The 281,720-nt window shown below is 52.0% G+C and overlaps 4 protein-coding genes, 2 long non-coding RNA genes and 1 other non-coding gene across 31 annotated transcripts; 5 read left to right on the top strand and 2 right to left on the bottom strand.

Moving 5' to 3' along the window:
• The first annotated feature begins 15,282 nt into the window (after positions 1-15,282).
• On the top strand, positions 15,283-15,349 carry LOC118145398 (small nucleolar RNA SNORD77). Its single transcript, XR_004730515.1, has one exon. It is a non-coding gene; the product is annotated as a small nucleolar RNA SNORD77 (small nucleolar RNA).
• Positions 15,350-42,664: 27,315 nt separating this feature from the next.
• Positions 42,665-56,932, top strand: UBL7 (ubiquitin like 7). Of its 10 annotated transcripts, none has more exons than XM_078333655.1 (12): positions 42,680-42,750; positions 44,655-44,867; positions 45,521-45,656; positions 46,560-46,679; positions 50,707-50,789; positions 51,554-51,638; positions 52,211-52,268; positions 53,000-53,133; positions 53,394-53,443; positions 53,704-53,871; positions 54,447-54,569; positions 56,682-56,932. In XM_078333655.1, the coding sequence occupies exons 3-12, from the start codon at positions 45,641-45,643 to the stop codon at positions 56,817-56,819; spliced, it is 975 nt and encodes a 324-aa protein (XP_078189781.1). In that variant the 5' UTR covers positions 42,680-42,750; positions 44,655-44,867; positions 45,521-45,640; the 3' UTR covers positions 56,820-56,932. The 10 variants fall into 10 exon arrangements, with proteins under 10 accessions (XP_009003488.4, XP_078189781.1, XP_078189779.1 ...); XM_078333653.1 differs by having other exon boundaries at positions 42,680-42,821; XM_009005240.4 differs by lacking the exon at positions 45,521-45,656 and having other exon boundaries at positions 42,665-42,700.
• An 11,658-nt stretch (positions 56,933-68,590) lies between these two features.
• On the top strand, positions 68,591-94,510 carry SEMA7A (semaphorin 7A (JohnMiltonHagen blood group)). Of its 3 annotated transcripts, none has more exons than XM_078333157.1 (14): positions 68,591-68,846; positions 84,609-84,760; positions 85,253-85,294; positions 85,570-85,662; positions 85,855-85,939; positions 86,084-86,194; positions 86,812-86,951; positions 87,553-87,737; positions 88,584-88,692; positions 88,789-88,987; positions 91,857-91,984; positions 92,158-92,312; positions 92,498-92,559; positions 92,863-94,510. In XM_078333157.1, the coding sequence occupies exons 2-14, from the start codon at positions 84,752-84,754 to the stop codon at positions 93,222-93,224; spliced, it is 1,680 nt and encodes a 559-aa protein (XP_078189283.1). In that variant the 5' UTR covers positions 68,591-68,846; positions 84,609-84,751; the 3' UTR covers positions 93,225-94,510.
• Positions 94,511-113,008: 18,498 nt separating this feature from the next.
• On the bottom strand, positions 113,009-130,137 carry LOC118144823 (uncharacterized). Its single transcript, XR_004729611.3, has 3 exons — positions 129,675-130,137; positions 120,137-120,335; positions 113,009-119,141 (listed from the first exon to the last, which is right to left on the bottom strand). It is a non-coding gene; the product is annotated as an uncharacterized LOC118144823 (long non-coding RNA).
• An 8,965-nt stretch (positions 130,138-139,102) lies between these two features.
• Positions 139,103-157,256, top strand: CYP11A1 (cytochrome P450 family 11 subfamily A member 1). 6 transcript variants are annotated; one of them, XM_035259218.3, is made up of 9 exons: positions 139,103-139,137; positions 146,500-146,655; positions 149,924-150,123; positions 151,138-151,341; positions 151,990-152,150; positions 155,325-155,491; positions 155,736-155,814; positions 156,272-156,469; positions 156,933-157,256. In XM_035259218.3, the coding sequence occupies exons 3-9, from the start codon at positions 149,973-149,975 to the stop codon at positions 157,062-157,064; spliced, it is 1,092 nt and encodes a 363-aa protein (XP_035115109.1). In that variant the 5' UTR covers positions 139,103-139,137; positions 146,500-146,655; positions 149,924-149,972; the 3' UTR covers positions 157,065-157,256. The 6 variants fall into 6 exon arrangements, with proteins under 6 accessions (XP_035115109.1, XP_002807222.3, XP_035115105.2 ...); XM_002807176.7 differs by having other exon boundaries at positions 139,103-139,431; XM_035259216.3 differs by lacking the exon at positions 139,103-139,137 and adding an exon at positions 140,647-140,772.
• Positions 157,257-158,823: 1,567 nt separating this feature from the next.
• On the bottom strand, positions 158,824-281,160 carry CCDC33 (coiled-coil domain containing 33). 9 transcript variants are annotated; one of them, XM_054239422.2, is made up of 22 exons: positions 260,919-261,255; positions 259,076-259,287; positions 253,016-253,179; positions 235,023-235,156; positions 230,864-230,973; positions 226,657-226,773; positions 222,624-222,715; positions 221,148-221,268; positions 213,206-213,335; positions 212,520-212,653; positions 211,733-211,804; positions 200,726-200,830; positions 197,242-197,436; positions 164,534-164,699; positions 164,134-164,222; positions 163,793-163,924; positions 163,609-163,702; positions 162,082-162,248; positions 161,604-161,705; positions 160,983-161,069; positions 159,852-159,965; positions 158,824-159,038 (listed from the first exon to the last, which is right to left on the bottom strand). In XM_054239422.2, exons 2-22 carry the CDS (start codon positions 259,139-259,141, stop codon positions 158,856-158,858), a joined length of 2,574 nt encoding a protein of 857 aa, XP_054095397.2. In that variant the 5' UTR covers positions 259,142-259,287; positions 260,919-261,255; the 3' UTR covers positions 158,824-158,855. The 9 variants fall into 9 exon arrangements, with proteins under 9 accessions (XP_054095397.2, XP_054095398.2, XP_054095399.2 ...); XM_054239423.2 differs by having other exon boundaries at positions 158,824-159,965; XM_054239424.2 differs by lacking the exon at positions 161,604-161,705.
• Positions 230,969-232,826, top strand: LOC128928749 (uncharacterized). Its single transcript, XR_008474216.2, has 2 exons — positions 230,969-232,300; positions 232,539-232,826. It is a non-coding gene; the product is annotated as an uncharacterized LOC128928749 (long non-coding RNA).
• Positions 281,161-281,720: the final 560 nt, after the last annotated feature.

Genomic DNA, 281,720 nt, shown 5'->3' with positions numbered 1-281,720 from the left:
GATGGAGTTTCGCTCTTGTTTCTATGGCTGGAGTGCAATGGCGCTGTCTCGGCTCACTGCAACCTTTGTCTCCTGGGTTTAAGCAATTCTCCTGCCTCAGCCTCCCAAGTAGCTGGGATTACAGGCATGTGCCACTACACCCGGCTAATTTTGTATTTTTAGTAGAGATGGGTTTTCACCATGTTGGTCGGGCTGGTCTCTAACTCCTCACCTCTAGTGATCCACCCACCTCAAGCTCCCGAAGTACTGGGATTACAGGCGTGAGCCACGGTGCCAGGCAAGGTGCAGTGGAACATTATTCAGCCTTAAAAAGGAAGGAAATCCTGTCACATCCTACCACATGGCTGAAATTAAAGGATATTACACTATCTAAAATAAGCCAGTCACAGAAAGATACATACTGTATGATTCCACTTATATGAAGTACCTTGAGCAGTCAGATTCATAGATACAGAAAGTAGAATGTTAGTTGGCAAAGGCTGGGGAGAAAGATAATGGGGATTTGTTTAATGATAACAAAGTTTTAGTTTTGCAAGATGAAGAGTTTTAGAGTCAGTTGCACAACGGTGTGAATGTACTTAATGCTGCTGCCCTGCACACTTGGAAACTGTGCACATGGTGAGTTTTATATTACGTGTATTTGACCACAGTTAAAAATTTTAAAAGCAGGTAAATGAGTCCATGGTGATAGAAGAGGGATAGTGGTTCCCTTGGGGAGAGTGGCTGAGAAGAGGAATAAATCAGGCTTCTGGGATGCAGATAATTACTATTTTTTGAGTTAGGTGAGTTCACCTAGCTGTCTACTTAGGATTTATGTCCCTTCATGTCTGTATGTTATTGTGAGACACATAGTGATGTGCTGCCCAGTTCACCTTCAAGGAAGGGCCTGCTGCCTAGCTGCAGAGTGAGGGCAGCAGACAGTGCCAGCTTTCTGTTCCTTCCGAGCCTGCCTCAGCTGTGGAGCTGCCTCCCCTGAGGTCATGCTCTTCCTGGGGTAGCCGACATCTGGTGAATGAGCAAGTCAGGGGTATGAAGGTCCAGCCATTTAGACTTGATGAGCACTTCTCATTCTAGAGTGACCTGCTGATTGGCTGAGCTTGGTCGAGCCTGCAGCACAGGTTGACTTTCCCTCTGCCCAGCCCTGCTTTCTCTTCTTTCCTTTCATAGGTATGGGTCCTTAATAAACATTTTGCATCCCAAACTGTATCTCAGCATCTCCTTCTTGAGAATCGGGTCTTCCACATCTGCTACCAGAAGTAGATGAGAAAGGAGATGGTAAAATGGGGTTTGGAACTGGATCACCACCCATCTGACGATGAGGATCCCATTAGTGGAGGTGGGCAGAGACAAATGGCAGCAAATTGGGAGGATGTACCAGTGGAACTGGACGCTCTAAGGGCACACTGTGCCAGGTGCCTGAGATGTATGGAGGGAGTAGTAGCTGTGAGGATGATGGAATTGGTGGCTATTGCCAAGCTCCCTGAATGTGCTACAGGATAATGAACAATTTAGGGCCAGTAACGGGCAATTAAAATCCAGGTTATGGGGCTGGGTGCAGTGGCTCATGCCTGTAATCCCAGTACTTTGGGAGGCCAACGTGGGTGGATCATCTGAGGTCGGGAGTTTGAGACCAGCCTGGCCAACATGGCGAAACCCCATCTCTACTAAAAATGCAAAAATTAGTTGGGCATGGTGGCACTTGCCTGTAGTCTCAGTTACTCGGGAGGCTGAGGCAGGAGAATTGCTTGAATCCGGGAGACAGAGGTTGCAGTGAGCTGAGATTGTGCCACTGCACTCCAGCTTGGGTGACAGAGCAAGACCCTGTCTAAAAAAAAAAGCAAAATCCAGGTTAGGCAAAGGAGAAGGCCTCTTTAGTTTATACAAATAAGCCCACATCTCTTGCAGTGAAAGGGCAGAGAAAAGCAAGGACTAAGCCTAGGGTTTAATAATCTGAGCAACTGGCCAGGCTCGGTGGCTCACATCTGTAATTCCAGCACTTTGTAGGGTGGAGATGGGAAGATCACAAGGTAGGAGATCAAGACCAGGCTGGCCAACATAGTGAAACCCCTGTCTCTACTAAAAATACAATTTAGCTGGGTGTGGTGGCATATCTGTAATCCCAGCTACTCAGGAGGCTGAGGCAGGAGAATTGCTTGAACCCAGGAGGCAGAGGTTACAGTGAGCAGAGATTGTGCCACTGCACTCCAGCCTAGGGGACAGTGCGAGACTCCATCTAATAATAATAATAATCATCATCATCATCATCTGAGCAGCTGACTTCAAAGAGTTAAATGTCTAAATAATGCACATCTCTTATGCTAAAGCTAAAGTCCTGGTTGGAAAAGCTTGGGCCCCTGACAGATGAAATGGAAATATCGGAGTGGATGCTCCTGAAGATTTTGTTTTTTTGATTTCGAGTTTCACCTCGGCCTCCCAGAGTGCTGGGATTACAGGCGTCAGCCACTGCGCCCAGCCTGAAGATTTTTTTTTGAGACAGAGTCTTGCTTTGTTGCCCAGGCTGTAGGGCAGTGGTGTGATGTTGGCTCACTGCAGCCTCTGTCTTCAGGATTCAAGGGATTCTCCTGCCTCAGCCTCTTTGAGATGAAGTCTCGTCCTGTCACCCAGGGTGGAGTGCAATGGCATGATCTCAGCTAACTGCAACCTCTTCCTCCTGGGTTCAAATGATTCTCCTGCCTCAGCCTCCCAAGTAGTTGGGATTAGGCAGCCACCACCACACCCCCTAATTTTTTGTATTTTTAGAAGAGATGGTTAAATAGAACCATTCTCCAGAGTGATCAAAAAAAAAAAAAAAGAAGAGACGGGGTTTCACCATGTTGGTCAGGCTGTTCTCAAACTCCTGATCTTGTGATCCGCCAGCCTTGGCCTCCCTAAGTGCTGGGGTTACAGACGTGAGCCACCACAGCCAGCAGGAATCCCTCTCTCAAAATACAAGATTTAACATCCTCAAGGGCAGTAGGAGATGGTACAAACTCCACCACTAGGATGGATCCTAGAAGCACGGTGACGATCCACGCCAAAGAAGACTTAAATGCTGGAACTGCTGTGGCGGATCATGAGGGTAGGATTAAAAGACTCGGGGACGTGGGTGTGCCAGAATGGATAGACTATAGGTAACCAGAAGATCTGTCACCTAACTATGCCCCATGAGAAGGCCCAGAAAATACGTTTCTATCTGTTTTTCGTTGCTATCACTGCATACTGCAGACTGGGTAGTTTATAAGAAGTTTATTTAGCCCGTGGTTCTGGAGGCTGGGAAGCCCAGGAGCCTGATGTCGGCATCTGGTGGGATCCTTCTTGCTGTATCATAACATGGTAGAGAACATCACATGGTGAGAGGGCAAGTGACCAGAAAGATTCTGGTTACTCTTGCTTGCTTTCTTTAACAGAGCCATTCCCAAGAGAGAGCTTGCTTTTATAACAAAACAACAATAACACAACAACACACACACAAAACAAATAAACAAAAAAGAGCTTGTTTTTATAACAAAGCCATTCCCTGATAATGAACCTACTCCCATGATAATGACATTACTCCATTCTAGACCGGCAGAACCCGCATTGCTCCATTAATTCATTCATGAGGGCAGAGCAGACATTAATTCATTTATGAGGGCAGAGCAATTAAGCTTCTAACACAAAAATTTTTAGGGGCCACATTCAAACCATAACAACACACTGTTTATCAAGGCCATAAAGAATTTGCTGCTGGGCGTGATGGCTCACATCTGTAATTCCACCACTTTGGGAGGCTGAGGTGGGTGGATCATTTGAGGTCAGAAGTTCGAGACAAGCCTGACCAACATGGTGAAACTCCGTCTCTACAAAAAGTATAAAAATTAGGCTGGGTGCAGTGGCTCAGGCCTGCAATCCCAGCACTTTGGGAGGTCGAGGTGGGTGGATTGCTTAAGGTCAGGAGTTCAAGACCAGCCTGGTCAACATGGAGAAATCCCTTCTCTACTAAAAAACACAAAAATTAGCTGGGTGTGGTGGTGCACTCCTGTAATCCCAGCTACTTAGAAGGCTGAGGCAGGAGAATTGCTTGAACCCCGAGGGCAGAGGTTGCAGTGAACCAAGATTGTGCCACTGCACTCCAGCCTGGGCGACAGAGTGAGACTCCATCTCAAAAAAAAAGGCGGGGGGGCAGGGTGTGGTGGCTCATGCCTGTAATTCCAGCACTTTGGGAGGCTGAGGCAGGTGAATCATCTGAGGTCAGGAGTTCGAGATCAGCCTGGCCAACATGGAGAAACACCGTCTCTACTAAAAATACAAAAATCAGTGGTGGCTCACGTCTGCAATTCCAGCACTTTGGGAGGCCGAGGCGGACAGATCTTGAGGTCAGGAGTTTGAGACCAGCCTGACTAACATGGTATTCGGTGGCACATGCTTGTAATCTCAGCTACTTGAGAGGCTCAGGCAGGAGAATAGCTTGAACCCGGGGTGGGGGGGGTGGAGGTTGCAGTGAGCCGAAATTGTGACATTGCACTCCAGCCTGGGTGACAAAGCAAGACTCCATCTCAAAAAAAAAAAAAAGAAAGAAAATACAAAATTTAGCTGGGTGTGGTGGCAGGTGTTTGTAATCCCAGCTACTTGGGAGGCTGAGGTTTGAGAATTGCTTGAACCTGTGAGGCAGAGGTTGCAGTGAGCCAGGATCGTGCCACTGCACTCCAGTCTGGGTGACAACAAGACTCTGACTCAAAGAAAAAAAAAAAGCAAGAATTTGCTGGTGAGAGGCTCTCCAGAATCTCCAAAAAGATAAGTGCTCTCTCTCCTCTGGGATAATAGAAGAGACTAGTACAGAACTTGACTTACTGATAGCAATGAGGATAACCGGACCCTGAAACAAACAAAAAAGGCCAGAGGGCAGTGCTTAACTTCCGGAAGCCAGGCAATGGCAATTATGATAATGACTGGTGAGGTCTGAGTGGCAGCCAGGAGTAACTGGCCAACAGGGAGTTACGGAGATGACTAATACAGTGAAATGTCCCTAGGGGCAAAATAGATGAGCAATTGTTAAGGGTACTACCCAGCTTGCACTAGCAGAAGAACGAAAGGAAAAACAACTAGAAGGCTGAAGGCCGTCACCCAAGAAAAATTCATAATCCCTTTCCTAGTGTTTTTTGGGACTTGGAATCCCATGACTAAAGAGGTGGCTGGGTTCCCAGGAGGAAGGACCCTTAAAGCCTATGTGAAAATGATTCTCTCCGTTCCTTCTCAAAGAGAACAATGGCCATTTACTTGGGTACCCGTGCACCAGGGCAACTAAAATACTTAGACATACCAAGGTCTGTTGGATGTAAGGTCCGCGTTGGCAGTGATGCTGGAGACCTGAAGCATCATCATAACCTCTCCTTGTTAGAGTGCGGGAGGCACATGGGGCCAGGTAGTAAGTGAAATCCTGTCTTTAGGCTGGCTTGCAGTGCATCCACTGGGTCCTTGGAGCCACTCAGTGGTTACTTCCAGGTCTCTGAGTGTATAATCAGGATTGGTTTACTCCTGGGGGTCAACAAAGGAAAGAGTTGAGAGTACGTTTACAGCAGAAATTAGTTCCATCCTTAGGATATAAAGGACACAGGAATGGTGGTTCCTATCATATATCTGTTCAATTCACCATTGTTTTTTTTTTTTTTTTTTTTTGAGATGGAGTTTCACTGTCCATGCTGGAGTGCAATGGTGTGATCTCGGCTCACCGCAACCTCTGCCTCCCAGGTTCAAGCAATTCTCCTGCCTCAGCCTCCAGAGTAGCTGGGATTACAGGCATGCGCCACCACGCCCGGCTAATTTTTAAATATTTTTAGTAGAGATGGGATTTCTCATGTTGGTCAGGCTGGTCTTGAACTCCCAACCTCAGGTGATTCACCCATCTCAGCCTCCCAAAGTGCTGGGATTACAGGCGTAAGCCACTGTGCCTGGCCGTAATTCACCATTCTTGACTCTACCGAAAGCAGATGAAGCCTGGAAGGTGACTGTAGACTACCATGAGTTCAACTAAGTGCTATAGCCCCAATTCCGGTTATCTTTGCTAGAGCGGATTACTATGGCCTCAGGAACATATTATACAATCGCTGATTTGACAAATGTATTCTGTTCTATCCCAATGGGAAAAGGAAAAAGAGTCAGAAAAAACTCTGCATTTACATGGAATGAGCAACAATATACGTGTAAGGTTTTTCTCCTGGGGCTGTGTCTACTATTCTTTGTAAAACATAGTCTGAAGAGATTTCACTGTTTCAGGCTTGTCCAACCCACAGCTTGCAGGCTGCATGTGGCCCAGGACAGCTTTGAATGTGACCCAACACAGATTCATCAACTTTCTTAAAACACTATGAGATTTTTTTTTTTTTTTTTTTTGAGACAGAGTCTTGCTGCTACCCAGGCTGGAGTGCAGTGATACAATGTCAGCTCACTGCAAATTCTGCCTCCGGGGTTCAAGCGATTCTCCTGCCTCAACCTCCCGAGTAGCTGGGATTATAGTCACCTGTCACCATGCCCAGCTACTTTTTCTATTTTTAGTACAGACATGATTTTGCTATGTTGACCAGGCTAGTCTCAAACTCCTGAGTCGGATGAACGAGAGATGGATAATACAGTGGAGGCCTTGGTAAGACACAGGCACTTCAGAGGGCACTCTGTAAAGATTCAGGGACTGGCTAGGTGCGGTGGCTGCTGCCTGTAATCCCACCCAGCACCTGGGGAGGTCAAGGCGGGCACATCATGAGGTCAGGAAATCGAGACCATCCTGGACAACATGGTGAAAACCTGTCTTTACTAAAAACACTAACATTAGCTGGGTATGGTGGCATCTAATCCCAGCTACTTGGGAGGCTGAGGCACGAGAATCACTTGAACCCAGGAGGTGGAGGTTGCGGTGAGCCGAGATCACGCCACTGCACTCCAGCTTGGCGACAGAGTCCGTCTAAAAAGAAAGGCCAGGTGCAGTGGCTCACGCCTGTAATCCCAGCACTTTGGGAGGCTAAGGAGGGTGGATCACTTGAGGTTGGGAGTTTGAGACCAGCCTGACCAACATGGAGAAACCCCATCTCTACTACAAAAAATTGGCTAATACAAAAAATTAGCCAGGCATGGTGGCCCATGCCAGTAATCCCAGCTACTCGGGAAGCTGCAGTAGGAGAATTGCTTGAATCCAGGAGGCAGAAGGTTGCGGTGAGCCAAGATCACTCCACTGCACTCCAGCCTGGGCAACAAAAACAAAACTCTGTCTCAGAAAAAAAGAAAAAACTTCAGGGACCTTCTACATGCATAACATTTTTATTTTTTATTTTTTTGAGACAGAGTCTTGCTCTGTTGCTCAGGCTGGAGTCCAGTGGCATGATCTCGCTCACTGCAGTCTCTGCCTCCTGGCTCCTGCCTCAGCCTCCCGAGGAGCTGGATTACAGGCACCCATCACCATGGCCAGCTCATTTATATATATATATATATATTTTTTTTTTTTTTTATAGGCAACTGCCACCGTGCCTGGCTAATTTTTTTATTTTTATTTTTTATTTTATTTTATTTTTTTTTAGGGAAAAAGAGAAAAAGAAGGGGAAAAAAGAAAAAGAGGGAAAAAGGAATATTACTTCATTCCTAAAATGGGTTTCAATAATGGCTGATCAATATTTTGAGTGTTTAAAGTGGTTAATGCATATTTTATGTGTTTAAAATGGAGAGCTCTATTGTGTTTATTTGTTCTGGCTCTGAGTTCAAGTCCTGGATATCGTTATCAATTTGTTGTCTCGTTGAATCTAAATCTCATTATGTGTCTTATGTATCTGGGTGTTAAGATCTCTTATTGTTACATTAATCCTTTTACCCTTGCATCCTTGTAGCTTTGAATCATTTTTATATTTTTAGCAGAGACAGGGTTTTCCTGTGTTGGCCAGGCTTGTCTCAAACCCCTGAGCTCAGGTGATCTGCTCACCTTGGCCTCCCAAAGTGCTGGGATTATAAGCATGAGCCACCGCACCAGGTCCCAACATCATAAAATTTTTAGGAGTCCAGTTGTCAGGGGCATGTTGGGATATCTCCTTCAAAGTAAAAGATAAATTATTGCATCTTATGCCTTTCACCACAAAAAAGAAAGCACAACACTTGATGGATCTCTTCAGATTCCAGAGTCAGCATATCCTACACCTAAGGACACTACTCCTCTGTATGCCAGGCATCGCGGAAGGTTGGCAACTTTGAGAAAGGTCTAAAGCAGGCCGAGAGCATGACAGAACTTTGCAGTAGATACAGGATACAGTGCAAACAGTCCCACTCCTGGGATAATACAATTCAGCATACCCTATGGTGCTGGAGATGATCAGAGGTGAGAGAAGATGCTGTGTGTAATTTGTGTCAAGCTTTGGAAGGGGCCTTGGGGCTCTGGAGCAAGACCATGCTGTCTGCAGTGAAGAATTAAACACCTGTTTGTCTTTTTTGTTTTGTTTTTCTGAGATGGAGTCTAGCTCTGTCACCAGGCTAGAGTGCAGTGGCATGATCTCGGCTCACTGCAAACTCCACTTCCCGGGTTCAAGCAATTCTCCTGCCTCAGCCTCCCGAGTAGCTGGGACTAAAGGTGTGCGCGACCATGCCCAGCTAATTTTTGTATTTTTAGTACAGATCAGGTTCCACCGTGTTGGCCAGGATGGTCTTGATCTCCTGACCTCATGATCCGCCTACCTCTACCTCCCAAAGTGCTGGGATTACAGGCGTGAACCACCGTGCCCATCTAAACACCTGTTGAAAAACAACTCTGGGCTGGGCGTGGTAGCTCATGCCTGTAATCCCAAGCTCTTTGGGAGGCTGAGGCAGGTGCATCACTTGAGATCAGGAGTTTGAGCAAAACCAGCCTGGCCAACATGGTGAAACCCTGTCTGTACTAAAAATACAAAAGATAATTGGGCGTGATAGCGTGCACTTGTAATCCCAGCTACTTGGGTGGCTGAAGCAGGAAAATCACTTGAACTCCGGGAGGTGGAAGTTGCAGTGAACTGAGATCACGCCACTGCACTGCAGGCTGGGTGACAGAATGAGACTCTGTCTCAGAAACAAAACGAGGCCGGGCGCGGTGGCTCAAGCCTTTAATCCCAGCACTTTGGGAGGCCGAGGCGGGTGGATCACGAGGTCAAGAGATCGAGACCATCCTGGTCAACATGGTGAAACCCTGTCTCTACTAAAAATACAAAAAATTAGCTGGGCATGGTGGCGCATGCCTGTAATCCCAGCTACTCAGGAGGCTGAGGCTGAATTCAGGAGAATTGCCTGAACCCAGGAGGCGGAGGTTGCGGTGAGCTGAGATTGCGCCATTGCACTCCATCCAGCCTGGGTAACAAGAGCGAAACTCCGTCTCAAAAACAAAACAAAACAAAACAACAAAACAAAACAACAAAACAAAACAAACGACTCTGGTATGGTACTGGGCCTTAGAAACAGAACGGTGGATCGTGACACAGTGACTACGTGGCTGGAATTTCCCATCATGGTTTGAGTCCTCTCAGAACCACTACTTCTTAGGATGAGGAGTGCACAGCAACACTCCATCCTAATATTGATGTGATGTGGGCTGGGTGGGATGGCTCACACCTGTAATCCTGGCACTTTGGCAGGCTGAGGCGGGCCAATCACTTGAAGTCAGGAGTTTGAGACCAGCTTGGCCAACATGGTGAAACCTGGTCTCTACTAAAAATACAAAAATTAGCTGGGTGTGGTGGTGCACGCTTGTAATCCCAGCTACTTGGGAGGCTGAGGCGGGAGAATCGTTTGAACCTGGTAGGCAGAGGTTGCAGTGGGCCAGTAGAGTGCCACTGAACTCCAGACTGGGAGACAGGGCGAGACTCTGTATCAAAAAAAAAATATTGATGTGATATGTCTAGTATCAGTCAAGTAGGGCCAGAGGACCTGAGAAAGCTGCATTAGCAGGTAGCCCAGACTCCCATGATCCCCAACACTGTAGAACCAATTACTCTTCCTCAATTCATGCCTTTGCCTTTATGGGGAGTCCTCTAGGGAGCTGAAGGAGGAGAAAAAAGCCAGTGCTTTTTTGTAGTAGGTCAGCTTAGTATACAGGTGCAGGAAACAAGTGGGCAATGGACAGCATTGCTCTGAGATAGTCTTGAAAGACAATGATGAAGGGAGAACTTTGGGTGGTGCACGTGGTGATCCACTTTGTGTAGAAAGAACAGTGACCTTAAACTGGCATATACATATATAGACTAACGGCAGTGGCAAATGTCCTGAGGTCAGGGGCCTGGAAGGAAAAGTAGGCTGGGCCCGGTGGCTCTCACCTGTAATCTGAGCACTTTGGGAGGCCAAGGTGGGAGGCCAGGAGTTCGAGACCAGCCTGGCCAGCCTGGTGAAACCCCGTCTTTACTATAAATACAAAAGGCTACCTGGGCATGGTAACGTATGCCTATAATCCCAGCTACTTGAGAAGCTGAGGCAGGAGAATTATTTGAACCTGGGAGGAGGTTGCAGTGAGCCGATATTGTGCCACTGTACTCCAGCCTGGGCAACAGAGCAAGACTCCATCTCAAAAAAAAAAAAAAAAAAAAGAAGAAGAAGAAAGAAAGAAAAATATTAGAAGATTGGAGAAAAAGAGGTCGAGGTAGAGCCATGTGACGGGACATATGGAAGTGGGCCTGAAGTTTGAAGATATTTGTGTCACATGTTAATGCCCACCAGAGGACATCTGCTAAGAAGGCTTTACATAGCAAAAAAGACAAAAATGACTCAGCCAATTGACCTTAGCCAGCCTCTGTTACCCACCACTCCAGCACTAAGGGCATATGAATGAAGCTGCCGCAGCGGCACAGACAAGGCTACCCATTGGTCAGCAATGTGGACTCCCACTTGCCAAGGCTGATCTAGTTACTGCCTCAGCCAAATGTCCAGCTTTCCACTAATAAAGACCAGCTCAGAGCTCTGAATATGGTACTATTCCTTGGGGAAACCAATGGGCCAGTTGGTGGAAATTTGACCACATTGAACCCCTCCCGTCCTGGAAAGTCCAGAGGTTCGTTCTCATGGGAATAGGCACATATTCCAGGAATAGGTTTTGCCTTTCCTGCCCACTGCACTCCAGCCTGGGCGACAGAACGACACTCTGTCTTAAAAAAAAAAAAAAAGAAATACACAAAAGAATTCTTTCTGAGAGTTGACAATTATTATTGTTATTATTTTTGAGATGGAGTTTCGCTCTTGTTGCTTAGGCTGGAGTGCAATGGTGTAATCTCAGTTCACCGCAACCTGCACCTCCCAGGTTCAAGTGATTCTCCTGCCTCAGCCTCCCGAGGAGCTGGGATTACAAGCATGTGCCACCACTCCTGGTTAATTACATACTTTTAGTAGTGATGGGCTTTCTCCATCTCGGTCAGGCTTGTCTCAAATTCCTGACCTCAGGTGATCCTCCTGACTCAGCCTCCCAAAGTGCTGGGATTACAGGCGTGAGCCACCACACCTGGCCAGAGAGTTGACAATTATTTAGTATTGAAGTATGTATACAGGTGCATGTAACAAGTAGTTGTCGCCCATGCTGGGGCGCAGTGGTGCAATCGTGGCTCACTGCAACCTCCACTTCCTGGGCTCAAGTGATCCACCCAAGCCTCCTGAGTAGCTGGGACTACAGGCATGTGTCACCACACCCAGCTAATTTTTATATTTTTTGTAGAGACGGGGTTTCACCATGCAGGCTGGTCTTGAACTCCTAGACTCAGAGGTCTCCCAAAATGCCGGGATTACAAGTGTGAGCTACCCCGCCCAGCCTAGACGTTCTAATTGTACATGTGCAGTTTTGTTGTATGTTTATTTCCCCATTGGGTTAATAGTTAAAATAATTTTTTCCTTTTCTTTTGAAATAATGTTAAACTTGCAGAAAAATGGCAAGACAAGTGCAAAACAATTTTTTTTTTTGCCTTGAGCCATTTAAGAGTATGTTGCTCACAACATGCCCTGTGGCCCATGAGCCTACTTTACTGTGTGGATTTCCTACACGCAGCGACATTCCCTTACGTAAGTGTAATACAACCGTCCAAACTGGGACACTGATAATGATGCTTTACTACAATCAAATCCATGTACTCCATTCAAGTTTCACCAACCGTCCCAATAATGTCCTTGCAAAAGAATCCAACCCAGGATCACATGCTGCTTCTGGTTTTCATCCCTTTTTAGTCTTCTTTAGTCTGGAACAGTTCCTCAGTGCTTGCTCTGCTTTCACGAGCACTTTTGAAGATAACAGGCCAGTTATTTTAGAGAATGTCCCTTGATCTGGGTTTGTCTGATGTATCTTCCTGTCTAGATTCAACATAGTGAAGATATTTATAGCAAATGAAAACCATAGGCCAGGAGCGGTGGCTCACACCTGTAATCCCAGCACTTTGGGAGGCCAAGGCGGGTGGATCACTCAAGGTCAGGAGTTCGAAACTAGCCTGGCCGACATGGTGAAACCCCGTCTCTACTAAAAATACAAAAAATTAGCCAGGTGTGGTGGTGTGTGCTTGTATTCCCAGCTATTCAGGAGGCTGAGGCAGGAGAATTGCTTGATCCCAGGAGGCAGAGGTTGCAGTGAGCAGAGATTGTGCCACTGTACTCCAGCCTGGGTGACAGAGCCAGACTCTGTCTCAAAAAAAAAAAAAAGAAAAAGAAAAAGAGAAAACCATGAATCCACCCCCAATACCTTCAATTCCAGTCTGATGCCCGAGGGTTTATTCCATATTGATTCTTTCATTTTATTTTAATTTATTTATTTAATTTTTTTGAGGCGGATTTCGCTCTTCTTACCCAGGCTGGAGTGCAATGGCGCGATCTCGGCTCACTGCAACCTCCTCCTCCTGGGTTGAGGCAATTCTCCTGCCTCAGCCTCCTGAGTATCTGGGACTACAGGCATATACCACCATGTCCAGCTAATTTTTTGTATTTTTAGTAGAGACGGGGTTTCACCACGTTGACCACGATGGTCTCGATCTCTTGACCTTGTGATCCACCCGCTTCAGTCTCCCAAAGTGCTGGGATTACAGACGTGAGCCACCGCGCCCAGCTGATTCTTTCATTTTAAATAAAAACTTAGCTCCATCGTTCTCAAATGTTTACTTTTTTATTTTTAATTGCATTTTAGGTTTTGGGGTACATGTGCAGAACATGCAAGATAGTTGCATAGGTACATACGTAGCAGTGTGATTTGCTGCCTTCCTCCCCTTCACCCACATCTGGCATTTCTCCCCATGCTATCCCTCCCCAGCTTCCCCCCCCGCTGTCCCTCCCCTATTCCCCCCAATAGACCCCAGTGTGTAGTGCTCCCCTCCCTGTGTCCATGTGTTCTCATTGTTCATTACCCGCCTATGAGTGAGAACATGAAGTATTCCATTTTCTGTTCTTGTGTCAGTTTGCTGAGAATGATGTTCTCCAGATTCATCCATGTCCCTACCAAGGACACGAACTCATCATTTTTGATTGCTGCATAATATTCCATGGTGTATATGTGCCATATTTTCCCAGTCCAGTCTATCATCGATGGGCATTTGGGTTGGTTCCAGGTCTTTGCTATTGTAAACAGTGCTGCAATGAACATTCGTGTGCATGTGTCCTTATAGTAGAACGATTTATAGTCCTTTGGATATATACCCAGTAATGGGATTGCTGGATCAAATGGAATTTCTATTTCTAAGGCCTTGAGGAATCGCCACACTGTCTTCCACATCAAATGTTTACTTATTTGATCAATCTGTTGTCCTGCCCTCCATGAACCATTTCCTCACCTGGCTTGGACTCTGACATTCCCAGCTGGGCAGCTACAGCCCCCACCCCTGCTCTCCTAGGGAAACGCTCCTCATGCTTGGGCTCTAGCACCCCACTCTTACCACTGCCTCTCCACACCAGGGACTCCCTCTTCATTCTGCTTGGGATTTCACACTCTGAGCCCAGCCGTGAAATGGAACTTTTTACCACCAAAAGATTAAGAATGTGCACTATAAATTGTGACGCTGGTGAAATCAGTCACATGTCCTCACATAGGCATGAGGACCAAATTAAATATATTCTGAACTTAGTTGGGGTTCTAAATGGACCTGCTGGCTGTGCATGGTGGCTCACACCTATCGTCCCAGAACTTTGGAAGACTGAGGTGGGCAGATCACTTGAGCACAGGAGTTCAAGGCCAGCCTGGGGCAACATGGCAAAACCTTGTCTCTACAAAAAATACAAAAAAATTAGCTGGGCGTGGTGGCACATTCCTATAGTCCCAGCTACTAGGGAGGCTGAGGTAGGAGGATTGCTTGAGCCAGGGAGGGTGAAGCTTCGGTGAAGAGCGATTGGGCTTCACTCCAGGCTGGGTCACAGAGTAAGACCCTGCCTCAAAAACATGAATATGAATAAATGAATAGATAGAAGTACTTTCTGTGTTTCAGTATTTAATCTACTTGGAACTTATTTTTGTATGATATAAAATGGAGGTCCAATTATTTTCCTGATAGAAAATAGCATCATTATTTATTATATAATCCATCCATTTCCCACTGATTTAAAATTGCACTGTTCACATTTTTTTTCTTTTCGTTATGAATGGGATTAGTGCCTTTAGAACTTTATTTTTTTCTTTTCGTATAAATGGGATTAGTGCCTTTATAACTGTTCACATTTTATGTTCTTATAAACAGATATCTATTCCTGGATTCTCTCTCTCTCTCTTTTTTTTTTTGTGACGGAATCTTGCTCTGTCACCCAGGCTGGAGTGCAGTGATGCAATCTCGGCTCACTGCAAACTCCGCCTCCTGGGTTCAAGCAATTCTCCTGCCTCAGCCTCCTGAGTAGCTGGGACTACAGGCACATGCCACCACGCCCTGCTAATTTTTTGTATTTTTAGTAGAGACTGGGCTTCACCATGCTAGCCAGGATGGTCTTGATCTCCTGACCTCGTGATCCACCCACCTCAGCCTCCCAAAGTGCTGGGATTACAGGCGTGAGCCACCTGCCTGGCCTGGATTCTCTTTTCTCTTCCACTGGTTAATTTGTCAATGCCCAGGCCAATATTGTCTTGATTCTATTGCGGTATCTTTATAGTGGCTTCTGAGATAGATCTAGTACACCCGTAGCATACCTCTTCCTACATTTATTTGTTTATGCCCAGGCCAATATTGTCTTGATTCTATTGCGGTATCTTTATAGTGGCTTCTGAGACCTAGTACACCCTTAGCATACCTCTTCCTACATTTATTTGCTATTTACAAGTACTTTATTCTTTCCAAACAAATTGTGATAATTTAATCCAATTAAAAAGAAACCTGTTGGATACTCTGACAGTTGCATAGTTCAACAGACTGAATCAAGAGATGTATACCATCTGTCTGATATATCTGGGATGGTTGGGGAAGAAACACGTGTTGGGATTATATTGGCATTTTTTTCTTTTCTGTTTTTTCCTTTGCCCCCGCTGCTGGGATATAATAGGAATTTTATCAACTGTATGTAAATTTGTACAGTTGTAGTTTTTGTGATAGTGCCTTGATATTCACGAAAGAAACAATGAAGGCCATACAATGCTTGCTCATTATTCAGATCTTGATTCATTTATTTCCCCAACATATATATTTGAGCACCTGCTATAGGCTAGGCACTATTCTAAATGCTGGGGAAATAACTAAGTTCCTGCTTTTTTGAAAAAGCCCAAACTTTAGTAGGGACAGACAGGTAATAAATATAAACACACACACAGATATATGTGTAAATAAATATGCAATATGTCAGAGGGTATTAAATACTGCGGCAAAAACTAAATCCAGTTAAAGGTGATATAGTGTGCTGGGAGGAGGGCTGTTTTTTTATTTAGCGCAAAAGCTGACGTGGTGATATTTGAGCACAGATATGAAGGACATGAAGGAGTCATCCGTGCGTTCCAGGTGGAGGACACAGAAAACACAGAGGTGGGAGTGTGCTTGGTGTGTTATGCCGGCAGAGGAAGAGCAGGCAGCCCAGCGTGGCTACAGCAGGGTGAGAATCGGGGAGAGGGGCAGGAGGTGGAGACAAAAAGGTAGCTGGGAGGCGCTGTACCGGGTAGAGCCACGGAGACCACTGTGAGTGCTGTGGCTAAATATGGAGAAGGGAAATTCTCCTGAATCTGGAGCAGAGGAGTAACATGGTCTGATGAAGTTCTTAATGAATCATTCTGATGGACAGGAGTGGAAGCAGGGAGGCCAGTTAGGACTCTGGCTTTGTCTTGCCTGAGATGAGGGTGGCTGGGAGGAGGGTGGGGGCGTGGGGGTGAGAGATGAGGGATTCTGATCTGCCTGGCTCCCGTGCCACCACAGGCCACCAGAGGGCACTACACATACATCCTTGGTGAGGCTGAGCTGTGACAGCCAGTCCTTTCCTCCCCCTCCCCCTCCCCAATGACAGGTTGTGAGACCTCCTTCTACAATAACCACCCCACCCGTTTTGCTACTAGAATTTAGATTCTGTTCTAGACTATGCTGTGCCCAGCCTCAAAAGACGAACCACGGTAGTACAAGCACCATCTGAGTCTCCAAGATTGCAGTCATCTATCTAATGTCAGTCTTCCTTTGTTTCCAGGACCCTCCTATCTCTCCATCAACCTCTCCTGTACACTGACCTGCTTCAACTAGTGCATTAATGTAGTCTGGGAAAACAGGTTTGCTGAATGTGACTGGGAGTTCCTTTCTTTGCCATTATTTCTAATGGGAACACTGCCTTTTAAAACCTATAGTGCTGAATGAAAAGAATGTTTTTAGACTGGGTGAGGTGGCTTATGCCTGCAATCCCAGCAATTTGGGAGGCTGAGGCGGGTGGATTGCTTGAGCCTGGGAGTTCGAGACCAGACTAGGAAACATAGCAAGACCTCATCTCTATAAAAAATACAAAAATTAGCCAGCGTGGTGGTATGCACCTGTAGTCCCAGCTATTCAGGAAGCTGAAGTGGGAGGATCACTTGAGCCCAGGAGGTTCAGGTTGCCTTGAGCCAAGATTGCACCACTGCACTTCAGCCTAAGTAACAGAGCAAGACCCTGTCTCTACAAAAATACAAAAATTAGCCGGGCATGATGGCGGATGCCTGTAATCCCATCTACTTGCCAGGCTGAGGTGGGAGAACCGCTTGAACCCGGGAGGTGGAGGTTGTAGTGAGCCAAGATCATGCCACTGCACGGCAGCCTGGGCGACAGAGCAAGACTCTGTCTCAAAAAAGATACCCACATGTGGTTAGTGTCTGCTGTATTGGAAAGGGCAGGTTTATAGTGTGTGGAAGAATGTCTTATCATCTCCCCAGTATTCATGCTTCTCTTTCTTTCATTATAGAACTTCTCCTCCAAGTTTAACAATGCAAATGAATATCCAGTTTGAGGCACCATTTCCCAACCTCGCTCAGTTAGGTGTGGCCATATGTGTTTGTTTTCTAGTGCAGTGTGACAAGTGACCACAAACATAGCAAATTAAAACAACACCCACTTATTATCTCAGAGCTCTGTAGGTCAGAAGTCTGGGTTTGGCTGGGTTCTATACTCAGGGTCCCACAAGGCTGAAAGCAAGGTGTCCATGGGCTGGGCTCTTGTCTGGAGGTTCTGGGGAAGAACCTACTTCTAGACTCATTTGGGTTGGCAGAATCCAGTTCCCTGTGGCTGTAGGTCTGAGGTCCTAATTCCTACCTGGCTGTGAGCAATGGGAGCTACTCTGTTCCCAGAGGCTGCTGGGATACTTCATGGGTACCTACATCTTTTTTTTTTTTTGAGATGGAATCTCACTCTGTTGCCCAGGCTAGAATGCAGTGATGCTATCTTGGTTCACTGCAACCTCTGCCTCCTGGGTTCAAGTGATTCTCCTGTCTCAGCCTCCCAAGTAGCTGGGATTACAGGTGTGCACCACCGCGGCCAGCTAATTTTTATATTTCTAGTAGAGATAAGGTTTCATCATCTTGAACTCCTGACTTCAGGTGATCTGCCCTCCTTGGGATCCACTGCACCTGGGTGGTCCCCTATGTCTTCTTAGCAGCCGTGGTGCAGTGTCTTTCTCATGCTTGGAATCTCTGATGGTTAGTTTTAGGTGTCAACTTGACTGGATTAAGGAAAACCTAGAAACGTACTAAAGCATTATTTTCAGTGTCTCTGGGAAGATGTTTCCAGAGGACATTAGTGTGTGAGTCTCAGTGGACTGGGTAGGGGAGATCTGCCTGCAATGCGGGTGGGCACCATTCAATCTGTTGGGGGCCTGGAGAGAACGAAAACCGGGGGAAAATGTATGTGCCGATCTACCTGCTGGAGCTGGGATACACTCTTCCTCTCCTGTACTTGGACAGCAACTCCAGACTTCTCAGCCTTTGGATTCCAGGACTTACATCAGTGGCCTCTCTCCCTGAGATCTCAGGCCTTTGGGCTTGACCTGAGAGTTACACCCTTGGTCTCCCTGGTTCTGAGGCCTTTCAGACTTGGATTGAGCCACGCCACCAGCATCCCAGGGGCTCCAGCTTGCATATGGCTCATGTGGGACTTCTCAGCTGCCATAATCACATAAGCCAATTCCTCTAATAAATCTCCTCTCAGCCGGGTACACTGGCTCACATTTGTTTTCTTCCCAGTGCATGTAAAAGTATGGTTACACTATACTGCAGTAGTCTATTACGTGTATTCATCATGTCTAAAAAAACAAGGTACGCACCTCCATTAAAAATACTTTTAATGAAGTATTTTTAAATACTGGGTGTGGTGGCTCATGCCTGTAATTTTGGCACTTTGGGAGGCAGACGCAAACGAATCAGTTGAGCCCAGGAGTTCAAGACCAGTATGGGCAACCTAGTGAGACCCTGTCTCTTAAAAAAAATTATCTATCTATCTATCAATCAATCATCTGTGTATGTATGTATGTATGTATGTAACTATATATCTATCATTCGTGTATGTATGTATGTATCTATCTACTTATCTATCCATTCATCCATTCATCCTTCCTGTGAGTTCTGCCTCTCTGGAGAATCCTAATACACTCCCTTTCTTCCCCTTCTGCCCAGCAGCCAGAAAAACTATGATTTTCCAGGGCTTGTGATTAGATTACACCCACATGGATAATCCTTTTGCTTTATAACAGAACATAATCACAGGAGTGAGATCTTGTTGATTTCTACCTACCCTCAAAGAAGAAGAAAGGGATTATACCAGGGCAAGGATCATAGGGAGAATTCTTAGAATTCTGCTTACTATGCCATGTGATTAACTTCTAGTCAAAAAGTTAATGGCAACTCTGTTCTTCCAGTTGCTCAGGTCAAAATACTGGGTGTCCTCCTTGGCCTCTCACTTCTCACACTTCGCTGGTCAGTCAGCAAGTTCTGTCAGCTCTGCCTGAAAAACACACTCAGCATTCAGGCACTTCCCATGCTCTTCTACTTTGTGATGCTGGGCAGGTCACCATAATCCCTCATGTGGATTAGTGTAACTTCCTAGCTGGCTTTTCTCCTCAGCATTCTGTTCTTTTTTTTTGGATGGAGTTTTGCTCTGTCGCCCAGGTTGGAGAGCAGTGGTGTGATCTCAGCTCACGGCAACCTCCACCTCCCGGGTTCAAGTGATTCTCTTGCCTTGGCCTCCGGAGTGGCTGGGATTACAGGCATGCGCCACCATGCCGAGCTAATTTTGTATTTTTAGTAGGGATGGGGTTTCTCCATGTTGGTCAGGCTAGTCTTGAACTCCTGACCTCAGGCGATCTGCCTGCTTCTGCCTCCCAAAGTGCTGGGATTACAGTCGTGAGCCACCACATCTGGCACATTCTATTCTTAATATAACAACTAGAGTGATCCTGATACAGCATATGCCAAACTATGTCCCTTAGCACTATTCAGTGGGTCTCTATCTCATATTAAAGACCAGAATCCTTAATATGGACCACACGATTCTACTTTGGTCTCCGTATTAGGTTTGTGACCTCAAAATCCTATCCCTCTTCTGACCGGGTGTGGTGGTTCATACCTATAATCTCAGCACTTTGGGTGGCCAAGGTGGGCGGATCGCTTGAGGTCAGGAGTTCAAGACCAGCCTGTCCAACATAGCAAAACCCCGCCTCTACTAAAAATACAAAAAATAGCTGGCATGGTGGCACACATCTGTAATCCCAGCAATTTGGGAGGCCGAGATGGGCAGATCACTTGAGGTTGGGAGTTCAAGACCAGCCTGGCCAACATAGTGAAACCCCCATCTTCACCAAAAATACAAAAACTAACTGGGCGTGGTGGTGTGTGCTCCTCAGGAGGCCGAGGCACGAGAATTGCTTGAACCTGGGAGGCGGAGGTTGCAGTAAGCTGAGATTGAGCCACTGCACTCTAGCCTGGGTGACAGAGTGAGACTCAATCTCAAAAAAAAAAAAAAAAAAAAAAATTCTATTACTCTTCGCCTCCTTCTCTTCACTGTATAGCCTGTAGCCTCACAGGACTCCTTGCTGTTCCTTAAACATGTCAAAAGTGCTTTAGGGCTTTGGTACTTGTTATTCTCTTTGCCTAGAATGTTCTTCCCCAAGATATCTTTATGGCTAGCTCTCATTTTCTTCGTGTCTTAATTCAAAAGTCACCTTTCAGGCAGGCAAGGTGGAGCATGTCTGTAATCCCAGTGCTTTGGGAGGCTGAGGTGGGAAGAGTGCTTGAGGCCAAGAGTTTGAGACCAGCCTAGGGAACATAGTGAGACCTTTTTTGCCTCTACAAAAATAATAATAATAAAAAAATAGCTAGCTTGGTGGCACATTCCTGTAGTCTCAGATACTTGGGAGGCTGAGACAGAGGATAGCTTAAGCTCAGGAGTTTGAGGTTGCAGTGAGCTGTGATCATGCCACTGCACTCCAGCTTAGGTGACAGAGTGAGATCCTATCTCTAAAAAAAATAAAAATAGGCTGGGTGTGGTGGCTCATGCCTGTAATCCCAGCACTTTGGGAGGCCGATGTGGGCAGATCACAAGGTCAGGAGTTCGAGACCAGCCTGGCCAATATGGTGAAACCCTGAGTCTACTAAATATACAAAAAAAAAAAAAAAAAAATTAGCAGGATGTTGTGGCGCATGCTGTGATCCTAGCTTCTTGCAGGAGAGTCAACTGAACCTGGGGGGCAGAGGTTGCAGTGAGCTGAGATCATGACACTGCACTCTAGCCTGGACAACAGAGCAAAACTCAGTCTCGGGAAAAAAAACCAAAACGAAGGCCAGGAATAGTGGTTCATGCCAGTAATCCCAGTGAGGCCAAGGTGGGCAAACCACTTGAGCCTAAGGAGTTTGAGACCAGCCTGGGCAACTGGGCAACACGGGGAAACCCTCATCTCTGAAAAAATTACAAAAATTAGCCCAGTGTTGTGGCATGTGCCTGTAATTACAGCTACTTGGGAGGCTGAGGTGGGGAAGTTGAGGATGCGTGAGCTGCGATGGCACCAGTATATTCCAGCCTGGGCGACAGAGTGAGACCTGGTCTCCAAAACAACACAAATTTACTTTTCTAGTGAGGCTTCTTGTGGCTAAACCGCTTCATATTCCCCTTTAGTTCTGTGTACCTTAGTACTTTTCACTGTGGGACATACTAAAGGTTTTTTTTTTCTTTTGGAGTTGGAGCCTCACTCTGTCACCCAGGCTGGAGTGCAATGGTGCGATCTTGGCTCACTGCAACCTATGCCTCCCTGGTTCAAGTGATTCTCCTGCCTCAGCCTCCTGGGTAGCTGGGATTACAGGCACGCAGTGACATACCCAGCTAATTTTTGTGTTTTTAGTAGAGACAGTGTACTGAGTCCAGCTCGGCTGTAGAGACCCCCACCCAGGCGGCACTGAAGGCATTAAGAAGCAGACACCCAGATACAACAGTAAAGTGGGACTAGCCGGTGGCCAACAGCCTTCCGAGCCGAGAGCCTCAGGGGGCTGACAGCATCCCTGGCTGAAGGCCTCGAGCAGATGCTGACCCACGTAGTTATTCTCTCTGAACAGGCGATTCTTATTAAAAAACAGGTGTTCCATGTTTTCTCATAGAACCAAGAGACACTAGGTAGGCAGCTGGTGCCTGCTTACCGTGGATCAAGGACAAACCAGAAAGTATTCTCCACGAGGGAGCCACGGGGGCAGGTCACATATCCCGTGCTGAAAGAATTTTTTTAACGGGTGTATGATATACATATATTGGTTTAGAATGCCCCAAGCAGTTTTCCACTGGTGGGTGGGGTGGGGGACTGGCTGGGTTTTCCTTGCCATTGTTCTTAGCAAACAATATAGTCCATCATACACTCAGGATTTCTCAACAACAGGGTTTCACCATGTTGGCCAGGCTGGTCCTGAATTCCTGACCTCAAATGATCCACCTGCTTCAAACTCCCAAAGTGCTAGGATTACAAGCATGAGCCACTGTGCCTGGCCCACACTACAGATTTTAATTTTTCATCTTGTTTCTCTCTCCCATCAAAATGTAATCCATTAGCACAGAGATTCTCTCCCATTCCCTCCTCCTTTTCTTTTGTATCAAGTTGGCATATGGTAAGCACTCACTAATGTTTGTTGCATTAATAATACCGTGAGAGGGAGATGATGAGAGTGAAGCATTCTTTTTGGCCGGATGCAGCGGCTCATGCCTGTAATCCCTGCACTTTTGGAGGCTGTGGTGGGATGGATCACCTGAAGTCAGGAGTTGGAGACCAGCCTGGCTAATGTGGTGAAGCCCTGTCTCTACCAAAAAAAAAAAAAAATTAGCTGGGTGTGGTGGCATGCGCTTGTAGTCCCAGGTACTCCGGAGGCTAAAGCGGGTGAATTGCTTGAACCCAGGAAGCAGAGGTTGCAGTGAGCCAGATCATGCCACTGCCCTCCAGCCTGGGCAACGGAGCAAGACTCCATCTCAACAAAACAAAACAAAACAAAACAAAACAAAACGAAACTTTTTTTAAAAAAAATAAGAGACAGGATTCCAGGCTGGGTCGTAGTGCTGCTCTCACAGCCGACTGCAGCCTTGGAATTCTTGGGCTCAAGCCATCCTCTCACCTCAGCCTCCTGAGTGCTGAGACTACAGGTGCGTACCACCATACCCAGCTAATATTTTTATTTTTGGTAGAAACAAGGTCTTGCTATGTTGCCAAGGCTGGTCTCAAGAGGTCCTCCTGTCTCAGCCTCCCAACGAGCAGGGATTATAGGCATGGGCCACCATGCCTGGCTGGGAGTTGGAGCATTCTAAGATCTTTCTACTGTTTGGGAGGGAGGTGGTGATTCACTTTAGAGCTGCCAAGCTAAATGGGCATGCCACGCTTTTAAGGGATACCACTGAGAGAACTGACTTCAATGGAACTAGGACTTCAATGTGGATGGGAAGAGAAGGGGAAAAAAGAAAATGTAATTAAGCCAATGGGAGGTGGGAATGAAGAAAAACCAGCAAGGAAACAATAAAAAGAAAGCACAAAGCTTCCTGACTCTTGTAGAATGGCAGATGCCTAAAATTCCTTCACAGTCCTTCACAAACCATGCAGATTGACAATGAAAGCAAATTAAGCCACCCCATCCCTCACAGCCTCACTAGGAGACAGGGCATAACTCAAACTTCAATTTACATGTAAATGGGGAGATCAAGATCTGAAACCAGCAGAGCTAGGTCTAGAGCTCACTTCTGAACGGGGAGTCAGGAGAGTTGTGTGGAAGTTGGCAGAGTGCAGCCGGGTCCTGGAGGTGGGGGCACACAGAGAGGGTAACTATCCTGAGAGTTACCGAAAAGGAACATTCACGAAATAGCAATTGCAGAAACAACATTCTCTGATCACAATGCAATACAATTACACATTAACAAAATTAAACGCAAAAAGGCTTTTTGAACTAGAATTTTTTTTTTTTTTTTTTTTTTTTTTTGAGATGGAGACTTGCTCTATCACCCAGGCTGGAGTGTAGTGGTGCTATCTTGGCTTACTGTAACCTCCGCCTCCTGGGTTCAAGCAATTCTAGTGCTTCAGCCTCCCTGAAGCACTAGAGTAGCTGGTATTACAGGTGCCTGCCACCACATTCAGCTAATTTTAGTAGAGATGAGGTTTTACCATGTTGGCCAGGCTGGTCTTGAACTCCTGACCTCAAGTGATTCACCTGCCTTCGCCTTCCAATGTGCTGGAGTTACAGGTGTGAGCTACAGCACCCAGCCTAGAAATTTTAAAGAATTCGATTAAGCAACTCGCATCAACTGGGTAATACAAACCAAAATTGCAGAATTTCATAAAATAGCAATAATGAAAACACAGCTTATCTGAATCTGTGAGGTACTGCAAAAGCAGTTGCCAGGAGAAAATGTATTACATCAAATACTCATGTCAGTAAAAGTAAACATCAACTAAAAAGTTAGGAAAAACCCAAAGTAAACCAAGAGAAAGTAGAAGGTTGGAATGAATATAGACATAAATAGAAATGAATGAGTTAAGCCCGGGGGCAGTGGCTCATGCCTATGATTCCAGCACTTTGGGAGGCTGAGGGGGGTGGATCACTTCGAGCTCAGGAGTTCAAGACCAGCCTGGGCAACATGGTGAAATGCTGTCTCTACTAAAAATACAAAAATTAGCCAGGTGCATGGTGGCACATGCCTATAATGAAAGCTACTCGGGAGGCTGAGGCAGGAGAATCATTTGAATCTGGGAGGCAGAGGTTGCAGTGAGCTGAGATTGCATCACTGTTGGAGCCTAAGCAACAGAGTGAGAGTCTGTCTCAAAAAAAAAAAAAAAAAAAAAAAAAGAAAAACAAAGAAAAAAATAAGCCAGGAAACAGAGAAAAATGGTGTTTAGAGTTGGAGATGGCTTGGGCACTGGTAGAGCTATTCTGGCTGTGGTAAGGTGACCCCTGCCTGGTCCGGGCACTCCCAGCTCCCCCTGCACCCTTCTTGGCTCCAGCCTTTGAAGCATATCTGCCGGCCCCAACGCTAGTTTCCTGCGTTTTCCTTGTCCTCTGCCCCCCTCTGCACCATTGAAGGCAGAAGCATGGGGTGCTCCCCTGTGCCAGCCGTCCATGGACAGCACCAATGGGCAGAAAGCAGTGAGGATTCCCCTCTGTTGTTTCTCCATTCCACGTCCCTGTCTTCCTCCGTAAGAAGACTGGATGCCTGTGCTAATGCAGAGATTGAGAGACCCCAACATAAACCCTTGCTTAAAGGAATCTGATGCTTCTACCAGAGGAATGGATGAAAATGAACAGGGAAACATGTTCCATTTATGAGTTTGTTTATTGGTGGTCTTGCTATGGTGCCCAGGCTGGCCTCGAACTGCTAGACTCAAGGGATCCTACTGCCTCAGCCTCCCGAGTAACTAATTATGGGCCACCACTCTGGGCTCTACTTCCTGGAGTGTGAAAACTACCCGAAAGTCTGGAATTCTGTCGTGATCCAGAGAAGACAGGATGGAGTGAAGCCATCTGTATCCACAGCAGACAGAAATGAAATTGTGGGACAATGGGAGAGAAGCCCTATTGAATGTCTGCATTAAAATTGTTTATATACACTGATGCCAACATCAACATGGAGAAATATCATAATCATCAGGCTGAGTGAGAGAAACCAGACTCAAAGGGCTACATACTGTATGATTCCATTTATGTGACATCTGGAAAAGGCAAACCTAAGGTTACCAGCTGCTGAAACTGGGGATGAAGAGTGCTGAAAAAGATGCATGAGTTATAATTGAATCTTGATGTGCTAGTACTTATACTATTGTATATACATGTCAAAGGTCATCATATTGTACAGTCAAAATGGGTAGATTTTATTATATGGAAATTAGGCCTCAATAAAGTTGGTATTATTTTTGTTTTTGAGAAAGGGTCTCGCTCTGTCACCCAGGCTGGAGTGCAGTGGTGTGATCTCAGCTCACTGCAACCTCTGCCACCTGGGCTTAAGCAATTTTTGTGCCTCAGCTTCCCCAGGAACTGGGACTGCAGGTACCCGCCCCCACGTCCAGCTAATTTTTGTATTCTTAATAGAGATGGGGTTTCACCACATTGCTAGGTTGGTCTCAAACTCCTGACCTCAGGTGATCCACCTGCCTCGGCCTCCCAAAGTGCTGAGATTACAGGCATGAGTCACTGTGTTTGACTGTAAAGTTGGTTTTAAAACTAAAAAAAAAAAAAAAAAAAAAAAAAAAATTGTATAACTTTGATGCAAATAATCTCTCTCTCTCCTTCTCTCTCTCTCTCTCACTCTTTCTCTCTCTCTCTCTTTCTTTCTTTCTTTTTTCCCGAGATGGAGTTTTGCTCTTGTTGCCCAGGCTGTAGTGCAATGGCGCAATTTCGGCTCACTGCAACCTCCACCTCCCAGGTTCAAGCAATTCTCTTGCCTCAGCCTCCCAAGTAGCTGGAATTACAGATGCCTGCCAGCATGCCCAGCTAATTTTTGTAATTTTAGTAGAAACAGGGTTTCGCCATGATGACCGGGCTGGTCTTGAACTGCCCACCTCAGCTTCCCAAAGTGTTGGAATTACAGGCATGAGCCACTAACAATAAAGGCCAAGAATAATGTTTTAATGTCAACTGGCAATGAATCCTAAACTCAACTCAGAAGTTTTTAAGTCATATGACCTTGATTATTAAATATGATTCTATTTGAAGAAAAAATGGATTGTTTCAAAAAAAAAAGAAAATTCTAAAAAACATAAATTAACTGAACTGCTGTTTCTTAGGGAAAACAAAAGTGTCAAGTAATCGAACTGCTAGCTAACCTAATCAAGAATAAAAGGGTAGGTTCCCAACACAAAGAGATGGTAAGCATTTGAGGTGACTGATGGATATCGCAGTTACCCAGATTCGAACATTACATATTGTATGCTTGGATGAAAATATCACATGTACTCCATAAATATGTATAACTATTATGTATTCATAAAATTCTTTTAAAAAAGAACAAAAGGAAAAAGACATCAGTATGCAAGATAAGAAATGACAAGGAGGACAACCACTGACAAAGAATTGACAAATCCTAAGACATTACTTTTCTCGTCAGACTAACTTGTTTGAAAACCTACATTAAATAAATAATTTTCTACAAAAATATTATTTACCCAAATTGACCCTGGCAAATACAGAAAGTTTAAACAAATTAACGAACTGCTCTTTAACCAGTCACGAGGCCCAGATGGATTCACAGGAGCATTTACCAAATCTTCAAAGCTATTTAAAATGTTCCAGAGCCTAAAAAAAGAAAACTTCCACTTATTTTTAAACAACCACATACATTTTAAAGAAACTAAGGGGAAAAAGTAGTCTTTAGTGTGTATTCACATATTTATAAATTTGTCCTTACTTCACTCACTTTGTTTAAATAAGGTTAGGCACATATTAACCATTTCTGATGCACGTCAGTCTTTTCTGAAGATTCGTTTCCATCTGGCTCTGGCAAAGGGGTGCAAAGGAGAGATGGAATAGAACTTATAACTGCTTTTCCAGATAACCTTGGCAGCGTTTTGCTGGCCAGAGAGGTTGAGGTCATCCCCAGTTGCAAGGGAGGTAGGGAATTGTATGTAACGTTTTAGCTGGACACATTGTGATATGGTGTGACTGTGTCCCCACGCAAATCTCATCTTGAATTTTACTCCCATAATTCCCACATGTTGTGGGAGGAACTCAATGGGGGATAATTGAATAAAGGGGGCGGTTTCCCCCATACTGTTCTTGTGGTAGTGAATGAGTCTCACAAGATCTGATGGGTTGATAAGGGAAAACCTGATTTGCTTGGCTCTCATTCTCTTATCTTGTCTGCTGCCATGTGAGATGTGCCTTTCACCTTCTACCATGATTGTGAGGCTTCCCAGCCATGTAGAACTGTATGAATGAGTCTTACAAGATCTGATGGTTTGATAAGGGGAAACCCATTTCGCTTGGCTCTCATTCTCATCTCTTGTCTGCCGCCATGTGAGATGTGCCTTTCATCTTCTACCATGATTGTGAGGCTTCTCCAGACACATAGAACTGTAAGTCCAACAAACCTCTTTCTTTGTAAATTGCCCAGTCTCGGGTATGTCTTTATCAGAAGCATTAAAAACAGACTAATAAACATTGTGTCCTCCATCAAATTCAGGGTTCTACTAGTCAAGAAGAAAAGGAGACCGGTGATTGGGTAGAAAGAGAGCAGTGACTGCCATAGCCCACCCTTGGCTATCCATCCTCACATGCATGGAATATACTCCCTTTCTTTTCTTTTTTTTTTTTTTTTTTTGGAGATGGAGCCTCACTCTGTCGCCCAGGCTGGAGTGCAATGGCATGATCTCAGCTCACTGCAACCTCCGCCTCCTGGGTTCAAGTGATTCTCCTCTCTCAGCCTCCTGTGTAGTCGGGATTACAGGCATGTGCCACCATGCCTGGCTAATTTTTTTGGTATTTTTAATAGAAATGGGGTTTCAACATGTTGGTCAGGCTGGTCTCAAACTCCCGATCTCGTGAGCCTCCCTGCCTCGGCCTCCCAAAGTGCTGGGATTACAGGTGTGAGCCATCACGTCTGGCCGAATATATTCTCTTTCTAAGGGAGACAGTGCCAAAGTCTCACCCAGAGCCTATGTCCATCTCAAAACTCAGAATCTCCACCTAATATACAGCTTTCTCCATTTAGTCCTGAAGTGAATCTTCAGAGTCCAGTAAAACTGTGAACTAAAAGGCAAGTTGCTTCCCCCAGCATGTCTCATATACAATAATGCAGAAGGAACATAATACTAACTTCCATGTAGGACATAGGAAAGAACGTGAATAAAGGAGAGAATCTCTCTGTTCTAAGCATGCCAAAGGTGTTGCAAATATGAGATCTATAGCAAATGTCAGATCCTGCTAGGCAGGAGTGGCCAGGACTCCCTTCCAGGCAGGGAGTCATTTCCTTGTTCAGCCAATCTACCCTCTAAGAGGAATTCCCTTCTCTTTTGTGCTCTGTGGTCCAAGTTCCATATTCTTTTGAAACAGCTTCTTGTTCATTATTCCCTTTAACCAGATCTGAAGTGAACTTTAGGGAGAATATGCTTTCTGTTGTGTGAGTTCAGGAGCCTGGCACTGAAAAATTATACGCTTTTGCTGACCCGGTTTTTAAACTTCCATTTTTGGTGGTATGATTCCTTAAGAATTATTGTAGGCTCTCAGTGTATTTGCCTCTGGTTAAACTTATGTTTGAGCCAAAGCTCCTATATAGCCATAGTCTTTTAGGCCTGAAAACCTTGCTTTGTTAGCTACTGGCCTTTGTGCTCTGCCTGTCCCTCTAGCCTTTACCTTAATGATTATTGACTTGAGACAATTTGAAGCAAAAGATTCTAGTGGGAAGAAACCACTTTGTTGACTCCACTTCCTCTGCTGAGTGATGAGTTCTTAGAGGGAGGTGCTTAGGAAACGCCCAAGACACCAACCAGTTTTCCCTTCTTCCGCCACTCCTATATGGAGAACAGAACAATTATTATTAATATTTTTGAGACAGGGTCTTGTTTGGCTCTTTTGCCCCAGCTAGAGTGAGTGCAGTGGTGCGATCACAACTCACTGCAGCCTCAATCTTCCTGGGCTTAGGTGATCTTTCTGTTTCAGCCTCCCAAGTAGCTACGACTACAGGCACACATGCCACCACACCAGGCTAAGTTTTTGTATTTTTTGTAGAGACAAGGTCTTGCTATGTTGCCCAGGCTGGTCTCAAACTCCTAGGCTCAAGCGATCTACCCACCTCAACCTCCAAAAGTTGCTAGGATTACAGGTGTGAGCCACTGCACCTGGCCCAGAGCAACTGGCTTTTTCAGCCCTGCAATTCTCTAAATTACAAAATGCTCCTTCAAAGTAGATCTGCTGGCCATCGGTAGAAGTACTACTCAGTGAAGTAGCACTGCCTTCCCTTTTTCCTTCAGCCTGGATAACTCTAGTTCACTGGACTTCTTCAAGAATTTGCTGAAAGTGGAATGAAGTCACCAGCACGTGCCCACATTCTAAATTATTCTAGCCATTTACCCTATCACTACAGACATGGTTGGTATATGGGTGTCTCCCATGAAATGGCAGATTGACTAAACATTTCCCCACTGCATAGCAAGGTTGTCAGCATTCCCGTCTGCAGTATCGGTGCCCCCACTGCCCAAAGCACCATCTCTACCACTCAACGAAGTCCACGTTTCAGGTGATATTATGTGCAGCACCCTACTTCAGTGTACTAAATTGTCTATTTGATAGGAATGCATTTGGCTGCACTTAACAAACCCAGCAAAGCAAAGGCGAAACAAGTAGGGGGTTTACATTTCTTACGTTATGAGGGGCCTGGGATAGGCAGCCCAGGGCTCTTGCAGCAGCTCAAGGAATCTGGCTCTTTTTATCTTCTTCAGCCATCCTTAGTGTGTATCTTTTGGCTTTATGATCACACGGTGGCTGTAACTCTTCTGGTTTGCAGGTGGAAAGAAGTGGGTGGGGGAAGGCAGAATGCATGTGCCAGTTGAGTCTGGCTTGGCTTCTTCTTTTTTAATCAGGTGATCAATTAGCCTGAAGTAGCACCCAGTGACTTTTACTTGCACATTATTGGCCACATTGACACCCTTAGCTCTGGAGGAATGTGGGGAGATAAGTATCTCAAAACTCTGAATAGAATGGGGGTCCTGTAAGTACGAAGGGGAGAATAGGCCAGGTAGTGTGGTGACTCACATCTGTCATCACAGCACTTTTTTTTTTTTTTGGAGATGGAGTCTTTCTCTGTCACCCAGGCCAGAGTGCAGTGGTGTGATCTCGGCTCACTGCAACCTCTGCCTCCCAGGTTCAAGTGATTCTTCTGCCTCAGCCTCCTGAGTAGCTGCGATTACAGGCATGCACCACCATGGCCGGCTAATTTTTGTATTTTTTGTAAAGACAGGGTTTCGCCATATTGGCCAGGCTAATCTCGAATTCCTGACCTCAAGCAATCCACCCACCTTGGCCTCCCAAAGTGTTGGGATTACAGGCATGAGCCACCGTGCCTGACCCCATATATAGCTGGAGTGGCATGTGCCTGTAATCCCAGCTACTCGGGAGGCTGAGGCAGGAGAATTGCCTGAACCTGGGAGGCAGAGGTTGCAGTGAGCCGAGATCGCACCACTGCATTCAAGCCTGGGCAACAAGAGCAAAACTCTGTCTCAAAAGAAAAAAAAAAGTAGTCAGGATAATGGTTACCTCTGGGGAAGGGAGGAGTGGGTAATGACTGGGAAGGTGCATGAGGGGTGCCCTTGAGGTGTTATTAAGGTTCTAATTCTTGATCTGGGTGTTGATTATATAGATACGTTTACTTTGTGGAAATTCAGCAAGTTGTGTAATTATAATTAGTACCCTTATCTGGGCTGGGCTCACTCACACATCTACATGCAGTCTGGCAGGCAGCTGGACAAGGCTGGCATCAGCTGGAGCAACTCAGGAATCTCAGCTCCACAACATGTGTCTGTCATGTTGTCATCATGATGCTAGAGGTGCAAAAGGGCACAGCTCCCAATGTTCAGATGAATTTCAAGCCTTTGCTGCCATGAAGTCTGCCAGCTTTCCATTGGCCAAACCAAGGCACATAGTGGAAGTTAGAATTAAGGGGGAGGTCAGGTTACTCCACTCATGGTGGTGGAGGGCACTGGTGTAGTCACATGGTAAAGGGCATGATACAGGGAAGGTGATGAAATGGGCCATCAACACAATCTACCACAGTGTGGGAGATAGGAAGTGAATCGTTAATGACAATACAGTGAAACACATACAATAATTAAGAAAGCAAAGCTGGGCATGGCATGGTGGCTTATGCCCGTAATTGCAGAACTTCGGGAGGATGAACTGGGCAGATCACTTGAGGTCAAGAGTTCAAGACCACCAGTCTGGGCAACATGACGAAGCTCTATCTCTACAAAAAAGTACAAAACAATTAGCCTGGTGTGGTGGCTCGTGCCTGTAGTCCTAGCTACTCAGGAGGCCAAAGTGGGAGGATCACTTGAGCCCAGGAGGTTGAGGCTGCAGTGAGTTGTGATCACAGAGCAACTTGGGGGCACAGAACAGGGTATACTTCTTATTTTCTCTTGTATTAAAATTATTCATGATAAAACTTATGCATATAAATATCCCCTTTAGGACTCCGAGCTTCTTGTATATGCTTCATTTTTACATTTTCCATAGTTCCTGACAATGCCTTGCATATAATAGGCACTTGAATATTTGTGAAAGAAAACTTCACCCGTAACAGAAGTCACTTCTTCCTTGCCCATTTTTATTCCAGGCTCCAGGAGAAGAAAGACTTACAGATGCAGTAAGACGTATGCTTATATTTCACAATCATTTCAGTGGACTCACAGTCTTCATTATTAGAATAGTCTCCAGTCAAGTGAAGGGGTTGGTGGAATCCCAGCACACTGATTGGTGGGTGGAATCATTCAAATTTTGATGGGGTCCTTTTTTGGGGTCTTCAATGTCAGGGTTCCTCAACCCCAGGGGTGGCCTTTTAGGAACTGGGCTGCACAGAAGGTGAGCGGCATGAGCGATTCATCTGTATTTACAGCCACTCCCCATTGTTCGTACCACTGCCTGAGCTCTGCCTCCTGTCAAATTAGTGGCAGCATTAGGTTCTCATAGGAGCGCAAACCCTACTGTGAACCGCATATGCGCAGGATCCAGGTTGCATACTCTACTCCTTATGAGAATCCAATGCCTGATGACCTGTCACTGTCTCTCATCACCCCCAGATGGGACCGTCTAGTTGCAGGAAAACAAGCTCGGGGCTCCCACTGATTCTACATTATGGTGAGTTATATAATTATATATTACGATGTAATAATAGAAATAAAGTGCACAATAGATGTAATGTGCTTGAATCATCCCAAAATCATCCCCTGTGGATTTTGTGGAAAAACTATCTTCCACAAAACTGGTCTCTGGTGCCAAAAAGGTTGGGGACTGCTGTTTGATGTGCTTCCACTTTTCCTTTTTTGTTATAGAAAAATATGCATAACTAAAAATGACCATTTAACCGTTTGTAGTGTACAGTTGAGTGGTATTTAGCACATTCACATGTGTGCATCCATCACCGTCATCTATCTCCAGAACTTTCCCCATCTTCTCAAACTGAAACTCTGCTCCATTGAACAATAAGTAACTCCCCATTCCCCCCTACCCCGAGTCTTGGACAACAATCATTTTACTTTCTGTCTCTATGATTTTAACTATTCTAGGTACCTCACATTAGTGGAATCATACAGTATTTGTTCTTTGTGACTGACTTGTTTCACTTAGCATATTGAGTGACCTAGTTTTTTTTTTTTTTTTTCTTGTGAGATAGGGTCTTGCTCTGTTGCCCAGGCTACAGTGCAGTGACACAATCATGGCCCACTGCAGCCTTGATCTCCTGGGTTTAACTATTCCTCTCACTTCAGCTTCCTGAGTAGCTGGGACTACAGGCACTCAGGAAGCTGGCTAATTTTTAATTTTTTTGTAGAGATGGAATCTTACATTGCCTGGGCTGGTCTCAAACTTCTGGGTTAAAGTGATCCTCCTGCCTCAGACTTCCAAAGTACAGGGATTAGAGGCACGAGCCACTCCACCCAGCTAAGCTTTTTAATCTTTCTGGACCACCACTTAAAAGCATAGCAACTTGGTGACAAAACTAAAAATCCACAGACAATGTTTACAACAAAACCAGGTGCTATGACCTGTAATCCCAGCACTGTGGGAGCCCAAAGTGGGTGGATCACTTGAGATGTGGAGTTTGAGACCAGCCTGGCCAATATGGTGAAACCCTGTCTCTACAAAAAATATAAAAATTAGTCAGGTGTGGTGGCAAATGTCTGTAGTCTGAGCTACTTTGGAGGTTGAGGTGGGAGAATCATTTGAACCTGGGAAGTGGAGGTTTCAGTGAGCCGAGGTTGTACCACTACACTCCAGCCTGGGCAACAGAGCAAGACTGTCTCAAAAAAAAAAAAAAAAAAAAAAAAGGCTGGGCACAGAGGCTCATGCCTGTAATCCCAGCACTTTGGGAGGTCAAGGTGGCCACATCACAAAGTTAAGAGTTCAAGACCAGCCTGACCAACACGGTGAAACCACATCTCTACTAAAAATACAAAAATTAGCTGGGCATGGTGGCACATGCCTATAGTCCCAGCTACTTGGGAGGCTGAGGCAGGAGAATCATTTGAACCTGGGGGGTGGAGGTTGCAGTGAGCCAAGATTGCACCACTGCACTCTAGCATGGATGACAAGAGCAAGACTCCACCTCAAAAAGAAAAACCAAAAAAAAAAAGAGAGAGAGAAAAAAGAAAAACTCAAAGAACAACAACAACAAAAAAACCCTAGGTGCTATGGACTGAATTGCCCCCACCCACCATAAATTCATATATTGAAGGCTTAAGCCACAGTGTAACTTCAAATGTGATTTGGAGATTGGGCTTTTAGGAGGTTATTAAGATTAAATTAGGTCATGATGGTGGGGCCATAATCTGATAGGATTTGGCCTTATAAGAGGAGGAAGATCTCTCTCTCTTCAATTGCAGCCATCAAGGAAAGATTGCATGAGGACAGAACAAGAAGGTGGCCATGTGCAAGGCAGGAAACGAGCCCTCACCAGAAACTGACTCGATTGAACTTTGATCTTGGACTCTACAGCCTCCAGAACTGGGAGAAAATAAATTTCTGTTGTTTAAGCCACACATTCTGTATTTCGTGGTATTAGCCTAAACAGACTAATATCAGGTGATGATATATCCCCAGTAACTCCAAAATCCAAGTTGGTGAGGACAAACTATGGGCAGCTGCAAGGCTTGCGTGGCATCATCACCACCTGTGCAGAAAGAAGCAGAGGGAAGTAATGCTACATCTAGCAGATCTGAGAATAGGAATTCCTCTAACGAGCCGGCAGGCATTCATTAGAAAGCTTGACTAATTTGAGAACAACAGTTGAAACTGGGAGGTTTTTTTGCCCATTCCAATAGTGACTAAGTGCAACTGGTCTGCTTTAAGATTTTAAGGGACTGAAGCAGCTCAGCTTATATCAATCCTAAACCTGGCCTGCCAGAGTTTCCCTCCAGAACATGGTCTCATACTGAGGAAAAACCGCTAGAAATGAAACAAAAATTGATCAGGATAGACATCAACAGAGATGAAGGAAAGTGAAGATCCAGATAAAAATTAGGAAGGCTTGGCTGGGCGCAGTGGCTCACGACTGTAATCCCAGCACTTTGGGAGGCCGAGGTGGGTGGATCACCTGAGGTCTGGAGTTTGAGACCAGCCTGGCCAAGATGGTGAAACCCCATTTCAATTAAAAAAAAAAAATTAGGAAGGCTAATAGAGCTGAAGAATCTCAGAAAGCAAGCTGCCATATTTTTTAATACTACATGAAAACAATAGAGGAGGCAGCTCTCTCAAGTTTGAAATGCTACCCTGAACTACATCTCTTTTTAAAAGCTTAGGAAAAGTAATTTCACACAAAAATGAACAACAGAAAATAAAGCCAAATGTCATACAAAATTATGGTAAGAAAATAAGAGAATAAGCAGCAGAATTATATTTCTATAAACAATAAAAGCATACCAATAAGATGTGAACAGAGAACAGATAAAAACTATAGTCATCTATTTTAAAATAAACTGAAACATATTAAGAAAATGATATATGGCTGGGCATGATGGCTCATGCCTATAATCCCAGCACTTTGGGAGGCTGAGATGTGCAGATCACATCAGGCCGGAAGTTTGATACTAGTCTGGTCAACATGGTGAAACCCCATCTCTACTAAAAATTAAAAAATTAGCCGGGTGTGGTGGTGCCCGCCTGTAATCCCGGCTACTCAGGAGGCTGAGGCAGGAGAAGTGCTTGAACCCAGGAGGTAGAGGTTGCAGTGAGCTGAGATCGCGCCATTGCACTCCAGCCTGGGTGACAGAGTGAGATTACATCTCAAAAACAAAAAAGCAAAATGAAGACTAAATTAAAATAACACAGAAGGAATAAATACAACAGCTGCCTTAAGTAGAATGTAGAAAGAAGAAACATTTAGAAAGTATTTTTAAAAATGAAGACAGAGAAAAGATTTGAGAAAAGTAGCAGATATGGAAGAGAGACAGCAACATATGGCTAACATGAGTCCTCTTAAGAGGCAAACCAAAGCAAAAGAATGGAGCTATTCTAAACCTGTAATTCAAAAATAAATCTTTACTGAAATAAAAAAAAATATAAATTACATTTTGGAAGAGAATATCACATAACTGAGATTATTGACCTAGAACAAACAGCACCAAGACATAGTCAGGTAAAATGACTGGAACTTCAAGAAAAATATTTTGAAATTACTTGGGTAACCTGGTAAAAAAGAGCAAGTAACTCGTAAGGGAAAGAAAACTAGATTTTTGTCATCAGATGAAGATAAAATATCTCAAGGAAAGAAAATGTGAGCCAACAATTTTATATTTAGCAAACTGATTTTCAAGCATGAAGGCCACAAATAAACTGCTATTAATAAGTAAAAGCTTAGGGAATATCACTCACAGAGAATACTGTAGCCCTTCCAGGAAATCCACTAGAGAATGAGTTCAATAATAAAAAACCAGTGGACTGCGCACAGTGGTTGTAATCCCAGCACTTTGGGAGGCTGAGGCGGGTGAGTCACTTGAGGCCAAGAGTTTGAGACCAACTTGGCCAACATGGTGAAATCCTGTCTCTACTAAAAATACAAAAATTAGCCAGGCATTGTGGTATGTACCTGTAATCCCAGCTGCATGGGAGGCTGAGGCAGGAGAATTGCTTGAACCTGGCGGGGGTGGAGGTTGCAGTGAGCCAAAATTGCACCACTGCACTCCAACTTGGGTGACAGAGTGAGACTCTGTCTCAGAAAATAAAAACAAAACAAAACAAAACCCAGTGGTGAGCACTAAACATGGAATTCTTTGTAGCATAAAGAGGGCTAAAAAGAGGAAGGTAGAGTAATGAATATAGGCTCAGATAATGTATAGCACAGCTGTTAAAATGGAGAGAAGGAATGGAGGGGTTAGAATGAGACGGGCATAGGCAAACCTTTTTTTAAACATCTCAATAATTGTATTGGTGGTGACAGTATCATTAGTATTGTTATTTTGAGACTGCTGGGTATGTGATGTAGGATAAATAATTGAGTAGTTATGGAATATTTAAATACTATTGTCCCTTACATTCTTGAGAACTAGCATTCTCAGTGTGGAAGAATGTAATATATAAAAGATTAAATTAAAACTCTGTAGTCTTGCTTTGGGAGGCTGAGGTGGGCAGATTGCTTGAGTCCAGGGGTTCAAGACTGGCCTGGGCAACATGGTGAAACCCTGTCTCCATAGAAAATACACAAATTAGCTGAGCATGGTGGTGCACAACTGTAGTCCCAACTACTTGGGAGGCTGAGGTGGGAGAATCACTTGAGCCCGGGCGTTCAAGGCTGCAGTGAGCCATGACTGCAACACTGCACTCCAGTCTGGGGAACAGAGTGAGACCCTGTGTCAAAACAAAACAACAACAACCCAAAAAAACCAAACCCAAACCCAAACTCAAACTCAAACCTCTGTAGTCCTGAATTTGAAGTAGCAGTATAAATGTCTCTATTTCTATCTCTGTGGATATAGATCTTCTCCTAGCTCCGTCCACTAACGTGGCTTACAAGTAACAACGAATTCAGTAGCAATAAGCATCTCTAGTGCCCAGATTGTGGTCTTGATATACAATTTCCCACTGAAAACCATATGAACTTCTTGAAGAAATGGCTAATTTTTATGCCTAGGGCAGGAAGTACAAGATTAGCTAGGAACTCCTGTCATGACAGATAGCAGGGAAGCTATCAAAAATCTCCAGGGTTATGTCAAAAGGACTCAAGAATCAAGTTGAAGAGGAGGCTCCAATGTTACGGTCCTGTATTAGTCTGTTCTTGCACTGCTATAAAGCACTACCTGAGACCAGGTAATATAAAAAGAAAAGGTGTTTGACTCACAGTTCTGCAGGCTATACAGGAAGCATGGCTGGGGAAGCCTCAGGAAACATATAATCATGGCAGAAGGCAAAGGGAAAGCAAGCACATCTTCACATGGCAGGGCAGGAAAGAGAGAGCAAAGGGGGAAGTGCTACACACTTTTAAACAACTAGATCTTGTGAGAATTCACTACCATGAGAACAGCAAGGAAAGTCTGTCCTCAGGATCCAATCACCTCCCACCAGGCCCATTCTCTAACATTGAGGATTACAATTCAAAGTGAGATTTGGGTGGGGACACTGCCAAACCATATCAGGTACCATGAATGTCAACATGAGAAAATACTAGTATATAGTGGAAAATGAGAATCAAGTTTCTTACTGTTGCAGAAGGGAGGTAAAATTATAGAGAAGAGGAAGACTAGAGGAGAATATGTGGTATTGGATTGGAATCTGAGGCATTGGTGTGCACTCATATTTTATATATACATATATATTGTAATATGTGTGCACATATATATGCTCACATATGCATAGATCTATATATGTAGATATAACATACACATCTATATACATACATTTAAATATATTTAATAGAAATATCGATGAATGGTGTGTGTATATCAATATTCATTTATTTGCTAGGTCTAGTCACTGAGATAAACTGGAAATAATGACATCTCAGTAGTAATAAACACACCTAGCATCCAGACTTGGCTTCTAAATACCATTCTTCACTAAAAGGAACTAAGACTCTTTGCAGAAATTGAGGAAGGAGACCCAGGCATCTAAGGTCACCTCCCCCTTGACTTCCACACTGCATTTCAATAGAAGAAAAGGCTGGCCAACTGGTGCCTCCTGAATCACCTTCCTGTAAAAAGCAGGCATGGTATGGAGAAGTCTCTCCAGAAGACCCTATTTTTACTTAAACAAGATCAAATCCCACCCCACTCCTCCATCTGGAGACCAGAAACCTTTCACATGTAATTCCTAAAACTGTAAACCCAAGACCCTTTCATATGTGATTTCTAAGGCTGTAAACCTAAGATCCTTTCATGTGTAATAGTTAGAGTGTGAGCCTATATAAAGGCAGAGCTTCTCTTTGTTAGCTGAGCGGGGTCATTTAAACAAATTGTCACCCGGCTCCCGGCAGTAATAATAATAATAAAAATAAACTTCCTTCCCAGTTTGGTGTTCAAGAGGTCGGTTTCTCTCAGCCACTCCTGCTACAAAATGACTGATATGACAGATTTTGTGAAAATCTCTGACATAACTTATGAAAACAGCAGAGAGAGATGATCAGCCTCCACCTAACTGGAATGGTTGATGAAAACTGAATGAGATTGTAGGTTACATGGTAGTACTGTATTTATTAATTTCTTGATTTTGCTGGGTTGTACTGTGGCTATGGCATAGAATATATCCTTGTTTTCACAAAATACTGAAATATTTAGGGGTAATGAGCAATCATGTCTGTAATTGGCTCTTAAATGGCTCAGGTGGAACAACAAAAGAACAATATGCATAGTGAGACTGAGAAAGAATGTAAACTATTAACAACTGGGTTAAGGGTATGAGGGCATTATTTTGTAACATTTTTGCAACTGTACTGTAAATTTGAAATTATTTCAAAGTAAAAAGTCTCAAGACAATTTGAGCATGGGAAATATTCGAGCTAAGTAAAATATGTAGATTACTAAGTAAATGTGCAGTGTAATCTTTTGAATACATATATTTAAAATTCAGTAAAATGATACTTTTAGAAGCATAAAACAAAAGTTAACAATTGTCATCCATTGATGATAGAATAGCCATGCCCCTCTTAAAGCAAAAAGGGTAGAGGACTTAACGCTACCAGATATCAACACCTACTCTAAAGTTATAGAAGTCAAGACATGCGATATTGGCACGATGACAGAAAAATACACCCATGGCACAGAATAGAGTCAAAAATTGACCCAGACATAGTCACCAGATTTATGACAAAGCTGTCACTGAAATTCAGTGGGAACAATTTTTTTTTTTGAGATGGAGTCTTGCTTTGTTGCCCAGGAGTGCAGTGGCATGATCTTGGCTCACTGCAACCTTCGCCTGCCAGGTTCACGAGATTCTTCTGCCTCAGCCTCCTGAGTAGCTGGGATTACAGACATGTGCCACCATGTCCAGCTAACTGTTTTTTTTTTTTTTTTTGTATTTTTAGTAGAGAAGGGGTTTCACCATGTTGGCCAGGCTGGTCTCGAACTCCTGGCCTCATGATCCACCTACCTCAGCCTCCCAAAGTGCTGGGATTACAGGTATGCATGAGCCACTGTGCCTGGCCCAAAATTATGTTTTGTAAACAGTGCTGGATCAATTGTACACCCATATAGAAGAGAAGAATCTTGATGTCTAATTCCTATCATATACAAAGATTAATGTGAAATTAATCATAGACCTAAATGTGAAAGATAAAATAACAAAGAAGAAAACAGGATAATATCTTCACAATGAGGGCAAAGTTTTTTTTTTTTTTTTTTTTTTTTTTTTTTGAGACAGTCTTGCTCTATCATCCAGCCTGGAATGCAGTGGTGCAATCTTGGTTCACCGCAACCTCCACCTCCCAGGTTCAAGTGGTTCTCCTCCTTCAGCCTCCTGAGTAGCTGGAATTACAGGTGCCTGCCACCGCATCTGGCTAATTTTTGTATTTTTAGTAGAGATGGGGTTTCACCATCTTGGCCAAGCTGGTCTCGAATTCCTGACCTCGTGATCCACCCACTGTGGCCTCCTTAAGTACTGGGATTACAGGTGTGAGCCACCTCGCCCGGCCCAAAGATTTCTTAGACAGGACACAAAAACAACTAACCATCAAAACAAAATTTCAGGCTGGGCGTGGTGGCTTGACCAACCTGGCCAATGTGGTGAAATCCTGTCTCTACTAAAAATACAAAAATTAGCTGGGTGTGGTGGTGGGTGCTTGTAATCTCAGCTACTTGGGAGGCAGAGGAAGAAATATTACTTGAACCCAGCGGGGCAGAGGTTAAAGTGAGCTGAGATTGGCCACTGCACTCTAGCCTGGGCGAAAGAGCAAGACTCTGTCTCAAAAAAAAAAAAAAAAAAAAAAAAAAAAAATCTGTTGTGTTGTTTGTTTTGGGGGATCAAACCAACCATTTTATTGAGGGGAATGGGGTGGCAAAGCAGCAGAGACTATGAGATCCAGCGTCCTCAGCTGGGAGCTCTGGGGATCTGCAGGTGCTGAAACCATAGTTTTTAAATGAAATTATTTAATACCATTAAGGGTAAAAAAAAAAAAAAAAGTCTGGGTGTGGTGGCTCACGCCTGTAATCCCAGCACTTTGGGAGGCCGAGGCAGACGGATCACGAGGTCAGGAGTTCAAGACCAGCCTGGCCAATATGGTGAAACTCCGTCTCCACTAAAAATACAAAAATTAGCCAAGGGTAGTGGTGCACGCCTGTAGTCCCAGCTACTCCGGAGGCAGAGGCAGAAGAATAGCTTGAACCTGGGAGGCAGAGGCTTCAGTGAGCCAAGATTGCACCACTGCACTCCAGCCTGGGGGACAGTGTGAGACTCCATCTCAAAAAAAAAAAAAATCATTAACTTGGGAAAATATTCACAATATATAATTTTGATAAATTACGGAGCTCAGGTGCAAGTAACTTAGTAGACAGGAGAGGAAGGAGTCTAAAGAATTCTAGTTAGAAAGATTACTGAAAGAGGCGGTATATCTAAAGATGGGTAGGATGGGAAAGGGGGACTTTGGGAACAACCATGGGTTCCTAACACGCTCACAACATACAATGGTGGGGTTGATCTTGCAGATAAACTCCCTGAAGATAGTGAAATCCATTAAAAAACCCACATAACTTATGAGAACAGAGGGGTGATCCGCCTTTAACGTTAGGCCGTCTGAGACCCCGCGATCTGTTTCCTGTCCTCAGTGACATTACCCTGCTCAATTGCTGCCTTAATCCCAGGCCATACATTGGGATGTTGGAATTCAGTGTTTACATTAGTCCACACAGGATCGGCCTTCAGTTGCTATGATCAACTTCAGTATTTTCATACAATCACGTTTTTTCTTTCCTTGGTTCTTGAATTATTAATTCCTTGAGAAGAGTCCAATCAATAGTCTTTCTTCCGTATTTTTGGTAATCCTAATTTCTGTGCAAAAAAACGTCTGTTCAATTTTACCCATGCAGAACTTTCTCAGTTATCTAAAAATGTCTCCCTGAGAGTTCAGCGGAAATTCCCCTCCCCAAACTGGTTCTATGAATGACTGTGAGTTAAGCTTCACTACAGCATGTTGAAGGTGTACCAGGAACCCAAGTTAGTAGCTCTCTTCGAGGACCCAACTTTTGTAGGGGGTCATCTTCTGGTTCCTGGTGTGCCTCCACAGTCAGCGGCAAGGAGCACAGAAGAGGCTGCCTTCACCCGGGGGCAGCCGTTTTCATCGTGAGGACGGTGGGAAACCGCTGGGATGTGTCTAAAGGGGCCGCTGGGAACTGGCCCTTCTGGAGGGAATGGTCGGAGTGGGAGGGGATCCGGGGTCCACCATACAGCCGAGTGTCCAGCAGCGCGTTCCAACATGGCAGAACCGATGTACTTCATTTGCTCCTCAGGAGAGCGCAGTAATCACCAGGCCGGACTGACAGGAAACGGGACCCTAGCCAACGAAAATACCAGGGGCCCTGACACCGGACATTTCAAAGAGCGCTGAAATCACGCCCTCCCCCAAACAGGAAGTTTTGCAACTAGCGCCCCCCGTAGACTGGCTGTTTATAAGGAGGCGGGGGGCCACATCGGGAACTGCAACTCCCAGAATGCAGAGCGGAACTTCCTGTTTCCGGCGAGAGGGCCAGAGTGAGTGTTTACACCGGCGGCTGTGCGGCCGGGTTCCTTCCGCGGGACGGGTGAGGGCGCTGGGCACCCGGGCTGCGCGGGCTCGATGTATGTCAGCTAATCATCTGGCCCCACTGGAGCGGTGAGGTCGCCACCGGATAGTGTCCCTGCCCCATTACTAGCTATCTCTGACCTTGGGCTAGTGACAGTCTTGGTTCCCTTATCTGTAAAATGTGGATGATAATGCCTGCCCCAGGGAACCATCATGAGGATTAAGTGAGACATGGTATATAAAACGACTTCCTTCTGGCATAAACCTGAGGTGGAAGGTACTTTGAGGTTGCTTTAAGGTCTGCTAGGCAGCTTCACAGCCTTTTCTTTGCTCTTCCTTACCAGAGGTCTCTTTGGAAGCAATAATGATGACTGTAACAAGGACTTACCTTACTTTGCAAAGATTCTTCCGCCGTCAGTTTCTGATTTATTTTCTGGGGTCCATATATGCCAGGCATATATGGGGACAAGGATGGCGAAAAACTTTAGTCATTTGTTTTCAAGGGCCTCCAAGAATTGGGGTGGAGGAGGGGGCAAGCAGGTATTTGTAGCCATTTTGTTTTGAGGGGATGGGGGAACAACAGAGGTAAGAGAAGGGACTGAGGTTGTTGAATTTGTGTTGGTTTCGGTAGGATTTTGCTAAGAGGCCAAAACGGGAAGAGAAATTACATGCACAGTTAGATGAGCAGAGGTGTAAAATAGGGGAGAGCTTTGTTATGAGTGTGTACTTTCATGTTGTGGAGGCTCCGGAAAGGTAGAGCTTTGTTGGGGAAGAAGGCTGGCAGGTAAGCCAGGCGATGAAGTTTAAATAATTTGTGTAGATGGTTTGGAGGCATTGGAAGAGTTATTTGGGGTGAGGGTGGGGGGTGGAGTCTCTGTTGCCCAAGCTGGAGTGCAGTGGTGTTACTTCGGTTCATTGCAACCTCCGCCTCCGGTTCAAGCAATTCTCCTGCCTCAGCCTCCCAAGTAGCTGAGATTACAGGCGCCCACCACACGCCTAGGTAATTTTTTTTGTGTTTTAATAGAGACAAGGTTTCACCTTGTTGACCAGGCTGGATTCGAACTCCTGACTTCAAGTAATCCGCCCGCCTTGGCCTTCCGAAGTGCTGGGATTACCGGCATGAGCCACCGCACCTGGATTTATTTATTTATGTATTTGTCTATCTATCTATCTATCTATCTATCTATCTATCTATCTATCTATCTATCTATCTATTTGCTGTAGAGTCTCACTCTGTTGCCCAGGATGGAGTGCAGTGATGTGATCTCGTCTCACTGCAACCTCAGCCTCCCAAGTAGCTGGAAATACAGGCGCGCACCACCTAGCCTGGCTACTTTTTGTATTTTTAGTAGAGACAGGGTTTCACCATGTTGGGCAGGCTGGTCTGGAACTCCTGAGCTCAGGAAGTCTGCCTGTCTAGGCCTACCAAAGTGCTGGGATTACAGGCATGAGCCACTGTGCCCAGCCCAACATTGGAAGAGTTCTAAGCAGAGAAGTGACTTGATCAGGTCTGTGTTTTAGAATGACTGGTTGTTAGGTGGCAGCATAGATATTTGATAGGGAGAGGCTAGAGACAGGGAACTGGTTATAAAGCTGTTCTATTGGTTCAAGCAAGAGTTGAAGAAAATTAGAGAAAAGCATACAGAAGGGAGAGGGTTAGATGATCTTTCTCACAACATTTGTATTAGGTTAGATGGTATTTTTATGTCCAAGTTAGGGATGAAGAAACTGAGGCCTAGAGAGCTGTCATCACAATATGAGTAGAGAGAGAACCCCAGATTCTAGTTCTGGCCTCCTGATGCTGTGCCCTATGCTCCTCCAGCAGTGTCACACTGAATTGCCTCTCATTCAACCCATTGGTTGTTGCGGGTGGAGTAGGGTGGTGGTCTGTCTTTTAAACACTGAGGCTTTGTTCTTTTACAGGGAGAAAGAGAGAGCGTGAAAGAGAGAGGATGTCTCTCTCAGACTGGCACCTGGCGGTGAAGCTGGCTGACCAGCCACTTGCTCCAAAGTCTATTCTTCGATTGCCAGAGACAGAACTGGGAGAATACTCGATAGGGGGCTATAGTATTTCATTTCTGAAGCAGCTTATTGCTGGCAAACTCCAGGAGTCTGTTCCAGACCCTGAACTGATTGGTGAGTCCCTTGGGACTGGGGTTGGACTGCTGCTCTGATCTCTTTTGGGGTAGGATACTTCTGGAGTTACAAGAGTAAAGTAAGGGCTTGGGATTTGTTGCCTCATAATGTTAACACTCTAGGGAAGTGAGTGTTGGGTAAATAGAAACACAAATCACATAATGAAACTATTGGTTGCCATTTTAGTTGTGTATTATACTGAACTACTTTATCACAAAGTTCTTTATGACACTGTCGAATTATTTTTCTGAAACAACAGAAGTTTGGGGTGAGTTAAGGATGGAGGAGTAGGTCAGGGGAGGCTCCTCAGTATATTTGAGGGAAGTCTTAAGGGATGATTAGAAGGATTTTTGCTTGGTTGATTGATTAAAGGAAAGGCAGTCAAAAAGAAGATGAAAATGGCATGGGCAGTCCAGGTGGAGGAGGGAGGAATTTAAATATAATTAAATTACACTGGAAAGTTAATTTGTAATAGCTAAAGGATCCAACTGGCAGGTATGCTTTCAGTCATACCTGGATTGACTTCTTCCTATTTTATTGTTGCATTTTTCCATTGATTTAAATTGGGCAGTCTCCAGAACGTTAAGCTCTAGAGGTTTTCTATGGATAGATACTGTGTAAATCCTTTTTTTTTCTTCTGTTTTTGGATGGAGTTTCACTCTGTTGCCCAGACTGGAGTGCAGTGGTGCGATCTCAGCTGATTGCAACCTCCGTCTCTGGGGTTCAATTGATTCTTCTGCCTCAGCCTCCTGAGTAGCTGGGATTACGGGCCCATGCCACCACACCTGGGTAATTTTTGTATTTTTCATTTATTTATTTTTTGAGATGGAGTCTTGCTCTGTTGCCAGGCTGGAATGTAGTGGTGTGATCTTGGCTCACTGCAACCCATGATTCCCTGGTTCAAGCGATTCTCCTGCCTCAGCATATAGAGTAGCTGGAATTACAGGTGCCTGCCACTACACCCAGCTAATTTTTGTATTTTTGGTAGAGATGGGGTTTCACCATCTTGGCCAGGCTGGTCTTAAACTCCTGACCTCGCGATCCACTTGCCTTGACCTCCAAAGTGCTGGGATTACAGGCATGAGCCACGGTGCCCGGCCTTAATTTTTGTGTTTTTAGTAGAGACGGGGTTTCACCATGTTGGCCAGGCTCCCAAAGTGCTAGGATTATAGGCGTGAGCCACCAGGCCTGGCCAGATTCTATATAGATCCATTTTATGAGTTTATGTTTGCAAATGGTTGTTAAAATGTATTTAATTGGCTGGGCGTGGTGCCTCACACCTGTCATCCCAGCACTTTGTGAGGCTGCGCCAGGAGGATCCCTTTAGTCCAGGACTTAAGAAACTAGCCTGGGAAACATGACAAAACTCCATCTCTACAAAAAAACTACAAAAATTAGCTGGGTGTGGTAGCATGTGCCTGTAGTCCCAGCTACTCAGGAGGCTGAGGCGGGATAATTGGTTGAGCCCAGGAGATCAAAGCTACAGTGAGCCATGATTGCACCATTGCACTCAACCCTGGGCGACAGAGTGAGACCCTGTTCCCCCCACCAAAAAAAAAGTTATTAAGTAAGAGTATCTTTTAAAATATGTATCATTCTCTAGCTATCCAATCAAAATAAAGTTCTCAAGGGACAAAAACCATCTAAATTATTTTTGAGGAGCAAAATGTAAATGGACAGTTCTATTTTTAGATCTGATCTACTGTGGTCGGAAGCTAAAAGATGACCAGACACTTGACTTCTATGGCATTCAACCCGGGTCCACTGTCCACGTTCTGCGAAAGTCCTGGCCCGAACCTGATCAAAAACCGGGTGAGTGAGGGTTGGCCCGTAGACAGGCAAAGTTTCTGTAATATTTGCAAGGGAAGGGTCTGTGTGTTCTTGAGGCACAAGCCTGGAACAAAGGGATGACTTACTGAGCTGATGATAAAGGATATCTTTATTACTTATTGGATTAGACCATGTTGATAAACAGAGTCCAATTTTGCCCTTTTTACTCCCAGCATCACTAATGGAAGGAGATTTGTTTCTCTACCACTTTTTTTTTTTTTTTTTGAGACAGTGTCTCACTGTATTGCCCAGGCTGAAGTGTAGTGGCACGATCTCGATCTTGGCTCACTGCAACCTCCACCTCCCAGGTTCAGGTGATTCTCATGCCTCAGCCTCCTGAGTAGCTGGGATTATAGGCACACACCACCATGCCCGGCTAATTTTTGTACTTTTAGTAGAAATGGGATTTCACCATGTGGGCTAGGCTGGTCTTTCACTACTGACCTCAAGCCATCGGCCCCACCACAGCCTCCCAGAGTGTCTCCACTTTCTAAGTTCATTATCCATTGTTTTCTAATGGGATAGGGAGTTTTTGTCTACTTAAACTCCTTCAAGTTAACAGTTTATTTTTCAGTGATGCAAAGTAAACTTCATATCCTTTTGTTGTTATTGCTGTTCTAGTTAGAGAAAAGCTGGAAACTTTTGGGATTTTTCTTTTTTTTTTTTGAGACTGAGTCTGGCTCTGTCCCCAAGCTGGAGTGCAGTGGCACAATCTCGGCTCACTGCAGCCTCCCCGCCGTGGGGTTTAAGCAATTATGCCTCAGCCTCCTGAGTAACTGGGACTACAGGTGTGTGCCACCATGCCTGGCTAATTTTTTATATTTTTATTAGAGACAGGGTTTCACCGTGTTAGCCGGGATGGTCTCCATCTCCTGACCTCGTGACCCACCTACCTCAGCCTCCCAAAGTGCTGGGGTTACAGGCATGAGCCCCTGTGCCCAGCCAACTTTTGGGGTTTTTTCTAATGTAGTTTGTTCCCTTCTTAACAAATCTGCCTACAAACCGCCTCAAGTGTTGATTTGTTCAAACTGCTCTTGCTATACTGGTAATTTATTTTCCTGAAAATATTCAAAGAATATTTAAATAGCTCTTGGAGAAAATATACAAAGCCTCGGATGCCTTTTTGGTTTATAAATAGAAGGTGCTGCTTGGAATTCATGATTTAAATTTTGCATTTGTGTCTTAAAAGCCTCCCCAAGAATGAAGCTAAGCTGTGTAAAAGAGACTTGCTTTGTTAAACTGGCAGGCTGACATCTTTTTATAATGTTCATGATTGCTGTGAGTAGTTATCAGTTTGAAATTTACCCCCTTTTCAGTTCTAACCATAAAAGACAAAAATGTCTTTCATACCCTGATGGGAAGTGAAAAAGAGAAAGGGAACCCCTGACATCCAGGCACTCACAGCCAGGCCTTAGAGTCCTTTTGGGGACATGAACAATTGGATAGCTCACTAATATCAGTCAAGCCCACTCTGAGACCACTGTGGATTAAGACAAAAACAAGATCCCTCTCATTGCTGAACAGACACAAAGCCATGAGCATTATCCAAACCACAAAAGTGAACTAAGTATCTTTCTAGCTCAGCTGATGAGAGGAACAGCTGCTGCTTTGCCAATACAGCTTCCACCTTGCTCTAGTTTTCCTTCCTTCTAGGTGAGAGTTATTAAGATACTCAATTATAAAATCACTCCTACTGCCTGAAAGCATCCTATCCAGAGTGAAACCTCACTTCTTTAAATTTCTCCCCAGATCACCCAGACAATGCCAAAATCCTGTAAGAAGTCCCTTTTAATATCCTCTTACTGAGACAGCCCACGGTTTCCTATGGTATGCATTCTTCTTTCTGTACCGAGCAGTAAACCCAGCTTGTTTAAATACAGGTATGCCCCTCAGCTCTTTGGCTGGAGGGCATTGACAGAAGGAAAATAACATTTGTGGCTACTGTGAGCCAAGTTTTTTCCCTTTTATACCTCATTTAATCATTACAGTGGCCCTGCAGGGTAGGTAACAGCATTAGCATCTTACAGAGGAAGAAAAGGGTTAGAAAGGCATTTATTCAAGGGCAGCTACTTAGAAAGCTAATTCGAGAGCTCAGATATGGACCAGGGGTTTTCCTGGCTCAAGAGGAAAACCATTTCCATTGGGCTGGCTGCCTTCCACTTCCAAAGGATGAACTTAGCTCAGAGATCTTATAGAGACAGCCCTGACTCTTAGCCGAATACTGGCTTAAGATATTAAGAGTTGTTTTCCTCCCATCTTCTACCTGGAGGATTATTTTTGAAACAAATGGCCTTTTTATTGGAAGGTTAAAATAAACTTTTAGACGTGTGAAGAAACTGTTTTGTGACAGTGTTTTAGATATTTTCTCCTTGAGTGCTTTTCTTCACAAAGGAATCACATTTTTTTGTTCTCCCTCTAGAGTAGAGCCTGTGGGAGGAGAACCGGTTGTTGTCTCTCTTCCCACCTGGATCGCTTTGGTGGTTCTCCACGGCAGGTTACAAAGCCCTTCGGGACCTCACCTTAGCCTGCTGTTTGAGCAGGGGTGTGTACCCCGAGCTCCAGCCACAAAGAATGACTTGCTGTTCATTGAAAGGACCACATTCTTTTATTCTTCCATGCCTTTGCACATGTTCTCATTTAGGCTTGGAATACCTTCGCCCCGGGGTAAATATCGGCTCTCTCTTTGATGCCCCTTTCCAATGGGAGGCGGCTGTCTGTGTTCACCCGGCCGCTCAGTGGTGGCTGTCTGCCTTTGTGTTCCTGGTGCCCTAGCTGGGATCCACATCTCTGTTGAGGTCCTCAGCATGGCATTTTGTAATTGTGTGTTTGATCTAGTCTCATTTCTTTTACTGCCCTGAGAGTTCCCTGATGGCAGGGATTCTTATTTTTCACATTCTAGTTCCATGCCCAAAGCCAGGCATGGAGTAAACGCTTAGAATATGTTTGTTGAATGAATAAATTAGGTCATTTACTTAAGATGACTATTTTTCAAAAGACAGCCTCATGATCAGGACTCTTGGTATGGATGTGGCTGCCACACTGAACCCCAGGGGTGCTCTTCACCTTGCTTTGAGAGTGGTGCCCCTGGAGTTGTACACAGTCTGCATAGTCACAAGTAGTAGTCCTTGGTGAAAATACTTTAAAAAGTGTGACCCAGGGCCGGGCGTGGTGGCTCATGCCTATAATCTTAGCACTTTGGGAGGCTGAGAGACCAGCCTGACTAAAAATACAAAAATTGGCTGGGTGTGGTAGCTCACACCTGTAATCCCAGCACTCTCGAAGGCTGAGGTGGGTGGATCACGAGGTCAGGAGTTTGAGACCAGCCTGGCCAATGAGGTGAAACCCTGTCTCTACTAAAAATACAAAATTTAGCCAGGTGTGGTGGCTGGCACTGGCACCTGTAATCCCAGCTCCTCAGGAGGCTGAGGTGGGAGAATCGCTTGAACCCAGGAGGCAGAGGTTGCGGTGAGCTGAGATTGCGCCGCTGCATTCCAGACTGGGCAACGGAGTGAGACTCTGTCTAAAAAAAAAAAAAAAAAAAATGTTAAAATTATCTAGGAGTGGTGTTGCACACCTGTAATCCCAGCTACTTGGGAGGCTGAGGCAAAAGAATCGCTTCAACCCGGGAGGTGGAGTTTGCAGTGAGCCGAGAACACACCACTGCACTCCAGCCTGGGCAAGAGGTGAGACTGTCTGAAAAACAAATGTCATTATCTAGAATTCCTGCAGCGGGATGTTGATCAGAGCACCATCTTTCACGTGGTAAGATTCTCCTCTGTAGGAACTTGAATGCGTTTGTTTTATCCGTGGATAAAGATGCTTACCAGCAGTTTTCACATCTGTGGCACAAATGGGTTTTTCTGAGGACACTCCCATTCTTAAGGGGTGATGAGGGAAGGGGATACACAGACCAGGCTGCTCCTTGGCACATGCTGGAATGATGTTGCCATGTCTGTGGCAGAGACAGGACCTGTACTGTAGGGTAGCTCTGAGTGTCTTGTTCCCGCAGAACCTGTGGACAAAGTGGCTGCCATGAGAGAGTTCCGGGTACTGCACACTGCCCTGCACAGCAGCTCCTCTTACAGGGAGGCGGTGAGTGTGTGCGACGGCCCCCAGCCAGGACTGTAGGAGAGGGTGTGAACGCTGGCTGGCGAGTGGTATGGAGTGGGAGCTGGAAGCCCGTTGCCGTGGCAACCAAGAGTTCCTTGGGGAGTTTTTGCCATGTCTGTGGGCCTCAGTAGAGCCCTGTCTTTCCCCAAAGAGCATGTCGCAGTCAGGCATTGTTGATTCTCTCTAATGATAATGATACAACCTGCCCGTATGGTGACAGCTGAATGATCCACACACTGTTTCTGCTGGGCCTCATTCTTTGACTTTGGCTGAACTGCCTGCTTACCGCCCCTTGACCTAGATGTCCTCACTGGGGAAGTGGGCTGATGTCTTTCTGTAGGGGAGTTGAGAGGCAAAATTAGTACAGCTGTGAACTTAGCAATATACACAAATATGAAAAAACAATTGTACAGAGATTGAAAAGAACTTTGGAACCTAGAGAAACCCTTGTTATCAGGCTTGTAATGAGAGCTTTTATTTTGGAAGCATTAAACTGTAGGTGGGGAAAAGGAGCACGGAGATTGAAGGTTTACTGTGGTCTTGCCTTTTTTTTTAATTGTTTATTTCCCCTCCAGTAAGCTATGATCTTAGAGCAAAAAGAGGTTCATCTGTTTCCGGGGCTGTTGTTCCATTGTGGTGATGTACATGCAAGTACTTAGAGAGACGAAGTCCTTCAGCAGAGTGTGGGCATTTGATGAGTGCATTGAGCTGGTTAGAGTGCTCAGCCCTCCCCATTTCTCCGGCAGGTCTTTAAGATGCTCAGCAATAAGGAATCTCTGGATCAGATCATTGTGGCCACCCCAGGCCTCAGCAGTGACCCCATTGCTCTTGGTAAGTGCAGGATTGAATTTGAGGAAATAGGAGTTGCTGGAAAAGGAGAGAATGGGAGAAGACAATTCCTCTAAAGAGACTTGGACCATTTTTTGAAGAGTCACTGGTCTTGTGGGAAGAGAAAGAGTAATCAAGATGTGTTTGATATACCCAGCCCTTTAAGAGCTCTTAGTCCCACAGAGAGATAATGGCCTAACATCATAAATGAGGGTATGAGGATGCCAAATGAGGACAGCAGTTAGCCCAAATCTTAGCAATCAGAGAAGACATCCTGCACACCTTGAGTAAGAGACGAACCCAGAGATGCCAGGGAAAGAGACAGATGTGTTGGTATCCAGTCTGTGATGTGACTTAAGTGCAGGGGGAGGTGGACAGAAGGGGACCATCCTCACTAGAGCCAGATGGGGAGTACCTGAATTGTGTGGCTTGGTCTTTGTTTCCTTTACTTCTCATGAAGATTGGCTTGTGGTCTTGTGTCCCTGTTGAGCTGGTTGCTCTGAGACCCAAAGCCTCTTCTCCCTCCTGGATCTGGCCAGTTTCCTTTCTCTGAGGTGAGCTCTGCTCTCTTTCAGGGGTTCTCCAAGACAAGGACCTCTTCTCTGTCTTTGCTGATCCCAATATGCTTGATACGTAAGTGTACCTGTCATATTAGAGGGTACCTTCTCTCTCCTCATGTGCTCAGGCCAGAAGCCTAATTGTTACCCTGCAGTCTGCTCTGGGAGCCCATCCACAGCCTCTCACTCAGTCTACCCCCTAAATATGTCAGGGGGTGAGAAAGAGCAAAGTCCGAGATCAGGGCTTTTGTCAAGGGTGTTGGGAGGAAGCAGGATTCTGAGGGAAAGGGTTTTGCCTGCCAGGCTTAGTTTAGGTTTCGTTTGGTAGAAATTAGGGAGCTTTTCTAGGATTTTAAGCTGGGGAAAGGAGAAGCACGTGTGCAGATTTGTAAAATGTCAAAGCTGTAAGGGACGTGTCCTCTTATTTTGCATGTGAAGAAAACAGCCCCACCCTGGGAAGAGAAGGCACCTGTCCAAGGTTGCCTGATGTAGTAGTGATACCTAGACCAGAGGTTCCTCATTTGCTCAGGCCAGAACCCTGAGCCTCCCAGGTTGCACCTTTCCCATCATGCCTTGCCTGCATAGAGGGTGAAGAATTTGTGATGGATCTCAGGAACTGAAGGCCTTGCTTCTGTTGCTTGGGGCAGATCAACAGGAAGATAAAGCTTCTGGCGGAAGATGCTGAAGACTGAGGAATTTGAGGGCAGGCACAGAACTGCATTGTTGTGAGGGGGCACCCAGAACTCCTGTCATGGCTGAGGGTGCTCTTTCTGAGCCACCCTTGGGTTTCTTCCTGCTTCTCTCTAGGTTGGTGCCTGCTCACCCAGCCCTCGTCAATGCCATTGTCCTGGTTCTGCACTCGGTAGCAGGCAGTGCTCCAATGCCGGGAACTGACTCCTCTTCCCGGAGCATGCCCTCCAGCTCATATAGGGATATGCCAGGTGAGCCCCTGAAAAGCGTAATGTGGGCCCCTCAGGAGCCGGCAGTGGCCCAGGAATTGGCTTTACTCAGCAGCTATGTATAGTGTTGGCAGAGGGCGTTCCTTGGGAACTCTCAGTTTGAGTCAGGAAGTGCATCTGTCCTGTAATTTTCCAAGGGGAGAGATGAAAATATGAATTTGGAGAGTAAGTTGAGCTGAGATTCTGGAGCTGTGCCTGTGCCTTTCTGTTCTTCCTCCTGAAATCTGTTCGTCCTCCTCCAGGTGGCTTCCTGTTTGAAGGGCTCTCAGATGATGAGGACGACTTTCACCCAGTAAGTGGCCTGCCTGCCTGACATTTGGGGGAGATGGTGCTGGGAATGAGCTGCTTCCTGGGACCTGGAACTCCCAAGGCTGGGAGGCGGACACAGGCCACTGTGGGGCCAAGACCATGTCATACTATTTCTCCTTTTGGATTATTTTCTGAACCTGGGAGCTTAAGAGTTTCCCCAAGAACTGTTTCTGGAGGGGGCTGGAGTTCATCTGGGAGTTTCACAGTACTGCTTCCCTGATTCTGAGCGTCTTCTTTCTCCAGAGCACCAGGTCCACACCTTCCAGCAGCACCCCCAGCTCCCGCCCAGCCTCCCTGGGGTACAGCGGAGCTGCTGGGCCCCGGCCCATCACCCAAAGTGAGCTGGCAACCGCCCTGGCCCTGGCCAGCACTCCGGAGAGCAGTTCTCACACACCGACTCCTGGCACCCAGGTGTGAAGACGGGGCTGGGAAGATCAAGGCTGGGCCCCCCAGGGACAAGCTTCCCAGCAGTAGAGTAGATTTGCCTTTGCCGACCCTAGTGCTAGATCTGGTTTAAGCTGAACCCTGGAGTTCTGGTGGGGATTTCTTACTGTAGCTTGAGTAACCTCCGCTTCACTTGACTTGAGGGCTCACAAATCTAGATTTTAACACGGTCCTGAATAGTCCCTCCTGTTAGTTCAGAAGACTGTCGTCTCACACAATGGGCCCTTCCTAATCCCTGACAGGGAGCAGATATCACCAGCTTAAGCATTTCTGGGTGACAAGGCACTTCAGCTTTCAAGGCCATCTCTCCCAGTGCTGGGGTCCGAGGCTGGGACAAGGGGCTCGGTGCAGAAGAGAATGGAACCTTCCTACCCACATAGAGAGCTTCTGGGTACCTTTGTTGCTTGCCTCATGGCAGGCCCTTGTTAGGAGGCAGAAGTTGGGTCCCTCAGGAGCACCGTGGGGTGATATGACAACAGCAGGTGTCTGCTGTAAGATTGAGATGGCTCTGAGGGTGGCACTGACCACTGATTTGTCTCTAGGGCCATTCCTCAGGGACCTCTCCAATGTCCTCTGGTGTCCAGTCAGGGACGCCCATCACCAATGATCTCTTCAGCCAAGCCCTACAGCATGCCCTGCAGGCTTCTGGGCAGCCCAGCCTCCAGGTCAGTCTTCCCCACCTCCTGGTTTCCATGTGGCATCCTTGTTACTTTGGATGCCGAGCCTTTTTTTGCTTTCTGGTGGTCCTTCACACATGGCATGCTTCACTCTAGGAACAGCTGGAGCATGGCAGTGGGACAGGTGCAGAGTGTTCCCAGCAAGGGCACACTCTCAGACCATACACAGTGGTTGCTATAGCTTCTCCTGCCCCTGGTGACCATGGCCTGACTCCCTAGACCACCTGGCTTTGACGATCATGGCCATTTCAGTCATTCATTCATTCCGTGCGCATTGACTGAGCATGTGTATACTAGGCCTGAGTCCAGATGATGGGCTAGGGGAAAGCTGGTTCTCATCCCTGCACCAGGCATGTACTGAGCTGGGGAGCAAAAAGACAAGAAGTCCAGCTGCTTGAAGTGAGGGCCGAGGTCAAGGCAAAACTTTTCTGAGGGGGGGTATTTAAGCTGATTGTCAAAAGAATTAGTTAGAAGTTAGCTAGCCGGGAAAGGAGTGTTTGAGGTAGGAAGGGGATGATTTCCAGGTGAAGACAGCTACCCGTTTGTGCACATGTGTGGAGGTAAATGTGACATACTCAAAACTACAAGGCTAGGATGCAGTCTCCAGTATAGAAGATCCGCAGATGGGGCCGGAGAAAGAGAGCAGGAGCCTACATGCCAGGGGCTCGAATGCCAGCCTGAGGAGATTAGACTTGATGACTTGATGTAGCAGTCACCAGGGAGCCACAGGAGGCTTTTATTATTAATTTTTTGAGACAAGGTCTCACTCTGTTGCCCAGGCTGGAGTACAGTGGTGTGATCACAACTCACTGCAGCCTCAACTTCCTGGGCTCCTCCCACCTCAGCCTCCTGGATAGCTGGGACCACAGGTATGCACCAGAGTGCTGGGATTCCAGGTGTGAGCCACCACGCCCAGCCCATGCAAGGCTTTAAGGAGGGGAAAGGTTATCCTAGCAGCTAAGTGGAAGACCTAAGGGGCCAGCATTGTCATTCACAGCTCCACAGTTGAGTGGTTTGCTTCACGTATGTTTTCCTCTATTCCACCCAGGAAACCTGTGGGTAGAGCATCATTCTTGGAACTTGTCTGGGGTCATAAGGCCATGAAGACCTAACGGCAGGGTTCAGGCCTGTGTGGTTTTCACTGCTCCATGTGGTCCTTGTGGACGGTGAGGGAGCAGGAGCAGGATGTGTGAACAAATTATCTTCTCCATTCTTGCATTTCCCTGTTGCCAGATGCCTGTTTACTTTATTCCCCAGCTCAGATGCTTACACGGGCTCCCCCTGGCCTGTAAAATGAATTCAGATTGATGTTCGTGGATTTTTTTTTAAGCCTTCTGCATTCTTACCCCTGCCTGCTCCTTTGCCTTTGTGTTCCTTCCCCTTTGCATTGCCTTTTTTTCACATGTGAACACATTGTTTTCCCTAAATTGTACACGTCCCCCCGTCATGAAATAGAGATGTTAATGAAGCTATGAAAGTACTAGAAGAAAATAGGGGTGAATTTCTTCCAATCCTTATAGTAGGGAAGGGCTGAACCTCAGCATTCAGGAGCCATTAAATAAAAGTTAGGCATTTTTGAGTTTGTAAAAGTGAAAATTAAAAAAAAAATCTTACACTCCACAAATAGATATAGCTACTATATACCACAAACATTTAAGACGTTTAAAGAAGGTGAAAATTTCTGCATAGCAAACCAAAGCAAACAAACCGAAGCAGAGTCCGAAGGCTAACAATAGACTGGGAAAAAATCTGTAACATTCATCACATAAAGAGCAAAATCTTGCTGATGTGTGTGTACACATAGCAAGAGAAAGAAAGTAATTTAGCCTTTTGGAATTCAGACAGTGAGTAATTGTACGTTCTCTTTTGATCCTTATGCCAAGATTTCCTTTTTGTATTGTAAAACTTTGGATTTGTTCTCTTCACCCTCAAGCCTATCTTTTAAGTCTTCCTAGAAGCACCGTGTTCTGTGGAACTCAGCATCAGCAGCTTTGCTGGGCACTCCCCCGTCTTCCTTTCCTTCCCATGAAAGCATAGACCTAAGTGAGTCTTCACTGGGATCCTAGCTAACAGCTTCTGCCTGCTCCTGTCTTTCCACAGAGCCAGTGGCAGCCCCAGCTGCAGCAGCTACGTGACATGGGCATCCAGGACGATGAGCTGAGCCTGCGGGCCCTGCAGGCCACCGGGGGGGACATCCAAGCGGCCCTGGAGCTCATCTTTGCTGGAGGAGCCCCATGAACTCCCTGCTTCCCCCAAACCCCCAGCAAGTTGTAGAGGCTGCTGCCCACGGGAGGCACTCATGAGGGTGCCTCCATCTCTCCCTTCCCCAATATACCTGATGGTCAACTATCCTGCTTTGTCCAGTGATTGACCTTTCTGGCTTATCTGAATCGGTGGAGGCAGTGGGGCAAGCAAGGTGTGCTGGTTTTGATGTTGTGGCATCAGGGAGCAGGGCTGGCCCCTGGTTCTGGGCCCTGGGTGGAGGATTTTAGGCCCTATATTATGGATGCTGTGAGATACCCATGTTCACTTCTGGGAGAAGTTTCCAGCAGTAGCCCCCAGACTCTTTGGGGCTTTGGAGTTTGGCAGCCTCAGGATGTACCTAAGGCTAGGCAGGGCTGCCACCCAGTCTTCAGGGTAACTGCTGGATTACAGCTATGCCCAGAAGAGGCTCATGCTTCTGAGACATCCACAGTCTAGGGAGTGGCTGGATGGACTTTCAGGGGAAGCAAAGGGAGGGGGCTTGCCTTCCACATATCTCTCTCTCTCTCAATGGCTTGAAAAGATTTCCTTGTCCTCCCCCCAGCCTACTCTCACCAAGCATTTTTGATGCTTGTTCGGTAATGATGCCAGAATCGGGGCCTCAGAGCTTTGCCAGGAGGCAGGGCCCTCTTTGATCTGAAGGCATAAATACAAGAGCAGTTAACTAGCAATACTAAACAACAACACCAGCATGAACAGGGCTCAGCTTTAATATTGAAGAGAGGGCACCAACCCCCAAGCTGCTGCTCCATCTGCCTATGCTCACTCACGTTCCCCTTGGCACAGCGTTCTCTGTGGTGGTCCCTGCGGCGTTGCAGACGTGTCTTTAATACTTTGCTGGGAAAAAACTTCTTCCCCTCAGATGGTGTTTTGGCTCACTGGGGAACTAACATGGGTGGGAAGGGGCTCAGAGGTCTGTTCCTGCCCTGTGCCTTGGCAGACGTTTCATCTCCACATTCCCAGTCGTGGTCATTTGGTTTCTGCTTGTCTCCTCCAGAGGCAAAAAGTTTACCACTTACAATAACAGCTATTCTGTCCTTTTAACTATTTGCCAGGGCATTGCCCCTTGGTCTAAGGAACCCTCTGCCCTAAGGAACCACTCAGAACAAGCCTGCCTTCCCTTCTACCTGAGTTTTAATTACTTATGGAATTCTGCATTAGGGCTTTAGTTACTTACGGAATGCCGTGGTGGGTCACTGACTTGCCCCTTTGACCTGTCCTGGTTTTGGTCCCCAGTACATCCTGTTTCCTCTGGATTATCTCTGACATATCAGTGATGCTCTTAAAGTCTGCCTATGGCCTGAACAGCATGTTATTCTTTGCCTCTACCAGAAAACTTGAGAAATTTCTATGTATCTGCATTGACAGGAAAGACTCAGAACTCTCTGGGCCTCTGTATGCCTCAGTGGTCTGCCTGGAGCCCAGCTGCCTACTTGTGGTTGGGAGCAAAGACCAGGAAGCTCTGTCTTTGAACACAGTGTCTCTTGCTTGTTTCTGGTGGAAGCAAAGGCCAGTCCCATCCTCGTGGGTGTCTTGGTCAAATGGGCTGACACAGCCCTTTCTATGCCCATGATACAACCTGCCCAGAGCTGGTTTCCTTTCTGTGGCAGCTCTCACCCTGACCCTGAGGACTGCCTTCAAAGGTGCTGGGGTTCCTTAACTCCCCCACCCCATTATGCTGCGGAACATTGAGTCACCCTGCCCTATCCCTTGGACTGACTGACCCCCAGTACCAGTTACACTTCTTCCCAGAACGGAGGCGTCCCCACGGTTTCCCTTTCCCTTCTTTGTTGACTCTTTCCTCCAAGGGCTTGGCAAGTTGGTTTTGCTTCCTGCAACAGCCATGTTTTGAGTAGTCTCTGTTGAGTCTGATAAGTGCCCCCATTGAGCCTGGGGCTTTCCATGAGCCAAGGACTCTTTTTGTCACCATTGTCCTTTTCATCCTTTTCTTTCTTTTCTTTTTGAGACAGTCTCACTTTGTTGCCGAGGCTGGAGTCCAGTGGTGCAGTTTTAGCTCATTGCAACCTCTGCCTCCTGGGTTCAAGCAATTCTCCTGCCTCAGCTTCCTGAGTAACTGGGACTATAGGTGGACACCACCACGGCCGGCTAATGTATGTGTTTTTAGTAGAGATGAGGTTGGCCAGGCTGGTTTCAGACTCCTGACCTCAGATGATCCACCCACCTTGGCCTCTTAAAGTATTAAGATTACAGGTATGAGCCACTCTGCCCAGCCCCCTTTCATCCTTCCTACAAACACTGACTCAAGCTCTACTCTGTGATGGGTAAACATGAAGGTATCCTTGCTCTGACAGAGCTGTGTCATTGGTAAGACAGACAAACATGTTTATGTTAAAGTCTAATGAGAACTGGGCCAGGCAAGGCCAGGGGCTGTGGCGCTCACAGGAAGCGGGGCTAACATGGGCTGGGGGTGGGGTGTGAGGGTGAGGGAAAGCATGGAGAAAATGGCACTATGCTGAGACCTGAAGGGTAAGAGAATTGGGCAGGAAGGTGTATGTACTGAGGGGCTGGGAGTGGGGAGCAAACCTGGCTTCTATATCTCTGACTGTCAGGCTGGCTAGCAAGGCAAGCGGGTGGGCAGAGGCTAGATCGTTTGAAGCCATGTAAGGAGTTCAGACTTACCCTGGGCAATGGGCATCACAGAATTGCAGTCGGGGGGAGAGTCCAATGTGTATTTTGAACGAAAGGTCGTTCTGGCTGCTGTGTTGTGACTATATTGGGAGTAAAAGGCTGGGGGTGGGCAAGCTTGAGGGAGCCGGGGAGGAGGCTGTGGCAGTGATCCACTTAGAACTGGTAGGCTGACCTGGCAGTGTGGCAGTGGGGAAGGAGAGGCGGAGGTGGAGAGCTTCAGGAGTTAGAGCTGATATCAGATCCTTGGGAAAGGTGAGTATACTGTTGTCTCCGCTGAACAGATGGGGACACCAAGGTTGCAAGGGGTGAAATCATCTCTCCACAGTCTCGTGAGTAGGAAGTAGACAGGTAGGCCAGAAGCTCAGGTCTGTCTTACTCCAGAGCTGGCACCCTTCCTCCCACTGCCCTTGGCCTCTGAAGTATGGAGGAATAGGAGGTGATGAGGGCTTAGATCCGACTGAGGAGCTAGGGCTTTAGCCTGTGGGCAAAGAGCACCCCGGGGCAGCTTCAGGCGGGCAACGGGGGACCAGATCTGTGTGAGATAATCTGACAGCTGTGTGGAGGCTGGATTTGTGGGAAGTGAGACTGGGGGTAGGCGACCAGCTAGGAGGCTGGCTGGATCCTCCAGATGGGACACGGTGGGGGCCTCAACTGGAGCTGCTGCAGGGGAGCTGGGTGGAGGGAAGCTGTTAGGTGTGAAGGACAGGCTAGTTCTGGGCGCTGAGAGTGGGGAGGCAGGCAGGATGTGAGCGGGCGGATGGTGGCGCAGCAGCAAGAATAAGGGACTGGGGTGACGATTTGGAATGAGGTGCCATGGGACAGCCAGGTGGGGATGTGCATAATTAGAGACAGTTGGATATCTTTGGGCTGAGGTAGTCACCAGGAAGTTCTAAGCTGAAGACTGGGCCTGTGTCATGTGAGAAGGCAGTTAAGCTTTTCAGAGAAAGGTAGAGGAAAAGGGATACCCACTGAGGAGTTCAGCTTTACAGGAAATGGTGACTGATAGATGTGAGACATGGAGCGGGGGCAGGAGCCACTGCTTCTGGGAAGGTGAGAGCAGGAGCCAGCAAAGCTGAGTGAGTGGAAGGAACTGGACAAAGAGGGCATGCTCGGTGGGGTCAGATGCCACAGACAAACCTAGTAACAGAAGGGCTGACCTTGGATTTGCTGACTTGTGCCATGGTGACCTTGGGGAGAAATTCCAATGGAACTGGAGCCAGATAGCAGGGGTTGAGGACTGAATAGGTGAGGGGCAGTGGACGCAGAGAGGGCAGGAGGCCTTGCTGGTGAGCGAGAGTATAGTAGTTACAGGAGAGATGGGATTGCGTGTGAGTTTTTGCAGTTCAGCAGAGGTGAAGTTGGAAGTGATCACAAGAACTTTTCTAGGAAGCTGAGGGAAAAAAAGGAAAAGACCCTGAAATAGAATATGCAAATATGTAGAGATGGGTGAGTTTTCTAACAGATCCGTTCTCCTGATATAACTCAAATTTGGCTGGGCTGGTATGGGCTGGGCTGGCACAGCTTGCTGGGCACATGGGCCCCAGATCTGCTCCTCGCCTCAGCCCCATCTGGCCTGGGCCCCAGACCAAGCTCTCAGAGCCCTACCCCGAGGTGGCTTCTTGTTGCTGTTGCCACAGACTTTGGCGGTGAGTGTTTGGTGAGGATGTTGGGGAGTTTATTCAGGCCTCCCTCTTTCTGCTAACCCAGCCTCTCCAGCAGGTGGGGTCCCATCTGGCCCCGGGCTAGGCTCAGGTCAGTTCAGCTGTGCCCCTGGTTCCCCTGGACCTGGGCCTCTCTCACTCTTGTAGGCTCTGAGATCTCTGGGAACATAACTCAACTTCTTCCATGTTTGAAATGCTTTCGTGGCAACCCAGGCACTGGCCTACTCTATCTTGGCAAAACTAGCTAATATTAATAGCAACACAGCACAGCAGTGTTTATGTATCAAGCACCCTCTCTGTGCCAGGCATTGAGTTAGGCACTCACATGTGCCATCTTAGTTAATCTCATAATGACTCTGAAAAGTAGATATTATTAGCCCCATGTACAGAGGAGTGCTTCCTGTATGCCGGAGAAGTGGCCTTTCTAGGGCTTGGGAGGGACTGTGTCAGCATGACTCCATCAGTGCACCCACCTGGGGCCTTGTGCCTGGCTGGCTGGAGAGTCTGCTAGCCACTTACCTTGGGAGTGGCAGCTTCGGTCTTGGAGGGGACTTAGGCTTCTAAGTCAGACTGAGGTTCAGATTGCTTTTCCACATATGGTCTAACTTCTTGGAGCGTCAGTTGTGCCTTGTTTGACATTTTCCCTCAATTTCTATAAGTGGATATTGACTGTGTGTGTAGCAGAGATGCCAGGCACTCAAAGCTGGGCTGGTGAATGTTCTAGATGGCATCAGGGCCCAGACAACGAAGTAACCCTAACAAGGACAGGACCAAGGGAAGTCTAAGATCCTGCAGTGGGGACCAGAAAATTAATTGCTCTTATGCAGGATGGGGTCTCATTTCTTCTCCTGGGCCCAGATTCAATAATCTTTCTCAAGTAAGCATCCCAGAGGGCCACTGCTGATGGCTGGGAATTGGTCCAGGGATAGCCCTGAGCTAAGATGAGCAGGATTTAACAACGGGGTGTCTCAACCCAGTAACAGTGCCTTTAGAGGTGCTAGAATAAGGAGGAAGGAAGCCAGTCTTTCAGCCGATTACTGCTCAGCCTCCACGCTAGATGTTGTGTTCTGATCTGAGGCCTGATCTTTGCAGGAGAGAGACGCAATCTGGACTGTTTAGCACCTAGGAGGGGTCAGTAAAAGTTTGCTAAATGATGGACAACTGTGTCTTAGAAATCAACCAAGATTCAAGAGCCTCTCAAGGAAAGCCCCATGAGGGACTTATTTGAAACTGGGGTTATTTACCCTGAATAAAGAGCAGATTTAGAAGGACATGATCTCTGTGAAATAACGGAAGGGCTCTATTCCAGGAAGAGGGATTAGTCATGGTCCTTGTGGCCTCAGAGGACAGATTTAGGACCACTGGGAGTCTTCCGCTGGGGAGGAAGGCTCTGTGTCAGAGCTAAACAGGACGGGCAAGGCTGGCTTGTAAGGGAGCTCATCGTCACGGGAGGTCTGTAAGCAGAACCTGTATTGCCACCATAAGGAGTCTTGTGAGTGGCTCTCAGGTAGGACTGATGCCCTTCGAGAACCACTCCTAATCCCAGGAATTGAGGTTCTTGGATCACTATATTCATGAAGGAATGTGAACTGTTTGTGGGTGACCACACTTGTGCATGTGTATCTCCTCACTGAAGTGGCCCCAGCAGCCTCAGGGATCACATCAGAGCTGGGAGGGTCCTGGGACATCTTCTCTCCTATGGACATCACTTTATTTTTTATTTTTTTATTTTTGAGATGGAGTTTTGCTCTTTTTGCCCAGACTGGAGTACAACAGCATGCTCTCAGCTCACTGCAACCTCCACCTCCTGTGTTCAAGTGATTCTCCTGCCTCAGCATCCCAAGTAGCTGGGATTACAGGTGTGCACCACCATTCTTAGCTAATTTTTGTATTTTTAGTAGAGAGAGGGTTTCACCATTTTGGCCAGGCTGGTCTTGAACCTCTGACCTCAGGTGATCCACCCACAATGGTTTTGTGACTTAGCAAAACCATTTGGTGGCTTAAAGGATGTCTTGATTTTCTCATCTCATAAAAAGGCATATATAGAAATAAATAGAAAAGCTGCCAGGTCCATGGTAAAATTTTATACCTGCTTCCCAGTATTGATGGATGGAAATCAACTCTCAATAAGTATGGCTCCTGAAAACATGAATATAAAAGACGAGGAAGCTATATTTACAACCTTGGTAAAAGAAAATGACCCAGAGGCAAACATAGATACAATTTATGATCGATTTGGACATCTTGATAATTTACCAGAAGATGGACTTCAGTGTGTACTTTGTGTTGGACTTCAGTTTGGGAAAGTGGATCACCATGTATTCACAAGTAATGAAAACAAGGTGCAAACCAAGTCAAGACCCAGAATTAGAAAAAGAAAGCCCTGGCTTGAAAAACAATCCAGTTGATGAAAGTGAGGTCCAAACAGCAACTGATAGTCCCTCTGTTAAACCTAATGAGCTCGAAGAAGAAAGTATACCCAACATGCAAACAGAAATTTTGGTACAACAGGAGGAGCCTCCCAAAGTGCTGGGATTACCAGCATGAGCCAACACACTCGGTCAACATCACTTTAAAAGCATGTTTAATTCATCCTACAGAAGGAGATGAAGAAGATGGAATGAGAAAGCTTTCTCTCTCTCTCATATAGAGAGAAGGCAGACCAGGAGAAGAGATAGAGGTTTAGCTCCTCTTTCTCATTTTGTACACAAAGAAACAGAGGCTTGGACTGGTCAGGGCCTTCCTTAAGTCAGTATCTAGGCTGACAGGTAATCTTTGGCCTTCCAGCCATGTCTAGTCAGATTTTGTTAGTCTAGATGGATTCCATATGATGTTTATGAGATCCTGCCCTGCCTCGGGCCTTGGACAGTGAGAATAGAGGCTCAGAGATGGATTTTGGGCATAGGAATGGGAGGGAGAAGCTTGTCTCCAGGAAGTTTTAGGAGTTTCTGTCATACAAAAGTGCATGCAGAATGTATGAGTAGGACAGAGTAGAGAAGCACTTAGTCTCTGCTAAGTCTCAGCTCTGTTCCAGAGTGGCCACCAGGTGGCACTCCCACCATAAGCCCAGTGCCATGTTGGCTAAGTTTGGGGCTAAGGATGTTGCTGGACTGTCTCTGGAAAGCACAGGAGGACCTGTCGTGTTTTCAGGTGAGCAGAGTGCCCTGATAGAAGGAGAAAAATCTGTCCCTTCTCCACCGACTGAATATTCCTCTTCAGATTTTTACTTTTTTTTTTTTGAGATGGAGTTTTGCTCTGTTGCTCAGGCTGGAGTGCAGTGGTGTAATCTTGGTGGACTGAACAGATGTCCAGAAGGTGATTATCTCTGAACTGGCCTAGGAGGAAGAGGCAGGCACCAGAGGGGAATGTCCTGGCTGAGGCTTACAGGCAGGCAGAGCACTGAGGGGAGGGTCAGGAATGGCCTGCGCAGCCTAAGAAGAATCTTCTGAGGACTCCTCCCCTGACATGGTCTGCCAAGAGCTGGGCCAGTACAGTGGCTGTCGTGCCTGTGCCTGTGCCTGTGAGATAGTCACAGTAGGCACACAGTATGTTGGAATTCCCAGATATGGGCCTCAGACCTGTTTTTATTTGCCCATATCCATCCTCTTTAACTTTGGAATTATTTTCCAATATTTTAAAAGTGAGAGTTTCAAAAAAGACTCAATTTTCTTTTCTTTTTTTTGAGACAGAATTTTGCTCTTGTTGCCCAGACTGGAGTGCAGTGGTGTGATCTCAGCTCACTGTAACCTCTGCCTCCTGGGTTCAAGTGATTCTCCTGCTTCAGGCTCCCAAGTAGCTGGAATTACAGGTGCTCACCACCATACCTGGCTAATTTTTATATTTTTTAGTAGAGATGGTGTTTCACCATGTTGGCCAGGCTGGTCTTGAACTCCTGACCTCAGGTGATCCACCCACCTAGGCCTCCCAAAGTGCTGGGATTACAGGTGTGAGCCACTGTGCCCACCCCTCAATTTTCAGCTTCTGTTGAAGATCTCACTACCTTTCACTACTGGGTGTACTTCTTCATGGTTCCATGGACTGGAGCTGAGTCAAAATTGCTTTATAGACAGGGCAGGGTTCTGCAGACCCCAGCCCACCCACTCCCCTCATTGTCATCACTGCCTAGTCTCGCCCCCTGCAATAGGTAGTAATGGTGGCAGCCAATAGGAATCGTTGCTGCTGTTAATAGCCAGGAGGTCTGTGTGGCCACCAAGCCACACAGCAGGGGTGCGGTCTAGCATGGAGGGGGCTGTTGGGGATTGAATGCCTTCTGAGAGCTACTTCTAATCCTAAGAATTGGGATTCTTGGATCATCATGTCTATGAAAGGAAGTGAACTGTGTGTGGGTAACCTCACGTCTGCAAATGTTAACCGCCTCACGGAATCCTTCTACCTCCCACAGGCCTCTTGTTTGGGGTGGATCCCTCCTGCGAAGGCCATGTATAGCCATGGAATCAGGGCTGAGGAGGAGGTCAGAGAACCCTGGTTGGGCCCTGTAAGGTGAGAGGCTTTAGTTGGAGTGTTGGGGAGATTGCCTAGGGCTTCTGCTCCTGCTTCAGGACCGTGAATCTCCGGTCTGTGTGTGTCCATTTCTTTCATTCCACAAGGGGCCTTCTTGCATTGGGCTGTGCCTCACCTGTCCATGGGGCTCAGGAAATGGTCTCTTTAAGGTATTTTTCTTAGAGATAGAAGCTCTGCACCATTTCTTTCTCTAAGCCTTCTTCCCTCCCGTGAATGTGAACTCACGGGGAAGGGAGGGACAAGAATGTGCAGACATGTCAGCATCCACATCTGTTGCTTCCTCTGCTGGCCTACTTGCCATCACTGGCTGTGAGTGGGAATTGTGCCCCTGTTCTCCATCCAGGCTCAAGAGCCAGCCGTGGCCTCCAGTGAGGCTGGCAGGCCCGTGATACCACCTATGCCATTCTGACTTGATTTTCCTATGCTGCCTGAGGCAGGGAAGTCCATGCCTAAACTGGTCATAATGCCTGCTCCCCGCTTTTGCCCCACAGTCTCGCTGCCTTTCCCTTTATAAAGCTATTGCCTCAAGTCATGAGCCTAGTTCTCTCCTCCCCTGGCTGTCTGCAGCCAACCAAGAGAGTGGGCTGCCATCTGGCCTGGCCCTTTGCCCTCAGGTTGGCTGGCTTGTGGGGAGGATGGTCTTCAGTACTGTTTCCTTCCCCGCTACCCCCAAGTCTGGAAAAAATTACCTGGCATCTACCCCAGTTTCCATCTGCTGCTCTGTTGATTGGGAGACTGAGCCCATTCCCTGTTCTGCCCTCCTGCCCAGCACCTGATGACCTGGGTCCTGTCTAGGTCCTTCTGGGGATGGTTTGGACCCAGACTTCAGCCACAGTCAAGGGTACGGGCCCCTGAGAAATCACCTGAGTTTCAATCCGTCCTGCCTCTAACCAGTTGTGTGATCCTGGCACTTCACATCCCTGGACTGTGCCTTGATTTCTTCATTTGTAAAGGGAGGTGACTAATAGCTCCTATCTCATAGTAGCTTAAAGGCTGAGTTCAGTTGAGGCTATGAGATGGCACAGCACAGTGTTAGCAATTGTTACTGCAGTCAGAAAACCCATCCTCTTTCTACCATTTACCAGTTGACCTTGGGCAGGTCTGTCCCTGCCCCTCCCCGTATCTCAGTTTCCTTCTCTGAAATGGAGTTATGCTCCCTCCCTCAGTGAGAGGAAGAGTGGAGGACTGGCAGCGATGATGCAGGTGAATGTGGGTTACATGCTGTGAGTTGCCATGCACATGGGCAATGTTACCATTGACTTTGAATCCATTTAAATTCTTAGTTCCAAAAGGCAGAGACAGGTGATTTCTTAGTTTGCCCAAGCTTTGCATAGAAAGGACAGACACTGAGGGCCATATCTATGTAGCAGATGAAACCGAGTGTCCATCTTAGAGGCTGGCCTGGGCCAGGCTGCACTGCTGGCTTCAGGGGCACAGTTTTAGGTGCAGCTCTGGGGAGGAGCTCTCAGACTGTCACAGCCTCCCTCTCTGGGGCAGTGTGCCTCTGGGCATTATGAGGCTGTTGGCTTCTCCCAGTGGACGAGGAACCTCACTCTGCACTGTCTCTGTACCTTGATTTTATCTTCCTGGCCTGCTGGCGTGCCTTGGAGTTCTCAGGGAAGGAGGGGACAACTGGAAGCAAAATGTAGAATGGGAAAGCCAAACTTCTTGGTAGCAAAACTTTCCTGGTTCCAGGAGGTAAAAACAACAACAGAACGGTTCCAGGCCCATGGAGCAGGGCAGAGGGCGGCCAGGGCAGCCCACCCACTGCCTTCACTGGTGTCTGCAGCAGGTGAATCGTAGTCAGGTCTGTGAGTTCTGGAGTTTGGATATTCACCTCTGCTCCTTCGTCAGCCTGTCTCCTCTCAGTGTAGCCCTCCTTGGGCTAGACATCCAGTAAACACTAGATAAGTACTTACTGAGCTGGGTGGATTTTCCATTCATGGTTCCTTGAGGCACAAGCGGAGGTGGTAGGTCTGGGCCCTCTCTGGTCTGAGAGAGGAGACCCTTTTACAAAGGGCAGGTACGTGGTTCTGAGAGGAGGAGCTGTGGGCAGAGCTGGCTGGGCTGCTCAGGTAACTGCAGGGGGTCTAGGCCTGGAGCTCCCCAGGGAGTCCCCACTGAATGGTCAGGTTGCCTGAGATAGCCAAGCACTTTGTGGGCAGAGATCCCTTAAGCTGCTCTGACCCTCCCTCCCCCACAGACTTGGGCATGGGGGATGCTCCCCTCTCTACTTGGGGAAGGGGCCTTCCTAATTATATTCCCCTCCACTCACATGGAAATGAGTTTGGATTTTCTGAGAGTACACCAGCTGGCTGGGGGGGGGGAGGCAGCCCAGAAGGCTGCTGGGGAAGGGAGGAGAAAGGAGAGGGAGGGGAAGGAGCCAGGCCAAGATGAAAAATTTCCAGTGTTCTCCCTGGCAGAGCAATAGCGGGTCCCTGAGTGCTCCCCACACATCATCATTGTGCCTGCTGGTAGGCTCAGCAGGGAGCCGTGCCCACTCAGGCGAACCGGTTCTCCGAGGACCGTAGTCCTCAGCGTGCGAACCACTTAGCTGGCCATAGCAAGGTTGTTGGGTGCTGGACTCCTCTGCGCCCTTGGAGAGCTCCTCCACGACTTCTAGGCCAATCTTTTTATGGGGTGCGTGGAGTGGAACTGAGGCCCAGAGAGGGGATAGGGCCTGCCATTCCTGGCAGAAGACCACAAGTCTGGCTTGTCCGCAGCCGGGTTCTCCCTGTGGAGTTGCCCGGGAGCGGGTGGCTAAGGTTCCCCCAGAAGCTCCGCTCTAGCTCTGGAAAGCCAGGAAGGCGAAAAAAGGCTGTGAGGAGCCGAGGAGGGGCGGGGGAGGGGCGGGGTGGGGTCAGCGCTGGCTCCGCCTCCTGGCGCTTGGGTCTGCCTGCGGCCGGGCGCTGGCTCAGTCTCGGCTGATTGCTGCTGTCGCTCCCGGGGCCGCGGGATGACGCCTCCTCCGCCCGCCGCCCCCAGCGCACCGCGCTCCCGCGTCCCTGGCCCACCGGCTCGGTCCGGGCTCCTGCTGCGGCTACTGCTTCTGCTCTGGGCAGCTGCCGCCTCCGCCCAAGGCCACCCGAGGAGCGGACCCCGCATCTTCGCGGTCTGGAAAGGTAGGCGGCGCCGCGCGGTGGGTCGGGCACGGGATCGGACGCTGCGCAGGGTGGGTATGGAGTGTACTGCACCGGGAGGGAGTGCATGCGTGCGGCTCTGCGGGTCCCGGGCTGTCCCCGTGCTGTCCCCGCGTGGAGCGTGGGGGTTTGGGTGAGTGTGTGTGTGTGTGTGTGTGTGTGTGTGCGCGCTGGCACGCTAGAGCCGGCTGTAAAGCTGCGGCGAGCTAGCTGCGGGGGCCGGAGCCCAGGCTAAGTCGCTCCAAGTCTCTGGCAGCTGGGAGCCGCAACGCCCGGGCGCCAGGGGAGGGGGCGGGCCCCTCTCTCGGCCCCAAGCCACTCTGGGTCCTCTGGCGTGGGGGCTTTGGCCCAGGACCCTTTCCCCACCCGGGACCCCAACCTCGGTCCCCTCCTCTTGACCTGTGGGCTCTGCTGGCGCACGGGGCGCAGGCTGGGCCGGTGAAGGGGGTGCAGACCCTTTGCCGCCGCTGTCGCCGCCGCTGCGCTTCGGCAGCGGGAACAAAGACCCCGCCGCCTGCCCCCGCCCCTGCCCCGGCCCGGAGCGAGGGCCAGACAAGGGGGTGGGCACCCTGCGGCGAGGCAGTGGGATGTGGTGCGGTGCAGGAGGGGGGGCTTGGGGTACCGGGGCGCTGCCTCTGCAATGCCGGGACCGGCCGCTCCCCCCTTGCCCGAACGTGGCAGTTGTCACCAGAAATTGGCTCCAGTGTTGGGGGTCAGTGCCCATTGGGTGGGGCACGGCCGTTAGGACCCCCAGGTGGTGGATCTCGAGCGGGGGTGCAGCCTTTAGGCCAGAGTACATATGAGAAGCTGGGGGACTGGAGTCTCCCCCAGGGCACCTCAGTTTAGACACTGTACTATGGGATAGAAAGCCAGCTAGGCGGGGGTTTGAGGCTTTCTGCCACGAGGAACTGATCTCCCCTCCCCTGCATTGCACACAAATGCCTCCCCGCCCCCAGGCCGACTCGGCTCTGTCCCCAAATTTGACATCTCTGCGGCCCCCCTGTGGTGGTGGTAGGGGACTCGCTGTGGGGGCTGGGGGACTGGTCGGGTCTGGCCCCACCGGGAGCCTTTTGATGCCTTTGGCAGTTTGCAGGGATTGCGGGAGTCTGAGCATTATCTGGGGCAGGTATTATTAGCAGAGGGGAAAAAAACCACACACAAAACGAGTGGCCAGAACTGCCGCAGTCGCTGAGGAAATGTGACTTGCCCAAGGTCACTGAGCAGTGTGGGAGCTCAGGTGCAGGCAGGGGCTCTGATCTGCCACCGGACCAGTCTGGGTTCTGGGTTAGGGAGAGGAGAAGGAAGTAAATGGTTCTGGGACAATGAATGAGATGCTCTGGGGACCAGCTCCGGCTGTGCAGCCTGAGGTGCTCCTGTAGGGAGCCGAGCAGCACTGCTGGAGCTTTGCCCGGGGTGCATGGAGGAGGCCCACACACCACTCTGCCTTCCCAGCTCCAGCCCAGGCTTCCTTTACCCTCCCAGCAGCTTTGCCTTACCTCACTACCCTTGGCTGTCTTGGACATCATAGCGTATGGGCACTCTGGGGGGGACAAATGGCCATGTCTGAGTGTTCTGGAATCTTTCCCTGCATCAAATCCCTTGCATTTTGGCTCTGTGTGCCTGTCCCACAGTCTTCCCGTGACCCCCCACCCCACCTCACTTAATGCATACCCACTTTTTAGCGCTTAATGCACACATCCCATCCTGGGCACTTAGTTCAGCAGCCTGAGGCTGCTCGAAGTCCTCTTACCCACTTTTCAAAGCTCCCAGCCCAGCTCCATGCCCTGCCTCCCCTGCCTGCAGTTCACTGCTGTAGCCACACTGGCTGTGCCCTCTGCTTAGTAATGCACTATTGAGCCCCACTGGCCGGGGGTCTGCCAGACGCTTACCAGTCTTGTCTAACGACAGCCTGTGGTCTCCTTCACCAGTGCCAGGTGCCCCACTGGCCAGACAGGCCCTGCCATTCACCTGCCCCCCACCCCCAGGGCCACCAGCTGGTGATGGTGTGCCCGACTGACAGCTGCCTCCTGCCTCCTGTGGGGTGACACATGGCAATCGGACAGGAATGGGCTTGGGTAGGACAAACCCAGGAATAGGGTAAGGGGGGGGTCTTGCTGGAAGCCTAGAGCTCTGTCTACCAGTGGGTGGGGGGGGGTATGGTGGTGTCCAGGAATGACAAAATCAGGGATGGTGGTGGTTCTGGAGCCATTTCTCTATGAGGCATAGATTGGGATTTTAGTTTTGAGTCAGGACAGCTGTGGGGACTGGAATAGGTATGGAAAGTTCTTTATTTTCTGCTGCTTGAATCCCCAAGTTCTAGGGAAAGATTAAAGCAGGGAACTCTGAAAGGGGCCAGCCTGCACTGATCAGAGAGGTTGCTGCCTCTGCAGCCTGACAAAAGTCCGGCACAGTGTAGCTCAGGCCAGGGAGATGGATGGGCCATCATGTACCTGCTGGGTGTCCTTGAGCTCCGCACCTGTCTTTGACCCTTAGAGTTTACCAGAGCAAGAAAGACCCTGGGGGTTGTCCCCCAAGGGCTGTCACTGCCACATGGGCCGGTCAAGGTTGTGCATGTGTGGTCCTCATCTTCCTGCAAGCAGGGACTGGAAGGGAATAGATTGTAGGTGAGGGCTGGGACTTAGCAGAAGGTTGGCATGCCTGTGTAAGCTGTGTACCCCTCCGCCATTTCATCAGCTGTTGGAGGAGTTAGAGAAGGCTTGGAAGGTCCTGAACCCCAAGGTCAGCTGTGAGCCAGCCTGTCCATGGGGAAACAGTCACATCCTCAGTCTTGACGTGCCTGGCTGGTTCTGCCCTCCCTCTCTTTTGTCCAAATAAACAACGGGATGTTATTGTTGACTTGGTGGCTGCTGGGGAGCCATTCTGGGGCTGCTCCCCAGGGCAGGAGATTGTTGTTACCTCCTCCACAGGATGAGGTCACATCTGGGGCTCCCCAAGCATCAGCATTTCCAGTGGAAATCCTTGCCCCCTTGGGGGCTTAGATATGTTTATCACTTTCAAGGTGAACTCCCTATGCAGAGCGTCATGGAGCGGGGACAATTCCTCAGAGGAGAGGGGGAGTTTCCTAAGCCAAGAGAGATGCTTGGTGAGGTCACCAGGAGCTTCCTACCAAGCTCTGTGACCCCTCTGTCCTGGATAGTGCAGATTCAGAGAGCAGGTCTGGTGGAATGGATGCTGGCACAGGCCCAAGGATGGCTGTGGTAGAGGGAAGGAGTTGGGAGGTCGGAGCCTGGTTCAGGCTGTGACCTAATTGGCTCTGTGACTCTGGGCAAGTCTTTGTCTTTTACTGAATGTCAGTTTCCCCCAGTGCCCAAAGAGGGTAGCAGAAGGGGGCTCATCCTCTTCTGAGATCTAATGTCGTAGGATTTCTGATCTAATGTCTCCCATCTCTGGAATGGGAGGGGCTGGGCAGAGTCTGTGGTGGCTGGTTTAAGTCTTAGATTTCGAGAAATCTGGAGGGGAAATTGAAACCTGGGAAGTCAGGGGAAACCCTTAAGTTTAGTGTTCTTTCCTATCTTTTTCTTTCATGGGCCAAAGGCTGAGGATCAGTTGAAGGAAATGGCTCATTAACTTGTGGCCTCAAGGGTGGACATACTCATTCAGCAAACATTTGCTGGGGCCAACCTTGTACTGGTCTTGGGGCTGAGCTGGGATCCAATGATGAGGAACAAGATGATTCTGTGCCCGTGTAGACTTCTCAGTGTAGATGGAGAGGGACAGATAAACCTTCAGGTACAGCAGAATGCATAACAGAGGGCAGCTGTGGGCACTGAGGAGATGCCTAACCCAATTTTCCCAATCAGGGAGGGCTTCCTGGAATAGGTAGCAAGCCAAAATGGCAGGAGGAGTGAGTCAGCTGGGGGAGGGAAGGAACCGGAGGAAGCACCCCACTTAACAGGATTTTTAAACAGAATAACTTAAAGCTAGGACCACAGAGAGGAGAGAAGCCATGCGAGGGGCCCCCAATAGGGAGGCGTTGAGTCTGACTGGACCTGGGGGCTCCTGCAAGAAACTTGTCCAGCTGGGCATAGGTGAGGGGACACCTGTCATCCTGTGGCTGTCCCAGCAGTGGGGAGGAAGTCCACATCCACTGGAGAAGGGCCTCCAGTGCTGGTAAGGCCATAGCCCCATCACAGCTCCCTGGTGGGAGGCTGGGGCTAGGTCCAGGGAAACCAAGGCTTTCCCCATTGACTTCTGACCGCAGAGCAGTCTCCAGGTGAGAAGTTCTGTCCTTCAACTCTGTCTCCTCCTGCTCTTCCTCTGCAGAGACAGAAGAAGTGCGGAGATAGAGGGGGACAGTGGGGGTATCGGTGGATATCACTATCTGGGCTGAGGGTGGGGCCCTGGGGGTAGCAGGGAAAGCTGGGCTCTGTTTTTTGAGGAGGGCCAGGCAAGGTGAAATGTGAAGCTCAGCCCAGGGGTTCGGTCTGGCAGCTCACGGCGGGCAGTAGTGGGAGTGGATAGGCCACTAGCTGACGACCTGTCCACCCCCAGCCCCACACGGCTCTGTCACAAGAGACTGCCTGCACTTCCCCTGCTTTGATTGGCAGCTCTGGGTTTGAAAGTTTCTGTTTTCTTGATTTCCTCTTTTGGCCCAGCCTGGCTGCTCCAGGAGCCTTCCTTCGTCCATGGTTGGTGGGGGAATGGGCCCTTAACCTGCCCTGCCTTCAGAAGAGCCAGGGTTCCTAGCCTTGCAGGGAGGGCCAGCCACCAGGTGTATGGCCAGCTGTCCTGTCCTTAGGGAGCCAGGCAGGCCAGAAAGAAAGCAGGGGGATGGAGGGCTGCCTTGTTGGACCACTTCCCTAGCCAGCTCAGCCGCAAGGGACTGTCCCCTCCCTGGCCCTGGCCCTGGCCTTGTTATCTCTCCAGGACTGTGCCCAGCCCCCCCCCCCCCGAGGACCTTTGTCCCTATGCTGTACCCTATCTGGAACACACGGCACATAACTGCTGCCTTCCCCAGGCCCTGCATAGTGGTCTGGCCCCACTGCCTCCGGGACTCCCGCTGTTCTTCCCTCACCGATCCCTGGCTCCCCCGCTCTCTCTGCACCCCACTAACCCTCCTCCTCCTTTCTGCCCTGAAAGGAGGCTGCTGATTCTTTCTCAGTTCCTCTGAGGAACCTTCTTGGTTGACCCCAACCCACACAGCCTGACAGTACAGAGCTTAGGATGTCAGAAAACAAATGTCAGAGATGGCCGGGCCAGTGGCTCACGCCTGTAATCCCGATGCACTTTGGGAGGCTGAGGCAGGCGGATCACCTGAGGTCAGGAGTTCGAGACCAGCCTGGCCAACACGGCGAAACCCATCTCTACAAAAAAGTACAAAAATTAGCCAGGCATAGTGGCGGGTGCCTGTAATCCCAGCTACTCAGGAGGCTGAGGCAGGAGAATTGCTTGAACCTGGGAGGCGGAGGTTGCAGTGAGCCAAGATCTCACCACTGCACTCCAGCCTGGGCGACAGAGCAAGACAGACTTAGGTGCAGGTCTGGGAGGAACTCTTAGACTGTCCACAGCCTCCCTCTCTGGGGCAGTGTGTGAAGACTCTGTCTCAAAAAAAAAAAAAAAAAGAAGTGTCAGAGATCAGCTGGGCCAGCCAAACATTCCACAGATGGGGAAACTGAGGCTCAGAGATGACAGGGACTGACCCAAGGTTACCCGATGAGACAGGCAGAGCTGGGACCCGGGCTGAGTCTTCTGAGCTCCTGCTTCTACCCGGCTCTCAGCCTGTTTCCAGCTGTCTGTCTGCCTTTATACTTTGTTCCGTGCTGGGGGCTCCTTGAGTGCCTTTCCTCCTCGGCCAGCTTAGCTGGGCCCAGACTCTTCCTGCCCCAGCGCTGTCTGCTCCTAGGAGCCACACCAGCCATGAGTGTTCTCTCTTGAGGACCTTGGATTCGGACCAGTTCCATATACCTCTTCTGGTCTTGCCTCAGGTGGGCTGGGCCTCGGGTCCCGAGGACAGGTTGATCTGTGTCTCGGCTAATCTGGTTTTAACTGTCATGACAGCCCGGGATTAGGCTGATCCTGCCAAGCCTTCTGCACCCCATGCTTCCAAACAGGGGCTCGGGCTCTGTGCCAGCACCCCCGGGTGACCCCTCATCATGGAGGGCAGCCAACCTAGGTCTGTGTTCAGCTCCTCTGGTGAAGAGGCAGGAAGAGAAGCCCTGGGTTTGCCCTTTGGGACCCCCCACATTCCTGGAGAGGTGGGTCTTCTGCCTGTGAAGTAGGGTGGACCCCTACTGGGGAGGTCAGGAATGACCTGCAGATGTAGCCTGGGACTGTGACAGGAGTTGAGAGCAGGAAAGGTCAGTGTGGGATGGTGCAATCAAAAGAGGCTTGCTGGGGGAGGAGGAGGAGCCAGGCTAGAGCTAGGGGTAGGGGTATGGGGTAGGGGCAGAGTGTAGCACAGAAAGCTATTCATATTGTTTGTACAAAGACTCACACCTGTAATCTCAGCACTTTGGGAGGCCAAGGCAGGTGGATCATTTGAGGTCAAGAGTTCAAGATCAATCTGGCCAACATGGTGAAACCTCATCTCTACTAAAAATACAAAAAAATTAGCTGGGTATGGTGGCACATGCCTGTAGGCACAGCTACTTGGAATGCTGAGGCAGAGCTCTGGCCCAGCCTGTTGAGGAAGGAAGGTCACTGTGATGACCTCTGCACCCCATTGGTGGCCCAGGAACCTGTTCTGAGATGTCTGTCCCTCTGGCGTGGGAGTTTGGCCTGCCCCAGTCCTGCCTCTCCACGCTGTCCGAGCTGCTCCCTGGCAATGGAAGATGACAGAGCAAGAGGAGGCCTGGTCCTCACCTTCAGGACCCTAAAGGCCAGGTGAGACTCCATCAGACAGCGTGATCTGAGTGAAGACGGTGGGGCCAGATGGTTTGTGGTACAAGGTTGAGGCGGCAGGCAGTGAGGTCTGGAGCAGTCTGGAACACTTCCTGGATCCAAGGGATTTAGCTAGACCTTCAAGGACAGGTAAGATCCATGTGCACAGAGAGAAGGGAAAAGTCAACCCAGGGAAGGGAGAACAGGAGCAAGTGCGGAGATGGGAATCAACCACTGCAGAGCTGTGCAGAGACGAGGTGTGCCATGACCGCCCTGCCCTGGGCTGTTGCGCCCTGCTTGGATGGGCAGTTGGGAGCCATAGTGGGTCCTTGAGCTGAGGAGTGGAGGTGAGTGTTTTGGCCAGGGCTGGCTGGCTCACTGCAGCCTCCGCCTCTCAGGTTCAAGCAGTTCTCTTGCGCCAGCCTCCCAAGTAGCTGGGACTACAGGCATCTGCCACCATGCCTGGCGGGTGAGCACACTGCCCTTCATTGTGGTCAGCTTCAGACCACACAGTACTTTTTTTTTTTTTTTTTTTTTAGAGACAGGATCTCACTCTGTCTCTCAGGCTGGAGTGCAGTGGTGCGATCATAGCTCTCTGCAGCCTCGAACTCCTGGACATAAGTGATCCTTCTGCCTCGGCCTCCTGAAGGAGGATAACAGGCATGAGCCACGGTGCCTGACCCCACAGAGTACCTTACGTTCTGAGCAGAGATCTTGAGAGACTCATCTTAATTAGTCACTCAGGGCCAGGGCCCCACGCCATACCCCAAGAAGACTCCTGCCCCACTGTTGTAACTTAGGGTCTTTAAGATGGAGAGCACCCCTTCAATGATTAAGAGACAGGTGGAAATGAAGATTCTGTTACTAACAGGTCCTGAGAGGTACTTGGCATACCTGAGGCCAGACACAGATGGAAGTCAGGGAGCATGTGCACGGTGCGGGGATCCACGGGCCACCATCTTTATGGGGTCCAAGGTGTTATTCAAACAAGTTTTCTACAGGGAGTTTGTTTGGGCTTTTTGTTGTTGTTTTTTGGAGTCCAAGTCTTGCTCTGTCACTCAGGCTGGAGTGCAGTAGTGCAGTCTTGGCTCACTGCAGCCTCCGCCTCTCAGGTTCAAGCAGTTCTCTTGCGCCAGCCTCCCAAGTAGCTGGGACTACAGACATCTGCCACCATGCCTGGCTAATTTTTTTGCAATTTTAACAGACATGGGGTTTTACTGTATTGGATAGGCTGGTCTCGAATGCCTGACCTCAAATGATCTGCCCGCCTTGGCCTCCCAAAGTGCTGGGATTACAGGCGTGAGCCACCGTGCTTGGCCTCCATCGGGAGTTTGAATTAGTGGGTTTGCCCAGGAGATCATGTTAAGACAGTCACTGGCCTTTCTGCACAGCCCATGCGGGCTCTGGGGTCAGCGGGACCAGTCAAGTGGGCTGTATGTAGCTGTCCCATAGGGAGGCAGTCACCAGGACACCACTGTCTGAGGTAGATATTTGGATTGGGCACATGGAGGAACTGGGAGGAGGCGGGAGCTGGAAACGGTGTCAAGGTTGACCACTTCTGGTATAAAAAAGCCCACCTTCTATTCAAAACGGATGCCAGGGCAACATCAAAGTATAGGAATTCATTCACCTGGGCCTGCACAGCCAGGCTCACTTGCACACACTGTCTTCAGGGTGTTATGGGTGGAGGTCAGGCCTTCATTGGTCAAGTAGCCTCTGACTGGGCTTCACCCTCTATGGGCCTTGGTCTCCTCATCTGTCAGGGAAGGGCTGGCCTGGAAGCCTCCAAGGGCCCATCTCCGGAATACAATGTTATAAGCACAGATTCTAGAGTCAGCTTGCCTGAGTATGAACCTCTGCTCCACCCCTTACTTAGCTGTGTGGTGCTGGGTAAGTTACTCAGCTTCTGTGTCTCACAGTCCTCATCTGTAAAATGGGGATACTAAAATAACTTACTTCATGAGAGTTCAGTGACGGTTAAGTGAGTTAGTATAGCTCAAAATCACTTTGAACAGTGCTTGGCACATAGTAAATGCGACGGAAGGGTTGAGTGGTAGGGGCATCATCATCGTCGTCATAATCTTCCTCCTCTTGCTCTGGCATCTCTGGTTTCTGATGGAATGCAGCTCTGGCAGCCCAGCCCCTGCCAGCTCTCCCTAATGGGCCTTGCTGGCTGGCTGCCCTTGCTAGGTCTCTCCTGCTGGTTCAGGCTAAGGCTAAGACTGGGGAACCTTCTGTTTCTCCAGTCTTGCACCTACCTCCCTCCCTCCACTTGGGGTGGTGTAGCCATGCTCTGCCCTCTCCCCCACCCCTGCCCTGGCTCTGGGCCCAAGGGCTGGCCCTGAACGGCAACCCATTGTCTTCTTTGCAGGAGCCACCAGCTGACTTTGGCCCCACTCTGGGGCTTTTGAAACCTGCTGGGCTGGAGAACAGGTGGAAGGTGGACAGGACATGGTGTTTGTCCCGGGCTTCTGGCCTTCCCTGGGCTTGGACTCAGGGCCTCCTACCCACTCCAGCTGGGCTTCAGGGCCAGCCTTCCTTCCCTGAGTCCTGGAACCCTGCTCAGCACAGCCCGTCACCAAGGGGCTTGCTTTCCACACTGTCCTTTCTCCCCAGGACTTTGCCCCAACCGGTCTCCCCAGGAGCCAAAGCTTCTGGTCTTTTGAGCACAGTGGTGCTGTGGGAAGAGCATCCAGACCTTGGTGGCTTGGAAGGGCATTAGTTTTCCTGTTTGTAAAATGGCAGCACACATCCTTGCCCTGCCTTCTTTGCAGGGTGGCTGGGGGTTTGGTGGGCTGGTCAGTGGAGGCAGATGAGAATGTTAGTTTCTTCTGCTGCCTCCACTTCCAGAAAGCTGTCTGACTTCTCCGGCACTCAGAGAGTCACACTTTCCCAAAAAGACCCATGGACTTAACCCTGATCGTTTTTTCTTTTCTTCTTTTTTTTTTGAGATAGAGTCTGCTCTGTCGCCCAGGCTGGAGTGCAATGGCGTGATCTTGGCTCACTGCAGCCTCCACTTCTTGGGTTCAAGTGATTCTCCTGCCTCAGCCTCCCAAGTAGCTGGGATTACAGGCACATGCCACCATGCCTGACTAATATTTGTATTTTTAGTAGAGATGGGGTTTCACCAGGCTGGTCTCGAACTCCTGACCTTGTGATCTGCCCACCTTGACCTCCCAAAATGCTGGGATTACAGGCGTGAGCCACCTCTCCCAGCCCAACCCAACCCTGATTGTTTTGTGAGTTGTTCCAAGAATCCTGGTGGGTTTTAAAACGAAGGCCCAAGCAAGTACCAGCACCCCACCCCGACTCCCACCCAGCCAATCCAGAGGAGGAAAATGAACGCAGGAAGGCCCCGCCCCAATCATCATCACAGCCAGCACTCTACTCATCCTCCTCCTCCCTTCTGCCCATCAAAGAGATAATGAGGCTTCTTGGAGCCAGGGCTGAGCCACACGTGAGATAAACACCCCTCCCACCCACAGCTGACCTTGGTGGGTGGGAGGATAATTCCCTTTGGCCCAGCACACAACTCACTGTTCTCATGGCTGATAAAGAAGTTACTTCTCCCTCCTTCGTGAGCTGAGTACTGTCTGGAGGCCCCACCACCTGCCCCAGCACACAGGCCCTGCCCCTGCCAGGCAGCTAGCTAATCTATAACCTAACCCTGCCTTAGTGTTGCCAGGACCCACCTGTGACCATGACCTATCCTTAGCACCAAGCCAGTGCCACCCTGGAAACCAGGCTTCTGAAACTCTCTTCCTGGCCATATCAGGAGAGATAGAAACATTTGTTCCTGTGTTCCCACCCCTAGTGGAAGGGTTTCCTCTACCACTCTGACAGTGCAGCACCTACACTTCCACCATTAGTCACTCCTTTGCATTTAAGGCTTTGATCACTAAAGGCCCCTGGAGATCAGGGCCTCACCTGGAAGGTGGGTGGGCGGGTGATTCCCTTGAGTTATCAGGTTAGTGACTCGGCACCTAGTGAGCAGGAGAGGGAAGGGTAGGGAGCTGGGATGATTCAGGGAAATAGGGAGAGGCTGAATACACAGCTTTTTGCAAATCAGAGGCTCTCCAGGAAGCCCAGGATGTGATCCTGGAGAGAAGCAGCTGGGTACCAGAAACCTGGAGCTTCCCTGGCTCCAAGGACACAGATGTCCTTGGCCAATGGTCCAGCCTCTCTGGCCTCCATGCCCTTCAGTTCAATGACTGTTCAGATCCCCTCCCTTCCACTCTGACATGTGGATGTGGGATTCCAAAAGGTGGAGAGGCTGCAGGCTAATTCCTGGGCACCATGTGGGCCTTCCCTCTACTCTCTTTGCCAAGTACATAGTTGGATGAGGGGGTGAGGTAGGCCTGGCAGTGCCTACCGTGGGAGGAGGCTCCTGCCAGATGTGCTGGCTCTCCAACCTGAGGTCAGCTGCTTTCTGCTCATTGGCTCAGGGCCTCCCTGACTGCCTGACTTAGGCATGCTCTGTGGGGGGTATCCACATTCCTGCCATTTTCAAAGCCTGTTCTCTGCCCATTCATTCTCAAAGGGCTCCTTGAGGTTAGTATTCAAGGCCTACTGGGTCAGTGGGTCAGGTTGCAAGGCTGGCTTTGCCAGACCAGAGCACGGGACCCAGCCCCTTCACAGACAACAGCACCCCCCCCGCCCTCCCTGGAGCTGCCCTCCTCTCTCACAAACATGAGTATGGGGACAGTGGGCCGACGGTGACACAGTGAATGACAAGAGGAAGCATACTCCACCAGGCAGGCCTGCTTTAGGAAACGCGCCCCAGAGGCCCAGGCTTGCCCAGTCAGTCAGCTGCTGGGAGTGTGATGGGGGTAGGGGCCCCAAGGAGTCAGGCTCCTTTCTTTCCAGTGGGATCAGAGCCCCGTGAGCACCCAGGCCTGTGTCTGGCAGAGGTTATCTCCTACAACCCAGCCATCCTTGCAGCCCTCTTGTCTGGCTTGAGCTGGGCCTTGCTGGCCCTGCCACCATGAGGAATGGGACTCGGGGGAACCATGGAGTCCAGCTGAGTATGGGGCATCCTGAATGTGCCTTCCTGGTCCAGTGGGAGTGAGGATTGGCTGGGAATCACATGGGGTTGGGGGTGGGTTGTCTCACGCTTGGCCTGCCTCTGGGCTCTGCCCTCCCCGTGTGTCCCTAGCCCCCTCCCCTGCCTGAACCCCTGGTTATTCTGGGAGCTTTTAGCTACCACTTAGTCAGCCACTAATGCGTCAGGCTGGGAGTGAGGGGGGAGACACGGTGCCAGACGGTGCTCCTTTTAGACAAGCAGGATGGAAAGCAGGGGGAGCCAGGAGGTGGGGGACGCCGGAGGACCGGGAGGCATTTTCCACTCCTGGCCCTGCTCATGGAGAACAGGCAGCAGGGGAGAGTGATGGGCAGTGGGTCAGTGTGTCCTTGGACCCACTGCATCTTCCCTCCCCCATCACACGTGGGCCTCAGCTCACCTTCCCCATTCTTCTCTCATTCGGACTCTGCCAGGCTGTAGCGCATGGCCTCTGTCCCCTGTACACCCAGCTTCCCCACCTCTGCTCAGGCTGTTTCCCCTGCCTGGCGTTCTCTCCCCACCTGTTCTGGGCCCATTCAGCTTTTATCTACCTCCCCTCTCCCTTTGGGTTCATAAAGCAGCAAAAAGAAAATGTTCAGGGATATGACATATGCTCCCTTGGCCTGACCTTTTTAGGGATAGCCCCTGGCCCCGCTCAGCCCCTGCCTTGACAGAGGCTACCAGCCTGTCCCCGCCCCGGCCCAGCTCTCTCCCTGCTGATCTGGTGGGGCCGCAGATCCTGGCCCCTGATGGCTTGGTGCTGCCTTCACTTCCAGGCAGCCCTCCTGCCCCTGAACCCCCAGCCCCCGCTCCTGCCAACCTGAACAAAGCCTCCTTTCATGTATTCATCGAGCTGCTGCCGCTCGACACTTCCTGGGCACAATCAGGCCTTTTGAGGGCCTCGGGCGGTGCGGGAGCCCAGGCTGGGGCTGGGGCACAGAATGGGCCAAGGCCTTGTCCTGGGGCTGAGCTGGTGTAATTCCCCCTAGCCCATAGGCATCACCAAGCACAGAACTGGGAGGGGCAGTAATCTTGGGGTCATGGGAGGCTGGGCTCCTGTTCGTTTTTCTGCAAAATGGGATGAATAGTCCCTGCCTCCCTCCACCCTGGCCATTGCCGCTAGGATTTGAAGGGAACTGGGCTCAGGCTTGCAGATCTGGATGAGATTGTCCTGGCCCTAGTGCCGCAGCTCCTACCCAGCAGCCAGCAGCCAGCAGCCCTCACCTTCCCTTCATGTCTTCAGCAGATACTTTGTGGGCAGCCCTGGAGCCCATGCTAAGACAGTCTTGCCAGAGAGCTGTGGAAGCGTTCTGCAGTGTGGCTGTCTGACCCCTCAGATGTCTTCCCAGAGTAGGTCCAGGCCACCCCTGCAGACCTTGCTCTTCAGGACCCAGCCATGCCTCTGCCGTCAGCTCCCCAGGGCAGGACTGCTTTCCTCTTCTCTTCAGCAGCCCCACAATCCCTAGACAAGGGCCCTCCAGGGTCCCGTCTAGTGCCTCTCTCCTTTTGAATAGTTGTACCTTGGCCTTGCTGGCCCCCTCGGAGACATGGGCCTGTGGCCCTGGTGCAGGTGTCGCGCTAAGGTGACTGATGGAGGTGGCTAGCACAGTCTGATGGATGGGGCTTTTCTGCCTGATCCCCCAGGGGCTATGGATCTCAGGTCCTAGCCCAGCATCTCCAGAGACAGACATGCACACCTTTTCCTGGCCGCCAGGCTGGCTACTGGGGGATGGGAGGGGAGCAGGCAGGGAACTGGGGCTGCAGACTGTCTGGATCCTGGGCTGGGCCGTGGGGGATGATAGCTGCGGCTTGGGCTGTGGGTAAAAGGGGAGCCACAGCCCCCTGGAAGCTGAGTCAGGAAGATCGTGTGTCTGTGGGCAGCTGACCCCAGCACTCTAATTTTATCCCAGGAAGCGAGGGGAAGCAGGGCAGCACTAAAGACCTGATGGTTTTCCCTCCCACAGAACTACCAGTACCTCCCAGCCCCTGCTCTGCACATCTGGGGCCTCCAGGCAGGGCGTCTTGGGGGCCAGGAAGGGCTGACATCTCCAGAGCTGTTCAGTTGGGCTATTTTTGATGTGCACGTGAAGAGCACGCCACCCAAGGACAGTGAGCTCAGCACTTCTCTCTGGCCAGTCTTGCTCCTGGGATTCTCCAACCTGGGACAAGCCAATCTGTCCTGCCTGCTGGGGTGCTGCTGTGACCTTGGCATGTCTCCCAGGGAACCTCAGCATTCTCCTCTGAGCCAGTGAGCCAGGCCACAGTAGAGGGAAAGAAGGATCACTTTTGGGGATGACCTGGCCATGAAGGGATGTATCTTTTTTTTTTTCTTGAGGAGTCTTGCTCTGTTGCTGAGGCTGCATTGCAGTGGCGTAATCTCGGCTCCCTGCAACCTTCACCTGGGTTCAAGTGATTCTCCTGTCTCAGCCTCCTGAGTAGCTGGGATTACAGGTGCGCACCAACCTGCACATCTAACTTTTTGTCTTTTTAGTAGAAATGGGGTTTCACCATGTTGACCAGGCTGATCTCAGACTCCTGACCTCGTGATCCTCCCACCTCGGCTTCCCAAAGTGCTGGGACTGCAGGTGTGAGCCACCCGCCCAGCCGAAGGAATGTATCTTAAGGAATGAAGGTGTGGGCTCACAGTGTGTGGTCCAGCTGTTCCTTGCCCCCATTAAATGCAGAATTGGTAGGGATGGCTCCAGTGGGAGTGAGAGGGCTTGGGAGCAGAGTTGAGGCAATGGTAGTTCTTTTAGCTCAGAGCTGGAGCTCGGGTGTCATTGCCAAGCTGGCTGCCCCAGAGTTTTCTGCAGCTGAAAAAATAGTGGTCAGACCCAGTTCCTGGGTGAGGCCCCAGGCTGGTCAGAGGTGGGAAGATACTGGCTGTGGCTGATTGCTGGGGGCCCAGCCGCAGGCCGTCCCATTCCTATAATTTACTCCTGCAACCAGGACAGCCTCCGCAGTGTCACCGGAGATGAGACACCTCCCCAGAGGCAGTGGCTGCAGTTAGTTCCTTTTTTGGGCAAAATTTTCCCAGTCAGCCTTTCTGCTGAAAGGCCCAGGCTGGGCTCCATGGAGGTCCTTCTGTCCCAGAGTTGCTGGGGAGTGAGAGCTGATCTTCAGCCCCAGGAGAATTAGCATCTCCATGGGTGAAACTGGGACCAAGTGGGCTATGCTGCAGAGTCCAGATTGGTAGGCAGAAGCATAGGCTCAAGGTATGCTACTGACCTGCTTCTGTGTGCCCTCCCTTGACCTCTGTGTTCCCATCTGTGAAATGGGAGGGAGTAGATATTGATATTCCTTTTTTTCTCAGGTCTAGTGCTCACTAAGGGGCCGGGGATGGGCCAGGAGGGGTTGGAGAGGGATTGCCAAAGGAGGAGAAGGGATTCTGAGCATTGTGATTGCTGGGAACCTGAACTCCAAGGGGGAATGCTTGGAGGCCCTGCTGCCTGCTGAAAGGCCTAGAGGGAGGGAGTCGCTTGCTCAGTCATAGGGCAGCAGAGAGCCTCCCAGAGCATAGCCGAGGAGCCCAGCGCCTCAAGAGTGTTGTGTGCCAGAGGAGGGGGTCCGTTGCCCCCAGAGGCCCCTAAACCCTGCCCGACTCTGAGGTCATACCTACTGTGAAGGAAGGAGAGGCTGCCACACCAGGGGAGGGGCCGTGCTGTGGGTGAGGATAGCCGGTTGCTGGAGCCTACCAGAGGATCTCTTACTTCTCCTGTCCTTGGCTCTCTGAGTCTGGGTGCCACCCAGCCCAGAGCTTGTCTGAGGCCTTGCCAGGACCCTGAGCACCAGGCACTGGTTGTCAAGTAGGTTCCAGCATGCCATGTGGAGGGGATCCAGAATCTTCTCTCTGGGGGCCTGGCTTCAATGTTTCCACTCATTGCCTCCTCCTCAGGCCATGCAGGGCAGGACCAGGTGGACTTCGGCCAGACCGAGCTGCACACGGTGCTTTTCCATGAGCCAGGCAGCTCCTCCGTGTGGGTGGGAGGACGCGGCAAGGTCTACCTCTTTGATTTCCCCGAGGACCAGAACGCATCTATGCGGACGGTGAGCCTCTCTTCCCCCAACTCCCCATCTCTCTTATCTCCCCTCTGGCCCTGGTGAGGGGCCTCAGGGAATTTGAGGGAGCTGGTATCTCTTCCTAAACTGCCCCCACCTCCATGTCCTATAAATGGCTCCTGGGGGAGGCTCCCTAAAGGTAGTCCAGATTGGAGTGGGGAGCCGGGGCGGTGTGGAGAGAAACAGGAGCTAATGGGCCTGGCTAGCTGGGCAGCACTGCCGCAGAAAGCCCAGGCTGGATGCTGGGCCCCAGAACCCATGGCTGGTTTTCTGAACTCTCTGGGCTTCCACTCTGGATATGAGACCCAGCAGCCTGTGTGACCTCGGGTAGGTTGCTCACCCTCTCAGAGCCCCAGTTGCTCATCTGTCAAATGAGAGTAATGGTCACTTCCTCCGGAGCTGATCCTGAGGCTGCATGGAAAGCATTTCGGGGACATCTCACCCCGGCAGAGTGAACTAATTCTTCTCCCCTTCCCCCAGATGAACATCAGCGCCACAAAGGGGTCCTGTCTGGATAAGCGGGTGAGTGGGGGAGGGTGAATGGGGGGTGGGGTCTGAGCCCCTTGGTAAAGGAAGGAAGCATGGCCCTGCCCCTTCTGATGGGGAGATGTGGTCCTCTGTGCTTAGGGATGGCGCCAGCTGCACCCACGCTGGGCTGTCCTGGGAGGCTGTCACCTATGCTCAGCCCTTCTGAAACCTTCTTCCCCAGTCCTGGGGGTCCTGGGGGTCCTTGTGCTAGGTCTGCCAGGGCCTCCCAGCAACCAACTTTTCTCCTCTCTTCTCTCTTCCCTGGGCAGGACTGCGAGAACTATATCACTCTCCTGGAGAGGCGGGGTGAGGGGCTGCTGGCCTGTGGCACCAACGCCCGGCACCCCAGCTGCTGGAACCTGGTAAGAAGGCTACTCCCCATGTGCCTAATCAGCTTGCCTTTTACTGGGTGGGCTTCTGCCCCTCATGGTGGGAAGGAGATGGTGAGACTCCAAGCCTGGCCTCACCCTGGGAGGATGGGGCTCCTGGCCCAGAAACTGGCCATCATGGGGGCAATGGCTATGGGATTACATGACTCTCTGGATCTCCCCCAGGTGAATGGCACTGTGGTGCCACTTGGCGAGATGAGAGGCTATGCCCCCTTCAGCCCGGAAGAGAACTCCCTGGTTCTGTTTGAAGGTAGGGCAGTGCTGGAGCAGGCACCCCAGCGGTGAGCTTCTGAACTGGGCTGGGAGAGGCATGGTAGGCTCCTTGTCCAGTGCTGGGAGGAGGGACTTCCAGGAGCTGCCTGTTCTTACTCATGCCCCCTGCCACCATCCCCAGGGGACGAGGTGTATTCCACCATCCGGAAGCAGGAATACAATGGGAAGATCCCTCGGTTCCGCCGCATCAAGGGGGAGACTGAGCTGTACACCAGCGATACAGTCATGCAGAGTGAGTCAGGCTCTGGCTGGGCTGAGGGTGGATGAGGGGGTGTGAGCACCTAGGGTGGCAGATGGGATTTTGATGTCTCTGGGAGGACTCGCTGAGGGCTGCTGGGGCCATATGGGAATGCAGGACCTTGGTACAGGCCTGAGGAGTTAGGGTTGACTGGGAGCAGAGGAACAGACAAGGTGTGGCAGTGGGATGGGCCCCAGCCCTCTTTGAGGAACACAAACAGAGGGAGCTCCAGACCCAGAGCAGGGTCCCCAGGAGCCAAAGTTTATCCTCTGCTGAGTTCCCATGGAGGTAGCCCCCCACTCCCTCCTCATTAGGGCTCTGCCAATTGGACAGAAGTGACATAGGGGCCCCCGGGGACCTTCCCCCAGTCCCCACGCATGAAGTCATTGCTCCTGGGTCGATGACATCATTGTAGGAGGGGGGCCAAACAGGTGTGGGGTGGAGGTGCAGGGTTTAGGGCCCTTGGGGTGCCGGACCTGATGTTCTATGTCCTATTCCAGGTCTGCTTTGCCATGGTTTGTGCAGACCTGAAGGTGGGAGGAGAGTGTGCATGTGTGGGGTTGGGGTGGACTCCCGGGCTAGCTTCCAGCCTTTGCCTCTGTCCCTGGCAGACCCACAGTTCATCAAAGCCACCATCGTGCACCAAGACCAGGCCTACGATGACAAGATCTACTACTTCTTCCGAGAGGACAATCCTGACAAGAATCCTGAGGCTCCTCTGAACGTGTCCCGTGTGGCTCAGCTATGCAGGGTGAGCAGGGGCGTGCGGGCTGCTGGCTTCATGTCTGCATGTGTGAATAGGCCTGAGTGAGGACGAGTTCTGCGTGCCTGTGTGCATGCAGGAGTTGTGTGGATGTATGAGTGGGTCTGTGTCTGGGATTGTGGGAGTAGCTGTGTGTGCATGGAACATCATGTGTCTATGTGTGGGTAAAGATGGTGAGTTCCTGTGCACGTATAATGGTGTGCGAGCATGTGTGAATGTGATGGTGTGTGTCTTTTGCCTGTGTAAATGTGCTGTGCCACGTGCTCTCCTTCTCTCCTTTCTCCTCTCCATCTGTGTGAGTTGGTAAATGTGTGTCTGAGTCTGTCTGCTCTGCAGGGACCTGGCACTCTCACCTGTCCTGACCATGGGCACTGTTGGCCCTGGGCTCTGGGTCAGCCAGGCCTGCTGGCTGGAGTCTCATCTGGAGACCTGGCCTGAGTCCTGGGGCACCCCTGACAGGACCCAGCCCCTCACAGCCTGCCTTCTTCCTCTGGGCACATGTGCTGGCATTGCTGGCAGTGGTTTCCTGGGGTGCACGGAGAAGCCCGGGCAGGTGCTGAGGGGCTTCTTCTCCCCTCTGCCCTTCCAGGGGGACCAGGGCGGGGAGAGTTCACTGTCGGTCTCCAAGTGGAACACTTTTCTGAAAGCCATGCTGGTATGCAGTGACGCTGCCACCAACAAGAACTTCAACAGGCTGCAGGACGTCTTCCTGCTCCCCGACCCCAGCGGCCAGTGGAGGGACACCAGGGTCTACGGCGTTTTCTCCAACCCCTGGTGGGTGGCCCTCGTCCTGGGGCTGGGGCTGGCACCGGTTCCGTGTCCAGTAGGGACAGGAGGCCCTGGGCCCTGCTGAGGGCCTGCCTGGTGTGGCACGAGCAGGGTCTGCAGGCTCAAGAGGTGGGGCTGTTGCTGGGTGTGGGGTGGGGGACAGCCAGAGTGATGTGTGTACTGTTGTGTGAGTGAGGCTGCACTCATGGGTGTGTGTGCATGGCCTATATGCACACTCATGACTGCACTTGTGCCTGTGTGTCCCAATACCTGTGTGGGCCTTGAGTGGACACTGCGCCCGGAAGGAAGCTACTGAAGCGTCTCTTGGGGAGCTGGGTGCTATCACACCTGCTCAGGCACTGCCTGCGCCTGATAATTCACACTTCTTAATCACTCTCATTGATTGAAAACAAGGCAGGCAAAAGTGTTGGGTGTGCGTGGGGAGAGTTGGGGGACAGAGCAGAAGAAGCCAAGACCCTGCTCTGTGGCTCCTGGGTGGGTGGAGCCCCCCAGACTGGAAGGGTTTGGGGGTCTGGCCTTCTGGGGTGTCAGCATCCCATAGCCTGTGCCCAGGGAGGGTTAGAGAGCTGCTCAGCTCATGTTGGGATTCAGCCCAGCCTGGGGTTGGGTAGAGCAGATGGCCTCTAGACTCAGTGATTCTGTGACAGGACTCGAGGCTGTGGCTTTAGATTGCAGCAGAAAGGAATTAGGGTGAACTCCCTCTCTCCTTCCTCCTCTCCATGCTTCCCTCCTTTCAGTGGTGTTTGGGAGCTCAGTGCCAGGCACAGGGCTGGCAGGGGTGGGAGGGTGGGTTCTGGGCCCCCCATTGAACTGGTTTCCGTGTCACTGCAGGAACTACTCAGCCGTGTGCGTGTATTCCCTCGGTGATATTGACAAGGTCTTCCGCACCTCCTCACTCAAGGGCTACTACTCAAGCCTTCCCAACCCTCGGCCTGGCAAGGTGAGCGTGACACCAGCCGGGGCCCAGGCCCAGCCAGCCCTCCTCTTCCCTCCCCTCCCACCACCCCACTGACCTGTGCCTGCTCTCCTTGCCCAGTGCCTCTCATACCAGAAGCCGATACCCACAGAGACCTTCCAGGTGGCTGACCGTCACCCAGAGGTGTCGCAGAGGGTGGAGCCCATGGGGCCTCTGAAGACGCCATTGTTCCACTCTAAACACCACTACCAGAAAGTAGTCGTCCACCGCATGCAGGCCAGCCACGGGGACACCTTTCACGTGCTTTACCTAACTACAGGTGAGAGGCTGCCCCGGGACCCTCAGTTTGCTTTGTAAAAATGGGCACGGGAGGGGTAAGGAATAATGTTAACATCTGATTGGATCTTTACACATGGAAGGAAGAATTGAGTGACTGGAGTTGACATGGGTTAATGTGTGTTAGTGTGGAAGAGTCAGGCAGGGAGAGCTTCCTGGAGGAGGTGGGGGCAAGAGAGAAAGGGGGATGGGAGAAAAGTAAGCATTGGGATTTGGAGGCAGAAATCCAGAGTCTGAGCAAAGCCAGGTCCACCTTTGGTCCAGATGTCTGACTCAGGGAAGAAGATGGTAGGAAGAGATGTGGTAAATGAGGAGGGAGTCAGGCCCTGTGCCTGAACCACAGGGATCTTGGCCTCCACCAGGCAGAAGGAGGGAGTCAGGCCCTCCTCCTCTCTTTGAGATTGTGCAGGTGAGAGGAAACATTTGAGGAGTTGGTGGGACACAAATTAGGCACAAGGAAGGAGTTCCAGATGGCAGAGGCTTTGGCGTCTCACAGAGGATGATGGCAGCTTCTCCTCTTCCCTGGAGCAGGCTGCCCTGGGGGGAGCTGGGTGGAATTCCTGGGAGATGCTCCTGTATTCTGGAAAGCCACCGGACACGGAGGAGCCAGCCCTGAGTTGGGTTTGTGGCAGCTTCCCATCCCAGCTGCCTTCCTTGAAACTGGAAAGGGCCTCTAGCACCTCTGGGGCCATACAGTTCAGGTGCAGGCACCCACCCTCAGTTGTCACATTCCCCATGTGATTTCCTGTTGTTACTTCACCTTGGGACTATTTCAGCTTTGGTGACCTTGTAGGAAACTGGAACCCCAGCACCATTGCTTGGCTCCTGGAAGCCTTGGGGAGAGGAATTTCCCACAGAGCAGGGCCTGGGTCCTGAGTCCTGAGTCCCTACCTCTTTACCCCTCTTTCATCACAGCTGCACCCTTGGGCCCTTGTCCTTGCTTGGCTCCAGCAGTGGCTGGCATAGCTGTTGTGGTCAGCCAGGGGATGGCAGGGCCAGGGAGCAGGGGAGGTCACACAGTGTGGGACTGGGAGCAGGAGCTAGGACCAGGAAGGCTGGACTTGGGCCATGGATTCTCCTGGAGACTTGGGAGGTGAGCACACTTGAGTGATTAGGGAAGGTGTCTTGGTTCTCTCTGAGGGCCGTGTAGCCCACACCATTTTGGAGCCTGCAGCATTTGTATTGGGGCTAGATTTAAAAATAGAGCTTTCTGAGTCCTCTGTAGAGAATGGGAGGCTCTCACAACAGGGAGAAGTATTATACCCCTACTGCGTCTGTTCCTGATAATTTTGCTAGGGGGATGCTGTTGCTGGGGCTGGTTTGGAAGGAGGTGCAGGGCAGTATGTCTGTGAAGGCAATGGCTGGGGTGGGGGCTTAGCAGGCCCAAGGAGCATCTGGCCACATCTCAGAGTCCACAGATGAGGATCACAGATGTGCAGAGGAAACGTCCTAGGCAGGTGATTATCTGATTGCTTTTTTGGGGCAGTGATGCCCTGGGAAATTGGGAGGGAGGGAGAAAGGGAGGTAGGCTAGTCTAGAAACTGGGACAGCAGGTGAGGTAGGATTGGGAGGACCAGGGGTCAGGATGCCCATTAGTCCCTACGTGTGAATGGAGAGAGCATTGGTCTAGGAGGCAGGCAGCTCGGTTATAAGAGCTTGAGAACCCTTGATGTAGAATCCAAGGCCAGGCCCTATGGCTCACGCCTATAATCCCAGCACTTTGGGAGGCTGAGGCGGGCGGATCACCTGAGGTTGGGAGTTTGAGACCAGCCTAACCAACATGGAGAAACCCCATCTCAACTAAAAATGCAAAATTAGCTAGGTGTGGTGGCACACACCTGTAATCCCAGGTACTTGGGAAGCTGAGGAAGGAGAATCCCTTGAACCCAGGAGGCAGAGGTTTCAGTGAGCTGAGATGATACCACTGTACTCCAGCCTGGGCAACAAGAGTGAAACTCTGTCTCAAAAAAAAAAAAAAAAACAACATCCAAGATCCTTTTTAGATCTTATAAAATTAAGATATCCCCTAAGACCAAATGCAGTACGGAGTCCTGAATTGGATCCTAGAACAGAAGAAGGACGTTTGTGGAAAAACTAGTGAAATCCAAATAAAGTCTGTAGTTTCGTTAATAGTAATGCACCAATGTCAGTTGCCTAGTTGTGACAAATATACCGTAGTTATGTAAGATGGTAACATTAGGGGGAACTGGAGAAGGGTAGATTGGAGCTCTCTGTACTATCTTTGCAACTTTTCTGGAAATCTAAAATTACTCCAAAATAAAAAAATGTATTTAAAGTATATATATTCCCTAAAGAGTCCAGGAGGCAGGGGAGTTGTAGAAGCTGCTGAGTGGTTGGGCTCTGACCAATTTCGGTTCTGACTTGGTCTCTGCCGCTTGCCAGCTGTGTGACCTTGAGCAAGTGGCTTAGCCTTTCTGAGCCTGATTTCCTGATTTCCTTATCTGTGGGGTGAGGAAGATGACAGGTGCCTCACAGGGCTGTGGAGGGTTAGATGAGGTGATGCGTGGACAGAAGCTGCACTGTCCTTGCGGGTGTGGGGCTCCTGTCTCTGTTCTTCCCGCCACAGCTTCCCGCATAGCCTTGGGCATGTTGGGAGCCATATCCAGGGACCCCTAGATCTCCCAGGATGGCCTTTCTGGACTAGCCTTGGAAGCTTCTGGGCTGCCCTCGGGCTCCCACATTCCTCCCCAGTCACGTTCTCCTCACCCTGCCTATCCAGTCCTGTGACCCTCGCCTGAGCCGGGACTTCCCACCTCTCCCCAGGCTAGAGGGAGGCTGCCCTGCTCCACAGTGGGGCTCCCGCCCACTGACCCTCTGCACACCACCCACAGACAAGGGTACCATCCACAAGGTGGTCGAGCCAAGGGAGCGGGAGCGTGGCCTCGTCTTCAACGTCGTGGAGATCCAGCCCTTCCACCGCGCGGCTGCCATCCAGACCATGTCGCTGGATGCTGACCGGGTAAGCCTCCCCCCACCACATCCCATGGGCTATGCAGTGACCACAGCTGAGGACAGGGCTCCTTTGCATGTGATTTGTGGTTCTTTAAAGAGCCTCTAGGCCTTAGGGCCTGGGCGCTTAGGATTGAATGTGGAGTGGGGCCCGGGCCTGACCCAGTCCTGCTGTCCTTCCAGAGGAAGCTGTATGTGAGCTCCCAGTGGGAGGTGAGCCAAGTGCCCCTGGACCTGTGTGAGGTCTATGGTGGGGGCTGCCATGGCTGCCTCATGTCCCGAGACCCCTACTGCGGCTGGGACCAGGACCGCTGCGTCTCCATCTACAGAGCCCCGTGGTACGTTGGCTGGGATCCGTTGTCCCTGGGAGGAGGTAGGCGTGGGAGTGGGGGAGGTGTTGACGGGCTGGAGGAGGTGTCGGTACTGGGCCTTTCTGGTGGGCCCCTCCTCTCGGCTGGAGCTGCACTGGGGTGAAAACAGGCGGGCCAAGTCTGCTGAGCCTCTTTCATCCTTGTCACTCCAGGCCAGTGCTGCAGTCCATTAATCCAGCCGAGCCACACAAGGAGTGCCCCAACCCAAAACCAGGTACCTGATCTGGCCCTGTGGTGACTGTGGTCCATGAGGGGGGTGTGGCCTTGCCCTGATTGTCCCGGTCTTCAGGAGACATGGCCTTGTCCTGTGGGCCCCAGGCACATGAAGCAGGTTACAGTCCTGCGAGGGAGCCCTCTTGGTGGGGTGAGGGAGACAAGAGAACAAAGGAGGAAGCTGAGGGGGTTCCCCACGTTCATTCAGAAGCCCTGTCCTGGGATCCCAGTCCATGGGGAGGGCACATCCGACCCTGTGCGCGCTTGGCCCCTCCTCACGGCTGCTTTCCCGCTGCCTCCCCAGACAAGGCCCCACTGCAAAAGGTTTCCCTGGCCCCGAACTCTCGCTACTACCTGAGCTGCCCCATGGAATCCCGCCACGCCACCTACTCCTGGCGCCACAAGGAGAACGTGGAGCAGAGCTGCGAACCTGGTCACCAGAGCCCCAACTGCATCCTGTTCATTGAGAACCTCACGGCCCAGCAGTACGGCCACTACTTCTGTGAGGCCCAGGAGGGCTCCTACTTCCGCGAGGCTCAGCACTGGCAGCTGCTACCCGAGGACGACATCATGGCTGAGCACCTGCTGGGCTGCGCCCATGCCCTGGCCACCTCCCTCTGGCTGGGGGTCCTGCCCACACTCACTCTCGGCTATCTGGTCCACTAGGGCCTCCCGGGGCTGGGCATCCCTCAGACGTCTGCAGCCCAGGGCACTAGAACGTCTCACACTCAGAGCTGGCTGGCCTGGGAGCTCCTTGACTACTGATTCTTCCAGGGGACAGAATAACCCAGTGGAGGATGCCAGGCCTGGAGAGGTCCAGCCACAGGTGACTGCTGGGCCCCAGGTGGCACACTGGCAGTGAGGGGCTGAGCATGAGGGCACCGACTGTGAAGCTGGGGCATCAATGACCCAAGACTTTATCTTCTGGAAAGTATTTTTCAGAGACTCCTCAAACTTGACTAAATGCATGGGTCGGGGAGTGGGTTTGGAAAGGGGAGCTGGGACCCCATCTCTGGACTCTTGGTGCCCACGTTGCCTCCTTCCTCTCCCTCTCCCGTAGCTGGATGGCTGGTGTTCCTGAAGACCCGGGGCTACCCTCTGCCCAGCCCTGTCCTCTGCAGCTCCCTCTCTGGCCCCGAGTCCCACAGGACAGCCACCTTGCATGTTTATTGAAGGATGTTTGCTTTCCGGACGGAAGGACGGAAAAAGCTCTATTTTTATGTTAGGCTTATTTCATGTATAGCTACTTCTGACTGCATCTGTTTGAAAATACCAAAACTACATGCTGGGGGGGGGGTGGGGGTGGGAAAGGGAGGGGCTGGGAAGGGATGGGTTGGGGAGGGGGGTGATCCCAGTCTGAGGCTCCTGAGGACAGGATAAGAGTCTGGAGACGGACGGGTGTGGGTTCTTGGAGAGTGGCATGAGCTGGCTCTGCCCTGGGAGCCCGGTCTGAGGGGGGACGTGGTTGGAGCCCCCAGTGTTGGGGGTGGTTATGGCGGGGGGAGGGAGACAGGGGAGAATGAAGGAGAAAACTGAGCCCTAGATTTGCCGTGTTCATTTAGAAGGAGGAGCCGGGTCCTCAGGGGGAGGTTCCAGGACTCTGCCCTTGGCGTTGAGGGTTGGGGGGCGGGGGTCTCCTCCCTTCCCCTCAGCCCCCTTCCCCAGGGGCTGTGCTTCCATGCTTCTAGCCTCCCACCTTTGCTCAGGACATGTTATAACTTAGGCTAAACTGTGAAAATTCCCGTGAGGATGGCCTGGGCCGAGCTCTCCAGGCAGCGGCCCTGCCCCCAGCCCTGTCCATCCATTTCAGGGGGAGCTGGGCCCTTCTCCGGCTGTGTCTAGCCACCCAGGGCAGGGCCTGGGGCTGGCGGCCTCCCAGCTTTGGCCCCTGTACGTCTTCTCAATGCACTTTAATAATGTAACATATTACTAATAAACAAGCTATTTATTTACCTGTGCCTGTTCCTTGCTTACAAAGCTGTCCCAGTCTGTCCCGGGTTGAGGGTGGGGCTCCTGTGTATTACTCGCCACCCCCTGGCCATGTGAGCATCACATGCACTCTCAAGTGTCCTGGTTAGAGCCCAGGAATGAGCTCAGCAGGGCTCTAGCTAGTGAGAGGCACGAATGGGGACCTGAACCCATGATTCCTGAGCAGCGTGCTGCCTGCCCGAGCCTTGATCCCAGATCCCCGATAGCTCCTGCACCCCTTTTCCCCATTCCCAGCCTCCATCTCCCACTGCTTCTCCTGGGAAGCCTGGCCTGGGCCATGCCAGGAACAGCCTCAGGCCTCCCTAGCTTCAAGGGGCAGTTCTGGAGGGAAAGCCGATCAAATGCAGCACTGTGGGATGCTGTGGCCTTGACTGTGTGTGCAGGAGGCTGGTGCCTTCTCAGGGGATGAGGGAATAGGATTTGCTCCAGGCAGGGTAGGGGTCCGGGTGAGGGTTAGAGAGTAGGGAGGGACCTGAGGGCAGGGTTTATGAATGATGAAGTGAGATTTGAGTTGTAGAAACTCAGAGCTCTCTCCAAGATCAAGTAAATAGGTTTTAGAACACATAAGCTTGTGCCAGAAGGAGCCTCTGAGGCTGGGTGGGAGGATGGAGGGGAGTTAGGAGGCTGTCCGGTGGCTGGTAGAGGTCAGGATGAGGGCAGTGGCTCTGGGATGTAGGGCAGGGACAATAGGGGGAACTGCAGATGTCCAGATGTCCCCCAGAGGCCTCACCTCCCCCTTGTTCCCTTCTCTTTGTCCCCTGTTCCTGGAGGCAAGGACCTAGGCCTTTGGAATCTGCTAGGCATTTTTCCTGAGCAGTGACTGCTGGAGGGGCCCATGGCAGACTTGGGGCAGTCCCCTCTATCTGAGCCTAGCTTCTGGATGGCTCTGGCGGACCCCACAGGACTGGAATTGCCTCCACCCGCGGTGCTCCCTCCTGCTCCAGTTTGCTCTACGCTCTCATAGCCAGCCCATTCCTGAGGATTCTCCCCATTCTTTTCTCCCCCAACACTCAGCATTTCCCAGGGGCACCAAGGCCTCAGCAGGTGCATGGGACAAGGGTCTTTGGGAGTTCGGGGGACACAGAAGAACCCTGGGCACCTGGAGGCAGAGACCTGGGGCTGCTGTCACCATTCGCAGTCCTGGGCAGATCCTTGCCTTCCCTGAGCCTCATTTCTCTCCTGTGTAGAAGGCAGGGCTGGGCCTGGGTCTCTGCGGATCCCTTTCCTGCACATCTTGTCTGCCCTGGTCTGTCTGTATTCCAGCGCACAGCCAAGCATGGGCAGCAGGACAGGGGCCTCACGGGCTTCCGCTCAGCAAGCTCATCCTGGCAAAGCAAAGGATGGGAGTGAATTCTAGCCCCAAGAGGGCTGAGTGGTGAGTGGAGAAAGTATGAGGCAGCCTTGGTCCCTCCTTGGGTGCTGGTGGTCTCCAGTGAGTTCCCTGCCCTCTCTGGGCCTCAGCAGCACCCCTTTTTCCTTCAGAGATGCTTTTGGTGCTCTGATGGCTCCATGGCAGAGGATTTGAGTGATGGAACCCACTCCTTTGTCTCTGTGGAGGCACCAGGAGAGGCTGGGCTGGGAGTAAAGCCATGTGCATTAAGGCATGAAATGAGCCCGTGTAAATTCCATGTAAATGAGCCAGCAGAGAGGAGGCCAGCCAGGCACAAGCCTCCTGCCCTGTTTTCCCCAGTGGACAAGCAGCACAGCAGGCCTCTGGCTGGCGGTGTGTGGGCAGGACAGTTAGGCTGGGCCAGGTGGTGGGAGGATCTGCTCTTACCATAGCCATGGTGCCAGCACTCACTTCTTGAGGGCCAGGCCAGGGGCAGGAGTCAGGCCCACCCTTCTGCCCTCTCTTGCACATTCTCACTGGGGAGGAGGACGAGGGATGAGACTGAAAGCTCAGCTCTCCTGGGGAAGCCAGCAGGGAGCTGGAGACTTCATTCTGCCTCCGTCCCACTTTAGGAATCTGAAGAGTCACCATGGTTTATTCCCGTCCACGCGTCCTGTCATCCTCTCCCCACAGGGGAAGGCTCTGTCCTCTTGCCTCTCTGCTGCATCAAACCCCTTAACAGCTCCCCGCAGCTGCAGGCCAGTGCATCTGGATCCAGCATTCATGGCCCTACTATTTCTTTCCAACTCTCTCCGTCTTCCACCTTCCTTTCCTTTGCTGGAACCACTCTACGTATTTGCTCCTGTGATTCCTTCCCCTGGAGTGCCAGGAGGATGCTCCCTGGCAGAGCTTTCAGAATGACCTGGAATTCTTCAGAGGAGTCCTGGATCCCCCCTACACTAATGCCTCAACCTACTCACTCCTGATCTTTGGGAGGGTGCACCTAGAAGCAAGCTCTGGGGTTGCTGGGGGAGAAGGCGCAGCCCCTTCCCTGGAGACACTCAAAGCCTGGTAGGGAAGGGAGGTGGGCTGGATAGTGACCACACGTGTGATGGTCCTAGGTGGGAGGTGGGAGCTTAGAGGGAGCACCTAACCCATCTAGGGGAGTGCTCAGGGAAGGCTTTCAGTAGGGCCTTACAGGGTGCATAGAAGTCTCCCAAGAGGAGAGTGACAGAATGAAGAGGGAAGAGCATTTGCAAAAGCCTGGGAGTCGGAGAGCACCTGGGGTGTGACGGCCTGGCTGGAGTAAAGTGAGTTCCATGAAGGCGGAAATCCTTGTCAGTTTTGTTCACAGCTGTGTCTCTAGTACCTAGAACAGTGCCTGGCACATAGTAGGAACTCAAGACATTCTTATCGAATGAATAAGATGAGAGAAGGGCAGGTATCTAGAGGTGAGACTAGATGACTCCATCAGTGCCCGATCCTGGGAACTAAAGCAAGATCCTGCAGACACTAGGGAGCCACTGAAGGATTTTGAGCAGGGGTGAGGATAGATGATAATGATAATAACGGTGAGGATGATGGGAGCCTGAGATCCATTTTTTCTCACCCCCGTTCTTTACACCGAAGACCCGCTCCTCACCATTTCCAGGTGTTTCTAGCTCCTTCTATGGTTCAATTTTAGCCTCTCAATTCCTGGAAAATAAAGTGCAGCCATCCTGGTTAGGGTGCCAGGCAGGAGTTCTGCAGGCATGGGCCAGTAGAATGGGACTGAAAGAGCTAAATCTGGCTCAGGAAACACGTTTATGTCAGTATTTGTTAGCTCTGGGAGGAAGAGACCTTGGGAAAAAACAAAACCCACATTCTCAAGGTCACCAATGACCGTGAGTCAGCCCCCATTGAGGGAAGGAGCACAGGACCACACCCCAGAGGTGCCTGCTGTGGCCTTTCTACAGGATGATGTTCACACCAGAACTGCTGCCCCCAAACCAAGTCAAGGTCCCAGAGCTCTGGCGGTTCTTTCAAGTTGGGCTGAATGAATGACTCAGAAGGGCTTAGGTGGAGGCGAATTCGTCCTTGGGGCTGGTGTCATGGTGGGGAAACACATGGCTTGCAGCTCCTTTCAGCTCTAGCCCATTCCTGGAGCAGACATTGCTCATCAATTGTGGCATTGCTTTCCTGAGCTCAGATGAGCCATTTCTTTTAGAACTTGCATTCTCTAAGGGCTACTGGGTACTTGAAACAGGGCTGATCTGAATTGAGATGTGCTGTATGTATAAAGACACGCTGGATTTTGCAAACATAATATAAAAAAATGACCTTGAATTTTTACATCGACTACACATTGAAATGATAATATTTCGGATATATTTGGCTAGATAAAAAGAATTAATTCTACCTATTTCTTTAACTGTTTTTTTGAGATGGAGTCTTGCTCCGTAGCCCAGACTGGAGTGCAGTGGCAGGATCTTGGCTCACCACAACCTTCACCTCCCAGGTTCAAGCTATTCTCTTGCCTCAGCCTCCTGAGTAGCTGGGGTTATAGGTGCCCACCACCACGCCCAGCTGATTTTTGTATTTTCGGTAGAGACAGGGTTTCACCATGTTGGCCAGGCTGGTCTCAAACTCCTGACCTCAAATAATTGGCCCGCCTTGGCCTCCCGAAGTGCTGGGATTGCAGGCTTGAGCCTTTGTGCTCCGCCTTCTTCAACTTTTATCTAGTGTGGCTCATCTTGTATTTCCATTGGACAACACTGCTATGGAATATCTGCCCTGTGGGGGCAGGGAATTTGTCTTTTTGGTTCACAGGTAAATTTCCAGTACCTAGAGTAGCACCTGACATATAGCTGATGCTCAATAAATTATTTGTGGACTGAATGAATGGATGGACCCTCACCAGCATTGCTCCTCTGGAGCCACCAGCAATTGATCAGACGGAACAGATTTGCTACCTGAAACCTAGTGGCTGCTCCATCACAGTGCTCACAACGCCATTTTGCTTTCTGCCTTTACGCTTGTGTCACCCTCCTGGGACACTCCTGGTACCCAGTGGCGCAGGCGAAGGTGGACTCGGGTGAATGCACTGCTCTGCTGAGGGTCTTCCGAAAGGGAACTTTTCAGTTCCTTCTGATCAGGAAGCAGGGCAGCGTGCAAAAGGTATGGAAATCATCTCTTGTGGGTGTTTGCATATCTGGGGTGCTGGTGACGCTTCCAGTCCACCTCCTGACCCCAGCCCTTGGTCCCTGGAGACAAAAGAGGAAGCTCTGGAGACTTTGAGCTCTGGAGACAAATGGGGGGAACTGGGGCCCCCTTAGCCTTTCTCCAGCGAAGGAGGGCTTGTAGCCCGCAGCATCCTCATCTCTCAATTCAGCAGGAGCCTAAAAATAGTCTGCAGTTCCAGCCTCCCCCACAGCCGCCCGCACCAAGCAGGGCCCTGCGCCTGGCAGCTCCTCCACAATCCAGACTGTCTGCACAATCTGTCCCAGCCACCGACCCCCATCTCCCCGTCCCATCTTGGCCCCTGAGAACCCTGAGCTCAGCAGTCCCTGCTGTCAGGCCGGCTGAGGGTCTGCCTCCCACTCTGCCTTTCCAAACAGCCTGGGCTGCTGGGGAAAAGGCTGACGCATGACCTGCTTATCAGGCACAGGATGGGAGCTAATGGGAGACCACGCGCCGTGCTCAAAGCAAGGAAGACCTCTTTGAAGCAACAGAATGTGGCCAGACTTGCTGGCTCTAGCTGCAGCCTTTCCTCTGACTGTTTACTCGATGTATCTAGAGTAGAACATGCTCTATACCTCCAAAGGAGATGCTGAGACGCCACAGCTATAGATCATCTGCGTGATGCTTTGCTTCCTTGTCACCCCCACATCCCTTACCACAGCCTTCTCTGTTTACACACTCGATAAATAGTGTGGGTCTCCAGTGCTCAGAGCCTTGGCATCCTCCTACTTGCATTGGCCCCCTGGGAGCCCACCTTTATGCACTCTTATCCTTGTCTCTCAATGTCTTTGTCTCCACCGACCCTCATTACTTCCTAGGTTGTGTCTGGACTGGTTCCCCGACTCTGGGCCCTGACCCCCTGGATCTCCAGACCCCATGCTCTGTCCACTTTCCATTCTGGAGAAGATGCTAGCCAGACACAAGTGGGGTGCAGGTGTTCCAGGTAGTGGAGACAGCACGTGCAAAGCAAGGGATGTGAGAGAGCACAGCACGGCGTGGAAAGGGTGAGCCGGAAGGGCTGGGTGCACAGGCAGAGTGCAGGGGCCAGGCCCAAGCTAGAAGGCAGCACCTCAGGTCTGTTGGCTCCCACCCCACACATGGATGCCCTGGAGTAGGTGGCATCTCTGTCCTGCCCACGGGGAGCAGGGTTGCCCCTCGGATCTGGCAGCCTGCAGTAGCGCTGGTGCCACCCACAGCTGTGTAGAGCGCAGAAGGAGAGCTCAGGTGCCAGGGTCCATCTCCCCGTTTTGGGTCTTCCACATCTTTCTTTGTTGAGACGGAGTCTCGTTCTGTCACCCAGGCTGTAATGCAGCAGCGTGATCTCGGCTCACTGCAGACTCTGCCTCCCAGGTTCCAGCGATTCTCCTGCCTCAGCCTCCTGGGTAGCTGGGATTACAGGCGTGCACTACCATGCCCGGCTAATTTTTGTATTTTCAGTAGAGATGGGGTTTCACCATGTTGGTCAGGTTGGTCTCGAATTCCCAACCTTGTGGTCCTCCCATCTTGGCCTCCCAAAGTGCTGGGATTACAGGCGTGAGCCACCGCACCCGGCCACATCTTTCATTGTGGGAAGCCCTGGTGGCTTCCGGCTCTGAGCTTCTGGGATTCCTGCCTGCTCAGCACTACAGGGAGGGCTCCTCACTGAGCTCCAGCAAGGAGAAGTCCTCGAGGCAACCAGTACCTCGGTGGCAGAGCTGGGACCAAGCCCTCCATATCCTGATGCCCAGCTGGGACCCACCCCTCAGCTGGATGTCGGGCAACCACTGCCAAGGGGACATCTTGGTTGGAGCCTGAGATATGGGGGTTGGGGACCTGCCCTGCGGAGGGTTTCTAGGTGGCAGGAGTGAGTGTGTAGGTGACACTGCTGTCCCATGACAGTTCTACACGCTTGGGAGAGCAGGGTCCCAGCTGCAGGAAGTGGTGGCAGTGAAAGTCACAGTCACCTTCCTCTCTGGGGGGCGGCTTTCGGGGAAGCCGGGGGGAAATGCTGAGCTCATGGGGCTGTTCTTTCCGAAGCTGGCTCTCAAGGCCTCTTCTTATCCCAGACACCTCTCCTCAGCCTCACCACAGCCTCCGAGGCGGAGTGCCAGTGTGGGCACTACTGTCCCATTAGGCAGAGCAGGTGCAAGGCCAGCCTGTTGCTCAGAGCTACCTGGCTTAGAGCCCTGGACTCCTGCCTCTTCCTGCCTCCACACAACACCCTCCCCCAAGGAAACAGGGGTGGGTGGAGTCTAGAAGCTTCTCAGCTGAGGCAAAGGTCTTGGGGAGGCATTAGACCCTGAGGTTTTTTCGCCTCCACCAGCCCCTCATTTCCCAGCAGATGTGGGACCTCCTTGATGTGCATGTCAGCCCGTGACAGGTCAATCTTAGGAGGTTTCCCCTTGGCATGGGGCCTGTCAGAGGTGCTCCCCCTCCCCAGCCACCGGGAGCACTCCTGCACCCTTCCTGCAACTTGGAAGGCATCTGAGGGATCCAAGCCCATTCCTCAGCTTGAGGAAATGGCGGCCCCTGGAGAGGCCCCCAACTGCCCTGTGAATGCGGAGGTGGGGGCATCCTAGCCTTGATACATCCTTTCCTGAACTCCACCCCAATCATGTGCATAAACACAGGCAGAACACCAATGAGAGGAGAGTTGTCTGCCTTGGCAGCCAGCCCTGGGGAAGATGGAATTGTGTATTCTCTACCTCTTTTGCCTTCTGTTGTTTTCCGTCTCAGTCTCATTCTGTTTCCCTGTTGGTCTCCATTTCTATTCTCTCTCTCTCTGTCTCTCCTTCTTCCTCCTGTTTCTCTCCTTGGCTTGTCTTCTTCTGCTCGCTTACATGAAACAAGCATGTATATATACAACATGCAGGCACGTGGGACCACACGTATGACCTGCTCACCTGTACACATGAACAGACACTCATATCTGTGCACACACGCATCCACACAGAATCCTCCCTTCTCAGATCCTATACATGTATTCAGAGAAACGGGGAGTGGTGAAGCTCTCTTTCTGTGTGTCCACAGGCTCAGGGACAACTCACACCTAATTTCCAGGCTGTTCCTGCCTCCCTGTCTCTGACAACTGGGAGCTTGGAGGAATAGGCTGGGATACTCACTGATATATCAGGCTCTGGTGGGGATCTCTGGGATAGAAAAACCTGCCAGTGAAGAGGGTGAGAGCGGAAGGGGAGTCCCTGGAGGTGAGCAGAGGGGACGAGACAGGAAGATGAGATGTGAAGTTAGCACACTGGCCTGGAGGGCTCTCTGGTTCCTGCCCCTCCTGATGCTCTTCCTGGTGGTCCGATGACCTATGACCCACCTAAGAGCTGGGGACCTGGATAACTGAACCACAGGTGGCCCCAGAGGGAGGTGCCTGCAGAGAGGAAAGCCTGGCCAATCATATGCCCCACCCACAGAGAGTTGGAGGCTGGTGTCCCTAGGGGAGGTGGCCATGGTGAGAGAGTCTTTGTTCCTGTCCTTTCAGGACAATGGGCCGGATGAGGCCCCACCAGGTACCTGGGTTTCCTGGGCGGGTCGGGGCTTTCCTGGCATGCTCAGCCTTCCTGGTCTCCCAGGATTGAAGCAATTGCCTGGGAAGAGGGTAGGCAGGAAGCCCTTGGGGTCAGGAAGGACCTGCTCTGACCTGGAATCTGGGTTCGTGTGGTCCTCAGAGCCTGCACCCTCCACCACTCAGCACAGGGCCTGCTCCCTGTTCAGAGTGACCCCCTTACTGAGCACCTGTGGTGCAGGCTGTGCTGGGAGGAGGCTTGTGAAGGGCAGGTGAGCTAGGTCTGGGCACCAGGGACAAAGGCGCCTCTCGCTGCTGGGGCAGGAGCTACAGCCCCCACGGACATGTTCCAGGGTGGAGGCAGACCCAGCAGGAGCCGGGGGATCTTTCTGAAATGTGACACTCACCTCCACCCTCCTTGCCAGAAAGGGACATTGCTCAGCCGACTGGCTCTGCTTCAAAAGCCAAAAGTGTGTGTCATGCACCTGCCCGAGACTGTTCTGAAACTCTATGTGAATTATCTTAGTTTTCTCACCAGCCCTTTGAGGTTGATACTGGTTTTTTCTTTTTTTTTTGAGACAGAATTTCGCACTTTCACCCAGGCTGCAGTGCAGGGGTATGATCTCGGCTCACTGCAACCTCTGCCTTCCAGTTTCAAGCGCTTCTCCTGCTTCAGCCTCCCAAATAGCTGGAATTACAGGTGCCTGCCATCACGCCCAGCTTATTTTTGTATTTTTAGTAGAGACGAGGTTTCCTCATGTTGGCCAGGCTGGTCTCAAACTCCTGACCTTGTGATCTGCCTGCCTCGGCCTCCCAAAGTGCTGGGATTACAGGCGTGAGCCACTGTGCCCGGCTGGTTGATACTATTATTATTGTCTCAGTTTCATAGCTCAAGGAACTGAGACTGAGAAACGGCAAGTAGTTTACCAAAATTTCACAGCAAAAAGATGTATCTACTCTTTGTCCTCAAGAATCTTTGTCCTCAACAAACAGGGATTCTACTTCTTCTTCTTCTTCTTTTTTTTTTTTTTTTTGAGACAGGGTCTTGCTCTGTTGCTCAGGCTGGAGTGCAGTGGCGTGATCTTGGCTCACTGCAACCTCCACCTCCCTTCAAGTGATTCTCCTGTCTCACTCAGCCTCCCGAATAGCTGGGATTACAGGTGTATGCCACCATGCCCGGCTCATTTTTTTTTTTTTTTTTTGTACTTTTAGTGGATATGGGGTTTCATCATGTTGGCCAGGCTTGTCTCGAACTCCTGATCTCAAGTCATCCACCTGCCTCGGCCTCTCAAAATGCTGGGATTACAGGTGTGAGCCACCGCACCTGGCCCAACCTCCTCTGCTTTGCTGGGCTCACGATTAATACAGGTGATACACACAGCAGAGGGAAGCAGTCAGGTGGTCAGCTCTGGCAAAATGGCGAAGATCAGGTCGGGGACAGAGCCAGCTCCAGTGACCAGGGTTCCCTACACAGAGTCCATTAGCACCCAAGGCTTGGACCTCAGAGGAAGATGATGGGATCACCTGTTCCAAGACACTCTGAAGCTCTGAGACGGGGAGGTCACCTGTCAATCTGCCTTACTTGGGACTGATGTGGGCTTTGGAGCCCCTGCAGGGGTTGGGGGTTAGCCTTCTCCTCTCATTGGTTTTTGCCAGAACCATTTTAGGGAGCAGCTGCTGTGGGGGCTGCTCCCCCACATCGGGGAACCCACATCCTGTCCCACTACAGCGAAGTGAGCATCCGGTGGGGGAAGGACCTCCACGGGGGCCTGAAGCTGATGAAAGTTGAGTCAGCGTGACTCAGTGGAAGCCTGTGCCCACTGCTGTCTCCAAGTGGAATATTGTGGTCAGAACATAGGAAGAACTTCCCAACCCCTGGTCCCACATCTGGAATGCATGCCAAAAAGGGGTCTTTGGGAGGGTACACCAGTTCTCAGGCTCCGTCATGCTACATTCTGGCCTCAGAACAACCCCGGGAGGCAGACTGCAGATGGGGAAACTGAGGAAAGGGACAGGACCTGTGCCAGAGCCGGGACTGTAGCTGGACCTTGAGTCCACTCATGATGGGGGCACCTGCCCAAGGAGAGGGCACCACCCCACTGCAATGCCCACTAGGTCTCCCCAAGGCCCCTCTCCTCCTACCTACTCCTCAGAAGCTGCATCTGGAGGCAGGGGTGGGGTGCGGGGGTGGGGGTTTCCCTGTAGGTTGTCATTTCAGAGACACAAAAACACAAGCCACCCAGCCAGTCAGACAAGTTTGGCCTCCAAATCATGTCCCTGGGGAGGCTGTTGCCTTTTAATTTATTTATTTATTGAGAAGGAGCTCATATAACACAAAAGTTGCCATTTGAAAATGCAGTGGTTTTGAGTATACTCCTAATGCTGAATGACACCTGGCACGACCAAACTCCGGAACATTCCATCACCCCCAAGAAACCTCGTGCCCGTTAGCAGTCACTTCCCCTTGTCTCCAACTAGTGTACTTTCCATCTCTATGGATTTGTCTCTTCTGGACATCTTTTTAAATTAAATTAAGGAATTTATTTAGAGATGAGTTCTCACTGTGTTTCCCCAAGCTGGATTCAAACTCCTAGGCTCAAGCCATCCTCCCACCTGGGCCTCCCAAATAGCTGGGACTACAGGGGTGAGCCACTGCATCCAGCTCAGAGGCATTTCATTTATTTATTCAATTTTAGAGATGGGGTTTCACCATGTTGGCCAAGCTGGTCTCAAACTCCTGACCTCAGGTGATCCACCCACCTCTGCCTCCCAGAGTGCTGGGATTACAGGCGTGAGCCACCGTGCCCCGCCGGCATTTCATGTAAATGGAATTGCACATGTCACCTTTTGTGTCTCTGATGTCTTTCACTTGGCATACTGTTGTCAGGGGCTGTCGTGTATCGTGAACCAGGAAGCCCATTTCTCTCTGCTGAATGACAATCTCATTGTGTGGCTCGGCCTTATTTTGTTTATCTGTTTCTCAGTTGATGGACATGAACTTTGCTCCCACTTTTTGACTACTGTAATTATATCCAGAATAATGCTGTATGAATATTTCTTTTTTTTTCAGACAGAGTCTTGCTCTGTTGCCAGGACTGGAGTGCAGTGGTGCGATCTCAGCTCAACGCAACCTCTGCCTCCTGGGCTCAAGCAATTCTCCTGCCTCAGCCTCCCGAGTAGCTGGGATTACAGGCACCCGCCACTACACTATTTTTTTGTATTTTTAGTAGAGACGAGCTTTTACCATGTCGGCCAGGCTGGTCTCGAACTCCTGACTTTGGGATTCACCCACCTTGGCCTCCCAAAGTGCTGGGATTACAGGCGTGAGCCACTGTGCCAGGCCCGTATGAATATTTCTGTACACGTGTTTGCAGGATCAGATGTTTCCATTATTTGGAACATCTATCTACCTGGGAGTGGGACTGCATCATCCTATGGTAACTCTGCATTTAACGTTTTGGGGAATTGCCAAACTACTTTCCACAGAGGTGATACCATTTTACATCCCTGTCATCAGAGCGTGAGAGCTCTAATCTTGCCACAGCCTCACCAATACTTGTTATTCTCCCCGCCTTTAATCTTTCAACACACACACACACACACACACACACACACACACACACACACACTGAGACAAGGTCTTGCTTTGTCACCCAGGCTGGAATACAGTGTTGCAATTTTGGCTCACTGCAATCTCCATCTCCCGGGCTCAAGCAATCCTCCCACATCAGCCTCCGGAGTAGCTGGAAGCACAGGCACATGCCACCACACCAGATAATTTTGTGTACTTTGTGTAGAGATGGGGTTTTACCAAATTACCCAGGCCGGTCTCGAACCCCTGAACTCAAGAAATCTGCCCACCTTGGCCTCCCAAAGTGCTGGGATTACAGACATGATGCACTGAACCCGGCCTTCAACACATATTTTGTTGAGCCGCTACTTGGTGTTGGCCTGTGCTAAGGTAGGGGATGCAGGGGCCCAGGCTGCTCTTGCAGAGCCAAAGGGACGTAGATGTGACCCAGTGGTGGCTGGTGCTGACTGGAGGGAACAAGGAGCTGAAGTGATGGGAGTGACCTGTGTGGACAGTCAGGGGAGGCTTCAGGGAGGCAGTGTTTGCGCCCCGGGAGGTCTTGGCTGTTACTGCCCAGTACCAGCCACTGCCCCTTCCCAATCCCCAGGATGAGTGGCGGTCAAGGTGCCAGGTGCCTCAGTGTTATGATGTGAAAAGTCAGCCTGGCCTGAAACTCACCATTAGAGCCCTCACCTGCAGATGCTATGCCTGCGGCCCAAGCCAGATGAAGAAACTAAGGTTCAGAGGAGGACAGGACTTCCCAAAGGTCATCCCAAAAGGTAGCGGCAGAGAGAGACCAGATCCCTGATCTCCAGACGCCCAGCTTGGGGTCCTTTTAGCTGACAGGCTGAGACCTGGGGCAGCATGAGGCTGGGAGCAGGGACGGGGACGGGGGAGGAGGCTGGGAGACCCAGGTGAGAGACGGCCAAGCTTGAAAGGTTTTCCCAGGCTGGGGGAGAGGCTCGGGTCAGGGTGTGTACGGGTAAGAGGTGAGAGGCAGAGGTCCGTGGGGCGGGCCCAGACCTGTTTCTCCTCTGCCCACTTTCAGTTCTGCCTTGCTTGTCCCTGGAGACCCCAGTGTTCAGAGTGGGTTAGGATAGTGGTGGGGTGACTCTTAGCCCCCATCTTGATCCCTGGGGTTGGGGGGATGAGGGGATGGGCTCAACTCCAGACATCACCTCAGTTCCCCTTCCTGCCCCCACTCTGGGTCCTCCAGTCTAAGGACAGAGGTGGAAGGCCTTGCTGGGTCCATCCTCACAGGGAAGGGTGAGCTGGGCAGAGCTGGGCTGGCCTCCCCTGCTGTCATACCTTGGAGCCCGCAGCCTCCAGTGGGTAGTGACTGGCCCCAAATCAAGGCATGGGGAATGTTTGCTTGGTGAACTCATGGTTTTGGGACTAAGTAGAAATGCTCTGCCCGTTACTCATTGTCTCACCGGGCCCCAGGGTGAGTCATGGCCACATCAGGTATTGCGGGTATACAAGGTGGGGTGCAGTCTCCAGTCCTTCTACCAGCATGCTCAGGGCACTGGGAAGGGCAGCGGGTGCCGATGGGCCCAGATTTACCAAAGATGGTTTCAGTTCAAGGCCTTGGGCTGTTGTAGGCTTGTCAGGGGCCTTTGTGGCCCTGGGAGGAGATGTCTGGGGCTGCCCCAGTGTCCTTGGGGTCTATCAGGTTGGGGTGGATCTTTCAGGAGTGCTGAGCACCAGCAGAGACTCAGGTGGCAGGGAGGGGACTCATTTTCCCTCTGGCTCCCTGAGGAGACCTTGTCTGCAGCGCTGGGAGCTGGCTGCCTCCAAGCCATGTCCTCCAGCCCCCTGTCGACTTCTCATTTCCTCATCTCGGGTTTCAGCCCACTCAGGCTGACGTTGCCTTCTGATCTGTTTCCCAGCAGCCCCCAAGCCCGTCTCTGTGGCTGCTGTGCAGACACGCAGCTGGTGGGGGAAGTCCAGATGACGCTGACCTTGAAGAGCCTCCTGCTAGCCAGGCTCAGGAGGGCTCACTTCCCCATTGCGGAGCTCCTGTGGGGACCCCGGGCAATTTCTGGGTCTTTAGCACAGGGCCTCTGAGGGCCTGGCTTTTCCTGGGGGCTGCCCTGGTGCTGTGGCACCGTGGGGTGGGGGATTTTGGCAACGCCAGGGGCTTGACATGGCTGAAACTTCCCTAGACAGCTCAGCTACTCCAGGTAGAAGCTTCCATCCCTCCGGCAGCCAGGCCTGTGTGAGACAGACTTTGGGACATGCTGCATGCCTTTGGGACAAGTAGCCCAGTGGGCTGAGAGCTCTGACAGTCAACCCGGATGGGGGTGCTGTGCGGGACGGACGGGTGCTGTGTGAGTGCATAGGGGCAAGCAGGCTGGTCCAAGGGACTTGAGTTGTCTTTGCAAAAAAGTGGGAGTTAGCTGGAAAAGGAGCTGTGTGGTCAGAGGCATGGAGGTAGGCGGCGGAATTACCCATTTGGAGGAGTGCAAGCATTTCCACAGGACCGACTGGAGTGCGGGGTGTGGGAGGCCGGCGGGCAGTGGGGAAGGGGCTGGAGAAGGGCCCTGAGGGCTCAGCCGAGGAGCGGGACTTTTCTTCAAATGGTAGAGAGGCAGAGAGCCGGGCCCCTCCTGGGCCCTCTCACTTCCATGCAGGGATGCCTCCCGGTGAAGCAGGCCTGGGCCTCGGAGGCTTCCCAACCCCAGCTGCTGACTCTGTGTGGGCCAGCAGGAGGATGCCCACATGAGCCATGAAACCATGGCATGGGCTGGGGCTGGCTCTCCTGGGATGCTCTCCACGCATGGTCTTGAAGTTCTGTCATCCCCTCTTCCAGGAGTCTGATCGCCAAACCCTAGTGGGGGATGGACCCCGAAGCTTGCTCACTGGTGCCTGGGGTGCCACCACCATCCCCGCTCTGGCTCTGGTAGGGAGGCAGAGGCTGCCAGTGGAGAGAAGAGCCCAGGTGGGGAGAGTGTGGGTAAGAGGCCATGCTCCCTCCCACAGCCTTCATGAAGGCTCAGAGTGTTCTGGAGGTGTTTGGGGGCTTGCCTCCCCTCCCCAGCTAACTCCAGTGTCTCCCAGCTCATCCCCCACGTATCACACTCAAGCGGACTGACCCTGACTGAGGCAGAAAGTAGAGCTGGCCTCTCACCATGGGCTCCAGCCCTACTGCTGAAGGAGGCAGGATGACACAGAGGGGAGGGCATGAGTTCTGCATCGTTCATCCTTGGGGCCAGATCCTGGGTCTGGTGGGGAGCACACTGGGCTGGCAAGGCCGTGGGAAGCAGCACGTCGTGCCTTGCTAGCTACCTTTGACCCAGCAATCCCACTTCTGAGAGTCTGTCTTACAGAGACACCTGCACAAATATGACAGAGGCACACACACGAAGCCGCACACTTGTGATGGAAGAAGATCGGAAACATTCTCAATAGACATCAACTCGGGACTGATATGTCCCAATGGTATGTCCCATGATGGAATTCAAGACAGCTCTAAAAAAAACCATGAGACAGACACCTGTAATTCCAGCATTTTGGGAGGCCAAGTGGGCAGATCACTTGAGGTCAGGAGTTCAAGAGCAGCCTGGCCAACATGGTGAAACTCTGTCTCTACTAAAAATACAAAAATTACCCAGGCATGGTGGTGGGCACTTGTAATCCCAGCTACTTGGGAGGCTGAGGTATAAGAATTGCTTGGACCTGTGGGGGCAGAGGTTGCAGAGAGCTGAGACTGTGCCACTACACTCCAACTGGGGTGACAGAGCGAGACTCAGTCTTAAAAAAGAACAAACAAAAAGAATCTGAAAGTTTTCTGTGTATGAATGTGCAAAAAAGCTCCGGGATTTCTTGTTAGGTAAGAAAGCAACTGTAAGTCAGTGAAGAGTAGAGAAAATGCCTGATGCCCAGGCCGGGGCAGGAGGCAGCATGACAGGCTTGGGAGGCCCTGGGGAGTTTGGTGGGACTGGAAGGAAGAAGGGACAGACCAGGCAAGTGAGATGGAGACCAGCTTGGGAGGGCCCCTGGGCACAGAGAAGAAACTGAGAACCACCAGGAGCCATGGGACAGTTTTCAGCAGATTCAGATCTGCTTTGTCTGGTAAGAAGATCTGGCAATGGTAAAGCAATATTCCACATTTACAATGTGCTTTGCATGCACAGTCTCATTTAAGCCTCTCCGAACTCCAACCCCTGTGAGAGAAGTGCTATTATCATCACCCATTTTTTTAACACACATGGGGCTGGGGCATAGGAAGGTTAAAGAACGAGTCCAAAGTCACACAGCTGGTGAACAGCAGAGCCAGAGAACGGACCCTGTGCCCATGCCAGAATCACCTTGCTATCCTGCTTTTCGCAGTGGTGTTGGAATGGAAGGGGATGGCTGGAGGCCAGGGACAGTCAGGAGCTGTTATGAGATGGGGACCCAGATGAGAAGCAGTGAGGGCCTGGGGAAGGCAGCGAGTTTGGGATGGGGACTCAAGTGTAGATTGAAAAGCTTTGAAGGATGTGGGAACAAGACCTGGTGGTGAATGGGGACCCAAATCCATCCATCCATTCATTCATTCATGCAGCAAAAGTATGGAGTGCTACTAGTGCTAAGCACTGTCCTGGGAGCTGGGCTTACGTCAGTCACCAAAACCAACAAATGCCCCTGCCCTCAAGGGGCTTTCCTTCTAGCTGATGGATACACATAAGAAATATGTAATTAGGTAACCTGTTAGCACCGTGGAAAACTAACGTAAAGGTAAGGGGGATTGGCAGCCCTGGTCCAGGAGGCGTCTGAAGTTTAAAGTGAGGTAGTCAGGGGAAGTCTCATCATTCGAACTAAGACTGAAAGAATGTGAGGGGCGAGCTGTGCAGTTGTTTGGGGAAGGGCACGCCAGGCAGAGAGAACAGCCAGGGCAAAGGCCCGGAGTGGGGTTATGTCTAGTGCATTGGAGGAGCAGCAGTGGGGAGGCCGCCACCCTGTCCGTCAGTGGGCACAGGGAAGGGCTACATTTCTTCTTCTTTTTTTTTTTTTTTGAGACAGAGTCTTATTCTGTTGCCAGGCTGGAGTGGAGTGCAGTGGCGTGATCTTGGGTACAAGTGATTCTCCTGCCTCAGCCTCCTGAGTAGCTGGGACTATATGTGCACACCACCACGTCCAGCTAATTTTTTGTACAATTTTTTGTACTTTTAGTTCAGATGGGGTTTCACCATGTTGGCCAGGCTGGTCTTGATCTCCTGACCTCGTGATCTACCAACCTCAGCCTCCTAAAGTGCTGGAATCACAGGCGTGGGCTACCGCACCTGGCTGGGCTATACTTCTACCATTTGGGGTCAGGCCCAGCCCTGTCATCTGCTCTGGACAGTGATGAGATACGAGTGGAAGAGATGCGTATATCTTCTGAGCTGAAGCATGGAGAGCCAGTGAGTGATTCCATGTCCCAGTCACCCTGCCCGGAAGCTAGTGATTCTCCAGATGTCCCCAGCATGGTCATGAGTGAGGCCGATGCAGCATACATCTTGCTGCTGACCCTCATGGACATGAAGCTGGAATAAGAAATGCCCCTCTCTGCTTTTAAGGCCCAGTGACTGGGGGTGGTCACTGCAGCACAACCCAGCCTTTGTCAACTGATACCCCAAGGGAGGCTTCTGCAGTGTAGCCAGAGAGAAGAGGGTGCAGGGAGGAGAGCAGGGGATGCAGGCGAGGAGGCCAGGGCGCCCAATCATTCCCTGCTTTTACTGAGAGTGACATGGGCTGGCGGGGTGGGGGGTCGGGGGGGAGGCGAGCATCCGAAAAGCGTCAACCGGAGAGGCAATCCAGTGACAAACCTGAACAGGACGGCTTTGGCGACTGTGCTGGGAACACCTGGGGGCAGCAGTGAAAATGTGGGAGCAGGGAGACCAATTAGGAGGCTTCTGCAATGAGCCAGATGAGAAATGATGGGGACCTGGTACAGGATGGGGACGGCAGTCAGACTCTGGGTCTCCTTTGAGATCAGAGCCGCAAGATTTGCCCATGAACGGGAGAGGGAGAGGGGTCTGGGACGCCTCCAAGGCTTTTGGTCTGAGCAACAGGAAGGAGAAAGCTGCCAGCTGGGGTTGGGGAGAGTGTGGTGGTGGGGGAAGTCGGTTAGGGTGCTGTGGGGAGCGGGAGCTGGAATGGCTGAGATGCTTGTTAGACATTCAAGTGGAGTGTTGTGTGGGCAGCCGGGGGGAGGCCTGGACAGGGAAGGGAGGCCGGCCAGGCATCTGTTTGGGTGTGGACAATACAGACAGCAACTAATGCCTTAAGACCCAATGAGATCAGGAGGGGTGAAAGTTGGTGCCTCTTTCAGCATCTGGGCTGAGAACAAAGGAAAGAGAAGGGAGGGCATCTCGAGGAACATCCTGGAGGTGGTGTCCAGCAGGCATGTGGATTATCTGGTTTGGACCTCAAGAGAGGAGCCAGAGGGTGGGGGGCTTGAGAATGCAGGAGGAGGGGCAGACTAGGGGTAGAAGAGGTCTGTCTCCCTGGGTGGAGGTGAGGTGGGGGATAAAGGCCAAGGACAGAGCCCTGGGTGGGGCTTCTTTGAGGGTGGCCTCAGGAGGAGGAAGTGGAACCTCAAAGGGGCCAGTGATGGAGTGGACAGGGAGATGGGAGGAAATCTGGGTGGGCATCTCAGGGGCCAGGAGCATGGGCACATGTTTCAAGAAGAGATGGAGAGTTGGTTGGGCGCAGTGGCTCATGCCTGTAATCCCAGCACTTTGGGAGGCTGAGGCAGGCGGATCATGAGGTCAGGAGTTTGAGGTCATCCTGGCCAACATGGTAAAACCCCATCTCTACCAAAAATACAAAAAATTAGCCGGGCATGGAGGCACGTGCCTGTGATCCCAGCTACTTGGGAGGCTGAGGCAGAGGAATTGCTTGAATTTAGGAGGCGGAGGTTGCAGTGAGCCGAGATCTCGCTACTGCATTCTAGGTTGGCGACAGAGCAAGACTCCGTCTCAAAGAGAGAGAGAGACAGAAAGAGAGAGAGAGAGAGAGAAGGATCTACGCTTGGGAATGGCTTTGAGGAATCAAGGCAGGATGGCATTGAAGTGCCCCAGGCATAACCACAGATAGGTGGTCAGTGGCCGTGGTGGGGTGTTGGGGCAGGAGTTAGATCCCAGGGGTTCAGGGGACAGGGAGGAGGGGCTTAATGGAGGCCATGAGTGGAGCCCATGCTTTCAGAGCCGAGGGCAGAGGCTGGAGTGTGGGTGCAGGGCTGTGGAGAGAGGGGTCCTGTGGGATGGGAAATACTCAAGCAGCTGGTTTGATGCCCAGAGGCAGCAGCAGGCAGTGGTGGGGGAGGCTGAAAGCCAGGGAGACCAGGCAGAATGTCAGCAGGTGCCCAATAGCCTCAATGGCTCCTGAGTCCTGAGGAAGGAGGAGAGCCAGGCTAAGGTGGTGATGGGAGGGGGGACACAGGCAGAGTCAAGGAGGGGCAGAGGCAGGGCGGGGGGAGCTCCAGCCACTCTTACAGATAACTGAGGCAGCCATGTGGTGAGAAGCCCAGAGAACACAGGGGAGGCCTCCAGGTGGGGCAGCCCGGCAGGCACAGAGGCAGAAGCCGGAGTGAATGGGGCAGGTGGGAGGCCTTAGCAAAGCCATAGAGGCAGGGAAGCCTGTGGGGCTTTGGGAAACAGGATAAAAGGGACCCAGGGGAGAGACGCTGGGGCCTGAGAGTCACTCAATAGGCCTTGGGTGCTGCTGGCATCTTGGCCGAGCCCCGCCTGATGGAAAGGCCCGCTGTCCCCAAGTCTACCTCCTGCTTGGGCTTGGGAGGGCCTCCTCCAGGCTCATGTCCTCTCCAGGCCTGGCCTGGAGGTCCCAGGAAGGGGTAGGTGTCCAGAGGTAGACTTGGGCTGGATGAAAATTCAGGTGAGAGGACCTGGCTTTGGTAGCTTACGCCTCCTGGGCACACCTGGAAGTTACCTACTGAATCATCAGAGCCGCTCTGCCTGGGGGTGGAACTGTTTCCGAAGGATCCACCCACTTCTCTTTTCTGAAAGTCGGAACTACCTTTCATCACCTCAGGGAAAAGGAACTCTCTGTTGTCTTTGTTGGCAACCCCCCTCCCCACACACAGGAGCAGGTCCTGATTTACCTGGTGTGGTGTTCATGTTGGCCTCAGGGGGAGGGCGCTGATCCTCTCCATCTGACAGTTGGGAAGCTGAGGCCAGACAGGTGCTGTGACCTATCCTGTGTCACACTGTGGAGTGAGTCTGTGGTGGCTACAGACATGGCATGGAGCGTGGGAGGCCCGGCCACGGTGTTGTCTGTCTCCTGCACTCCTGCATGTGGCTGCCAAGCAGCCACTGTGGCCTGGTAAATTCCTGATCTCTTCATTTATTGTGGGTGCCTGTTTGGTTTCTTGAATGCCTGGGGTTCCTGTCACTCTCCTGGACATACGAGAGAGCTCCTGTCACAGGCACTTCACGTAGGGCCCCACTCTGCCACCACTGGCTTCCTCATTCTAGCTTTGAAGGTCATGGGCTTCTCCCTCCTGGAGGCCCAGGAAGAGACATGAGCCCTAATCCCCCTGGCTGGACCATCGGCTCCCTGAAGGCAGGTGCCAAGTCCCAAAGCTTCATTCTCGGTTTCTTTTCAGAGCTGACTCACTCCTGGTGCCTAGGGGCAGATGGTGGGGGTCATCCTAGGAGCCACAGGTCCTGGGAGAAAGGAAGTAGCACTTACTGAGAACTGTTTTGTGTGTGTGTGTGTGTGTGTGTGTATGTGTGTTTTTCTGAGTCTTGCTCTGTTGCCCAGCCTGGAGGGCAGTGGTGCCATCTCAGCTCACTGCAAACTCTGCTCCTGGGTTCAAGTGATTCTCCTTCCTCAGCCTCCTGAGTAGCTGGGATTACAGGCACATGCCACCATATCCACCTAATTTTTTCTATTTTTAGTAGAGATAGGGTTCCACCATGTTGGTCAGGCTGGTCTTGAGCTCCCGACCTCAGGCAGTCTGCCCACCTTGGCCTCCTAAAGTGCTGGGATTACAGCGTAAGCCACCTTGCCCGGCCTTTACCGAGCACTCTGGCTGAGCCAGGCTCTAGCCCCATCTCCCCTATTCCTTCCAGGAACCCTCTGAGGACAATGTTACTGTCCACACCCCCATTGTACAGGTGAGGGAACGAAGGTGACATAGCTGGCTTCCAGCCCTCATCTCTGTACGCCGAGCATTCAGGCAGGCATTCCTGGCTGGGCATTTGTGGGGGGCCGGGACAAGCAGAGAGCAGGCCTCTGTGGGTCATGACAGGGGAGCGAGGTCAACCCTGTCACGCAGGGGCCCTTTCCTTTTCCCTGACATGATGAAGGGTAGTTCCCCAGCACTGGCTGGCTCCCTCAAGGGCCCATCTTGGGTCCCCACCACTCAGCAGCAGGTGCTCTGTGGTGCCCTGGTGACTGAGGGGGGCCTGTGAGGCAGCCCGTGACCCAAGTGTCCCCTGCACCCCGTATCTCAGGCCACTCACGGAAAAGGAAAGAAAATACCTCGAGATACCTTCTGGCCTTATCAGCCCCACACAGAGGCCCCACTGTGGTGTGGTAACAGGGTCAGATAACCATTTCTTAGAACCTGAAAGACGCCTTCCTCCACAAGCTGCACAACCCATTCCTTTAGGGCCTCAGGGCGCATTCTCAGAGGGGCTGTCCCTGAGCAGCCTTCTCGACACTGGCCTCCCCGCCGGCCGCCTCCAGCTCTGTCCCCGTCCAGGGCCTCCCTCTATTCCCGGAGCCTCTGGCCACTGATTCCTGGCTGGTGTCCGGTTTCCCAGAATGAGGTCTCGGGTTCCTGGTGCTGCTCAGGAATGTCCATGGCTTGAGTGAGGCGGGGAGGGAGGTCTCAGGCCTCAGATGCTCCTGGCATGGGGCCTGCCTGTGCATGTATTTTATCGAATCCCTCTAACGACTTCATCGGGCAAAATTTGTTATCTTCATTTCATCAATGAAGAAGCTCAGAATATAGAGCAGATTGTGGGAGATCGCAGAGTGCGTGGTAGTGGAACTTTGAACCAGGGGGGTCTGGGAGGCTCTGAAGAGACAGGCGATGCCCTCTGAGCTGCAGGGGTGTGGCAGGAGACCTGTCCTAGCCTGAGCTCAGCCGCAGCCTGGGTCTGGGACTGTCGGCTTCTGGCTTCTCTCTATGGACCAGGGGCTGGGGTCGAGCTAAGATCCTGGCTCCAGCTGAAGAACGGCGATTTGCCATGAGCAGGGCGAGGGGGCTTGGAGCCTTGGGGGAAGGAGCTGAGGCTGGGTAGGAAAGAAGGGGCAGGACCCTCCTGGGGTGCCGGCATGGGGAACCATGGGGGAAGGGCTTGGCCACAGGAATGAACTCAAAAAAGGGATGGAAGCACCCCAAGCTGGATGCTCAGGATGGTGGGCCGTGGAGGCAGGAGGGAGCTCCACTGTGGGACGTCCAGGGGCGGGCACTGCAGCCCCATCCAGGCTGTGAGTCCCTGTGCCACATGCTCAGCCTCTCTGTGGCTTTCCCAGCTTCAGGCAGAAGCTCAACCCTAGGAGCAGCTGATCTCTGGGGTTCCCCTGCTCCCAGCCCCAAGGACCGGCCTGCTGGGTCCCACCAGCTTTGGGGTTAGGCCCACAGCTGCATCGCACTCTACCCCCTGTTCATGTGTTCCTCATGCGGCAGGGGCGGGGGTGCCTCCTGTCCCCACCTCTCTGGGACCCTGGTCTCCGCCAGTCCGTGTGCTGACCCTGCCTGGCCTGGCTCGGTGGACCGCTCCGTGCTGAGCCCTCCCGCCCCGCCCTGGGGCCCTGCGGGCAGTGGGCAGCTCCCCCTCGCTTGCGTCTGGAAAGTGGGGCACCACCTCCACTTTAGCTAATGTTTCTCCTTACTCAGCTGAAAAGCCACTGCTTCCCCGAGGCTCCCAGCCCTCACCCCACCGGTGCTGGCAGCTCCTTCCCTGATGCTGTGTGACGGGCCCAGCATCAGGGCTCCTGCACCTGGCCAGCCTCCCTGCTTCTGGGTGCCTCCCCCACAACCACAAGCCAATCAGGGCACTGAAGCCCCTCTGGACCGGTGCTGTCCGCCTCTGGGCCTAGCATGGCCCCTCCCACCCTGATGGGGAACATGGCGGAAAGGGTGAGGGTGGCGGGCGGACCCTGCTGTTGGGGTTGAAAGGTGGTCCAAAGGCCTTTTGTGTCGGGAGAGTAGGGGGTGGGGCCCTGGGGAGAGGTGATAGAGATTTTTGTACAGAGCTGTGCCCGGAGGACCTTGACCAGCTTTGCCCCGAGTATCTTATCAGGAACATGCTGGCTGGAACACTTGGGCAGTCTTGTGCCTCCGCCCTGAGCCTGGAGCGCACGGTGCTGGCCGCCACCGCAGGAACGACTCTTGCAGATGCGGCCCCTTCCCACGTTTCTTTGTTCACGGCTGGCCTGGTTCTTGCTGTGTCAGCATCAGCACCGTCCCCTGCCAGGCATGGCCGCAGTCCCGCAGCCAGCATGGCTCCCCAGGGAGGACAATGCTGGGTGGGAGGCTCCGGTTGTGGGGACCAGGTCTGGGCCTGGGCAAGGAGAGTGCCCATCTCATCCTGCCAGTTAACGGATGGAGGGAGAGGCACCCACTGCCCCTCCACCCAGGGGCAGCTGTGGGTTCCCCTGGACAGCCTTGTGCCTGCCACCCTGGGGAGGCCCCTCCTCCTCTTTCCTCATCATGATGGCCTTGCCTGTCTCCCTCCTGCTACGCTGCCCCTCCCTGCTGGCCTGCCAGGTCCAGGAGTCTGAGCTATTGGGACATACCCAACTTAAACCCGGATATTCTCCTGCGAGCCAGCTGACGCCGGAGGGGAGACAGGCCAGCAAGGTCACCTGAGGAGGATCACCGAGCGCCTCCTCTGCTAGTCCCTTTGCACCTGCTGAGCAGATCCCAGTGCCTTCCTCCCACTTGCTGCCCTTGAGTCCCCCACAGCACCCCTCTCTGAAAAGCTCCCCTCACTGCAGAATTCCCCAGCCTGAGTCTGAATGAAGGACCCATTACCACGGGTCCCTCTCCTGGGAGTCAGGGCTCCTGGGAGCTGGCCCAGGTATCCTTCTGGCCTTAGCCCAACCCCCTCCTCGGCTCATCCTAGGCCCTTGGACTTAGAACAGCCTTTTACAAGAGGTGAGGGCTCATGGTGGTCACAGCATGCTGGGTTATGGCTTGTGACTCAGTTGCCCATCTGGGAAATGGGGGCATTGTCACATTGTCTGCCAGCAATGATCTCCATCCCTCCCCGACTCTCTGGTTTCCTTTATGGAGCACCTCAGCTGCTTCCTGGTTGGAAAGAACCCCGATCCTCTGGGAAGGGCTCAGGAAGCAATTGAGATCTGACCTCATGTTTGCGTCCATCCGGCCCTGTCTGGTGCTGCCAAATGTCTGAGGAGCTTCTGTGGGGGAGTAGGAAGGGGTAGGGGTTGTAGGACTAGGGGCTGGATCTGACCCCAGTCCCTCTTGGAATGAGGCTGTTGTCCTCACGGGGAACTGAGGTCCCAAGTGAGGGAAGCCCAGGCTGCAGAGCTGGCTGCCTGTGCCTTCCTGCTCAGAGCTACCCCTGGCATGTGCTAAGGAATTTGCAGGGGAAAAAACACAACTGGATGCCAGGCCTTGAGGCCACCTGTGGCCCACAGGCTGTGAGAAGGCAGGGCTGGAGCTGGCACAGGAGCAGGGTCTGCCAGGGGCCAGGGGAGGCAGGAGGCTGACCTCAGCTTGGGGATGGGGTGGGAGGGCTGAAAGGACAGCAGGCTGGGGAGGCAGGGGTTGGTCTGAGTGCCCCGAGGAGGCTGCCCATATGCGAGACTGGCAGCCAGGTCATGGGGAGGGACCTCTGGGGCACTGCATCCTTCTGGGAGGAGCGCTGAGCAGGGCAGGCAGGAAGAGTGGGCTTACTGCGTTTCAGGGCCAGTCACTTCCTCTCTCTGACCACACCTTTCAGATGAGCTCACCACCTACTTCAGTGCCCAGCCCACCTTGATGCTGCAGGAGCAAATAAGGTGATGAAGACTCTGAAAAGCAGAAAGGTGGTATTATTAGCAGAAGTCACATTTGACTTGCTAATTCACTTCCTAAAAATAGCCACGTTTATTATACAATGGGGAGAACCCTGTGCTGGAGCTGGCGCCCTGGATTCTTGGCGCGGCTCTGTGACAGCTGTGCTGTGTGACCTTGGGCTGAGCCCCAACCATCTCTGGGCCTCTGATTTCTCGGTGGAGGCCGGATAGACCTTAAGATTGGAATGGCAGCCAGATGCAAAATCATCAAAGAGGATGTGAACTGGATGTGGGCTCTGGAGGACTGGCTTCCTCTGAGTCACTGGGTCCGAGCAATTGGTGTCACTGAGGCTACCCTTGTAACCTGTTGCAGGGCTATTGAGTCTTGCCTTGATCTTGAGGCCCCAGGGGCAGGTTGCCTGGTCCCCAGCACAGAGCCCAAACTTTAGAAGGCTCCGAGGACTGCAGATGAAAAGAGTCACAGAGAGGAGCTGGGGCCAGATAGATGGGATGGGGTGGCAGGGACCCATGGGACATCCAGTCAGCTGGGCCAGGGAACCTACTCATTCACAGCACGTTTACTGAGGGCCTACTATGTGCCTAGCACTGGCTGTGCCACACACTGCCGGGACAATGGAGGACAAACTAGACCAAGCCCCAGTCCCTGCCCTCATGGAGCTTCAGTTCTAGTACAGGAGGCAGGCACTCATCACTCACCATACAACTGAACTCTGCAAAGGGTTCAAAGAGGGAGGCATAGTGCCAGGAGCACATGTAATGGGGGATCTGACTTAGTGGAGAGGTCAGGGAAGGCTCCCTGGAGGAGGTGACATGGGTTGAAACCTGAAGGATGAGCCAGTACCCACTAGGCAAAGCAGGAGTGGGAGGGGAATGCTAGGCAGGAGGAAGAGCAGGAGCACAGGCTAGGTGGAGAGAAGGGGGAGCAGAGGGGCTAAGGCAAAGCCGGAGTGGCTGCAGTGGACTCGGAGGCCCAGGAGTCCTGCCTTTACCATCAGCGTGGTGAAAACCCCTGAAGAGGAGCTTTTCCATCTGAAGCAGCTGTTATATGGTTCTGATGGCGGTTGAACCAGGGTGTGGAGGTTTAGATGGGCATGGGCTAGACTCAGATGTCAGCCTGAGGCACTGGGAGAGCCCAGGTGGTGATGTCTAGAGACGCTGACTCACAGAAACGCTGGACTGGAAGTGCACCTGTCAGAGGACAAAGGTTACAGTGGGTGCCCCTCCTTCCTATGCTTTCCTGTCTGGTTTCAGCTCTTCTGTCAGCCCTGAGTCACCAGCTCCTCCAGGTGATGCAGGCCCCGAGACCTGCCAGGTTGCTGTCCCCACCTCCTGCATGTGCCACATCTCCATTTTCCTTGCCCTTCTGTCCCAGGTGCCTGCTGTGACTCGCCAACCTCCTCCCCACCCTGTTTGCTCTCTGTGCGCTGGAGCCGTCAGCTTGGGAGAACTGAAGGGTTAATTGTAGGACAACTGGGCCTGACAGGGGCTTTCCAGTACACAGCGCCCGAACTTCGGTGTACGATGCATCGATGGGAAACCAAGGGGCGTGGGGCTGAAAGGGACCCCTTCAAGACCATCTGTCCATGCTGCAAAGGGCCCAGCGGGCTTGGGGCTGAGGACCACAGTGAAGTCTAGTAGCATGGGATGGGAACCCCTACCCCCCTGGGCATTTTAAATCTTGGGAGAGGCAGGTGTGTGGAGGTTTTCTGACCTGAGACCTCAAGATCCCCTCTTCCTAGATCTTGCCCTGACAGCTGCTGTGGGACTTTTGGCCTGAGAAGCTGGACTCCTGGGATTTGGAAGGGAGGCCTTGGGAGCGTTTACAGCAGGGGTTCCCGCTGGGACTGGATCCAGAGGTTTGGTTAGGAATACAAGCCCTCGCCATTGGGAAGGGTCCCAGGGCTGATGGGTGTGACGCAGAGACCCCTGCACCCTGGGCATCTCTCCTGGGGGCCAGAGTGGCTCATCTTCTTGACCCCTGAGGCCGCCCTCACTACCCCATGCCCCTGCTCTTCTTCGGCTGTGCTGGGGAAAATTCTCCCTCATCCCACCTGAGGGGCCCTGAAACAGCAACAGGACATGTAGACCTTGTCTCCCCAGCACCACATTTGGCCATCCTTTCTCCACCTTCTCCTAGAGCACGATTCTAAGAAAGGGACAATCCCGGAATCCATGGTGGATACTCCGTGTGGTGGCCTCTAAAACTTCCTCTTTAGGTCTAGCCTCCTTTGCAGGCCAACTTTCCGTGCAAGGCTGTCTTCTGGGACACAGTTTCTTCTCCAGCCCCTTCCCTTCTCAAGAGAGGAGACTTTGGAGTTGGTTGTGTTTCTAGAATGTTCTCTCAACTGGTGGATGTACAAGGAGAAAGGAAGGGCTTATTCCTGCCCTCACTCAGATTAGAAGGACCTGGCGTCAGAATGGGCCTGGGAGTCTCATGTTCAGCTCTGCGTGCAGCTCTTCCAACCCCTAGGAACCCTGCCCCCTACCTGTGCCTTCTGTGTTCCCAGTCCTGGTTCTGCCCTGGGACCTTGGGATGGGCCTGAGGGCGGTGGCTGGGAGCCTGGGAGCTGCCACTCCTGGAGCAGTACCACCCCCTGCTGGCCACCAGAGAGCCCCGGGGACTGGAAGTTGCATTCAGTGCCTGCTGAATGGGCCCCATGGGGCTGGTTCCTGGGTTCTCCAGGAACAGTCTGGGGGTGCTCTGGCACAGATCCTGGCTTGGTCTCTGGCAGGCTGAGCGGCCTTAGATGAATTTCTGTTCCTGCCTGGGCCTCAATTTCCTGATCTGTACAATGAGTAGGGTGACCCAAGGAGGTTCCTCCCAGGTCTCAGATGCGGAGCCTGCTCCTACAGCCTGCCTCTGCATTCCCACCCCTGCTCTCCCTGCCCTCAAGGCCTCCCAGCCCCTCCTGGCCTCTCTCTCTATTTGGCAGGTCCCCCTGCTGGCAGCCTCCACCTGCCCTCCACTTCCCTGGGCCCCCCTCCCTCCATCACAGGCCGCCTCCCCTCCCACTTGGCCCCTCACTCAGTGCTGGGCCTGGCTGGCTGAGGTGGGGGAAGGAGCACCCCCAGTCCTCCTCCCACTCAGGCATGAGCCTCTGTGAGTGGGCTCCTGGCAGGGTAGGTAATGGGACCATACATGATCCAGTTCGTCTACCGTAAACTGGGACAACACCCAACTCCCAGAGCTGTTATGAGGGTTAAACAAAATAATGACACGTTTGCGAAAGAACTTTGTAGGTGTTGAGGCTGTCAGAGGAGGGGCCGAGAGCAACTCAGGCAGGCTGCCTGGACGGTCCCTGAGGCCTCGGTAAAAGCCTGGACAACCTAGACAAGCCCTCCTGGCCCCCACCCACCCTCCTGGGGTTGGAAGTCAAGTCAGACCCCTGGATCCAGTCCTGATCTCCAGTGGTGAGAGAGACCTGGCATCTGCCAGGCATGGTTCCATGACTTACCGGTCCCAGCAGAGACACGGGGGCGGCAGGGGAGCCAGAGACAGACCTCTCAGCACCCCTGGGGGAAGATGGGTTCTCAGTCTGTGCAGGAGAGAAAGCAAGACATTCTCTAGGCACCATCTAAGGCACAACACTGATCAGACTGAAGACTTTATCCTGAAGGCTCTCCACTCATCTCAGGAGAAAGCTCCCAGGCCTTAGTTGAGCACTGAAGGTCTAAGGACTTATGGATCTGGCTCCTGTGCCCCTTTCTGTTTGGTTTTATCCCCTCCCTCCCATCCCCTATCAGCCATTCTGAATTCCTTGGCAACCAGACTATTCACAGGCAAGTCTAGGAGAGAGGTACTACTAAAACAACGAAGCACAGAGAGGTTGAGCAGCTTGCTTAAGGCCACACAGCTAGTGAGCGGAGAAGCAGGGGCTGGAAGGCACTGGAGCTGTGTCCCTAATCTCCATGCTATGCTGCCTCTAGGACACACGGGAGGGGGCAGGTTCAGGTGGGGAGAGCAGGGAGGGGCCTTTGCAGAATTCTAGGGGACAGAGGATGGTGGCCTGATGTGGGGCAGGGCCCGGAGTGTGGGAAGAGAGGGATGGGGTTTGGAGACACTTGGAAGAAGGAGCAGGAGAGCAGGGGTTTGAAGCTTTGAAGACTGGATGAAAGGGGCCTGGGGTGAGGGGCAGGGGCAGAGGAAGCTGGTGGAGTTGGATTTGGGCATGGTGTAGGTGTGGGCCTGGGGCCGCCCAGATGGCTGGGTTGTGGGAGGTAGGAAGCTGGGGCTCAGGAGTGCAGCCACTTGGGAGTGCCAGCTCTGTGCCTAGGACTGAGTGTGGGTATCTGGGGGTGGGGGTATGTACAGTGAGAAGCCCCAGGGAGCCTCTACCATCAGAAACGGTGGGGCTAAAGAACCAGGCAAGGTTTGTGGGAGCCAAATGCCTGACTAGGAGAGGACCAGAAGGGGGGATATATCCATTGGTACACCCAGGGCAGAGGGAGCAGTAGCCCCAGAGACTTGAGATGGGACTTGTGGGTAGAAATTGCACAGAGGAAGCTGGGTGTGGTGGCTCACACCTGTAATCCCAGCACTTTGGGAGGCTGAGGTGGGCGGCGGTGGGGGGGTGGGGTTGGATCAGCTGAGGTCAGGAGTTCGAGACCAGCCTGGCCAACGTATTGAAACCCTGTCTCTACTGAAAACACAAAAATTAGCCAGCTGAGTGCCTGCAGCTACTCAGGAGACTGAGGTGGGAGAGTCTCTTGAACCTGGGAGGCAGAGGCTGAAGTGAGTCGAGATTGTGCCACTGCACTCCAGCCTGGGCGACAGAGCCAGACTCTGTTTCAAAAAACCAAACCAAACCAAAACAACAACAAAACCCTTGAAAAACAACAAAAAAAGAAATTGCACAGAGTGAAGCTTATCTTGATGGGGGAAGAGCTTTCTCATCCATGGAGCACCCAAAGGTCACAGAGGCTTACTCTTGGGATACTGACTCCCAATCACAGGAGGCATCAGAGGCAAGGCTAGTTGGCTGCTCTGCAGGTGGGGGCTGTTGCTAAGGGATCTTCAGTGGTGGTGATGGACATGAGGCTGGAGAACCTGTCTATAGTCGATGGGTCATTGCTTTCTAAACTTAAATAGCCCCTTCCCTGGGGAACAAGCTCTAACTTATGCTGTGAAACCACCATCCTGGTACTCTAAGGCTCTCCTGCTGTGTAGACGGAGGCCTTCTGCATGACCAGAAGGAACCCCTCATCCCTTCCCCATGTCTCAAGTTCATCATCTTGGGGGGCTTTTCTGCCTCTTTTCCTCCCACACCCACCCCAGGGCAGGCCTTTGAAGCAAGGTTTCCTTCCTGGTCTGGCACTACAGGAAGCCAGGAAGGAGATGTCAGCAGCAGCCGAAGGCGCTCCCACTCCATTCTGGCCAGCCTAGGGGCTGTGGTTGCCAGGGTGGCCCCAGGGAGGGGTTCCTGAGATGTTTCCTTAGACATGTAATTGGAATTGCACAGCTTGGTAATTAGGAGGGGAAGCAAAGTGTTCTATAAATGACTGTAATTATGGCCAACATGGCGAAACCCCATCTCTACTAAAAAATACAAAAAAATCAGCCAGGCGAGGTGGTGGCGCGGGGTCGGGGGTAGGGGGCACCTGTAATCCCAGCCACTTGGGAGGCTGAGGTAGGAGAATCGCTTGAACCTGGGAGGTGGAGGTTGCAGTGAGCCGAGATCTCACCACTGCACTTCAGCCTGGGCAAAAAGAGTGAAACTCCATCTCAGAAAAAAAAAAAAAAGAAAGACTGTAATTATAGTTACTTTCTGCAGCCAAACCAGGAGTTTCGGGGATTACCTGGGGGAACGGGGTGAAGTGGGGAGGAGGAGGGAGGGAAAGATCTGGTTTTGTGTGTTAGTTGTGGGCCAGACCCCCTCCATGAGCCATGTGCTTATTCACAAGGCCCCTCGGAGGACTCTGGGGATTCTAGACCACTAGCAAGCCTGGAACCCATCTGGTTCAGGGCCCCAATTTGACAGAGGTGAGAAACCTGGAGAAGGGAGTACACTTGGTCCAAGTGACAGAGGGGTCAATGCAGAACCTGCGCTGGAACCCAGCCATCCCCTCAGCCAGACTGAGCCACGTATTTACTAAAAGCGCTTTCTTTTCTCCTGGTTTTTCCCCAGTGCCCCCTCTAGCCTGGCATTCTCCCCTTACCCCTTTCTGGGATACATTTACCCCCTCTTCAGGCCTCCATAATAGCACCTCCTTTGTTAAAGAAGGAAACACTCACTAGAAACTCATTTCCTAATTTTTTACTTTATGTTACCATTATTCATGCTCGTACGGTAATTTGCGTCTGTGGCACCTGGTGGTGCACACACTGTGTGATGGTATGAACTAGCTCCATGCTCAGTGACAAAATACTGGTGGCTTTATATCTGCCAGGGTAGGAGTATTTGCACCACAGAAATGGGCAAAGACTACAAATCAGTGCCCCTCACCCCAGTCCAGAGAGCTGGTTGTTAAACACTGTTCAGCTCGGCCCTGAATATGCCTCTGACTTTCTGGCCCTCACATGGCACCCGGCAGACCCGTCAGGTGCTCAGGGAGGGAAGGGCCGCTGTGCAGGAGGAGAGAGGATGCAGGCTTTGCCATGGGAGGAGTGACTGCCTGCTTCTGCCCCCAGTGCTAGCTCTGGCCTCTGCCTCATTTTCTGACCTGCACCCAGGGCTCTCACAGGGGTGTAGGGAATGCCTGTGGCAGGGGCCTGCATCTTGGATTTAGGTGAAGCCAATTTCCCAGGCCACGGGTGAGGGGCCCCGGAAACTCAGGCAGGTGTAGGCGGCCTTGGGCAGGGCTCACAGAGAGCTGGGCCTGGAGGGCTTCCTGCTTCTTCTTCTCCTAAACTGTCCATGGCAGCGTGCCACCTTCCTGCAACCTTCCCAGCCTGGCCACAGCAGGTGGGGTGGGTGGAAAGGCGGTGGGGGAGGGAGGCTGCAGAGAGGAATTAGTGGGTTACCGCATTCCACAATGCACAGGTTTTGAGCTAAGGATGTTTGCAGAAATGTGTTGGGGTTAAAGATCAGCACACCTGTAAAAACGGAAAATGGTCAATTACCATCAATGTCAAGAAGAAAAATTGTCCCTCTGTTGCTCTTTCACTTTAGCAGAGTGTGCTTCAAACAAACCTGACCCTACCTGCCTGATGAACCAATATGCAAATGCCAGCCCGCAGGTGTGTTCTATCTAAGGGAGGTTTCTATCTGAGAATTGTCTGGCCCTAAGTATCAATAGTGCTGAGGCGGAGAAACCCTGCCCTGGAAAGATGTACTAACGGGGTGTGTGGAGACACGCACACCCAATTTCAGGGCACCCTTCAGTCCCAAGTAAAGAACCCCTGGTCTCTGCAAACTTTTAGTTTACAGAAGAGGAACTAATGAAGGGCTGAAGTGGGGGTGTTAGATAGTGCACTCAAGATCACCCAGCAAGTCCCCCTTGTGCAATCAGCACGGTGCCTGCACACAGTAGCAGCTCAGTAAATGTTAAATTGGGAAGAGGATTAGGAAAGAGGCTGGGCATGGTGGCTCACACCTGTAATCCCAGCACTTTGGGAGGCCGAGGAGGCGGATCATGTGGTCAAGAGATCGTGACCATTCTGGCCAACATGGTGAAACCCCATCTCTACTAAAAAAAAAAAAAAAAAAAAAAATAGCTGGGCATGGTGGCACACATCTGTAGTCTCAGCTACTAGAGAGGCTGAAGCAGGAGAACTGCTTGAACCCGGGAGGCAGAGGATGCAGTGAGCCAAGATCGTGCCATTGCACTCCAGCCTGGCAACAGAGCGAGACTTTGTCTCAAAAAAAAAAAAAAGAAAAGAAAAGAAAGAAAATCAGGAAAGGATTAGGCTCTGGCCTGAAAGTTCTCAAGATTGCCCTGAAAAGGGCCCCACCAACATCCCCTCGATCCTTTCTGGACTCCAGCTTCTTGGCAGCAGTCGCTGCTGCTGATTGGCCTCTTCTTTTTTATTTTATTTTATTTTTTTGAGACGGAGTTTCGCACTTGTTACCCAGGCTGGAGTGCAATGGCGCGATCTCGGCTCACCACAACCTCCGCCTCCTGGGCTCAGGCAATTCTCCTGCCTCAGCCTCCTGAGTAGCTGGGATTACAGGCACGCACCACCGTGCCCAGCTAATTTTTTGTATTTTTAGTAGAGACGGGGTTTCACCATGTTGACCAGGATGGTCTCGATCTCTTGACCTCGTGATCCACCCGCCTCGGCCTCCCAAAGTGCTGGGATTACAGGCGTGAGCCACCGCGCCCGGCGATTGGCCTCTTCTTGACTGCCGTGAGGAGGCTGGAGCCTGGCTGATGGGGGAGGCAGGCGACGCTGCCTAAAGGATAAGGAAGAGTGGGTCAAGGTCAATTTCACACATCTAAGCCAGAGAGGACACAGTGGTTACAAGGGTTCACCATGGTGGCAGGCACCCAGGGTACTGGAGAGCTGGGTCACCCATGGTGATGGGTGGGCTGGGCCAGGTTCCTGCAAGGTGTGTGGGGGCATATGTGAAGGTGAGCTCAGATTCTGACCCTACCTGCCTGATGACCGAAGGTCCTTAATTAGCCAGATGACCTGTCTGGTGCCTGCTTCTGGAACTGGCCTTAAAGGGCCCACAAGGGTACTATCTGTGGGAGCCTCAGCTGTCACCTCTGCTCTCCATCCTTCCCTCTCTCTTCAATGGAAGCAAAAGTGCATAGCTTTACCAGTGTCGGATTTATAGCTCTACTGTTAGGTTCATATCCCAGATTTGCTGCTTGTTGGCTGTGTGACCTTAGGCAAAGGATTCAATCTGTGTCTGTTCTCAGCTGTAGAATGGGGTTAACACAATTGTATCCACCCTGATAGGGTTAATGGCAGGATCAAATTAGTTCATTTTTTTTTTTTGAGCCAGAGTTTCGCTCTTGTTGCCCAGGCTGGAGTGTAGTGGTGGGATCTTGGCTCACTGCAACCTCCGCAAGGTTCAAGCGATTCTCCTTCCTCAGCCTCTCAAGTTGCAGGGGTTACAGGCATGCACCACCAAGCCTGGCTAATTCTGTATTTTTAGTAGAGATGGGGTTTCACCATGTTGGCCAGGCTGGTCTCAAACTCCTGACCTCAGGTGATCCACCAGCCTTGGCCTCCCAAAGTGCTGGGAGCCACCACGCTCGGCCCAAATTACTTAATTTTTTAGCAGATCAGTTGGAGGGATGGCTAGCCTAGAGTAACCAGTCAATAAATGTGAACAAATAGCAGTATGATTTTTACTAGGCTCCTCACACCCTCCAGGGATGGTGAGAACTAACTTAAGGCTCCTTTTTTTCTTGAGCATCTCCATCTTTCTGCTGCCTTCTAGTGGAGCCGGGCTGTATGTTCTGAGAGGCTGCAAGGTGAACTTGGTGTGTCCGGAAAGGTAATTCCCTGCTTCAGATTTCAAAGAAAGTGTGCCATTTAAGGAAACCTTGTGATTGGTTCTTGTACAGAGTCAAACAACTAGTTTCTCCGGAGTCCTCACAAGCAGAATGCACCTGTGGTTGGCATTTGTATACTGGTTTGTTTGAAGCAGCACTCTACTGTAGTGAAAGGGCAACAAGGGCAATTTTTCTTGACGTTGATGATAATTGGCCATTTTCACTTTTTACAGGTGCAGTGACCTTTGACCCCACACTTTTCTGTAAACTTCCTTACCCGAGCTCTCACAGCAACCAGGTGGGGCCACATGTTGTCCCAGCCTGGTCCCCCACTCCCATGGACCCTGCGAGAGGCGAAAGGATACCACAGAGAGTGGGGGCTCTGTGCTGGGCACTGGGTGTGCAAAGCTGTGTGTGATGTAACCGTGGTCCCTGGAGAGAGATTTCGTTAAGGGAAAGATGAGGATGGAGCAGGGTAGGGGGCGGGACAGGAAGGGATCTGGATACCTACCGGGTTTGGCTGGCGCGAGGTCAGTGAGAGCAAGGGAAGGGGCAGGCTAGAGTCCTGGATTGGGATGGTCCCCGGGGCCCCGGCTGGGGAAAATGAGTTCTGGGAGGGACAAAGCTGTGCCGAAGGATGCACATCTGGCTACCTGAGGGACCCTGGAGCTTGGTCTCTCCCAGTACGCCTGTGTCTGGGGGCGACGAGGCCGATGGCCACCCCATATGCTCGATCAATTCTGCAGCTCAGGCCCCCACCTCAGAAGGCTCTGCAATACCTGTGCCAGGTCTCAGCGCCTTCCTGAAGCGTTCACGCTCCAGGACCTCGCGCCTCTCAGCCCCGCCCTTTGTCCCGCCCCCTCATGGCCAGCCAATCCGAGAACCCCAGCAACCCCCTCGTCCAATGCGGCTCCTCCGGGTCCGCACCCGCCCCGCCCCCTCCACCGTAGCTCCTGCCGGTGGATGCTTCTCGCCGCTTGGGTCGCCGGCGTTTGTTCCCCGAAGCCCGCATCCCAGCTGCGGCCAGCAAGGGCAGGTGCTGGAGGGGACCGTGGCTCGGGCCCCGGAGCCAGTCGTAGGCTCCGGGGCCAAGCGTATCCCCGGGCCTCGCTCTCAGAATCTCCCTTTTGGAAGCTGTACCTTCCTCCCCCGGGGAGGGGATGGATCCCGGAAGCGGTGCAGGGAAAGGAGCTGTGAACGGGGGGACGGACTCTGGCTTCAGCCCTGTTCTGGCTCTTCTGGGTCCTTCTCCTCAGGCTCTCAGCCTCCTCCTGTGACAAAGGGGTGTTTGCGGCTGCTGGGGTTGGCTCTGGGACCAATTAGTCTTTAGTGCGAGTTCAGACGGAATAGACCATGTCAATCATGAAAACCATTGTGAGCTGTTGCCGGCTCTCCCACTCCTTTTCTGGCCCCCCGTTAGAGCCCAGACTCAGTCCGGGGTCCCCTGCCTCGCGAGCCCACCTCCCTCCTGCACGCGGCTGGGTGTCCGATCCCGGCGCTGTTGCCGCGGGCTTTGGCTCCACCTAGTGGCATGAGGTTTGATCTGAGAGGCGCCGGCTGAGGCTCTGGAGTGACGGAAGCGGCTATCTGCAGCAAGGACAAAGTGTCAATCTCGGCCTCAGCCTCTGCTACAGACCTGGCTGAGGGTGGCCTCAGGCCACCCGGCCCTCTGGTTCCGAGGGGAGGCTGGTGTACTGGCTGCAGTAAGAAACTTCTTGTTTACATGGCATGGCATGGCATGGCTTCTGTGCCCTGGTCTGACTGGCCCCATCCCCTTCCTCATCTGGAACTGGACTCTGTCTCCACAGTCCGGCCAACATGGATGTTTTTCCTTATGTGCCTGTCTAAAGGGGTGTGAGGTGCGTCAGGGAGAGGACAGGGAAGAGCGGCTGACCTGGTTACTTATGTACTGCCCACTAGAGAAGCCCACAGCGGGGGCCTCCCTGGAGCCCATGTGAATATTTGACAGCTGAAGAAAAAATGATTGGCTCTGAAATAAGAACACTGCAAAATTGAAATCAATAAATTCTTAATCAGGTGTCCAACTGTAATGTTATATCAACCTCATTAATTGTTAAATTTAGTATTCATAAAAATTTCATTACATTTGAAAGAATGTGTGGGCTAGGTTTTTCTCATTTCACGAGAATTCCCAATTGTAATTTAAATCAGTTACTCGTAGCCAAATGGTTTCAAGAGTAAAATTATAAATATCCTTTCAAAAAAACTTTACAGCAGAATTTTAATATTTTAACATGTTTCCACTGAGAAAGTGAAGTGAAGCTGTCAAAAATAAAAATGAAGCTGGACGTGGTGGCACACGCCTGTATTCCCAGCTATCCAGGAGGCTGAGCCAGGAGAATTGCTTGAGCCCAAAGGTTCAAGGACAGCCTGAGCAATGTGTAGAGGGGGACAGGGAGCTGCAGTGTGTCCTGCATACGGGCAGGGAGTGCTCTGGGGGTACTCATTCACCCTTTAAGTTGGTGTGTGAGGGCTCCTCTGGACTTACAGGGGTGATGGGGGCTTAGTGGAGCAGGGAGAGGCAGCACTGGGGAGCTAAGTGAGGATTAGGGCTCAGGTTTGAGCTCACCATGTGGAGTAAGTTCCCATAGGAGGGCTGTGATGGGTGGGCCCCCAGGACTAACCCTCAGAGATGCCCTTTGCAGGGGCCCCCAACCTGGCAACACTCCTCTGCTGAGGGCTCTGGGCCTTTGACTTCTGGGTCCAGTCTTCTCTCCTCCTTCACTCCAATTACTCCTGTCCCTAAAGTTATGTCAACTCTGTCCCTTTTTTTTTTTTGAGACAGAGTTTCGCTCTTGTTGCTCAGGCTGAGATGCAATGGCGTGATCGTGGCTCACTCCAATCTCCGCCTCCCAGGTTCAGGTGATTCTCTTGCCTCAGCCTCCCCAGTAGCTGGGATTACAGGCATGTGCCACCACTCCCGGCTAATTTTTTGTATTTTTAGTAGAGACGGGGTTTTTCCATGTTGATCAGGCTACTCTCGAACTCCTGACCTCAGGTGATCCACCCACCTCGGCCTCCCAAAGTGCTGGGATTACAGGCATGAACCACCCAGCAACTCTGTCCTGTATTTCCCTTCATTTCAGGATCCATAAAAGAAATAGTCCCCAAAGCAGAGTCCCCTTTCCTCCAGGACACAGCACATTCAGTCTTCATAATCTCTGGTTACATAAGCCCTAGCCTGAGCAGGAACAATGTGTTTCATTCCTTCCTCAGAAATATCTCTCTACCATATGGCCACATGACACCTCCCAAGGCCAAACAAACAAAAAACCCCAAACAGCAAATGGAATCCAGTTAATAATAAAATAGGTTTAACAGCCACATCTGACACTTAAGATGAGAAATGCCGTAACCTTGAGACACTTGGCTGGTTTCTCTCCAAACATCTTAGGTCCTTGCCCCTCCCTCCTCCCTTTAAACGGTTAGAGTGGGGTGGCACAGAAACAGATGAAATGCCCTCAGAGTGTAGTGTAGACTAGGGTGTAGTGGTGGGGGAGCACTTGACTTAGTGAAATGCCTTGAGCTGTGCGTGTGGCTGCCATGAGGACCACAAGTACTTCCATGCCACGTCAGTTAGGGCTCCTTCTGAGGGAGGAATGTGGGGCCACATAGAACAACAGGATCGACTTTAAGTCAGAAGTTTATACATGTTATCTTGGTGCTGGGATCATTGGAGGAAAAGCTGGTCCCTGGAGGACTGCTTTTCTTTGTGGAAGCTCATTGCTGCTGCTCACAAGACACTGCCTTCTCCAACTGATGTCATTCCAGGCTCAAGGTCATCAGTGAGGCAAAACAGGCTCTCTCCAAACTCTCTTTATCAGAAGGTCCCTGACTGATGAGGCAGCGGTCACTCCGGCAGGAAGAGCAACAAGCACTCTTGATAAGTGCTTTTTTTTTCTTTCTTGCTAAAAACTTTGACTCTCAATTTGTTGAAAGTGGTTGAACAGTATTGGAGTCTGGGGTCAAGTGGCTGTGTAAGGACAACTTTCACCATCATGGGTGATGTATGGGCTGACACATACAACAGAGGAGGCCAGGAGGATGTCACTTGTGTGTGTGTGTGTGTGTGTGTGTGTGTGTATCTGTGTGTTTGGTAACAGCTCTATTGAGATATAATTCACACACCATACAATTCATCCATTTAAAGTATGCAGTTCAATGGCTTTTAGTGTATTCAGAGAGTTGTACACTAATGACTGGCATATACTTTAGAATATGTTCATTTTTGTCATCCTAAGAATCCCTACATCTTTATGTCTCATCCTCTAATCCCTCCATGCCCCAGCTCTAAGCAACCACCAACCTATTTTCTGTCTCTTAGATGTGTGTTTTAAATGCCTTATTTGCCAGAAAATAAGATTTTAGGGAAAATTTTACTCTAAAGAGGGAAGCTGTACTCTCCAATGACAAGTATAAGGCATAGTGTAGACTGCTGTCGTGAAGTGCTCCACCTGGCACGTGTGTGTTTTCTGATCTACACATTTTTACCAAGTGGGCTGTAGTTTTCTTGAAATGACTTGAAAACGCTACAGGTGACTGACATTGTTGTTTAGGAAAGTGGTAGGTGCAGGGTGATGGGGGGTGGGTGTAGGGGCTGACCTGGGCTGGGAGGATGGGTCTGGGGGTATGAGATGATGGAGGGGGTATGGGAGCAGCTCTGAGAGGAAAGCAATACAGATCCAGTGTGTGGACAGGAAAGAGTTGACATCCTGAGATCCATGGAGACCAGATTTGCCAAGGTCTTAGAGTGTGTCCAGAGTGGAACCTGACCGCAGACCTCAGTTCAAGGGACCGAGGCCCTCTGAGTCAGCTGTGCTGAGTTACAGCCTCATATCTGGGTCAACTGGGGAGAGATGACGAGGATCAGGGTTCCAAGGTGAAATTCCTTTGTTGCTTCATGTTTTTCCAAGGCCCGGGGGACAAAAACTTTTCTCCTCTAGCCTTGCCCTCCACCATCGGCCAGGAACTTCCACTATGGAAATCTGCGGTGATTTTTGGGTTGGCCTCACACGGGGCAGGCTGTGGGGAAGTGCCACTCTTGACTCGGGCCTGTGGGACTGCTCTGAGGCTTGCCTCTGCCCTTGCCTCACTCTAGTAACCCAGGGTAGGTCTCTGCCCCTCCCTGGACCTCAGTCTTCTCATCTGTACAACGGCAGCTCAGAGACAGGACCCCCTCAGGGCCTTTCCAGCTCTGTCAGCCTGTGAGACCTAGTGAGGTGCAGGGCAATCTGGGCATGGATCTGGGGATGGGTCTGCAGGACGCTGGGTGCTGGGTCACTTTGCTCACTGCCCTGCACCTGTGCCCAGGTCTGCTTCTCAGCAGCATGGCCAGGGCCTGAGAGCCAAGACCTGGGAGAGGTACAACTCAGGTTTGAATTCCAGCCACAGTAAGGCAAGTGAAGATATAGAAGATTCTTCCATGGAGGAGATGACCAGCCCAACTGGTAAGCTGAGGCACTGAGATTGGCATCTATCTGAGTCCTCCCTGATCACCCTGCCCTGAAGCCACAGTTAGGTGAGCCCTGCCCACCTGTTCCAAACTCCAGCCAGTCACTTGGGTCCTGACTCTTAAGTTTGGAATCCAGGTAGGACTCTGAGTGGACTGCCAAAAATCATCAGACATTTAAGGAATCTTCTAATATGAAAGGCAGGGATCAAAACAAACAGAAAAAGGAATTCAGAGGAAACAGACTATGCAGAGAGTAAAAGAAAAACTAAACAACAAATAAAAAATGGTGATTAATATCTTCAGAGAGTTAAGAGAAGCTGTTACGTTCATATTGTGTCCACATCCAGACATAAGAAAGGGCTGTAGGAAATTAAAGAACAGATTATAGAAATAAAAATTACAGCGGAAAGGTTGGAAGTTGCCTGGTATGGTGGCTTGGGCCTGTAATCCCAGTACTTTGGGAGGCTGAGGAGGGCAGCTCTCCTGAGGTCAGAAGTTTGAGACCAGCCTGGCCAACATGGTGAATCCCCGTCTACTAAAAATACAGAAACTAGCTGGGTATGCACCTGTAATCCCAGCTACTCAGGAGGCTGAAGCAGGAGAAGAGCTTGAACCCAGGAGGCAGAAGCTGCAGTGAGCCGAAATTGTGCTATTATACTCCAGTCTGGGCAACAGAGCAAGACTCCACCTCAAAAAAAAAAAAAAAAAAAAAGAAAGAAAGAAAGTTTGAAAGCTGAAGTAGAAAATTATTTGGTGGGACAAAGAAATGGAACATGGGAGAGAAAATAAAACAATAAAGATAAAATCAAGAGGTTCACATATGAATCATAGAAATTCCAGAAGTAGATAAAAAAGTAGAGGGGAGAAATAATGAAATAAATTATACGAGAACATTTCTAGGGATTTGAGAACTTGCATTTCCAGACTGACTCACCAAGTCTCTTGCCCAAGGACTGATGTAGCAAGGTGCATTGTGAGAAGATCCTGAGAGCTTCCAGATGGGAATAAAAAGGACAAATGCAAGGATACAGGAATCAGAATAGTCTTGGACTTCCCGATGGCAATTCCAGAAAGGGGAAGACAATAGTATACTTTCAAAAATTACTTTAAAAGATTGAATATTATTTCCAACTTAGAATTCTATATCCAGCTAAACTCTCTATCAAGTGTGAGGGCAGAATAAAGACATTGTCAGATAAGCAAAGGCTTCAAAACCAAGCCTTTCCTGCTCTCTTTCTAAGCAAGGTACTGAGAGATGCATTCAAGCAAAACAGGAGAGACATGAGATGTAGGAGCAGGGGCAAGAAAAAGGAAATCTCCAAGATATGGTGAAGGAAAGTCCCTGGAGAAAAGCTGTGCACAGGCTTAGAGATAAGCAGCATGGATTGGGGGGATGATGGCTAGGAGATGCTTCTAAGAAGAAACAAATGGATGGGAACCGGATTAGTTGATTGTGTAGAAGAGATTTCCATTCCCCTCTGGGAACGGGCGTCAGGAGTAGGGAGGGCTGGGATTGGATCAGGGGGTTGCCCTCTTTCAAGTTTAGTAATCCTGTTGATAGTTTTATGTGCAGTTTTATGTATAGTCAGTAGCACTGACTGATAGTTCTATGTGCCAACTAGACTATGGCCCCCAGTTATTAAATCAAACATTAATCTAGGGGTTGTTGTGAAGGTATTTTGTAGATGTAATTAAAATCCACAATCAGTTAACTTTAAGTAAGGGAGCTTATCCTAAATGTTCTGGGTCGGCCTGGTTCAATCAGTTGAAAGGCCTTCAGACTGGGGCTGCAGCTTCCCTGAAGGAGAAGAAATTCTGCCCGTGGAAAGTGGCTTCAGTCATCCCTGAGAGTCCCAGCTTGCGCTTCCTGACGGGCTGCCCTACAGACTTTGGACTTCCTTACACAGTCTTATGATTTTATAAACCAATACATCTCTTGATACATACCTCATATGGGTCTGCTTTTCTGGTTGAATCCAGACTGATACAAGAACTACTTGAATTTTTCAACCACCTACATGGATTATTTTGATAAAACTATATAATGAAGTAAAAATGAGTAATTTTTTTTTTTTTGAGATGGAGTTTCACTCTTGTTGCCCAGGCTGGAGTGCAGTGGTGTGATCTCAGCTCACCGCAACCTCCGCCTTCCTGCTTCAGCCTCCTGAGTAGCTGGGATTACAGGGGCCCGCCACCATGCCTGGCTAATTTATTTTTTTTTGTATTTTTAGTAAAGATGGGGTTTTACCATGTTGGCCAGGCTGGTCTTGAAGCCTTGACTTTAGGTGATCCACTCGCTTCGGCCTTCTAAAGTGCTGGGATTACAGGTGTGAGCCACCGTGCCCAGCCAGAGTAAGTAACATTTTAACCTCTCATAAAAGAAGGAAAAAAATAAAAATTAGAAAAAGGACTAGAAGGAATCATACCAAAATGTTTTAACAGTTACCTAAGGGTGGTAAAACTACAGGGAATACAGTAGCAGTCCCCATAACAAACCTCTTGCCCTCCTTTCCCTCAAGTGACAGTTTGCCATGAGACTTTTTGACTTTGGTTCCCAGACTGTCCCCTTAATGAGTTAAAGCCTGTAAATAAATTAAAAGTAGGATTATCTAGAATATAAGTTTGGAATATAAGAGTATAACAAACTCAGCAATATAGTTGGTTGTTTACTAGGGTATCGCTCACAGTTAGTTGTTAACAGCAGAATTCACTCTAGCCAACGTGTAGTAGGAAGGGAATGTATTGAGGGAAGTATGTCACTCACCAAATCTCTAGGAGGGTCAAGAATCAGGCTTGGATGCCAGGGTTTCAGGAACATCACTCAATTCACATCCCAGAGCGGCCCTGGTGGCCATCTGCTGAGCCCCACAGGGCTCAGGTGCTGCAGCTGTCCCAGGGTGGAGGTTCCTGCCACCCCATATATCAGACTAGGTTTCACACAGTACCTGCTTCATCATGTTGCTACCTTTTCAACCAAGATTTCATGAGGGTGTATCTAATTGGGGGAGCCCAAGTCATCTGCCTGCATTCCAGTTGCAAGGGATGCTGGGAAAGACAGTTTCTGGCTTTTTGCCTTGAGATGAGGTGTAGAGTCATTAGCCAGAGATTGCAAAAAACTCTTTGGGAATTTGTGCCTGGACAATCCAGCCTGATGCCCAGCTGTTTTGATAAAAGCCAGGACACGTTCATTGGCCTCATAAAAAGAGAGAGTCCAATGGCCATCACCTGGGTCACCACGACAACTATTAGGTGTGGTGATGCTGCCACTCTTGCTGGGACCCACTGAATGAACTGCTGCCACTTCCTTGCCAGACGGCAGTAAGCGCAGAGCTTCTCAGGGCCACTGGCTTCTAGTACCTCTCTCCTTGTTCTCGTCAGGGTGTGATGTGTCAGGGTGGCCTGTGCTCTGCCTGCAGTGACAATTTGATCTCCTGTGAGCCAGGGACCTTCTTCTCCTTCCCACAGAATCTGAGGAGGAGGAAACCTGCACCAAAGCTTATTTGGGGCTTTTTCCTACTCAGTGGATCAGTCTCCTCTCTCTAAAGGTCATTGTTTTCAGGAGAAAGGATTACCTAGGCAAAGATGCAGATTTTTTGTTTATATCTTTATTGAGGTAACATATTTAATAAATGAAACAAATCAAAAATGTATACTTCAGTGAATTTTTACATATGTAAACACTCAGCTTAAGAAAGAATATTTCCAACACTCCAGAAAATTCTGTTGTACCCCCTCCCAGTTATTAGCCCAGAGGAGAACCACCTCTAACACCGTAAATGGATTTTGCCAAATCTTGAACTTCATCAAAATGGAATCCAACAGTGAGCGCTCTTTTGTGAGTACTCTAGCATTAATGATGCACAGCATTTCAATGTTCTTGTTTGTCCTTTGCCTCAGCGTTCTAAAATGAACAAATACAACTGTAATTTTCAAAATAATAATAGTGACTGGGGGCAGTGGCTCATGCCTGTAATCCCAGCATTTCGGGAGGCTGAGGCTGGTGGATCACCTGAGGTCAGGAGTTTGAGACCAGCCTGACCAACCTGGTGAAACCCGGTCTCTACTAAAAATAACAAAAATTAGCTGGGCGTGGTGGCGGGCACCCATAATCCCAGCAACTTGGGGGCTGAGGCAGGAGAATCGCTTAAAGCCAGGACGCAGAGGTTGCAGTAAGCTTAGATCATGCCATTGCACTCCAGCCAGGGCAACAAGAGTGAAACTTCATCTCAAAAAATAATAATAATAAATAATAGCAACACTTGCCATTTACACAATATTCTCAGAACATATATGTTATTTTAAAATCAGGGAACTATATAAAATAGTTTATAATCACATATATATACAATCAAGTGGTGCTGTAATAATGACATTTCAGTCAACAATGAAACACGTATAAACTCTGGTCCCATAAGATTATAATACTGTATTTTTACGGTACCATTTCTGTGTTTAGCTATGTTTAAAAAAACACTTGTGTTTGTGTTATCATTGCCCACAGTATTCAGCACAATACATGCTGTACAGGTTTGTAGCGTAGGAGTAATAGGCTATCCCATGTAGCCTAGGTGTATAGTAGGCTATGACATCAGGCCTGTGTCAGTGAACTCTGTGATGTTCACACCGCCATGAAATAGCCTAAGGATGCATTTATCAGAACGTATCCCAGTTTTTCAATGATGTGTGTCTATACAGTGGGGCCATAATTAAGATGTATGTTGCCCCAAGCTGGCAAGATGGCTCTGACCTTTTCTTGGGCCCCCCAAACACAGGTTGTCTGCAATCTTGACCAAAGGCTGCCAGGGCATGCACTCTGCTGCATGGGCCAGTAGGAGGCCCCAGCTCAGACAAAGACACAGGCAGATATTTCAGGAGTCTGCTAGGGCTGGCACTGAGGGCAGAGACAGAGGGGTTTCCCTGTCCTTTGGGGAGCCTCCCTGGCTGCAGAAATTCCAGACTGAACCTTCATACTGAGTAAGGGAGGAGCTGTGTGTGGGCTGGAGCCTGCAGGATGAGGAAGGACGTGAATGTTTTATCAGCCTCTGGTGCGGCCTTGAGATGGTAGTTATAATCTTGGCCCTGGTGTCCCAGGCCCACAGTCATCTGGGAGTCCCCGTTAGAGTGAAGCAGGTACAGTCACAGCTGTGGGGACAGCATGCTGGCCAAAGGTCTTCCCCCACGCTCAGTCCTGGCCAAAGGCTGCCAAACCTTTCTGAGTGCTCCGAGGGAGGGGCTGGGGCGTCCCAGGGTGCCCACCGGTGAGGGAGCTGGAATCTCCACTCGCAGTCCTCGCCCCTTCAGTGAGATCCCCTCTCCTGGTGACAATGGATGGCTAAACCTGTACCATTTCTGGAGAGAGTTGGGCACACACAAAATCCACCTTCACCAAGTCCAGAATTTCCAGAAGTATGGCCCCATTTACAGGTAAGTCTGGCAGGGGGTGGGAGCTGATGGGACAGGGAGGAGGAGGGGCCCAGGCAGCCCCGCTGTGCTCTCCACTCCCCAAATACGCTGTTCTCCACTTCCAAACTCCTGTCCAACTTCTCTCTTTTTTTTTGTAATACAATACAGAAATATATCGGGGATATTTCAAAACTCAGCATTTCAATCTGTGAATGTCTTAATCAAGTACCCTAAATCAGGCATCCACTTGTGAAACAACCGGTGGCAAGACCACCAGCCATCTGCAAGGAAGATCTTTAATGGGTCCAAACCCTAGATCTGGCACGGCGCAGTGGCTCACACCCATAATCTCAGCACGTCGGGAGGCCGAGGCAGAAGGATCACTTGAGGTTAGGAGTTCGAGTCCAGCCTGGTCAACATGGTGAAACCCCGTCTTTATTAAAAATACAAAAATTAGCCGGGCGTGGTGGCGGACGCCTGTAATCCCAGCTACTTGGGAGGCTGAGCCAGGAGAATCGCTTGAACCCGGGAGGCGGAGGTTGCAGCGACCAAGATCGCACCATTGCACTCCAGCCTGGGCCACAGAGCGAGATTCCATCTCAAACAAAACAAAACAACTCCTTGGTCTGAGGAAGGGCGACTGAGGCTAAGTTTCGAACTCCTGGCCCTGGAGCTGTCAGCCCAGGCAGCGAGTTTTAAAAACGGGAGGAGGGCGAGTGATTTGCAGTTGAGAGCACAGAGTGAAAAGGTCGCAGGGTGGCCAAGTTTGGAGCTAGCCACAACCCCAGCTTTCCTCCCAGCGCACGCCGCGGCCGCCGGGGCCGCGTGATTCCGGCCTTGGGTCCGCCCTCGCGTCGCCCCCAGCCCGCTCCTGCGCTCTGCGTTAGCCGCTTACCCCCGCCTCACCTCGGTGGCTGCCCCAGCGCATCCGCCCCCGGGTGGGCCAGCGTTCACTTCAGGGCGAGGTCGAGGCGCTCCGTCCCTGCCGGTTCCTAGGTCCCCGTCACTCTGCCGCCAAGTTCCCCTGCATGGACTCCGTGCGCTTTGAGGTGTTACGGGGGCGCTGGGGCGCTAGCTCCGCGGGTCCTGCCGGGAGGCAGCGGCGAAGCAGGGAGCGTTTTTCCGCCGGGCCTGCGCCCCTGCAGCTTCCCCGGCCCGCTTCGGCTGGCTTCGGCTGGCCTCGGCCCTTGCTCGCGGCGCTCACCCGAGCTCACCCGAGCCCACTCGAGCAGACCCAGACCCACCCGAGCTCACCCGAGTCCACCTGTGCCAACAGTGGGGAACTACGGTGACGACCGCGGCGGCCGGTCCTCTCTCGTCCAAATTCTGATCTTACTTCTTCCAGGCCTGGGATAGTGGCGGGTAAAAGGGAAAGTATTCCGGGTTCCCAGGCCTGAGGCCTCAACCTTCCGCAGATCCCACTCCCTCTGAAACTCCCAGAGAGAGGTGGTTACTAAGTGCTTGCCTAATCCGTTACCCTCGGCACACCTTGCAAGCGTTTGTTATCCCCAAGGTCACAGGAGCCTGAGGCTCAGAGAGGTCACCCAGCGACATTCCTGTCCTGCTGGGGAGCTGACCTTGCCCTCGGCCCTGGGGCTCTGGAGCCCCTGAGCTTGTCCCTTCCTTTTCCCAAGAATCGGCCTGGCTTCCTGCTAGGAGGAAAGGACATTTTTTTGGTCTTTGGGTCTGTGAGCCCCCAGGGCCTGTGGCTGGTGTTTTTTGATGGAGTCTTGCTCTGTCGCCCAGGCTGGACTGCACTGGCGCGATCTCAGCTCACTGCAACCTCCGCCTCCCGGGTTCAAGCGATTCTCCTGAAGCGATTCTCCTGCCTCAGTCTCGTGACTAGCTGGGATTACAGGCGCCTGCCATCACACCCAGCTAATTTTTTTTTTTTTTTTTTGTATTTTTAGAAGAGACGGGGTTTCACCATGTTGGCCAGGCTGGTCTTGAACTCCTGACCTCCTGATCCACCTGCCTTGGCCTCCCAAAGTGCTGGGATTACAGGCGTGAGCCACTGCACCTGGCGGGACTGTGGCTTTTTCCTGGAAAAACTGCTAAAGCGGGTTTCCACGGTGGGGAGCCTTCCAGCCACCCCTGAGTTCTTTGTTAAGAGTCTGGTTGAGAGGGAAGGGAGGTGGTCTAGTGGGTGGTTTGGGGCTGGGAGGGGAGACCGGGAGGGACAGTACATTTTCGTTTAAATGAAAGGTCTTTACAACTCAGAGCATTCTGATGGGTCAGTCAGGAAGGGGACAGGTATAATGAGCTGGCTGGTTTGATGGCTGGGCTGGGGGTGGGAGGGAGGACAGGCTACTTTTGTTGGGGCTTCAGCTGCTCCCTCCCTCCCTTTCTCCCTCTCTCATAACTCCTTTAAAGTCCAAACTGCCTCTTTTGTTAGCTGGTTGGTGGCAAGAGCTTCCCCTGCCCCGCACCCCACCTCATTCAGGGTTGAGTGCTGGGTTTGGGAGGTTGCTCCTCTCTGGGCCTCCCCTTCCTCCCTGCTCTCCTAGGCCTGCTCTCCCTGCCTCTGTCCCGTGCTCACTTCACATAGATCTCTATCTACCCCTGCTTCCTGCTCTCTTCCCTTTTCACCACTTCCTAGACCACCAGTAGCAACTCCTTCTTTTTTTTTTTTTTTTTTTTTGAGATGGAGTTTCGCTCTTGTTACCCAGGCTGGAGTGCAATGGCACGATCTCAGCTCACCGCAACCTCCGCCCCCTGGGTTCAGGCAATTCTCCTGCCTCAGCCTCCTGAGTAGCTGGGATTACAGGCACACGCCACCGTGCCCAGCTAATTTTTTATAGTTTTTAGTAGAGACGGGGTTTCACCATGTTGACCAGGATGGTCTCGATCTGCCGACCTCGTGATCCACCCGCCTCGGCCTCCCAAAGTGCTGGGACTACAGGCTTGAGCCACCGTGCCCGGCCGCAACTCCTTCTTTTATACAGCCCCTTCGTTACCAGTGGGGGTCCAGGTTCTTGGCATCTTGAACAAAGATTTGGACAAAATGTACAAAGCAAGGAAAGAATGAAGGGATTTATTGAAAATAAAGTACACTCCACAGCGTGGGGGTGGGCCGAGCGCAGGGGCTCAAGGGTCCCATTACAGAATTGTGGGGAATTTACCCCCTAGAGAATTCCGCTGGTTACTTCAGGTATGCCTTATGTAAATGGAGAGGATGAAGTATTCAAGTTACAAAGTCATACGCCCTATGGAGAGGATATTTCCTGTTAGAGCTGAAGTGTGTTCCCTGCCTCCAGACCCTATTTTCCTGCCTCACCTTTCTGTTTTCTGAGTCACTTCCATCTGAATCTTGTAACATGTCCCTGTAGTTGGTGTTATTACTTCCCCATTTTACAGATGGGGAAACCGAGGCCTAGTGAGAAGGGTCTTGTCAATGTCACACAACTCATGAGAGCAAAGCCAGGGCGGGAACCGGAATTGTCTGGCTTCCAGCTCTGTATGTCATTATACTCGAACTTACAGCTAATAAGCAATAAACTTCTGAATAAATGTGAGGAATTTAAAATATAACTTTTGTGGGGTTTTTCCAAAGCAAAGGCTGTTCTTGTTTTATATAGAGCAATTTAGAAAATTGAAAATTTAGAAAAATGAAAAATTGAAGTCAGGTACAATCAATTCCAATAACATTTAAGTATTATTAAGAATGTGAACATACGACCAGTCTCAGTGGCTCACGCCTGTAATCCCAGCACTTTGGGAGGCCGAGGCAGGTGGATCACCTGAGGTCGGGAGTTCAAGACCAGCCTGACCAACATGGAGAAACCACGTCTCTACTAAAAATACAAAATTAGCTGGGCGTGGTGGCACATGCCTGTAATCCCAGCTGCTCGGGAGGCTGAGGCCGGAGAATTGCTTGAACTTGGGAAGCTGAGGTTGTGGTGAGCTGAGATTGTCCCATTGCACTCTAGCCTGGGCAATAAGAGGGAAACTCTGTTTAAAAAAAAAAAAAAAAGAATGTGAATATACTATATATGCTACTTGTGTTGTCCCACAATAATATATCAAGGACTTCTTTCCTCATTTCTCTCTCTAATATAAACTTATTTTTCTTAATTTAAGAGGAAGTGCTGTTTAGTGGTTCTCAGACTTTTCTGGGGATAGATCCCATTTCGTTTATTTGTATCTTCTTCCTTTTTCTTGATCTATCTTATTAATATTTATTTTGTTTTGAAACAGGGTCTTGCTCTGTCTCCCAGGCTGGAGTACAGCGGTGCCATCATAGCTCACTGTAGCCTTGAACTCCCAGGATCAGACGATCCTCCCCCTCTTTCCTTGGCTTCCCAAAGCACTGGGATTGCAGGTGTGAGCCACTATGCCCGACCTCTAATATAATTATGAAAGACAGCATGGTAGTCCACAGTATAGATTTTTTCCCCCACCAGTTCTTTACAGTGAATGTCCAGCCTACTTTTGACATTTTTCTATGAGCCGTGTTGCTGCAATGGACGTCCTCATCCATCAGGCATCGTTGTTGATGTCAGATCATTGCCTTGGGCTAGATTCCCAGAAGTGGAATTGATAATGATATAGCAGTTCAAGGGCTTGGCTGAGCTGGCGTAGGGATATGCAAAGACACGTGGTAGCTGGAAAAACACTGAGGGGATTTGTTTTGGGAGGCCACAGAACAAGTGAAGGCCTGAGACTCTTCAAGGTAGGTCCAGGCTTTCCGGCTTAGTGGTTAAGGCAGCACTATGAGAGGAGAGAGAGAGAGAGAATGCACGCACACGTGAGCCCCCTTGGCTTGCATCTGTATGTTTTTATACTTTGCCTAAAAATATATCTTAAATTAACTTTCTTAGACAAAAGGGAGAGACAAGCAAGAAGTTATCGGCAAGACCAGCTCCCAATACATCAACAAGGAGGGTTTAAGGTCTCTCAAAGTGACTGAGTGGTCGGTGAAAAAGAAAGAGAGACAAGGAAAAAGTTTTCCTTAAAGCTGGGCCCAGGAAAGACACCACATAATGCTGCTCCGTGGATGTCTGACATTCCCCTGAAAACCTCAGTATTTTACTGTGCTCTTTCAATAGGGGAGGCGGGAGCGAGGTTAAGCAAAGTTTCAGTGATAATTATACAAAAAGAATACATCTGCAAAAACTGGTGCACAAAAATCACAAAGTGGTATTATAAAAGCAGAACAATGTAAAGATAACTTTCTGTGTGTCAGCACAGAAATCATACCCCTTAGCAAGAATAGAGGTTAAACATAAACTTATGATTATCAGCAAGAACATATTGGGCTCACAACTGGAGGGGGAACAGGATCTGACACAGGACAACCAGCCTGACCACAAAAACTTCAAGACGAGGGGCCTCCATGCAGGCCTGGAGGAGCAGGGGGAGAAGAAAGACTTTTACATCCTTATCTCCACCACAGAGACAGACGCCCCTCATGCATCTGTTTATAAGCTCTCCATAAGGGTCAAATTCCCTTTCCAGGGCCATAATCAATATGCCTTTCCTGGGAAGGAATCCAGGTAATAAACCTCTCCATTACACGTCCGTTTATAGGCTCTCTGCAATGAGAAGCCCAAGACTTGCTGTCATCTCTCCCCGGCAGTCATGCTACGTGGTTAGTCCCTTTCAGAGTTCCTGTTTTTACCAGAACAGTTCAGCAGAGCCAAAGTTACAAGTTGCAGCTCAGCATTTCACATTGTCCTTCATTTTCTCAAATATAATCAATACAGCAAGTAACACAAAGCAAATAACTCATTTCGGGGAAATCAGATTCTAAGATAATTTACAAGTTAAAAATCAACAACAATTTCTTCTTATTTCAGATAGCTTGGGTTTTGCCAATTCTTCCAGAAGCTTGGGGTTGCTCAGTCACCACAGAGGGGTTCAGATTATTCCCAAGAAGAAGCGGAATTTCCTGTTGTTTTGTAGTAGTTGTATTTTTATTTCTCATTTTTTGCTTAAATAATAGAATTAATTTCCTGGCAGTTCTGGAAACTAGAAGTCAGAGATCAAGGTTTTGGGTGAGTTGCTTGCTCTCTTCTGAGGCCTCTCTCCTTGGAGTTAGATGCCATCTTCTCCACGTGTGTTGACGTGGTCTTTCCTCTGTGTGTCCCCATGTCCTCTTCTCTTCGTGTAAGAACAACCAGTCATATTTAACAGTTGTATTTGGCCAGGCACGGTGGCTCACACCTGCTTTCCCAGCACTTTGGGAGGCTGAGGTGGGAGGATCTCTTGAGCCCAGGAGTTTGAGACCAGCCTGGGAAACATGGCAAAACCTAATCTCTACAAAAAATACAAAAATTAGCAAGGCATGGTGGTGGGTGCCTGTAGTCCCAGTTACTTGGGGGAGCCTGGGAATTCAGGGCTGCAGTGAGCCGTGATCACACCACTGCACTCCAGCCTGGGTGACAGAGACTCTGCCTCAAAACAATAACAAAAACCCAGTTGTATTGAATAGAGACTCTGCGAAGCGATTTGCAAACCCTTTCTCCCTGCCTATAGGCTGGGGCCTGATGTTTTGCTGAAGTTTTATTTTAATAGAGACAAAGTGTGTGGTCGGGTAGCCTCTGACTCTTAGGGGCAGGGTGGCCACTCCCAGAATTTCAGTTGTAGAGTCTGGCAGGGATTTGACCTGGAATTTGGCCTACCTTGCAAGCTGTAGTGAGTCACTGTAGCCGTGACACGAAAGTGTGCCATGGTTCTGAGCTCTGTGGACGGGTGAGAAGCGGCGGCTGCTGTGGAGTGAACACAGGAAGAGTGTGCGTGGAGCAGAGGACTTGCTGGTCCATGGAAGGCTCTGGGGTGGGCTTTGGGCTGGCCCTGGGGATGTGCTGTGGGACAGCAGCAACAGTGATCATAAAGCTGTCACTTGTAGAATGTTTAACAAAGGTCACATCCATATACTTGCTATCATCTTGTCCTTCAGCAACGCCGTGAGACAGGCACTGTGTTTGTCTTTATTTTATAGAAAAGGAAACTGAGACTCAGAGAGGTTAAGGGCCTTGACTCAGGTCTCACAGTCAGCAAGTTGTGGAACTGTGAGGCAGCTGTGCTGAGCTGTATCCACAGCTGTCCTTGGATCCATCCGTCACCCTCTCTCCCCCACCTCTCCAGGGAGAAGCTTGGCAATGTGGAGTCGGTTTATGTCATCGACCCTGAAGATGTGGCCCTTCTCTTTAAGTACGAGGGCCCCAGCCCGGAACGATTCCTCATCCCGCCTTGGGTCGCCTATCACCAGTATTACCAGAGACCAGTAGGAGTCCTGTTGAAGTGAGTCCTGGGCTAACTCCCAGGGTCTGGAGGGAGATGGTGGGGAGCTGTGGGGAGGACAGAGGCAAGCGGTGAGGGGCTGAGGCCAGGCTTGCCCTGTGCCTCCTAGCAGGGCCTCTAGGTGAATATCCGTCATTTTCCTGCCTCCCTAAAACAAATGATGATGATAATGATGATGATAATGAATTGCTCCGCCAGCCTTCAGGGAAATGGTCCTACTGAAGATCCTAATGAGTAATTAAAGACCTGGTGAAGTTCTCAGTGATTGGTTTGCTTACTGAGTCCCACCTTACTGAGCATGCTTGATGAGTCGGGACTTGTGCCAGGAGCTGGGGATACAGTGACAAATAGAGCAGGGACCTGCCACTGTGAGTTCCATACAGGCTAAAGGGGCAGTGAGGCCTTTGCCCTACATGGGGACAGATCAGTGTTTTTAAGTGTAGTGGATACCGTTTTCTACCAAATTGTTCATCAATTTTTTTTTTTTTTGAGACAGAGTTTCACTTTTGTGAAACTTTTCTAGCCCAGGCTAGAGTGCAATGATGCAATGTTGGCTCACTGCAACCTCCCCCTCCGGGGTTCAAGTGATTCTCCTGCCTCAGCCTCCCGAGTAGCTGGGATTACAGGCATGTGCCACTACGCCTGTCTAATTTTTTGTATTTTTAGTAGACAGGATTTCTTCATGTCGGTCAGGCTGGCCTTGAACTCCCGACCTTAGGTGATCCGCCTGCCTCAGCCACCCTGGGAGTCCAGGCATGAGTCACTGTGCCTGACCTATCAATTTATTTTTATTTTTTTATTTTGTGATGGGGCTCACTGTGTCACCCAGGCTAGAGTACAATGGTTCAGTCATGGCTCACTGCAGCCTCTGCCTCCCTGGCTCAGGTGATCCTCCCACCTCAGCCTCCTTAGTAGCTGGGATTACAGGTGCGTGCCACCACACCCAGCCAGGTTTTACATTTTTAGTACAGATGGGATTTTGCCATTTGCCCAGGCTGGTCTTGAACTCCTGGGCTCAAGCGATCCTTCCGCTTTGGCCTCCCAAAGCGCTAGGATTATAGGAATGAGCCACCACACTCAGTCCATCAAAAATGTAAAATGTGGGGTGCGGTGCAGTAGCTCATGCCTGTAATCCCAGCACTTTGGGAGGCCAAGGAGGACAGATTACTTGAGCTCAGGAGTTCAAGACCACCCTGGGCCACACAGTAAGAGCCCATCTCTACAAAAAAATAAATAATTAGCTGGGTGTGGTGGCAGGTGCCTGTGGTCCCAGCTATTTGCAAGGCTGAGACCAGAGACTTGCTGGAGCCCAGGAAGTGGAGGTTGCTGTAAGCAGAGATCACACCATTGTAAGTGGAGGTTACAATGAAGATCATACCCAGGAAGTGGAGGTTCCTGGGAGATCACACCCAGGAAGTAGAGGTTGCTGTAAGCAGAGATCACACCACTGCACTTTTGAAACAGATCCTGTCTCAAAAGAAAAAAGGTAAAATGCAACCATATCAAGTGTTGGTGAGACTACAGGACAACTGGAGCTCTCATCTGCTGCTGGTGGGAGTGTAAACTGGAGCCACTACTTTGGAAAATGATTGGACATTTTCTTTTGAAATGGAATATTTTCATACCTGTGACATAGCAGTTTGACTTCAGGGATATATTCCAAAGAATATCCCTGCTTTGGGGGACGTGTAGTAGAATGTTTGCAGTAGTACTGTTCATGATATTAAAAACCAGAAAGCTACTTAAATGCCCAGTAGGTTTGTAAGTGAATGAATTGTAGTATACACCAGTCAAAATGAAGGGTCTCAGTGTCCCACAGCAATACGGATGATACTTAGAACGATACAACTAAGTGAAAGAAGCAAGTCTGACAAAGCATGACAGCTTTTTATTTTATTTTATTTGAGATGGAGTCTCGCTCTGTCAAGTGAGCTGGAGTGCAATGGCATGGTCTCAGCTCACTGCAACCTCCACCTCCCTGGTTCAAGTGATTCTCCTGGCTCAGCCTCCTGAGTAGCTGGGATAACAGGCGCCCACCACCACACCCAGCTACATTTTGTATTTTTAATAGAGACAGCGTTTCACCAGGTTAGCCAGGCTGGTCTCAAACTCCTGACCTCAGGTGATCCACCTGCCTCGACCTCCCCAAGTGCTGGGATCATAGGCGTGAGCCACTGTCCCTGGCCAACAGCTTTTTAAAAGAAGTTAAAAACAAGTATATATTTTATAATAGTACCTTTTAGGAATAAATGGAGATCAGATAAAATTAGACACAGACAAGAGCAAGGGATTCTGGTGGGTGGTCTCCTTAGAAGTGAACCAAGGATGTGGAAGGACCAGTGTAAGTTACTGTGAAGTTCCTAGTTTCCGTGGTGGGTGGTAAGTTTACAATAACATTCTTACCAAGTCACAAAAAGGATTTTGCATGGACTGATTTTCAAGAGTGTGCCATGGCCCGGCATGGTGGCTCATCCCTATAATCCCAGCACTTTGGGAGGCTAAGGTGGGCAGATCACAAGGTGAGGCGATCGAGATCTTGGCTAACATGGCGAAACCCCGTCTCTACTAAAAATAAAAAATAAAAAATTAGCTAGGCCTGTAGTCTTAGCTACTCGGGAGGCTGAAGCAGGAGAATCGCTTGAACCTGAAAGGTGGAGGTTGCAGTGAGCTGAGATCATGTCACTGCACTCCAGCCTGGGCGACAGAGCAAGACTCTGTCTTAAAAAAAAAAAAAAAAAGGAATGTACCATGAATTGAAGTTTATTAGGACCAACCCAGTTTTGGGCACCTGAGGTCCCCCAACAGTAGTGAATAATGGGATGTGTAGGGGGTGCAGAAGAGGAGAGGCTGGTCAATTTCATTTGTGCAAGAGTCAGAAAATGTTATACGGAGGGGACCTGGAGTGTCAAAGGTGAGCATCGGCCAGGAGAAAGTGGGGGTGGAAGGGTGGCATGAAAGGCAAAGAGCCTGAAAGTTACGCAAAGAGTTCTGAGAATATCAGTTCCTGGCTCTCAGCAGAGCGGGTGGAGGGGAGTTGGATTTTGTTCCCCTTCACTTTCTTTTTTCCTTTCTCTTCTCCCAGCCAGGCAGAGCAGGGAGGAGGTGAGAGGCAGAGGGCACTGGGAGAGGTGAGGGCAGGGGCCCTGGTGGGAATGCTGGATGCTGTGAGCTGTGACTCAGCTTCCTGGGAAAACTGAGTCAGCCCCCTCTGTGTTCGCCAGGCCTGGGGTCTGTGATCATGAGGGCTTGCGGGCCCATGTTTTCTCAGGAAGTCGGCAGCCTGGAAGAGAGACCGACTGGCCCTGAACCAGGAGGTGATGGTTCCAGAGACCACCAAGAACTTTGTGCCCCTGTTGGATGCAGTGTCTCGGGACTTTGTCAGTGTCCTGCACAGGCGCATCAAGAAGGCGGGCTCTGGAAATTTCTCAGGGGACATCAGTGATGACCTGTTCCGCTTTGCCTTTGAGTGTAAGGGGCTTGCACCTGGCTTGCAGTGGGCATGGGGGTGGGTGTTCACTCTCTTACCTTCAGGTTCAGCACAGACCTTGCAGAGGCATTGAGATTGGCTTCTGGGATGAGCTTCTGATCATATCCTCCATTGTCAGCTACCCAGAGGCAATTTAAGACCACCCTCAGCAATAGAGTGAGACCCCTCGCTCTGGGGTTCCCTCACCTGGCATTCTCTCTCATCTGGCATTCGTGCTGTAGGAGCAATGGTCCCCAACATACAGGTCACTATTGCCACCATCCTCCAAATCCAGAGCCTGGCTTGGCCCTTCGTTCTGCAGCTCTCCACCTCCTGGGACATAGATCTTTGAAGTCAGGTAGGGTAGAGGAGAGTTCAGTGGTTCATCTGAGGTGGGCATTGAAGAATCTGTAGGAGTTATCTAGATGGGGTAAGGAAGTCAGGCAGTAGAGGTAGAGGGAACAGTACATGTAAAGGCCCCATGGCTTGATGAAGATCGTGTGGTCATAGCAAGAAACTGGGGTACCCAAAGCTTTGTATGAAAACAGTATTAAAATTCCTTACCTGGTAGGTGGAGAGAACTTGAGGCTGTTGTAGCTTCTTCGGTCCAGCAAGACTAGGTCCGGGATGGTTAATTATCCAGGGACTTATGACCCTCAGCCTCCTTTCTGATCTGTTACAGGAAGTATTTAGCCAATTCAGCCAATTACAGATGAGAAATTTCTCCTGGTGGAAGTATGGTCAGAGCGGTTACATCCTGGGTTAGGTCCTCTCCTAGCTGTGCCAGAGATCTTGCTTCCCACCTTTCAGGTCTTCCACATGCTCTTCTGCAGAACCTATATGGTTTCCAGAAGCCCTTTAGGACTCAGGCCTCAATTTCTTTACTGAAGGAGGCTGAGGGTAGGGGCAAGAGATCCTTCGTGCTGAGGGAGGTGAGGGTGGAGGAGTCCCTGGGAGTTGTGGCTCTCAGATGGCCCTGCTGGAAGTGGCTTCTCAGCCTCTGCCTCTCCCTGCAGCCATCACTAATGTCATTTTTGGGGAGCGCCAGGGGATGCTGGAGGAGGTAGTGGACCCCGAGGCCCAGCGGTTCATCGACGCCATCTACCAGATGTTCCACACCAGCGCCCCCATGCTCAACCTCCCCCCAGACCTGTTCCGTCTGTTCAGGACCAAGATCTGGAAGGACCATGTGGCTGCATGGGACACGATTTTCAATAAAGGTGAGGGCTCCTCCAGCTGCGCTCTCCTCCTGGGAGCCCCAGGCCTCAGCCAGCCCCTTTGTCCCAAGCTATGTCAATGAGCGCTCAATGAGCGCTTGTCAATGAGCAGGAAACACACACTGTGGTGGGCAGGCGTGGGTGTCAGGAAGGCCCTGGGACCCCTGAAATGGCAGGCAGAAGGCTGGCTGGCTGTTGGGGATTGTTAGATTTTTCTGGAAAAAGAGGATCAAAGACAGCTGTGATCTTCAAAGGAGCTCATGCTCCACAGAGGGTGAAGGGCCAGTGTCTGAGCCATGGCTGTGCTGGCTGACAGGGACTTGGGGAAGGGTGGGTGGGGAAGGCTGGTGAGGATATGGCAGAGTCAGATCCCACCTCTGCCCTTTATACCCACGTCACCTTGGGCAAGTGACTATCTCTCTGTGCCTCTGTTATTTGTAAAATGGGGATGATATCACATACCCCAAGAATTCAATGACAAAGCAGATATGAAGGGCTTAGTACAGAGTAAGCGCTCAGTAAAACGGCAGCCTAAGAAGCATAGAGCTCCAGAATCCCCCGGCCCTTGGTGCCACCTCTCACCACAGACTGCCCTCCTTCCTGCCCACCTGCGGGGAACCTCACTCTTTTTTCTTTCCTCCTGACCCACAGCTGAGGCATACACCCAGAACTTCACCTGGGAATTGAGACAGAAAGGAAATGTTGACCACAATTACCGTGGCATCCTCTACAGACTCCTGGGACACAGCAGGCTGCCCTTTGAGGACATCAAGGCCAACGTCACGGAGATGCTGGCAGGAGGTGTGGATACGGTGAGGTGGCTGTAGGGACAGCACCTTGTTCCCCCCTGTGCCCACATGCCCCTCTTTGTCTAAAATCCTGTTGTCAAGGGGGCCCTACCCATGTAGGATATGTCTCTCTCCCCACCGCTATTTCTTAAGCGCTAATCTCTTAGGAAGGTTAGATCAAAGTCAGGTCACCCTGGGCATGATTTGAAGCTGATCAGCCATTTTTCTTTGCCTGTGAGAGAGGAGTGGCCAGGCATGATGGCAAGGCCCAGGTTCCAAGTGGAATCTCTACAGGAGGAGATCCCCTCTGGATGCTAGCTCCGTCAGAGCTCTGCTGATGGAGGACAACGCCCCCAGCTCCTGGGGGAGAACATGCTCACTCAAATCCGGGGAAGCAGGCAGGAGCCTGGAAACACTGGGAGGCCAGGGGCATTTGCTGTGGGCTCTGCCATCCAGGGTCTTTTTGTTGTCCTCCCTCCTCCCCCTTCTAGCCCTCAGTACCCTATGCTGCCCCCAAGGCCCAGAGACATCCCTTGTGCTCCCTCCATAGCAGCATGGCACCCCAGAAACTTGTTTTTCTGGATGTTAAGAATGATTAGTCCTGTGTGATATCCCATGTTCCAATTTTTAAATTTTTTATTATACTTTAAGTTCTGGGGTACATGTGCAGATCGTGAAGGATTGTTACATAGGTATACACATGCCATGGTGGTTTGCTGTGTCCATCCCCCTGTCATCTACATTAGGTATTTCTCCTAATGCTATCCCTCCCCAATCCTCCCATCTCCTGCTATCCCTCCCCTAGACCCCCACCCGCATCCCCACAGGCCTCGATGTGTGATGTTCCCCTCACCTCCCTGTGTCCGTGTGTTCCCGTTGTTCAACACCCACTTATGAAATGTTTAAAACTTCCCCATGCTAATGTGGTAGTGGAGTTGTTTAGTATTTACTGACTAGTTAAGGCTTAGGCACTGGGCTGTAAAAGGGAGGAATACAATAGACCTCAAATGTCCTCACATGGCTCAGAGGGGAGGGGTTTACTGGTTTGCTACCTGCTGTAACCAAATCCCACAGACTGGGGCTTAAACAACAGACATTTATATTCTTGCAGTTCTGGAGGCTGGATGTCCAAGATGGAGGTGTTGGCAGGGTTGGTGCGTTCTAAGGCGTCTCTCCTTGGCTTGTAGATGGCCGTCTTCTCCCTCTCTCTCGCATGGGCTTCCCTCTGTGTCTGTGTCAGAATCATCTCAACTCGTGAAGACGCTAGTCAGGATTGGATTAGGATCCTCCTCAAGGACTTCATTTTACTTTAAAATCTTTAAAGGTTCTGTCTCCAAATGCAGTCACATTCAGAGGTTCTGAGGTTAGGACTTCAACAGATGAATTTTGGGAGGGGCTATAGAGTTCAGCTTGTGATAGGGAGACAGCGATGCCAATGGAGGGATGGCACACTCCAATGACGGAGGCAAGCGCCCTCCACTGGCCAAGCCGGGATGTGGAGACTGACTCACGTAACTGTGAAGGACACAAAAGGCTCCACAGAGGGCCTAAAATTTTTGCAGGCAGCTGCCAGGAGGAGAGAGGAGAAATAGCGTTTCAGGCACAGGGAGAAGCACATGTCAAGCCCCCTGGGTGAATCACTTTCATCCCAGTATTGGACCTGTGTAACACTCTGATTAAGGGGTTTTGGTCCCTGGGACAGGCTGCAGATGGAGCCTCTGAGCATACCTTAAACATAGTTCATTGTCTATTATGTAGAAGAGATCTTCAAAAATCACTCACCTGCACCAAAGAAATGATTACTGTGAGGTAACATTTATTAAGCATGTGCTGTACGGCAGGCAGGGTTCTAAGCTGTTTACATATGTTACCTGATTTAGTACTCACAAACAACCCTCTAAGGTATGTTACCTTCATCTCCCTTTTTCAGATGAGGAAGCTGGAGCACAGAGAGGTTAAATAACTTGGCCAAGGTCACACAGCTAGTAACATAGCTTATCAAATCCCAAGTACCTCTCTACGGCAGGCCTTGGCAGTACTGAGATGAAAACACACATATGGCTGGAGTCTGGCAGAGGGAGCACATCCTTGCTTCTTAGGCGGGGAAGGGAATTCCAGGAAGAGGACCTAGCATGGGGAAGACTTCAGGGCTTTGCGGGCTGTGTGCCACTCCATGTAGCTGGAGCATTAAGTGCGTGTTGGAGAGAAGTGGGGAGTGGGGGATGGGGGAGCAGCAGGCAGGTTTTGAGGGGTCCTGCGGCTCAGGCCTGATCCTCTGCATTTCATCTGGAGGCTCTGGGGAGCCAGGCAAGGATTTTAAACTGAGAAGGAGCTGTGTGACAGCTTGTCATTGTCGCCCCTGCCAGGAGGAGAGAGGAAGATGTCTAAGTCCCTTGGACAAAATATGACCCTTGGTAAAATAATGTGTGAGCAACCCATGTCCTAGTCCCCAGGAGGGAGGGCTGCTCCAGGCTAGGGTCCCAAATGGTCCTGGTTTGTCATCATTGAGGAATTTGATGAGGGTCACTCAGATCTCTGGCAAAGGGCTAGTGGTCACAACCTCTGGCTTATATTGAGATTAGCTGATTAATTTCAACACACACCACACACCAATTGCAACACTGATAAGAAACATCTGGCTGGTCCGGTTTCAGCATCGTTGAGCCTTACTTGAAGCCGTGCTGCTATAGGCGAGTGCTAGGGCTTTGGGAAGTTCTATTGGAGAGAGGGGTGGCTGTTTAACAAGGCATTTCAAAAGGAATGACATTCATTCTGAAGTGCAATCATGACAGAAGGATTTGGCCTCTAAGGGCCTCTGGAATTCTTTGGAAGAAGGCGTTGGCTGTGTAGCTGACACTCTACTGGCTGGGGAGATGGGTGGGTTTTTGGCAACATGAGGGATGAGGGCAGGGATAAGCGCTGCCCCAAACATTCCTGCCTGGTCAGCAAGAAAGGCTTTTTGGACATTTCCCATTTAAACAATGGAATGTGTTTTGCTTTTGCAGAGGATGGTCTTGGAGACTGGGATGGGGTGGGGTTCTTGGAAATGAAAATTTAGCATGGAGAGAGGTTCTTGGAAATGAAAATTTAGCATGGAGAGAGGTTCTTGGAAATGAAAATTTAGCATGAGGTCAAGGACCTCAAGGAGCCCTGGAGTGACAGGTCCTCCGGTCTTCTGTATGCCCTACTCCCCACCAGACATCCATGACCCTGCAGTGGCACTTGTACGAGATGGCACGCAACCTGAAAGTGCAGGATATGCTGCGGGCGGAGGTTTTGGCCGCCCGGCGCCAGGCCCAGGGAGACACAGCCACAATGCTGCAGCTGGTGCCACTCCTGAAAGCCAGCATCAAGGAGACTCTGAGGCAAGCCCACAACCACCCATGCCACCCCCAACTGCAGTCCCTGGGCAGGGCCAGGGAAGTGACCGGGTCAAGGGTTAGGAGGATCAGCTGGTGGAGGAGGTTGGAAGCAGGAAGGGAAAAGTCTGGAGGAGAAAGGAAATAAAGCCAGGGCCCTACTCTGGCATGAGTGCCATGCAGGGTGTGGGACTCGGGGGCTGCGACCAGCCTTCAGGGCCATCAGCTTCTGAGTGCCCTCCTCCTGCAGACTCCACCCCATCTCCGTGACCCTGCAGAGATATCTTGTAAATGATCTGGTTCTTCGAGATTACATGATTCCTGCCAAGGTAGGCGCAGTCAGCGGGCTGCAGGCTCTGCCAGTCAGAGAGGGCTGGAGCAGGCTGCAATTGCAGACAGAGGGTCGCACTGGGGCCCTGCTGGGGCAGCAGTCTCAGTCTGAGTGAAGGGCAGAGGTGGTGCGCCTGGTGGGCAGTGACCTCTAGGATGTTATTGGAAACCAGGGTTAAGAGGAAGACTTCACGGTTTGCCTGGGTCTGAGGAAAGGGTGGAACAATCACCCTAGCCTTGTGTCTTCCGCTGTCACCATTTGGTGGGTAAGGATCACAGAGGGGCAGGGCCTTGTTCAAGGTTGCACAGTGTGCAGAATGTCCTGCCCTGGAGAGCTGGGCAACCATTCTGGGGAGTGGGAGTGGTGGTGAGAGGGCAGGGGCTGGGGAAGGGGGTGTGGTGCTCAGGGCTGCAGGGAGGCAGGGCTTACTCGGGCCTCTGATCACCTTGCCCCAGACGCTGGTGCAGGTGTCCCTTTATGCTCTGGGCCGAGAGCCCACCTTCTTCTTCGACCCGGAAAATTTTGACCCAACCCGATGGCTGAGCAAAGACAAGAACATCACTCACTTCCGGAACTTGGGCTTTGGCTGGGGTGTGCGGCAGTGTCTGGGACGGCGGATCGCTGAGCTGGAGATGACCATCTTCCTCATCAATGTGAGTCAGGCCGGGGACATCTGGGCACCCTGGGCTGGCCCTTGCCCCAATGACGGCACCAACCTTCCCCCTCCCATCTCTGTCTAGAGCCAAGAAAGTCAGGGCTGGGGCACGTCTACCTCCAGTTACTTGCTCCGACTCTCTCCCACAATTCCCTACTGCCCCTCTTTCAGGTTCAACCACTCAGCACCCACTGTTACCCCTGGCCGTCCATTCCCCATGGTGGTGATGGGATGGGACAGGACTGAAGTGTGTAGAGGAGTTAAAGTCTAAGCTTGAATTGAGGGAACGGAGCACTTGGGTGCATTATCAGGCACTGTGCAGGGTTACACGAGGAGCTGGTGGTTAACTCCTGGAGCTCCTCAAATCACACTTCACAGGCACTGCCTATGGGTGAATGGGCCTGCCCAGGGAGACAGATCCTCCTCTGCCCTCCCCTAAACCTACCATCGGCCTTTCTCAGATGCTGGAGAACTTCAGAGTTGAAATCCAACATCTCAGCGATGTAGGCACCACATTCAACCTCATCCTGATGCCTGAAAAGCCCATCTTCTTCACCTTCTGGCCCTTTAACCAGGAAGCAACCCAGGAGTGATCAGAAAGGATGGCCTGCAGCCATGTGGGAGGAAACCCCAGGGGGTGGGGCCCACAGGGTCTCTGCATCTTCAGTCCTCTGTCCCCAGCCCTGCTGAGCAGGTAGGGTGGGATCTCAGTGGTCACCTTCCTCAGCCCAGCTGGGCCGCTCCTCGTCACCAACCCCATGGAGACAATAAACAGCTGAACCATGTAGTGTCTTTCTTTCCATGAGACTCATTCGGTGCTCATCACTCCCATGGAGGTGCTTCCTGGGTTAAAGCAGGATCTGGGGCATGCTCGGGGGACCCAGGCAGCCACACTTGAAGCCACCTCTGCTGGTACCCACTCACCTGTGGCAGCTCAGGAGCCAGCAGGATCAACTCCAGGTTCCCCGGGGCAAGGGGTGAGGCAGAGTGAGGGGGAGTAGGGGAGGGACTGCCACTGTGCCAGGAGCTGCAGAAGCATCAGGCAGAGGGACGAAGGAGAACTGGGGAGTTCTGTGGAGAGAACAGGGTGGCCCCGAGAGGTGTGGCCCAGTCTTGCCTTTCTGGGTAGACCTGATCCACAGGGGTAAGGCTGGCACAGGGCTCTGGTTGGGTGAACCCTGGGTGGGAGTTCCCTGTGGGGCATGAGGACTTCCTGCCAAGGCCCAGTCAGAGTCCTGGGCATGGCTATGGCCAAGACCTGTGGGCGAGACCCCCTGCTACTGAAGGGCTGGCAGGAGGTGACTGACCGGGGACAAGAGGCCAGCCTCCTCTACCCTTCCTGGGCCTCCTCTGGGCTTGCTCCAGGCCTCATTTCTTGCTCTGGGGGCTTGTACCCCTTGTCCAGGGGCAGGAGGCAGGAAGACTACTCTGTAGCAGAGCCGTTGGTTATCTGGACTGAATGACCCTGGTTTGGATTTCCGCCCCTTAATCACTCGGGGTCCCACAGCTTCTGACCTGACTCCTCTCAGCCCTCAGGTATCCAGGTCCAAGTCCTGCAGGCAGGTGGGGGAGCTCGTCCACTGAGGCCAGTGGTCCAGCTGGCCTGGCCTCCCCTGCCGGGAGCTGCAGGGTCTGGGTCCACCCTTGGAGCCCTTCTGCTTTCCCCCCACACAATCCTCTTCCCTGTTGTCTTTCTCTCTCCTTCCTGTGCCCATTTTCTTCTACGGTTCTGAGTCAGCTTTGACTCAGAAATGTTACAGCCAAAGAGGTCAAGCTCTGCATGGAACAGATGGGGAAACTGAAGCCCAGAGAGGTTGCTTGGGTTCCTTGAGGTCACACAGTATGCTTGCTCCCAGAACCCAGGCCTCCTAACTCCCAGTGGGTACCTCCTTCCCCTGGCCCCATCTGCTCTCCTGCCCTGGCTACATTTGGACACATCATTGCCAGCTCAGCCTAGTGGCTTAACGGGGTATTTCACAACGATATCAAGTCCTCATTCCCTTTCCAAGACGAACCAAACCCGAAAGAAGGAATATCAGACACGATAGATGTTTTGGAGCAGATGAAAAGGACAAGCCTCCCTCATATCTTCCAACAGAGCTGGTCTCTGGTGGCCTCGCTTCTTCTGGGGGTCTGGAAGAGGCCTGTCTCCCTGGCACTGCTTTGGAAGTCCTCTTCTTTCCACCCTCCTGGGTCCACTGTGGCCTTTGGCTTTCCAAAGATGCTGGCTCCGGGGGCAGGCGGGAGGCTGTAAGGCTGCAGCAGAAGGCTCAGGCCCAGGCCCAGAGTGGGGGCCTAGGGGCAGGAAGCAGGGGCCCCCAGGCTGCCCTGCTCCAGGAAAGACACAAATGCTCACAGAGCTACAGCGTTTAATCTAGTCATTTTTAAGGGCGGGGGATGAGACTCCCCAGCACACAGGGAAGGAGGGCTGCTCCGGGGCTCAGGTCTGCTGAGTTAGTGGTCTTCTTGTGGGGGTTCGAGTGCCTGTTAAGCTTAGTGTCTGAGCTGGGCAGCAGGGGCTCCAGCTTTGAGGGCTGCTTGAGGTCCTTGAAGTGGGTGGGCACATTCTGTGGTGTGCAAAGTAGGGTGCATGAGTATCCCCCGTTCCCAGGGGGTGGCCTGCTCAAGGGCATATTGCCTGACAAACCAGGCCTCAGAGGATCCAGAGCCCAGTGGGTCATGCCTGCAGTTTTCTAAACCCATTTCGCCATGTTGACACCTGTTTTCTCCAGGATCCCCCAGGGCTCAGGTGAGTGTGTAAAGGTAGCCTTTGCTCCTTGCCTGATTCCTCATCCTTTCCCAGGAGCTGCTGCTGAGCTCTGGCCATGGGCAAAGCACAGCCATCTCAAGAGCAGGAGAAATCAGGGTCTTTGCTTTGCGGGGCTGGGCAGCCCTGGGGTTGAACTTGAGGGGCCGTTGTGAGCAGGCCTGTCTGTTCTTGGGAAGTCGGCAAAGTGGAGCCTACATCGTGGCCACCTAAGAAGGGTGTGCTAATTTCTGAGGCTCTGTGTAGTCAGGGAGGTAGGGCCGCAAGCCGCTCTGCCTATGTGTGCAGCCAGTTCTAAAGCACTCCCAGAGCCAGGGCATCCCGGAGATGCCAGCGTGGCCCCTCACCCACCGTCATCTCCTCGAGTTTCACAGCACTCCATGGGGGAAGGGGTGGTCTTGGCAGGGGTTTTCTGTTCTACTCAGACAGGTGTGGGACTTGAGACCAAGCCTTCGGTTGGTAACAGAGCAGGAACAGGAGCCTAGGACTCCTGACTCCCAATCCTGGAGTTGGCCCCGCAGTGGTTTTCTCAGGGCCCAGTGACTTTGGGGGTGGGGTGGCTTCCTTCTCCACCACTTGAACCCCCAGGAACTCCTCCAGGGGGGTCACTCACAGGCTGTCCTGTGAGGATGGAGTTCGAGGGATGCCTGAAACCGTTTTCTTGTTCCTGCAGCCGTGTGGCTAGATCCTGCTTCTCTCGTCCCCAGCGTCGAGCTGAGTCCTCTAACTGCAGGCATAGATAGGAATAATTGGAGGATCATGGGCAGCAGGGCTAATCCCTGATGGCCAGGACAACCAGGGCCTAAGCCTGCTGTCCAGGCAGAATGCAAAGCTCTGGGTCATGTGGGCTTGACACCTTCCCAAGAGACCTCGGGGTGGCAGGGATGAGGGTGAGGGGGCCAGATAGTCAGGCAGCCTGACAAGACACAGATGGACATTTCAACAATATATTGAGCCCTGATCCTGAGTGCACACTGATCCCTGATTCTGGTCATAGAGAGTCTGACCCTGGTCACACACTGAGCCCTAACCCTAGTCACACACTAACCCTGACCCTGGTCACACACTGAGCCCTGACCCTGGTCACACACTAACCCTGACCCTGGTCACACACTGAGCCCTGACCCTGGTCACACACTAACCCTGACCCTGGTCTCACACTGAGCCCTGACCCTGGTCACACACTGAGCCCTGATCCTGGACACACACTGAGCCCTGATCCTGGACACACACTGAGCCCTGATCCTGGACACACACTAAACCTGACCCTGGTCACACACTGAGCCCTGACCCTGCTCACACACTAAACCTGACCCTGATCACACACTGAGCCCTGACCCTGGACACACACACACTGAACCCTGACTCTGGTCACACACTGAGCCCTGATCCTGGTCACACACTGAGCCCTGATCCTGGTCACACACTAAGCCCTGACCCTGGACACACACTGAACCCTGATCCTGGACACACACTGAGCCCTGACCCTGGACACAGACTGAACCCTCCCTGGCTTTGGTCACACACTGAACCCTGACCCCAGTTGTATCTGAGCCCTGACCCTGGTTGTACCCTGAACCCTGATCTCAGTTGCACACTGAACCCTGACCCCGTTGCACACTGAGCCCTGACCCTGGTCACACACTAAGCCTTGATCCTGGTCATAGACTGAGCTTACTGAGCCCTGGTCATAGGCTGTGTGGTGAGCCTGGTCCAGCCTCATCAACCCCTGCATCTCCCCCACCTGGCTTTCCAGGGACAGGATCCGACTCTGAGCTCGTTCCAGCTTGGCCAGGAGGTTGAACCTGTCTGAAGTCTCAGAGAGGAGATCCTGTGGGCAAAGCGGAAACTCAAGTTTGGCCCTAGCTGAGGGCTGTGGCCGGTGTGAGGTCGGGAAACTGCAAGGTATTGGGGGAGAAACCAGTCAGTTCTGAGTTCAGACTGAGCTCCCGAGGCGGGCCTTAGACCTGGGCCCAACCCTCTTCTGGAAGTTCAGAGCAGGGGTCTGGCATGTGCTTTTTTCACAGCTGTTTCCTGCACAGACTTTGGAAATATGAAGTTTTGACACAACAATATTTTAATGTAAAACGCATTTGGGAGCCTCTGGGTGAGGTGAGGAAGCTGTGAAGCAGCTGACCTCATCCCTCACACTTTACCTGGATGTCCATATGGCATGTGGGCTTTCAAACAGAACTCACCTCCAGCGAGTCCTGGGATGGAGAGAAAATTCTCCTGTGCCCCTGCCCTGTTCGATCTTCTGTGATTCCAAATGTTCTGCCTTTGGGTTTATGTAAAGTAGGGGGCACCTGAAGCAACCTCAGAGGTGGAGCAGGGCCTGGGTGTTTCTGGGCCCTGGGCCACCCACCTGTGCAGGCAGCGTCTGTGTGCACTTGGAGTGGCCTAGGCCATGCGTCTCTTGCAGCCTCTCTGCCAAGTCTCCTCCTGCTCCCAACTCCCTGGGGTCCACCTGGGATGGAAAAGGGCTCTCCAAGGCTGCACCAAGATCAGGGAATTTCTGCTCCAGAAGGGAGTTTTAAGAGGCCTGTGTAGGATCCAGGTGGAGGCCAGCCAGGTGGCAAAGGGGTCAAAGTTTGGGGGCCAAGGGTCAACAATCGGCTTGCTTTCTCCTGGGACGCTAGATGAGGATAGAAGGGAAGAGTTCGGGTATACACATTTCTCAGGAGAAAAAGAGCAAGGCCTGAGAGCTGATAGGAGTCGCTAGGCAGACTGGAGACCCTAGGAGGCCTAGCTCCTGGTCTTGATCTTCAACTTGGGTTGTACTGTGGGTGATTGCTGGGCACCCGGTGACCAGCACAGGCAGGCCCAGGCCAAGGGCTTCTTACCGGCAGGTCCTGCTGCTGCAAAATGATGGGGGCTGGCTGGTGGCGGTTCTTATCCAGCTCTGCCCGCAGCTTCGCATTTTCTGCCAGCAGCACAGAGTAAAGTTCAAGCGGCAGGTTCTCTCTCGTAGAACCGAGGGGCAGGCCAGAGGCTGAGAGCCCAGGGAAGCCTAGAGATACAGCCACCGATGTTGGGGAGATGGGCTCTCCTGCCTCCCACATCCCTGTGCTGATCTGCCCCAGCATTTTACTTCACTCTGCCACTCCTCCCCTCTGCTCCCAAGCCTTCAATGGCTCCCTACTGCCAGCTGGATCAGGTACACACAGGCTTTAGACTCTGACCCCAACGTTCTTGTTAACTCCTCATTTGTCTTGGATGTATTTCAGCTCCTCACTTCTCTCTCTTCCTCCCTTCTCTGTTCCTGGCATTCTTCTCACTCCCTGGGCCTTTGATCTGGCTGTTTCCCTCCCTAGGTTGCCTCCTCAGTTTCATCCAGACTCCTGGATGACCTCAGGCTTCCCGAAAGGCCAGCCCAACTTTCATTGCTTTCTAAAGGTCCCTAGAAACACCCTCCTGCCCCTGAAACCCTCAGCAGTGAAGGCTACACACAGGGCTGGGCACACAGGGGCTCTGGTGAGGTTGCAGAGGCAGGCTCAGGGAAGTCCCTTGCTTTGGGCTGGCCTGAGAGGTGTCACCTGGTCCTTTCTGCTTATCCGAGCCTGATTGGCAGTTTTAGGTGGCTTTTGGTTAATATCAATGGGGAAGAAAACCCCCAAATCATTTATTTATTTGTTTATTTTGAGACAGTCTCCCTCTGTTACCCAGGCTGGACTGCAGTGGTGCAATCTTGGCTCACTGCAACCTCTGCCTCCCAGGCTCAAGCGATTCTCATGCCTCAGCCTCTCAAGTAGCTGAGACTACAGACTCATACCATGGCCAGCTAATTTTTGCATTTTTAGTAGAGATGGGGATTCACCATGTTGGTCAGGCTGATCTCGAACTGCTGACCTCAAGTGATCCGACCACCTCGGCCTCCCAAAGTGCTGGGATTATAAGCATGAACTACCACTCCTGGCCCCAAATCATTGATTTAATCTAAGTATTTTTGCTTGTTTGCTTTGCAGAGGCAGAATCTTTGGAGACATGGGGAGATGAAATAATTCGACGGATTCTGGGGTTAGGAGCTGGGAGGCGTTGCCCCAGGTGGCCCTTCTGGGGAAGTCCCTCTCTGCTGTGCTAGTCTGCAGGGCCCTCTCTGGAGGTCCAACCTCCATCTAGCCTGGCTCACACTGAATCCCAACTGTGTTCTGAGGCGCTTCTAGGGAATGAAGGAGCTCAGGGGATCTCTGGATGAGGCTCCTGAAAGAGGAGGGGAGCAGTGCAATCCTGGGTCTCCCAGGTCCACAGATGTAACTGAGTACAGGGACCCTTTTTGCAGATTCTCCTGAAGCTGAAAGGCTTCAGGAAAGCAAAGCCTCCAGGGGTGGGGCAGAAGCCGGGGAGCTGATCACATCAGGGTATGGACCCACCTGTGTCAGGCTTTCCTGGCCGCCTGTTTGGAGGTGGGGGCTTGCTCCTGTCCCGAAGCCTGTCTTCCAGCACCTGCTCCATCTTCTCGATCACCTGAAGGGCAGAGCAGAGGCTGGGCTGGCCCAGGGGCTCCCTACCCTGCTGACATCGGTGGGCCTCAGGGATAGCCCCTCTGGCACTTGCCTTCTCCTGGTGCCGCACCGTCTCCTCCAGCGCCTTCATCTTCTGTAGCTTGCCCTGGTACTGCTTCAGCAGTGCGGCCTGTGGCTGCTGAGCCTGATACAGGTGGAGCAGCTCCTTCTCTTGATCATTCTTCTGTGAGATGGGGGAGGAGGGAAGGGGAGAGAATGGGTGCCTGGGAGCCCACCTTGGCCCCTCTGCTAAGTCCTCCACTGGGCTGGTCCCCCTCTCTTCTGTGCCTCCATTCCCTGTGTGCCTGTTTTCCCTTCTCCTCCCAGACTCTTCTCATCCCGATGCCCCCACCATAGCTCCCTCCCCTCTGCCCCCCACAAGCCCCGGCTCACTCGAATCAGCTCATTCTGCAAATGCTGCACCCTGTCCCTCAGTTTCTTCACATCCAGCTCACTCAGCAGCAGTTTCTGCTTCACGGACACTGTTGGGTGAGTAGGTGAGCCAGCTCAGGGAGGAAGGAGCCTCTCTCAGCTCGAATCCGCCTGGTCAGTAGTGGGAAGGCACATAGTCCTCGGGCCCAGGGCTTGGGACAGGACTGGATTCTCCATTTGCCATCCCTGAGAGGACCCAGCTAGGCAGGGGCTGTGTGAGTGTCTGTGGGCATGGGGTTCCTATTCACCAGAGTCCAGTAGCATGTGTGTCTGGGAAAAGCTCCCCACCTCCCTGTTGCACTACCTGGAGTCTGCGCCCAGGCAGATGCCCTGGTGCCCATGGTGGCCTGCACACCCTCACCTGTGTGCCAGGCCTCACTGGCTTTTCCCTGCCCATCTTCCTCCTCCTGCCGGGCCAGGTGGCTCCTCAGTATTCGGTTCTCTCTTTCCAGGATGCTGGCCTGTCTCCGCAGTGACAGGATGTCCTCTGCCATCTTCTGCATGGCCCGCCGGTAGTAGTTCGTATCCTGTGGATCCCAGAGCCCAGAGCTGAGCCCACTGCCCCATAGCAACCCTGGTCCCATGTCCACACCCACACTTGAAAGTCAGCAGGTCTCCACCAAGGCCAGTGAACAGGAGGAGCCCCACACCATGGCCCTAAGTCTTAGCAACTCCCTGGAGGGGTGGTTATCACTTGATCCTCACCCATCCTGGCCATGTGAGGGCAGCCACATTAATGTTCTCTCTGGGGGGGGGCATATCATGTCCCGTGATACCAACACAGGGGGAAACCCCAGGTGTGGACACAGGGGAGGAGGCCTGTGGGCAATGGAGACTTGAGAAGATCCAGGGCCAGGTTTGCCAGATCCGGCTCAATCATAGCCGTTTCTTCACCTTTTCCCCCCTCCCTCCTCACCTTCTTATTTATTTATTTATTGAGATTCTTGCTCTGTCACCCAGGGTGGAGTGCAGTGGCACAGTCTCGGCTCACTGCAACCTCCTCTGTCCCCTGTTCAAGCAATTCTCCTGCCTCAGCCTCCTGAGTAGCTGTGATTACAGGCACTTGCCATCACATCCAGCTAATTTTTTGTATTTTTAGTAGAAATAGGGTTTCATCATGTTGGCTAGGCTGGTCTCGAACTCCTGGCCTCATGATCCACCATCCTCAGTGGATCCCAGCCTCCCAAAGTGCTGGGATTACAAGCGTGAGCCACCGTGCCCAGCCCTCCATCCCCACCCTTCTAATTCCTCTCATTTCTCATGTCACTGATAAGCCAGGGAAAAACCTCTCAGAAATCCCACTGATGCCACTTGGAAGGCGACTGGGTGCCAGCTCCCCAACCAGCCCAGTAGTCAGAAGATGACCCAAGGTCGCCCCAGAAGACCCAGGCTAGAACTCAGGGTGGAGGCTGGGATCCAGCTCCAGGATGTGGGGTATCAGGTGGGGACAGGGGGACTGGAGTCAGCCATGAGGTCAGGAATAGCAGCAGTCCTGAGGTCTGATGCTGACTGAGCATTCGCTGTATTCCAGGCTTTCTTCTAAGCATTTTATGTGCCCTCCCTCAGTCAGTCCTCTCATCAGCCCTTCGAGGATAGACACTATTATCCCCGTTCTACCAATGCGGAAACCAGGGCGCAGAGAGGGCTTGAGTCACTTGCTCAGTTACAAAAGTGATGAGTGATAGAGCCAGGGTGTGAAATCCAGGCCTGCAGGGGCTCGAGCCTGTGTTCTGAAGAGCTGTGCCATCCTGCCATGAGAACTCCAGACGTGGACGCTTCACAATATGTTGAGAAGTGATAAAAGCAGGCTACAAACAAGAATTATCAGTGCAATCCCCAAATGAGAGAAAAATTCATGCCTGCCTGTGTATAAATATATAGGAAAATTAATAGGCTATATTTATATGCATTTGTGTGATAATCAGAAATTCCCTACTGTTATTTATGAAAGGTTTCATAAAGGGAGTTTCTTTCTTGCTTTTTTTTGTTTTTGTTTTTGTTTTTTTTTGAGACAGAGTCTTGCTCTGTTACACAGGCTGGAGTGTAGCTGCGCGATCTCAGTTCACCACAGCCTTCGCCTCCCGGATTCAAGCAATTCTCTGCCTCAGCCTACTGAGTAGCTGGGATTGCAGGCACCTGCAATCATGCCTGGCTAATTTTTGTATTTTTAGTAGAGATGGGGTTTCACCAAGTTGGCCAGGCTGGTCTCGAACTCCTGACCTCAGGTGATCCCCCTGCCTTGGCCTCCCAAAGTGCTGGGATTATGGGCTTGAGCCACTGCGCCCAGCCAAAGGCAGTTTCTTAAATCTGAACCACACAAAATAGAAAAGGAGGTCCCAAATGTGAAGCCAGAAGGGTCTGGATGGAGGAGCAGCCGGAGGGAGCTGGGATGGGGGAGGAAATGTGCATGGGGAAGTGAGTTTGCTCAGGAGTTTGCTAAGCCCTGGGGGCTTGTGGACTTCCTGAAGCTGTGGGAGGCTGTGTACAAATGGGTGGGTGCTCAGGCCTCCAGGAAGCAGAGCTCTGCCTCCAGCTCCCACCTGGGCCTCATGCTGACTGCAGAGATGGCCCGCCTTCTCAGCCACTGCCTCCCACCTGCTGCATGGCAGGTTGTGGTTTCTGGAGCAGGGGTCCCCTGGCAGCAGGGGCCCACCAGACACCACTTGTCACCTGCCCCTGTCCAGCCTCCTGGCTAGGCTCCTTCTAATTGCACCAGTGCCAGGTCCCTCTCCCCAGCACCTGCCCCTGTAGAATTCCAGGTCTTGGCTCCTCCAGATCCGCCCATCTGGTGTCCTCAGACAGCATTGTTAACGGAGAGACTCTGTCTAGAGACCACACACACACACACACACACACACACACAGCTTTGCAGTCAGCCACAGATCAGCAGGCCAGCTTGGCCACTCACATGCAGTGTGAGCTCAGCCAGGCCCCTTCACCTTTCTGAGCCTGAGTCCTCGTACAGAGATGCCTGGCATTGCTGTGAGGCTGTTGGTGCATGAAGCCCCTGGCCCAGGCAGGTATGATTTGGAGGTTGCTGTTCTCCTCCGCACGCACTTCTATCCTGCTTTAATCAACAGGTCAGACCCGTTCCTCTTCCTCCTTGCTGCCCCGTGAGCTCCCAGGCGCCTCCTTTGCTGTGCTCTAAATCTTCAATTTATGGCAGCCCGTGACTGATGGGGGACCAACCAGAGGAAGCACATGATATTTTCGCAAAGGAAATTTGGCCCCTTCTTTCTTTGTCCAGCCTGGTTCGAGCTCTTAGCACGTCTTCCCTGGACAACTATAACAGCATCCAAATGGGTTTCTCGGTTCCAGGGTTATCTCCTAGAGAAACGCCACACACACATCCAGGAAAACACGTGCAGGGATGCTCGCTTCAGCACAGCTGGTGGTCTTCTACAAGGATGTGCTCAGTCTCTGGGCCACAGGCTGTGATCACAAAGGATGACCTAGATTTAATTGTACTGACACACAGAGATGGTCATGCTCTATTGTGAAAGGAACGTGCACGTGGCAGATGAATAGGATCCTGTCTGTAACTGGGCTGTGTGCGTGCTCATGGAGGGAGTCCTGGGGGAAGGGGCTGCCAGCTCCTCAGCCCACCCCATGGGTCTGATCAACCCCTCTTCTCATTCAGAGGGTCATCTTTCTAAGACCTTCTTGTTCTCCAACTCAGCTGTTTTGAGGCATGAGCAGAGCTCTGTTATTTTTTTTGTTTTGTGATGGAGTCTCACTCCGTTACCCAGGCTGGAGTGCAGTGGCATGATCTCGGCTCACTGCAAGCTCTACCTTTCTGGTTCAAGCCATTCTCTGGCCTCAGCCTCACAAGTAGCTGGGATTACAGATGTGCACCACAATGCCCAGCTAATTTTTGTATTTTTAGTAGTGATGGGTTTTCACCATGTTGGTCAGGCTGGTTTTGAACTCCTGACCTCAGGTGATCTGCCTGCCTCAGCTTACCGAAGTGCTGGGATTACAGGCATGATCCACTGCACCTGACCCAGAGCTCCGTTATTAACAATCTGCCTTGACAGACAAAGAAAGCTGGGGCCCAGAGTAAAGAAGGAGATGGAGGGAGAGCGTAGCTTTGTCTCTGCCTCCACCAGAGGGTCCCTGTTGGACTCCACTCCTGGGACACTAGTCCTATAGGCCTCCACAGATGCCTATCCCCCTCCTCCATCCAGCCTAGCTGCTCTGAGAGTGAGGGCCCGGCCCTGGCTTACCGCTCAGTCTCTGTCCTCTCCCAGTGCTCTACATCTGTGGAAACCTGAAGGACATGTATTCCCTCCTCAGCTTCCCCCACCTGCACAGCAGGGACCTTGGGCAGCTCAGCTGGGCTGAGAGGTTACTGCCTGAAGATGGGCAGCCCTGACCCTCCCCACAGCCTGGAGCCATGCTCTGTATCACAGCCCAGCCTTGAGAACACAAAAGACACCATGGCCCAGATTCCTGTTGCGGTCTTGCTGCCTCCCCTCCTCCAATCCCTTCCCTCCAGCCCCTCCCCACTTGCCAGTCTGCTGGGGGAGGGGCAGGCACCAGCCGCTTCCCTGTAATGTCTCTGGGCTGAGCCTCCTCTAGAAGGGCTGACTCCAAAGCCATTGTGCCTGACCCTAGTGCCCACTGCCCTTTTCCCAACCGAGACCCAGCTCTCAGAGCCTGCCCAGGTGGGAAATGTGAGGTGGCCCTGGGTTTGAATTGCCTAAGCTGGAGGGGGCTTGTGGCAAGACCACTCTTGCTGCTCAAGATGGATGGGGAAATGAACAGAGGCCCAGAACAGGGAGCCAGGTGAGACCCAACGGGACCCTTGCTGGAGGCAGACCAAGGAGGACTCAGCATGGCAGAGTGAAGTGAGCAAGGAAGAAGAGGGTCGGGGATGAGGAGGGTAGCTTGGTGTCTTCGGGTGGAAGAGGTGCATGCCTGCAGTGGGGAGGAGGAGAAGGTGGGGGGGAGGATTGGGAGGAGACTGGCTGGGACCTTTTGGTGGAGGTGCATGCCTGGAGTGGGAAGGAGGAATGGCGGAGGAGGGGGAGGTGGGGGAGGTGGGGGAGGAGGAGAGGAGGAGCCTGGGGTCTTTGGGTAGAGGCGGTGCAGGTCTGGAGTCGGAAGGAGGGGGAGCTGGGGGTGTTAGGGTATGGTGTTAGGGGTCAGGTACCTGTAGGACCTCAGGTCAGGTGGCTAGCAGTAGCTGATGGTGATCTAGCCTGGAGTGAACCCTGGCGGGAGACAGAGTGGGTGGCAGGACAGGCCTGGTTCCACTGGAGCCTTGGGAAGGGAGCAGATGTTCAGAGTCTGGGCAGTGTGGAGTGAGAAGGGGGTTCAAGGCCAAGGGGTGGTAGGAGGCAGGTTCTCCAGACTAGGGCCATTGCCAGAGCGGTAGGAGGAATAGCAGCGAGAGCAGGCTGGCAAGGCCAAGGCTGCAGAGGGCTCCGAAAGGAGGGGCGACCACCTTCCGCTTGAGTCTTGAGGCTTGGGTGATGCAGGTGAACCTGCTGCTAGAGATGGTCTGAATGGGACACAAAGCAAAACTCACCTTCATGTAAACATCAAAGAGCTGGTTGGCGAGTGAAGAATTATGGGGCAGAGATGGGGGCAGGTGGAAACTCATACAGCTGGCTACTTCAGAGCAATGAGAAGAAACGATAATGGGGGCGAGCCTCACATACCTCAAGGCGAGCAGAACCACGTGCAAAGCAATGCATGTGTCATCGTGCCCTCTCTATGAAGGTAAAAATAGAAAAATCAGGCCACAGTGATTCCAGAGGCATGCTCAGGTAGCGACAGTATAAAGAAGCAAAGCAGGCCAGGCGCCGTGTCTCACACCTTTAATCCTAGCACTTTGGGAGGCCGGAGCGGGCAGCTCACTTGAGGTCAGAAGTTTGAGACCAGCCTGGCCAACGTGATGAAACCCTGTTTCTACCCAAAAACCCAAAAATTAGCCGGGTGTGGTGGTGCGTGCCTGTAATCCCAGCTACTTGGGAGGCTGAGGCCTGAGAGTCACTTGAACCTGGGAGTCAGAGGTTGCAGTGAGTGGAGATCATGCCACTGCATTCCAGTTTGGGCAACAGAGCGAGACTTTGTCTCAAAATAAATAAATAAATAAATAAATAAATAAATAAATAAATAAATAAATAAATGAAAATAAAGAAGCAAAGCGAGGACAGAAAGCTGGCAGAGTGATCACATTCACGGGAGGAGGGATGTGGCGGGGAGGGGCATGGAGGCGTGAGGATGCTTGACGATGCTGTTTCTATCCTGGGGGGTGGTTTCATGGACATTTGCTATATAACAATTTATAACAATGATATTCTATATGTTCAATGCAATTTTTCACATGGGTTACATTTCACAGTTTAAAAGATATTTGGAAAAAGGAGAGAAGACTCAACAGCTTCCAGATCTACAGAGGGAGCCTCTAGGTGTGGCCTGGAGGAGGTGACCTTGGTCAGGCCTGAGGGGACAGTGAGGTTGAGAAGGGTCAAAGGTAGCTCGGAACACAGGATCAAGGAGAGGCATGGGTGGAGAGAGAGGATTTCCTGGAGAATTCGAAGGTAAGAGGGAGGGGTGCATAGGGGAGGCCTGGGTTGGAGCAGGGGTAGGAGTGGGGAGGGGCTTCACTCTCCCAGGGAAGGAGGCCTGAGACAGGTTGCTGGGTCTGAGGCAGTGTGGGTGGCAGTCTGACTAGTGTTGGAGTCGGTGCAGAGGATGTGTCTGCTGGACCAGGCACACACCCTCTCCTTTGTCCTCTTCCCTGGGCAGCCACCCAATCTCAGGTTCCCTGGACCCCCAGGTTCCATCTCTGGCAGGCCCCTGCCACCTGCACGTGGTTTGCCTTTGCAGCCGGCAGAGGGCAGCAGCCTCCCACAGACGTGCAGCTTCACCCTGTGGTGGGATGAGGCCAGCCTGAGCGCTGGAGACTCACATTGTGGGGAAGGTTTGTTGGGGCTGTCTTGCTCCCCAATTCCAGGAGCACATACCTTTCCTCCGGGCAGTCCGGCCAGCCTTCCAAGACATCTAGCCCTGGAATCTCCATCTCAGAAGTTCTGATATTGGGGCCAGAGAGGTGCAGAGATTTGCCCGAAGGCACTCAGTGAATTCTGAACCTAGGCTAGGGCCTCTCTCCTGGGCCAGCTCCAGTGCTGGGGCTGAGTGGTGGGGACAGGGACTGGGGATGAGACCCATCTTGCAGTAACTTCAATTCTTCCCTGAAAGTTGCTAATTTCTTGCTGCCTTGAGGCTGTGAGGAAGCCCAAACTAAGTGTATAGGAGATGGAGGCCTGCCCAGCCCCAGCTGCTCCTGCCCTTGCCGGTAGGTCGTCCCAGCAGAGGACTCAGACCTGCTGTGCTGTGGCTGAGTTCCTGACCCGCAGAGCTATGAGGTGTGTTAATAAAACATTGCGTTTTAAACGATAGCATTTCAGGGTCGTTTGCTGTCGCTGTAGGTAACTGTAACATCCTCCCTGGCTCCAGACACCTCCAATGACTCCCATTGGCCCTCATGGTAAATTTCCAGCTTTGAATTTCCATCTCTCCCAGCACAGCTAGACCCCCTTTCAGAATTTAGCCCTCGCCACTCCACCCATGGACCCAGCCTCCTGGGCCCCTTTCTGTCTTCAAAGCCTTCCCTGCCTCTGCCCAGAAGCCGCCCCTGGCCCACATCAGCCTGGCACTCCCCATCTGCTAAGGGCCACCCACATGCTCCTCCTTCAGCTCCCGAAGACCTTGATGGTAGAGAAGAGACTTCCTGCCTCCCTGACTTACTTGGGCAAATCCTTTGACCCAGACCCTGCTCCTGCCAGATTTGCCATCATTTGCCAGAACAGAACTCCCGCAGGTCTCCTTGGAATGTCAGAGAGGCCTCTCTTGGCTAATCTAAATTTTCTAATACTTTTAAAGGGAATTAACCACATTTCTTGGCTGAGTGTGGTGGCTCATGCCTGTAATCCCAGCACTTCGGGAGCTGAGGCCAGTGGATCACTTGAGGTCAGGACTTCAAGACCAGCCTGGCTAACATGATGAAACCCTCTCTGTGCTAAAAATACAAAAATTAGGCTGGGCCTGATGGCTCACGCCTGTAATCCCAGCACTTTGGGAGGCCAAGACAGGCAGATCACCTGAGGTCAGGTGTTCAAGACCAGCCTGGCCAACATGGTGAAACCCTGTCTCTACTAATGCAAAAATTAGCTGGGCATGGTGGTGGGTGCCTGTAGTCCCAGCTACTTGGGAGGATGAGGTGGGAGAATCGCTTGAACTGGGGAGGCAGAAGGGCAGAGTTTGCAGTGAGCCAAGATCGTGCCACTGCACTCCAGCCTGGGCAACAGAGCAAGACTCCATCTCAAAAATTAATTAATTAACAATTAAAGGTAAATAACCACATTTCTTTAAAATACAGTGGAAAATTCAACTTGCAAATTGGTGCTGGCCTCCTCCAGTTCCAGAGACCAGGGAGCAAGGGCCCAGTTCTGAGGAGCTGTCTCAGGGATGAGTCGGGGAGGATGGAGGCTGTGTCTGCAAATCTGCTGAAAGAGACTAGTGTTTTCCCAGGGGTTGGGGCTCACCATGGCTAAGAAGTCCCCTTACTCCTAGAAGCACACAGGCCAATGCCACTGGGTCCCTGGCCTCTCAGTTCTTTGCCACTACCCACCCAGCCAAGCTCCCTTCCCGCCCACTGAAGGACAATAGAACCCGCCAGCCAGGAGAAAAGCCTCTTTCTTTCCCTCCATTCACTTTGGAACCTCATCACCACCAGAGGGCAGGCAAGGGAGGACTGAGAGCCTCATTGACTGGGCCGGGGGTGGGGGGTGGGGGGGTGTGGGGGGGTGGGGTGGGGGTGTGGGGGTGGGGGATATCGAGGAGGCCAGGGCATTGCACAGCAGGAGAGGCTGAGCTCCTGAGACACAGAGGGCAGGGTTAGGGAGGTGGGGGCAGAGTGGTCTGTGTGATGGGGTTAGCATTGCACTGTGGGTGTGAGCCTGGAGGAGGCAGTGGCACTGTGGGTCCCCTTCTTCATCTGCCACCACTCCAGGGTGGCCCCAGCTTCCCAAGCCCCCTTCTGGGCTCTGTTTGGCATACATCTTCCTTCCACCTGCTCCCCAGCAGGGCCTGGCAGCTGCTGTTTGCACCTGTAAGCTCAGCTCTGTTGGGGGTGGGGAGACCCCTGCACTCAGAGAGTTCCCAGTGGGAGGGAGGCCTTGCAAGTCAAGGCCAGGGATGGGGTTGGGGAGGGGATCCTGCAGGGGAGGGTAGAGCTGGGCCTCTGAGGTGCAGGTGACATTTGACTGGATTGGGTGGGATTTGAGAGGTGGGGACCACCGAGGGAAGGTGTGGAGGCCCACGTGGGCTGGGCTCTTTGGTGGCAGTAAAGTACCCAGGTCTGTCTGGCTAGAGAGCTGAAGCGGGCTCACCTGTTTGCGTCAGCCAGGCCTGGGAGCTCTGCTTCTGAACAGAGGGCAGTGGGGAGTCATGGAAGGTTCTAGAACCAGGACCCTGCTCACCCAGGTCTCTGCTCCTGGTTTCCCTCGAATGTCATCTGGGCCTCCCAACCACAACAAATCTGTGCGAATTGCTGTTTAAAACAGATTCCCTGCTCCACGGAAGCTGCCCTCCTGGGGAGGGGAGGCAGTTGCTTCTTTGTTCAGGCTAAGGTTATGGCAAAGAAACAAAAGGAGTGAATTTTCCTTTTCTTCTGTTCTTTCTTTCACTTCCTGCTGCAGCAGAGACAGTGCCTGGAAAGCTTTTGTGCTTGGCTTGGGGAAGCTTGGAGGGGTGGCAGGGCCTCTGTGGGCAGCTGACCTCAGCCCCTGTCTAATTGGCCCTTGCAGGAGCGGGGTGCTAATTGGGCTTGGCTGGAACAATGGAGCCTGGCTAAGCTGGGGTGGGGGCGGGGCTTCCTGGAAGATGCTGGCTTCCCCTCCCAGGCTTTCCTGAACCCTACCAGACCCTCCAGGCTCCATTCTGGGCCCTCCTCCTCCAGGAAGACCCCCAGGCTAACCAAGACAGGCCATCAATCTCTACTCCTTGGGTATTGGGCCAGAGTCCAGCCTCTGCTGACGTCAGACTGGGGCCAGCCCTTGCTTTCAGCCCAGGGAAGTACAGGGCTGGGCATTCAGGGGGTGGTGAGAGGCAGACCCCAGCCCTGGTCTCACAGGTCCTGCTCACTCTTCCACAAAGAACCCTTCCCCACTGGTCACCTCCTGCCAGAATCCTTCCTGGTTAGAGCTTGGCTGCCTCAGTGTGGGGAGGGGGAAGGGCCCTGGCTGGAACCCAGAACCTTGAGTTCTAATCCAGCCTCCGTCCACAGCTGTTGAATGACCCGAAGCGAGGCCCTTGCCCACTCTGTGCCTGCTCATCTGCACCCCGCGGGGAATGATCCTCGCTGGGGTTGTCCTCTAGGATTCTAGCCATAGGGGAAGAAGAAATGTTTTGGCAACTGGGGCCCAAACCAGAAAGGTTAGCACTCACCAGGGCGGCCCCAGCCCCCTGGCCTGGGCTGCTGCTTCCACTGCATGCCCCATCTGCCACACCCACTCTTCTTCGCAGCTCTGCACTGCACATGCACTACCAGCAAGCCTTCCCAGGCTAGCCCAGGCTCAGCCACTTTCTAGGATCCGGGGCTGGACCTCCAAGACGCCAGAGGTAGGCCCCGGGCTAGCAGGAGACAATGGTCACTTTAAAAGATTTTCCCAAAAGCCCTTCTCTCCTCCCTCTCTGGGTGACTGTGTGGGCTCAGGTGGCCTAGGCTGGAGCTGGGGGCCCTGCAAAAGAATCCTGTGACCATGGGCATCTAAGGGCCAATGCCCTGGTCCCCTCTGCCCTGCCTTCCACTTATAGAGGCTCTGGGAAACCTTTACTGGTTGCCGGGCAACACACCCCAACACACCTGCTGCTAGGGAGCCAACCCATCCTCCCAGAACCAGGGGCTGTGGGGGCGACTTACAGGCAGGCTGTCACCAAGGCCTGTGGTAGCCGTGGCAGCCGGAGGGCATGGGGGCCCTGGCTCCCCCATCTTTACTGCTGGCGGTCCTGTTTCCCAGGATGGGTCCCCAGGGACTGTTGCTACAACAAGTGCGTTGGAAGCAGGCAGGCCCGTGGGGCCACTTCCCTTTTGTTCCGGTGGAGGAGGGGTGCCTGACTGGGGTAGCTGAAATCACACAAGGTTCACTCCTTGGCCACAGAACTGTAGGGAGACAGCAGGGCCTAGGAGAGCTGTGGGGCCCTTCAGGACTCGGGCCTTCTGACTCCCCTGGCCCAGACTCAGTACCCCTCCTTCCTCACCTGCCCTTGGTGACACCTTGGTCCCTGCCTTCCCCTTCAACTCCCCCATCTCTTCTCCGCTTTCTCTGCCTCCTGGTTACTCCCATACCCTGTCTCTCCTTTCCCACTGAGCCCCACCCTCTGTCCCTGAGTCTCCTCCTCCCACTCCTGCTTGCTCTCTCTGCTCTCCGATTCCCCCTTGTCCCCTCAGGAGCCCCACACACACTGCAGCAGCCCAGGCTGGGCTCTCTCTCCTCCCCCGAAGCTGCAGTGTGGCTTAGGGGCGGCCCCACGCCTGGACCCTGGGGACTTCCCCTGTCTGCTTTCCTGATGCTCTGGACACATTCCTTTCTTTTTAGTTCAGTGGAGACATGGGTGGATGTTTTTGAAAGAAACTCACTGGGAAGCAAAGAAAAAACAAACCCAAACAAGCCCGCCCGCCACCTAGAAACGGCCTTGGTCACGAAGGCAGAACGTCTGAGAACCGGCTTCAGCCTGGGTTGCAGAGACACCCTCCTTGGGCATGGAGGGCCTGCCTGCCTTCCCCAGCAGAACTGGGTTCAGCCTGTCTGTCCCAGACAAGCTTGGTCCCAAAGACTTTCATGACAGGGCACTCCATCTGGACCTAGCAAGACGCTGACCAGCACTGGGACTTCATAAATATTGTTTACTTGTTGAATGGATGGATGAATGAATGAAAGTATTCTTTGGGGCCTCAGTGGGGGCACCATAATAATCCCTGACTAGACAGGCCAAGACAGGCACCTCTACCCGTTTCAAGATCTCCACCCTTACTGCTGGGCGCCTAGCTCAGCACTCTGCACGGGGTGGGGGCCTCTGGCCTCTCTCAGTGCTGCAAGCCTCACGTTTCATTTAATCCTCTTTTTCTGAATGGAGTCTCTTCCTCTGAACAATAGGGACAGGCAGGGGAGTTGTACAAGACAATCCCATAGTCCTATTAGTTCTTATTTGAGTGGACCTGGTGAAGTGGAAAGACAGTGGGCTCTGTTACTAAGCAGCTGTGTGACTTTGGACAGGTCACTTAACCTCTCCGAGCCTGTTTTCTCCTCTGTAAAATGGAGTGCATCACGTGCCCACCTCATCGCTGTTGGGGATTAAATGAGGTTGCGAGCGTACAGCTCCAAGCACAGTGCCTGCCACGTAAGAGTGGCTCCAGAAACGTTACCCTCTTCTCTGTGTGTCTCTTATGAGGGGCTATGGAGGGTCTAGCACCCCTCCAGGGAAATGAAAGGGAGGCTGGTGGTGGAGTCATCATGCTCCCTGGATGGCACCAGTCACCCACTGGCTGGCACCCAGATGTGGGCCTTAGATCTTCCTGCTCCTGCCCCTCAGCCTCCCCACCAGGGAAATGGGTGTGTGCCCCCCACTATCCCAAAGATCCTGGGGCAAGAAGCCTCCCAGACCAGGCTTCACCACCCCTCCCTGCGAGGGGCCCTGTCCTCCCCTGCCTGCTGTGCACCAATCGATTGAGTCCGCTCCCATCCTCGGGCGTGCCATGAATTTTTCATCAAAGGCCTGTAGACTTTGGGAAACGTACAATTAGAAGCCCATCAATAATGCACTATGCAGACGCAGGCACTGAGCTCAGCCGGGCCCTAGACATGGCTGTCTTCCAGCCCTGCTCTGGCGGGAGGCCGGAGGGACGCCCCAGCAGACCCTCAGGGACCCATCGCCGGACACAGAACAAGTATGGGCTGCTGAGAGGTAAGGGAGCCGAACCCTTGAGGGGCTTGAGCCTGCCCCTTGAAACCAGATGGGCCCCAGGGTCTCCTGCCTGGCCTCAGGCATTTCATCTATAAAATGGGTGCTAGAGGGCCCCACCTCCTGTCCCTTCCCCACTCCTTATCACTGGGTGAAACACAGAAGACAATTACTATCTGAATTGTCTAATTACTAAGCTTCAAACTCCCCCGCTGCCCGAGTTTGAAGCTGGCCTAGTCAGAAAGTGCAGATGCCTCCCTGGTCCCCTGAAACGGCCTCCACTGAGCCCACACCCCATCTCCTGGAGCCCCACAGCTGCTCTGCTCCCCCCACCTCTGCAGGCTCCAGGTCTGGCTTATATATTCTGAGGCTAGGTAGGGCTCTTTGTGGGGCTAGGGGATGTCCTCCTTCAGGGGATCCCAGGAAACAGGGCAAGCACCAGGCTGGGGTGGGGAGGGAGGCCAGTACCAAGATGCCTGGTGGCACCGGGGCTTTATCCACACTTCCTTCAGCCAGCTTGGCAGTCAAGGTCCCCGTGGTCCTGCTCCTGTCCCCCTCCCCCTCCACACTTAATAGTGCAGCTCCCCATGGACCAGTCACTCAAGTACCAGCCACTTCCTGCAGCCTCAGAACCTCTGGGGGAACAAACCAGTTGGGTGCATCTGGCCTCTGTGCCTTTGCTCACGCGGTGCCCCCACCTACAGGATGGGGCTGCCTTCCCCCTGTCTCTGCTGATCCGTTCTGCAAAGCCACCTCCTAACAAAAGCCTTTCCCGCCTTTCTGAATTTCTAGAGCTGGAACCAGGCAAGTAACAAGAGCTCACCACAGGCTGGGCACTGTTCTAACTGCCTTAAATAGATCGGTCTAACTTCACCTCGGGTCACCTATGAAGTAGCTCCATTCCACAGAGGAGGGTAGTGAGGCACGAGGAGGCTAGGGAGGTTGCTGGAATGGGTGAGCTGGTTCCAAAATCTTTTTTTTTTTTTTGAGATGGAGTTTCACTCTTGTTGCCCAGGCTGGAGTACAGTGGCATGATCTCTGCTCACTGCAACCTCTGTCTCCTGAGTTCAAGCGATTCTCCTGCCTCATCCTCCAGAGTAACTGGGATTACAGGCATGTGCCACCACACACAGCTAATTTTGTATTTTTAGTAGAGATAGGATTTCTCCATGTTGGTCAGGCTGGTCTTGAACTCCCGGCCTAAGTGATCCGCCTGCCTCGGCCTCCTAAAGTGCTGAGATTATAGGCATGAGCCACCGTGCCGGCCAGTTCCAGGGTCGTAACCACCACCCCGAACCCTGGGGCTGGCTCTCCTGTCCTCAGCTGGCCTTGGAGTCCACAAGAGCAGTACTCATGCTTTATCTCTCACCAGGGCTGGCGTCTCCCCACTGCTGGGCCAGAGACTCAGCTGAACTCAGGGTGGGGCACACAGGATGTTGATAGCCAGGCTCAGCTGCTGGCAGGAGTGGCCTTCCCCTGCCCGAGTTTGAAGCTGGCCTAGCCTGAAGGTGCAGATGCCTTCCCGGTCCCCTGCAATGGCCTCCATTGAGCCCACACCCCATCTCCTGGAACCCCATGGCTGCTCTGCTCCCCCAAGCCCTGCAGGCTCCAGGTCTGGCTCATAGGTTCTGAGGCTGTCCTGAATGCCCTCACTCCCCGGGATAAGACGACTGACTGCATCAGACACATGAGGGTGGGGAGGCTGGGGCTAGGGCTGGGGAGGGGAGGCTCCTGGGGCTGAGGTGATTTTTGCCGTTGCTTTGGCATGCTGACAGACTGCTGTGGGCCCTGCCTAGCTGTGGGCCTCTGCCACAGCCTAGGAGGCCCATGGGCACCTGGGGTTCTGTGCCTTGCACATGGGCTTCCTGAAGCCAGAGATGCCAGCCCCTAGAGGGGGGACCTGTGCTGAGGAGACAGAGCCCTCCATTTCCATTTCTAAAACTCTCTCCTGGCAGGAATGCCGCTGGGCCTGAAATACACGCGGAGCCTGGGAACTGTACCTCCCCCACCCCAAATCCCCAGCCCAGGTGCTCCACCACAGCTTGGAGCTGTCTGCAGGAAAGACTCACCATGATGCCAGTGATGCCCACAGAGGGGCTCTGGGATGGGTCCAGACCAGGGGGCTTGGCAGGGGGAGGGTGGGCAGGGAGCTTGGTTAAAGCCCCCTCCTCTGTGCCCTCCACCCCCATGGCGTGCGTTTGCATTTGGTCCTAACTGAATCCACTGTCTGCCTTGAGGTCGCCATGATCCTATTAGTGGGCAGCTAGGGTGGCAAGAAGAGTGTCTTCTCCTATCTATAGGGGACAAGTGAGCCCTGCCTTTCCCCCACCCAGGCCAGGGACTGAGGTCCTTCCAGTTCAGGAGACACTCTTTGGCAGGCCCACTTGGCCAGGTCCTGTGCTGGGCACTGGAGACACAGATGTGACAAAGGCTTGGGGGTCTCTGTCTCCAAGGAGCCTGTATTCTGGTCAATGTGACAGCAGGCAGCATGGCATGATAAATCAGGATGGCAAATGCAGCAGCGGGGGAGCCCCTCAGACAGCCCCCTCCTCACCCCGGGGTGTAGGCAGGGGTGTACTGGAGGGCATGTCAGAGCTGGAGGTGGGTTTTGAAGGATGAGTAGGAGTTTGTCAGGTGATACAGGCATCAGGAGGGGACACAGTTCCAGCACAGGGAACAGCAGGAGCACAGGTGTGGAGGTGCACAGCAGCCTGGCACACTGTGGGGGTGCAGACAGTCAGGACATGTGGGGGGAGGAGGGGCTGGCAGGAGGTGAGACTCGAGCGGCCGCAGAAGCTCAGTCATGCTACCTTGGATGCAAGTCTAAGGCCCAGCTGTCGAGCCTGTTATAGGCAGGCAAAGGGGACTGGGCTGGACCTGGATGCCGGCACCAGACATGCTTGTGAATTTCCAAAGACCCTCCCAGAATAAGGTCTGGTTGCCTTCTAAACAAATCCAACGTGCTACGCAGGACCCGGAGCACAGGGAGGGTAAGAAGTTGTCTAGGACTTCTGCGGCAGAGCGAACTCAGCATTCATAGCCCTCAGGGTTAGAAATCTGTGCCGGGCTGGAAGGGACTGAGAGAACTTCTGGAGGAGAGAATGACTGTGAGAAGAGCAGGCTAGGATGTTGGCTGCCCAAAGCCTTGGGGTGAGGAGACAACCAAGGGAAGGCGTCCTTGAGATGCTGCCTTTTCTCAGTTACCTGGGTGGGCCACCTGCCCTGACATCCTGGAGCCACTAGGCCATGACCCACCCCTACTCTAGGAGCTGTCCAAGCCTTGCCCCTGTACCACCCTTGATCAATGCTGCTCAAGGGATGCAGAGACTTCCAAGTGGCTTCTCAGCCCCTTCCCACCCTGTGACACAAAGATGTCACTGTTCTCAGAGCAGGAACCTGCCACAGCTCAGGCGATGGGAGCCAGAGTTGGGACCAGAACCAATGCCCTGCCTCCCAGCACCCAGAAGTAGCCAGCCTTCCAGGGCCTGGTTTGGTTTGGGGTCTGGAAGCTTCCTCTGGAGGGCTGAGGTCCTGCCTGGTGTAGTCAGACTCAGAAGGGTTGGTAAGGGTCCCAGGCCAAGCCTGGCTCCGCAGGGAGAGAGGCTATGGGTGTTAGGCAGGGGAGATGAGGATAAAGACTTGGCCTTGCCTTCAAGGGTCCTAGACTGAGCGGGGAGACAGTGTCCCACCCTGAGGAGCCCCGTCTGAGAGGGGAGATGTGAGCCTGCCCAGGAAGCTCCTATGTGTATGAGGAGGGTTGCACTGTCACATCTGAGCAGGAGGCAGGACACACACACTCCCGATAAGGACACATGAAAAGAACAGATGGTGCCAACAAGTGCAAATTAATTGAGTGAAGCCTGTGTAGAGACGCCGTGAACAGGCAGACCGATGGCTCAGGAGGGGCGGGGGCTGCAGGGTAGGGAGCGGGGAGAAGCTGTAACGAGCACTTATCAATGTCTCGCTGGATCTGCAGCCGGTAGCACAATTATTGACAAAGCCTGTCTATAAATCTCCCAGCCATGTCTTCAGAAACCTTAATTACGGGGCCTCATTACCCTTCACACCTCCAGGCATGGCACAGGGGACCCTCCTGGGCTGGGGCGGCTGCTGACACTTGCGGCTGGCCTGCCACAGGCGGGGTGAACCCCTGCAGGGAGATGTGCCCAGCTTGGATGTCCGGGGGACAAAATTTGGGACCACATGGCCCCGAGGAGCGGGCCGAGGCTCAGCCTTCAGGCAAGGGCAAGGGGGTGAAAGGGACTTTGGAGCCAGAGGGAACACCAACTGGGTTTCCATTCTAGTTTTGCCAGTCGATCTGGACTCCGATGAGCAGCTTGCTTCTCGGAGCCTCAGTTTCCTCATCTGTACAGTGAGGAGAGGGCTGTAGTGAAGATTACATAAGCAAAGTCTCTCCAGTGCTGCATCTGTCCCTTTCATCTCTTCTGGGTCACTGTCTGAAGCTACCAAGAAAGAGAAGCTGCCCCTGGTGGCTGGGAGCTGGCGCCATAGCCGGGTCCTGGTGTCCTTCTGCTGAACGAAATTCACATCATACCAGCCCACTCTCTGACCACTCCGTAACGTGCGTGAACACAGATAAAGCATGGTCATGGTCCTAAACCACAGAAAGGCCCACACTGCCTTTCCTGGCTAATACGAGTCACTGCTGCTGCTTTCCTAATGCCCATCATTCCCGCCTTCTAGATAAGAACGCCTACAATACCCACTCTTAGAATACTGATTCTTTTTTTGTTTGTTTTTTGAGATGGAGTCTTGCTCTTGTCACCCAGGCTGGAGTGCAATGGTGCCATCTTGGCTCACTGCAACCTCCACCTCCCAGGTTCAAGCCATTGTCCTGCCTCAGCCTCCCGAGTAGCTGGGACTGCAGCCGCCTGCCACCTGAGTAGCTGGGAATGCCCGTGCGCCTGCTAATTTTTGTATTTTTAGTAGAGATGGGGTTTCACCATGTTGGCCAGGCTGGTCTCGAGCACCTGACTGCTGTTGATCTGCCTGCCTCGGCCTCCCTAAGTGCTGGGATTACAGGCATGAGCCACCGCGCACGGCCTAGAATGCTGACTCTAAGCCTGCCTCCTGACAGCATCTAACCCAGAGCGAAGCCCCGTTTCCTCAGTTAGGGGAACACCGGCCCAAAGCTATTAGGTCCTTTCTAGCACACTCTTTGCGGGATGCTTCACAACTCCCCGTGCTTGCAGACCCCTTACTACACTGAGTCAATAAACCCACAATAACTTCAATTTTGTTAAACTACTTGTGTGTTCCTGGTAGTCTTCAGCTGGCAAGCTGAGATCCTGCCATTTGGAGCATCGTCTCTTTAGAGGACTGTGCTCTCCACGTCTGAATTCCAGGCTCTCATTTTCACATTTCTCCGCCTCATCATTTGTTTGTGAAGTGTGTGAAGTGTGTCCCAGTGGTTGTCCCCACCCAGGCCAGGAGAGAGCACTCTGGGGTAGGGGTGTAGAGGGAGAGATACTGGGGGTACCTGCCACATCTCTGCCTGGGGGAGGGAGCCCTGTCTGGGCATCTGGGCCTCTTGGGGGATCTGAGGAGCCCTAGACCATCTTGAGCCTTGGGACCGTGGGTGGGGGAAGGGATTAGGGTGATGGGACCTCAGTGTCGCAGGGGAGCAGGAGGTATGTGGGTTGAGACCACCTGCCCTGCCTCCAGGCCTGTGCCACAAGCCCGTGCGCCCTGTCCAGGCGGACCACAGTCCTGCCTCCAGCCCAGGCCACAGGCCTCCTCCCCAGCCTTGTGTTGTGGAAAACCTCACTGCTGCCAGGCTCAGGCCATCAGGACCCTGGTAACCCCTGTGTTCACCTTTGCCTCTTGAAGCTTGAGCCTCAAGGCAGTCAGTCCCCTCAGAGACCCCGCTTCCCCGACCTGTCACCTGGCCTTTTTTGGCCATGGTTCGTTCCTCTCATGCCTCACTCTCCTTATTCCTGAGAGTCCCCCATGTGAACCTTCTCTACAGCCTCCTCAGCCTTGCCCACTGAGGGGCCCAAACCTCACAGACACAGGTGGCAATGAAGGGAGGAGCTTCCTGGGGGCAGTACTCCCACTGCCTGCAGGTACCCTCCCACTGGGTCTCTCGGGATGCCTCCCCCAACCTCAGGCCCCTCAGAATCAATCTTAGAATTTAAAAAATTTATTTTTTTTAGATAGAGTCTTGTTCTGTTCATGGGCTGGAGTGCAGTGATGTGATCTCAGCTCCCTGCAACCTCTGCCTTCCCAGTTCAACCAGTTCTCCTGCCTCAGCCTCCCGAGTAGCTGGGATTACAGGTGCGCACCACCACGCCCAGCTAATTTAGGTATTTTTAGTAGAGACAGGGTTTCACCATGTTGGCCAGGATGGTCTCAATCTGTTAACCTCATGATCTGCCCTCCTTGGCCTCGCAAAGGGCTGGGATTACAGGTGCGAGCCACCACACCTGGTCTCAGAATTCAAATTCTGATTAGCCAGGCCTTCTGAACCAAGCCTGTCTCCAGTTCCGTCTCCTAACTGTCCTCCCAGAGTTGTTTCTGGTTTTATTTTGTTTGACTCAGGGTCTCACTCTGTCACCCAGGCTGGAGTGCAGTGGCGGGAACATGCCTCACTGCAGCCTCCACCTCTTAGGTTCCAGCAATTCTCCCACCTCAGCCTCCCAAGCTGTTAGGATTATAGGCATGTGCCACCATGCTCGGTTAATTTTTAAAAAATTTTTGTGGACATGACATTTCACTATGTTACCTAGGCTGGTCTCGAGCTCCTGGTCTCAAGTGATCCTCCTGCCTCGGCCTCCCAAAATGCTGGGATTACAGAGGCAAGTCACTGTGCTGGCTTCTCCCAGAGTTTTTAAGTTCCCCTCATAGTGAAGGTCCAGGCTGTCCTGCTGGATGGCAGGTGGAGGACTTGATGGGTCTGGAATGGAATGGGTGGGGCACAGACCCATCCGCAGAGGATAAATAGATTCCCTGAGGGAATGGCCGATAGTGGTATAAGATGAGGATCTTGGAGGCCTGAGAGAGATGGAATCTGGTTCCCAGTCCATCTCCACTCTCCTACGCCATGCTCTTCACCCCCTGCTGTGAGCAACAAGGTGCCAGAAACTTTTCATGGCTCCCAGAACCGGGGCAGGCACTGCGGGGTTTTCACAGCCAGCCTGGGGGTAAGGGCTAGCACTGTCCCCATTTCCCAGCTAAAGAGACTGAAGTTTCTGTAGGTGCTGGCTGGGAGCTGAGCACAAGGCAAACACCTCTGCAATCCAGACCACCCCTCGTCCACCAAGCTGCTCAGGAAGGGGCATTCTGTGCATTCAGTGGGCACACACTGAGCACCCAGGGTGCGTCAGGCACTGGGGTGGAGTTGGGGGATGGGTACAAGGTGGAGTGAGCCAGGAGCACGGGCCGGGAGCTAGGAGTAGGTACCACTGCCATTGAGCATGGATAGAATATTCTGCGTTCAGGTAAAGGCTGGAGGCACAGGCTTCAGAGGCTCCAAGGGCCCATCAGGCTGAGGAGGTCCTGCTTCAGGCAAGGTTCAAGGCGGGTGGCAGCATGTCTAGCTTTGGGCTTGGGACAGTCACCTGGGCTATGTCCTAGGAGGAGGGAGGCTGAGGTCGGCAGGAGAACCCAATCTGTCAGTCAGCTCTCAGATGCTGAGCCAGCTCCCTGAGCAAGCCCTCTGGCCCTCCACAGGAGCCCCCCACCCACATACAGGAGAAGGCAGGAGGGTGGGGCCTTCATCTTGGCCTCCACTGGACCCTCTCTAGCAGCTTGTGGAGGAAGAGCGAGGTGCCTCCCAGCCTCCCAAACTAGTCCTCTGAGAGGGTCCAGCTGCCATTGCCCTTCCTGGCCCTTCCAAATCCCTGAGACCCTATGCAGCACACCCCCAGGATCTGCCCGGTGGAGGTGGATTTGCATATCTGAGAGTGAAAAAAAATTCTGCTGCAGGCTCAGCGCCACCAGAGCTGCTCAGCCCCCTTTTGTCTGTTTGAGTAAGAGCTGGCTAAAGGCTGAAGGATAATTAGTCCCCTGTGGGCAACGCTGTCCCCCCTCTTTGAAGATTTAAAGGCGCAGCCCACATGCTCAAGCCACTCGAGTCTCAGCCCCTTCCCCCACAGGCCCTCCCAGCTGCCTCTACTCCACCCTAAGGAGGGGACGGCAGCCGCTGGCAGGAGCCGATGAATGAGCGTTTTATCTGATTAAACTGGGAGTGAACTGGCTGGTCTCTATTATCTGTGGACTTGATTGTATATTTAGCACCAAATGTGTGTGTGTGTGTGTGTGGGTGGGTGTCTCTGTCTGCGCACGTGGATTGGGTTTTTCTAGTCCCTGTGTCAGGAGGAAATTGGATTGTACTGAAAAACATTTAATCTGAACTCAGGAGTGGACCCTGATAGAGTTGCCAAGCCAAGGGGGAGGGACAGTTCTGCCTTTAGCCCTGGAAAAGAGCCCTGGGCCGCATGTGTGGGAGGGTCCTGCTCTGGCCCTCCTCGGGGCACAATCCTTCACATGGGGTGAGGAGGTGGTGGTGCCAAGGGGATGTACCCACCCAGAGCATGTGCCAGCTTTAGACCTCACCCTAGGTAACTGGGATCCTGGCACTCCCCTGCTTCCAGGGCCTGTCCTCCTGAAGGTGGCAGTATGTCCTTATGCACACGAAGTCTCATAGGTGGGACTGAAACTGAGCTGGGCGAGAAGAAAAGGGGACAGGTGGGTTGGGGGTGGGGGCCTGGGAGTCGTTCTCCCCACACTGCCAGGGGCCATTGTGGAATCTGAGAATTCTTTGAGGTTGTTGATAAGGTGTATTTATTGAGGTAGAGGAATGGAACATATTTAGGAGTTTACTAGCTTCTGCTTGATTTATAACTTTCAATTACCTGGGGTTTGGACGTATGGTATGTGGGCCTTGCTTGTACTCTCAAATGCTCCAGGTGGGCCTCGGGGGTGGGATGGGGGCAGGGCCCTGAAGTCACAGAGCTTGTCTTGGTGTTTACTAGGAAACTGAGGCAGCTCTTCCTCCCGGATGGACTGGGAAGATGGCGAGTCAAGCTCACCAGCCTCCTGACTTCTGAGTCATCAGGCTTGGCCAAGGCTCAGGAGCTGGGCTGGAGACCCCAGATGTGTTTGACCAAGACTCCCCCTCAGTCTTGTCTGGTGGCCCTGGGAGGGTTACTGGGCCATCCCTAGTCTCCTATCCCATAAAGTGGGGATGATAATTGTATGCTCCTTTTTAGGCTGGAGCGAAGATTACGAGATTATGACTAAAGTTCTGGGTGCAGAGTAAGAGCTCAGTGAATCTTGACGGTAGCACTTAGTGTTATTAAAATGAGTGCTGAGGTCAGGGTGGGCTTGCAGTGTGCAGAAGGGACCAGCCCCACCTCCCAGGTTTCTTTCGTTCCTGGTTCTACAGTTCACCTCACCCTCACCAATCAGTGATTCAAGCCCTCAGCCATTTATGGCCTCATCATCTCTGCTTTAGTTACCGGGAGCGCTCCACTCCTGCCTCAACCGCCCACCATTAATTAAGGATGGACAGCAAGACCCGGCAGCACAGGCCGTCTCACTAAGGAGCAGTGCCAGGAGGCTATCCTGCTTCCAACTGCCTTGTTTGCTGGGATGGAGGAGGAAATTGTCAAGACCAGGCTCCTCACTCCACGGAAGGGGAAACCGAGGCCCAGGAGGGGAAGGGTCAGCCAGGCTGACTCCCCAAGTCAGAACTGACTCCAGGTCTCCTGATGCTCCTCCTGCCCAACACTCTTTCTGCTGTTAATTTCCTCTCTCCCTGGGTGGCCTCTGCCCGAAGTGACCTCATCCTCATCCCTCTGAGCCCGATCTTCTGGGTACTTAGGGTCAGGCCCTGATTTGGTCAGTCCACTACTCCACCCATCCCATCCATTCTTTCCTCCACACCACTAAGGCTTTCTCATCCCTCACTGGAGGGAGGCATTCACTCCATTATACAGATAAGGAAACTGAGGTCCACACAGGGAAGGGACTAACCCTGGGGCCTCACAGTGCCTTTTGGGGAGACCCCAGGCCAGACCTGTAGAGAGACAGGCACACACACACTAACTCATAATTTCTACTCCATAGACAAACAGATTCCTCTTGCAGGAACAAGAGGAATTTCACTTCTCTTCCACCAACAAAGCAACGATCTGCTATGGTTTCGTCCTAACCCACCGTGATGCTTGTCTGGCTTTTCTCTCTCACTTCTCAGTGACATCTGCTGACTTACCCTGGCATTCTGTAGAGCGTGTGCTCTGCCTGGGGTGGGGGTGGATGGGGGTAAGGATTAGGTACACCCCACCCTCCCTGTGTCCCCACAATCCTTTGAGTAGCCTGAGTCCCAGCATTGACCATACCCTCCTCCACCCATTCCTGATGTGTCTCCCTGCTGAATTGGGACTTCTTGAGGACAGGGACCCTGGTAAGGAATTATCTTTATGTGACTGTCACACATCTTGTGGGTGAACTTCTGGAGAGGGGGTGAGGAGAGGCCTGGGTGAGTTGTGCTGCCTCCCGTCACCCTCCTTAGTCTCAAGGGATCCCAGGAACACAATGACTATTAATCAGCCTCCTGCAAAGTGCCAAAGTGGACAGCCCTTTGCAGTTTCCAATGCATTCACCCACTCTCCTGTCAGTCCTCTCAAAAGCCTCAAGAGGCAGGGAGAGTATTTACTCCACTTAACAAAGAAGAGACAGGATCAGAGAGGCAGAGTGATTTATTCAAGGCCACACAGCTCTTGGGTGGTGGAAATGGGACTCATACCTGCTGGGGCTGCACAAATGAGTGGAGGAATCTGTGTGGTGGATAACCAGAATTGGCACAGAGTAGATGCTCAAAAAACCTGGTCGAATGAATGAATGAATGCATGAATGAATGAGTAGGTGCATATGCCAGACTACATAGTCAGCAGGGATGGGAGAGACAGCTGAGGGTCTGAGAAGGTGGGGGGCCACCAGACACTTTTGCTCCCCGTGCTCATGTGCCCCCTTCTTGGCTCCTGAAGCACTGCTCATCCTTGGGGTTTGAGTGCTTTCCCCTCAGCCCCTGGGGTGATGCTCTTTCCCTGCTGTCTCATTTCCCTTGGTGACTGCCTCCCCAGGCTGTCACTACCTTTGGCTTCTGCAGGCTTGTCCCCAGTTAGGCTGGGGGACTTTCTCTATGGAAGCCTCCCCTCTCCAAACCCACCCCTAAGGTCTGTAGTGCCTAGTACAAGAGCAGAAATGGAGGCTCCTAGCATGTGCCCTCTGCAAACAGCCATCACTCCTTGGGCCTCGGGGTGCACCCCCACAAAAGTATTCAACCCTTAGAAGTGTGGACTTGCATAGCGCTCAAAAGCAGGTTCAGGCCCGGCCCGGTGGCTCACGCCTATAATCCCAGTACTGTGGGAGGCTGAGGTCAGAGGATTACCTGAGGTCAGGTGTTTGAGACCAGCCTGGCCAACATAGTGAAACCCAACCTGTACTAAAAATACAAAAATTGGCCCGGTATGGTGGTGGACACCTGTAATCCCAGCTACTTGGGAGGCTGAGGCAGGAGAATAGCTGGAACCTGGGGGGCAGAGGGGGCAGTGAGCCGAGACCTCAGCACTGCACTCCAGCCTGGGTGACAGAGCAAGACTCCATCTAAAAAAAAGCAGGTTCAGGCCCATTTGGGCAGGGAGGGGTCTTGGGTACTGAGAGAGTGTTCTAGAAGGGTGGAGCTTGGGATCCAGGGCACATTTACTAGGTGGGGAGAGACAAGGCTGGAGGAGGGTGAGTGGGCCCTCTAATCAGCTTAGGGACCTGGCCAGGTCAGTCAGGAAGACAGGCCCACCGAGTGACCTGTAGCTTGCCTGGCAGGGCAGCACCAGGCTCCCTACCAGCTCCAGGGCTAGGGGCTGGGGGTGGGAATCGAGGAGCCCACACGTGTGGGGCATGTGGAGTGGGGGGAGGGGACTGGCTGGCAGGGGGCCTTGCTCAGCCGCTTGCACACACCAAGAGACAATAAATCGACAAACACTTAATCTCTCTGCAAATTGAAACGGAGCCGTAAATATCTGCTGCATCCCAGCAGCTGAGTTATGAGTCTCGTTTATTAATCTCTTTAGTCTCAGGTGATGGATGGAGGAGGAGAACGGCCCGCTGAGACTGGGAGGGATAGGGGAAGGAGGGAGAAGTGGGTCAGGGGTCTGGGAACAGTCCTGCCGGAGAAAGGGTCTGGGGGAGAGGCCTGGGGGATTTTTGCTTCCTCTCTTTTTGTTCACAGTCTTGATGGCAGGGCCCCATGAACACAGTGACTATTAAGTCTCCTGCAAAGCCCTTTGCAGTTTCCAACACACTGCCCCTCATTCTCTTGTTAATCCTCCCCATAGTCTCAAGAGGTGGACAGGATGACAATATTCCCTCCACTTAACAAGGAGGAGACAGGATCAGAGAGGCGGAGTGATTCATCCAAGGCCACACAGCTCTGGAGTGGTGGAGACGGAACTCAAGCCTGCAAGAGTTACGCAGATGAGAGGAGGGGTCTGCAGAGGGAGCTAACGGACACACGTGGGATGTGATCCTTATTTCTTCCTCTCCACCCTTCCCCCTCCACCCTTCCCCCTCCGTCTCTTACTAAAATGCTTGGTAAGCACTGTGTGTGATTGTGTTTAGGAACTGGAAGAATCAAAGGTCAGAGTTGCGGGAGGGACAGGAATGGGAGAAGAGGTGGAGTGTTCTCAGCCCTGGCTCAGGTCTGACGCCCTGTCTTTAGTATTTCTTTGTCAGACCCCCTCCAGCCCCCGTCCGCAGGCACATGGTGCTCCCAGCTCAGGGCCTGCAGGAGTGCAGGGGAGGAGCTGAGGAGGGCGGGGCCCTGAGAAGGCTTCCTGCCTGTGGGGAGCTCGTGGGTGTGTGCTGCATAGAACAGGGGCGCTTGGAGAGGTGACTGAGAGGACAAACCCGGCAGGTGGGACAGTCACACTGGGCAGCAGAGTCAGGGGCTACAGAGACTGAGGGCTGGCCAGCGTTTTGGGAATGTGTCTTGTGGCTGGCGTGGGATGGCCTGAAGGGCGCTGAGTCAGGGGCATCTGTTTGGTGGCCGTTGAGTGGGCCCTGGCTGGCTCTGGTCTCTTTGTCTCTGTCTCTTGTAGTTCCTCTGCCTCTCTTGGTTCCAAAGGAGCTGGACTCCCAGGCCCTGGGTGACCTTGCTCCTAGGCTGGGCTTGGTGCCTGAACTAGCGGCCCTGGGAGGCCTGCTTATACCTGCTCCTGGGGGCCAATTCCAGGCTCCTGGGGCTTTGTGATGCCACCACCCCGGGCTGATGTTTCTGCTGCTTGTTGCCCCTGACGTGGGCAGTGTGCAGGGGTGCTCCAAGTCCCTTCCCTGGTGACTGCTGAGTGGAGGCTGGGTCTGACCACTACCAGCCTCACCAGGCTGCAGCCCCCATCCTGGGCGTGGGCCTGGGGGCAGGACCAAGGCTTCTGCCACAGTGCAGGAGCCACAGGGTACTCGGGAACATCTGCTCCCACCTCCTGAGCTGTCAAAGGCAGGAACTGGGGCCCAGAGAAGGGAAGGAAGTTCAAGGTCACTTCCAGGAGCAGTGGTAGCAGTGTGAGTGCAGGGACAGCATGGAGCTGGGCCAGGCTGCGCAGGTGGGGTGCACCCTGTGGATGAGGGAGGCTGTGTGGCAACCTCCAGTGGGGCAGGCCTGGGGCAGGGGAGCTTTCTGTGCCACGTAAGGTGGCGCCCATCCAGGTTTTCCTGAGACTGTCTTGGTTTAAGCACTGAACACCCCATAGTCTGGAAACCACTCAGTTCTGGGCAGCAGGGATGTCTGGTCACCCCAGGGCCATGCCAGCCGGACAGAAAGGGCTAGGCTCAGGAGAGTCTTTGCTACACGGCCGGCCTCCCTTTCTGTGTGGTCTCACCTCTCCCATCTGATCCTGAGGGGCAGGTAGGGTAAGCAGCTCTCTCGTGCTACAGATGGAGACACCAAGGCACATGGACACCCAGCATCCCCAGAGCACCTCTCCGCCTGCCCTCGAGGCAAGGGGTCCCTGTGCTGGGAGGCCTGCCTTCCTGAGGACCGAGCCCCCACCTCTGCCACTGCAGGACCTGGGAGAGGCCACAGCTTCCGTGGTCTTCCTTCCTCTCTGCACTCATAATATGAGGCTGTCTCCACTGAAGTCAACCTACACCCTCAGAGGTGGGTAAGTGGGGAAGGGATGTAGAGAAACTGAGGGATTAAGGCTGAATTGTTCTAGGGTCCAGCAGACTCAAGAAAGGAAGAGAAACAAAAGCGACATGCTCAGAGGGGGCGGGGATGTGCAGAGACCAGTGGTGGGAGGGGAAAGGCTTTCAAAGACAGAATGAAAAAAATGAGTTATTCCAGTGTGAGGAGGTTGGAAAAACTCCACTGAATCTTTTAACAACCCTTGTCAATTATTCATCTCCTGGTATGAGGGCCCTCTGGTCTGCCACAAATCTCCTCTGAGCAAGGCAGAAGGAGGGAGGTAAACAGAGGGGACGGAGAGAGAGAGAAAAGGAGAGGGAGGGAGGAGGAGGAGCAGGGAGGGAGAGAGAGAGAGAGGGAGAGAGAAAGGGCAGGAGAGGCAGGGAGAGAGACAGGGGAGAGGAGAGAAGCAACCCTGTGCTTGAATTTCTGCACTGGAAACAGCACTAAATATACACTTCCTGCATAGCAAATGACCACATCTGCCTCTCTATCCAAAGCATAGCCTGCTTCCTCCAGGAAGCCTTCCTTGTCTGCCTCTTCCCCTCTCCAGCACCTCCCCAACTCTCTCTCATTCACTGAGGACTCACTAGGTGTGTCCAGCAGTCTTGGGTAAGTGTGGCAGTTAAAAAGCTACATTGTCCCAACCAGGCCTCTCCTTTACCTGTTCATCCCCACCAGATATTTACTGTGTACCTACCCCGTGCCACTAATCATCTCCCTGGGTATAGCTTGCTCCTGTCTGCTGGGGAATTCCCAGAGCTGAGGTCCTTGGCCTCTTTGTCCCCATGTCCCTGCCCAGCTAGACACAGGGCTGGACACATGGCAGGGTGGAGAGTTCTGGTTTTCTGACTGGCTGGAGGAATGGGAAGCCCAGGTGTAGGGCAGGCGTTTCAAAAGCCCTTTGCGGTGGAAGTCGGTCCATCTAGAGGTGACATGGAGGCCCCTCGGCTTACCTGCCCCCGCTCCTAGTGTTGAGAGACATGGCTTGGCTCCACATGAGGTGGGCTCAGGGTGCCTAGAGAGTGGAAGGCGGATGCTTGCGGGTTGTTGACTGGAGAGTCGCCATGTTTAGGATGAACCTGAGCACCTCTCTTCATGCTCACTTCAAGGCTCACCTCTTCCCAATGGCTTCCTGAGCCGCTCAGGAGTGGATAAGGCTTCTCTACCTCTGTCTCAGGCCCTACACTTGACCCAAGACCATATCCATGGGACCTTGACCTCAGCAGGCCCACCCAAGACCAGAGCTTTGCACCATGTTGACAAAACGGAACCGGAAAGGCCTGTGTAAAAACCAAGTGTTCCAAGGTGAGAAGGGGCTGGGCCGCAGCAGGGGAAAGAGCTGGCTCAGTGGCACATCCAGGGGCAGGGAGCCGCCATGGACTCAGCGGGCTGTGGGGGTGGGACGGGCAGGCCTGGGGACAGGAGGCAGCAATGCAGGGAGAGGCACAGACCTCTTCTCCACTCCCATCCATTCCCAAGGTGCTTTTCGCTGCAGAAAATGTTCAATTTCCTATTAAGCTGAAGTAAGATCTGAAGGGAATCAGAAATCAAATTGTGTTTTGGCCCCTGGGGAACGCACGATGAGACTGGATATAGACAAATGCCCTTCAGACATTAGGGGATGTTAAGAGGCTCAGCCAGAGGCCCAGCGTGAGGGAGGCGGTTCTTCTATACAGCCACTGCCATGTCGCAGGCGCCTGCTGTTCCAACCCTGGGCCCTGCTGCTGGCCACCACTCCCTGGCCACATGTCCAGGAGCCACACACACTGTGACCGTGCCACTGCTTCTCAGTTGTGTCCCAGTGCTACTGAAGGATCCTCTACTGCTCTGCACCTCCGCCCACGGCTTCCACACTGTGCTCAGGACTCAGTCCTGTGATTGCGCCCTCCTGCAGTGCAGGGCTGAGTGACATGCTATGGCTTGGGTCTATTGCTATGCAACTCCACTCCACCACTCCACAGCCACGTTCGATTGCTTGTCACTATGCCTCTTGGTCGCTGAGTTCATCCATTGCTATGTAATTTTGTTCGGTTGCTATGGAACAGTGACCCACTGCCACACAGCTGCACTACCTGGGCTTGTCACGGAGCTGTATGCTGTTGCTACCCACCCACATTCTACTGCCTGTGACTGGGATCTACCAGCCACGTGCATGTGTGTGTCAGGGTCCTACCGTGATCCCTCTGGGCTCTGGTCAGTGGGGAGGAGCTGGGGCTGGGGGCTGGGTCTCTAGGCTCCAACTAGGGCAAAGTGTCAGAGGTAGAAATAGCCAGCCTGGTGTGAGAGAGAGCGAGGAGAGTGAGAGAGGGGGTGAGACAGAGAAATGATGAGTTGGGGAACCGAACCAGGGGTGAGAGGATAAACAAGGACGTAGTTAAGAGTCAGAAACAAGGAGGGACGGGGGGCCTGGAACAGAGTGGGATGGGTAAGGGAGAGGGGCATGGCCAGTGCCCCTCTGTGAGTCTCTGGGGGACCGGATCGTGCCAGGTTGGCTGAGCATGCAGGCCTCTGTAGAGTCTAGTATTTCCTTGGCTGGATGCAAGGCGGCATGAGATTGCCATGTCAGGAAGCCTTGGGCAGGCCCATTCCTGCCCATCCCTGGGCTACCTCATTGCCACCCTTTGTAAAATGAGAGGATCAGTCTAGATACTGTCTAATGTTCTTTCTGGTTCTCTTGCTGCCCAGTCAGGGATGCTATTCCATTGCCCAAGAAGCATTTACCAACATCTGTCTTGGGCCAGGCCTGGGCAGGGCCCTGGAGCCCAGAGGCATGGAAGTCAGTGGGCTCTTTCGTTCAAGGGCTGGATGGTGGTGGCTGAGTGGCCCTAACTGGGCTAGCAAACCAGGGCTAGCAGCCAGTTCTTATGGCCTCACCAGGTGTCCAGCAAGAGGGAGGGTAGAGGGACCAGGAGCACTCTTTTCGGGTGAATGAGCCACTGAAGGGAGTGTGCTGGGGGTGATACCCAGGGTGGGCATGCTTGGGTGAGTTCTCCATCAGACCCAGCTCACAACACCTCTGCCATATGTGTGTAAGGGGCAGCCTTGACCCCTTGTTATCACTCAGAGCCTCCCAGAATCCCACCCTAGTGCTCCCAGGCCCCTTCTTTCTCCTCCCCTTCTCTGCCACTCACAGTGGTTACTGTTGCTCAAAAACACTTCCTCCTGGCAGGGCACGGTGGCTCACGCATGTAATCCCAGAACTTTGAGAGGCCAAGGTGGGCAGATCACCTGAGGTCAGGAGTTTGAGACCAGCCTGACCAACATGGAGAAACCCCGTCTCTACTAAAAATACAAAATTAACTGGCCTTGGTGGTGGGCACCTGTAATCCCAGCTACTTGGGGGCTGAGGCAGGAGAATCTCTTGTACCTGAGAGGCGGAGGTTGTGGTGAGCTGAGATTGTGCCATTGCACTCCAGCCTGGGCAACAAGAGCCAACTCCATCTTAAACAAACAAAACAATAACAACAACAACAACAACAAAAAGCACTTCCTCCTTATTGTTAACCTTGACTTCTCAAGCTGCAGTCTGGCCCCATCTCTTCTGGTTTAATCTTTAAGAGAAAATCAAGACTAGCCACTACCCACGTTATTCTAATATTCTTTCAGATGTTGAAAACACTGTTTATATTGCCCCCCTCTCAGATCCATTCTATATTTAAAGGCCATTTCTTCCTAAACTCTGTTTTTTCCTCTCTGTTCCTCCTTCTCCATCATCACCATCATCATCATCACCATCATCACCATCATGATCATCACTATCACCACCATCATCATCATCATCATCATCACTATCACCACCATCATCATCACCACCATCATCATCACCATCACCACCATTATCATCATCACTATCACCACCATCACCATCATCACCATCATCATCATCACCATCATCATCATCACCATCATCACCACCATCATCATCACCACCATCATCATCACCACCATCATCATCATCATCATCATCACCATCATCACCATCATCATCATCACCATCACCACCATCATCATCATCACCACCATCATCATCACCACCATCATCATCATCATCATCACTATCACCACCATCATCATCACCACCATCATCATCATCACCATCACCACCATTATCATCATCACTATCACCACCATCACCATCATCATCATCACCATCACCACCATCACCATCATCACCATCATCATCATCACCATCATCACCACCATCATCATCACCACCATCATCATCACCACCATCATCATCATCATCATCATCACCATCATCACCATCATCATCACCACCATCATCATCATCATCATCATCATCACCATTGTCATCACCACCATCACCATCATCACCATCGTCATCACCACCATCACCATCATCACCATCATCATTGCATTTTGTAAGCACAGTGCAGACTCCAACCCAACTCACTCCCGCCATTTGTGTCTCACTTCCCACAAACAAATCCATGGTATTAAGACATCTGTATCTGGTTTCTCTCAAATAGTCCAGACTCTCAAACCTGTTGACCTCAGTTCAGACCTTGGATGCTTTACCCAGAAGACTCTGAATGAAGGAGTCCCTGCCATGCCCAGTACCAGGAGTGGGGCTGGGTACGTCCCCCTGCTTGGTTGTGCTGTGTCAGTGCCCAGCTGGCTGATGTGAGAGGCTTGCCCAGCCAGGAGGTGCTTGAGGCTCTTGCTCCCAGAGGTAGTGTGATTCAGGGGCTAAGGTCTGCATCCTTGGGAGAAGGTGTGGGCTTAACTTGGGGAGAGTGGAGGCTTGGCTGGTTGGCCCCTCCTGGGCAGCCAAGCAGGAGAGGTTGCTCTGAGCCCTCCACAGACCTGAGATCAGGGAGGGACGCCTTCATCTTTGTCCTCCCCTCCCACGTTCCTCTCCCCGTGGTGGCACCTTCCCTTTTCTTTCTTTCCTGGCCTGTTTCTTTCTTTTTTTTTGTTTTTCTCCTGAGACAGGGTCTTGTTCTGTCACTCAAACTGGGGTACAGTGGCGCGATCATAGCTCGCTGCAACCTCGACCTCCCAAGTTCAAGTGATCCTCCTGCCTCAGGCTCCTGAGTAGCTGAGACTATAGACATGCACCACCATGTCTGGCTAATTTTTTGAATTTTTTTACAGAGACAGGAACTCTATGTTGCCAGGGCTGGTCTTGAACTTCTGGGCTCAAGCGATCCTCCCACCTTGGCCTGCCCAAGTGGTGAGATTACAGATGTGGGCATGTGCCCGGCCTCTCTTTCCTTTACTACCTCTGCTTAGAGGCACAAGAAGGGGGAACCACGTGGCCAGGATTTGGGGAGGGCAGGAGGAAGTGGGTTATTCATGACTGTCTCTTTGGTGGCCCATTCTTTAGTGCTCTGCATCAAGGGCTGAGACCCAGCACTGACCCCTCAGCAAATTAGGACGTCACTTTGGCAACCTCCACCAGCCCTTTCTGAGCATCTGCTCAACAGGCAACAGGAAGACACAGCAGCTCTCATGAAGGATGACACAGACTCTGTCACCAAAATTGGTGTCCTTTTTTTGAGCTCCAATTTCTCCTGTTATAAGTTAAAACGAATCTCTTAAGGGTGCTTCCCACTACCCAGTGGCCATGTACCTCAGGAAGTTCTGAGTTGATGTCTACACACGTAAATGGAACCCTGGCTTACAAGTGTCGCATGGGTTTGCTTTGAATGAAATAGCACGAGAGTCTTCCACTCAAAAGGGACTCTGCAAATGAAGCCACAGCTCTCAGCAGTTTGACCTTGGGGTAACTCACATGCAGAGTGTGCCTAACGGGAGGTCTACTGGCCACCTGAGGCATGAACCCATCCTGCAGATGGCAGCCAAGTCCGCTTCCCATGGGCTGGTCCCTGCCCGGCCCTTCCCACCTGGGGAGAGACACTCACTCTGTCGCGGGACATCTCAGGCACCGGAGGCTCCTCCTCTACTTCCTGTGGAGTGGACGTGCTCAAGTCCATTGTGGAGCTCACTGTGGCCTTGGACCAGGACTCTTGGATGGTTCCCAGCTTCTCATCTAGGACCTTGAGGTCCAAGGTAGGAAGAACCTTGCTGTTGTTTGGTGTCAAGAAGTTTTCTGGTCTCTGAGAAGAGAAGGTGCAGAGAAACTTCAGGACAGGCCCCTTCTCTGTGGCCATCTACCATAAGCACACCTTCTATACCCCAAGCCTCTTCTCTTCATGGCTCAGGAGGCCCTGTATACCTGGCCCATGTACACCTCCTACTGTCTGGCCCTTTGCTCACCGGGCCCCAACGACAAGTCTCTTGCTGTTCCTCCCCAAGCCAAGCTCTCTCCTGCCTTAGGGCCTTTGCATTTACTGTTTTCTTCCTGGAGGTCCTTGGGATCTTTACTTGGCTGTCTCCTTCTTATTCAGGTCTCAGCCCAGAAGTGATCTTCTCAGAGGGTCCCTGCCTTTTACGATAGAGGCCCACTCTACCTAAAGTAATCCCACTTCCAATATATTGTCTCTTCACTTATCCCATTTTACTGTGTTCATAGCACTTACTCTACCAAAAAATTTGAAAATGCACTTACTTCTTTACTACCTCCTTCCTGCAATGCCCATGCTAGGATGGGAGTCCCATTAAGCAAGACACCTTGTCTGTCCCTAGTGTCTGGCTCATTGTAGGTGCTCAATGCATGTTTGGTGGAAGAATAAATGAACTATGCCATCTCTGGCCTCCACACCTGGTACAGTAACAACAGCTTCTAAAATCCTAGACTTTTTTTGATACCCTTTACCATGTAGACCCATCTTCCATTTCATTTCCTCTATCATCCTTCAATAGTACCACCATTAAGCACAGAGTCTCTCCTCTCTGTATATTCTGATGAGCCTTTGGCTCCTTCCGTGTTCCTTTTCCTGTTCTCCTCCTTCTCTCTTGGCATGATCATCGCTCTCATGTGTCTAAAATCTGATGCCACTCAAATACCAGCCCCCCTGCCCAAGGACGCCTTGATGTCTCAGCTCACACTGGCTTGTATGTGTTCTGGGTTCTTCTGATCTAGCAGTTGGCTGTGTTTTCATGTTGCTCTCTAATTCCAGACTTGCCTGCTATTTTTGTTTTTCTAATAAAACTTTAAGTTCCTTGGGCTTAGGGACATGTCTGTGCTCCCTTTGGGGAGGGGTTACTTTAAAGCTCTGTTAGAAATCCATGGTTATCTTTAAAACATACTCATTGTTCAAAGAACCACGCAGTCCTAGGGTTTGCAGGGACCTCAAAGGTGAGCCAGCTCCACCTTGCACCAGCTGTTGGAATCCTCTCTTGTCTGTATAGCAGACAAATTATTCCACTGTCTGGAGTCTTGTGCTAGAAATAAGTAGAGCAGTGGGCACACTGCCAACCAGTGCAGATGCGCTCAGAGTTAGAGGTGCCCAGGTGTTTGACCCTGAACAACCAGAGAGAGAATGAGTGCAGGTGGGCTTCTCTTTAAGTGGTTCCTCTATAGGAAACTCCATGCATACTAACTCAATGAATCGGGACAAGGATGCTTCACTTTACCACTGAAATTATTTACGTAAGTATGCCTTTATGTCCCTTTCAAATAAACTTTGATGTGCAGATAGTCATTAATGCAAAGCCTTTTCAGGCTGTGTTGATAGAGTAAGGGACAGTCATACAAGTACACAGGGGCATTTGGTTAAGTCTGGGCTGTATATCCCCAACTCCCCATAAAACGGGTGCAAAATAGACAATTCCAAAGAGAAAGCAGCTATAATAAGACTCTTGGAATGGGAAGAGTGGGACTTTGGTAGTCTGCCTACTGCACTTCATGACCAAGACTCCTGTGCCTGTTTTGTCTGAGGGCATCAGGCCTGACTGTCTCTCCCACCTGGTCCTCCTGGTAGCTATCACTCACGGAAGACAGGATTCACTTGGAGGGTCCCCACTGATATGAAGGCACACAGGGTAGCATCTGAGTCAGATGGTTTAAGGTTTTCTGGCCATGTGTTTTAGATGGGAAAAAGTACCACATCTGTCTACTTCTCAGAACAGCTGAACACTAGATTGGCATCAGAGGGAGAGCTACAAAATACCTATTGGATGGATGGATGAATGGGTGGGTGGATGAATGGATGGATGGGCTGATGCAGGAGAGAATGAAGGAAAGCATAACTACAGGGCAATGACCACCTTCCCATTGACCAGGTGGCCCCTGGGGCTGGGGTGAGATGCTAATTCAGGAACCTATAATGACATTTCTCCTCATTTCCAGGCAGAAAGCCAATCTCCATGCCCTGGATTTCATAGACTGCCATCTAATCCAGTTAGGGGAGGAAGTAGAAGTAATGAAATCAAGGGAGAGGTCTCCAGAGGTGCCCCCATCAGTACTGAAAGCAGGGACAATTGCAAGGGAGTTCCCTCCCCCACAGCCTGTCTCCCTGACATCTACTTGGTGTGGCCCTAACACCAGATGGGTCAATGCAATAATCCAGAGCTCACATTTATTGAGCCCTTGGTCAGAGCTGGGCACTCACCAGGTACTTTTATGTGGATTCTGAAATTTACTATGTGTAGTTCATTTGATTTCATCATAAAGCTAAAATAAAGGTGAGACCAACCCCTCAGTCCAGACTAGTGCCTTTACCCCATCAGTCTCTTATGGGGTGAGGTGAGAGTGGGGGTGGGCTCTGAGAAGGCAGGCAGGCAAGGCAGAGTACTTACGGACTTTAAATGCACCCTGCCCATCTCTGCTACAGCCACCTTTCCTGTAGTGCCTGCCAGACTCAGTGGTTTTGTTCTGTCCTATCCTCGGGCTGGCCCCGGCCAGGATCTGCTCCCATGGCTGCTCCATGCCTGTACCTCCTCTCCCTGCAGGTTTCTTCCCACCTTCCCATTCTTCTGTCCCATTCAACTTTGCCAGGATCCATTCTGGCCTGGGTTTTGGAGGCAAAATGGAGAGGTGACTTTTATGGTAAAATCTTTAGACCTCTAAATGGCACAGGTCTTGCAGAGCATATCCAAGGCAGTTGCTTTTGTCATGTGAGGTGAGGGGCACCAAGAGGCCCATTGTGTCTAACTTCTCCCCAATACTTCTCCTTCTTTAGGGTCAGCTTTGCCTCTCCAGACTCCAAAGCTTCCAACAGCTCACATTTGGGAGAGGAAATTATGCCCTTGGCCCTTTGCTTCTTAAGGATAGGAGCTTTTCTGAGACCACAGAGAGGGCCAGTCTGCCTGAGACCGTAGAAAAAGCTAACCCATTGGAGGTGGTGAGGCAGGGTGGAGGATGGGGAGAGCCTTGGAGACTAACTCCTCCCTATTCAAGCCCGGCCTTGTCTCACTCTCCTTTTCCTCCAGGTAGAATGGGGGCTGCTGGCCCACCCCACGATCCTGCTTATTTGCCTCTGTATTTGATGAGCCTTGCCCCACCTGCTGGAGGAGCTTGGGGCTGACAAGTGGCCCCAGATCCTGTGGCTTCGTGGCTGCAGCACATCCTGCTTCATTAAGGCTGTAATTGGAGATTGACTTTGAAAGCTGAAAGAGATGCATGGCCACGCATTAGCTTAGACCCAGGATTCAGCCCACTGTTCTCTGTGTTGTTGCAGCGGCCCACACCACATGTGAGTGCCATGGTGGGGGAGAAGACACCCCTTCCTCACTCCTCCCAGCACTCACTGTTGCTAGCAGAGTGGGGTCTGTTGAGACAGACCAGACCAATGGCATCACGGGTTTGAGGCTTCTTAGGTCACCTGTCTCCCGTCTCCCCACAACATCCTCTGCCTTCCTCCTACCCACTCCATCCCCTAGATCCCCAATCATGCAAAATGCAACAGTTCCAGCCTGCCCGGCAATTACGGACTAGCCAGGCTGCAGCTGCTGTCCTTGGTGCTGAAAGCGCCCGCCTTCTGGCCTGCCTGCCTCTGGCCCCGCCCTGAGCCTTCTTGTTGGAGCGCACATGCTCTTAATTCAATTAGTTGGCCCTGAACCCTCCCCAGGGAGCCTGGAGCGGAAACTGACAAATTCTGTTTAACAAAGACATTTGTCCCTCGCCCCGCCGGCTTTGGGCTCTGCCCGCCTGTATCCCGCTCATTAGGTATCTAACAAAGTGAGTCCCAAGAAATCTGCTTCCAATCGCTAGTAATTCAGGAGGCCTGATGCAATTTTCTCCCTGATAAGGGTGTCTCGCCCACTGGCAAGCGCTGTAATGAGCCCTGTGCAGCAGCTCCCCGATCAGTCACCGCTTTGTCATTTCCTGTGGCTGCAGTTGTAGATTCTTATCTTTTCAGCTGTAGGCGAAGCTCAGACAACAGGCCCCTCCAAGAGGGCTTACAGCCTCCCCTGCATACAGCCAGCCTCATTTATGGCATCCTGCGTGCTCTTGTAGCCGCAGTGGGGTTTGAAGCTCCCAGTCTGTCTCCCAGCCAAGAAGGGTCCCAGTGTTAATCCTTGGTGGGGCCATGATTTATTTGCCAGAAAATGGTGTCAGAGGGTTAATCCCAAAGCAAGTTGTGAGGTTAAGGAAGGCGAACCACTGATAAGAATTTTTAAAAATCTGTTGGGGATTTTAGTATGAAAGTCTTGCCTGTGGCTCAGTGGTTTGACTGCGGGCTCACTCTTGTTTGCCTGAAACCTGCTCTTACTGCGTTTAGTTTTTTCCCTTGAGTTTCCCCTACTCTCATGCAGAGAGACCTTTCCAACACAGATGAGATTACACCTTACTGCTGCTCCAAGACCCTTCTTAGTTTCCTACCACTCTATGACAAAGCTCTCACCCTGCATCCCAGCACCCAGGTCCTCCACAGTCTAGACTCCATCTTGCTTTCTAGTCTTACCACCCATTACAGTTCCCGTATACCTTTGCATATGGGGGTCCCTTTGCCTGAAGCATCCTTGCTTTGCCAATTTCTAACCCACTATTTGGAACAGAGCTCAAACCAGGCCTTTCTGTGATGCTTCCCCTGACCTCTGTATGCTGAATGCACCAATCTCAACCAGGCCCCTTGGTAAGATGGGTGGTGGTGATCTGTTGGGGTGCTCTACTGCTTGGCACAGGTTAGAAATCTAATAAATGGTTAATGAATGAATGACCTTGGCTGGGCCAGAGGTACATCTGGTTTGGCTGAAGGGACTGCAGAGAGGTTTATGCTAAGGTGTTTGGGCTTTACAAAGCGGGGAATCCCAAGACCAACTCCCATTTTCTGAGAAGTTTTGTCTAGAAGCTTCTGCCATGTCTCTCTCTACTTCTTCCCTCCACCTTAATCTACCTATTATGCACTGGGCTCACAGGGAGAGCGGAGCAAGGAAAGGGAGTGGCCAGTGTCTAGTATCCTCAGTCATTTCTGCATCCTGACTTAGTACACTACGTCTGCAGCTAGGAGTTGCAGGCTCACATTCTAGAGGCAACACAGAGTTGTGTTTGGAGAGGCATTTTTAAAAATAAATAAATTCAGTCAGAGTCTTACTCTGTTGCCCAGGCTGGAGTGTAGTGGCACCATCTCAGCTCACTGCAGCCTCAGCCTCCCAGGTTTAAGCAATCCTCCTGCCTCAGCCCCCCAAGTAGCTGTGACTGCAGGTGTGTGCCACCATGCCTTGATAATTTTTGTATTTTTAGTGGAGATGGGGTTTTGCCGTGTTGCCCAGGCTGGTCTCGAACTCCTGAGCTTAAGTGATCTGCCGTCTTGGCCTCCCAAAGTGTTGGGTGGATTACGAACGTGAGCCACTACGCCCAGGCTGGTGAGGCATTTGAGATGAGCTAAAGCAGGTCTTCTGAATTACTAGCAACTGGAAGCAGTATGTCTCTTGGTCCAGCCCTTCCCACTCTGGCCTGGGAGCTCCTGGGCCCCACAGACCCCAGCTCAAGGAAGGGTACATTGAGAACGTCAGCAAATCTGGCATCTGGAGAAATAATTGTCTGTCTCTTCCCCCATTTCTTTATTCTTGGAAAATTGTGGCGAAACCAAATGTGGTGCTGGTGATGTTTATCTTCAGCACTTGACAAGGCCTCCTGATGTCCTTATGGATGCAAAGCTGGTGGAGCAGCTGTCACGAGGGGTGGGTGCCGAGTGATGGGTTTGCAGGCTCTACCATCTCCCCTCCCCCAGGAGCCCTGTCCTCATCCCTGATGAGTTCAGCATGTTTGTCAGCAACTTGGGTGAATAACACTAAGAGATCCCTTTACCAAGGATCTGCAGGACACTGTGCTAGGCACCGGCACATGCTTCCTCTTCAATCTTCACTATGTTCCTGGGTGTAGGGATTACAATTCACCCCCTCTCTTTTTTTTTAGATGGAGTTTCACTCTTGTTGCCCAGGCTGGAGTGCAATGGTGCAATCTCAGCTCACTACATCCTCCATCTCCTGGGTTCAACTGATTCTCCTGCCTCAGCCTCCGAGTAGCTTGGGATTACAGGCATTTGCCACCACGCCTGGCTGATTTTGTATTTTTAGTAGAGACAGGGTTTCTCATGTTGGTCAGTCTGGTCTTGAACTCCTGACCTCAGGTGATCCACCCATCTCAGCCTCCCAAAGTGCTAGGATTATGGGCGTGAACCACCGTGCCTGGCACAATCCCCTTTTAGGGATGAGAATGGTGAAACTCAGGATGTCTAAGATCAAATGGAAGATCCAGATTCAAGCCCAGGTCTATGGGCTTACAAAGTGGACACTGCAGCACTTAAAGTGTCCTGGTCACCTCCACAGGTGACCTGGAGCTTGGGGTTGTGGGTACAGGTGGGACTGTGCGTATGCTGCATGATAAAAGCAGGGTTCAGAGTGGTCTCAAGCTTAGATGGGCTGCGACGAAAAAGGTGAAATACCACAGGGGAGGGAAACCCTGTCTAAGTTCAGAATAGAACAGCAGGGAGGCAAAATGTAGACATGCTGCCAGCTGATGTACCAGAGTCAGACTCTGGCTTTAAACCGACCCTCACTGCTTTGATAAGTACTAAAACAGAACTGGAGCTAGGCTTCAGCTGCACCAAAGCGGGGAATGTATTCAGAGAGAGGGAGTGAGGGTCCTACTCTACCTCTAATGTTGATTGTCCCCCCACAGTTTTGGAGGACACTTTAAGAGGAGTGTTTTCAAGAGGAGACAACCAGCAGGATGAGAATCAGAAACCAAGTGCTACAAAGAGGAAGAGGAAGGAGACTGGCTTCAGGCTGGAGATGCCGTAAGTAGTTCACAAATGTCAGCAGGGCTGGCATGGGCATGGGCCCTGACTTCTCCGGAGCTGGCATCTGGGAGGAAAAGGCAGGGCCAGGGGGAGGAAACTGAAGAGAAACAGAAGGACGTTTACAAGGGAGCCACTAGAGAGGATGAAGAGGGCTTCCTGGGTGGTAATGAGCTCCCTGTCATGGGAAGTGACCAAGTAGAGTCTGTCAAACCCTCTGTGTGTGTTCTGGAGGGACTGTTCAGCTCCTTCTCTCTAAAGTGGGGAGCATGGGAGTTGCATGATCACCAAGGGAAACCAATATTGTCCCCAAGGCATGGAGCACTTTGGGGGCTTTTGGGCATTGTGGAAAGCAGGTAGCCTTTTAAGGTAGGATGGCCAACCCTGCCCCCACATTGAGAGTCTGTGACCTAGGGGCCAGGTTGGTCTCGTGAAAGCCCAGATTCTCATGTCTCTCCTGCCCCATCCTAAGCTTCCTTTTCTTTTTTCTTTTTTTTTGAGACAGAGTCTACCTCTGTCGCCCAGGCTGGAGTACAGTGGCCCGATCTTGGCTCACTGCAACCTCCACCTCCCAGTAGCTGGGATTACAGGCTCCCACGACCATGCCTGGCTAATTTTTGTATTTTTTTTTTTTTTGTAGAGACAGAGTTTTCTCCATGTTGGTCAGACTAGTCTCAAACTCCTACCCTCAGGTGATTTGCCCACCTTGGCCTCCCAAACTGCTGGGATTATAGATGTGAGCCATGACACCCAACTCTAAGCTTTCTTTGGATGGGATGAGAAGAGCTGTATAGTGGACTTAGAATCTGAGCAGGTGAGGGAAAGCGCACCTGTGGGGGAAAGGGGTGGGTCTGTCTCCTCTACCTCCTGCAGCAGTGAGAGAACAAGAGGGCAGAGGCTTTGAGTCTGGGAGGGAGTGCAGTCAGGGATGGTGTGAGATGGTGGCAGGGAAAGGGTCTCTCTCTGGACCCATCCTTATGGAAGTGTTTACAGAGATGGTGTCTTGGTGGTGGGAACAGAGCCTTCCAGAGAGCAGAACCAGTGGAGGAGACTGCTGTGCTGTCCTGGGCACTGGCCCATCCAGGCCACTGTGATTGGGGAGGAAATGGAGGCAGGTTTGTGCTGGGGTTTCTCTCAGGACCAGCCCAGGGGTGCCATGTGTGGCTTATTAAAAAATCCATAAAAATTATTCAAAAGCCAGCATGATGCTTCCTGTCCCCCTGCCCGCTCTTCTATATTTGCTAAGTGCCCACTTGTTCCCACTCTGGGCTGGTCTCCAGAGAGATCTTTGTAACTAGTTTGAAAAGAAACCACTAGAGTAAGTAGCATCAAAGACTTGCCCCACCCCCTCCCTGTGAGGGGAAGAGGGAGGGGAAAGGTCAGATGGGGCCATGGCAGCTGCCCTTGCCCTCAGTGGTGGCAGCAGGTGCCACTGCCACCTCTCCTCAAATGCACCCTCTCTGTAGTCCCAGGAATCCAGTGGGTTTCAGGACCTCCCAGCATCTCTGGGGGCTATGGGCTGAGGAGGGTGTGGCCACCCATCTGGGAAGCCCTACTTCTCCCTGGTGCCCCATCTGGGCAAGGTGACGAATCCCAAATCTTAAACTTAGGAGGGGAAATGTTGCTGTGCACCCAGATGTTGCTTGTCCCACCTCGTGGGGAGGTGCATTTGCAGGCAGAGGTAGGAACTGATGCAATGAGCACCTACTGTGTGCACGCGAGGCTCCAATCCACACGATCAGCCTAGAAAATCTACTCAGTGTGGGCCTCACTTCAAAAAGGCTGGCTGCAAACTGGAGGGCACCCAGGATGTGGTGGAATATCGAAACCAGTTCATTAAGAGAGACAAGCTGCTTTGCCTGGGGAAGTGTAGACTCCCCGGGGACCACATTGCACTCTTCAAAGAGAAGAGGCTGAGATCAGAGGGGGAATGGAGGAGACCAAAGGTCTATGTGTGTGTGTATGTGGAGTTGCCATAGGCTTACACATTTTTTTTGTTTGTTTTGAGATGGAGTCTTGCTCTGTTGCCCAGGCTGGAGTGTAGTGGCTTACTGTAACCTCCATCTCCTGGGTTCAAGTTATTCTCCTGCCTCAGCCTCCCAAGTAGCTGGGATTATGGGTGCCCTCCACTATGCCCAGCTGATTTTTGTATTTTTCAGGAGAGATGGGTTTTCACCATGTTGGCCAGGCTGGTCTCAAATTTCTGACCTCGTGATCCGCCTGCCTCGGCCTCCTAAAGTGTTGGGATTACAGGCTTGAGCCACCGTGCCCGGCCAGCCTCATAAATTTTTAGAGCCTAACGGACCTCAAAGGCTAACCCCCCACTGAATGTGCAATAAAGGGAAGTTTTCTGTGTAGATGGTTTTGTATTTGAGTGTACATGTTTTTCTAGTTTTTATGTAATCTGTGTGTGTTCATATATGTATGAACATACATACACAAACCATCTTAAGGCAGACCACTCTGAGGAGCAAATGATTGTAGAGAAGTCCCACCAGAGGGTAAAAAATGAACCGATATGGCTAGGTGTGGTGGTGCACACCTGTAATCCCAACACTTTGGGAGGCTGAGGTGGGCAGATCACTTGAGGTTGGGAATTCAAGACCAGCCTGATCAACATAGAGAAACCCCAACTCTACTAAAAATACAAAATTAGCCAGGTGTGGTGGCTCATGCCTGTAATCCCAGCTATTTGGGAGGCTAAGGCAGGAGAATCGCTTGAACCTGGGAGGCAGAGGTTGTGGTGAGCCATGATCGCGACATTGCACTCCAGCCTGGGCAACAAGAGTGAAACTCTGTCTCAAAAAAAGAAAAAAAAAGTACCCATCACCAATGAACCATCTTCAAGTGCAGTATCCCAAACCAGAGACCATCTCTTGCCATTCACTGAGACTGCAGGCTTTGTTATCTAGTCTGCCCACAAAAGTGCTGGTTGCTTATGTGATCTATGTAGGAGGTTTGCTGGGGCTGCCCTGCAGCCTCAGGGGTAGAGCCAGAAGCCTGGGGCAGAAGCAGGGCCCAAGGAGGCAGGCTGAGCTCCATGTGGGGTGGGCATTTCTATCACTCAGCCATGGGAAGGCCTGCTTCTGGAGCTCTCCATTATGGCTGTGCAGGAGGAGAGGCTGGGATGACCACATGCTGCCAAGGACACTGCTGTCCAGGGCGGGCTGTTGAGAGAGACCTCTGCTGTCTCCGTCTGTTTGCAAATTTCTCCACCCTGGTTCTGAGAGCTCTGAGAGTGGGTGATGTGGAAGTGGTGAGTGTGGGAGGCTGTGTTCACCAAAATGTCCAATTATCCAGGACAGCCTGTGACCGACACTCCTGGACATGGAGGCTCACGGCAAAGAGCCTGTGTCCTCAGGATGGGGCTGTGCTCAACTAGGTCATGTACATTCATTTTTCCTGAGGCATTTCCACTCTGTGAGAGCACCGACCATGGCTGACCATGTGCAAAGAGCTGCCCCAGGGATGGAGTTGTTGACCAGATGGATGAGGGGCCTGAGAGCCCCTATCACCAGCCTCTGCAGCTGGAGTGTCCACAGGACTCTAAGACCTCCAGGTGTCAGGTGGTGGCTTCTGGACCCATTATGCAGTATTTGATTTAAACAGTGGAGGAGTTTATGGCCCCAGCCCTGCTGCTGCCTTCCCAGAGGCTAGGATGCAGAGATGAATGCCAGGTGCCTTTCATGATGAAGTTGCAGGGAACACCTTAGGTGCAACAATAAGGTGGCAGGAACCTGATCTCTGTTACAGCACCTTAGCTCATAACCATACTCAGCTACCACGCAGAGTCCAAACAGCCCCTCCAAGGACTCCCTATCATGTCACCTTGTTTGAGTGTCCTCGGGCCTCTTATCATTAGCTGATGTCTGCTTATGAATTGTTTGTTTATTGTCTGTCTCCATACTCCCTGCTAAGAGTGCAAGCTTTATGAAGACAGGGGCTTCATAAAGGTATTTTTTTCCCTTCTTCTTCAATGTAATATTCCTAAAAGCCAGAACAGCAATTGCTTCACAGAGGGTGCTTCATAAATGTGCGCAGTTGCACAGAGAACAATGACAGTATTGCAGCGAAGGTGGTGATGAGGGACGGAGAAAGGGATGGGCCCCTTTAGACTTAGCTGCAATGCCATCTGACCTGTTCATGAATTCTCAACACTATCCTGCCATCCCTTAGGGAGAAAGTTGCCAAAGGGCTCAGACACTAGAGAGCTGTGTCCAAGCCCAGTGAAGGTGTAAGCTCAAAGCAGAATGAGGTCCATGGCTGCCCACCCCTCCTTCTTCCCATTTCAATCCACCGTGGCTGCCAACATTCGACCTCTTGCCTTGCACAGTACCTGACCTGCGGTGACTCCTCATCAACTAGACATGGAATAAAAGAATAGTGGCATGCGTGCTGCGGCTGCAAGCACTTCATGGGGATTCAACCACATTAGCACTTTACAGTCAGGCTCCTAAATTGTCTTCAAGATTCTAGAATCAAAGGGCCAATTCACTGACAGTTCACCAAGAAATAGTTCTACTACGAGGAGACTGAGCTTCTGCGCGCGCCACTGCGGGTGTGAACCTGTCTGTGTCAGTTTGCATCGTATGTGTGAGAGTGTGTACATATGCGTTAAGTGTGTGTGTCCTTGCCAAGGTATGAGCATGCACATCTGTGTGTCTGTGACTGTGTGTGTGTAGATATTCACATGGGATTGGTGAGAGCATATACGGAGGGAGGGGGAGAGAGAGAGAGAGAGAGAGAAAGAGAGAGAGAGAGAGAGAGAGAGAGAGAGAGACAGAGAGAGAGAGAGAGAGAGAGAATTCTTGGCTGCAGAATCTGAATTTCTGCTAGTACTATTTTCCTGGTACACACCCAATCTGGATCCCCTTTCTTTTCCTTTCTTCTCAGAAATCCATTACTAAAAGGTTTTTTACCCACCTCCAGGGGGAGGGGGTTGGGGGAAGGAGACGCTAAAGTCACAAGGCCCAGATCAAAACACTCAGCAGCTAAATGAATTCGGCAGCATTTTCCCGCATGACTTGGAGGGATAATTTAGTGAGGCCGCCAGCTGGAAGGAAAGGGATTAATTCTGCACTTAGCACAGCTCTGGTGAATAATTCATTACTGGAGACCTTTGTGCCCAGCCCCTGGGCAATTGGGGGAACTGTCCTGCCCACCTGCCTGTTGCCTGCCTGGGCCCACTAGGCCGTCAGTCCCCTGACCAGGGCACCTGACGCTCCTTTTAGTCCCGGGATGCACATGGTGATATTGCAGCGAAGGCAGTGATTAGGGACAGAGAAGGGGATGGGCCCCTTTAGACTTAGCTGCAATGCCATCTGACCTGTTCACGAATTCTCAAGACTATCCTGCCATCCCTTAGGGAGAAGGATGCCGAAAGGACTCAAACACTAGAGAGCCACGTCCAAGCCCAATGAAGGTGTGAGCTCAAAGCAGAATGAGGTCCATGGCTGCCCACCCTCCTTCTCCCCAGTGGAAAGGGCAGGAGGCAGAGGGAGGTGGGGAGGGGCTGTCAGTGGCCACAGGCAGACTCGGGACCCTGGGAAGAGGCCCTGGAGGATTGGGCTTCAAACTGGGAAGTTTGTGACCTTTTTCTCCAAGATTCTGCTCCCTCTTTCTCGGGGTTTTTGGCTTCTACCCTTGAGAGGGCAATTCTGAACACCTACGGCAGGGAGTGCCAATGGGGGTCTCAGTGACTTTCCAGAGGTCTTGTAAGGACACTTGCAGCATGGTACTAGCCCAGACACACTCCTTACACCCCACACCGTAGGACTCCCCGTGTTCTTCATGAGCGAGGTCACAGAGCCAAGTCCTGCCCCAGAGCCAGTGGATGTTTTTCCCGCGTGGGAAGAAGGCAGGAGTGGGCTGGCGTGGACATTAGTCCCTGCAAGCATTTTCTGGGTTCATAGTCCTAAAACCACCCACGTGTCAGCACCACTGAGAGGAAAGGGGAAAATGCAGCGGGTGTCTGGCACGTGCACTGCAGCCAAATGAGCAGGGTCTAAGCTGGGCTCAGAGACCAGGTGTAGCCAGCTAGAGAGATCGAGGCCCGTCCAGCAGGCAGGGCTCAGCCCTGGGTCTCTTCCCATTTGGACCAACCCAGATGTGGTGGACAGAGTCCCAAAAACGGGCCTCCAAGATTTTACAACCTCACTCTTGGAACCCGTGAATATGATGGTCGATCACTCCTGGGATTATGTCTGTTATATGGCACGGTTGACTTTAAGATAGGGAGATGATTAGAGTGGCCGGACCTCATCACCCCAGCCCCTCTGAAGTCCCTCTAAAAGCACCTCTAAACGTTTTCTCTGGCTGCCGACAGGAGAAGAAGTAAGAGTTTTGAAGTGTGGGTTGGGCGCGGTGAATCCCAGCACTGTGGGAGGCCAAGGCGAGTGGATCACCTGAGGTCAGGAGTTTGAGACCAGCCTGACCAACATGGTGAAACCCTGTCTCTACTAAAAATACATAAAATTAGCCAGGTGTGGTGGCTGGCACCTGCAATCCCAGCTACTCAGGAGGCTGAGGCAGGAGAATCATTTGAACCCAGGAGGCGGAGGTTGTGGTGAGCTGAGATTGCACGACTGCACTCCAGCCTGGTGAAAAGAGCAAAACTCTGCCAAAAAAAAAAAAAAGGAGTTTTGAAGAATGACAGGGACTGGACATGCCTGCTGGCTTGAGATGAGCAGGGCCACTGTGAAGGGGCATGTGGGCATCCTTCAGGAGCGGAGAGCCACCCCAGCTGACAGCCTGCAAAACCAGGATGGGAGTACGGCACTGCAGGGGGCTGGATTATGGCAGCAACCTGAATGAACTTGGAAGCAGATTCCTCCCCAGACCCCCCAGAAAGGAATGCAACCCTGCCAACATCTTGATTCCAGCCACCTTATGTAATGGGACCTACCTATAGAAGTGTCAGCTAATAAATGGGCATGGCTTTAAGCTGCTTAGCTGGTTCTAAAGCGATAGAAAACTGATATCCTAGTTCAGAACACGGGCGGAACCTTGATCCCAGTGAGCCGGACTTGGTTTGGACTGGGTCAGAGGCTGACTCCCCGGTCTGAGTGGCCCTCTGCTCACAACTCTGTTCTTCCTAATCTCAGCTCTGTGTTTTTCTGGAGTCTCAAATCACCCTTAGACGTTTCCATCCAAAGCAGTAGTCCCGTCCTCCCTGAAGTCCCTGAACAAAGCCAGCAATTGTGAAGGAAGTTGGGCCTCACTGACATGTGTCTGCTGGCCCTGACCCTCCCCTGGCCCACAGCCTTACCTCAGAGGAAAACAGCTGGAAGGAAAGATCCACTGTGGGGGCCTCACCACTGATAGTTTTCAGGCTGGTGTCCTGGGGAGAAGGGAGCACTCAGACCACGCTGGCTAGGACAGCTTCCGCCTCTGCGCCACCTACTGTTCCAGATTTCTCCGGAAGGTGTCACCTGGGGGCTCACCCAGGAGGGTGACAGAGAGGTGGAAGCTGGCCTCCTGCTTCTGCCCCCGCAAACTGCCTCTACATCTCCCCTTCTAAACCCCTCTAGAGACCTGTTAGGCACCACCAGGCACATCTGACAGAGAGATTCTCATTTGTTGAGGTCTTATGTCATCCTCTTATGTCAGGATGGCCAGAAGTATTTTAGGGGAAAAGGTGGTATAGGAGTAGAGAGTGATGGTAACAACATTATTATTTCTTATTGAAAACTTATTCTAAGTGCTTTCCATTGGTTTTCTCACAAAATCTCACAGCAACCCTGTGAGAAAATTGCTATTACCATGTACCCATTTTAGAGGCAAGGAAACTGAGGCATTGAAACTTTAAGTAGTTTTCCCATGGCCATGTTAGCTGGTATGTGATGGAACCAGAATTTGGACCCAGACAGTCTGGCTCTAGAGCCTGAGCTCTGAACTCTCTTGTTATACACAGAGATTGTGGACTTGGCATGTTGTTCCCGTTTTAGAGATGAGGACTCTGAGGTTCAGAGTGGTTAAGTTATGTGTCTGAATTTCCACAGTGAGGATGGGACCAAGACAGGATTTGAACCCAGGTCTAGCTGACTGGGGCTCACCATGATGGGAAGCTGCTCCACGCGAAGCCCATTCAAGCCTTTCCCTGTCAGCATGTTCCGGTACAGACGGCTCCTTAGCGGCAACACAGAGATACCCAGGGGCTGGGCGAGGGTCCACGGTTGGCTGCCTTTCACTGCGGGGGAGGGATCAGCTGGGGCTTCTGCCAAAGCCCCCACCTGGGCCCCATCCTTTAATACCTGACATCCAGTCCTCCTGCCTCCCGCCACCGCTGCCACCTGCTTTCCTGCCTCCTGGACTTTCTCTGCACATACATCCTCTTCTCGTCTTCAGGGCTTTGTGAACTCAAAGCCAACTCTAAACATATTCTGTGTGCCTGGGAAGTTATATGCACCACCCGCAACTCTGGCCTTTGGGGGCCTTAATCCCACAGTGCAGAAGACTGTGGATCAGCGCGTCACTGAATCCCATCTCCCTCACCCTTCTCTCTGAGTTCTGACGGCTCCACTGTCCCCATCACTGATGGGGCTAAGACCTAGTATGGGACAGGCCCACATGTCCTGGCCTGTGGACAAGGAATGCAGCCAGGCTCTGCTCTGCCTGCACTAAGAAGCTGCTTTGGCACCTGGGAACCATCCATCCCTGTGGGAGGATGGTCTGAATACCCTTTCATAAAACAAGTCTCCTGAGGCATGGCTACCCTGGCAAGGCAGCAGGGGGCACGTACTCGAAGCTGAGGGGTAGTACTCCAGCACCAGGGCTGTGTCTTCTGAGAAGTTGGTAGCTCCATCTTGGCCTTGGAAGAGGAAGGACTGATTCCACAGGGGCTGCTCTGGGGGTCCCCCAGGCTTGGACAGCTGGAGGAAGAGGGTAGGAGCAGGTGGTGGGGCCACAGCCTCTCCCAAATCAAGATATGCTCAGATACTTGGTTGTGTGTATCTACATTTGTCACAAATGTTTCTCCCAGTTACAAAAGCAAGTTGTCTGGGCATGGTGGCTCACGCCTGTAATCCCGGCACTTTGGGAGGCCAAGGCAAGTGGATCAATTGAGGTCAAGAGTTCAAGACCAGCCAGGCCAACATGGTGAAACATCGTTTCTACTGAAAATACAAAAATTAGCCAGGCATGGTGGCACACCCCTCTAGTTCCAGCTACTCTGGAGATTGAGGCACAAGAATCACTTGAACCCAGGAGGCAGAGGCTGCAATGAGCCAAGATCATGCACTGCACTCCAGCCTGGGCGACAGAATGAGATCTGTCTCAATACATAAATAAATAGGCCGGGCACAGTGGCTCACTCCTGTAATCATAGCACTTTGGGAGGCCAAGGTGGGTGGATCACCTGGGGTCAGAAGTTGGAGACCAGCCTGGCCAACATGGTGAAACCCCGTCTCTACTAAAAATATGTATAAATTAGCCAGGCGTGGTGGTGGGCTCCTGTAATTCCGTCTACTCAGGAGGTTGAGGCAGGAGAATTGCTTGAACCCGGGGGGCGGAGTTTGCAGTGGGCAAACTCCACTACACTGCAGCCTGCCTCTGTCTCTAAATAAATAAATAAATGCAACACACACATAATAAATACATTTTGGAAAATACAGAAAAGTAGAAAGAAGGAAAACAACTCCTGTGTTCCCATGATAAACACGACAATTCATAGAACTGTGTTTCTTCCTAGATTTTTGTGTGTATATTTTTATGTAATTGCCTCTCTTCATTTATTATTGGTAAACTGTTTTGACTCAGCCCCCCTCCCCTCATAGCTCATCATCGTCCAAGAGGATAGGGGACAGACATGCGCACACACGCACACGCACACACACACACACACACATACACACACATGCACAATACATGTAGAGTTGAGTCTAACATCCCGCCTTTTTCATTCACCAGTAAAATGTAAGCATATCCAAAGTCAGAAAAAACTCATTACCCATGACTTTAGTAACTTCAGAATATTCTGTCGTGTCCAAGTGCCCTGATTTCTCCCTTCCCATTTTCCCCTGTAATAACGCTGCATTGAATGTTTTCTACTACGTATCTTCATATTACAAATTACTTTCTTACTACAACTACCTACAATGGAATTGCTGAGTTCGAAGATGTGTATTTTAGGACACCTCATTCATTCTTGGTGAACTGTTTTCCTAAAGTGTTGCGCCAATGTTCACGCCCATGGCTGGCGGTGTCACAGATGCCAAATTAGACATGACCTCTGTCTGCGTCACGAGCCCCTCTCTGCCCCACACAGCTTCCCCAGCCCCTTGCAGAGGCCAAGCCAGCTCTGCAGACTACAGAGCCTCCGTGTGCCCACAGTGTGGGCCAGAGGGCACATGGGAGAGAGACATGACGGCACCCCAGGCCAGCAGTTGGGGCACATACCTGGGTATGATTTAAACAGTGAAACAAGACAGTATGAACTGTAGTAATGCCCAGTAAGACAGCCATAGGAAATATTCCCATGGGCGGTCAGAAAAGCCTCCTTCAAGGAAGCAGAACCAGAGAAAGGCTCTGAAGGAAGGTCTGGCTGGGGGAAGAGAGGGATAAAAGTCTTCAACGTGGGAACACAGCACAAGGAGAAATGTAAAGTGGCACTGAGCACAGCCTGTGCAGAGGACGCCTGGAATGAGAGACACCAGGGGGAGGCCCAGCATCTGCCAAGGCCAGAAGGTGGGAGATGGGAGACGGCCATCAGCCTGTACCTCCCAGCGGGCAGCCCTGAAGGGTCCCAGCACGGGGTGGGGCTGTGGGTCATTGGCACAGATGCACCAAGTGGCTGCCTTGCCTCTGTTCCCCAGTCAGGGGCTGTCAGCAGCAGTAGCAGCCGCTCCCACCTCCTGCTCCCTTGCAGGAATCAGTCCTTGCTAAAGGTCAGCACAAATGCACCGTGACTCTAGGAGTTATTGATGCGGGATCATGAAATATCAGCATAGGTCCACTCCTCCCACAGTGGCAGGGGCCTGATGACGGTCACACTGGTTTGCCCAGGCCCAGCCGGAGGCTCAGCTGTGTCTGCCCCTGCCTGTGGAGAGATGGGTTGCAATCACTGCAGGGCTAGCATGCCCTGGACACCTAAACAGAGACTGCAGTGATGGGAGTGTCCCACTCCTGGTGGGAGCTTGGCCACCAGGTCAGGCGAGAGAAGGTGGCTCTGAATTCTGTGGGACTTGGGAGTGATCTTTCAAGATTGATCCCCAAACCACATCCCTCCCAGAGCCACCCCATTCTCCTGGGTGCAGGAGGGTCTCCATGGCTGCCATGGTCTGCCAGGCACTGGGGCACCTGCTGCCCATGCCTTGCTCCTATCCTGGAAGAGGGTTATTTAGTAGATGTAGCTGCCCTCTCTGGGATCTATTCATGTGTCTAAACAGAGCCTACACACCCAGAGGTGGTGCCCAATAAGGAACAGCTCTTTCCCTGAGCAGTTTCCCAGGACGAGTCACCTAGGAAAGATCCCTTCAGACCTAGGACTGGGGAAGGAGGGTCAGCCTCTCTTGTGTATGTGCAGGTGGGAGTGGCGGGAACTGGAAGTTAGACCTGCAGAGTCTGACGCCAGAGCCCTGGTGAGGGTGCTGTGGCTGATGTGCGTGCAGGGTGGGGGCGGGGAGAGGCAGGCACTGCCTGCAGATGCTAATGGGAAGGGCCACAGCCACAGTGGAATTACGGAATGTCATTAACCCTCAGCTGTGATCTTCAGAAAAGCCATTAACCCTCAGCCATGGAGGCAGACCTGCTTCCCCTGGGGACAGAGCCTTCATTCCATGGCCCCCCTCATTTCCCCTGGGCCCACCCACACCCACCTCTGCCTGCTCTGCCCAGGCGTAGTGGCCGCCATCTGGAGGAATTGCTGCCGGCAGCAGATGCTGGGCTGGGGTCTCCAGGGAGCTAGGACCCCTTGGCTCTGGGCCTGGGTCTGCCTTGACCTTGCCGTGTGACCTTCAACAAGTCCCTTCTCCTCTTTGGGACCTAGTTTTCCCATCATCCAAGGGGAATAGGCCTCAAACTCATTTTGAAAGCCTGGTGTGAGGTTAAAGGAGACAATGGATGTTTTGCTATTAAGATGAAAGTTCTACTCCACTAAGCAAATGTTGACCCTCCATGCCAGAGGCCGGCGGGGTGCTGCTAGAGCCAGACGCTGCCCACCACCCTGTAGCTCACCATCTTCCAAGAGGATAGGGACACACACACACACACACACACACACACAATACATGTAGGTAGAGTCCTAAGCAGGCTGTGGTTGTGGGAGCTGGGGTATGTGAGGAGAAAGCCATGATTTCTTACCCTATTCCTCAGGGAGGACCTGAAGGAGAAGGGCAACAGGTAAGGAGGAGGAAGACCATTCCAGGCTGAGTGTAGCAGAGACAGAGGCTGCAGGTGGGAGGGGGCAGCATGGGTGTGGAGAACAGCAAGTCGTCCAGTGGGGCTGCAGAATGCCTATGTGAGCTAGAGCCATAAACCAGGAGGCTGGAGGGCATGGGGCCTCGTGAACCTGGCTGAGAGAGGGGCTTTGCCTTTTTGTGATAGGGACAAGGGGCCCAGGGGAAGGGCTAGGTAGGGGATGGCCTAGCTGCTCCTCAGAGAATGAATGGCAGGGGCCTGAGGGGAGACCAGCACTAGGACAGGGTCTGTGAGCATGGAAGGGGCCCCAGGAGAGCTTGGGGACAGACCAGCTGTGGGGCTGAGAGAGGAGGAGATGGTGGTGGGCACACATGGCTTCCTGGAGCTCCACCCCAGCTCTGCAGAAGACAGGAACAATAGGAGCAGCTTGTTGGGCAATGGGCCCCTTCCAAGGTGCTGGTGTAGGAGTAACTTACACGGCCCACCCTATGTTGGTTCCAGCAGGCTGGACCAGATGAAGTCTGACTGGCCACCTATCCCTTAACTCACCAGTTCAGGCTTTGCCAGCATCACCAGGCTCCACTGAGGGCCACCTAGCCCACCACCATTCCGCTCCCTGCCTCATCACCAGCAGATGGCCTTTGGGTTCGGGTGACTCATAACCTTCCACATTAATATCAGCAAGGCCGAACCACACCCCTCCTCAGTGATTGGCTCAGGGAAGTGCATGTAACCCAATACTGGCCAAGGAGACAGGAAGGAGGTCTGCTGAAGGATGGGTGGGTGAGGTTGATTTCCAGATGCTCCTTTTTTTTTTTTTTTTTTGGAGATAGAGTTTCCGTCTTGTCACCCAGGCTGGAGTGCAGAGGCACGATCTCGGCTCACTGCAACCTCCGCCTACCATATTCAAGGGATTCTCCTGCCTCAGCCTCCTGAGTACCTGGGATTACAGGCACCTGCCACCACGCCTGGCTAATGTTTGTACTTTTAGTAGAGACAGGGTTTCATCATGTTGGCCAGGCTGGTCTTGAACTCCTGACCTCAGGTGATACACCCACCTCGGCCTTCCAAAGTGCTGGGATTACAGGCATGAGCCGCTGTACCTGACCTCCAGTTGCTCCTTAAAATCACCTGCAAAAAGAGAGGCTGTGGCCAAGCGCAGTGGCTCACGCCTGTAATCCCAGCACTTTGGCCTATAATTCCAGCACTCTGAGGCCAAGGCAGGTGGATCACCTGAGGTCGGGAGTTTGAGATCAGCCTGGCTAACATGGTGAAACCCTGTCTCTACTAAATGTACAAAATTAGCTGGGTGTGGTGGTGCATACCTGAAATCCTAGCTACTTGGGAAGCTGAGGCAGGAAAATTCCTTGAACCCAGGAAAAGCAGGCTGCAGTGAGCCAGGGTGGCACCACTGCACTCCAGCCTGTGTAACAGAGTGAGGCTCCGTCTCCACAAAGAAGAAGGAGGAGGAGAAGGAGGAGGAGGAGGAGGAGGAGGAGGAGGAGGAGGAGGAGGAGGAGGAGGAGAAGGAGGAGGAGGAGGAGGAGGAGAAGGAGGAGAAGGAGGGGCTGCCTCTTTTCTTCTGGTCTTTTGTTCTATTTGGGTGGGATGCCCCCATGAGCTAGCCAGCTGAAGATGGTAATTCATGGGTGTTGGAAAGATCCTGAGACCTCGAGGACACTTTTGAGCCTGAGCACCCACCAATTCTGGCAGCATCCTGTGCGGTGATTTGATGTGGTGTGTGACAATAAATATCCTTAGTGTTTAAGCCAATCCAAGTTGGGGTTTCTGTTAATTGGAGCCAGATGAGAAAAGGGCTAGCCTCAAAGGGGGCACTGGCACTAGGGGAGGTACAGCTCTGAAAAGAGTGGAACACATTTATCAAGGACCCTGGGCCTGGGCACTTTGCAAAGATTATCCTTTGCATTCCCCTGACAGCCCGAGGAGATTGGAATCAATGTGTCTGGAGAAAGGGGCAGCTTACCAAAGGTCATGCAGCCAGCAAGTCACAGAGCTGGGGTCAAATCCAGGTCAAACAGTGCTTTTGCATGGTGACAGTTGGTGAGAAATCACAGCCCCCCAAGATGTCAGAGAGGGCAGGCCCTAGAAATTACCAAGTTCAATCTCACCCACTCAACTGTAGAGATAAGGGGACTGAAGGTCAAAGGGGACAGGGCGGGGATCTGCGTGAGGTCTGAGCCAGGCTGCTGACTGGTGCCCCTCCAGGTAGGGCTCTGCCCTGGCAATCCCCACCCCTCCTTCCCACAGCAGCCTGTCCCTGTTCTCTCACTGCTGTTCGTGGGCACCTTTGTGCCAGCTGCCAGCAAATTCCCAACCTAGCCCACGGGCCATGGGGTTGGGTGACGTTCAACAAGTGTCCTACCATTGCTGGACCTCTGGCTCCGGGTCCCACACATGCAAAAGGCATTGCGGGCAAGTCTTTGTAGTGAGGGGCGCCTCCCCACCCAGACTAGTTAGGCAGTAAAGGCAGCCAGAGAGAGCCTGGGGGTGGGAGGGGGTGCACTCATTAAAGCAGGCAGCGCCTCCTACCCCTTGGGACAGCCTGCTGATTGGTTCTTAATTTTCTGGGCAAATGCAGGGCCATGTGTGAAGTAACTCTGGGGAAATCAGGCAAAGGATTGGTTTGGGTTTGAAGCCTCTGTCCCCTGGGTCCCCCTTTGTCCCACCCCTCCCCAACACCATCACTCTACCCCATGTCTGAGCCTTCTTGAAATGTCTTTGCCTTTAAAGGAAGGCTGGGCTCCAAAGGGGTGTCTTATTCTATTTTTGTTTTGCTAGACATAAGTATTGGTGGGCAGACAGCAGGAGGACCTTCAGAAATCCACCTGTCCTTCAAGGTCCCTAGGAATGTTGGGACCATTATGTGGGGCAACCTGGCAGTGAAGCACAGACCATAAGAGACCATCTGGCTATTCCCCCAGACCCAGCCATGGACTGACTGTACCCCAGCCCCCAACCACATACTCAAACACACAGCCCTCCTGTCCACCCTGACACATGTCCTGGCCTGCGTGTCCCCACCTCACACTTGTGTCTCGCAGTGCCCAACTGCCCTGCCCTATACCAACCCTTCCTCTGTTAAAAATTCAAGACCAGGTGCGGTGGCTCATGCCTGTAATCCCAGCATTTTTGGAGGCCAAGACAGGTAGATCACGAGGTCAGGAGTTCAAGACCAGCCTGGCCAAGATGGTGAAAGCCTGTCTCTACTAAAACTACAAAAATTAGCCGGGTGAGGTGGCAGGCACCTGTAATCTCAGCTACTCAGGAGGCTGAGGCAGGAGAATCACTTGAACCTCAGCAGCAGAGGTTGCAGTAAGCTAAGATCGTGCCATTGCACTCCAGCCTGGGTGACAGAGTGAGACTTCATCTCAAAAAAATAAAAATAAAAATAAGACTACCTACCCTAATCTAGGCTTTACATCCCTTTGCTCTGATTAAAAAAAAATGTTTTTCCCAGGTATAGTGGCTCGTGCCTATCTCAGCATTTTAGGAGGCCGAGGCAGGTGGATCACCTGAGGTCAGGAGTCTGAGACCAACCTGGCCAACATGATAAAACCCTCTACTATAAAGACAAGGATTAGCCAGGTGTGGTATCACATGCCTATAATCCCAGCTACTTGAGAGGCTGAGGCAGGAGAATCACTTCAACCAGGGAGTTGGAGGTTGCAGTGAGCTGAGATCTCACTGCAATCCAGCCTGGGAGACAAGAGCGAAATTCTGTCTCAAAAAATATATAAATGAATAAAATGCACACAACACAGTGTTCACCACTGTAGCCATTTTTAAGTGTACGGTTCAGTGATGTTAAGTGCATTCGTATTGTTGTATAACCATCACCAGTATCTGTTTCCAGGACTTTCCATCACTCGAAACAGAAACTGCGTACCCGTGACCCGTAACTCCCCGTTCTCCTCTTTCCCCAGTCCCTGTAGCCATTGTTCTGCATTCTGACTCTGAATTTTCCATTCTAGGTATCTCATATAAGTGGAATCATACATTTGTCCTTTTATATCTTCTCTCCTCTGATGTTATAGTCCTGACCGGCCCTCCTGGTTTGTTATTAGATTATACATTATCTTGTGTTGATGTTCAAGTTTTCACCCATGTGACTCCCATCTTCACCAGACCAAGAGTTCCTGGAGGGCAATTTCTCTGCGGCACAGACGAGCGCAGCCCTGGGTATGCCTCGGGATGCAGTCAACCCTTACTCAATAGTCAAGGGAACTGCTGACTAACCCACTGAGTGAGTGAACAGTGAATGTGCCGGGGAGTTACCAGAAGCCGGAACCAGTGGGGAGGAGACATACCTGAGGGCATCCATTCTGGCTGACCCGAGGCACGTCAAAATTCATCACAGACGGGATAGGGAAGGAGAGTGGGGTGATGGGCAGCCCCACGGAGGTCAGGTCCCTGTTGGCCTGGCTGACCCTGGGGAGGCAGGGAGACAGGATCAGTGCTCTGGGCTCTGCACCTGAGCCTGGCAGCCTGGGGACCCCACTCTGACTCTGGTTTGATATGACAGAAGGGAGTGCAGGGACCCCTCCAAGTCTGGGCCTGGACCTCATGACAAGTGGGGACCACTGGGCTGGGTGTGCATCAGTCATCTTCCTTCCTTCAATAAGCAAGGGGGCTTTGTAGGTCGTACAAACTCAACAGGAAGTACAGATAAGTCGGGGCATCATGATAAGTTGGAAGTGACCGAGACAGACCCTGTCTCCCAAGAGATGGTGCTGTCGCAGAGAGCGCACGCTCACTGGGAAAGTTTCCCACTGTGTCCAAGTATGAATCTCATGAGGACTGACTCCAACAGACTCAAAAGGAGGTCTCGTGGGGAGGGGATGTGTTGAGGCCTCCAGGATGAGGAGGGAGGGGACTCTGGCAGGGCTAAAGACTGAAGTTCCAGCTGGGCGCAGCGGCTCATGGCTGTAATCCCAGCACTTTGAGAGGCCGAGGTGGGTGGATCACAAGGTCAGGAATTCAAGACCAGGCTGGCCAACATGGTGAAATCCTGTCTCTACTAAAAATACAAAAATTGGCCAGGCCTGGTGGCTCACGCCTGTAATCTCAGCACTTAGGGAGGCCGAGGAGGGCGGATCACCTGAGATCAGGAATTATAGACCAGCCTGACTAACATAGAGAAACCCCATCTCTACTAAAAATACAAAATTAGCCGGGCATAGTGGCACATGAGCATATATATAATCCCAGCTGCTCAGGAGGCTGAGGCTGAAGAATTGCTTGAACCCAGGAGGCAGAGGTTGCGGTGAGCTGAGATTGTGCCATTGCACTCCAGCCTGGGCAACAAGAGCAAAACTCCTCAAAAACAAAAAAAAAAGACTGTAAAGTTCCAAGATGGCCTTTGGGGCCAACCACCGGCTGGAGCCTGTAGCCCTGAGCTGGAGTGGGACGGGGAGTGTGGAGGTGGTGGGTGTGAGGCAGGGAGGCAGGCTGGAGGGGCTGAGGCCCCCTAGGCAGGGAATGAGGACCCTTCTTGTTCCCCTTCACACACTCTGTGGCTGTCAGGCCTGGTATCGGCACTCATCCCCACCACCTCCTCTCCAGCCTTTCTAGGGGCCAGGGCTCTCCCTGGGGAAAGAAAGGCATGGTCTGCTGCAGGAAGCTTACCACTGGACCTCTGACCCAGTGAGGAGGTTTGAGGGGCCTTAGGGGCAGAGGGGTTTCCAGAGGTCCTGGAATCAGCTCGTAGCAGCAATGACAGCCCTGCCCCCTCCTCTGCCCTCTGCCCTCCCCTGCTTGCCCATGCCCACCTGGGCCCCACTCACTTAAATTCCTTGTAGTTGGGAACAACCCGGGCAATCACCACAATGGGGTTGGGGTTGTTGGCCAGGGGCTCATTGACTCCCCGGAGAAAGATCTGGAGAGGAGAGGAGGCAGGTGAAGCCCCATGTGCCCTTGGGACCTTCCAGAGACAGCCAGCCAGCCTGCCCACTATCCTTCTCCCCAGCCGTGGGCTCATGGCTGCCTCCACACTTGACACCCGCTCTTCCCTGTTGTTTGCCTTCCTCGGTTCCCACCTGGCACCAGGCTGCCCTCCCTCGGGAAGCCTTCTCTGCCTAGCTGAGGAAACGGCCCCTGCTCTCTGTCCTGGGATTTGCCAAAGGATCTTTTACACTAGTCCCTTTGGGAAGAAAGGGTGCAATGAGAGTTGGGGCCTGGGAAGGGAGGTTGTGTTCTAACCTTGGCCCCTCCACTGGCTCCTGGGGAGGGGAGGGCTAGGGTTAGGGCTAGGTGCTCCAGCTCCTTAGTTTCTGTCAGTCAAATGAGGCTCCTCCCAGGACTGTGAAGGGTCTCTGATTAGACGGTTTGTGAGAGAGCACTTTGTAAACTGAGGGCAGTCTGGCTTCTCCAAACATGCTGAACTTCCTCAGGTCAGTAGTCACAGCCAGGCTCCCTGGCCTCCCCAGCACCCATCACCCTGGTGCCTGCTCCCCACAAGTTTTCCCCAGAAAGTACAGATTTGGAACAGGATCGTGGGATCCGCCTCTCTGGGCTTCTCTTTCTTCATCAGATCCCATTGTCACTCCTCTGACCGCCCTGTTACCTTCTCAGTCCTCTGCCACCTCCTAAGGGCTTGCCTGCCTCCCAGCCTGGACTGCCCTCTCCCCGACTCTGGGCCTCCACCTGCGCAGCTTTCAGAGAGCAGAGCAGTGGTGGGGGGGCTGGGCCCAGCAGAAGACTACAAAGCCGGACTGGGCAGTGTCCCTTGCTCCAACCCTCACTGACCCCCTGCAGTCTGGGCCTGGGGGACACTGGAAAGCAGGCAGGGGAGACAGGGAGTCTGCCCTCACGTGCCCCCACTGCCAGCCCAAGATCCCCTGATCTTCCGGCCCTGACCCTCACCCCATATCCACCAACGGCCCTCAATCTCCCTCAGCCCCCACCCACTTCCCACTCGCCGTCATTTCTCTTGCTCCTCCCATCCCTCTGTCTCCTCACTAGCCTCTCCACTTCTGTTCCTTTTCCTAATCCATCCTCTTTCCCAGGCAATTTGACACAGGATGGCAAAAGTGCTCTTGTTAAAAATGAACTGGGTCATGTCACTCCCTGTCTGACACCCTGCATGTCCCTCTGCCTCGTCTCCCTATGTGGAGGGGGCAGACCCCATCTTCTTGCTCCAGACCCCTTTTCTCTTACTCCTGCCACATGGCCCTCTTGTTTCTGCCACAGGATCTCTGCACATGCTAAACCCTCTGCCCAGACTCCCCTACCCTCCAGTAGCCCATCATGGCTGGCTCCTTCTCATCCTGTAGCTCCAACATCACCACCTTTGAGAAACCTCCTGTGGTATTCTTAATAAAGCAGCCCACCCTATTCTCCCGATCTCAGTTGCTGGATTCCCTTTGCCATAGCACTCATCATAGCTTATGTTTATTCTAATTTATCTCTTGTTTATTTTCTGTCTATTTGGCTATATCCCAAACCCCACAAGAGCAGGGACCATGTCTGTCTCATTCACGGTTGCCATTCTCGGTTTTAACAAAAGTGCCTGGCATAGAAAAGAGCTCAGTATCTGTTTGTGGATAAATGAGGATCATATGATTGAAGAAGAAAAGAGAGGAACAATGGAGGGAAAGTTTACTCTTCCTGTGTTTATGAGCAGGAAAGAAGGAGAGAGAGAGAGAAACAGAAAGACCCAAGAGAAAGAAGGGGAGAAGGCAGGCAGTGGTCTGGGTGAGGGTCTGCCTGGGTCTTGGGGGATGTGTGGGATCCTAGTTCCATGGTGCTGATGGGAAGAGAAGCAGTAAGAGGAAGGGGCTCTGGACACGGCTGACGGACTCTGCCCCAGGCATAGCTTGGGATGAGAAGAGGGCCTCACTGGTCTATTCCGGCTCAGCCACTCAGTCTAGCTGGGTCATGTTGGCCAGTTCCTGCTCCACTCTGGACCTCAGTTTCCCAACTTGTGCATGGAAGGGTTGAACCATAATCTCCCCTGAGTTTCTAGCTCTGACTTTCAATGGGAGGAGAGGGCCCAGGAGTGGAGCTTGTTCTGGATCCTCCTCCTTTTTCTCCCTCTGCACCCTCCTCTCAGGCCCCTCTGCCAGGACCCATGTCAGCTGGTTGCCCCTAACTCTAATCCCACACAGGCGTGAGCTGATGGGCATGTACAATAGTCCTCAGGACCTTGCAGCTCTCACTGAGGGCTCTGGAGACTGAATTCCTTCACCACACTCAAAGGATTGACTCTCTGATGGTACATCTCACACTTTGGGTGGGTCTGGGGTCTGGGCCTGATGGATTTCACTGGAGGCTGGCAGGCCCTATTACTCACAGGCTCCCCAGCAGGTGTAAGGCTGAAAAGGGGGTGGTGGCAGCTAATCTGCACCTGTTCTGTGTGGACTCTGATCAGGTGTGAATGAGACAGCTGCCCAAGTACACCTGCTCATGACAGCCCGGGAAGCGGCGAAGTTTCTGCTCCTGCCGTGCGCTCACCATCAGGAGCAGGCAGCTACTCTGCGGCCATTCCTGTCGTACAGATGGAGAGGACATCTGTGCTGGGGCAGGAGACTGGGCAGGCTGCTGCAGGCCAGGGAAGACCCCCACTCTATCGCTCTACCAGGCAAGTCAGAGGGCTGAGTTGGGGGGGGCAGCTCCATAGCAGCCCCATAGTTCTGCCTGGGTCTTGGGGATGTGGCCCCCTCCCTGTGGGGTGTGGCCTGGGGACAGCAAGTCCAGGCTGTTGTCCCTCTTCCTTGTTCTGTGTGTGTTTGAGCTGCTGGCTGTCCTCGGGAAAAAGGGCGTGATAGAAGGTGGGGGAGCAGAGGGCACCTGTAGGTCTGACATGCTGACATTGGAGGGTAGCTGTGGGGGGGTAGCAGTGTGGGTTAGGAGTTCTGGCTCCCATACCATACTCCCCTTGGGTCTCAGTGTCCCCGGCTGTGAAATAGGACAAAAGAAGGCTTCCTCCCCTGCCAGGCTCACGGTGCTGGTGGGAGGTAGGAGAGTGGGAAGGGTAGAAACCAGCCATGTTTGGGTACGTGGAAGCTCAGAGTTTGGGTCCTGTGGCTCCGACCCCGATCATACTCAGGCCGTAGCTGAATTTGAATCTGTCACCTATGGGCAGTTTGAAAGCTGGGGGAAATGGGAAAGGTCCCTGGATCTTGTCTGCTTTGAGCATCAGGAGTTCCTCCTGAAGCTGCTAATTGGCCTAGAGGGTGAATGGTGATGGGTCAAGCAGAGGTGGCCGGACCCAAGGTGGGCCCAGCCCTGCCTGGCTAATGGCAGAGGCTCTGTAAACAGCTGCTGAATGAATAAATGAATGAATGAACTGAATACTTAATCAGCAGACCAGTCAAACCTCTCTAGCCACAGTACTGAAGGAAAGGCTCAAGGAGGCCCTACCCTCTGGCTTGCGGGCCCAGGCACTATCCCAGGAGTGAAGAATAGAACTGGAAACAGCTGGGCTGTGGGCTAAGAGGGAACACGGGCGTCTGTCCTGCCCCTAGCATAAGATTCGGGGAGACACAAGGCTCCAGGGGGTTCCAGTCCCCACTGCAGCACAGAGATGGTACACAAGGAGCAGCGCTTTGGCTGAGCCCCTGCCCCCACCTCCAAGGCAGAGACGGAAGGAGAAGAGGCTGGAGCATCTTCATCCTCGTCATTCCTGCCAAAGGGCTTGTCTTCACAAACTCCTTTTGCTATTTTGGAAAGGCCTGGCTGCTTTTTTCACTCTGACACCTTCGCTCCACACCCTCAGGCCAGCCAGAGGGGGCCAAGGGCAAGGTGTGGGTCCTGCTCAAAGCTTGGCCCCTTCTCACCCCATCCCACCCCCACCCCTGAGGGCCCCAGCCCTGGTACCTCCAGAGCTTCGTGGTTGCAGCCGACGTAGCGTGGGATGAAGCTGCTCTTCCGAACAACTGTTGCGTACAACTGAGTCTTGGCAGTGGCTTCGTCGGCTTTCCCAGACTGGGTGGGCTGGAGAAAGTGTGGGGGCAGAAGACACAGAGGAAGGAGAGTGTCTAAGGGGCAGATCATGGCCATAAATCCAGGCCACTGCAGACAATCACTGGGCATTGCTCCACTGGGGCTCCGAGCTGATAATTAAAGCTCATGGTCCCTGTGAGCCCTTCCAAGGAGATCAATATAATAAATCTTCCTTTTTCCATTTGAATATTTCATCACCCTCACAAGGACCACTGCCTGTCTGTTCGCCAGTAAGGACATGATAACAAGGCCTGGGCTGTAAGTAAACAGCCGGCCAGCGGGGCTGGGTGATGCCCCTAGAATTACGGCTCAAGTTCTGAGTCTCTCAGGGTGAGTGACCCTCTCTCTTTTACTTTCCTGCCTGGCCCATCCTGAAACCTTGGGATTGGGGTTCCCTGTGGGGCCTGAGGGAAGGTAAAACCCTAAGGGAAGGTAAAGGAAGCCCACAGTTGAAGAAGGGCTTAGAAGAAAGTTCAGTGCCGGCCCAGAGAAGGGAGGGAGGGAGGGAGGGATAAGGGGAACTGACCAAACCAAGCATCTCTTGTGTGCCAGGAACCTTGCCTATCATTGCACGGGACCCTCAAAATGACTGTGCCAGCTTTGCCGATGAGGATGGAGGCCTGGGGGTTAAGTGGCTTCCTTCCCATGGGTATCCAGCTAGGAGGCAGCAAGCCTGGGACAGAACCCCGACAATCTGGCTCTGCATTGTTCGTTACTGTCCACCACTATCGGGGTCTGGAGTGCACAGTGGGGAGGGGAATGTGATGCGTCTGCTCATCTCCAGCTCACTGCCTGGCATAGAGTAGGTGCTTCATGAGTCTCTGAGCAATAAGAGAGTAAATTCTACCCCTTAGCCCTCAGCACGAGCGGGGAGGACAGGCAGGGGTCTGGCCTGGGAGGTCCAACCTTGGAGTGAGGAGCCTCAGGCCCCTCAGTTCATGGCTTGAACCCAGTTGCTCACTCCAGGGGTGCATTCCAGGAAATGCCTTATCCCGTGTACCCCTCAACTCTCCTGGGCCTTCTGACCAAGGCAGCATGTGGAGGCAGCTCAGAAGGAACTGGCTTGGAAGACGGCATGACCTGGGCTCACCCTCAACTCTGCCGCTCACTTGCTCACTTGCTCTGTGACCCGGGAGGAGGAGATTTTTCTCCTCAGGTCCCAGTCCCGTGTCTGCAAAATGTCATTTAGCTTGAGGATTAGAGGGGGATGTGATGTGTCTAGCACAGGGCCTGGAAGCAGCGGGTACTCTGTAAATATTGTGTTTCTTTGATTTTTAGATCCTCTCTTCTTTTACCATTTATGAAATCAGAATGTATCTTTAATTGGTGTATTCATTTAATGCGGCACTTGTCCTGTAATAATCAGCTGTTTCACAGAGATGAATTTGGAGAATTCCAAATTCTTGTAGACATCACTTCTGTGTATATGTCAGGAGCTGTGTTTCTTTCTTTCTTTCTTTTTATTTTTATTTTATAAGTGAGCCTTCCATCCCACAGCTATAGTTGAGGCTTTGGATTTAGTGCCTTTTCCAATATGTTCTTCTACTCTCCCTTATTCAAATGTGTGTTTTGCTCTCTACATATTTTGCTATATTAGTTTTAATTATAACATCTGAATGGGGGTAGGAAGGCACTCTCTTTGTTTCTCTTTCTACAGCACATAGCATAGTATTAACTATGATTTCTAAATGAAATGTGTATTTGCCAAAATCAGTGACATGATATTTTTTTTAGATAAGAAATATTTCTATAGATTTGCCAGTGAAATTCATTTGCAAGTTTTCTTTTCTTTTTAAGGAAAGAAAAGAAAAGGAGTGAAGGAGAGGAAGAAAGAGGAAGAAAAAGAGGGAGAGAGAACGGAAATGTTGCTTTATTCTAAAAATGGGTATTACTAATGGCCGATCAATATTTCATTTAAACCTGTGAGTAGGTGTGATGTGGTATTGACAAGAATGTATATTTTGTATATTTAAAGTGGAGAGCTCTATAAATATTTATTAAGTTTACTTGTTCCAGATCTGAGTTCAAGTCCTGGATATCCTTATTAATTTTCTGTCTCATTAAGTATAAGTCTCTTTATAGGTCTTATGTATCTGGGTGTTAGGATTGTTAGCTCTTATTGTTGCATTGATCTTTTTACCACTATATCTTTGTTGCTTTAAAATCTATTTTATCAGATGCGAGAATTGCAACTCCTGCTTTTTATTTATTTATTTATTTTTGCTCTCCATTTGGTTGGTAAATCTTTCTCCATCCCTTTGAGTCTTTGTGTATCCTTGCATGTGAAACAGGTCTGGATGTAGCATGCCGTTGGGTTCTGGCTGTGTCTTTTGATTGGGGGATTTAGTTGATTTAAATTTAGGATTACTGCCATTTGATGTTAACTGGCTGTTTTATCCATTCGTTGATGTAAATTCTTCTTTATGTTGATGCTCTTTACTTTTTGGTATATTTTTAGAAAGGCTAATACTGGTTGTTTCTTTCTATGTGTAATGCTTCTTTCAGAAGCTCTTGTAAAGCAGGCCTGGTGGTAATAAAATCTCTGAGTACTTGCTTGTTCATAAAAGATTTTATTTTTCCTTCAGTTGTGAAGCTTAGTTTGGCTGGATATGAAATTCTGGACTGAAAGTTCTGTTCTTTAAGGATGTTGAATATTGGCCCCCACTCTCTTCTGGCTTGTAGGGTTTCTGCTGAGAGATCTGTTGTAAGTCTGATAGGCTTCCCTTTGTGGGTAACCTGACCTTTCTCTCTGGCTGCCCTTAGTATTTTCTCCTTTGTTTCAACCCTGGTGAATCTAACGATTATGTGCCTTGGGGTTGCTCTTCTTGAGGAATATCTTTGTGGTGTTCTCTGTATTACCTGGGGTTGAATATTGTCTTGCTTTGCTAAGTTTGGAAAGTTTTCCTGAATAATATCCTGAAGAGTATTTTCCAGGTTGGACTCATTCTCTCCGTCATATTCAGGTACACCTATCAAACATAAATTAGGTCTTTTCACATAGTCCCATATTTCTTGGAGACTTTGCTCATTCCTTTTTATCCTTTTTTCTCTCTTCTTGTCTTCTCATTTTATTTCATTAAGTTGGTCTTCAACCTCTGATATCCTTTCTTCTGCTTGATCAATTTGAGTGTTTAAACCTGTGCATACTTCTTGGAGTTCCTGCATTGTATTCTTCAGTTCCATTAATTCACTTATATTCCTCTCTAAGTTGTCTATTCTCATTAGGATTTCGTCAAACCTTTTTTCAAAGTTCTTAGTTTCCTTACATTGGGCTACAACATGTTCTTTTAACTCACAGAAGTTTCTTATTATCCACCTTCTGAAGCCTGATTCTGTTAATGGGATGCACTCGTTCTCCATCAAGCCTTGTTCCCTTGTTGATGAGGAACTGTGATCCTCTTTAGAGGGAGAGGTGTTCTGATTTTGAGTATTCTCAGCCTTTTTATGCTGGTTTCTTCCCATCATTGTAAATTTATCCACCTGTTGTCTTTGTAATTATCAACTTTCAAATTAGGTCTCTGAGTGGACATCCAAGTTGTTAATTCCCAGGGCTGAAATCTGAGCAACCCACTGCGCCGGACAAAACAGCAGCGATAAGACTGATGGTGCTCTTCTGCCTGGGAATCTCCAGTCTGGCTTCCTTCTTAAGTCTGTAATGGGTGACTCTGCCTTCCCAGAGCTCCAAACATTGGTCAGAAGGGGAACCAGTCCCATTTACTCTGCACCAAGAGCTGCCATGCCGAGGTACCAGCAAAACTGCTGGGCTGGCTACAAGAGTTGTGCTGGCGACCCGTGGGGCTCCTCCACTGGGAATCTTCTGGTCTGTGAGTGACAAAATTTTGTCTGAAAGTGTGGCATCCTCTCGTTCTCTGCACTTTTACTGGGAGCTGCAATCCCGAGATGTTAGCGATCAGCCATCTTGGATCGTTCTCCAGGAGCTGTGTTTCTTGAGCCCCACCTGGTCCTAGACTTGTCATGCTGTGGGTGGGTGTGATGCCCAGGGCTGCTCTGAGGCAAAAGCTGGGGGCATCAAGGTGGTTCTCACCTGCTCTCCCTGTACTTCCTCAAGCCTCTGACTCACCTTCACCAGCTCAAAGTGGTAGGGGTGGAAGACACGCAGGTTCTTGATGGGTATTTTGTAGGACAACAACTCCTCTTTCTGTTTGTTGTCTACCACCTTGAGGATCACATCTGGAAAAAGAAGAAATGAGCACAGATTCAGTTTTAAATGGACCCCTTTCCCTCCCAGTAAGGAGAGACAGTGAGAGGTGAGAGACATCACCAAGAGTAGAGAGCAGGGGCCACACGGGTAAATCAACATGCATGCACGCATGTGGATCACCCCTGTGCATACAAACCCACAAGCACAGTCTGAGCCCCTGCACAGGGTGAGGCTCCATGCCAGCTGCTGTTAGGACCCCAACATGCCATTTTCTCCTGTGGCCTAGAGAATCCCAGCCCAGAGACAGACACACACAGAACTGAGTCCAGTCCCCTGTGACAACAGACACACATGTGCACACATTGAGTACACAGGCAAACAGGCATAGCACTTCTTTCCAGGAATAAGACTCCTTTCCTTGGTCACAAACACTTATGCCAGCTCTTGATGGCACAAGGATGGGGAGAGACTATCTCACACATGTTGCAGGTGGAGAAACTGAATTTCAGTTGGAAAAAGTGATTTGCTCAATAAATCCTTTAATACAGCTATCAATAAAAGTCTACTGCGAGTCAGAGAAAACTGGTCTAAATACTAAGAACAATGGACCACTTGGTAAACACCCTCCAAAGAGACTATATTATCTCATGAAACGGCATGAACGTTGGTATAAACTTTTTTTTTTGAGACAGAGTCTCACTTTGTCACCCAGGCTGGAGTGCGGTGGCACGATCTTGGCTCACTGCCACCTCCGCCTCCTTGGGTCAAGTGATTCTTCTGCCTCAGCCTCCCAAGTAGCTGGGATTACAGGCACTCGCCACCATGCTTAGCTAATTTTTGTATTTTCAGTAGAGACAACGTTTTGCCATGTTGGCCAGGCTGGTCTCGAACTCCTGACTTCAGCTGATCCATCCACCTCGGCCTCCCAAAGTGCTGGGATTACAGGCATGAGCCATTGTGCCTGGCCAGTATAAGCTTTAAGGAGAACACCAATCTATAAATAATCATGCCAGTGCTGTTTAGTGGGCAGGACTGCCATGATTATTTAGTGAGCATCTACTATGTGCCAGGCATGGGGATGGGCATTTCTCAGCCATGATTCTAATGAATTCTCACCACAACCCCTCAGGTGGGTATTATCATCTCTCTTCTTAAAATATGAGCAGTGGGGCTCAGAGGGTTATATAACTTGATCACCATCACACATCTGGAAAGCAGATGATGGGAAGGGTTACATTTGGTGACACTCAAGGCATCTGTCTATTCTAGAAACCTATGATTTGAGGAGGAAGAAGAGATGGGGAGAAAAGAAGGAGAAGGATAGAGGAGGAATGGAGAACAAATGAGAAAGATGGGGTAAGAAATGATACAAAACAGAGAAGAATAGGAAATGGAGGATGGGGCAGAGAGGTGTGCCTGAGGGAGAAGGAGCCCCTTGCCCTCTGCTTCTCTTGAGACAAGAGATTTCAGCACCAGGGACAGCAGCCGACCCTTGAGGGCTCTGCGGCTGGGTCATTTGGAACTGGATGGGTCATTTTGAGAAGGAAGCTGAGGGTTTTGTTAAGTATTCTTCCTTTCTCTGTCTTCCCCACAGCTATCTCAAGAGCTGGCCACATGGGATATGTGCTCAAAGGAAAGAAGGGGGAAAGGGCACCGAAGGTGTTGAGATTGGCTTGAAGAAAGGAGGCTGAGGAAAGGGATTTGAAGTCAGCAGACCTGGGTTCTAGTATCAAGACACTAACTTGCTCTGCGACTGTCAGCAAATCTTTTAGCCTCTTTCAGCTTTATGTTCCTCCTCTTCCACATGTTAAGACTTTAATAAAGAAGTCATGTCTCCCCCCTTGGATTGTGGTAGGGAGAAGACTGTGTTTTCAAGCTATAACATTCTGTGCAAGCACTCCTTGTGGCTGTCACTATTTTCCTTCCTTGTTAACCATCTGCAGCTCTCCATACACAAACCCTGCTGTAGGCAGACCTGAGGAAACTCATCTGGGGGATTCCAATGCTCCCAGCCAAAGCACTACCAGGAGCTGTGCAGACTGAAGCCCCTTATGCCCACTCACCATGGACCAAGAGTCCCCAGATCCAGTTGGGATTTGCCAGGGTTGAACGAGAGGTGAGTGCCATGCATTTTCTGCACCCTCTATTTTTGGAGCTCTGTGTGGGCAGTCATCAGATGAGCTGGAATTGGGGGTAATGGACAGCCACTCCTCCCTGCTCCTGTCTGCATGCTACAAACACGCTTCATCAGCTTCCTCTCTGGGCATTGTGCCCTTCCGGCCTCCCACTGCTCCCTTTGTGTGGCCAACAAGCTATTTCTGCCACCCGCCTGCTTTGGCCCTGACACAGGGTCTGAAACTCCCCTTCGCTTTTCATTAACACATCGTTAAGCTACCTCCCACCCTTCCCCCGCCTCTTGGCCTGGCCCCCATCTCCCCCACCCCCACCACAGACATCACCACAGCAACCGGTACCAACAACCATCCAGCTACTTCAATCTGCAGTGAGGCGCCTGCCAATATTCCTTGCCTGCCCAGGCAGCCTCCCCACTCTCTTGTCCCTCCTGCAGTTAGTCCTGCCCCTCTCTCTGCTGCACAATGGGCCCAGGGGTCACTGACCTCATTACATTTTTCCCTCTGTTACCCCAAGTGTGTAGAGCCCAGGGCAGGATCCCAGCTCAGGTCCACTCACCACAACCTCTAACTTCCCACCAGCCACATAAATGCATGCATGCATGCATACACACACAGGCACACACACAAACTACACATACTCATGCACTGCAAGGCACACACCACCATCCAGATCCATCCAGACACACACACACCACACTGTTGCAGCCAGACACACCCATGTACAAACACACACACATAAGCCACACAGACACGCATGCCTACAAGTAGACACAGCACGCATCACATTCACACATGCGCATGAACCAGCATGCAGGCATTCACAAAGACATGCACACACAGGCACGCTTGTGCCTCTGCATGAAATCTTATGTCAATTTTTCCTCCTCTTTTGCATCTTGTTAAAGCATCCCAGCAGCTCCACCTATCCCTTTACAGGCAGAAAAGAAAAATTCTCTCGCTTGACCTAGAACTAGCTCCTTCCCCTTTTATGGAGGCTCCCACTCCATTTCCTTTCTCCCCTTTCACAGTCTTCAGCTGGCTTTCTGCTCTTTGTGAGGAGAACAAGGAGTTCTGTCTAGATCCCTAGCAAGATTTCAAGGGAGAAAGGCAAGCCTGTCCCCTCAGGGAGAGACCACCTGCAAGAAGCAAGTCTGAGGTTCCGACTAGATAAGATCAGAGACATCACCAGGCACCTCCGGTCTGTTCTGACAGTGCCCAATGTGATGCCGCACGGTCTGGGTGTCAACCAGTCAGCATTCCCATGTTCCCCACCTGAGCTCCCCCAGGAGCTCAGACCCACAGTCCAACAGACCCACAGTGTGAAAGTAGATACAAGTGTGCACATGCTTGTGTGTACGTGGCACCTGCTGGCTCAGGCTGAGACCTGGGGAGGGCTAGGAAGGAATAGGGATCCATTCTAGGGACCTTTCAAATATTTTTTTAAAAATCAAATGGAAGTAGCAAGAACCCTGGAGCTGCAGTGAGAACATGCCATGTGGAGTCCTTGGTCCTCGGTCTTCAGCTTAAGCCAGTTAAATTCCCTGAACCTCAATGTTCTCTTAAGCAATGGGAGCAGCACTGCTCCTCCTGGGAGCTGGTAACTCCAGTGAGCGATGTGTGGGGACGTGCTGGGACACTGTAATGTCCTGTTTCAGTGGGAGACGGCAGTAATAACAGCCATGAAAATAATAACAACAGTCATAAAAAAAGATAAGCTTGCATCGTCTGGAAAATTCATTTATGTGGAACAACTCATTTTTCGAGCAGGATGGGGAGATGAGGTGTGACAGTATTATGATTTGTTCTAAGTGCTTTTAACTGAGCCCAGGGAAGTGTGCAGGTGGCTACCAGCTGCGCTGAAAGGGAGCCTGCTTCTGCCCTGAGTCCTTGGCCGTGTTCCCCCGCTGCCTACATATGCAGGTCCCGCCCAGCCCCCACCTCACCTTCTCGCCCTGCATCCTCAGCTGGGATCTCCACGTTCACCGTGTCCCCCCAGATAGGGGCTCTGGTGGGCTCTGAGGTCACAAATGTGACTGCCTTGGAGCTCTGGTCATTCTTTTCTTCAGATGTGCTTTTCCTGGGGAGAACGGGGGCAGAGTGAGTCAGAGAGAGGGGTCCTGTCTGTTGCTATCCCCCTTCCAAGCTCCACTGTCCATAAATCTGAGTGAAAGGTGGACAAAACATGGAGAGCTCCTTCCCACACGCATGACCCTCATGTCATCCCAGGCCCAGGGGACTCCAGGCCTCTCCCCTGGCTCCCCTGCCAGCCCAAGTGACCACACTGTCTTGCTGGCCACTGCTGAGGCCTTCACTCAGACACAGGCCTCTCATTTAGGCTCAGGGCAGGGGTAGGGGTAGGGGTAGATGCCTTGTCCTCGCCAGGGAGGGCTCTCCAGTTGGTGCCCACGTGCATGGCCTCCCTCTTCTCTAGGTTCTCTCTGGTGGGAGGAAGCCTCTGGGCAGGGTGGCTGTGCGGTGCCCCGCCTGGCTGTCCTCTCTTCTTCACCTTATTTCCCTAAACTTCTGGCCCAGATTCTAGGCTCCACCCAGCAATCCCATTTCTAAATGCTTGCAATGAAGCACGTACATGGTGCCTTCTGCGATGCCTGCTGGTGCCGAGCCTTGGGCTGAACCCCTGGAGCTGGGTCTGGGCCTGGGGGCAGGTGGTGGTGGCAAGGGCTTCTCAGCCCTGCAGCACCCAAATTGTTCAGGATCGGCCTGTTCAAGGTGGCATGTGAGCTTGGGCCCTCTGCATCCCAGTGCACCTCACAGGTATCTGAGATGCAGAGCCATCAAACGGCTCAGGAGAGAGTAAATACTTCTCCTCTAGAAGAGGTTACTAGGTCAGGGCCATCCACAGTGCTGCTCCATTAACTGCAGCAGTCATGGGCTGAGGAGTCATCCTGGAGGTCCTGTAGCAGGGGGAGCCACACTGCACCCCTTGTGGGGGAGAGGGCAAGGTGCACAAATGGTACCCCAGGATGGAAGCAAAGATGTCATCGCCACCAGCCCTTGTTCCACCTTCAAGGCCCCCAAAGGGAGTGGGGCAGGCCAGTTAGCTGAGATCACATCTGCTCTGTGCATTCGCAACACCAACGAGGTTCTCCCCAGCCCACCTTGTTCCTCTCCTCCAGGAAGCCCTCTGGAGCACCCTGGCCCTCACGCTCCCTCTGTCCTTTAGATTTAAGTGATGCTGTAACCTGGCTCCTTGTCTCCACTCCTCAGAGTGCTGCTCCTGTGGGTAACCATGCACCGGTGGGTTCCATCCCCCAGCTCCACGGGTCAACTGAGGACTCCCGCTCTGCTTCGACTGAGAGGCAGTGTGACACAGTGATTGTAACAGGGACCCTGCAGCCGGGCATTTTGGGTTCCAAATCCCAGCTCTACCCACTACGAGCTGTGTGACATTGGGCAAGGTATAGAATCTGTGGTGCCTTATTTCTTCATCTATGAAACGAGATGGTAACGGTGCCCGCAGGACTGCAGTGGAATGAAACGAATATGTGTAGTGCTTGGCACATTGCTAAGTACCAAGAAAGTGTTAATAATTCTTAGTACCTTAAACTACTAAAATATAAATATAATTCCTTGTTATTACCCCATACATAGCATTGGAGATCTTAGACTCACTGACACTCCTGCAACCAGCCCCTTTGCCCTGGCGTGATTTCTCCCCATCATGTCCCCAACTTTGGGGCTACAATTGGGGATATCTGGCTGCTCTGGCCAAGGTGTGGAATTCTGGAAAGAGCACAAGCTCGGGAGTGACTCAGAGCTGGATTTGGAGTCTGAGTTTATCCTGGTGGGATCACCCCTCCTGCATCTAAGTTCCTCCTTTTTCAATAGTACCCCCCTCAGAGAGTGGTTATAAGGACCAGAAAGAAAGCATGTTCAGCTCCCTGCACCCAGGAAGCCCCAGTTCATATGATGCCCTTGTTTGTGATACAAAACAGCCTGGGCATTTTCTTTCTTTTTTTTGAGATGGAGTTTCACTGTTACTACCCAGGCTGGAGTGCAATGGCGCAATCTCGGCTCACCGCAGCCTCCGCCTCCTGGGTTCAAGCAATTCTCCTGCCTCAGCCTCCCAAGTACCTGGGACCACAGGCTATGCCACCATGCAGCCTGGGTGTTTTCTTAAGAGGACCTGCCTGATGGCAGCATAAAGGGGAAGGAGGTAGGTGCTGAGCACAAGCTGGAGTGAGAAGGAGCATCTCTCAGAGAGCCAGAGTCCTCCTCATATGAGCCATACATGTCACCTCCACAGGCCCTGCAGAACGTGCTCCTCACGCCTGCAAAGGAGCGTGTGGGAGGCTGCCAGCCTGGAGAGGGAGGGCAGAAGCCTGGCAGTGATGATCTGCTTGCTCCCTCTACCCTTAGGTCCCTTTTTCCCTCCGGTTCTGTGGCCAGGCTTGACAGGAGTGTGCAATCTAAGCACCTCCTACAACACTCTGTGCCCCAGTTCCCACCCCTGACAGCTGCCCCAGCAAAGTCAGAGACCTCAGGCTCTGGGCAGCCTCCCTGAGCTACCCAGCCACCCGATCTGCTACTTACAGATATACAGTTAGTGCACAATGAGGCCTCACAGCCTCCCTCCTCAGGGACCTGCACAGAAAGAACAGCAGGATGGAAGTGCCGAGGGTGTGTCAGGAGGAAGTCAGTCCTTCTGCATCCAAATGTCAACCCCAGAGCTGAACACAAACCTGCACCTGCATGGGCACATTCCTGGGGGATTCCTAGGAGGGATCTTCACATGGCTCTGGGTGCACAGAGGACATGACTGAAGATGTGAAGTCACAGGCAGCAGAGTGGCAGGAGTCAGGTTGTCCTCCATGCCCCATACTTGCCAGTCTGTCTTCTATCCTCATGTTCCCCCAACCCCTGCAAGCTCCTGGGAGGCTGGCAAGAGGAATTCCCAGGTGCAAGGAGGTGGGGAAGGGCCATGGGGCAAGGCAAGGAAGCAGGTGCTGACTTTCCTCCGGCATAGAAACAGTTAAGCAACGATTTTCCTCACCTTCCCACCCCATCTAGTACCAGGAAGGTCGTCAGGGCTAGGTGAGCACAGATAAAGCAACTGAGTGGGAGGGGGAGGCCCCAGGGGAACATGGAGGCTTTTAGCAGGTGGAGGAGGGCTGTCAGGGTAATGGCTTTTCCTGGCACAGCTGACTCCTCCTGGCCCTGATGCTATTCTAGAATCTGGAGAGCAAGAAGGGATTCTGATTTTTCACAGAATAAGAGCAGGGGACCAGCTCTCTCCCTGCTCCCAGCCCGAAGATGGGCATGTGGTTGAGTTCTAGGTCCCCAGGTTCCCTCAGGGCTCCCAATGCAGTCTTAGAGCCCAGGAGACCTCTCCAAGACCCACCTCCCTAGGCCTCTCCACAGGCTGTCTGCAAGGAGAGATCTCCTTCCCTGTCCCGCCAAAGACCTGCCCTGTTGGTTTGGACCTGCTAACTCCAGACATTCAGGGCCAGGAGGAGCTAATAAGTGATGTCTGCTGTCTCAGGGCCAGATTTAATCCAGCCACACCCTGGGCAGCCATGCCAGGATAGGACTGGAGTTGGGTTTAGAGGTGCAGTGCAGCAGCCCTGGGACCAACCTGCAGGAAAATGTAAACCACCTTCAACCTGGCCGACCCGCCAGATACCTTCTTTTCTTCATCTATAAAAGGAGATGGTAACAGGCTACTGGAAGTGTGTGTGTGTCTTTGACAAACTCCAGTCCCTAGCCAGGCATTTCTGGGGCTCCCACCCCAGCAGGGGGTGAGGGGGCCAGGCCCAAGCACAGCTGTGAGTGGGAGGGAACAAGGACTTTGCTTCCCTTCTGCAAGGTCACGACTAAGGGAAAATGTGTCATCTGGTTCCTGGGGGCTGCAGCTGTGAGAGGAAACAGGGAGCATGGGAAAAGCAGGGGACTTGATGGAAAGAAAGCAAGAGTGCTCATGAGCCACTTTCTCCCTCACCCCAGGGGATACACACACACACACATCCATACACGCGCGCACACACACACAGGCACACAAATGCATGCATGCATACATGTATACGTGCATAAAAGCTGCCCAGAGAGGTGTGAGTACCACACTGTACCCACCCTCTAACCTGCCACCCCTCAAGCTGCCTCTGGAGTCTTCACACCTGAGCCCACCTGCCCTGCCTGTCCTCTTGGCCTCCAGCTCCCCTCAAAGCCTCAAAGCAGGAACACTAGTCAAGGCCTGGCCTCCTCTTGGGCAGAGCTTCAGAAGGTAGGGCACAGGTGGCCTGGCTTGTTTTGAGTGCCAATCCCAGGACTGCCACCAGGAGAGCAAAGGAAAGAGGAGGGCCCCGACGTAGGTCTGCTGTGGCTGCCGGGGTCCTGGCTGGGCAGGCTCGTAAATCCTAAAAGACCAGAGGGATGTTCCCAGAAGCCCCATGGGAGGGAAGCTGTCAGGCAGGCACTGAGAAGGATGGATAAAGAGCAGATCTTGGCAGGGCGTGGTGGTTCAAGCCTGTAATCCCAGCACTTTGGGAGATGGAGGTGGGTGGATCAACTGAGGTCAGGATTCAAGAATAGCCTGGTTAACATGGTGAAACCCCATTTCTACCAAAAATACAAAACATTAGCCTGGCGTGGTGGCATGTGCTTGTAATCCCAGTTACTCAGGAGGCTGAAGCAGGAGAATCGCTTGAACATGAGAGGCGGAGGTTGCAGTGAGCCAAGATGGTAGACTAGGAGGTCTTAAGCCCCTTTGACCTGGTCTATCACAGCCCATTGCTGGCTCACCTGGGAAACTGAGAGGGAGGTGAAGGAACTGGCAGTCCTCCAGGCCAGCTGTCAGATGTCATGGTGGGGCCTCAATCTTTCCTGAGAAGGTAGGGCAATTCCCCTCTATCTGCTTCCTCCATGCCAGCTTCTGAGCCAGGGAGGCCTGCCTCCTCCTTCCTCCATAAGTCCAAGAGGCAGCCAGACTCCTAGGCCATAGGCTAGGACTGCCTCCATCCCTGGAAGGTGGAGGAGGTGAGGAGTTGGCTTCTGCAGAGACAGTCATCTGAATGGGGTGGCCAAAGGCTGTGTTTCTGACCCTAAACCTGGAGGAGGCAGGGCTTGAACAGATAGTTGGAGGATCTTCCCACTTGGAGGAGAGAATGTGAGGCTTGAGAGATGCTGTCTGGCTGATCCAAGTGCTGGCTTGGGAGCATGGGTTGGGGGAGTCAGGAGAGGGAGGCTGTGGTTCTCCCCTGACCAAGTCCCTCTCAAGGCCCCTTTTGGCCATGGCCACAAGCAGTGTCCTCTGAGACCAGGCAGGCAGGAGATAAGAGCCCTGGTTCTCACACCTCTGGGCTTGGCCAACCTCCCCTGGGATTGCTGGGCAGGGAATTGTGCCCAGGGACTCCTCAAAGGAGGAGCTGAGATCTGAGCCAGGGAGTCAGTGCTGAAGCTTCCTTCTCTCCTCACCCCCGCTTCACCAGACAACAGCCTGTCAATAAGACCCCCAGTCCATGCTGCTGCCTCCTTCAGTCCTATGCTGAAAGCAGGGCATCAGGTCCTTGAGGGTTTTGAGCCCCAGGAAGCTGCCACTTACAGCGTGAGCAGGGCTGTTATTCTCAGCAACTCGAGGGCCTCTCATCCTGGGTTTTATTTATTAATTGGACTCTAATGAAGCATCACTAATTGCTGATGGTGCTACAACACTGCAGGTGGGCCTCAGTTTACAGAATAACTGACTCTGGAGCAAGGAGGGTGTCAACTGGAGGCCAGGAGCTCCCGCTTCCATGAGAGCCCAGCTCCTTCCCTGCCCTTGCCTGCAGGGCGTGGGGGCTGCTCTGGGAAAAAGAAAGCGCACCTACCCAGAAACTCAGAGGCGCACTCTAGCAAAGGCAAAGATCTTCCTTCAAACAAGGATGCTGCTGTCCCACCTCACCCCTACTCACACTTCATCCGAAAGTCTGGGTATCAGGCCTCCAAGTCCAAGCCTGGCCATTACAGCCTTGGTGACCCGCACATACACCTCTGGATGGTCCCCAGGAGCCGGAAAGTCTGAAGTAACCACAAGTAAACAGGTGGCCACAGAAAAAAGTGAAACAACTTGTTCCTGCCTCAACTAATTGCTCTCCCCCTGCAACCTGCAACCATTGTTCCTGCTCAGCCTTGCAAAGCTTCCCTGCTGGACACTGGGTTTCTCAAGACCCCCCTCTACCTCACCCTCCCCTCTGCTTGCTCTCAGTAACCCCCAGCCTTATGACCATGACTGTTTGTAATAAATAACCCCTACCCTTGTGACCATGCATTCCATGATGCCCTTTCCCTCCATAAAAATAGATTACCACCTTTAACTGACCACTTGCCCCAACCTAGAAAACCAGCTCCTATTGGGGGTGGTAGCTCATGCCTGTAATTCCAGCAGTTTGGGAGGCTAAGGTGGGCGGATCATCTGAGGTCAGCCTGATCAACAAGGTGAAAACCTGTCTCTACTAAAAATACATAGTCACATGTGGTGCACATGCCTGTAATCCCAGCTACTCAGGAGGCTGAGGCAGGAGAATCACTTGAACCCGGGAGGCGGAGGTTGCAGTGAGCCGAGATTGTGCCACTGCACTCCAGCCTGGGCAACAAGAGCAAAGCTCCGTCTCAAAAGAAACACCAACTCCTATCCCACAGCCCTCCACTGACTCTTTTCAGACTCAGCCTGCAGGCACCCAGGTGAATAAACAGCCAGGTTGCTCACACAAAGCCTGCCTGGTGGTCTCTTTACACGAGCGACGCACCTAACAGTGGGCAAGCCTCATTTCTACCCATGGCAGACAAGGAAAAATGCACAGCCCACAGAGCTTTGTGACAGTGCAGTCAGGCTCAAGTCCTGCTGTGCTGGGCACTGTCGTGCTTTCTACCCTCTTCTGGGAAGGGGATTTCCTCATTTTTCAGTGATACATTTTTGCTCCTTTTGAGTCTGGAGGTGATGCAGGGCCAGGAAGGGCTGCTCTCTGCACTGTCTGTCAGCCTTTGGAGTGGCTGTCCTGTGGCCTGTCCTGTGGCATAGCGTGTGAGGGGCCTTGGGAGCCATCTTCTTAGGCCGTCGGAAGAGGGTGGACGTGCCAGTCAACATCACAGTCCTATGGGGATGCAATGACAGTCTCCTTGGAAGGTGTTGGCCTGGATGAGACAACCTGGCAGGCCTTGCCAGGATGCAACATCCTCTCAGTGGCTCAGTGGCTCTCAACAGCCACTTTTCTGAGTAGCCCCTTTCTCATGTATGCAGCCTTAGGGCAGGAGGAATGTGGGCCAGACATCAAGTCAAACTTCCTGACCCCACAGAAATCACTGGACTTGGCCAGGCGTGGTGGCTTACGCCTGTAATCCCAGTACTTTGGGAGGCCAAGGCGGGTGGATCACGACATCAGGTGTTCAAGACCAGCCTGGCCAATATGGTCTCTACTAAAAATACAAAAACCCTAGCCGGGTGTGGTTGTGGGCGCCTGTCGTCCCAGCTACTTCAGAGGCTGAGGCAGGAGAATTGCTTGAACCCAGGAGGCAGAGGTTGCAGTGAGCTGAGATTGTGCCACTGCACTCTAGCCTGGGCAATAGAGGAAGACTCCATCTCAACACAACCCACACGCACACACACACACGCACACGAAATCACCAGACTCTTCTGATTCCCAAGTCATTCTGATTCTCATTCCCCTCCTAACTTGTTCGGTGTTCAGTCCGAGTTCTGAGGTCTGGGGCCGCTTCCTGTAATCTCAGCACTTTGTGAGGCCAAGGTGGGAGGATCACTTGAGGCCGGGAGTTTGAACCAGCCTGGACAATGTAGTGAGACCCCATCTCTACATATAAAAAATTCTAATAATTAAACATAAATAAAAATGGAGAGGGTTGACAACCCATGCCCTCATTCTTAGAGATCAGTGGGAGGGACTGGGGCTGCTTCTCTGAATGAGCCAGGTGCTCCAGTTTGCCACAGTCGCTTCTGCTCTCTGTGGCATCGCATGCCATGAACTTCAGATTTGCATAACTGGCTTGGCCCTGAAGACGCTGACTTTGAGTCCTGGCTCCTGGCTCCACCGCTGCTGACTGTGTGGCGTATCCCTTAAGCACCTCTGAGCTTAGCTCCTCCCTGACAATGGTGCTTGGTATCTCACAGATTTCTGGATGGACAGTGGAGCCTCAGAGGAGGAGCAAGGATGAGGACGTCAATGGGATTCCAGGGCAGCTCCTTCTGCTGGAAACAGTGTGTACAGGGAGGGTTGATAGAATCAGGGAGCACACGGGGAGGAGGAGCTAAATTGGTGCCCAGAGCCCCAGCCCCTGCTCAATGGCCTCCCTCACTCCACTAGAAGCTAGATCATGTGGCATGTGACCCTGGGACCCACAGGGGCCAGGCTAGGGCAGAGGGAAACTGGACAAAGCCTGGAGGGAGCACCAAGCCTCCTGGCTGCTCATGATGGCCAGGGAGTGAGGAGGAGTCCTGTCAGCAGCTCTGCCTGTGCTCGGGAGTAAGCAGAGGAGACAGCATTGCAGGACACAATGAGGACCCCGGGAAGACCCCCTCTGGCCTGCCTTGTGGGCCCCAAATCTCCCCATGAACGCTTGCTTTTAAGCAAGCATTGCCCTCTGAGGCTGTTCTGCGGGCTTCGAAGAAGCTTGTCGGGGAGAACCCATGCTTCTTGAGTCTGAATGAGGGCTTCAGGCATGAGAACACCTCAGGGGCCCCAGGTGGCAGAGATGGGGGAACATCTGGAGAGAATCCTGTGGCTTCATTCTGGCTGGGGGTGGGTCTCGGGCCAACCCTCCTTCAACCACTGACACCAGCTGTGTTTATAACTCTAGGACATAGAGAAGTTCTCACTGAACAAAAATTCCGAGGTTCTGAGTTTCCAGGAACTGATGTCATGGGTGGCAGGTGTGGGTGGAAAATCGAACCATGGTGCAGGGACCCTGCAGGAAAGGTGTAGACCCTGGCTCCCAGGCCTGCTCCCCACCTGCATCCCTTTTCCTATGAGCATCTGCTGGGAGAGAAGGAGCCTTGGCCTCTGCAGGAGCCAGCGGCCAGATGGGAATCGTCATTTTCATCTGCTCCACTTCCACTGGCCAGCCACGTGACCTCAGACACATCCATGTTCTCCCCTGGGCCTTGGCCTCCTTCACTGTCACATGGGAATAATGCAGCCTGTTTCCAGGGCTGCACTGTTAGAACCAGAGGGTGTAAACAGCTGAGCTCCCAGTGAGCTTCGAGTGGGCATAATCAGCAAGTGGGGGCTGCTTTATTCCTGGGACTGTCCTATGATCACTGTCACCGTGTTATCGTTATTTTTGCTGAGCCAGCCCTCCGGCTGTTGAGACAAGCCATGGGTCACCTGTGAGTCATTTTGGGCCTCCGCCCAGATCCCTGCCTTCAGGGACCCTTGGCCAAATGCCCCAGCCAGACAGGGAGGAAGGAGAACTCCAGATCCTAGTTACTACATCTTCTCTGGAAGTCCGGGTCTGGAAGTCCGGGTCAGGGCCCGCACTGGTTACCGCGTCTTCTCTGGAAGTCTGGGTTAGCGTCCTGTGCCAACATCCACTCTTCCAAGAGGGGCAACCAGGGCATGCGAGATCAAGGCAGAGAAAGAGGTGGAGGGAGCTTTTGGATTTTGAAATCCTGGATCCTGCATCCTCCCTTGGGTACTAACTACTTCTATGACCTTGGGCAAGTCATGGAAATGCTCTGAGCCTTAGGAACCTCATCTGTAAAATGAGGTATAATGATAATACTATACCTCGCTCATAGGACTGGGCGGCAATTAAACTATGAAACACACAACACACTCCTAGTTTATTTGCCAGGAACATGGTGGGTATTTGATAACCGCAACCTTCTCTGACCCCTCTTACCAGGATTTCAAACAACTGTTCCACTTTCAACACCTACTTCAGTGAGTCACCAGAGTCAGAGCTCAGTGGCCAGGGTCAGGGCTGGGCTCAGTCCATGATCAAGGTCAAGCTTGATCCAGGGCCAGGGTCAGGGCTCTCAGGCTTGTCTAAGAAAAGCAAGGATGCTCTGAGTATGACTCTAGCTGGTCCTGATCTGTGCCTCCTTCCCCGTGCCGCCCCAAGCCTGCCCCACATGCACAGAGGAAGCAGCGCCTTCGCCTTCGAGTCCTGGCTCTGTCCCCACTCATTAGCTCTGGGCAGCAGGCAGCCAAAGAAGCAGCTGCCAACGTTGGCAGCCCTGCCATGCAGACTTTGGCCAGGGGTCAGAACCCCACAGGCCATCTCCTGGCTGGCCCTTTTCCCACATCTCATCCTGCCCACTGGGGCACCCCCTGCCACTTAGTGCCACTGCCTTCCTGGTCCCTGCTGTGCTCTGACTGGCAGGTCTCTCTGTGCCAGGCTGGGTGACAGGTGCTGGGCACTGTGCAAGCCCCAGGGCACTGAGCCTAGGACACCCTGGGCCTGGGGACTGGCCCAGTAGACCAGGGTATAGAATCTATTTTGGGTGGCAGAGCTGGGACTCTTGTTGCCTCTGAAGAACTAAGATTGTTTCCCAGCCCAGAACACAAGCCAGCCAGGCAGGCCTGCAGCAGCTGGGAGGCCAAAGCTTACATCCTGGTCGTGGGAAGACCGAGGCTCAGAGAAGGCAAGGACTGGCCTGAGGTCATATAGGGAGTCAGGGGCAGTGGGCCCGACACTAGGTCTTCCTGAACCTTGCCTGGCTTCTTTCCACTGTCCTGTGGCTTTCTTCTGATAGATATCAAGTGCCACTGTGAGCCTGCTCGGGACTCCCCCTTCCCCCTGTAGAGTTTTAGACCTGCCGCATCTCACACTGGCACCACCATCTCGCTAGCCCTTTAAGACAGGTTCCCAGGTGAGGTTTTCAGGCATTGAAAGTAACAGGGCCAGGTATTCATACAAAGCAACCGGGCCAGGTGCTGCAGCTCATGCCTATCATCCCAGCACTTTGGGAGGCTGAGGTGGGTGGATCACCTGAGATCGGGAGTTTGAGACCAGCCTGAGCAACACGGAGAAACCCTGCCTCTACTAAAAATACAAAAAAATTAGTCAGGTGTGATGGCGCATGCCTGGAATCCCAGCTACTCGGGAGGCTGAGGCAGGAGAATCACTTAAACCTGGGAGGCGGAGGTTGCAGTGAGACGAGATTGTGCCATTGCACTCCAGCCTGGGCGATAAGAGCGAAACTGAAACCTCCATCTAAAAAAAAACAAGGCAAAGTAACTTTCCCACAGTCATACAGCAAGCTAGAAACATGGCCAGATTCCTTAGACGATTATTTATTGACTGATTCCTATGTTCCAGATACTGGGTTTCATGAGAGAAATATAATGGTGGGCAAAGCAGACCTGGTGGTTGTCCATGGAATCATTGGGGCACCATGGAGGCGGGAGGTGGGGGGCATGACAAAGAGTAAGCGCATCATCACACAAAGTGCACAAGCACATGTGCTGCTGCAGAGTCGCATGGAAACATGCAATGAGGGAGGATTCGGCTTCATCTGGGAGATCAGTGAGTCTTCCTTGAGGAGGTGATGACCGAGCTGAGATTGGAAGACCGGAAGGGAGAATTCTTTTGGGGAGGGAGTGTGCAATTCACCCTAGGGTGGGAGGCAACAGGTTTGCTCAGAGACCTGAGAGATGTCCAGTGTGGCTGGAGCAGAGAGGGAGGTGGACGTCTTGCTGCTGGGGAGCTGGAAGGGATCAGCAAAGACTCAGCTCTGCTGGCCCTGGAACTCTGGGAACAATAGGAAGCTACTGGGTTCCTTTGGTACGATGGCACCATAGTACCAAATGGATAACCTACCTTTGAAGGGGTCTTCAGGGAGCAAGAGTAGAGGAACCAAGAGCAGCTGGAGAAATAGTGTGGTAAGCCTAAGTCGGTGGTGGAGCTGGCTGAGAGAAGCCGCTGAAGCCGACAGATGGGTGGACACGGACATGACTTGGTTACGGAGCCAATCGGGGGAGAACATGACAGCAGGATTGGTGGGATCACACCGGCTAGAGAAAGAAGTGCCTCATAGGGCAGAAACCTGAGGGAGGCCAACATTTAAGGCCAGGCAGAAGAGAGAAAGAGGTATGACTGCAGGGGAAGAGTGGGAGAGTGGGATAATATGGAAGGGGAGAAAGGGCTTCAACCAGATTGAGTGGTCACGAGGGGCTGATGGCCTTGTCTGAGAAACTAACTCACCCGTCCCAACCCAAAGAATGGACTCAAAGACCCAGAGAACAGCAAAAGTGAGACTTTTTTTTTTTTTGGACAGAGCCTCACTCTGTCACAAAAGTGAGACTTTTAATGAGTCTTGCAAGATGGTGTGTCTGATAGGCAGGCGCACTCAGCACAGTTTCAATAAGCAATTTCCCCTAGTGCACAGGTCTCCCCTCCGTTCCTCAGAGGCTGAGTACTGTGAGGTCACAATTTTCCCAGATCGTTAGGTAGGGCTTTAAGTTTTTTTTTTTTTTTTTCTTGCTGTATTTTGTTGTAGCCCACAATGCATTGCCATCCTAGTTAGCTCAGGGGCTATTCAAGTTTTTGACTTATGATCCAAGTAGCTGGGCAGGCTGATAAAAACAGACAAAACGAGCTATTTTGCAGGCTAGTAAACTTTTGTTTTAGACTAAACTTTGCTTCGGGTTAGGGCAACTAAGGGGGTGGGTGGGGCTGACAAGCAGGTCTTTGGCTATCCAAGCAGGGGCTAGCATATCCTGTTTCTTCAGTAGCTTGCTGACCTAAGCCGATTTAAGGCACTTTGTCTCGGAAATGGACGATGTATACATGATTTCCTTCACCTGAGAGACCACAAAAGATGAGATGCCGTTGGATGCAGGGTCAGACATGGTGGTCACTGATGAAGAGAGAAGCTATTTCGGTGAAGTGGGGTTAGACTGGAAGCTGAACAGCAGCTTAGCTGAAGAGAGGCTGACCCACAAGACGAGCCAAGTGGGCCTGCTGGTTTGGAATAGTTTTGGCTGGAGGATGTGCCTATTACTAGATGGGCCCAAGCCTGGTGCCTACATATGGGGTGAAGTGGCCATGCCCCAAACATGAGAAGCACCATCTTTGGACCTGAATGCTCTTCAGCTCCCCGCTAAGGGGATGAATGAGTGAACAGCTCTGGGGCACTCTTAGGTCTGTGCTTCACTGCGCCCCCCCATCCCCTGCAACTGTGGTCCTTCCTGCGGGGGATGCAACAAACCCAGAGAGAAGGTCAGGATCCAGGCTGAGACAGAGATTCTCAGGATCCCCACTGCCAACCTCAGATGAGAGGAGATGGGGTGGCAGAGGGCAGGAAAGCAAGTCAGGAGACTAAGCTCTGGGTACCAGAAAACTGCCAGCAAAAAGATGAGAAAAAATGTGGGCCGGGTGCGGTGGCTCACGCCTGTAATCCCAGCACTTTGGGAGGCCGAGGCGGGTGGATCACGAGGTCGGCAGATCGAGACCATCCTGGTCAACATGGTGAAACCCCGTCTCTACTAAAAATACAAAAAATTAGCTGGGCATAGTGGCGCGTGCCTGTAATCCCAGCTACTCAGGAGGCTGAGGCAGGAGAATTGCCTGAACCCAGGAGGCGGAAGTTGCGGTGAGCCGAGATCGCGCCATTGCACTCCAGCCTGGATAAACAAGAGTGAAACTCCGTCTCAAAAAACAAAAAAATGCTTGGAAAGAATGTAAAATTATATATACGGACTTCCTGCAGTGGTTGGCATGCTCAAGTGAATGACCATCCACCACTTCACATAGTTACCTTTTGTGTATGTGGTGAAAACACTTAAAATCTACTCTTAGCACATTGCAAATATACAATATGCTTTTTAAATTTTTTCAGACGGGGTCTCACTCTGTCGCCCTGGCTAGAGTTCAGTGGCGCAATCTCGGCTCACTGCAAAGTCCGACTCCCAGGTTCAAGTGATTCTCCTGCCTCAGCCTCCCAATTAGCTGGGATTACAGGCACCTGCCACCATGCCTGGCTAATTTCTGTATTTTTAGTAGAGATGGGGTTTCACCATGGTGGCCGGGCTGCTCTCAAACTCCTGACCTCAGATGATCTGCCCACCTTGGCCTGCCAAAATGCTGGGATTACGGGCGTGAGCCACTGTGCCCAGCCACAATATAGTATCATTAACTAAAGTCACCCGCTGCATATTAGATCCCCAGAATTATCCCAAAACTGAGTTTGTACCCTCAGAGCAATATTTCCTAAATTCCCTCATCTCCAGCCCCTGACAGCCACCATGCTACAGTCTGCATCCATGAGTTCAACTAAGATTCCATTAAGTGAGATTATGCAGTATTTATCTTTCTGTGTCTGGCTTATTTCACTTAGCATAATGTCCTCCAGGCTTATCTGCATTGTCACAAATGGCAGGATATCCTCCCTTTTATGGCGGAATAATACTCCATTGTGTATATGTTGTATATATATGTATACAATATATAATTGTGTGTGTGCATATATGACATAAGTGTATACAAATACATGTATAGGACGTGTGTGTGTGTGTGTGTGTGTGTGTGTGTATGACATTTTCTTTATCCATTCATTCATCAACAGACACTTAGGAATAATTCTGCAATGAATATAGGGATACTCTTGACCTCAAGTGAACCACCTGCCTCAGCCTCCCAAAGTGCTGAGATTACAGGCATAAGCCACTGCACCTAACCCAGATATCTTTTCTTTTCTTTTCCTTCCTTCCTTCCTTTCTCTTTCTTTCTTTTTTTTTTTTTTGGACAGAGTCTCTGTCTGTCGCCTAGGCTGGAGTACACTGGTGCAATCTTGTCTCACTGCAACCTCTGCCTCCCAGGTTCGAGTAATTCTCCTGCCTCAGCTTCCTGAGTAGCTGGTACTACAGGTGCCTGCCACCATGCCCAGCTAATTTTTGTATTTTCAGTACAGACAGGGTTTCACCATATTGGCCAGACTGGTCTTGAACTCTTGACCTTGTGATCCTCCTGCCTCAGCCTCCCAAAGTGCTGGGATTACAGGTGTGAGCCACTGCACCCAGCCAGATATCTTTTCAAGATACTGATTTTGTTTCCTTTGGATATATAACCAGTAGTGAGACTGCTGGATCATATGGTAGTTTTATTTTCAATTTTTTGAGGAACCTCCATGCCGTTTTCCATAATGGCTGCACCATTTTACTCCACAGTCCCACCAACAGTGTACAACGGTGCTCTTCTCTCTACACCTTCACCAACACTTATCTCTTGTGTTTTGAGAACCCCATCCTAACAGGTGTGATGTGGTATTTCATTGTGGCTTTGATTTGCATTTCCCTGATGATTAGTGATGTGCACCTTTTCACATGCCTGTTGGCTATTTGTATTTCTTTGCTGGAAAAATGTCTATTCAGGTCTTTCTCTCTCTCTCTCTCTGTTCTCTCTCTCTCTCTATCTCTTTTTGAGGCATTTGCTCTTGTTGTACAGGATGGATTGCAGTGGTGTGACCGCAACCTCCGACTCCCAAGTTCAAGTGATTCTCCTGCCTCAGTTTTCCACGTAGCTTGGATTACAGGCATGCGCCACCACTCCTTGCTAATTTTGTATTTTCAGTAGAGATGGGGTTTCTCCATGTTTGTCAGGCTGGTCTCAAACTCCTGACCTCAGGTGATCCACCCAACCTGGCCTCCCAAAGTGCTGGGATTGAGCCACCATGTTCCTCATTTTTAAATTGGGTTATTTGTTTTTTTGCTATTGAGTTGTATGAATTCCTCACATATTAACTCTTATCAGATACATGGTTTGCAAACATTTTCTCCCGTACTGTAGGTTGCCTTTCATCTTGCGGATTATTCCCTTTGCAAACTTTCTAGTTTAATGCAGTCTCACAATTTTTGCTTTTGCTGCCTGTTCTTCCGGTGTCATAGCCGAAGATTAATTCTCAAGATCAATGTGAAGGAGCCTTTCCCCTCTGTTTCCTTGTAGGGGTTTCACAGTTCCAAGTCTTACATTTAAGTCTTTACAAATAAATACATATTTTTTAAAAGCTTTGAAACATTAATCATGAACAAAACAAAAACTTCAGTGAACTTTCTTATGCCTATTTTACGCTTTGTTACTTGTGTATTCGGAATTAGATGTGCAGGGATAGAAAACTCTTTCCAGGGTCTATGGTCTCTGAGGGTCTGGATCCTCCCTCTGGGGTTCCTGCTTGGGGCTGGGGGCCACCACTGAAAGCCTCCTTCAGGTCCCGACAGCTGGGCCTTCATTCTCAGAAGCCCTTCCTTCTCCTTTCATTTGCATCTCATTAGCACCACCTCGAGCTGGTGGCAGCTCCGCCTGTCTGGAGCCCTGGGAGGCAGGCTGCAGCCGACCCCCTCCCAGCTGGAGAGGGGTGTGACGACCTGCTCTCCCATCCCCCCTCCCCGCGTTCTCCGTCCCTACCCTCTCTCTCGCCCCACTTGCCGCAGCCACTGGGAGGGCGCAGGCGGACTCAAGGCGTGCCCCGCTCTCCGCACCCCCACCCAGGCTCAGGTCGCCTAGGCGCCAGCCGCGCGTTCCTATGGCAACCGGGTGATGGCGCGGGTCTCGGTGCCTGCCTAGGAGCCACGCGGCCACCCAGCTCCCCGCCCCGCCGCCCAGGCTGGATTGGTGACAGGCAGGGCCTCAATCTCCCGAAATGATCGGCGATAATTGGTTTATGGAAATAGCTGAGCGAAGAAAGCTGGCTCCCCCACTGGAAACCAGCCTCCCTGCCAAGCATGATCCCTCCACCTGCCTTTCCCTCACCAAGGAAATGGAGTTGGGGGAGGGAGGGCCGAGGAGCTGGGCTGGCACAAATGGGGCTTTTGAGGCAAGTGTTTCACCTGTTGGTCTCACCGTGGGGGACTGGAGGGAGCGGGACTTGTCGTAGTAACCAGGTGTTGGCCTCAGTCACTCCTTGGCCCCTAAGTTTGGGCTCAGGCCTATGTTGGGTGCATTGTTGGGGGAAATGGAGGAGAGATCCACCCTCAGGGAGCTCCAGAGGAGCGCATAAAGCATATTGATATAAAGTACTTCAAACCAGAGTCACCTCTGCTTGGAGCACCAGAGGAAGGAGAGCTCAACTCTGGTGGCTGCCTGGAGGAGGAGGCTTCCAAGAGAGGATTTCAGCAAGCATTGGTAAGAGGGCTGGGGCAGGCAGGCACTTCCCTAAAAGAAATGTGGGCAACAGACTCTTGGCAGGAACTGAATGGTGCTGGCATTGGTGGGGTTGAGGAAGTATAGGGTGGCTTGGGTGGGATGCCACCACGGCTCCCACCACCTGTCTGTAGAGATCTAGGGGCCACATGCATCCTTGGAGGGTGCTTTATAGCAAAGATTGAGCAGACGTCCAGTGATGCCAGCGAAGGTTGGCTGAATGGAGACTGTGTTGCCCTTGGTGCCTTTCTGGAAGAAGTGAGACCTGTGAGGTGGGCATAGATGTGACGTGTCAGGCCTTGGCGCCAGGCTGGGGAAGTGTGTACCCTGACAGCAGCTGGTTCGAGGATGCGTGGAGGGTGCATTAAAGGCCCAGAACTAAGGGAGTCCCCCTGATAGAAGTGACTGGAGAAGGGGGGGAGGGGAGGGTGGTTATGAGGACCCTGCCCCAGGGCTGGGCATGGTGGGGTAGGGCACCCAGAAGTCAGAAGAGGCAGGCCCCAAATCTTCCCCTTCCCCAATCTGACCATCACCCCCATGAGCCCAGCCCAGGCCTCTGCATGAGAGGGCCCTGCCCCACTGGAGCTGAGCTGTGGTCAATCCCTGCCCAGCTGGTGTGGGGTGGGGGGTGATGCTCTGGATCCTTGACACCCGGCCTTGCCCAGCCCCGGTGAGCAGCTCCCATGCCAGGCAATGCCCACAGCGCCTCTGTGAGTCATACTTGGCTCTTCCTCTCTGGGTATGACAGTCCCTGTCCTGGGCCTTTGGGTGCTCGTATTCCAAATAGCTGTCCCCCTGTTTCTGCTCACAGCCCCAACCCATTCCCTGCCCCCACTCTCACCCAGCTACTTACACCACCACATAGGGCCAAGGCTCGGAGCCATCCTTGCAGGCAGGCAGGTTGGTAGCCCCATGGAGGGTGACCATGATGGTCTCCTTGTTAGAGGGAGACAGGTGACCGATTTCCGGTTCCATGCTCTGGGAGGTGACCAGGGGCTCCTCCCGGCCTTCAGTGTTCTGTGGGGAGAGCCAAGGATGAGTGGCCTCTTTTTTTACTTTTACTTTTTTTTTTTTTTTTTTAAACAGAGTCGCACTCTGTCACCCAGGCTGGAGTGCAGTGGGGCCATCTTGGCTCACTGCAGCCTCTGTCTCCCAAGTCCAAGCGATTATCCTGCCTCAGCCTCCCCAGTAACTGGGATCACAGCCATGCATCACCACATCCTGCTAATTTTTGTGTTTTTAGTAGAGACAGGGTTTCACCATGTTGACCAGGCTGGTCTTGAACTCCTGACCTCAGGTGATCCGCCTGGCTTGGCCTCCCGAATTGCTGGGATCACAGGCATGAGTCACTGCACCTGGCCCTGAGTGGCCTCTTCTGCTGCAGCACCTCCCTTGGCTGCCACTCTCTAACATCTAGCCCCCCTCACAACTCCCATCAAGTGCCTGCCTCCCTCTGTCACCCCTCCACTCACTCTGCAAGGCAGTCGCTTGGTGCCATTTTCTCCCTACCTCTGTCCCCATCCCACATCTCTCAGTGTCTCTCAGCCTCTCCCCCAGGCCTGGATCCAGGATGAGACAGGCCACCTCACCTTTCAAGTCCGGTCCGGTTTCTAAGCCTTGGCTTTCGCAAGTACCCTCATCTGTAATTCCTAAATCCCACCTGCTTTTTCAGTCCTAGCAATGGGCCACCTTCTTCAGTCTGTCCCGTAACCTCGCCTCAGCCCACCCATCACCTCAGTGATACACTTTACCTCAGGTGATACACTGTACAGCTTACAAAGCTTCTCCAAGCCTTGGGGGCACTCCGTGCATTACATGGAGGTGAATACATGTGTCCGTCCCAGATGCCCCACCTGTCTTCTACCCAGGGAAATTTGCGGACTGGGGAGAAGGAGGTGCCTGCCCATGCCGGGGCCTCCTGCCCCATGCAGGGACACAGCAGCTCAGTAACTCGTGGTTCCACGGCCCAAAGGACCATTGTGATGAGTTGCTGAGAGAAGACAGAGCCCTGGCCAGCTGAGGCAGTCAGGGAAGGTGGCAGAGAGGAGGAGGCCTTAAAGGGTTGGGAGAATCTGCAGGAGTGGAGTTGGGGAGGAGAGGCCAGGAGCAGGAACTGGAGTGAAGGAGCAAGCAGGAAGGGGCAGAGCTTTCCAAGGCCCAGAGGTGGCTCAGTTTGACTGGGGAAGCAGTGGGGACTTGGGGGAGATGGCAGCACTGGGGACATAAATGCTGTGGGGTGGGGAGGGGTGTGGCCATGGGGCTGCTGTGGCTCAGGGGTGTTCTCGTCCTCCCTGGCCCTGGTCCTCCACTGGCCAGCTGGCTGACTCTCCACTCTCAGTTAATCTGACCCAGATTAATCCTTGCTAGGCCTCCTTCGGTAGGAGGTCTCCCTACCCTTTGTCCCTCCAGCTGATGTGAGAGGCCATAGAGGGGCCCTCCTGGTCATGGAAGATGAGCAATGGACCTCTTCAGGGTGGTGGTGGAGCCCTGAGGGGCCACTGGGGGCCTGTCCCACATCTCTGGCAAGCTCAGCCTGTCAGACCCTGCATTCCAGGGCAGGCCTTGGTGAGTGGTTAACAATGTCCTATTACACAGAGGGGAGATTGAGGCCCAGGCAGAAGCAAGGACCTGGGCATGGATGGACTTTGGTTTGATGGCAGCCCCGGCAGGCTGGGTCCCTGGTTCAGAACAGGCTAGCTCCTGAGGAGCCCTGAGGGTCAGGAGAGCAGGTTGAAACCAGCTCTGCCTCTCACCACACCAACTACCAAAGCCAGCCATGCTCTGAGAGTCAGTTTCACCAGTGAGGAGATGAGGCCTATCTGGAACCTGCTCCGCTCCTACCTTGAGCCTGGGGGTCCTGGGCACCGCACCACCCCTGCTGGCTCCTGGAAACCTCAGGCAGAGGGTAAGAAAAGGGGACAGTGCCTGAGGCTCTGCCCTGCCCTGAGGAGTTTTAGGGACGTTATTTCATCCATTTCTCATGACAGTGTGGGGTGCCCACAAATCGGAGCCACACACCCCCTCAACAGCTCCCCTGGGGGTCTACTGGCCTCTCAAAGCTAACAAGCTCTTGCCTCCTCTTCAAACCCCTCCTCCTGCTGTCTGCCCCAACTCCTTAATGAGTTAATGGTGATCTGTTCTTGTTTTTCAAGCCCCACGTCTTGGAGTCCTTCCTGATTATTCCCTCTCTCCCTCTTACATACCTTATGCAGCTCCTTAGCAGATCCCGTCAGCTCTGCCTTCACATCATTTCTGGACTCTGACCCCTTCTCGGCATCCTCGGGTCAGCACTCAGTTCCCTCCCAGACACCAGCACGTCCCGACTCGCCTCTGACGGTTTTCTCCGTTTCCTCTCCGGCTCTCCCTCCACCCCATCCGATCTCACACAGCGGCAAGAGTGAGCCTTTACAGACTAGTCTGGACCCTCTCTCTCCTCTGCTCAGAACCCTGCAGTAGTCTGCTTCTCTCAGAGCCTCGCAATGGCCCGTGGGGCCCTCCTGGAGCTGGCCCAGAAAACTGACCTCATCTTGTCCCATAGAGCCCTGTGGGTCACTCAGCTCCAGCCACACTGGCCTCCTGGCTGTTTTTCGTACCCACCAAGCTCCCTCCTCCCTCCCAGCCTCTGCCCCAGCTGTTCTCTCAGCTTGGACAGCTCCTCCCTGGGTGTCACCCCAGAGCTGTCATCCCTTAGCCTGCCTGGTGCAGGTTGTGGTCCTTGCCTAGCAAGATTACTAATTAGGAGGTGGGAATATATGCCCCCCAGATCAGAAGTGCCAGTCCTGCAGACAGACCCCCCTTCCTCTGACTGAGGGGACCACCCCTACCCTCCTCCAGGACCCAGCAGGGCCTGTCACCATCTGCAGAGGTGTTGATGAAGGTTGCCCCTCTTCCTTCCCTTCCTCCCAGGGGAGGGGAAGATGCCCCTGCCTGGAGGTGAGGGATGGGGCACAGCCAGAGTGCCGTGCTCCTTGCCCTCCTGGGTAGGCAGCTTCCTCCCGTATCCACCCTCACTGCCCACCACCATGAGCCCCCACTCCTCCGAAGCCTTGCTCTCTGATTTAGTGGCACAGGAGCAAGGCTGGCAGCCCCAGGGCAAAAGACCTAGGTTTCAGCTCGGCTCAGCGTGGTGGCTCATGCCTGTAATCCCAGCACTTTGGGAGGCCGAGGCAGGTGGATCACTTGAGGCTGGGAGTTTGAGACCAGCCTGGCCAAGATGGTGAAACCCCGTCTGTACTAAAGAAACAAAAGTAAACCAGGTGTGGCGGCACGGGCTTGTAATCCCAGCTACTCAGGAGGCTGAGGCAGAAGAATCACTTGAACTGGGGAGGCAGAGGTTGCAGTGAGCTGAGATTGCACTTCAGCCTGAGTGATAGACTGAGACTCCATCAAAAAAAAAAAAGAAAAAAGGAAGGAAGGAAGGAAGGAAGGAAGGAAGGAAGGAAGGAAGGAAGGAAGGAAGGAAGGAAGGAAAAGACCTAGGTTTCAGCTCAGCTCTGGCCCTACCTCTCTGCCCCACCTCTCTGAGCCTTGGTTTTCCCACCTGGCCAGTGGGAATTCGTGGAATGGTTTGTGATTCGGCCTTTCCACGTTTACGGTGCCTGAAGTTCCTGCAGTGAGCTGGGTGATTAATATTCCTCGATGGATTCCCCTTTTTGCTATGAGGGTACAGGCCCTGTCACAGGGCCTAGGAGTCACGAGCTCTCTAGGGTCCCACAAGTGAGGGCCCCAGAGCATGGCCATTGTCCAAGGCGCTCACTGACCCCTGGCAGCCCCAGAGCCCAACTAGGCACCTGCAGACCCGGCCAGGAGTCGCACTGGCTCCTCCTCTACCTCCTCTCTGCCTCCGCCTCGGGGACAGCCTTCCCTTCTGGGAAAAATGCTTGCAGGAAGTTTGGCAAGAACTGCTCGTGCTTCAGTTCTGGGCATGAGGCCAGCTGCCAGGCTGGCGCCTCCTGGTGAGGCCTGCAGGCATGTGCCTGCTGGGTAGGCTGGGCCCAGGGCCAGGGAGGCCTGGGGCCAAGGGTGATGCCAGGACGGGGATGGTGGGCCAGGGCAGCCAACCCTCCCACGTCTGGATGGGAATCTGCCCACTTTCCCTCAGAGACGTCTTGCATCAGAAACAACGTCCTCAGCCCACCTCTTACCCTGGCCTGCACTGGAGGATTTACGAGAGAACAGAAAATGCACATACCGGGTTACACAAGGGGGAGTGAACTGGGGGTGATGGGGAAATCCCCCTGTAAGTCTCAGGCAGCACAAACCCATCTGTAGGGGCATGGTGAGCTCTGGGGAGGAAACTCATGTCTCCTCTTGGCGGGGAGCAGAGCTGGATGCTCACCGTCAGCTTCTCAGGCTCACTCTCGGTTAACCGACCCAACACTGCTAGGGTGCAGAGATCAGCAGGCAGCTTTTCCAGGCAGGGGCTTGGCCAGTTTAGCTGCCCAAGGCCACACAGCCAGTGGATGAGAAGCTGGGCTGTGGGCACCGAAGCCTGCCTGATTCCAAAGCTCAGCACTCTCAGCTACTCCACTGGGCCTGGTAAATGTTCCCGTGGGGCCCTCCAGGAGCTGACCCAGAAAGCTGACCTCATCTTGTCCCATGGGGTCCTATGGGTCACTCCGCTCCAGCCACACTGGCCTCCTGGCTGTTTCTCGCACCCGCCAAGCTCCCTCCTCCTTCCCTGCCTCTGCCCCAGCTGTTCTCTTTGCCTGGACCTCTAATTCCTGGGTCTCACTCCAGAACTGTCATCCCTGTGTCTTGCTCCCTCCCTTCCCTCAGCTTGCCTGGTGCAGGCTGTGGTCCTTGCCTAGCAAGATGACTAATTAGGAGGTGAGAATACATGTCCCCCAGATCAGAAGCTGCTAACTCCGGTGCCCTTACCCAACCAGACAGGTGGCCTTGCCCTCAATAGGCCAGGATTAGCCAGCAGGTGTTCCAGGGGAACTAGGACTGCCCATCACTTAGGGCATTTTTGAATCTGAGTGCTGGGGGGAGGGGCAGGGGTGGGAGGAGGAGGCAGAAACAATGGGAAGGAGTTAATGGCCCTGGGGCTTAACTTGGTTCTGGCAGCCATAGAGATGGAAGGAGACAAACTCTTCCATCACTCCTCCCTTGCCACCCCTCTCCTCCAGCAGCCTGGGAGACCTGAGGAGCTAAGCCCAGTTCTGCCCCCTAGAAGGGCCTTGCGCCTGAAAACCCACACCAGCTGAAGAGGGGCTGGGCTGGGAGGCAGGGTACCTGGCTGCCCAGATCTGTCATGTGGGCAAGTTATTTGACTGCAGTGGGGCTATTTCTCAGCAGTTTTACAGGACTTTCAGTTATGCAGCAATCAGAAATGATGAGTTCGTGTCCTTTGTAGGGACATGGATGAATCTGGAGAACATCATTCTCAGCAAACTGACACAAGAACAGAAAATGAAATACTGCATATTCTCACTCATAGGTGGGTGATGAAAAATGAGAACACATGGACACAGGGAAGGGAGTACTACACACTGGGGTCTATTGGGGGGAATAGGGGAGGGACAGCAGGCGGGGGGAGCTGGGGAGGGATAGCCTGGGGAGAAATGCCAAATGTAGGTGAAGGGGAGGAAGGCAGCAAAACACACTGCCACGTGTACCTATGCAACTAACTTGCATGTTCTGCACATGTACCCCAAAACCTAAAATGCAATAAAAAATAAAAAAATAAAAAATAAAATGGTCCCCCAGGTTCCTTTCAGTTTCAGCATCTAAACTTTCCTGGGAGTTCCCGTGGCCAGGGAAAAGCTGTTCTACAGGTGAGGAAGCACACTCAGAGAAAGCAAACCCTCTGCATGAAAGCACACACACAGCTTAGCTACTGGGGCCAGGGCTGGAAGTGGAAGCAGGGTTGGTGTGACCCACACTGCCGCTATCTCTGCGGTGCTCTCACCATGCCTCCCCGATGGCTCCCTTCTCTGCTCCGCGGTGGATACCCCCTGCAACTCAACCTGAGCATCCATTGGTGGCCGCAAGAGGAATTGTGGTATTTGGAGCAGAGAAGCTTTCCAGAAGATGACACAAAAGTCAGAAATCATTAAAAAAGGGTGGGCTTGATTACGTTTCAAAAAATCTATACCAACTTCTATAATGGTCCGAAGTGCCCTGCAATACAAAGAAAAGAAAAAAAGGAGAAAATGTTTATATATATATATATAAAGGATGAACATCTCCAGTATGCAAGGAGCACGGAAGCCTGCAAACATCACCTCAATTAAGAAAACATGAACTGGGGATTCACAAAAGAAGAAACATGAATATATATTAATATACATGATGAACTTTTTTTTTTTTGAGACAGAGTCTCACTCTGTTGCCCAGGTTGGAGTGCAGTGGTGCGATCTCAGCTCACTGCAAACTCTGCCTCCCGGGTTCAAGCAATTCCTCTGCCTCAGCCTCCCGAGAAACTGGGATTACAGCTGTGTGCCACCACACCCTGCTAATTTTTGTATTTGTGGTAGAGACAGGATTTTACTATGTTGGCAAGGCTGGTCTCAAACTCTTGCCTTGGAATCCCTGCAGTGCTGGGATTACACGCACTATAAGCCACCACGCCCGGCCGTGATGGGCAACCTTATAGGAGATTCCGCCCAGCTATCAAAAGTGCTTCTCAAAGCTACTAATCAAAGCAACCTTGGCTCCTCCTCAGGACTCCCACGCAACTCCCTGGATCCCAAATCCAGCTCCATAGGTCATGTGGGCACCAGCTGGCACTTAGGGTGCCAGGTCAACCTGGTGCCTGGTCCTGAGTGTGTGGCATTACAGAAAGAATCTTAATAGGGAGGGTGGAGTCTGAGGAGGGGCCAGCTATGGGCAGAGAATGTCAGGAGCCAGAGACATCAAAATCCAGAGCAATAAACTGGAAATCACACTAGGGCCTGGGCACCCCCACCTATGTGGCTTATTCAACCTGAGTGTTACCACAAAGAGGGTTTTCCCGGTTTGCAAGTACCTGTGTGCCTTTAGTCTCAGCTCCTTCTGCCATCCCTGTGGGTGAGTGACACCATCTAGGGCAGGGGCTCAGCCTTGCCAGTGAGGAAGGTAAGGACTCTCTTGCGTTGAACTGTTAGCATCTCATCACACTGAGATGCCAGTCCCTTCCTGGCAGAGCCCTGCTGCTGGGCCACAGCTTTTTATTAAGCACCCACTATGTGCCAGGCACTGTGCTGAGTGCTGGGGATACAGCAATGAGCAAAACACACAAAAATCCCTTCTCTCCAGAGACCCGAGCATCTATGTTCCAGGGCAGGGGCCTAGGCCCTGGAAAATCAAGGCCAGGGCTAGGAAGCATGGGGGCAGTAGGGGCATCAGGGCAGCCAAGACAGCAGCCTGGAAATCTCCTGGAAGTAATCGGATGGGGGTAATGAACCATCTCAGTGGGCTCTCAAAGACTATGTGGGCCCAGCAACAGGAGGGCAGGAACCACCAGGTACGGGTGGTCAGCATGGACATCTGCAAGCACAATGCATTCCAGCTCCCCCGCGGCACAAGAGTATTGGGCAGCTAACCTGGGACAGCCACAGAGACCATTTCACAGCTGTGAAAACTGAGACCCAGAGAAGGGAAGCTTTTGTCATAATTAAGGCGCACACACAACTTTAAAGGAGGGCCTTGGAAGGAGGCACGGATTCATGCAGGTGCATGGCCCATGTCCTTGGCCTCACCTTTCTGTTTTTCCATCCCATCCTCTTGAGGGCAGGGGTATCTGGCCTTGTTTAACAATCTTGGGACCATACCTGGTATCAGTGGGTGATCAGGCATCAGTCCTGCCTGGACCACTGGCCTGAGCGTCTTGGAGTCTTTACGGGTAGCAGACAGTATGGAGGTCACTGTGGTCTCAGGGGTGCCACACATCAGCCCTGGGGTCTGAATGGCAGGGAGGGGGAGGGTGGGCAGGTGGGACAGGTCCTCGATCTCTCAGCAGCAAGATGGTCTGTGGGTGGAGGGGCCTTGGGGGTTGCTGCGGGCCATGGCCAGCTGGGCAGGGTCAGCAACTAGGCAATTGGCTCTTGGCTCCCCCAGGATAGTGGAGAGACAGGGGACCCTCTCTCTGCCCAGGCCTGGAAAAGCAGTGAGCTTTTCCACCTAGCTGGGTCACCTGGGCAACACTGTTTGATGTCACAGGGCAGGGCTGAAGTCACATGGGCACCTGCCAGGTGCAGTGAGCTAGAACCAGAAGCCCTTTTCCCTATTTCTGGAGCCGTGTTGTGCCTCCCGACGGGCACTCAGGCCTCGCCTTTCCTGCTCTTGGTGCCCCAAGTAGCTTCCACCGACCATGTGGTGTGGCCAGCCCCATGCTGCTCACACTGCAGCAAAAGAGGAAGCCAGACACTGCTCTCAAGAGAGTTGCAGCTAGACTGGAGAAACGGCTACTTCTGCTGAAGAATCCACCAGCCCTCTTGCCTCTCTGGGTATCTACAGTCTTCCATTTATTTGATAATAATAAACACAAACTTCAAGAGGATGGTTTCTTCTTGGAGGGCAGGTGGGAAGACGAGGGAGAGAAGAGGATAAGATAATACACTCTAAACCTTTGCGGTTTTGGATTGGGTGATCAGTTAACGGGTGTTCATTATTTTCATTACTGTTATTTTTTGAGATGGAGTCTTGCTTTGTTGCCTCCCGGGTTTAAGTGGTTCTCCTGCCTCAGCCTCCTGAGTAGCTGGGACTACAGGCTCATGCCACCGTGCCCAGCTAATTTTTGTGTTTTTAGTAGAGACAGGGTTTCACCATGTTGGCCGGGATGGTCTTGATCTCTTGATTTCGTGATACGCTGGCTTCGGCCTCCCAAAGTGCTAGGATTACCGGCATGAGCCACCTACCCAGTGGGAGTTCATTATATTATTGAAAATAAATTATAATTAAACAATTAAAGAAAGCCATGATGGGCCAGTGATAGTACTGGAGTATGAACCAAAGATTATGATTAATTTAGTTCTGAGCGCTGCAAGAAATTATTACAAAGACATAACAATTGAGCATTTGCTGCATGCCAGGCATGGTTCTAAATGCTTTTGGTGAGGTGAGACGGAAGAATGAGGAGAGATTAATCCTTGGCCTGGGGTGGGGGGATGCTCTAGAGAGAGGTGAGGTCTGAACTGGGCTTTGAAGGATGATCAGAAATCCTGGGCTAGTGGCCGGGAGGGGTGCCTCACACCTGTAATCCCAGAACTTTGGGAGGCCAAGGTAGGTGGATTGCCTGAGCTCAGAAGTTCAAGATCAGCCTGGGCAACACAGTGAAACCTCGTCTCTACTAAAATACAAAAGATTAGCTGGGCATGGTGGTGGGGACCTGTAGTCCCAGCTACTCAGGAGGCTGAGGCAGGAGAATCACTTGAACCTGGGAGGCAGAGGTTGCACTGAGCTGAGATCATGCCACTACACTCCAGCCTGGGTGACAGAGCGAGACTCTGTCTCAAAAAAAAGAGCAAAGCAAAGAAATTCTGGGCTAGAAGAGGAGGGGTCTGGGGTGCTGGGCAGCATTCAGAGGTGTTTGGGAGGCCCCTGCGACCTGCCTCATTTCTGCCTATTTTGGGCCCCATGTTGGAGGTTCTTTTAATCTGGTCCAAAAGCAGCACCAGCCTGGCAGCCAGGAGGCAGAGGCCTCCCAGCCTCCCTCTCTACCCCCATTCCAGAGAGAGCAGCAGCGAGGATATGGTTCTCCCAAGTTTAGAGACAGAAAAACAGAGGCTTTGCCTTTGATGAGAACTGGAAAGACCAGCCAAGGTCACCCAGACACTGGTGGGGGATGGAAGTCAGGAACCCCACTCCTAATTTCCTCTCTGTCTAGGCCTGCCAAAAGTGGTACCCCTGGGGCTCTGGGGTAGGGGGCCTGACCAGGAATGGACTGGCTGTGAGCAGTGTGCTTTATCTCCCTCGTGGGCCAACATGTCCCAACACAGTGTATGCATGGAAAGCTCTCAGTGGCTGCTCCCCCATCTCCCTAGAGCGCCTTTCCCTCAACCTCTTAGGCCTGCTTAGTCTAGGAGGCTAGGGCAGCAGGTTCTGGGCAAGGGGAGTCATTGCTGCTTCTCCAGCAGCAGAACTGAAGATGCAAGCCAGGTGCCTAGAAAGCAAACGTTTAGGAAACCCTCACTCTCAGGGCTGCACGGGCGCTGTGCTCCCGACACAGCACCTGCTGACATTCTGTGCCCTTTCCACCTTGCCTGGCTCACTGTGGTCTCTGCCTTGCCCTACAGCTCTGTCTCCATCCCTGGGGCTCTAAGCTCTCAGCCAGCTGCCCATGCTGGCATCTCAGCTCTCTGCCACTGCAGCCACACCCCTGCCATCTTCATGCCTGGGAAGAAGCTAATGTGATTGGGCACTGGTTCCAGGCCAGCTGGCTCCAGAGTGCAAGCAGGCTCTGCACACTCAGCAGGCACCAGGAGGATCTTCCTACCCCCCGACTTGCCAGTTGTCCACCTCCCTGGACCAAGGACCCTTGGGAGACCAGCTTTTGTGCGTGCCCTAACCTCCCCCGCTCCCTGCCAGAGCTGCTTCCTCCTCGCCTGCGAGAAAGCCTTAGCAGCAGGAGCCCAGCTGCTCTACCTTCTCCTCCCCTTCCTCCAGCAAGGCGAGCTCTACCTCCCCAGCCCAGAGAAGTGGGCTTGCTCCTCACATGTCCACGGGCCAGCCACAAGCTTTGATGATTCAGGGGGATTCCAGGGAGAGGGAGAGCAGGGACAGATTAATCTCACAGATAATAGATAACGGTGCCAACCTCCTACCTCCAAGATGGAGCATTTGGAGCTGTATCACTAGGAGGGGCCAGGGGTTAAATGTGGCCACTAGGGAGCCCACAGTTCTGGGAGGGGCAAGCCCCTGAGGCTGGATCTGGGGCTGGCTCTTGGGGAAGGAGGAATCTTGCTGGCTGGACAGCAAGAAGAATCTGGACAGACAGATGTGGCTCCTAGTCAGCCCTGCTTCCTCATGCCACGTCTGAGGCCTGGAGTCTGGGGAGGCAGCACACGAAGACAAACTACCCATACAGTGAGACTCAGAGGAGGATGTCTGTCTCCCAGAGCTCCCCACCTCCCCACTCGGCCTTTCCTTCCCTCTGAGTCCTGTCCCACCCCCACATTTGGGCAGCTGAGTTGGATGAGGTGGGAAATGTAGGCAGTGTGATTTTGTGGCAAATGGCAGCTCAAAGCTGTGTGATCTTGGGCATAATGTTAACCGTTTTTGAGCTTTGGTTCCCGTCCTTAGCCAGTGCGGGGATCAGGGCTGCTCTGTGGGCTGAATGAGATCATGCAGGTAAAGCTCTTAACACCGACAGTTACGAGCCCCAGGCATGCTTGCTTCTCCCTGCTAACCAGCCTTTGGCTTGGCAAGTTTTCTCTAGAACAGCTCTGGCTGCAGCGATGTCAGTTTAAACCCAGCCCAGCACTTTGAGGGGTAGGGTATGAACTGGCCTCAAGAGGCCTAGTTGGAGCCATCGTGGAAGCACAAGGCAAAGCCAGCTCCCCAAATCTCTCTGCAAAACTCCTGAGGCTGAGCCTCATAACTGAGCTGAGGTCAGAGCAGCTCCTGAAGGTCCTGGCCAGCAGGCAGTGGATTTGGAATGGGTCACCCTCTCCGAGTCTTCCGTCCTTCAGCCAATAAGGGAGAGCCCTCTGCCTACACCACGGCGGCTGAGGGTGCGACAGGTGGAGCACAGAGACCCTCCAAGGGAAATGCTTTAGTTGACAACAGTCAAAATAAAAACCAAGGGAGGGGCGGGGACTCACCCTGGTCCCATGCCCCTGCCTCCTGTTTCTTAATTCCAGAAGCAGCACAAACACAGGAGGCGTTGCCGAGGACCACGAGGACAGCACATGCTCAGAGCAGGAGAGGAAGGGTTGAGGAAGGCCTCTGGGATGAAAGGCCTTGAGCAGGACCCAGAGAGCACATTGCATTTAAGTAGGAAAGAAGGGGACATTTCTGGTGAAGGGTTACCTGAGAAAGGTGCCACCATGGGGGTGGGTCTGGACGCCCGGAACAGAGCTGGGCTAGAGAAGAGGGGAAGCGGGCCTGGGGCAATGTCTGGGTGGGTGTGGAGGCTCCAGCTCTGGTGGAGACATGGAGATTCACCCTACGGCCATTTCTCACTTCTCTGGCCCATTTCAGCGGGGGAGAACTCACCAAGTCCAAGGTTGGTTAGCAGGAAAAAGAGCAAGCATATCTGGGGGCTTCACTGTCCATGTTAGACCTTTACCTGCATGGTCTCATTCAGCCCTCAGAGCAGTCCTGATTCTCCCACTGGATAAGAACGGGAAGCAAAGCTCAGAGAGGGTTAACATTTTGCCCAAGATCACACAGCTTTGAGCGCCATTTGCTATAAAATCACACTGCCTACGTTTCCCACCTCATCCAACTCAGCTACCCAACAGCAATGGAGAAAGAGTGATGGGGGAATACGGGGGAAGGGGCAAGAGTCAGGAAAACAGAAGGCCAAGCGTGGGGAATCTGGGAGAGCAGCTCACTTTCCGGGACTGCCACTGAGAGTTAGCAGTCAGCTCTCTCTGCACAGGTGCCTCTCCAGGCTATGGTCATTGTCCCCTCTTGTCTCTTCAAACCTAGGAGCAGGGAAGGCTTCTCACAGGCTCCAGCCTCGAGGACACTGAGGTTTCCCTCGTTTCCCTAAACCCCACCCTCAGTATCGCAAATAGTCCTTTGTTAAACTCGCCTCAAGCTCCTGAATTGGAATGCCTTCTTTTTCCCAGCAGGATCCTGGTCGATGCATCTGCTGTGTAAGCCCCTCTCCATGGCCCCATCTCCCACCTGATGTCCGGGTATCACTGCTGTCATCATCGCCATTGGCTCCTTCACACCCCCATTTTTTTTTTTTTTTTTTGAGACAGAGTTTTACTCTTGTTGCCCAGACGGGAGGGCAATGGTATGATCTCGGCTCACTGCAACCTCCGCCTCCTAGGTTCAAGAGATGGGATTCTCCTGCTTCAACCTCCTGAGTAGCTGGGATTACAGGCACCCGCCACCATGCCCTGCTAATTTTGTATTTTTAGTAGAGACGAGGTTTCTCCATATTGGTTATGCTGCTATCAAACTCCCGACCTCAGGGATCTGCCCGCCTCGCCCTTCCAAAGTGCTGGGCATGAGCCACTGTGCCCAGCCATTGTGAGTCCATTTTCAAGGTGAAGACACAAATGCTCTGAGGGAATGGACTTGCCTAAGGTCACACAGCTTTGAGGCAGCAGAGCTGCGATTTCACTCCAGGCCTGCTGGCTCCAAAGTCCGTGGTCATGAGCACCAAACCACGTTGCCTTTTCCTTTCGTTCTGGGAAAGGAGTCGCAGCTCTTTTTCCCTCTCCTGAAACTGGGGCAACATGAAAAATTCAAGACCAGAGATGAAAACACCTGGCCTTTTGAATGAGGCCAGATCGATGGCTCTGTGGCAGTGCAGCCCAGACACTGGTGTCAATGGAGATTGAGGTCGTATGTCCCAGAGGCTCAGCCCAGCATGGCTGGCCAGGCCCCCGTAAGAGAGGGCAGAGCCAGGGGCCTGGAGGACACCACTTCTATGCAGCACAGAGGGGCTGCAAGGCTGGTGGGCCACAACATCCCAGGCTGTGACTCTATCCCTAATGGTAGCTCACTCCTATTTCCAGCTAAGCCTTTAAATGCTGTCTTCAGGGTCCGATGGCTGAGTGGGCCAGGGTGGGATCCTGGAGGCTCTTGGGCCCTGTTCTTCTGATCTTCCCCTGGTTCCTTACTGTGCAGAGGTGAATTTTATCAGCTCAGTAAATGGCTACTGGACTAAACCCATGTGTATCTGTGTTTTGTCGCAGAGCAGACTCTGTGATAGTCTGACCCTGTTTTGCTGCACCTAGTTCTTGTGATCTCAGGACACCACCAAAAAGATTTGGCAGGAAACAAGAAAGCATGATGACTTGGGATCTGTCAGGCCTGGCTTTAACCCTGGTTCTGGCAGGGACCGCAGTGCGCATTTGGGCAAGCCTCCTGACCCCCGGAGCCTCCCGTTCCTCGTCTGCAGAGCGGATCTGCCAGCAGGCTCCATGCAGGGTGGTGGCGAGGATTAGACACAGTAGGCAGCCCCACGAGGTGCTTTCCTCACGCTTACACTGATTTAGGCCAAGATGGAGTGCCTATGGCCCCTGCTTTGGCAACAGGAGATTGGGGGTGATGGGCGGAGTGTGGTGTTCGCATTGTTGGATAACACGGCTTCCATTTGCTCAGCAGGCACGTTACGGATGGCCACGTTGAAGGATTCCTCTCAGTGTTTGGCAACCAGAGCTCCCATCTGGGGCAGCCCAGCTCCCTCCGTCATGTCATAAATCACTTTGCTAAAGATGCAACGTGGCTTTTGGGCATTTTTCTTTTGAAAAATCAATAACTCGTTTAACAAGGGACTGCATAAAGGAGTGAGCAGTGAAGCCGCCTGTCATTTCCTTCCATCAGGAGGGGCAGAAGCAGTGCCCTGCCAAGGTTGGGTGGGGGGGTCTACTCAGAGGGCAGTGAGGCCTTGGGGGTGGGGACAGTAGGCTCAACCCATTTCCAGCAAACCTGTCCCCTCATCCCAATTCTTCCAACCTCCAGACCTGACCAATGCCCTCCTCTGCTTCAAAAAAACACCTTAGTAGGACCCCATCCCTGCAGGGGACCCCTGCCAGCCTCCTCCTTGTCTGCTCACCCCATACCCTGTACCCAATCGCAGCCTCACAGCCACACTCCAGCCTCATGATATGCCTGTGGTCCCCGCGAATGAGCAGTAGTCTCCCCAACCTTTGGGCCTCACCTGTCCTGTTCCGTATGCCTGGACCATCCCTCTTCCCAGCCAGCCTGAACAATTCAAGACACAATGGAATTGTGCACAACCCCCATGAAGATTTGCTGCGTCCTCCATGCCCCCCGCCCCAGGGACCTTAGATCCACAGCTCACAGGCCTCCCCTGCCCTGGCTCATGACCCACTGTGGACATCTATGGGACAGGATCTATCTTCCCCAAGGGCGGGGACCATGTCCCCAAGGTCCAACATGTTGCCTGACACAGAATTGTCACCAGGTGGGTGCTTGATGCATGAGCGAGGAATGACGTTTGGATCAGGTGTCTTCCTCTTTCCTGCTACTTTGGCCTGGGACTGTGAGGCCTGCTCCCCCAAACCCTCCCTCTCCACAGTCCAAGCCCCCAGTGTCTTTTCACTTTCGAGGACATGCATGGGTGTGTATAGGAACCTCGTAATAATAGCGAATAGTGAGCACTCAGTCCTCACAATGTCATATGAGGTAGGTTCTACTGTTGTCCCCATTTTATTTTATTTTTATTTCTAGTTTTTGAGACAGAGTCTCAATTGTCACTCAGGCTGGAGTGCAGTGGCAGGATCTCGGCTCACGCCAACCTCTGCTTCCCAAGTTCAAGCAATTCTCCTGCCTCAGCTTCCCAAGTAGCTGGGATTACAGGCGCCAGCTACTATGCCCGGCTAATTTTTGTATTTTTAGTAGAGGCAGGATTTCACCACATTGGCCAGGCTGGTCTGGAACTCCTGACCTCAAGTGATCTGCCTGCCTCGGCCTCCCAAACCATCCTGGGATTACAGGTGTGAGCTGCCACACCCAGCATGTTGTCCCCATTTTAAAGATAAGAAGATGGAGGCAAGCTTTAGACTTAGGCCTCCTAGCTGCAGAGACTGTGGCCTCTCCTTAGTGAGGTGCTTGTGGGCAGCCTGGGGGTGGGGGTGACAGCTCCAGGCACCACACCCACTGGGCAGGGCCTCAGGGTTGGCTCTGCAGCTGGGTTGCACCAGCAGGACTGAGGGGCTCCAGGAAACTGCCCACTCAGGCCAAGTAGTCCCGGGCTCCCTCCCTCTTAGATCCCCTGCTCAGCACCCGACACCCTTCGCTCACACCGCCTGCCATCTCTACCAGAGAGCAGAGCCTCTGGCCCTAATCTCATTTGAGGCCATGAAATCGCATTTGCAGCGTATTAATGCAGCGTGGAGCTGGCCCAGCCCCTGCCTGTCTCCTGGAAGAGAGGAGCCTGGAAAGCAATCCCACGGGGAGGCGTCTCCAGGAACACCCGCCGACAAAAAGCAATTATGCTTTAAGAGGAAGATTAAAATAATGTCGACATCCTCCCCGCTCCCATGCGCATCCGCGAGCTCCACTGGCCCAACCAACAGAGACTCAAGACCAGGCTTCCAGATGGGGTGAGGAGTGGGGGTGCTGCGGTCCAGCCCCTCACCCGCCCCCACAATCATTGCCTCCCCAGAGACCTTCCAAGTTCTCTAAAGAAGCCACACTCTCTCCAGCCCCTGGGTCTTTACCCAAGCTTTTCCGTCCAATCCTTGCCTACCTGGCAAGCTGCCATTCACCTGGCATCATGAGAATGGCCAGTGTTTTGTGAGCATTGGCTATATTCTTTAAATTGACGACACACTGCATTCAGCAGTCCCGCTGGCGAGTGTTGTTATCATCCTCATTTTACAGATGAGGAAAGGAGGTGCAGGGAGGTGAAGTTCCACAGCTGGAGCAGGCAAAGCAGGATTGAAACCAGGGCTTGTCACTCCTCCTCTCCTCACTGCCTTTCTACCTTGACAAAATTCTTCCCACCCCTTCACTGTGCCTTCAGCCTCCACAAGGTGGGTCCACCTGCTTCCCCTCCTATACCCAGTGACTTCAGTGATCTCCCTGTGGTGCTCCGGTCTTTCCAAGAGCTCTGAGAGGCCAATCGTGGCATAGAATCAGGGTTCAATACATGCTTCCTGCTCCGCGGAATTAGTAACACCTCTCTGCAGAGGTACTGGGGTGAAGACATGGGCTCATCCACCCAACCCCCTCACCCACATCCAAGGCTGTGAATCAGAGTGGCTTCCAGGCTGCCTGTGTTCTGGAAGTCTTTGGAACCCCCTCTCCTCTGAGAAGGCCTCCTGGACTGCAGTGAGGCTAGAATATTATTTGATTGCCACAATCACATTCCCAAGTAGGCATCATTATCCCCTTTCACAGAGGAGAAAACAGAGAAGTGAAATGACTTGCTCAGGAATACCTACTGCAGGGCAAACCGGGAACCCGAACTCAAGCCTGAGCCCAGAGTTTTTCTACTGAAACTTCTTGGCTGTAACTCACTGTCACTTCTCAGGTAGGGTGGGAAGGGCTTACTTATGCAACCCTCCCTCCCTCCTTCCCTCCCTCCCTCCTTCCTTCCCTCCCTCCCTCCCTCCATCCATCCCTTCTTCCCTCCCTCCCTCCTTCCCTCTTCCCTCCCTCCCTCCTTCCCTCCCTCCTTCCCTCCTTTCCTCCATTCCTCCTTCCCTCCCTCCCTCCCTCCCTCCCTCCCTCCCTCCCTCCCTCCCTCCCTCCTTCCTTCCTTCCTTCCTTCCTTCCTTCCTTCCTTCCTTCCCTCCTTGCTTCCTCCCTCCCTCCCTCCCTCCTTCCCTTCCTTCCTTCCTTCCTTCCTTCCCTCCCACCCACCCTCTTGCTTACTTGCTTTCCCTTGCTCTTGCCCAGGCTGGAGTGCAGTGGTGCGATCTCAGCTCACTGCAACCTCCACCTCCCAGGTTCAAGCAATTCTCCTGCCTCAGCCTCCTGAGTAGCTGGGATTACAGGTGTGTGCCACCACGTCCAGCTAATTTTTGTATTTTTAGTATAGACGGAGTTTCAGCATGTTGGTCAGCCTGGTTTCGAACTCCTGACCTTGTGATCTGTTAGCCTCAGCCTCCCAAAGTGCTGGGATTACAGGTGTGAGCCACTGTACCTGGCCTGGAACACATTTTTCTAAGTGTCATCAGCCAACGGCAGTGGTTCAGGGAGTTTGCTCTGGGGCTCTGAGCCACTGACAGCCCCAGCTCCATCTCCAGCCTTGCTCCCAAACCACCCAGTGCAATAAATGAGCATCACTGTTGGCTACCAAGTAACCTGTCTTGGCAGGACTCAGTGTGATATGGGGCCACCAGGAAGAAATCTCCTCCCTCAAACGGCTTCCCTGTGATCCCGTCACGTGCCCAGAAAGCCCAGCATCAGTGCGGCATGGGCTAGGAACAGCTTGCAAATGGGCTAGGAACAGCTTGCAAAGTGTGAGTCTCCCTGGGAAGGGATGCTGTTAGTCATTCCCACCTGTGTGGTGATTACTGGCTCGGAAAGACCAAAATATACAGTGGAGATCTAGATTCCAGCTTGACCTTGTACTGACTGCCTTGGGCAAGCTGTTCATCTCCTCTAGGGGCTCAGTTTCTTGCTCCAGAAAATGGGCTCTATCAAGGTTACCCTGCTCACCTCCCAAGACCAGTGTGATGCTCCCATGGGCTCTGAAGGCTGCCAAGTGTGGTATAACTTCCACCTCTACTAGCCTGGCCCAGAGAAGCCTCCACTACAGAGGGAATAGTGGAGAGCTGGAAGCACTCAGAGATGGCGCCTCCGGTGCGTTCCCTCGGCATCCCTACAACTCCCCACCACCCCATCCCACAAACTGGCTCTCTCCACCTCCTGCTTTCCCCCTACTTGCTTGTCCCTTGAGTACCTCCACGCCTTTGCTCACACTGTCCACCCTTGAAAACCATTCTCCCCATCCTCTGGTGGAATCCCACCCCACCACGGAGACAGGATTCAACTGCCCCCTGACATTTGTGGGGTGCGTTCGAGCACCATGCAATTTCCTAACCTATTCCTCACTTGAGCCTCATGATTTCTGTGTTAGTAGGTAGACTCTGTCCATCGTACAGATGAGGAATTTGAGGCCCAGGGAGGTAAGGGACTTGCTCCAAGCCATAACTGCTCATATGCAACTGGGAAATGAAGTTTCAGACAAAACCTTCTGACTGCCAGCAGAACTGTCTTCCTCAACAGACTGAGTCCTTGACGACCACCCAGCTTGTGCCCACCACTTCCTCCACAATCTGCTTGGAAAGTGATTATTCCCCAACTCTTCCTATTTCCTCTCCCTGCCCAGCCTGGCAGCTCCCTGAGGGCTGGACATACAGCAACCCAGTTTACTTCTTGGGAAAGTGAAAATGAATGAATGAATGAATGAATGAATGAGTCGCTCTGAGGAGGTTGGACCTTTGGAGCCCAGGGCAGGCTGTCGGGTCCAGATGGAGGAAGGACATCCTACCTGCATCCTCCATCTACCCCGGGAAGGGGTCTGGTACCTGCTGGCCTCAGATGTTCCTGACTCCAGGACTCTACAGAACCAGCCCAGGACCCAGGCTGGGGTGGCTGGGTTGGCCCAACAGCCCTACCCCTCAGCAGGGCCAGGGTGGGCTCGCTGGGTGCTGTCAGACTTCCTGCCCTTCTGCTCCCGCCCTAATAGGCTGTTAGAGATATATTAAAGATGGGTTTCACACAGGGTTTTAATCTCACCTCATATATCACATATGCCATGTCCCCAAGCTTCTTTCTCATCTGGCGCTGCACTTGGGGGTGTTGTGTAGAGATGGAACCCGGGAGATGCAGGAAATACAGGGAGGGGCGGGGAGGGGTGGGGCTGTGGTGTGGGAGGATGTGCACTTCCCAGGCATGCCAATTGGCGTCTTGGTGTGAATCTGTCATCCTGATGGGGGCGGGGGTGGGGGATCTCTGCATGTCGAGGATGCTGGAGTTCTGTGTATACTCATGTATGTGTGCATGCATGTGTGTCCCTGTGTGTCTCAGCATCCATGAGTGTGGATAGAGTTGGGGGTGGTGGAGGGGGTTCAGGAGTTGGGGGCACGTCCACTTTCCATGGGTGTAATCATCCCTGGGCCTTCCTGCACCTTCCTGCTTCCTTCACTGTGAAGATAATTTCTGGAGATGAGAAGGCCATCGCATTCCCTGCCCTCCTGGAGCTCATCAGCTGCTCGCTGGGGAAGACGTCAGAGGCAGGCACCCCCTTCCTCTCCGTCTGCCCCTATATCTCTCTCTCTTTCTCACACACACACACACACACACACACACACACACACACGCCTCCAGGAGGTGTGAGTCAGCGGCAGCCCCTGGCTGGGGTGGGAAAGGCAGAGATGAGGGAGGACAGCAGGGCCATCTGTTGTGTTCGGTTACAACAATCTGCCAATGCAGCCTCTTCCCAGACTAGCACCCAGGCTGGGCTGGCCTTCCCCACCCTGCAACCTGGTATCTGGGCCCAGACACAGTGAGACTCACAAGTTCCTAACACCCCTCTCTTGGGATACCGTCTGGGCAAGAGGGAGCAACCCTGTTTTCTAGGTGCAGAATCCGAGACCCAGACCCCATCCTCTTTGCCCAGTACAGCATCCCAACTCAGGATCAGAACAACAGGAATTTATTTAACCACTTATTGCAGGACAAGGCTAATTGTACACTAGCTCATTTCATCTTGCCAGCAGTAAAGGGCACAGGAATTGCTCTCTCCCATTTTACAGATGTGGAAGTGGAGGCTGGGGGAAGTTATATAACCTGCACGAGGTCAAAGCCTACTTAATCAATGCCAGAGCCCAGTCAGCATCCAGGTCCTCCTGACTTCCATACACTTGCCTCTTACCCTAAGCTGGCTGAATCCCAAATCTCTCCCATCCCCCACCCTGCTGAGTTCCCCGCACGGACCCTGTTAGTACCCCAGAAGCATATATGGATGCTGTGGAAATCTGGAAGCTTGGGCAAGGACACAAATATGGGACTCCCCCAAACTGCTTTTCTGAGTCTCGTCCTTGCTGCCCAGGACCTCTGGGCTCTCTTTCAGGACCCCATCAACGGAGACTGTTTCAGTGCAGCCAGAGGAGGAAAGGGAGACAGCAGGCTGCCTGCAGGGTGATCGTGATGTATTTAGCCCTGGCCTCCTCTCCCTGACAGGGAGAGTGGTGGGGGTGCAGAGGTGAGGTGGGGCAGGAAGTGCCCCCCACCCCACCCTCCCCAGGGCCGGCACCTGCCTGCCCCACCTCTCTCTCCACCATGGTGCGGTCTGCACTCCTCCCTGCGTGGGTGACAGTACTCTCTGAGAATGCCGTGACAGTGCCTTTGTTCCCTTGAAATAAAAGAAAATCGAGCTACAAAGGGAAACCTCAGGTAGCTTTTAACGGGGCTCAGCTGCCTGGGGCAGAGTGTGTTTAAGCTGGAGGCAGTTGTCAAAGGAGCAGAAGGGGGAGCTACCTGCAGTCCCCTCCCGCTCCCTACTCAGGGGGGAGTCCCCATGATATCACGTTTACTCAAGGAAAAGGCTCTTCCAAATAGTGGCAGAGGAGAAAAATCAGTGGAAATTGATGGAGAAATGTAAAGCAGCTGTCTGCTCTGTGTGTGTGTGTGTGTGTGTGTGTTCCTGTGTGTGTATGTGTATGTGTGTGTTCGTGTGTGTGTGTGTGTGTGTGTGCGCGTGCACGTGTATGCTGGCAGTGGGCACAGCCTCAGCAGAAACACTGCTTGGACAGGGCTGACCTGCTGGGGGGCGCTGAGGCCCAGGGTGGGGGCTGGGAGTCAATCTCTGGCACGTGCCTGTGTAGGGGCGCTGGTGGCTGGGGGAGGGGCGGCAGCAGAGTCTCTAACTCGAGTTAGAGAGAGATTAATATATTCAATCCGCTCCAGGGTAATTGAGGGAACAATTGGAGTGTTTTTCTAAAGCCCATAAAACTGCCTCATTTGCAAGGAGGAGCTGACCGGCCTCCAGTCCTTTACGTTTGGTGAAGCGCAGCAAAGGAGGAGGGGGAAGCTGGGGTCCCAGTGCCCAAGGGGGCGACATCAGCCTGGGAGGGGGCTGGCAGTCCTGATCTAACCTGTTCTCACCTTCCCTGCCTCCCACCGCTTTGTTGCTAGCAGCCCAAGCTTCGCCTTCTAGAGCCTCTCTTTGCCCACCTGTGAGATGGGCCAGTGACAATTCCTCTCCCCAGGAGAGCAGAGGGAGAGGCAGAAGGGGAGGCTTCACAAGACGAGGGAAGCCAGCTAACCCCAGAGTCCAGCACTGAGCGGACGGGGCATGCACGAAGAGGTGCCCAGTTCCCCAGCCAGGCCGGCCCCCACTCACGCCCCTGTGCCGCACCCCTGGGATTGAACAGGCAGTAAAGAGTAAAGTTAATGAAATCCACATCGTGCGTCTCTCCCTGCTTGAACCATTCCAGTCTCCAGGGCAATAGAAATAGTGTACGCAATCGCGAGCAATAAAAGGCATAATGAATTTAAAAGCAGGGCACCGGGCGGGGGATGTAGGGGGAAGCGAGGACGGAGTGCTTGGGCCTTAAAGGCAAGAGGATGCCTGGGGCTGGGAGAGCACCGGCCTGGAGCTCCAACCGGAACTGGGACCAGAGACACACAGGCGGAGGGAGCAGGGGTGTCAGAGGGGACGCTGGGCAAGCCGTTCACAACGGCTCCGTGGCCACTCTCCTTTCCCCTCTTCTCCGTAATGAAAGCCCCCCAGCCAGTGGGTGCCAAATTCACAATCAGAATCCACAGGCTTAGAGCCAGGTGCTCGGCATTTGGTGATTGCTTTATTAGTTTTTCTTCTCCTTTTCTCCCCTCCAGGGGGAAACAAAAAGGTGTTTTAAACGGAAGGAATTAAAAAAAAAAAAAAAAAACCTTGACAGCGTCATTTAAAAGGCTCCTGGGAAACGAAATCGTTTCTATGAAACAAAACTGCGATTGTTGGGAAGAGGTAAATGCGGGGGAAGGGAGCCCGCCGCACCCCTCCTCCTCCTCCCAGAGCTCAGAGCTGGGTGGGAGAGAGCTACAGGCCGTCTAGTGAGGAAGCCCCCGGATGGCTCCCAGAGCTACAAGCAAGGGACCTTAAAATTTGCGTTGGGCCGGGCGCGGTGGCTCGCGCCTGTAATCCCAGCACTTTGGGAGGCCGAGGCGGGTGGATCACGAGGTCAAGAGATCGAGACCATCCTGGTCAACATGGTGAAACCCCGTCTCTACTAAAAATACAAAAAAATTAGCTGGGCACGGTGGCGCATGCCTGTAATCCCAGCTATTCAGGAGGCTGAGGCAGGAGAATTGCCTGAACCCAGGAGGCGGAGGTTGCGGTGAGCCTAGATCGCGCCATTGCCCTCCAGCCTGGGTAACAAGAGCGAAACTCCGTCTCAAAAAAAAAAACAAACAATTGCGTTTCCAGAAATTTCACCCCTGAGAATTTCCAAGGTTTCCCTCTTGAACAGCTCTGCCTGTGGGAAGTTGTCAGTCGACTTTCAGGGATCTCTTGGAACGGATAGTGAGGTACCAGGAGGGTGGTGGCTCTTGAGAGCCCTGCTCCAGGCCCACAGCTGTGTGGTCACCCTGCCCTCCCCAGTCCCTCCAAGAGGCATCACTTTCCCCTAAAAATGTCCAGCCAAGTCACACCTGTTGGCCTTTCTGCCAGCTTTGGGCAAGACCTTCCTGCTTTCCTCATCCCAGGGTGCTCTGCCCAGCACCGAAAAGGCCACCCTCATTCTCGTCTGATAAACTCCCCCTTACCCAGGGGAATGAGAGGCTCGGGGAGCTCAAAGCTGCCAAGAAGTGACAGGAGGCAGCATGGGAAGGGGGGTGATAAGTCTAGCAGACCTTTACCCAGAAAGGAAGCACCCTGCGTGCCCATCTCCAGAGGGCTGCTGCTCTGGCTGGCAGGAACCTGGAGCTAGTTACCCCTCCAGGTGGGTAAACTCCCTCTGCAGCCCCTGCCTGCAAGCTCCCAGCACCCCCGTTCTTGGGTCAAGGGCTCAGGGAGTGACCTCTATCTTGGAGCCTGTGACTGTGCTGCTGGAAGTATTCATGGAGTATACTCCCCTCCCACCACCTCCCTACCCACACAAAGGAGGAAGCTTGGGGACTGCAGAAGGAAACGTGTTCACTGTCTGTAATTTTATTGCTCAGGTGAATTGATTGTTTTAGTGTCCGGGTCTCCAGGACTAGGGAATGCTGTGACCAGCACTGGCATGTCCATTTAGGGCTGTGTGACCCACGGGCCAGGGCTGAGAAGCAAAGTGATTCTGATTCAAAGCCAGTGGTGGAAGTCTGCACGGAGCCCTGACCCTGGTCTCCCTCGGAGCCTTGCCTTCTGCTCCCTCCTCATTCCAGATCATCTTGATCATTGCATTCCTACGCTCCCTGCTCTCCAGCCCCTGTTCCACTGCCCCACCGTGACCATCATCAGTGACCATCAGCAGTTCTGGTGGAAAAAAACAATGCCACACACTACACAAACTGGAGAACAGCTTTTGAGCTGAGAACCAAATTCGAAATGAAATAGATTCAATTGTTAAAACGTCTGATAATAGTCAGGACTGAGAATAACTTGGGAAGGATAAAAATCAAAGCTGGGAAGGCTTCCTGGAAGAGGTAACCTTGAGCCTAGACATTTGCATCTGGAGCCAGGAATTCATCCCTAGCTTTAATGTGAATATTGCTCGCTGACAGCCTGGTCTTGCTGCTGTCCTTCCAGCTGTGCCTTTGAGCCTCCCAGAAGCACCACCAGAAAGGTGCCTGACTTCCTTAGCCTGAACCGCTAGAGAGAGTCCGCTAGAGCTGAAATAGCCCCTGCATTCTCTGAAGGACCTGTCTCCATTGTCTGCTTCCTCGTGCTTCCTGGCCCTGTCGCCAGGGTTATGAGTGCCGACTCTCTCCCCCCTCCCCCAGGGAAGCGATTTTCCTCTCCCTTGAAAGCCATTTTCTTGTCTTGGTAGAAGCAGACATCTGACACTTTAAGAGGGAGCATGGTGGGGAGATGATGGCTTTAAATAACGGAAATTAGAGCTGCTGAGTTCGACTCAGCCATCTTGCCGGTCTCCTTTCCCCTCCCTCGCATGCATTCAGAACTGCAGCCTGAAAAGCACCATCCACATGGCCTGTGGCTCGGGTGGCCAGGGCATTCTGGGACCTGGAGAGCAGGAAACAGCTTCTCCTGAGTTCACAGCTCCTATCTAGTCCTGTGATAAACCGTAGGACACCGGGCCCCGAAGTCAGGGAGCTTGCAGTCTAAGGGAACACAATGTCACCTAGGAATGCAGGAGACATGCATCTCATTTTACAAGCTCAGCATCCAGCACAGAGCTGGGCATGCGGGAAGTGGTCAAAAATATGTGTTGATTGACTGATGGATGAATTAATGGACAGAGGCCACAGTGGGCCGTGTCAACAGGCTGAGTGACTGGGCAAGAGAAGCTGATCGCTGGTCACCTTGCAGTTATCCTGGTACATGCTGCCGTATCGCTTGGCCTAAACCACAGCTCAGATCTGGCCTTTCTCCTGCACAAACCCCTCTGGTGTTCCCCACTACTTCCTGAAAGGAACACCCACCTCTGCTTTTCTGCTCTGGTGCCCTCGACCCCCTCCACTTTCTCCCATCTCCAGGGAGAGAGACTCCACAGGTGGGCCAGGCGTCTCTGCTTGTCAGCTGCAGGCTCCAACCTCAGCTTATCCTCTGCTGCCAGCCGAACCTCCCCCTTTTCCTTACCTAGTGCATTGTGGTCCCTCCTCCTGGAACACCCTCCCCAGAGCCCAGGATTGCTGTCCCTAAATCTCACCCTCGTAGCATGCAGTCGGCAAAGTTGGCATTTAACAAATGTTTGATGGATGAATTAATGGATTAAAGAGTAAATGAATGAATAAATGGGAAGATTCATCTCAAACGACCCCTCTTCCAAGAAGCCATTCCCAGGCACCAAAATCCGACATGCACACTCCCTCACCAGAACTCTCCTGCCAGCCAGCCATGCCCTACAGGACCATGGATGATGCCCTCACTATACCCAACTGTCTTCAAGCCAGGCGACCCCCTGAGCTTAGGGGCTGATCAGTTTTGGATCCTGTGCACTATTATGCACTGAAGTCTCCAGGAAATGCTGTTGACATTAAGTGGAGTCAAGCGTACCTTGGGCCTGTTTCTCCACCTGTCAAATGGGTGACTACTCGCTCTACCAGCTGCTATCTGCGCTGGCCGTGAAGCCTACCAGACACACTCTCTCGTCACAGAGCATGGCCATAGGGGAGAAGCCTCCTATATTTTGGATAAGGACTAGACCCTCTCACCTGGGTCCTGGGTTGGAGCCAAGCCCCTCCTGGGCAGGGTGGATGCTGGATGGGCTTGAGGATGGGCACACAGAAGACATTTGTGTTCCCTGGTTACCTGGGGCCTTCCGCAAAATCTGGTGAGAACAAGGTTGGGAACTGAAGGGGCTCAGGGGTCACTAACCCACAGGGCAAAAGAAACCCCACTTAGTTGGCTACCTGATTTGTGTGGCCTTTGCCCATTTTCTGTCTGTCCCTTCAAACTGGGACTCCTGTGTCCATTCTCAGACTGCATGTTCCCCAGACTGAAGGTGGCAGCCTTGGGAGCTCCTCTGCTGCTCTGCTCAGCTCAGGAGAGGCGCTAGCCTGGCTTATCAGGGAGGTTGGGTCTTGTGCCCAGTGAGCCCAAATCTGAACGAGGACATGGGAAGCACCCACCTGCAGCTTGGGGAGCTGGGGCTCTGGGCATGGTGACATCCGTTCTGGCTGGCCAGCCCCCAGAGTGCTGTCTGAGATTGGGGGCTGAAGGTCCCGGTGCACGTGGAAGGCCACACTGTAGGCCAGGCCCCCACAGTGGCGGGCTGTGGGGTCCGTGCTGGCCCGGAGCAGCGCCAGGTTGCCACAGTAGCGGTACAGGTCCTCATGGTCCCGAGCCTCCGGGTTCATGCGGGGTTGGTCCGGCCTCGGGTAGATGGGGAAGATGGCCTCACCCACCCGCTGGGTCGTCCATCCTGAGGGTTCGTCCAGCCTCAGCGCCTCCACGCGCAGCTGAGCGTCATGCTGCCCATCATTCTTGCAGAAACCTGGATGAGGGAACACGGGGCTCAGAGATGGTCTCAGGTTTCTCTGCATCTGCTGGGGGACTAGGAGGACAGGCAGGGCCCTGGGGAAACCTGGGCTGCCCAGCCTTCGAGTGGAAGCCAAGCAGTCTTGGCTAAGATTTCCCTGGTGGGCGACTCCCTCCTAGGCCCCCAGCATTTGCAGAGAAACCCTCCCTGGACTCCCTCCCTTTGCTGATACCCAATCCAAGCCCACCCAGCAGAGGTGAGGAAGGGAGGGCTTAGCCTGTGGGATGATCCCAGGTCCTGCTACCAACCTCGACTCTTAGACTTGGGAAGAGTTCAGCCTGCCCCTGATTTATGGCCACTTAAAGTCTGTGACCTGGTTTCCCCATTCCCCCACATCCCTCCTCCTCCAGGCAGCCTGCTGGGGTGACCTCACAGTCTAGGTATAGATCTCCTTCTCATTCCAGCTCACGTTACTTCTCTCTGCTTGAAGTTCCTGTCCCTTCACCTGCTTTGGAAGTTCCAGAAGGCAGGGCCCAGGTGTCCTGGGCCCTGGGTCCCCTCATTTCTGTCCACACCCCCATGCCCACAATCAAGTGGGGATCAGGGCCAGGCACTCAAGGGGCTGAGTCTAACGTTACTCAGTGTGATGTCCACTGCCGAGGACTGGCCCCCAAACCCACCGTATGATCAGAGCTCTTATATTTACAAAGCCATCTCTCATCTGCGCTTCTATTTCCTTCTCACCTGACCTTGCGTGATGGACATCAGCGTCCAGTTCCCAGGCCACACTGAAGGAGGCAGGGGTCACAGAGGCCCAGAATTTGCCCAAGGTCACACCAGCAGAGCTTTGGCATGCAGTCTGGAGCCCCACCCCTCCCAGTTCTCCTCAGGCTCTCTGGGGTCCCAGAGTGGGGCTGAGGCAGGGGTTCCAGGGTCTTTCTCTCCCCCAAGCCCCACCCCCACTTCATACCTTTGGGCAAAGTAAAGATAAACTTGTTCCTGGTGAGGGTGAGACTGTGGCCAGGTTCCTGCTGCTCAATGACATCAGTGACAACAGAGCAGGCATGGAGGGGATCCCCATCATTCACTTGCAACTGCACCCCAGCCCCAGAGCCCGCCTGCAAGGGGTTCTCAGCTGACAGTCTCAGGGCATATCTACCCCCCTCATTAAACCCCACGCTCAAAACTTCGAACTCTAGATCCAGGGTCTTCTCCTCTGCCTTCAGTCTCCGGCTCAGCAGGGATGTAGAGACCCAGGGTTCAGGCCCTCTGAATGCCATGGCCACGGGGGGATCGACTGCCAGGCTGAGCACTGCGCCCTCTCACCCACGGCCCAGCCTGAACCCAATCTGAAAGCCTGCAGGCTGCGTGCTCAGGGCCACTCCCCACCCACCTCTGTTTGTTTGAGGAGAAACCAGGTAACAAGGCAGGAACCTGGGCCTGACCCAGGAAACTTTTGTTCCATCAATCCCTTCCCTTTAGCATTTGTTCCTTCAACAAATATTTCTTGAGCACCTACTGCGTGCCAGACACTATTTTAGGCGTTTGGAATCCAGCAGTGAACCAAACAGTAACTCCAGCCCTCTGAAGTTTATCTTCTAGTGGGAGAGGTGTGTAGAGACAGACAAAAATAAACACTAAACATAGAACATAAGTAAATTATAATGTATGCTAGAAGATGCTAATTTTTTTTTTTTTTTTTTTTTTGAGATGGAGTGTTGCTTTCATCTCTCAGGCAGGCTGGAGTGCAATGGCGGTGATCTCGCCTCACTGCAACCTCCACCTCCTGGTTCAAGCGATTCTCCTGCCTCAGCCTCCTGAGTAGCTGGGATTACAGGCGTTTACCACCATACCCAGTTAATTTTTTTTTGTATTTTTAGTAGA

The sequence above is a fragment of the Callithrix jacchus genome, chromosome 8 (genome assembly GCF_049354715.1).
Source record: "Callithrix jacchus isolate 240 chromosome 8, calJac240_pri, whole genome shotgun sequence".
NCBI lineage: Eukaryota > Metazoa > Chordata > Mammalia > Primates > Cebidae > Callithrix > Callithrix jacchus.
This window is presented reverse-complemented; position numbering and strand designations above follow the sequence as displayed.

Bases quoted from the DNA above. Each gene is read 5' to 3' on its own strand.
- UBL7 (XM_054239433.2), top strand. From the start codon at position 42,963: ATGGTATATAAAACGACTTCCTTCTGGCATAAACCTGAGGTGGAAG. The intron at 44,868-46,559 runs GTGAGTCCCTTG...TTCTATTTTTAG, and splicing joins TCCAGACCCTGAACTGATTG to ATCTGATCTACTGTGGTCGG. The intron at 52,269-52,999 runs GTAAGTGTACCT...GCTTCTCTCTAG, and splicing joins GATCCCAATATGCTTGATAC to GTTGGTGCCTGCTCACCCAG.
- SEMA7A (XM_078333157.1), top strand. The intron at 86,195-86,811 runs GTGAGTCAGGCT...TGTCCCTGGCAG, and splicing joins CAGCGATACAGTCATGCAGA to ACCCACAGTTCATCAAAGCC. The intron at 88,693-88,788 runs GTGAGCGTGACA...CTCCTTGCCCAG, and splicing joins CCAACCCTCGGCCTGGCAAG to TGCCTCTCATACCAGAAGCC.
- CYP11A1 (XM_002807176.7), top strand. From the start codon at position 139,163: ATGCTGGCCAAAGGTCTTCCCCCACGCTCAGTCCTGGCCAAAGGCTGC. The intron at 139,432-146,499 runs GTAAGTCTGGCA...CCACCTCTCCAG, and splicing joins AAGTATGGCCCCATTTACAG to GGAGAAGCTTGGCAATGTGG. The intron at 152,151-155,324 runs GTGAGGTGGCTG...ACTCCCCACCAG, and splicing joins TGGCAGGAGGTGTGGATACG to ACATCCATGACCCTGCAGTG.
- CCDC33 (XM_054239431.2), bottom strand. From the start codon at position 281,116: ATGGCATTCAGAGGGCCTGAACCCTGGGTCTCTACATCCCTGCTGAGC. The intron at 235,157-253,015 runs GTAAGTAGCTGG...CGTTCTCCCCAG, and splicing joins CCTTGGCCCTATGTGGTGGT to GAAAAGCACATCTGAAGAAA. The intron at 163,925-164,133 runs GTGAGCCGGGGC...CCCATCTCACAG, and splicing joins TGCAGAATGAGCTGATTCGA to AAGAATGATCAAGAGAAGGA.